The sequence below is a fragment of the Delphinapterus leucas genome, unplaced genomic scaffold (genome assembly GCF_059928025.1).
Source record: "Delphinapterus leucas isolate spDelLeu-1000000601 "Yukka" unplaced genomic scaffold, BTC_Dleu_Yukka2 spDelLeu_asBTCV2_sq49, whole genome shotgun sequence".
Classification (NCBI taxonomy): domain Eukaryota; kingdom Metazoa; phylum Chordata; class Mammalia; order Artiodactyla; family Monodontidae; genus Delphinapterus; species Delphinapterus leucas.
In genome coordinates this window covers 2,323,099-2,611,456 of record NW_028322258.1, presented here as the reverse complement: position 1 = coordinate 2,611,456, position 288,358 = coordinate 2,323,099, and the positions used below count along the sequence as shown (strand labels likewise).

Here is a 288,358-nt window from a genome sequence, read left to right as displayed (position 1 = left end):
AACCAACACAACACTGTAAATTAACTATACTCCAATAAAATTTTTAAAAATTACTACTAAAAAAAATGAAGTCTCTGGGGAACTTCTAATTCTAAATCTGAAAAGGTTTTCAATCCTTATATAAATCAACTGACCTTTTTGCAAAATTTTTTGCTCCTCAGTTCTTATGAATTTGGAAACTTTATACCCATCTTGTAGTTTTTTTGTTTTGTTTTTTTTGTTTTTTGTTTTGCAGTACGCAGGCCTCTCACTGTTGTGGCCTCTCCCATTGCGGACACAGGCTCCGGACACGCAGGCTCAGCGGCCATGGCTCACGGGCGCAGCCGCTCCGCGGCATGTGGGATCTTCCCAGACCGGGGCACAAACCCCTGTCCCCAGCATTCGTAGGCAGACTCTCAACCACTGTGCCACCAGGGAAGCCCCATCATGTAGTTTTGAGACAGCTCTGGCTGCCTCCTCTCACTCTTCAAGAGTTCCTCTCCATGCTCCTTAAAGGCTAGGGTTCCCTAGCTTTCCCTTCGCTAGCCACTAACTGGCTGTTTCACTCTACTTGCCCTCCTCCCCTGATGCTATTATTCACTCTAGATGTTGATTACATCTCCAAGTATACTTCATGCTTAGAATAATTCTCTAGATTCTGACATGTATCTCAACTGCTTTCTAGATTTCTCTATTTACATCAGCGATTTTAGTGGTCACCACATTTTCATCCTACGTACCTGCTTTTCTTGTTCTTTCCTACCAATCCCAATTCCTCTCCTTCCTTTCCCTCTAGTTCTCTAACTGGGATCAATGCCCCTTCTTTGTGTGCCCGTACACATGGAATGGCCTACTTTGGGACTGCAGATAATTCCACTTCTGACATTCAGCATATTGTATTGTGTCATCATCTTAAACGCCTATGATACCCAGGGAGCACCATGAAGTAGAGAATGTTTTATTATATATATATATATTTTTAAAATTTCCAACCATTATGCAGTTCTTGGCATGAAAAGTTATCCAAAAAGATTTCATGAATGAATGAATGAAATCAGGATATGAAAATAAAACTAGATTTAATAAATACTTAACTACATGTTAGGCAATACTTCACACATTTAGTTGTTTAATATGATGACATTTTCCATAACCTTTTGAGGCAAGTATTATTATCTCTACATTAGTGGTGGTAGTAGGGAATAAGCCATTACGATATTAAGTAAAAGGCCTAAAATTATATGGTTGAGAAATGGTAAGTCTTTCAACACACCAACGGGAATCAACCAGATAACTTTAAAAAGAAAGAACACACAAGGTATCACAGAAAGTACACAAACGCTAAGTAGATTCAGACACATAATTTGGCTCGTAGTTTGTAGCACCCTATTGCTATAGAACGTAAAATGACAAAGCATAGAAAAATTAAAGCATTTTTTAAAATGTATTTTTATAAATAAATTAGCAAACGTTCATATATATACAAGTGATATTAAAGGTAGTAAAAACTGAACTTATCTATTCAGAGATGATATAATAAATTATTTCCTTTGGTAAGTACATATATTTTTTAAATAATAGATGATTTTTGTGATGAGTTGAATCACACAAGTATACTGAGGTTTTTAGGAGACAACTCTACAATATTTCAATGAATCACTTAGCTCCCTTCTCAGAGGTAAATTCAGTTCTGACAAAAACTATAAGATCGACCAGGATGATTTCTGATTCCTGCACTTCAAATAGGTTTGATCATGCAGAAGAAGATTTTTTTAAACTAAATTTATGATTGAATTGAAATAGTCAAAGACTAGGTGTTTATACAGAGTGGAAACAAAATACAGAAAGAAAAAGTAGATAAGGACAGCAGAGTAGCCCTATTTAATGTGGGATTAAAAAAAGTGGTAAGTAAAAGCACAAATGACTCTACTTAACAAAGTCTAATTAAACTGTATGGAGAAAGACTTATGTTGCACCATCTTGACAAGCTTGGTTCACAGGTTTAGACTTTTAAAAAAATTAAATGAACTGACATTTGCATCATTTTGAAATTAGTAAATATTGTCTATTTCAGCCTCAGATGCCAGGAAACTCAACTAATTTGAAATAGGATTTAGTCTTTCAGGATCATATGAAGCTGTTTAAGACCTTTGGAACAATTATAATCTCCATGGCAACAAAATATTTTGCTAGTTTTTTGTTTAATGCTGCTTTCACTGTATCTAGATCACGCCCAGTACATAGCAGGTGTTCAATAAAATTTGATAATGTGTTCATCCTATCATTTATTATTCAACCATAGTTTATTGAGTAAGAATTCTTACCTAGGGATGTGCTTGGGTTGCAAAGTATAAATAAGGTCAAGGAGCTTAGTGTGATGAAGCCAAAAACAGGAAATACAACACATCTTGTTGCAACCTAGAGGAAACTGCTGAGTTTTATAGGAGTATCAAGGAATTCCTTTTCAATCTGCTTATAAGACAAGTTGGGGAGAAGCAGATTTGGGAGCTGGACATGGAAATGTGGATGAGTGTGAAGGTAGAGGAGCAGGGACCAGACTGCCTAGGTTTTGATCCTAACCTTGTCCTTACTAGCTGGATGACCTTGGGCAAATTATTTGCTTTCCTCCCAATGACTCCTCATCTCTAGAGGATGGATACCAAACAATAATACCTTTCTAATTTATTTTGCTCTTTTTTTTTAGAATTAAATGATCTAATGTATGTAAAAGACATAGAAATATTCTGACACATAGTAAGCACTCAGTAAAACATTGCCATTGCTACTTTTCCATAACATTATTCTCATGATAGAAACCAGTATGTATTATATTGGCATCATGTTTTATATATTGTTTGCTGAGGATGCACATTATATTAGGGTTAAGTACTGAGATGATGGACTATTTCTCTTTGATTAAATAAGATCATACTCTGGAAGGAAGGAATCCTGGGGGAAATAATCGAAACATAAGAATACACAAAAAGTCTCCCATATATTCAAACTGTAGCCTACTAAAAGCAAATTAAATGACAATATCAATAGATGCAATTAGAAGTATAGACTTTAAAAACTGGATCTATATTTTATCCAAATATGTTTCAAAAAAAGCAGTTGGCCTCATTTTATTCTTAAGACAGAGAGGCAGGAGTAGATGTTTCAGAAAAGCCCAAATGAACTTTTTGGCCAACCCAATAGAAATGACAACAACCTCTGCAATCCCGTTTTCTTTCTTTCACCAGGGCAAGCTATTAAAACCTCACTAGTCTCTAGTTTCTTTATGTTTAAAATGTGGCTAGTAACACTTAGTTTATCTCAGAGCATTGAGTAAGAATCAAATGAGATAAAAGACATATTTTAAATACACTTGAAAAATGATAAATTAAGGCACACAAAGGCACAGATACAATGAAAAGTGTTAAACAGTTTTTCAAGGTTTCATAGATAAATACATTTTATAGGCAATAAATAAAGGATACAATTGACTAATTAATCTATACAGAAATTTTACTGCTTGAAAAAAAAAAAGCTTTTCTACTGCCTTCAAGCTGGTTACAAACCCAAATAGCCACACCTCTCTTGCAATTGCTGCTGTATGGCAGCCACACTTTTCTTCAAAAATGGATTTTGTACCTATCCTTTATTAGTAGCTCTTTTATTTTATGTCCCTGTGTGGTGACACTTTAAGAAACAAGACAGGATGTGAGTGAGAGGGGCCAATAATGTAACATTGCATTCTGGGAGGTTGATCCACCTGAGAAATACTGAATGTAGAGATAAATGCAGTCAAAACTTTAGTATCGTAAGAATGATGACAATTTTAGATTGTCAAGTAGATCAGCTGGTAGTTATGGAGAGTGCAATTAAGTAAGGGTGGGCAATACTAGTGTCACATTTCAACAGAATCCAATAAATGGACACTAATGGACTTAAGAAAACAAACTTGAAATTTTGAGACCCATCTCTCATCTTGGATATGAGTAAATCAGAAGGTACTAAACCAGAAATATTTTGAAGAAGATTTTCAGAAAGCTATGATAGTTTTGCTTTTATTTTGCTATTGTGCTTCCCTTCCCCTTGTTTATGATCAACTATTTAAAATGCACTTTAATTAAACAAAAAACCAAAAAAATAAGATTGGTTTCAACCTGCTTCACTTTTCATTAACTTTCCCTGGAACAATATACTGGCAGCCTGGACATTGCTCCTCAACATTTCACTTCCCTGAAAACGAATGGTCCCTTTCAATTCACATAATCTCATCACTTTTTAAAGTTGGGATAGTTAAAAATATAAAGTGGTAGAATAATTGTTTCTATTCCCTTTATACAGCTATCTTCTTTGTATATTAGTTCTCTGTTAATTTATCTTTGTCTGCTTTAAATTCATTTTATCAATCCATTCATCTACTTGGCACATTAATTTAAAAATTTCAAACTTGTCTACCCTGACATTCAATTCCTTGTCAAGTACACTTTTTTCCCCTTAATCCCCATATCTGACTGGGATCATTTTTCCTTCACTCTACAGAATTGTGTTGTAGTATAGGAATGCTGATGAAATATTACTTTTATTTTTGTTTGTTTTAAAGTATTATAAAATATCTTAATTTTTGAAGATTACTATTTGTAGAATTTTATATTTATTGCACTGCTTTAATGATATAATTCCACTGTCTTCTGGATTCCACTGATTTTGCTGAGAAGTCAGATGTCAGTTTTACTGGTTCTTAATTTAAAATACTGTCTTTAAAAAATTGTTTTCTTGAATATTTTCCCTGTTTTTCCCAAATATTTTACTATGATGTTTATAGATGTCATTTTATTTTCATTTATACTACTTGGTGTTCACAATGCTTTATGAATCTGTGTTTTGGTATCTTTCTTCAGTTTTAGAAAATTCATGGTGAATATATCTTCAGATATTACTTCTACTCCATTTTCTTCTCTCCTTTTCCCCTATAAATCAAATTGTATGCAGGCTAAACTTTTTCACCACTTTGCACTTGTCTATAATGCTCCTTTCTGTGCTGCCTTATTCTTTCCTCTCTGTGTTTCATTTTGAATATTTTCCACTAGATAGCCTTAACTTCAGACTGGATTTGAAATAGGAAGGCCAGAAAACTTGAAGACAGGTTGAAAATAACTAGTCAAAGTGGAACAGAAAGAGAAAAAAGAGTGAGAAACAAAGAAGAATAGAGCATGGCTGATATGTGTTACATCAGCAAATGAAAAACTTGTATGTAACTAGTATCCAAGAAGGAGAGGAAAGATAGGATAAACCAGAAGAACTTTTTGAAGAAATAAAGAGTTGGGGATTTCCAGATTGATGAAAGATATTATTGTATATGTGCAAGAAATTCAGCAAAACTCCAAGCAAATAATATACAAAGGAAACCACACCCAGCATGTTATAAATTAATTATTTAAAACCAAAAAAGGATAAATCTTAAGGGACAAGGCTAAAAATACTCATTACATATAGTAGAACAACAAAACGAGTGACTAATGATGTCAACATCCCATCAGGGAAAACATAAATAAATAAAAAATAAAACATAAATAAATAGAAAATAAATACTAATTTTTAGCTACAATTTTATATTCAGTAAAAATATTGCTTAAATTTTAATGGATTTTAAAGGACATTTCCAGACAAAGCCTGAAAGTATTTGCATCTAGTGAATGCACTATAATAAATGGTTAAACTAAATTCTTCAAGTGGAATGGAAAACAGATAAAAAGCCAGATTTATATATGTGATGAAGACCCAGAAAAAGAATATCTCTAGGGAAATAACAGAACATCATTGTTTTAGTATTTGTATTTTTATATTTTTTAAATTGTTAAAAACCTAGTGACTCTTTAGAGTAAAATATGTTAGAGGGTTTATAATACAGAAGGAAGTAAAATATAAGATGTCCACAAATATTTGAAGGGAAGTAAATATATTTTACTGTGATATGGTTTGATGTTTTGTAAAATGATTATGAAATATCATATTATTATGTATTAATATCTCTAGCATAGCAAACTCAAAAATATATAGATAATAAGTCAATAAAGGGTACACTCACCACAAATAGGCAGAGGACAAAAACCAAAGAAATAAAAACAAAAACACTAATTTGAAGAGATACATGTACCCCAATGTTCATAGCAGCATTATTTACAATTGCCAAGATATGGTAGCAGCCTAAGTGTCCATCAACAGATGAATGGATAAAGAAGATATGGTATATATATACACACAATGGAATACTACTGAGCCATAAAAATGATCAGAATTTTGTCATTTGCAGCAACATGGATGGACTTGGAGAGCATTATGCTAAGTAAAACAAGTGAGACAGAGAGACAAATATGGTATGAGATGACTTATATGTGGAATCTAAAAGATACAACAAACTGGTGAATATTAAAAAAATAAGCAGACTCACAGATAAAGAGAATAAACTAGTGGTTACCAGTGGGAGAGGTGAAGGGTAATGTAGGGGTAGGGGAGTGGGAGGTACAAACTATTGGGTGTAAGATAGGATCAAAGAGGTATTGTACAACACAGGGAATATAGCCAATATTTTGTAATAACTGTAAATGGAAAGTAACTTTTAAAAATTGTATAAAAAATTAAATTTTTTTTTAAAAAAAAGGTATTGCCAGGAAAGTAAGAGACAAGATTGTTAATGAAGAAGAATAAAATATTTAACCAGGAAACTTGTATAAAATTGTTCAAGAGGATGAACAAAAAAAAATCAAAAACAAAAACAAATGGGATAAATTAAAACCAAATACCAAGACAGGAGTCTTAACCCAGACAAATCCATTATTAATTTTATATGTTTGAATTAAGATTCTTCATGAAAAGGCAAGGATTTTCAGACCAGATGATGAAGTAAGACCACATTATATGTTGCTTATAAGAAACACATTAAAAAAAAAAGACATAGTGGCTGAAACTAAAATGTTGAAAATTACATACTATGAAAACACTAAGCTAAAGTAGGCTGTAGTGGCTATAATAATACCTGACAAGGTAGATTTCAAGTCAAATGTATTACCAGAGTTAAAAAGGGTATTTTATAATTAAAGGAGGATCAATTATTCAAGAAGATCTAACAATCTTAAGTGTTTACCCACTAACAGAGCTATAAGATACTTGAAGAAAAATTGACAAAGCTAAAAATAGTAGACAAATCCATAATAAATGTTAAATATTTCAATAATACTCTCTTAGTAATTGATAGAGAAAGTGTAGACAAATGAGTAAAGATACAGATATTTGATCAGTACTATCAACCAACTTAAGTTCTGTGGATCTAATTGACCTAACTGACATCTAAAGGACAAATACAACTTACCACTGAAGCTTAAATATTCCTCTCAAGTGTACATAGTACAATTAACTAAGGTAATTAATAAGATGGACCATAAAAACAACTCTATATTAGTATAATTTAAGCAGAGTCTATTTTCTGACCCATGTTTATTCCAAGTACTCTTTATTCTTTTGTGTAGATCCCTATTTCCATTTGGTTGTTACTTTCTTTTTGTCTGAAGAACAACATTTAACATTTTTCAGTATGGATCTCCTGGAGATAATTATCTCATATTTCATGTTATAAAATATTTATTTTGTTTCCATTTTAAATGATATTTAACTAGGTATAGAATTCTACACTGGGGAGCATAGAGAAAAATGGAGCAGTAGTGGAAAAATGGAGCATAGAGAAAAATGGACCCTCAAACCTAAATGCAGGGAGAGAAGAAAAGGAAGGATAGAAAGAGCTTCAGCCTGTAATGCAGCTCTGACAAAGTATTGGCCAGGATGATCAGAGCCTCAGGACAAAGATGTCCCATTTAAGGAATCACATATTAGGCAGGAATATGTATCATAGCTCAAGTACCTGAACAATGTTCAGTCATTGGCTGGGAGTAGTCTGGGAAGAGTGTGGTTTGATAAAATGTTCTGGAAGATCCTTAAGTTATGGCAATTGGAGGCTCTCAAGTAACTTTACTCTTTCCAACACAGATTCTCTCTTGAAGAGAGTTCTGAGTGGAGCACTCCCCTGGCTGCCACAGAGACATCCTTATCCTGATATAGAGCATCTTTGATAAGGCTACAACAAATATCTTCCTTACGATGGAAGATCGAATACTTTCCCCTTGAGCTCAGGAACAAGACTGTCTGCTTTCTATTCAGCATTGTATCAGAAGTGTATATATATATATACACACACACATATATATATTTATGCCATATATATGTATTATATATTAATATAAAGGTATATTACATCTGACTTTTGAAGGATGCAGTATTCTCTCATATCTTTAAGGATAATAGCAGTATTTCTTCCCCATAAATAAATTGATTCTCTCAAGTTGCTTTGGTTTGTTTTCATATTATTTTCTTTCCTGGTGATCTTGATCAAGCATCTTATGTATAAGATAGGGATACTAAAAAGCAAGGTCAACTAACAGGTGTGTGGGAATACTTGGCCTCTCTATCCTTACTGTAGACTGATCTTGCTGGCACTTAGTGTAGAAATCCCTGGTGATAATATTTTTTATTTAGTTATTTTTTCATTTGCTTGGACTTCCCATATATTGTAGAGAAGATAATGTCCGTCTCCTGCCTTGAGTGTGAATACCTTTGTCCCAGTTAGAATACCAAGTAGCAGAAAAAGCCCTTGGGTGTTCCTTAATCCTCATGTGATTGTCTCCCAAGCTTCAACTTTTCCTCCAAGAAAGAAAATTTATATTTTACACTCTAGAGTATAATTCTGAGTCTTCTCTTAAGTAGGGAAGTTACAATCTCCTGCCTGCTTGGAATGGGGGAGGATACTTGGGTATAATTTCTTCTCACTTAGACTTTCAACCAGTCCACCTGCTGTAAAGGTCACCTTCCTTTACCTTTCAGAGTTTACTGCCACCAATTAGTATGGCTTCTGGAAGCTCTATGGGGATAGGTTTACTTCATTCTTAAATTTCCCCACTGCTAAATTAAGGTTCTGTCTTCCCAAGCTTACTGCATGTAAGCAGAAGGCACTGCTATCTCTTTAATCCTTTTAGACATTTAGGCTATATGTATGTATACATGTGTGTGCAGTTTTTCTGTCATCCCATGATCTCATGCTCTTGGGTTTTACTTTGAGGTTTTAAATCCAATAGCTTGAGTTCTCCTGGTGCTTGTGACTGATGACTTTCACTTACTATGAACTTTGTAATTTCTGATTTTGAGCTTGTGAGCTCATCTTAATCTGGCCTCTTTTGATTTTCCCCTTTATAAATCCTACATGGACCAATGTGTCCCTCCAGAACAATTTTGCATTTGATTTCTAGACTCCCTAGGATTTTCATGACACCAGGATCATTTTTTAATTGCTACTTTCTCAGCTTAGGATATCCCCATATTATGAGCATAGTGTAAATTCATGTTCAAACACATCAAAGTTGCAGGGCTACTCTTTTGATTTCTTGTGAGAATTGTTGCCCCACACAGAGTTATGACAAAGGCAAGCTTAATTTTCTCTGGTGGCAGATTTAGTTAGTTCCCTTACCACTAATACTAAAGGCCTTTGACAGAATCTACTCTATAGGAATTTTGTACGCCTGAAAGCACAGTACTCAAACCATCACTATTTCAATAATTTCACAGGACTGTTGCTGTATCATCTTATTTACCTCTGTCTAGTGCTCAGTGCATTCTTCACTTCTGGCATTTAGAATGCCCCCCCCTTTTTTTTTGCAAACTATTGCATAAATTTTTAAATCATTTTATCTGTAATCTAGTTTTTCAGAATAAAAATAAATAATTGCAATTCTATTACTGAAGTCCAACACACAATTTAAGTAATGTTATAAAGAAACCATAATTTATATTTCTTAATAGTGATATGTGTTCATCAAGATAAAGAACTTACTAAATAGGACTGGGGTGTATTTCCTTTTTCATTACCCTTTATGAAAATCTCTAAGCTTTTAGTGCTACTATATTTGTTCACATCTCAATCAATCCTTTAGACCTATATTTACATTGGTTATTGGTTTGCTGCACTAGGCAAAGATTTTCTCAGTCCTCAAAATAAACTCTGTTTTTTTCTATCTTCTCATCTACCAGGTGGAAATATTCTAATGTGTCTTAAGTTATATCTTTTTGCTTGACATTGTGCTCCCAGCTTATCCTTTAGCGGATTCTCTGTAATAAACCGAGAAACAATTTCTAGCTTTACCTACTTTCATGCACCTCCTTAGGAATTCAGCATTAGAGGTCTGGTTGATTTGTGAGGCTGTCTTTTTCAGTTGATGGTGAGGATGGCTCATAGTGACACTTTGAAGCTACTCAAGAAGCTGAATGTGACATCCATGGCAAGTCTGTGTTCACAGCAGGAGAGATCTTGTGCTCAGCTCTGCTCTATTGACCCTTCACTCAATTTGTCCTTTCATGCTATAAGCCATGATTCAGAAATAGATACTGGCTTTCTCTGTTTTTCAAGTATCTACCACTTGCCAAATAATATATACAAGACAAGTTTGCCCAGGAAGAAACTTGTATAATTTAATGACTGATTCATAACAGAAGTCACTATATTGTTAAGGGTTTTCTTCCAGGTGTATATTATAAAACACATCAGTTCATCAATTATGTTCAAGAAAGTGTGTGGGTATATATCTCCTTAGGAAATTACATATATATATATATAGCATGTGTGTGCATGTCGATTTAGTCCGTGAATTCATATAGTTTCATGGGTTAAATATCATCAATATTCTGACATTTAAGAATTTATATTTCAAGCCTTATTCCCTCTCCACTCATACAATCCAACTGTCTAGTCAATATTTATATCCAACTGTCCAATCAGTATGTGATAGAAAGCTCAAATTTTCTACTTTCAAAACTTACTGGCTTTATATCTCATTTTTTGTTCTATACCACTCTTCTCCATTTCAGGTGGTCCCATCATTTCTGTTGCTCAGGTGAAAAATACTGAAGTTTTCCTTGACTCTTGTTTATCATAGTCCCATATCCAATCAGTCATTAACTCCTGTTTACATTTCATCAACATATGTCTAAAATCTAAAACTTCTCAATACCCCCACTATCAGCACAAGATATTCAATTGTCTCTCACATGAATTATTGTAATAGCTTCCTGAGTGTTCCTAGTTTTACTTTTTCATGCTTCCTTCCTACTGCATATTATCAATACTTGAACCAGAGTAAATTTTTAATAAGTCAGATTATATTGCTGCTCTGCTAAAAAGTCTATGGCTCCCTATGTCTCTAGTATAAAATAATAGCTAAGAACAATCTTATTATGTTGGCAGCATTATCACAATTTTACAAATGGAGTAACTAAAGCACAAAAGGGTCATTTTCTTGACCCATACTCTCTGGCTAATAATGGTAGTATATGATTTGAGGCCAGGAAGTCTTTTTGCAGAGTCTACGCTTCCAGCCATGATAATATATTATCTCTCAGTAGCAGGTACCTAAGAAGCCCTAAATGTTTGCACCCATTCTCTCCCTACTTCCCACTGACTTCTCTTACTTCATTCTCCTTTTAGTTTCCCATTTGTTCAAACTGAACTTGATATTCCCCAAAGATTCCAGGCATAATTCTGCATCAGGCCCTCCTCCTGCACTGGCTCTTCCCTCCTACTAGAGCTTTCCTGTACCAGAAATTCATTTGGATCACACTCTTATTACATAACTTCACTCAAATGTTGCCTTCTCACTCAGATCTATCTTGCCTTTATCGAAAATTTCAACATCCCCCTCCCCTGGCCTTACACCACTATAGATCCACACAAAACCTATCACCATAGGTTTTGTCCATAAACCTATCACCCTCTAATTAGTTGCACTTAGTTTATTTTGGTGTCATGTAGAAAAAAACAGAGAGGAAAATAAAATTTTTAATTTAGGAAATAATAAAAGTTAAATTTTATGTATCTTAATCACTCTTTAATTTATGGGTAGCCTTTTCCTCGAGTTTACTGTGAAATATTTACTAAGAATTCTAAATTGTGATAAGTGAAAACACTTGAATTTGTACTGCAAAGCTAAGGATAGACTGAGGTAGAAATTTCCAATTTTTTAAGGCTGATTTTAGCGACAAAATAAAGTAAATATAATGAACATTAACAATTGACATTTTTATTACCATTATCAGGCTCACTGTTATTTCTCCTCCAAACAGTTTTTTACCATATATAATTCCTTTCATAAAAGATGAAAGCATTTTGAAAATAGGCTATTAACAAATATTTATTGAGCACTTCCTAAATCTTAATATGTTAAATAAGATCTCAGTCATCACAAATGTTTGAGGTTTTTTATCCCATATTTTTATAAATAAGTAATTCAATTTACAGAGTATAAATGTCTCACTGAAGTTTATCCAGTTAGTAAGTGACTTATCCAGAATATAAATTCAATATTTTCTTCCACTAGAGAATGAGCTCATTGCCCACTGACATCCCCAAATTTCTCCCACCCATTCTCATTACTGAGAAATGAAAACCCATGTGTACATATCAGTTAACCTAAGAATATTTATTACTGTGGCTAGTGTCATTTCACAATGTCCATCTTCCTAAATGTTTTAAAATATTAGCCTAAGTCTAATATAATTATTACCTTTTCTATTGATTTAATTGCTTCCCAGGATGTCAAATGTGTTTTTATGTACACTGACATAATTTATAAAGAAGAGATCAAATGCAGGGCAGTCTGTGCTGGCAGTCAGACACACAATCACAGAAATGTAATTAATTCCTGCTCATTTTTATACACTTCTTATGCTCTGAAATTCTTTTGAGCTTGGCTTTTCCCCAGGTATATAGTTTGTGGTCTCTGATATTCAAGGATGTTCTTTGTCAAACTATATCGTCTCAAGTAAGTTTACTTATGTGGATTGAAGTTTGTAAAGCAGAATGACTTTCAGCTTCCACATCATTTCTTGAATGCTACCATAAATTAGTTTGTAATAGAGTTAAATATTTCTTGAACGGACTAATATCTAGACATTCATTTTTAGCATAAAAGAGACTCTCCATCCTTCCCTTGTATATTCTCTACTGATAGTTTGCATTTGAATTTACTTTATAACATCTGTGTAAATAAGATTTTTTAAATAAAATTTGAAGAAAACAGAGAATTGAGATTTAAGATTAACATGTTTCAACTACTTTTTAAAGTAGTTGAATAAGAAAGAAGCTGTAATATCTTCTTAAAAAATAATATTGAGAAACAGGCTAAAACATGTTGGATAACATCACAGGGAATGATATTCAGAACCAAATCAATATAAGACAGTTGTAATGCCTCAAAAATATGTTTTTGTTAATTTTTTTAAAAATTGTGAAAAAAAATAGTAAAACTCGAATATTAAATTAGCCATACAACTGGCTAACTTCAACTGACCTGTAATTTGCTTTTTTGTAACATGGAAATAATAATGCCTGCCTGTCCTTCCTCACAAAAATTTTACAACATCAAAGCTGTTGACAAATATGAAAATATAAACTACTATGGAGAAATCAAACCTCCTTAATCTATCTGTGCTGCCCTTTTTGATTTGGCCTACCCCTATATTACCATCCTCACCTCCAAACACATTCTATTCAACAAAGTAGGCTATTGTAATTTTATTATATTATGTACTGTTACCACAACCAGTTGGAAACTTTCACACCTTCTAGCCTGTAATCCTATTTCCCCATTGAAGGTGTTTCTTCATCTGAATTTCTCTCTCTTCTACTCATTTCTGTAGCCTATTCTGTATCAGTCAGTGTACAGACAGGAGAACTAAAACATCTTCTGGATGTTTCAAGCACATAAACATTTAGTCACAAATTATTTTAGATGGCCTAAAATTGCAAAAAGGAAAAATGAAGATTTCATAGAAATGTGGAAGATGCTACCATCCTAGCTGGAGCCCACTAGTCTACCTTTTCATCTGGAGCCTCCCCTGTTGTACTGCCAATGGTGTTGCAGCCCACAGTTTCCTGGAGGTACCCAAATCTGCTGATTCTTCTACTGCAGTCAGAGTGAGAAATGACATTTTCTCTTTTATATTCCCTTATTTCCTATCAGGGAATCCCAATAACAGCAACTGAGTAGAAAACAGCTGTTGAGGGAGTCTAGGCAGTGTGGTTTTTAGGTCCCCTGTGAAACTGTGGAGAGCTAAGGAGGATGGGAACAGAACTTGGAACCAATACACAATATCTGTCAGAGTGCCTGTACTAATTGTCTAGGGCTGTTGTTACAAAGTATTACAGACTGTATGGCCTTAAACAACAGAAATTTATTTTCTCACCATTCTGAAGACCAAAATTTCAAAACCAAAGTGTCGGCAGGGTTAGTTCTTTCTGAGAGCTGTGAGGGAAGTTTCTGTTCTAGAGCTTTCTCCTTGACCTGTAGATGGCTGTCTTCTTCCTATGTCTCTTCACATTATCTTCCCTCTGTGTGTGTATGTCCAACTTTTCCCTTCTATATTGGATTAGGGCCCATCCTAATGACCTCATTTTAATTTTATTAAGTCTATAAAGATCCTATCTCCAGATCAAGTCACATTCTGAGATACTGGAGTTTAGGACTTCAACATATGAATTTTAGGGAAACATAATTCAACCCATAAGAGTGTCCTAATATGGCAACTACATAAATGATTCATAGCCCATATGGGAATTTATTGAACTTTTCTATTTGTATGTTTTTTTCCCACTACTCTAGGAGGAATCTTGTTTTCTCTTTTAACTTTGTCTAGTAGCTAGCTGCTTGGCACATCAGAGTCTCAATATATGTCAGCTGGTCAATCGTTATAGATTAATGGAGCTAAACATTTAATGTTACATTAAAGGCTTCCAAAACTAGAAGTCAGTTTGCATTTCAAAATTATTCAACATTGCTTTCCTATGTTGACTCTCCCATTAATTTGGCCACTATCAATCTATTGATATTCTATACATCAGACACTGATTTTACAAGACATTGAAATGTTACACACTGAAGATAGAAATTCAGATAAATGTGTTACTCCTTCGGAAAGCTGATATTCAACAGGAAGACAGAACTAAATCAACAATATTCTCAAAGCTTAACAACTGCTCTTAGAAAAATCCCATGCTCTGGGAGTAAAGGTGCACTGATTAGAGAGCTGATCTTTCTACAGTACTCATTTCAACTCCCAAATATTGATCATGATGCTCATCCCACCACTAACACCCTCCACATTACTCTCTACTTATCTAATATATATCCATCAATACTTAAGTTATTTGTCCCTCTGTCTCTATAAACTAATACATGCTAAGTTCCCTACCACAGTGCCTGGAACTTTCTTTCTACATTTCTCTCCATTCCTCTCTCCTGTCTTCCATTCTGCTTCATCCTCTCTTCCTCTATTTCTTTCATTTATCACTTCATTTCAGCAAATTCATAACAATTACATCCAGCTTTGCTAAAACCTGACATACATGTTGATTAAAATTAATGTGCTATCCAAAATAATGCCATCAAAACCACAAGCCTTTGGGGAAAATAGAATTTAGATTTATATCTGAATATTTATAATCAGAATTTTATAGTGTATTTTCTTTTATGCCTTGTATAGTAAGACTTGCATATATACATTTATTTTTAATGTCAGTAATTAACTCATTGAGTCCTTTTCTTGTATTATATTTTTTTATTTTTTATTTTTTCGGTACTTGGGTCTCTAATTGCTGCGGCCTCTCCCGCTGTGGAGCACAGGCTCCATATGCAAAGGCCCAGCGGCCACGGCCCATGGGCCCAGCCGCTCTGCAGCAGGCGGGACCCTCCTGGACCGGGGCACGAACCCGCATTCCCTGCATCGGCAGGCGGACTCTCAACCACTGCACCACTAGGGAAGCCCTTCTTGCATTATTTAATCAATCTTTTTTAATACGAATACTAATTTTAAAATTCTATAACCATATATATCCATTACATTACATTAAATTGTATTGTTCTGAAATGCTCTTTTTGTACAGATTTGAGAAAACTCATTTCTGGTCACAATTCTTTCCTCCCAGAGTAAGCCACCTGGAATGCACTGTGCTCATATTAATTTGTCCATGTGCTATTATCTTTCTTATATGCATATTGGATAAATTTGAAAGCAAAGTATGAATAAATTGAGAAAAAGTAAATTATGTTTGTTAAGAGGATTGGCATTCATAACTGCTGTCATCACCATCACTATTATATAGTTATCCAGACAGACAGAATCCACCTAAAATTTGTAAGGATGCAAGACACAGAGAAGATATCATAGATTCTAATACCTCTGTGAAACACTGAAAAGGGTAGCCAAATATCATAAAGCATTCCCTTTACTTTATGCCAATGGGGACAGAAATATTCTAATATACATGATTTACTTGTGGAAAAGTTCCAGACTACATATAAAAACAAATGATTAGGACTTCTCTGGTGGCGCAGTGGTTGAGAGTCTGCCTGCTGATGTGGGGGACACGGGTTCGTGCCCCGGTCTGGGAAGATCCCACATGCCGCAGAGTGGCTGGGCCCGTGAGCCATGGCCACTGAGCCTGCGCATCTGGAGCCTGTGCTCCGCAACGGGAGAGGCCACAACAGTGAGAGGCCCGTGTACTGCCAAAAAAACAAAAAACAAATGATTAATTTATTAAAAAAAAACTGAGACATTGGATTTGAAATCATGAATAAAATCACAAAAATATCCATTAAAACATAAACATAGTAATATGTTGTCTTTCAGCTAGAGATGGAGATAGATGACCAATATCAAGGCTAAATGTAAACACATATGATCTTTTGAATTAATATAATGTGATATTGAATTAATCATAATATTTAAATAGTATAACATTGAACTGCATTATGAATAAATATTTAACTAAATTATTGAGAAATTTGGAATGCCAATTGTTGAATTGTTTTCTTGTGCCATGTGTTTATGCTACATATGAGAGGGCTTTGCATTTAGGTATGAAAAAATGACTTGAAAAATGCCCACTAAGATTTTACAAAGAAATATATTGTACTTAGGTCCCTGTGCATGAATCTGTGTGTAGGTCTGTGTGTGTGTATGTGTGCACGTGCCCATACACTTACACACTTGTCTGGCATTTCCTATTATGTCAGAATTCAGAGTAACCCAAACATCTAATAGAACAATTTGTTACCTTGGTAGAATATAAAAGCATTAATGCTCATTCTTAGCTTTTTTTGATTTGTATTACTGCTTATTCTAAATATTTATATTAAACTTTTATAGCATTTTTCTACTCTTTAAATGGCTAAAATATAGCCAATTAATACTTTACACAGAATGAAAAATTTATAATATTTAATATAGTCTAGTATTTGTACCCTGTGTTTTTATTTTATAGGCACCTGTTATTTTCTTATTTTGTTCAAATAGTATTTTGATTCATATTTATTCTTTAAAATTTGAAAGCAATACCCAATTACATTTATTGAAATATATACTTCTCATAATTTTTAATAATTTTGATTAATTTTGAGTTACTTCAGAGCTAAGTAAGATTTTTTATATATAGTCCTGTTACTCTTTTAAGTTTCCATTCAATAATTAGAATTCTCCAGTTTTGAAATCAACTCAATGTATAACAAAGATACACCACTGGTAAAATAAATTTTTGTTTGTTTCCAACTGACCATTCCTCTCTTTGACATCCTGAGGAGTTATACTTCTATGTCCTCTGGCTATTTCTCCTCAAAGATTTTACCCACACCTGGGTGCCAATAGCGTAAAATTTACCATAAACCTACATCATGTTAGGATTTTCTAAGTTTCAGTACTCAAATACATTTAGAATAATAAATCACTGTTAGGTATGTGATATATATGAGACATAAGCTAACTTATCCTTCTTTTCTTAAAAGGAGTGCTTGCAAAAACAAATATAGATCAATGGAACAGGACAGAAAGCCCAGAGATAAACCCACGCACATATGGTCACCTTATCTTTGATAAAGGAGGCAAAAATATACAATGGAGAAAAGACAGCCTCTTCAATAAGTGGTGCTGGGAAAACTGGACAGCTACATGTAAAAGAATGAAATCAAAACACTCCCTAACACCATACACAAAAATAAACTCAAAATGGATTAAAGACCTAAATGTAAGGCCAGACGCTATCAAACTCTTAGAGGAAAACATAGGCAGAACACTCTATGACATAAATCACAGCAAGATCATTTTTGATCCACCTCCTAGAGAAATGGAAATAAAAACAAAAATAAACAAATGAGACCTAATGAAACTTAAAAGCTTTTGCACAGCAAAGGAAACGATAAACAAGACCAAAAGACAACCCTCAGAATGGGAGAAAATATTTGCAAATGAAGGAACTGACAAAGGATTAATCTCCAAAATTTACAAGCAGCCCATGCAGCTCAATATCAAGAAAACAAACAACCCAATCCAAAAATGGGCAGAAGACCTAAATAGACATTTCTCCAAAGAAGATATACAGATTGCCAACAAACACATGCAAGAATGCTCAACATCATTAATCATTAGAGAAATGCAAGTCAAAACTACAATGCGATATCATCTCACACTGGTCAGAATGGCCAACATCAAAAAATCTACAAACAATAAATGCTGGAGAGGGTGTGGAGAAAAGGGAACCCTCATACACTGTTGGTGGGAATGTAAATTGATACAGCCACTATGGAGAACAGTATGGAGGTTCCTTAAAAAACTACAAATAGGGCTTCCCTGGTGGCACAGTGGTTGAGAGTCTGCCTGCCAATGCAGGGGACACGGGTTCGTGCCCTGGTCTGGGAAGATCCCACATGCTGTGGAGCGGCTAGGCCCATGAGCCATGGCTGCTGAGCCTGCGCGTCCGGAGCCTGTGCTCCGCAACAGGAGAGGCCACAACAGTGAGAGGCCCGCGTACCGCAAAAAAAAAAAAAAAAACAAGAAAAAAAAAACAAGACTACAAATAGAACTACCATACGACCCAGCAATCCCACTACTGTGCCTATACCCTGAGAAAACCATAATTCAAAAAGAGTCATGTACCACAATGTTCATCACAGCTCTATTTACAATAGCCAGGTCATGGAAGCAACCTAAGTGTCCATCAGCAGATGAATGGATAAAGAAGATGTGGCACATATATACAATGGAATATTACTCAGCCATAAAAAAACGAAATTGAGTTATTTGTAGTGAGGTGGATGGACCTAGAGTCTGTCATATAGAGTGAAGTAAGTCAGAAAGAGAAAAACAAATACCGTATGTAACACATATATATAAAACGTCATGAAGAACCTAGGGGCAAGACGGGAATAAAGACGCAGACCTACTAGAGAATGGACTTGAGGACAGGGGGAGGAGGAAGGGTAAGCTGGGACAAAGTGAGAGAGTGGTAGCGTATATATGGACATATACACTACCAAATGTAAAATAGATAGCTAGTGGGAAGCAGTCACATAGCACAGGGAGATCCGCTCGGTGCTTTGTGACCAGCTAGAAGGGTGGGATAGGGAGGGTGGGAGGGAGGGAGACAGAAGAGGGAAGAGATATGGGGATATACGTATATGTATAACTGATTCACTTTGTTATAAAGCAGAAACTAACACACCATTGTAAAGCAATTATACTGCAATAAAAACGTTTAAAAAAAGGAAAAACAAAAAAGGAGTGCTTGTAATATCTAATTATGCTCTTTAAAGAAAGATGAATCAATCTGCCACGAGTAGTATAGTTGCAAGGCTTAGCTTCTTAAAAACATTAATGTGAAATAACATAATTCTTTCAAACTGAGCTTTTCTTACTTTTACCAGCATGCTACACAAAATGATTTCTTACTTTTACCAGCGTGTTAGACAAATTTAACAAATAAATGACATTTTAATGCAAAAAGAAGAAATGTATTGGCTTAAATTATCATATTTATAAAACCATCAGAACAAATAAATACACTCACTTAAAATTATTTGAGGGATTAAGTAAGAACCTTAAATATGTTATTAAGTAGGAAACCAATATTTTAACAATAAAGAATAATGTAGTTTGCCTACTGTGTACTGTTCTGGGTTATTCTGACATTTCAACTATACATACATATATTTATGTATATATATATATGTTTCTGTTTGACTGCAGTGTAAAATCTATGAATTAACATGAAGATTTTTGAAAAGAATGATTACTTTTTAACCAATGTTATGCTTATTTTTCTTGACTTTATTAAAATATAATACGTGATGGGAAATGATATAGTTTCTCTTCACATGAAGATCACATAAAACAGTGATATTTCATTAAAAAAATTTTTTTTCCACCAAGTTACTCACAGGTTTGTCATTAGTTACAATAAAAACCATAAAAAATTAATATGCCTCAGGTATTACTTATTTACTTAGGTGACATGCCAATTGCCAAAATTCTGTCATGCTAACTTTTAGGAGAATTAATAACATTTATGTTGAGAATAATGACTGCATTGCACTTGTATTTATAAAATATAAAATACTGTGAAACCATACTTTTAATTCTCATTTTATTTGTCTACATTTAAGGTAATTTATCCAATTACATCATGATTAAGTAACAAGAACAAGACATACTTATGCCCTAAAAATAACTATAGTAAAAACAAACAAAAAAAGCTTGACAAGAGACAAACGAATGTTTCAGACACTAGACACTAAAGTATGATTTTGATTACAGACACAAAGAAAACAAATGTTATCTTTGATATTAACTCAGATTTTCTGCCTATTACATTTTTTTTTTTTATTCTAAGATCAGGTATGGGAAACCAAGCAGAATCCAAAGCCTTACTGAGATGAGGAGGTAGAGACTAGAAATCTGGAGAGGCTGAGATGGCTGAAACTTACAAAGTTAGGTTCTAGAAAAAGGGAACTACGAAGAAAAATAAATCCAGAAATATGCTTAGTGTCCCAATTGATATTTGCTGAATATGAAATTATGCAAGTGTGGAGAATAATTCTAAAAGCCCAGGAAAAGAAAAAGTGAAAAATTGTAAACTTTAAACTATTTTCACTAATCACGCAGGGCAAGTAGCTATTGGAGGTATTTACAGGCCAAATGAATAGTTTTTGGTGACCACCTGGGCCCTTTAGTGGAGACACCAGAAGACTCATGTCTTAGTAATAGGGCTGAACTATCCCTGGAGAAAATGTTATAGTTTATATTCTCTACAACAGCTAGTATCATATTGACTTGCAAATAATTTAACAGCCAGACAAAACAAACTACAGCACTCTTTAAGAAAGAAAACAAAATCCAGTCACTCAACAAGAAAATACCATGACCAGTATCCTACCAAAATATGACAAGAGGCAGAAAATTTCCCAAAAGTGTATCAGTAAATGTAAAGGCATAGCAAGATAATAAAATAGAAGTATTTTTTAAAAAGTACCAGAGCCTCTGTAATCCATGAGGAAATTTCCATTTGTCCAACATATGTGTGATTGCAGACCAAGCAACAGAGGACAGTGTGGGGATGAGAAGAAAAATTAAAGTAATAATAACCATTTTTTCCCAATGTGTGTGTGTACATATGCACACATATATAACATACATTTATACATATATATAAAACATTACATATATATTTCTTCCACTTTTATTCTTTGCCCTTTTTATTATTTTTTTCTGTATGCCTTTTGATGCACCAAAATTCTTAAAATTTTTTAATGGAATTCATTTATCTTTTTTTACAGCAAGAAATTTGAGTCCTTTTAAAGAAATACTTGCCCATCTGAACTTGAGGAAGCTATACTATTGCTTTCTAGAATCTTTGATACACCATTCACTGTTTCCATATGGAAATCGAATGTATCAGCACCATCCCTTTCACAATGTATTGTAGTGCAACCTTATGTGTACTGATCTCTATATTTGGTGTCTTTGATCTAATTAGCTATTCCTGTGACAATAACCACACTATCTTAAATAGATATTAACAATTTTCAAAAAGCCACCCTAAGTCCTCAAATTTGTTCTTTCAAACATGTTTAGGTTATCATGGGATGCTCGCAATTTGATATGTAATTTGGATTGTGAATTTACACACATCTGCTAAGACTTTTACTGGGACTAAACTAATTATTCATGTTTGAAGAAGATTAAAGTTGTTTCCATTTAAAAGCTTCAGCTTTATGAACTTCATATATTCCATTTACTTAGCTATTCCTAATGTCTTATTTAGGTTCCTGAGGTTCTTTTAGGTTCCTTAAGTTCTTGGAAACTAGAGTTGCCATGGCATAGTGTCCTATGTATCAATAAGTTTGATATGTTAATATTTTGCTGAGGATTTTTATATCATGTTCATGACAGAAATTGAGCTATTAACCAAAATGATCTACCTTTTTCAGGTTTGTCTTTTGTTTATTTTATTTGTTTAGTTTTAGCAAAGTTATTGGGTTTTCATAAAATTTGTTGGAAAATGCTTCATTTTCCATATTTCATTGTTTTGTGTTATTTACTTATTAAATATTTGACACAATTCACCCTTAAATCATTTAAATAATTTTGGTCTGGAATTATATACATGTGTGTGGGTGTGCACACATGCACATGTGTGTGTTAAATTTATTATTTTGTTGGTTTTAAGTTCTCTTTTTTTCTGGATTTGTAATTTTATTTAATTTTTAAATTGATTTACTTACACATGTTTATTTTTTTTTTTTATCTTTTTAGTATCAGTAGAATCTGGAGGAATAAAACCTGCATTCCTGAGTTTGGTATTTTGACAATCCTTATTAGTTTAATTTTTAATTCCTATTTCAAATTTATTGGTATTTTTAAAGAATTTCTAATGTTTTTGATTGTTTTTTCTATTAATTCTTCTTTTCAAATTCTTTAATTTTTAGTCATATAATTATTTTCGATTTTCTACTTCCCTGGGATTTGCTTATCATTTGCTTATATCATCCAAATTCATAAAATTATAATTAACAATTTATTTCAAATTTTACCTTTTTCTGAGTATGTTTTTAATACTAAGCCTGTGGAAAAAATATAGGAACAGGTCTTAAAGGAGTTGCATCAGGATCTAAGGAATGTAGTGTTGGATCAGCTTGAAATGTGCTGATTTATGCAGAACAAGGAGAAATTCTGGTTTCCATGTGTTGACTCAAGTGCCTGGGAATGATTAGCGTTTTTCTTGGTTGGCTGATGTAATCATAAACCCAAAGGTGATTTAACAAAATATAGTTGAAACTCCTGAACTTCCTTGTTATTCTGTAGAAAAAGATGTCAAGAGAAAAAGAGGGAGTGAGAGAAATCAGAAATTTAAAGTGGATCTATCATACAAAACTTGTTTAATCATTCTCTACCCATTTTCTCTAGAAGGAAAAAAGTTCTTTATAAAGACTGTGATTGAGATTTCTCAGCATTTTCAAACAACACGGGGCTACTATCTGCAGGCAGAGAATGCCAGTGGAAGTGATGCCATGAAACTGAGCTCACTGAAATGAATGGAGATGACAGAATCTGTGGCGGCTGTGGCCAAATGGCATGGTTACCATAATGGGCAGCAGAGTCAAAGAATTAGAATTGTTTGGGTCACAGAGATTTTTGATGTGGCTGGTTGACCAAGATCCCAACAATGGAAACAGATGGGCAGCCTACAGAAGTTATATTTGTTTTGCATATGCAGGAAATATCCATATCTGTTCAACAGAATTGACTAGAATCACCATACTGGTTACAATTATAGTACTTAATTCCAAGACTTGAGCCAGCTAACAGAGTCAAAGAACTTTAAATAAAGGTGAAGTTATATCCTCTTACAGAAGTATCCTGCTACTTAACCATGTGTTACCCTGTAATTTTCCCTTTAGTAGACCTTAAAAGAAAATCCAGCCATAGATAGCAACACAGATGAACCCTGAGGACATTATGCTAAGAGAAATTAGCCAGTCACAGAAGGAAAAGTACTGCATAATTCATTTATACGAGGTATCTAAAGTAATCAAAATAATAGAAACAGTGTAGAATGGTTGTTGTTAGGGGCTAAGGGAAGTAAAAATACAGAGTTGCTATTCAACACATATAAAATTCCTATGCAAGGTGAATGTTTTAGAGATCTGCTGTGCAACATTGTGCCTATAGTTAACAATACTGTATCATACACTTAAATTTTTTTTTAATAGGATAGATTTCATACCCCATGTTCTTACCACAGTAACAAAAGAGGCACCTGAGGACAATTTACAAGGGTAATTGTACATTAGCGAAGGGGAAATAAACAGAGTTTATGAAATGCTGGCTTTAAACTGAAACTACTATCTGGAGACCAAAACTGTCATTGTATTCAACCAGTCAGAGAATAGCTTTACGAATATCTGGTAATCAATAGAGTTTCAACTGGGGTTCATTTTACAGTTGGCTCAGGTCTTCCTCAAACCTCTCTGTGGTTATTTCCCCAGTTCCAGAATGTATTGTTTCAACAGACATACTAAACAACTGGCAGCAATTTCTCATTGGTTTTTATGATCCATGGAATGATGATTTATACTGTAGGGAAGGCCAAATGCCTTTATCTACACAAGTAGTAAGTTAAAGGCAAATATAGAGGGACTCCAAAGAGTAATGCTGCCTTGAAGGACTTGAAAGATGCAAGAGTAGTGATTTCTACCACAGCCATATTCAATTTGACTATTATCCTATACACAAAATATGTGTCTTGAAAAATGATGGCTTTTCATTAACTTTAAAAAAAAACCTTCATTATCTAATGCTACATAATAAACCACCCCAAAACTCTGGTATAAAACAATTTTATTATTCTAACAGATGTGGATCTTCGAATTTTTTTGTTCAGTAGTCATTTTTAAGCATCTAATAATGTTTATCATTCAGTATGTATTCAATATATATTTTGAATGGTTATAAATTATCTATCAATATTGAACTACTTTAAAATTTTTAAACTGGGCAAACATTTTCACACATCTCTGTTCTTAGACTCTTGGCAATATTTGTCTCCTTGAATGCTTGCATTTATTTAATAAAATATTAAGCATTTATTAAAACATAAAATATTGTAACTATCAGAGCCCAGAGTATCTGAAAACGAAAGCACTTTTTGTAAGTGGGTCATTAGATGTAATCTTAAGAGATTTCCCCCCTATTTATGTTTCTTTGTTCCATACCTAAATATTCTGATAATGGAAGAAAAGAAATCTTGTGTGTTGGGTCAGAGCATAGCATACATTTGTATATCTCAACTTCACGAAATACTGTCTCCAAGATACTAATTAATGGAATTTTTTAATTGGACGCTTTACATATCTTTGGTCAGGGAAACGTTATATAGGAAAATATATTTTGTATTAGTGATATTTAGTATGCTCACAGATGGTAGATTAATGCACAGATGGAAATCACACCTTAGTTTAGAGTAAGTGTCTCTTTCAGTAAGAGTAAATAATACTCCATTTCACGATGGGAGGAGTTTGGTACTGTCGATTTGCTGGTAGGTAAATGGCTGGCATTTCCAAGGTATGATTAAGTATAGAAACCAATGAATTGTCCTTCTGCCAGCAAATGAAACATTTAGCAGTAAAATTAAGTACAAGTTAAATGTACTTAACCCATGCATATTATTCAGTTTTCATTTTTACCATCATGACAACTTGATCATGAGCTCATTGGACAAGACTATCTAGAACTGGGATAAAAGCTTACTAACATTCAGACAGTAAGTCATTTTGCTAACCTTTCTATTCAAGGTATCTTCACTATAGAAGTCCTAAGGGGCAAACCCTTAACTTATTCTGAGATGTCCCCAAACTCCACCTTCCTATGAATTCATTTGTTCTTTATATACAGGAGCTCACACTCTAAGCAGAGTAGAGATGTACTGTTTAAAGATAAATCTTTGTATTTGACAGCTTTGTGGTGCTTCAGAGATTCTAATGAGCCGGGATATAAATTTGTAGCAGGTCACTCTGGCTGATGGGAATAAATTAAATAACTCTCCGTTTACCAAACTCCAATTGTTTTTTACCCTCAGCAGGCAACTAGTTAAAAATAACCCCCATTGCAGCACACGTATAGGATATTTCAGCAGGAAAAGTCACTGTGGGAAGGTGAAGAATCTGCTTACACAGTATACATATGGCTTCAGGACATTCTTGTGCCCAATCTCTTTTGTACACTTTAATTGGCATTGTTAATTAGATTTACCTAATGTAACGGCTAGGTGGGTCAGAGTAAGTTTGGGAGAGGCAGCCTGGATTTCATGTTCACTTGGGCTTCATGTTATATTAGGGCCAGTGGAAAACCACTGGCCCTAATATAAATGAGAAGATTTAAAAATAAGATTTAAAAATAAATGAGAAGATTTATTGACCAAAAACAGTAAAGCACAGTTGTATGATTGCTATGGGTCCCATGCTGCAACAGAATTTGCCTTAGACACTGAATTAATCATGTCTCCACAACTAGTCCATATAGTCCACGTAGTCAAATGCTTCTACCACTGTGTGAAAAGCTGGAAACCCTTCTGAATGCATTCAGAGCTGGAAACTTCTTTAGTTACTTACTAAATAGGTAAAAATAGCATATCTAAATAGAATATATTTTTCCTCAAAGGCAGTCCAACTAAAACTTAGTCCTCTTAGTGCTGGAAGGGATAGAGTATAACTTTTTCCTTCAATTATAAGGTAATATTTTACCCTGTCTACACCACTGGTTGGACAAGAAACTTTAAAGAAGTGTCAGACCACTGAATTATCCCTAAAGCATCTCTCTCTTTTGTGACAATTGACTTAATCATAGCTCTCTTAGAAGGTCGGATACTTGCCCTTCAGGTTGTGAGGGATGATGTCATCAACATGTTGAACAGAATATCTGTGATGATGAGCAATTATCCTTCCTAGAGACTCAATTTTGGTACAAAACTAGAGGGGTAATTCATTCCCTAAGAGTAGAATGAAATATGTACTTTTGTCACTGTCTTTTGAGAACATTTCCTCCTCTTATTAATTCTTATCACAAGGGTGGGAAAAAAACTAATCTCATCAATAGATATATAATACAAGATAAAAGTAGCTTTATTAATTTGCTCAAGTAGGGAGACTACATCTGGACAGCATCTGTAAGCAGATTCATCACCCAATTAAACTGATGATTATCTGTCATTCTCTAATTCCCATCTGTCTATTGAGCCAATTGAAGTGGATAATTTAATGAGACTGTGTTAGCAATCATCATTTTCATGTATTTCAAGGTTTTAATGTGGACAGATCTCTGCAGTTCCACCAAGAATGATCCATTTGTAGAGGGTTGTATGTGTGTTGTTTGTTTTGGTTTGTTGTTTTTTTAAATGGACTGTAAACTCTAGGGATTTCCATCTGACTCTTCTTCCAAAATACAGATTCCAAAATAAGCTATATATATTTATATTTATATATTTATATATGTTTACAATTACAAAGTCCCAGAAATTACAGTGAGAATATATGTGGTGATCTATTTGGACATACTGAGGCATTTCTTCTTTTTTTTTGTTTTTAAAGCATCAAAAATTAGCTCTTGGGGCTTCCCTGGTGGTGCAGTGGTTGAGAGTCCACCTGCCGATGCAGGGGACACAGGTTTGTGCCCCGGTCCAGGAAGATCTCACATGCCACAGAGCGGCTAGGCCCATGAGCCATGCCCGCTGAGCCTGTGCGTCCGGAGCCTGTGCTCTGCAACGGGAGAGGCCACAACAGTGAAAGGCCCATGTACCACACACACAAAAAAAAAAATTAGCTCTTAACTTTCAGTACACAATTGAGTGTATATAGAAAAATCTAAGGAGTTGATAGTTTCCACTTAAATCAGATGAAATATTATCATAAAAATGGAAAATCTGAACAGTTGTGTATGGGTATGGCTACAGTTTTTTTTTGAATTTTTATTAGAGTATAGTTGATTTACAACATACTGAGGCATTTCTCTCAAAATTGTAATTATCACCTAAGTCCCATATGCTCTCAAACTTAGTTATAAACTAAAATTTTCTTTAGTTCACAAGAATTTATAATAGCTCAGATTCAGGTCTAATATTTCCTCAAAGTGCTGAATTTTTTTTCCATATCCAATGACTTTGACAGTTGTCTAGAGTCCCTTGGTAATAATTAAGAGAAATAACCTTAGTATATATTTATAGTGTTACTGTGTGGTCTCCTTCAGGTGTGTCTAAACTTCCATTTCTCAATTGATTTTAGGTCTATTAACTTATCTAGAGCTAGAAATTGGCTTAGGGGTCAAGGATCTGTTGTGGTGGCTTAGGATATACCTTACAAACATGGAAATTTGAGGTTATATAAGCTAAGTTGAAACTTAAGTGGCCATTCATAACTTTTGATTCTGGAAACTCCACAATTAAGACCAACAAAATATTTCTGGTTCAGACTACTGTGACTCTACTGGCTCTTTGGTATCTACACTCACTTTATCACTAGGAGTTAGCTCTTACTAACAGATGTCTGTCACTATGAAATTCTTCTATCTTCTGAAATATGGAGACATTTTAACTTTACTATTTCAAACCTGCATCACCAACTGTAGCACTCAGAATGGGCTAGCGTATGCTGAAGTATAATAAACACCCCCAAATCTCAGTGGCAACACAAAAATGTTACACTTTACTTATGCTATATAAGGTCAGCAATGGTTGGAGGACTCAGAGACCCAGAATGAACTGTGATCTACCTGCACACATACTCCATAATGTCTGAGTGAACGATGCATTGTCCTCTAAAACTTTTACTCAGAGGCAGCTGTTCAAGACAGGGGTGTAGGAAGATCCTGAACTCCTCCCATGGACACACCAAATCTAGTTACATATGGAAAAATTCCCTTTGAAAAGACCTGAAAACTAGCTGAATAGTTTTTCCAGAACAAAGGAAAAAAGAGCCACATTGAGACAGGTAAGAGAGGTAGATTGCCAAAACCTCACCCCCAGCACAGTGACCTACAATCAGGAGGAATCTCACAAGTAAAGAGCTTTTCCCTGAGGAGTGAGGGATTTTTTCCCCATGTCAGGCACTCCAAACCTTGGGACCTGCACTGGAAAGATAAGCCCCCAAATTGTCTGGCTTTGAAAACCAGTGGGGCTTATGTCCAGGAGACCCAAAGAGCTATATGGAATTGAGATCCTGCTCTCTTAAAGGGCTTGTGTGCAGGCTTACTCACCCCAGGACCCAGCACAAAAACAATAATTTGAAAAGCACCTAGACTATATGCAAAGGAGATTCATTTGCTAATCTTAAAGTGTGTGCTGAAGGGGCAAGGGCCTGTTGGGGTTCTCTCTAGGGATGGAGGTGGTGGTGGGTACCAGTTTTGCACTCTCCTTCTACCTTGTTAACAGGAGCAGGCACACCCTGCCTCCATACTCTCCTGCAGCCCTGTTAAGCCAGGGGGCATGCCCTCCCCCCATACTCTTTTGCAGCCTTGCCAAAACCAGCAGGCAGGCTGTACCTCCACATTCTCCTGTGTCACTGCTAAAGCTGGCAGGCACACACAGTCCACACAGGGAATGTCCCTTGAGCATCTGGCACTAGTAGCCAGCAGAGTTAGTGTTTCTGAGCCCTACAGGACTGAAACAATTGGAGAGAGAGTTCTTGGCAGGCTACCACCCCACAGGGCATACCACAGAAAGCAAAATGAGACATAATCCCAGTCTTCCTATGAAAAAGGAATTTATTTACTTGTCCTGGAGCTTCAACCTGAGGGGCAGGCTTCAGGTTTACCACACATCTAGAGGCTACAGAAGAGGTCTCAGGAAACATAGCCCAGGGAACATGATCTTCGCACTCTCCCTTGGCCTTGCTACAGCTCACTGGTACCTCCCAGAAACGAGCTTTTACACTTGTCTAAAACCCTGATTTTTGCAACCACTGTCAAGGAAACACTTCTGGATCAACTGGTCTGGAGGTCAGCAGGGTTTAAAATTGAGGTCCCAGAGGACTGTATATATTTGCATAATTTAGAAGCTGCTGCCTGAGAAACTGGCTCCCAAACAGACTGAAATTAAGTACAGACTAAAAAAAAAATTTTTTTTGAACACTGACAGGTGTTGCACATCCTTAACTACTGGAATCTATGAAGAATAAATCAGGAAGCTTGGACAATCACATAGATTTCAGAGACAACCAAGAGTAAGAACAAGGTTGAATGACAAGTTTCATCTCCTACACAAAGCCACTCCTTCAAGTCTGGGAAAGGTAGCTCTTCCACCTAATACACAGAAACACAGAAAGTAAAGCAAAATGAAGAAACAAAGCAATATGTTCCAGATGAAAGAACCAGATAAAACTCTAGAAAAAAACCTTAATGAAACAGAGATAAGTAATTCATCTGATAAAGAATTCAAAGTTATAGACATAAAGATGCTCACTGAATGGACAGAATAGATGAACATAGTAAGAACATGAACAAAGAGATGGAAAATATAAGAAAGTATCAAACAGAAGTCACAGAGCTGAAAAATGTAATAACTAAACTGAAAAACACACTAAAAGGGTTCAAGAGCAGACTAGATGAAACTGGAGAAAGCACCAGTCATCTCAAGACAAGGCAGTAGAACTCACCCTGTCAGAGCAGAAAAAGAGAAAAGAATTTTTTTAAAAAAGTAAAGATAGCTCAAAGGACATATCGCACCACTTAAAACAGACTACCATTCACATCATAGGGCTCCCAGAAGGAGAAGAGAGAGGGAAAGGAGTAGAAATATTATTTGGAGAAATAATGACTGAAAACTACCCTAACTGGGGAAAGAAGACAAACATTCATATCCAGGAACTGGAAAGTTCCAAATAAGATAAACCCAAAGAGACACAAGCCAAGACATATTATAATTAAAGTGTCAAAAGATAAAGACAAGAGAGAATATTAAAAACAACAGGAGAAAAACTTCTTGTTATGTACAAGGAAACTCCCATAAGCCTATGAGCAGATTTTTTCAGCAGAACTTTGTATATCAGAGGAAGTGGCACAATATATTCAAAATGCTGAAAGAAAAACCTTCCAACCAAGAATATTCTACTCAGCAAACTTCTTATTCAGAATTGGAGAGAAAAGAGTTTTCCATAAAGGAAAGGCTAAAGGAGTTCATCACCACTAAACAAGACTTTAATAAGAAATGTTAAAGTGACTTCTTTAAGCTGGAAAAAAAGAGCACTAATGAGTAACAACAACAAGAAAAGTAAAAATCTCACTGGTAAAGGTAAATTTATAGTAAAGATAGTGGATTAACTATAAAGCTAGTAGGAAGGTTCAAAGACAAAAGTAAAAAAAAAAACTGTAACTAAATAATTAGTTAAGGGATACACAAAATACAAAGGTATAAAAATGACATCAAAAACATAAAACACAGGGATAGGGAGTAAAAATGTAAAGTTTTAGAATGTGTTCATACTTAACTTGCTATCAATTTAAAATAGATTGTTAAATGAAAGCTGTTATGTGAGCCTTAGGGTATCCACAAAGCAAAAACCTATAGTAGAAACAAAAAAGATAACGAGAAAGAAATCTAAGCACAACACTAAAAAAAGGCATCAAACAAAAAGGAAGAGAGCAAGAGAAGAAAGAAACAAGAATTACGAAACAGCCAGAAAATAATTAACAAAATGGCAATAAGTACATAACTAACAATAACTACTTTAAATAAAAATGGAATAATTCTTGAATCAAAAGATACAGTGGCTAAATGAATTTTAAAAAGAGCCATCTGTAGCTGCCTACAAGGGACTTACTTCAGATATAAGGACACACAGACTTAAAGTGAAAAGATGGAAAAAGATGTTTCATGCAAATTGAAACTAAAAGAAATCTGGGATAGCTGTATTTATATCAGAGACAAAATTCACTTTAAAACAAAGACTGTCATTAAAAACAAAGATTTGCATTACATAATAATAAAGGGGTCAATCCAACGAGAAATATAACATTTGTAAATTTTCATGCACCCAGTATTGATGTACATATATATAAAGCTAATATTAACAGACAAAGGGAGAAATTGACAGCAAATCTTAGGACACCCAGACTGCAAATAGGACACCCAGACTGAAAAGTCAACAAGGAAACACAGGCCTTAAATGACAAATTAGACTAGAGAGACTTAATAGATATATACAGAATATTCCATCCCAAAGCAGAATACACATTCTTTTCACGTACACATGGAACATTCTTTAGGATAGATCACATGTTAGACCACAAAAAAAGTCTCAGCAAATTTAAGATGACTGAAATCATATCAAGCATTTTTCCATCCATAAAGGTAATAAACTAGAAACCAATAACAAGAAAAAACTTGAAAAAAATAATAACTATGTGGTTAAACAACATGCTACTGAAAAAGCAATGAGTCAAAGAAATCAAAGAGAAGTCAAACTATAACTTGAGAGAAATAAAAATGAAAATACAATATACCAAAATCTATGTGATGCAGCAAAAGCAATTCTAAGAGGGACAGTCATAGTGATACAGACTACCTCAAATGACCAGAAAAGTCTCAAAAAAACAATTGAACATTACAACCCAAGAAACTAGAAAAGGAAGAAAAAATGAAGCCAGAGTTAGTAGAAGAAAGGAAATAATAAAGGTAAGAAGATAATAAAAAGAGAAAATAAATGAAATAGAGTCTTAAAGAGTAGAAAAAAATTTTTAAATTAAGAGCTGATTCTCTGAAAGATAAAATTGACAAACCTTTAACTAGACTCACTAAAACAAACAAAAAAAGAGGATAAAATTAGAAATGAAAAAGGAAAAATTATAACTGAAAACCAAAATATTCAAAGACTCATAGGAGACTAATATGAATAATTACACACCAACAGATTGGACAATGCAGAAGAAATAGATAAATTCCCAAAACATACAATCTTCCAAGACTGAATTTTGAAGAAACAGAAAATCTAAATAGACCAGTTACTAGTAAGGAGATTGAATCAGCAAGAAAAAGACCCCCATCAAACAAAGTTCAGGATCAAACAGTTTCACAGGTGAATTCTACCAAATATTCAAAGAAGAGTTAATACCTATCCCTCACAAACAATCCCAAAAAATTGTAGTGGGAATGCTCCCAAACTCATTTTATGGGTCCAGCATTACCATGATACCAAAACTTGACAAGGACACCACACACAAAAAAGATTATAGGAAAATACTGCTGATGAATATAGATGTAAAAATCCTCAATAAAAATATTAGCAACCAAAACAATACATTAAAAAGATCATACACCAAAATCAAGTGGGATTTATTCCAGGGATACAAGGATGGTTCAACAGCCACAAATCAAGATGATAGTCCACATTAACAAAATGAAAGGTAAAAATCATATGATCATCTCAATAGATGAAGAAAAAGCCTTTGACATTCATTTATGATAAAAAACCTCTAAACAAAGTGGGTATAGAAGAAACATAACTCAACAATAATAAAGGCAATATATGCCAAGTACACAGCTAACATCATACTCAACAAAGAAACGCTGAATGCTTTTCCTCTAAGATCAGAAACCAACAAAAATGTCCACTCTTGCCACTTTTATTCAACTTAGTATCAGAAGTCCTAAGACAGAGCAATTAGACAAGAAAAAGAAATAAAAGTCATCCAAATCAGAAAGAAGGGAGTAATACTGTCACCATCTGCAGACAATATAATTTTATATACAGCAAAATAATAAAGACTTCACCAAAAAAAACTATTAGAATAAACAAATTCACTAACGCCACAGGGAACAAAATCAATATCCAAAAATCTGTTGTATTTTTATACACTAAAAACAAACTATCAAAGAGAAATGAAGAAAATGATCCCATTTACAACTGCATCAAAAAGAATGAAATACCTAGGAATAAATTTAACCAAGGAGATAATAGACTTGCATATTGAAAACAAGTCCTTAATGAAATAAATTGAAAAAGATACAAATAAATGGAAAGATATTCGTGCTCTTGGATTGAAAGAATCAATATTGATAAAATATGTGTACTCCAAAGCAATCTACAGATTCAATGCAATTTCTATCAAAACTCAAATGGCATTTTTCAGAGAAACAGAACATATATTCCTAAAACTTGTAAGAAACCACAAAAGACCTCAAAGAGATAAAGAAATCTTGAGAAAGAGGCACAAAGATGAAGGCATCTTGCTCCCTGATTTCAAACTATATTACAAAGCTATAGTAATTACAACAGTATGGTATTGGCATAAAAACAGACACATAGATAGATGGAACAGAATGGACAGCCCAGAAATAAACCCATGCATATGTGATCAATTAATTTATGACAAAGGAGCCAAGATTATACAATGTGCAAAGGACAATCTCTTCAATAAATGGTGTTGAGAAAATTGATAAACAACATGAAAAAGAATGAAACTTGACCACTACTTTACACTATACATGGAGATTAACTCAAAATGGATTAAAGATTTGAATGTAAGACCTGAAACCATAGAACTTGTAGAAGAAAACATAGATGGTAAGCTACTTGACATAAGCCTTGGTAAAGATTTTTCAATCTGACAACCAAAAGGAAAAACAAACAAATGGACTATATCATACTAAAAATCTTTTGCAAGGCAAAGGGAACCATGAACAAAATGAAAAGCCAACCTACTAAAAGGAAGAAAATATTTGCTAATCCTATATCTGGTAAAGGGCTAATATCTACAATATATAAACAACTCATACAACTCAATAGAAATAATCCCAAACAATTTGTTTAAAAACTGGGCAGATCTAAACAGACTTTTCAAAGATGAAACACAGATGTGCCAATATATACAAGAAAAGATGCTCAAAATATTAATCTTCATGGAAATGCAAATCAAAACTATGAGATGTCACCTCACACCTGTTAGAATGGCTATTATCAAAATGACAAGAAATAAGTGTTGGCCAGGATGTGGAAAAAGGGAACCCTCATGCACTGTTGGTGGGAATATCAATTGGTACAGCCAATATGGAAAACAGTTCCTTGAAAAACTGAAAATAGAGTCAGCAATTCTACTTCTGGGTATCTATCCAGTGAAAATGAAAACATTAACTCAGAAAGATATACAAGCCCAGTATTCATTGCAGCATTATTTACAATAGCCAAGGTATGGAAACAACCTAGATGTCCATCAATGGATGAATGGTTAAAGAAGAAGTGGTATACATACATACATATATACACACACACACACACACACACACAAGATACTACTCAGCCATTAAAAAGAATGAAATCTTGCCATCTGCAATAACACACATGGTATTTGAGGGTATTATGCTAAATGACAGAGAAAGACCAATGCCAAGTGACCTCAGTTATATCTGGAATTTAAAACGAATGAATGAATAAACAACAACTAAAACAAGCTCATAGATACAGAGAACAGATTGGCGGTTGCCAGAGACAGTGGGTGGGAGATATGTGAAATGAGTGAAGGGGATCAAAGGTACAAACTTCCAGTTATAAAATAAATAAGTCATGGGGATGTACAGCATGGTGACTATAGTTAATAATACTGTATTGCATATTGGAAAATTGCTAAGAGCATAGAGTAAGTCCCCTACATACGAACAAGTTCCATTCCGAGAGCACATTCATAAGTCCATTTTGTTCATAAGTCCACCAAGTTAGCCTAGGTACACAACACAATCGGCTATACAGTACTGTACCGTAATAGGTTTATAATACTTTTCACACAAATAATACATAAAAAACAAACACAAAATATAAACACTTTTAATCTTACAGTACAGTACCTTGGAAAGTACAGTAGTACAGTACAACAGCTGGCATACAGGGGCTGGCATTGAGTGAACAGGCAAGAAGAGTTACTGACTGGAGGAAGGAGAGGAGGTGGGAGATGGTAGAGCTGAAGGATCGTCAGCAATAGGAGACAGAGGGCAAGCTGCAATTTCACTCACGCCTGACGTTGATGGCACAGGTTCTGGTTCCTTGCTGGATTCAATTCTATCTACCCTCTTGAAAAAACAATCCAGTGATGTCTGAATACTAGGCTCTTTTTTTCCCATCATAGATGACACGGTAGCACTGTATTACATTCCAAACAGTGGCTTCAGCCTTCGTGTACCATTCTACATTTAGGTCCTGTGCCTCAAAAACTAACGGTGCCTCCACAAATAGAACTCACATGATTGGACATGTGAACACACGTCTGCATCTTTGAAGGTTCGCAACTTGAAGGTTCATATGTAGGGGACTTAACTGTAAATCTTAAATGTCCTCATCTCAAGAAAAAGACTTTTGTAACTATGTATGGTGATGGATATAAACTAGACTTATTGTGATAATCCTTCACACAATATATCAAATATTGAATCATTATGTTGTACACCAGGAACATGTATATGTCAATTATATATATATTATTATATACATGTAATATTATTACATACATTATTATATTATTATAAATATATATATATATTATTACATTCTACAACATTCATGGCTACTTCAACTTCCAACATACCAAATAATAACAGTCAACTAAAAATGTACCTCTGCATGCAATCCAGATTTATTTTTTAGAACCATTTTCCCTAATCAAATTTTAGGTCAATAAATAATAACACAATATAAAATATACCCCATTAGTTAAATGATTCCTTATTATTATTTACAAACTAACATTTGCTTAAGTTAAACTTTCAAATAATAATTCCACATTATATATAAATATTTGGATGAGTAATAAAAAATTTCCTGTCTATTCTCTCATATTTTATGGTACATAATTACATTTACTCTCTGCCACTTTCTTTCAGGATGCCCATTTATAACTTTAGTACATCTGACATAAAATGATGTTCACAGAAATTCCCTGGAAGGGCCATTCATGATGGGAGAGAAGTTTAGTTCCTTACTGCCAAAATGATGTCAAATCCTATAGATCAAATGAGAGCTATAAATAACCTGAAACTGTGATTTATATTTTGAAATAATATGAGAGGTGTTACATTGAATTTTCCTTTTTATTCACCAAACTTATAATTCTCCATGTGATCATATAGTGTTAACATAGGAAAGTCAAGTGTTTAGGAAAATAGCAATGTAGAGGAGGTAATAGCCTTTACCTCCTTTAGGCTTAGGATTCTTTAAAATATCTAATTAGTACTGATGTGTCTATTTTTTTAAAGTCAACAAAATTAGTCGATATAATTAGTGTAACTCCAAAGAGCTAATGAAGATAACATAATTATTCTTCAATATATGCTATTCTTTTCTCCAATATATTATCTGCATTTGCCACTCCTAAAAAAAACTTTTTTTTTTAAGCCTGCTCTTTTGTTAACAATGTAATTAATGGGCTTTTAGATTACATTTTCTAAACAAACGCTGAAAGCACAACATCAATGCCAAATAATGTTATCTTTATATCTTTGTCATCTTGTTATAGACTGCAATGTTGATGCTATGTTTTAACATGGCTTGTGACTTATCACTTACCATAAATTAGGAAGTGTCAAGCAATAAAAATGAGTACACAGTGTTTTATTTTATAAATTATCAGCTTTGAGTAAAGAAAGCCTTTTAGCAATACATGCCTAGAAAATTTAAAATACCATGAACTATTACCTTATATTTATATTAAGGCTAAGTTGACTATCAATAATTTCTATTTAATATTATTTTATCAATTTACTGTATTTGAAAACAGAAAAGAAATACAAAACTAAAATTATGAGTGATTAATTTCAACTATAGAGAAATTTTATGATATTAGAGAAAGGCTTTTGAACTCTTTTTATTGGTTATATTTTTATAACAATATGATTTTCCAACCCATAAATTAATACTGACTAGTTATCAATTTATAGATTGTTATATTCTCAATTTTTAAATCTATCTTTTTAACCAATTTAAATTCACTATAATTACATAACACAAAGTTATGATTATATAAGTCATATACATATATGTGTGTGTGTACAAATTAAATATATTTTAAAATTAAAATGTGATAGTGAAAATAATGGCCTCCTGAAACGGCCTATATATTAAATCTTATAATTGTGACTACTTTAGGCTACATTACAAAATAATTCAGGCTTCAAATGAAATTAAGGTCGATAATCAATTGACCTTGAAATAGGGAGATTTTTGCAGATTATTCAGATAAACATAATATAATTACAAGGTTGTTTAAAAGTGGAAGAGGGAAACAGAAGAGTGACTATGGAAGAAAGGCAGAGAATGATGCAATATTTCTGGTTTCAGAAATGGAAGAAGGGGGTTCTAGGAGCTAGAAAAGACAGGGAAACAGATTTGTCCCCAGAAACTCTAGGAAGGAATGCAGCCCTGCAGACACCTTGTTTATAGCCCAGTGAGACTCATATCAGACTTATTACCTATGGAACAGTAAGATAATAAATTCGTGTTTTTTAAGACACTAAGTTTGTGAAAATTTATTAAGACAGCAGATAAACTAATACACCAAATGGACTTATTTTTTAAAACACATTCTGGAAAAAGAGATTAAATGTGCAGTCAAGACACCCTTTTTCTGCCAATTACCTTTATGGATGTAATACCATAAATAAGGGGACAGTGGCAGAAAATTGAGTGGGCTTTCTAAGGCATCAAGAATCAACATATCCAGGAACTCAAGGGTAAGAAAGCTGACACAGGACCAAAATTTTGGTGACATGATAGGTAATAGAATGCATGGTGGTTTAAGAAACCTTTTTCTAATCAAGTGTACAGGATTTGTTGGGGGTGGGGAAAGGGAAAGCACTCAATCTGCCTAACATGGATAAACCAAAACTTGCATTGGTAATGTAAATTCTTCACAAACGTTTAAGTTTTGAATGAACTGTCTTTTGCATCTGGATGAACCTGAGAAAAGAGAACATGCTGGAGGAATACAATACACTGGTTAATTTTTTCCCAGCCTATAAGAGCAGAAGCTTCTATTCCTCTTACTCCTGCTGCTTGGCTATTGCTCCATAATGTCAACAAATTGAGTTCTACAGGTATTAGGAAACCATGTCATCCTGAGTAAGTAGAGAAAAATCTTATCTATTGTAACCTAATGGAGAAAGGCCAAAATGAAATAATTAAAGAGACAGAAAAATGAAATAAAGAATTATCAAGAAAATACAATTAGAGCAAAAACAAAAGCAAACACCCAGAACTAAAAAAAAAAATGTATTTCCAAATTTCAAATAAAAACATAACTGAGGGCTTCCCTGGTGACGCAGTGGTTGAGAGTCTGCCTGCCGATGCAGGGGACACAGGTTCGTGCCCCAGTCCAGGGAGATCCCACATGCCACGGAATGGCTAGGCCCGTGAGCCATGGTCGCTAAGCCTGAGCGTCCGGAGCCTGTGCTCCGCAACGGGAGAGGCCACAACAGTGAGAGGCCCACGTACCGCAAAAAAAAAAAAAAAAAAAAAATAACTGAGAAAAAGGAATGGCTATTTCTGAAAAACAAATTTATTTTCAAGTATATAAACTGATAAAAAAATTTAGAATTTAGAATTATGTCACGAAGAATGACAAATCATTTGTTAAAAATCAAAGAAACATGAGATGTGGCAAAGTCAGTACTTAATTGGGAATTTAAAGCATTGAATACACATATTGGAGAAGAAGAAAGAAATGAAATTAATAATCTAAGCTTCTACCTAAGGCAACTGAAAAATGAAGAGCAATTAACTCCAAAGTAAGCAGAAGAATTAGTAAAATTAGAGCAGAAATGAATAAAATTAAAAACAGGAAACCAGTTGAGAAAGATCAATGAAACAAAAAGCTGGTTCTCTGAAAAGATGAAGAAAATCAATAAGCCTCCAGCCAAGTAACTAAGAAAAAAAGGGAGAGGACACAACTTATTAATATCAGAAATGAAAGGGGACATCACTACAGATTCCATGGACATTAAAGGATAATAAAGTAATATTATGAACAATTCAGTGAAAAAATTTAATAACCTTGATAAAGTGGATTAATTTCTTGAAAGATAATCTGACAAACTCACATAAAATTAGACAATATGAATAGGCCTATAACATTAAAGAAATTGAGTCAATAATTAATAAACTTCCAAAACAGAAAGCACCAGGTCCAGATGGATTCACTGATGAATTCCACCAAACACTTAAGGAAGAAATGATACCAGTTCTCTTACCTCTTTAAAAAGATAGAAGCAGAAAAAATACTGACTCATTTGATGAGGTCAGCATTACACTAATACCTAAACTAGACAAAGATATGATAATGAAATTAACACAGATGCAAAAAATCCTCAACAAAATTTTAGCAAATTAAATCCAACAATATGTAAAAAGAATTATACACTACAAACAAGTGGGGTTTATTCCAGGTATGCAAGACTGGTTTAATGTTTGAAAATGAATTAATGTAATCCCTCATATCAACACACTAAAGAAGAAAAATCACATGATCATATCAACAGATGGAGAAACAGAATTTGAGAAAATCCAACACTCATTCATAAAAACTCTTAGTAAACATCCTTAACTTGACAAAACATCTGCCAAAACTTACAGCTAAAATCCTACTTAGTGATGAAAAATTTCAAGCTTTCCCACTAATATCAGGAACAAGACAAGGATATCCCCTCTCATTACTGTCCTTCAACATCATACTGGAATAACTAGCTAATGCAGAAAGACAAGAAAAGGAAATAAAAGTTATACATATTGGGACGAAATGAAGTTGTCTTTGTTCACAAATGACTTGATTAGCTATGTAGAAAATTTGAAAGAATCAACAAACAACTTCTGGAACTAATAAGCAATTATAGCAAGGTTGCAAGACACAAGGTTAATTTATAAAACTCAATGACCTACCTATATATGAGACAGAAATAAGTGGAGTTTGAAGTTAAAAACATGATACCAGTTGTATTAGCAGCCCTCTCAAATGAAATACTTATATAAAAATCTAACAATATAGATACAAGATCTATTTGAGGAAAACTGCAAAACTACTGAAATAAATGAAAAGAACTAAATAAATGGAGAGATACTCTATGTTTATGAATACGATGACTCAATACTGCCAAGATGTCAGCTCTTCTGAAGCTGACCTATAGCTTCAATATATCTCAATCAAAATGCCATCAAGTTATTTTGTTAATATTCATAAATTGATACTAAAGTTTATATGGAAAAGCAAGAGACCCAGAATAGACTAAGGAAAACAACAAAGTTAGAAGGCCGATAGTACCCATCTTCAAGACTCACCAAGACAAGTGTGGTGTTGGCAAAAGAATATACAAACAGATCAACTGAACAAAATAGAGAGCCCAGAAATAAACCCCTATTAATATAGTTAACTTATCTTTGACAAAGGAAAAAAAGGCAACACAATGGTTCAAAGAATTTTCCAACAATGGTGCTGAAACAACATGACATCGACATCCAAAAAATGGATCTAGATACAGAACTTAAGACTATCCCAAAAATTAACTCAAAATGGGTCATGGACCTCAAAGTAAAATGCACAACTATAAAACTCCTGAAGGTAACTTAGAAAATCTAGAGAACCTTGGGTATGGAGATGACTTTTTAGATATGACACCAGAAGTACAATCTATGAAAGAAAGGATAAACTAAACTTCATTATGATTAAAAGCTTCTGTTCTATAAAATACAATGTAAAGAAAATGTCAAGACAAGCCACAGACTGGGCAAAAATATGTGCAGCACATCTTATGGACTCTTATTCCAAATATACAAAGAACTCTTAAAACCAACGATAGGAAAACAAACTGCCACATTTAAAAATGGGCCCAATACTTTAACAGGCACCTCACCAAAGAAGATATACAGATGGAAAATAAGCACATTGAAAGATACTCCACATCATACGTCATTACAGAAATGCAAATTAAAACAATGAGATACCACTACACACCTATTAGATGGCCCAAATCCGGAACACTGACATCAAATGCTGGCAAGGATTTGGAGCACCAGGAATTCTCTCTCATTCACTGCTAGTGGAAATGCAAAATGGCACAGCCAGTTTTGAAGATAGTTGGGTAGTTTCTACAAAAATAAATATTTGCAAACTGTCTTAGTCAGCTTGGATTCCTAACCATCATCTTCCTGGACTTCAACTATATGTTAGATTATTTGATATTGTTCCACAGCTCTTGGATGCTCTTTATTTATTTTTTTGTCTTTTCCCTCTCTTTTGCTTTGTGTTTGTTTTTGTAATTTCTGTTGTCCTGTTTTCAAGTATACAGATTTTCTCTGAGGTATCCAAAGTAGTCCATGGTAGGAATTCACCTCTGAAATAGTGCTTTTAAAAAATTGTGTTTTCATTTTATTCTTTATCTACAATTTCCATTTGTCTTAAAATTCCTCATCTCTTTTTTCTCCTATCATTCCCACTTGGCACTTTAACATAGTTCAGAGTTATTTTAATTTTCTTGTCTGTCACTTCCAAAATCTTTTTCTTCTATGGCTCTAGAGCTATTAATGGCTTTATGTCTTAATAAGTCAGTTTTGATGCTGTTTTCTTTTTCAGTGTTTCAATTTTTGAATAAATGCCAAAAATGTGTATCAAATTAGAGAGGCTGAGAAAAATATTATACTTGGTAATGTGCACACCCATCTCTCCTTTGATGGAACTTTTTCATGAAGTGCAAGGTCAATATAGTCAATTAAGCTTCTTATTTGGGGGGAGATGGCATGAGCTACAATTGCTTTGAGATTACTGCTATTTAAAAATTCCACTTTATATTGCATTTTGTGGAGTTTTAGAGATCCAGAGCATTTTTCTCACTTTTCCTTTCCTACCCTCAGCTTTCAGCAGGTCTAACACACATGCACCAGAGATTGATTCTCTTGCATTCTTCTACCTGAGCCAACAGTAGATAATGGTTTCTTCTTATTAACTGAAGGCTCATGGTGAGACAGGAGTAGTTTCTTGGTTTTCTTTCTCCAGCCTTAGGCAGGCTCATTATCTACCAAAGTGAAAAAGCTTATGTGCCTTATCTTTGAGGAGACTCAACACCCTCTGGAATTTATTTTACTTGTTTGCCTTGAAATATCAGTTCTCTACAGGTTCAAGGAAACATGATTCTGTAGATTAACTGACTGTTTCTCACTGTTAGAATGTGAACAATTTTTCTTCTGGGTTCTTTCACCTTCAAAAGGATGAGATTCTCATTGTTCTCATAAGTCTGCTTAATAACTAGTAAGTTCAAAGCATACATCACTAAATCATGGCTGAATGTTGGCAAATTCAAATAATTTTGTGGCAAAAGAGTAAATGTATACTGATTTCCATTTTATAGCGATATTTACTCTGCCTTGCTGAACTCTAAAACTGAGATTATGAAGAAGGTATTAGCCAGGCTATAAAGAGTAGATTACCAGTTCCTCTCGGTTTGTTGCATTTCCTGAAAAAGCTTTTTACATAAAAGGTAAAACTGAAGCAATCAAATAGTCTATATTAACTTTTCAGATCATCTTGCTTATGTACTGACCATAGTGTTCTTGAAATGTCAGTTATTGGAAATCAAAACTTCTTTTTCCAATATTTAGAGAAATAATGTGTGTTGCCCCTGGGATTCTTTATCATTCAGTGTGTTTGTTTTTTTTTTTTTTGTGTGGTACGCGGGCCTCTCACTGCTGTGGCCTCTCCCGTTGCGGAGCACAGGCTCCGGATCCGCAGGCTCAGCGGCCATGGCTCACGGGCCCAGCCGCTCCACGGCATGTGGGATCTTCCCGTACTGGGACACGAACCCGTATCCCCTGCATTGGCAGGCGGACTCTCAACCACTGCACCACCAGGGAAGCCCTCATTCAGTGTTTTTAAAGGAGTAGTGCATGGTTGTAGTGTAAGCCTTGGCAGGTTGTTTTGGGGGGTTTTTTGGGGTAATGCAAGTGCCTGACTTATGCTTTGATTGCTAAGGCATCCACTTCAAAGAGGCATCCACTTCAAGGATGGCTATCTCAAATAAACCCATGACTAGATAAAGGTTAGGATGCAATACCTTAAAGGCTGTATAGTAGGAAAAGACATATTTATAAAGCATTTAAAGAGTATGAGAGAAGGGAGATGAATTCAAATGGGTCACAGATTAAATGTAAAGATTGACAATCCATTCTAGCTTGCAGAAGATGTGCTGGAGGATGTGATACCTGAGCTATGTCTTGAAAGATAAGCAATATTTCATAAAGTATAAGGTGGGGTCAGCTTGGAAAAAACAGGAGTTTGTAAAGGGCTTTGCATGTTCTGGTGGTAAAATTTAAACAGTAGACATGCCAATTTATATGGATTCAAAGAATTTGAACACCTTTAAACAGAATTACAGAATGCATAAATCCATATTCACTTAAGTGTTTCTTTATGTAAATATTTTCTCTCCAGTGATGCTGTAACAGAAATACCCTAATATAAACTTTCTTGTACACTATGGTCCAATAGCTCTGACACTCAAACTAGTGAATTAAGCATCCATTATTCTTTTTGAAGTGGTTTTTGCTTGCTTGTTTTTTTCGGTATGTGGGCCTCTCACTGTTGTGGACTCTCCTGTTGCGGAGCACAGGCTCCGCAGCGCAGGCTCAACGGCCATGGCTCACGGGCCTAGCCGCTCTGCGGCATGTGGTATCTTCCCGGACCGGGCACGAACCCGTGTCCCCTGCATCAGCAGGCGGATTCTCAACCACTGCGCCACCAGGGAAGCCCTGAAGTGTGTTTTTATACGGTGATTTCTAAGACAGTCTTTTAGTAAAATTAGGTATTTTTTACTGACTTGACCTACTCATTCACTGAATTGAAATGAATGGCCAACCTGGGAAACTGGAACAAAACAAATTCTTGTTGCTTTCATTTTGTTTACATGATTCATTAGCGGAGAAAGGTACAAAGTGGAAAATAAAAGACAGGGAAGCGAAGAAATAATAGCAGATGTGGGATATACAATCACTGCCTAAATCTTCCAACAGAGGAATTTGAATTGACATTGAAAAATTAGCTTCTGGAAAGCTTTTACTTACTGGTTACCTATACTATATTACCTACCTAACTTTAAGAATGGTCAACACCTAGGAAAAGTAGGAAAAAACAATCAGGTGAATCAAGTCAATTTGACAAATACCTGGCTTTACTTTCTTCCTCACCAGGGCTGGGAATACACATGTTGCAAACAAAAGATAAATCACTAGGTGTGTGGTCTCCTAAAATTTAGTCCTATCCAATCCGTGAATACTCTAAAAGAGAGAAAGAAAAGCTCTGAAGTTGTTGAAGAAATGAAATGGAGCAGGACCATATGGGGCCCTCCTGGGTACAAATCCTTTCCAGGTCCCCCATTTTCTTGTCTGTAGAGAAAAGGCTTCACCCTCCTTGACCTTCCTTGAGTTCCAAAGAGAATATTCAAATAGTTGCTTATCAGGGAAGGGCAGGAATGCAGAAACAAAGTAGCAGCAGTAAAGAAACAATAGTTCAGTCATGGGGCAGGGTCCTGGTTCCTCTTCAAGGAATATACATAACAATATCTTTAAGTTCTTCTGTGGGAACAAAGGTCCCAGCCCAGGTGGAGGATGATAACTTCAGACTGAGCACAAGATTCCTGGAGCACTGCCCTCTTACCTCACCACAAACCAATCAAAAGAAAGTCTGCAAACAGTGGAAGATAAGGAAGACTCTGATCCCCTCCGCAAATGATTCTCCCTGTAAAAACATTCATGGTTCAGCAGAATCTTTGGAGTTGATTTTTGTTTTTTAGTTTGTTTTTAACCTTTTATTTTATGTTGGAGTACAGCCTATTAATAAAGTTGTGATAGTTTCAGGTGCACAGCAAAGCGACTCAGCCATACATATACATGTATCCATTCTCCTCCAAACTCGGCTCCCATCCAGGCTGTCACATAACATCGAGCAGAATTCCCTGTGCTATACAGTAGGTCCTTGTTGGCTATCCACTTTAAATACAGCAGTCGATCCCAAACTCCCTAACTATGCTTTCCCCCACTCCATCCCCCCAGTAACCATAAGTTTGTTCTCTAAGTCTGTGAGTCTGTTTCTGTTTGTAAGTAAATTCCTTAGTATCATTTCTTTTTAGATTCCACATATAAGGGATATCATACAATATTTCTCTTTCTCTGACTTACTTCAGTCAGTATAACAGTCTCTAGGTCCATCCATGTAGCTGCAAATGGCATTTCATTCTTTTTAATGGCTGAGTAATAGTCCATTATATGTATGTACCACATCTTCATCTTCTTTATCCATTCCTCTGTTGATGGACATTTAGGTTGCTTCCATGTCTTGGCTATTTGTAAAAAGTGCTGCAATGAACACTGGGGTGCATATATCCTTTCAGACCATGTTTTTCTCCAGGTATATGCCCAGGAGTGGGATTGCAGTGTCATATGGTAGCTCTATTTTTAGTTTCTTAAGGAACCCCCATACTGTTCTCCATAGTGGCTGTACCAATGTACATTCCCACCAACAGTGTAGGAGGGTTCCCTTCTGTCTACACACTCTCCAGCATTTATTGTTTGTGAATTTTTTGATGATAGCCATTTTGACTGGTTAAGGTGATACCTCATTGTAGTTTTGATTTGCACATCTCTAATAATTAGTGACGTTGAACATCTTTTCATGTGTCTCTTGGCCATCTGCATGTCTTCTTTGGAGAAATGTCTATTTAGGTCTTCTGCCCAGTTGTTGATTGGGTTGTTTGTTTTGATGATATTAAGCCTCTTACCAATGGCATTTTTCATAGAACTAGAACAAAAATATCTTAAAATTTGTATGGAGACACAAAAAACTCCAAAGAGCTAAAGCAATCTTAAGAAAAATGGAGCTGGAGGAATCAGGCTCCCTGACTTCAGAGTATACTACAAAGCTATAGTCATAAAAACAGTATGGTGCTGGCACAAAAATAGAAATATAGATCACTGGAACAGGAGAGAAAGCCCAGAAATAAACCCATGCACCTATGGTCAATTAATCTACAACAAAGGAGACAAGACTACACAGTGGTAGAAGGAAAGTCTCTTCAACAAATTGTTTTGGGAAAACTGGACAGCTACATCTAAAAAAATGAAATTAGATCATTCTTTAACACCATACACAAAAATAAGCTCAAAATGGTTTAAAGACCTAAATGTGAGATTGGACACTATAAAACTCCTAGAGGAAAACATAGGCAGAACACTCTCTGACATGAATCGCAACAATATCTTTTTTGATCCATTTCCCAGAATAATAGAAATAAAAGCAAAAATAAACAAATGGGACCTAATTAAACTCAAAAGCTTTTGCATGGCCAAAAGGAGACCATGAACAAAATGAAAAGACAACCCACAGATTGGGAGAAAATATTTGCAAATGATCTGACAAGGGATTAGTCTCCAAAATTTACAAACAGCTCATGGAGTTGATTTTTGGACATGAGTCTGCCTTCTCTCCAGGTTGCCAGCCTCCTGAAGAAAGCAAACTTTTGTTTCCAACCAACACTTGTCTTTCCGAGTATTGGCTTTCAAGCAGTGAGCAGCTGAACCTGAGTTCGGTAACAGAAACACAGACAGGGAACTCCGATTACTTTCAGCTTGACCTGCCGTTAGTCTTGCCCTTCAAAATCCTTCAAAAATTTCTAGAAAGGTAATGTTGGGGAGAAAGAAATTTTCTTTTACCCTTCTGGATTCTTCTGGCAGGTCTAAGACTTAAATTGATGTGACAGAGTTTAACAGGAGAAAGTCAAACAAAAGCTTAATAACATACATACTTTGGAGAGACCCAGAAAAATTCCAGAGTAACTCACCAAAATGACTGAAATACCTTAAATACCATCTTGAGCTAAAGACAAAAGATGTTGGGGGTAGTGGTTTGGGAAGGAAGGGAATTCACAAGGAGATGGAAAAGCAAATATTTCATAAGCAAGTGTTCCGTAAATAAGCGTTTGGTGGGCCATACAAAGACAATGGGACATAGGAATTTTAAATAAATTTTGATAGACTCTTCCCTGTCTAAACACCTAGCTCATCCTATACTTATGTACGGTGTTAGCTCCCTTCCTGGAACAAGTCCTCTATCTACATTCTTTAGGCAGTTAGGGGAAAGGTCAAAGTCTCTTCCTGAGTCTGTTTGGCCTTGTTTTCAGCTCAAAATAATTCACATGCCAAACAGACATTTTGGGGTGCCAAATTTTCTCCGCTATAGTAATTACCTAGGTTATTCTGAAAATAACAAATTGATCTAGTAAAAGTTTTCAAACTATTCTCTGAAATTTAACCAGTGGGTTAATGAATATTTTAGGGTTGAGTCTTCCCTTGATTTTCAAGTGCCAGTGATACCTTTTACAAGCAATTTTCTCAAGAAGTTGGCATAATTGGAGCTAAAATTAAGTGTATATATATAAATAATTGGCAGATGTTAGACTTAAACTATATGCAAAAAGCAGTGTTTCTTCTTACAGTGATTTAAAAATAAACATTAATTAATTGGGATTAAATATGAACCAGTAAAAAACTTTAAAAATATTAGTTAAAATGACAAAATAAAAAGAAGTTCCACCTGAAGACATACATGTGCATATATAATTATTTTAGATGATTCATATATCATTAGCTTCTTGGAGTTATATCTATAAATTATGTTAAATCTGTTCTTATATTACTATATAAATATTACATTAACATGTGAATTGTATTGCAATACTATTTGCTGATTCTGAGACTCGGATGTATTAATTTCTTAAAATGAAATTTGCAAACATTGTAATAAAACAACAGGTTATTGAGCTGGCTAGCTGTAATTAAACTTCAGGTGGTGTAACAAAAATTAAATTTTTTAACAGGTAGTCTCCCAATGCCCCTGAAAAATAGGTAATTGATGAAAATAACCATAATTCAATATAATTAGTACAAGAAATTCTCATACCCATATTACAATATAACTGTTTAAAATACAACATAAAATGTTATTCATTTCAAACTTCACAACTTTTAACTTTAGTTAAAAACTGGAAACATTTTAGTGCAGGATAATAGTTTTCTGACTTCTCTTGCAGACAGGGATTGTTGCCTGCCATTCCAGTAAAGAAAGAATGTTGCCTATCTTTCTTCTACAAGGATCAAGCCATCAGCCACTACAGCTGCTCCCTTCCACCCATGGTATGCCCTGAAAGGAATTCAGGATGGAGACAAACAGGAAGCATTCTGGACTTTGGATACTGGCCCTAGATAGTTAAGCTTCATATCTAAGGAATAGTTCCAATGAATCCAGAATCTTGCATCTTCCTCTACATAGAAAAGCACTAAAATTATTAACTTGAGATGTCTGTTCTTTGTGATTAGCAGTAATCTTTTGATCTTCAACTACATGTTTTTTTCCCCCCAGCAAAAAACTCCTGGCTCCTCCCTTAACTCTAAGGAACTGCTCCAAAGAGATACCTGAGAGGCCTGTCTCCCAGGCTATAGTATTCAGTAAGACATCCAAATAAAACTTAATATGCAACTTTTAGGTTGTGTTTTCTCTTCAGTTGATACTCTTCTTCTTGCTTTTTGACTACTACATTTGTACTTATGAGTTTAAAACACCATTTTGTCCTGAGTGAAAAATTCTAGGCTGTTAGACACGTTTTATCAAATCTTAGATATCATCATTTTAAAATACACAATTATTTTATGTAGGGCTAAGATTATTGAAAAAAGAGACAAAAATGACAATTATCTATAACATGGTGCTTTCTTATGACTTATTTACAAAATAACTCATTTATATTTAGACATAGATTTCTATAATATAATCAACTCATATATTTTTTCACTTATAGAATCCAACTCTTCCAAATAATTTTTCTCCTAAAGTTTTTAACGTCTGTTTTCCATTCCATATCCTCCTCTGTGCTGTCAGTACTGTTAGTGGTATGGCATTAAAAAAAATGTTTTATAATAGCTGAGATTTTTTCTCCCCAATACATTTATATCTGTCCCCCAATTTTTGAGATCCTGATTTTTTACCTCCTCTAAATGTGACAATGAAATGTTTGCAGGACAGTAGGCAAGACTCATGGTTTCTCTTCAAATAATCCTTAAATTATTGTTGATTGAAATTTCAAATGGCTGAGGGTGTCTAGTCACACTAACAAAAATAGTAAGGTTTCCCCCATATGCAGGCTGTGACACTGGTGTCATTGTGACTATCACCTGCCAATGACAATTTTAATATGCCATTGAACTTAAGATGTGTCCTACCTACAGATACATAAAGATATGGGAAAATGTGCATCTTACAATTGAGGGATTATGTAATTAATATTGCAGAAGGATACAATATTTAATAATATTTTATTATGAACTAGTGAATAGCTTTTTCCATTTGCCTTGTCCTTAAGATCCCTCATTATGTTTATAAAATTAATATATTTATGACATTTTCAATTTATACTATGTATATATATTTTCATATTTGTGTATGTACACAGGTATGTATGTAAAATAATTCTTTATTCTCCATAGGAAATAATGTGTATTTGCCCCATGTTTTCCAGTTTCATTATGAGGATTTGGGTAAGAGTATAGAAATATATCTTTAGGTGTCCAAATTTATTTCTTGCAACCTGTTTTCAATTTTTATCACCATCAGTAAACTGTTATTTTGGTTCCAGTCTACGTCTCTGCTCTCATGAAACAATTTGTTTCAAAAGGCTATAGCTCTGTTCAACAGGAAATTCCAACATAGTATAGCACTTAAGAACATGACATTGAAAAACCAATAAGTGCACCGTTAAGGAAATGCAATTACCTAGATTTGTGTTTGGTGTTACCAGAAGGTAGATGGTAAGGTGTTATTAACATTCAGTGATGAATTTATTCTATGGTTTATGAAGGACAACTGAAAACAGACACCAACGATAATGACATTTTTCAAGTCCTATCACTTCACTTTCAACCTGGTATTCCACCCCATGAACCATATATTTTTGGTTTTTTTTTTTTTAAATGCTTACCTGCCTAGGTTTATGATTGACCCCTCTTCTATTTCTTCTGAAAACTATTTCCCTCATTTCTTTATTTTTTTTATTTCTATTCTATCTTCCAATAAATACACATATTCTTTACTAGAACTGTATTCCACCATTTCTTTCTTCTATCTATGGATTCTATCTAATAAATAAAAGAGTGGCTCCAAGAGTCCAAATAGTACAACACTTTTTGTGAATGACAGCCAACTCTACTTTCAGTTTTCTGACCTCTACTTTCATAGGTCAAACTGATTGCAGACATATGCATATGGATAGTGTTGCTTTTTTGTTTTTGTTATTTTTTATGTATAATTTACTTGTGTTTTATATCAAGTCTGAATAATATTGCAAATAATATTTCAACAAAGTTCCTGAAAATAGGAGACATTTTTCAGTGACTAAAGTGACCACACTCATAGCTACATAAAAGATCACTCAAGATGAACTGACTTAGGAAACTGGAAGATTAGACAATGTAGTCTTTGCATAATTGTGGTAATGTGGCTACACACAAAGCCATATTGCCTAATGCTATCACCAAGACCTCGGATCATATCACTGATGGGGAGTTATAAAATCAAGTATAATATTCATGAAATTAAGGATTGACTTCCAAAGGGAGGATTTTAATGCTGCAAAATAGCTTCGACATGTAATTCTCCTTTCCCATAATCTGGCTAATGATACCTACATTCATTGGCAAAATTAAAAATATTTTGTTACTCAATTCCTAATTACAAAATATTTTATAATGAGTAAATGGATTACAATTATAGATATTCTGCCTTCTGTTAAATAAAGCATTTTATACACAGAAAATATTTTTACTCCTGTCATCTCATGATGAAGACATTTCCACCGCCTGCACCACTGTCTCTACCGTGCTCAATTCAGACTCAGCAATTGGAGAATCTACCCTGAAGAAGGTTTTGTCGGCTAGGGAGATGGAAGATACATTGGTGTGGGCCTGTGTGTATGTGTGTGATGGCTGTGGCTGTGGCAAAGGAAGACACAACTGGAAAGCGCCCCCTCTGTGCAGCCTGCAACTCATTTTATAGGCAATGAATTTGGCAAGGGGATGCAAACCAAGTAGCAAATTGTTGGCATTTAGTTTTAAAATCAAATATGAGTAATTCTGGTGGAAAAGAATCCATTGTTGAAAAGTACCATTTCTGTTAAAGCACAACATGTAGACATATGTAATCATATATGTACACACATATTTACTTTTTCTGTTCTGATACGACATTCATTCTACCAAGGGGGTCAGAGCTTTTAGGTTAGATGCTTTACTGCTATCACCAGTGGTTTCTCAAACCTCACACCTCTGCTTCCATATCAACCCTGTGCAAAATGTCATCAGTATTATCTGGGGGTGTTTAAGAACTTATTCTCTTTATTCATAGATTTGCTAGAACACCTTTTCATTCTCAATACAATATTATATTTATAGAGTTCTTAGAAGGTCACACGAGGTCAGATTTAATGGTTTGCTCGATTATACAGGAGAGAACTAGGTGAGGACATTTGGACACGATTGGCTTCTAAGTTTAATTTTCTCTCTTAAAATTCCATGAAATCTGTGCTCATTACTCAACACTTTCATTGCTCAAAAGAAGACGTCACTTGAAGGGGAAGCCTGTTATACAAAGATGTCCTAACATTTCCACATAATTCATCTCTGTACCCGAAGCGATATATCACGTTTCTTGATTAATGCCCACCAGAACAAAATAACCTGGGATGGTTTCTTGTAGTTTGCATTAATATTATCTGGCCGACACACCTAGAGGTTACTGGTCTATTGAGTAGCAGTTAATAGCTAGCTGTAGAATGCTTATTTAAGTTTTCAATTTAAATGCCTAGATAATGCTGGGGGCAGTGCAGATATATAAACAACTTGTTCTTGGCCTTAAGAGGTGTGATTATTGCTTAGGATGAGCAATTGTTCAAGATATCCTCAGGGGATGTGAGATGTGACAGATGACACACTGATACTATTTAGAAGGAGCCTGCCAGATGGTCAGAACCTGCAGCTGTGGAATGAGGACAGTATGAAGGGACCTGGGGCAAAAAAACAGTCTCTGTAGCAATCTGGTAGCAGCAACATTTGGAAACCTGAGAGACCGGGTCTAAGGGTATGGGAGAAAAACTTCACAAAGTACATGAGTTAGATAAGAACTGAAAGTAGGCTCATTTCACAATTCAGTCTTTTCCTGATTAAATCATCTTCTATGGCCTGAGAGGTTGGCTGTTTCTACTTCATCTTGATATAACATACAAGTTACAGTAAAATTTAAAATTTTACTTTAAAAAGTGAATTTTCCCCCCCTCGGGCTACAGAGAAAAGAGTTGGTTATTGCTCTGGCCACAGTTTCAGCACGTTCTTTAAGTCGCCCTGTTATCAAAATCTTTTGCTCTCTTCAGTCTCCATATGCTGCTTACAGCTTGTAGTGCTGAGGATCATTAATTCTTTGTCCAACCGGTATATCATTGGTGGATGAGGACACAAGGAAGTATGAACTGCAAATGAATGTTTGGAGGACAGGAAGGCAAGAGTCTCTGTCAGCCTCATTTTTAGTGTTATTCGAGAAGCACAATACAATGGTGGGAAAATAGTTATTAAAGGGAAACATCAAAATTTACCCATCCCAGCAAGAATATGCCTTTCAGATGAAACATAATATTTCTGACATGTTTTAAATGTAAGGAATGATACTTTGCTAGATTATAGGAGAGAGAAGCTGTCACTGTAATTACACATCACTATTCTTTAGATTTTTTTTTTTTTTTGAGGTACGCGGGCCTCTCACTGTTGTGGCCTCTCCCGTTGTGGAGCACGGGCTCCGGACGCACAGGCTCAGCGGCCATGGCTCACGGGCCCAGCTGCTCCGCGGCATGTGGGATCTTCCCGGACCGGGGCACGAACCCGTGTCCCCTGCATTGGCAGGTGGACTCTCAACCACTGCACCACCAGGGAAGCCCATATTCTTTAGATTTTTAATTAAATATTTTAATATAAGTCAAATACAATAAAATGCTCTCATGCCAATGCCATGATTACTACAGTTTTATAGTAAGTCTTGAAAGTGAAAAGGTAAGTGTCTGACCACCTTTAAATTATTTTTCAAAATACTTCTGGCTATTCTAGGTAAATGGCATTTCCAATAAATTGTAAAGTTTGTCAAGTTTACAAAATTTCTTGCTGAGATTATGACTGGGATTGAAACGAAGCTATAAAGTCTTCCAAGCTATGTATGTAGTTCAATAATCTGTTTATTTAAATTTTAATTTTTCAAGGTTACTCGTCTATTGAGTAGTAAGTAGTTCATAGCTAGCTGTAATTTATAGTTTAGTTATTTTGTCAAATTCATTCCTAAGTATTTTGATTTTGATACTACTGTAAATGATGTCATTATGTTAATTTTATATTGAAATATTTTGTCCATGGTGTCTAAAACTGCGATTAAAAAATATCTATTGCTCTTTTATTTTGAATCTTGCCATGATCACTTTACTTTATTGTATATATTTAGATTTCTTTCAGTTTGATTTTGGTGTTTTTTTTTTTTTTACAAAGATTATCATATGGTTTGAAGACAGTTTTAGAGTGGGGCATCTTTGCCCTGTTGCAAAACTTAGAATGAAATTGTTCAGTCCTTCAACATTAAATATATACTAGTTCTAGGTTTTTCATAAATGACTTATCAAATTGAAAGGTAGTGCTCCACTCAAGACAGTGGAGTCATAGGACGTGGAACTCACCTCCTCCCACAGATACATCAAAAATACACCTACAAATGGAACAATTCTCACAGAACACCTACTGAACACCAGCAGAAGACCTCAAATACCTGAAAGGACAAGAAAGATCTCTACGTAACCAGGTAGGATGACAGGAAAAAAAAGAGGAAGCAGGACGGGACCTGCACACTTGGGAGGGAGCTGAAAAAGAGGGAAGGTTACCACACTCTGGGAAGCCCTCTCACTGGCAGGGAGATCAGCCAGGACAGAAAAGGAGCTTCAGAGGCTCCTTTTGCTCCTTCTGCAGAATGCAGCCCACTATCTATGGCAGGCAGAAAAGAGAGAGACCTACGTGGATGCACGTGTCACTGCCCTGTGCACCCCAGCTGCCTCCTAGGAGGGTTCCTGTTCCAACCACCACCTCAGCGGGCCCTGGGAGCAGGCATCAGTGGGTTGCCCACTCACAGAGGTGGGGTTGAAACCACAGCTGAGCCCCAGGGGCTGTGTGACTCAGGAAGCAGGGCTGAAATCTCTCAACATGGCTGCGTGCACTATGGATTTACACCTCTGCCTCTGGCTTTGTAAATTCATCACCTGTGGGACAACCAAATAGACAATGGGTGCTCCTGCAGCTGGGACAGAGCTGGCCTTAGCAGCTGTGGGCTTTGTGGGTGCATGCACACGGGGGGCTGGCCTGGGCCTGGGTCTGAGTTGCCTCCATAGCTCCCAGAGTGGGTCCAGGTTCGTAACTACTGCAGTCCATGGACCTGACTTCAGCGCATTGCACTGGTGGCCTTGTGGAAACAGTGCCTGAGAGACATGAGGCATTGTGTGATCCAATCCTGCCTACCTCACACTGCAGCTCACAAACACAGCTCAGAAACAGATCTGGGGTTTCTACTCCAACACCTTGGGAACAGATCCTGCCCCTGACAAGGCAGTGACAACCACAGAGCTAAGGGGAGGACCTGCTCAACCTCCAGTGCAGGACCTGGTCACCACAACACCAGTCACACCTCCTATCAAGGGGATAATGGCCAGCATATACTGAGGAAAGAGGTGGCAAGGCATCTATATTAAAAACGGCCTTCACACCAAATATATTAAACCCATGCAGGTGACACAGGGATGTTCCCACATAAAAATAGTCCCCCAAGATCACAGTAGATAACTGTTTCTCCTAAACTCATAGAGCAAGAGAAAAAAAGTAAAATGAAGAATCAGAGGAACGATTCTCAATTAAAACATCAAGAGAATTCTCTTGAAAAAATAAACAATGAAACAGACCTCTTCAGTCTAATAGACATTGATTTCAAAAAGGAGATAATAAAAATACTGAAGGAATTTAGAAAGGCTATTAACAGAAATGCAAATTACTGTAAAAAGGAACTATAAACTATAAGGACGAGTCAAGAAAAGTTAGAAAATTTATTTCCAGAGATGAAAGCTGAACTAAAGGCAATGAATGCAGAATGAATAATGCAGAAGAAGGAATAAGTGACCTGGAAGATAGAATAATGGAAATCACCCAATCAGAACAGCAGACAGAAAGCCAAATGATAAAAAATGAAAGCAATATAAGAGACTTTTGGGATAATATAAAGCAGGACACTCTACTGATAATAGGGATCCCAGAAGGAGAAGAAAGAGAAAAGGGGATTGAAAATGTATTTGAAGAAATTATGGCTGAAAACTTCCCAAACCTAAAGAAGGAAACAGCTATCCAAGTACAGGAAGCACAGAGGGTCCCATACAAGGTAAACCCAAACAGACCTACACCAAGACATATTATAATAAAAATGGCAAAATTTAAAGAGGATTCTAAGGCAGCAAGAGAAAAAGAGTTAATTACAAGAGAACCATAAAGCTATCAGCTGATTTCTCTACAGAAATGTTGCAGGCCAGAAGGGAGTGGCAAGATATATTCAAAGTACTGAAAGGGAAAAATCTACAACCTAGGATGTTCTACCCAGCAAGATTATCATTTAGAATAGAAGGAGAGATAAAGAATTTTTCAGACAAGCAAAAAGTAAAAGAATACAGCAATATTAAACCTATCCTAAAGGAAATATTGAAAGGTCTTCTCTAAATAGAAAAGAAGTAGGAATCTATAGGAAAGAGAAAATCACAATTGAAAAGTAAGTAACTTAAATAAGCCAGTACACAGATTAAAAAATATCAAAAAAATTCTGTGAAAGCAATGATAACCACAATGAACAGCAAAAGGATATACAAGAAGATGTAAAAGAAGACATCAAAATTATAAAGTGTGGGGGAGAAGAGTAATAAAATATAGATTTTTTTTCTAGAATATGTTTGAGTCTATATGACTACCAGTCTAAGGCAAGTAGATGTAGGAAGGGAATACTATACTTGAAAAATAGGGTAAGCACAAATCAAAAACATACAATAGATTTACAGAAACCAAAAAGAAGAGAACATAATTATAATACAAATTGAAGCACAAAAGGAAAAACAAGAAGGGGCAAAGAAGAAATATAAAATCAATGGAAAAACAAGATTAAAGGGGAAATAAATATATATCTATCAATAATTACCTTAAATGCCAATAGAATCAATGCTCCAATCAAAAGACACAGAGTGGCAGAGTGGATAAAAAAACAAGAGCCTACAATATACTCCCTACAAGAGACCCACTTTAGGGCAAAGGACACACATAGACTGAAAGTGAGGGAATGGAGAAAGATATTTCATGCAAACAGAAATGAAAAGAAAGTGGGAGTCATAATACTCATATCAAACAAAACAGGCATTAAAACAAAGGCTATAAAGAAAGATAAAGGACACTATAATGCCCAAAGGATCAATACAAGGAGAGGATATTACACTCATCAACATATATACACCCAATATAGGAGCACCAAAATACATAAAACAAATACTAACAGACATAAAGGGAGAAACTGACAGGAATACAATAATAGTAGGATACTTTAACACCCCACTCACATCAATGGACAGATTTTTGAGACAGAAAATCAGTAAGGCAACAGAGAACATAAATGATACAATAGAACAGTAATGTAATTGAAATTTCAGGACATTACATCCAAAAAAAGAATATACATTCTTTTCAAGTGCACATGGAACATTGTCTAGGATTCACCACATACTAGGGCAGAGAAACAAGCCTCAACAAATTTAAGAGTATAGAAATCATTTCAACCATCTTTTCTGACCAAAATGGCATGAAACTAGAAGTCAACCACAGAAAAAGAAATGAGAAAAAAAACAATTATATGGAAATTAAACCACTAAACAACATGCTACTAAAAAAACAGTGGGTCAACAATGAAATCAAAGAAAAAAGTAAAAAAAACCACCTTGAGGCAAATGACAATGAAAACATAATCATGCAAAATCTATAGGATGCAGCAAAAGCACTGCATAGAGGGATGTTCATAGCAATACAGACCTTCTTTAAGAAACAAGAAAAATCTCAAACAATCTAACCTACCACTTAAAAGCAGTAGAAAAAGTAGAACAAACAAAACCTAAAGTCAACAGAAGGAAGGAGATAATAAGAGAGGAAAAAATAAAATAAAGATTGAAAAATAGAAAAAAATCAATGAAAGCAAGAGCTGGTTCTTTGAAAGGGTAAACAAAATTGACAAACCTCTGGTCAGTCTCACCAAGAAGAGAGAAGTCCCAAATAAACAAAATAAGAAATGAAAGAGGAGAAATCACAACTGATATCACAGAAATACCAAAAGCCATAAGAGAACACTATGAACAATTGTATGCCAACATATTTGACAACCTAGAAGAAATGGACAACTTTTGAGAAATATAGAGCCCACCAAAACAGAATCAAGAAGAAATAGATAATTTGAACAGACAGATCACTAGAAGTGAAATAGAATCTGTGATTTAAAAAAAAAATCCCTACAAATAAAAGTCCAGGGCCAGATGGAGTCGTAGGTAAATTCTACGAAACATACAAAGAAGAACTTATGCTGATCCTTCTGAAACTCTTCCAAAATATTAAAGAGGAAGGAACACTCCCAAAGACATTCTTTGAAGCCATCATCACCCTGATACCAAAACCAAAGACACTACCAAAAAACAAAATTACAGGCCAATAACTTTGATGAATATAGATGCAAATATTTTCAACTGAATATTAGCAAACCAAATCCAACAACACATAAAAATGATCATATACTGCAACCAAGCTGGATTTACCCCAGGGTCACAAGGATGGTTCAACATATGCAAATCAAACAATGTGATACACCACATCATGAAAAGATAAAAACCATATGATCATCTCAATAGATGCAGAAAAATCATTTGATAAAATTCAACATCAGTTCATGATAAAAACCCTTATGAAAGTAGATATAGAGGGAACATATCTCAACATAATAAAAGCTATTTATGATAAACCCACAGCCAATATAATATTCAATGCTGAAAAGCTGAAAACCTTCTTGCTAACATCTGGAACAAGACAAGGATGCCCACTCTCACCACTTCTCTTCAACATAGTATTGGAAGTCCTAAGCACAGCAATCAGACAAGAAAAAGAAATAAACTGTATTCAAATTGGCAGGGAAGAGGTAAACTTGTCATTATATGCAGATGGCATAGCTTGAATTCATAAGTGGAAGAACAATGAGAATTTGAAGTGTTGTTATATTTGTTCAAGGACATTACTCTTAAAAATTTGAGAAACAGTATTTAGTGTAATTGTTAAGAGCACAGATTTGAGGTCAGACTATTTGGGTAAAATAAATACATCTGCCTTTTATTGGCTGTGTTTACTTGAGCAAGCTATTTAATGTCTCTGGGTCTTTGTTCTTCATCTGTAAAATGGAGATAATATATTCACATCTGTTGTCAAGAATAAATAAATACACGAGAAACACTTCAAATGCAGCCTTATCTACATTAAAGTACTGTGTGTTAGTGATTATATTTAGTCTATTTTCCTATCCAGTGATAAAAATTTTCATTTCACATTTAATTTCCTAGGGGCATTTTATAACAACTAGAAACCACAATAAAAACAAAAAAGTTCTCAACACAATTATTTTCACTTCCGCAACATGCTTTCCGTATGTATGTGTTTCCCCCTTGATTGATCTACATTCTATAGTTGTTTAACCTACTTTACCGAAATTTCTCCCTGATGATATTGTCCTCTCAAATTTCATTTCAGACATTCCCTCCTTCATCCTAAAGCCCAACTAAATCCCCTGATATAAATGATCATCTCTCCATCTTAAGTCCCATAATAATTATCACCTCGGTTGTAGCAAAGATTGTATTCTGCTTTGACGTTTTTTCATCCTCATCCAGATCTTAAATAACTTATCTATGAGCTTTGAGTTGAATCATTCTCCATCACATGTATAACTTGAGCTTTTTCGTTGTTATTTCATAGGTAATTTTTAAGTTATAAAAGTAATGACTTTAGAATATTCAATGTAACTTAATACTTTATATGTATATGTAATACCTTATGTAATGTATAGTTAGAATTAAGATTCAATTATTTTCCAAATGCTTTTATTTGTGGGTATCTATATAAACATTTGCCTTTGCTCTGTTTTCTAATTTTAACTTTAAGAAAAGGTAGTACTTTTCCTCTGTATTTACTAGTGGTTTTACAATATTTTAAAATGTATTTTTCTCACATAGTGCTCATCCATAATATTACAAACATTGGGTATTGCATTAATATGACTAAGTTGCTGTAACTTAGTTTGTTAACAAGAATATATTTCAAGAAGTATACTGTCCAATTAGTTTTCTATTTGAATAATTTACAAACCTTCTGAAAATGGATAATAGTGAATAATAAAAATGTCATACAAATTAGTAAGACCTGTCTAATTATATAACTATATGATATATTCTAAACCTTTGGGCCTTAAACACAAGATAAATCTAAAAAACCTTATAATTTAGATAAAATACATAATAACAAAAACAATAGCAAAGACAAACATTCCTATAGTTCCTACTATTTATCACACAATTTAAGAACTTTACTAATGCATCTATATGATGGCAAACAAAAGCTTAACACTGACTATTTCTAGTGCTATTACATGTGATTATTTCTCCTTATACTTTTTTGTTTTGTGCAATAATTTTGTTAACAAATATGTTACTTTGGGGCTGAAAAATTTTGCCTTTTATGCCTTTTCTCTTTATTTTTAAGAAGTTACTTTCTGTTTTTCCAAATAATTGTACCAGAGTGGGTTTTTCATACATTCTGATATTCAGTGGAAGAAACTCTCATACACAAATGTTTTTTAATGATTTTATCTTAAAAAATCTTATAGGATTTTTAAAAATTTGAAATATAGTTATTTATTTCTAAGTTAATCTCAAGAGAAAGTTAAAATAACTGCAACTATAAGATGTAAGAAATAGGTATACATGAAATGAAAGAGAAAAAGAAATTCTTAAAATCAGCAACTATCAAAAAATCTTATATATTTACTATATACCATTTTCAACATACATATAATCATATGCCTCATTTTATGGAAAAAGTTGGCAATATTATATATAGTAAAAATGTAAAAGCAGCAGCGAGTTCAATGTGAGTCTTCTTTATTTATAGAAAAATTTCAATGAAATGATTTCAATCTCATGATCTATCCCTTTAAAGAGGTTCTCTGGTACCACCTTATCCCCACCTCCATCTGTATATGTGTGTGTATTTGAAAAAGTTTTAGATTTTTATTTGGAAATAATTAAAATGGCGTGATGTGTCTCTCTAATATGGGTCTCGTTTTTCAGACTTTTGTATACTTCAGTTTGAATGCAAGAATTAAGGTCACTGGTGTTATACTTTAAGGGTTTGGGGGCTTATTTTTGGATAACCGTGAGACTGGGCCCATTTTCACATTAGCAGTGACTTGAAAATTATTCCACTGGGTAACAGACATATTCAAAAACTACAATCAATAAAATTAATATTTTAGATACGATCATAATAAAATCTTATTAATAAGTGATTAGGTGTGGGGGGCAATATTTTATGTGCATTTTGTTAATAAACAAAATACAACATGCATTCACTTTTAAGTGAATAGCCGATAGCTCAAAGTACTGCCAGTATTGCAGTTTTGAAAGAAGAATTTCCCTTCACCAAATAAATGTTAGTCCTGGTATATTTCCTGAAACAATCTAACTTTTTATTTTCCAAGTTAGGTTTTTAGCCTATGAACTTCAGCATATTTTTGAATGTTTCTTTCTTTTTTTTTAAAATTTTATTTATTTAATTTATTTATTTTTGGCTGCATTGGGCCTTCGTTACTGTGCGCGGGCTTTCTCCAGTTTTGAGGAGCGGGGACTACTCTTCCTTGTGGTGCGCGGGCTTCTCATTGTGGTGGCTTCTCTTGTTGCGGAGCACGGGCTCTAGGCACGCGAGCTTCAGTAGTCGTGGCTCGTGGTCTCTACAGCACAGGCTCAGTAGTTGTGGCCACGGGCTTAGTTGCTCCACGGCATGTGGGATCTTCCCGGACCAGGGCATGAACCCGTGTCTCCTGCATTGGCAGGAAGATTCTTAACCACTGCGCCACCAGGGAAGCCCAAATGTTTCTAATAATGGTGTACCATGAACTAATTCAACACCGATCATTTTTACATACTGGATTTTGTTGTTTAAAGCAACGAGAGCCACTTAACCACAAGGACATCCTTTATTGAGAAACAGGATACCACTTAGAAATGCATCACAATAGTTGCAGAATATATATTATCTAATATTCACTGGGCTCACTGTGAAACAGACTTGAGCTAGCAATAAAACAACCTATTTTATTAATTTTCATTTACTTAAGGGTCATTTAGTCCAAACTAAATATAAATTATCATTAATTCATTCAACAATATTTATGGAGCACTGATTTAGGGGCAGGTCCTTCTCCAAGCTATGGAATTTCTGTAAGTTTCCAAAAGACATCAGTCCTAAACTCATGGAGCTCAGTCTTATAAATCTTAATTATATTAAAAAGTCTTTTGTAAAGAACTTTTGTTGTTGTTTCTAAAACAGACTCAATTCAAAGAATTAAAGATAAATTATATACTCATATAAAATTTCAGGTTGATTTAAGTTAAGAAAAAAAAAAACAAGAGAGAGAAAGTATATCTTTCAAATTTCAAAAACAAAATTATCCATTTCTCATTAAAGCATTTACCTTGTGTAAAATAAGGATGCTTCAGCTTTTTCTCTCACTTCCATAGGAAGGGATATTTCTTCTTTCAAGAGAGAATTTCCTGGCATTTTCCTTTTTTTACTAAAAAGAAACTATTCTTATATGTTTTACCGGATTTTCACAGCACCAGGACCCGGGGTAATCAAAGTCATTCACCAGAATGACCGTGCATTGTAACAAGGCCTTCTGCTGCTGCCGTCTGTCAAGAATGGAATCTTTTTTTTAATGTAGAGAAGCCAGGAAGAAATAAAATGAAATGTCTGCCCTTTAACATTTCAGAACTGGGAAACTGATTCACTCTGCCCTATTCCAGTTAAATGTAATAGATGTATTTTTGTACTTGTTCAAACCACAGAGCTTCTGATGGGCATTCTTTTAAAATACTCCTATAGATAGAATATATTCTTCCTCTCTGTTTATTTTCTTTGGAATGGCAGCTGCCTCAACTTAATGAGATTGAGACCATTTCTCTGAGGATCAGATGCTAGTTCAGTGAGATTAATGAACAGTATGAAAGCTTAGTTTGATATTTGAAAAACTTATTTGTTTACTTATTTATGACCACTACTCATGGAATTCTGCTCCATAACCAGTGAATTCTAGTTCCTCAGGCCTGATTCAGGGTAACATGTAGACTTTAAAATATGACCAATACTATCCTGATGATATTTTGACATCCTTGACTCTCTAGTAGAATCAGTAGATTTTTAGCAACATTTATTATTTGTTCAGAGATTTAGAGTTCATTCATTTGCATCATCTGTCTTATCAGAGTGCCTGAGTGAAGAATGATGGTGATGGTTTCTATAAATACACATTCTCAGTTGAAGGAAACATTTTTCTAATCCTTTCCTATGGTCATTAAAAATATTTTGAAAGTAAATATTAAATATTTTCAATACCAGTTAAAATTAAAGTATTATATCTCTGTGTATCTATTAATATTGTAATTGCATCGTAGTAAGCTGAAATATGTCTCCCCCCAAAATAGTCACAACCTAATCCCTGGAACCTGTGAATGTTACCTTATATTGCAAAAAAACAGGCGTATTTGCAGATGTGATTAAATTGAGATCTTAAGACAGAAAATTATGTTGGATTATCCTAAATGCCATCACATGTATCCCTATAAAAGGGACTCAGGTTTTACACAGATGGGGGAGAAGGCAACGTGAAGATGGAGCAGAGAGATACTTAAAGACACTGGAATGATGGGGCCACATTTGACGGGATGCCTGCAGCCACCAGAAACTGGAAAAGTCAAGGAAAAAATTCTCCTAAGAGCCTCTGGGGGGGCCATGGCCCTGCCGCCACTATGACTCAGATTAAGTAATACTGACAGAATTGTGAGAGAATAAATGGAACACATTTTGCTTGTTTTAAGCCAAGTATCTGCTGAATTGTTACAGAAACTTTTTATGACTTGGAAAAATTATTCTTATGTTATCTTCTTGATTGAGGGCTTAGCTAATTTATTTCTTGGTTTTTAGTTAATTCTTGAAACATCAATGTCTTTCTGAGAACTATTTTTATCATATTATATATTCATCAGCCCATAGTCCATATGGTTGCCATTTAAGCAAATTTAGTGAGATTTTTCTTAGTGCCCATATTCTATGTCTGTAAAACATTATAGATGTTTGAATAGATTGAATGTTATTCATATCGTAGACACATATATTATAGGTTAATATATAGAGGGGTATGGATAGATACTTTTTAATATCAAGTAAAACAAGTTTTATTATGATATAATCCCTTCTTTGTGTTTTCCTCTTAGTTTTTTGCTTGCTTTGCTATATTTGAACAAAACTGTTTCCTATTGACTTATTACTTACACATGTCATACAGTTTGTAATGATTTCCTGTGAATTTAAAATATACATTGTTATATCTTTAATTAGTAGACCTTTAGTTAACCAGTTTCTACCTATAGGTGATATGTTGTTTCACCTGTCATATAAGGTCTTTAAAACTGGCCTTAAAATGCCCTAAGGCCAACATTGTCACTGTTTTTTTAGCTAAAGACTTTTCTCTTGTGGTGGAAATAAAGGGGAAGCATCAGGATGCATATACTTGTCCCACCCACATGGCTGTGTTCCCCTCTCCAATCTGCATCACTAATAAGCATTTCTAGTTGATCTTTCAGACCTTTACTGTGAGAGACCAATGGATTTAATGAAGAAAGAGTCCTCCAGGACATGCAGACTCCCCCAGTTTCTTCAGTGCAGGGTTGTTTCACATGGCATTCCCAGCCTGCAATTAACCTTCCTCAAATGTCTGTCCTTCTAACTAAATTCTTCTTACCAGCTTCCTGCTGTGTCTACCAATTTTGTTTACTTTTGTGTTGTTTTAAGAACTTGTTTTATCTGTATGTAACAGTACTATTGTAACAGTGAAGAGCTAAATTGGACTCCAGGTTAGATCTGTTTCTTTGAATTTAACCTTTGCTTTTCATTGCTTTTATTATTATATCATACATAATGGCCTGCCTCAAGGAACACTGCCCCTCTGCCTGAATGTTAAACTAAACTGCCTTGGTTCAGCTCACAGGGAGCCGATCTGACCCTGCCCACTTGTGAATGGCTGCAGTTAAGAAGAAATTAACACATCTCCTCCTATTTTGCAAGATAAATGGCCTTGTTTACTTTACTTCTTCACCTTCTCTCCCTCTCTGTTCTGTAAAAGAAACTGGCATCCAGACCCCGATAAGATGTTTTTTTGGGAACCCTTGCCTCACCACTTCCTGTCCCGATTTATTGGCCTGTCGTGCGGCGAGCAGAGTGAGCTTGGACTCGGTAACACTATTGCATTATTTGGAACATTAGTTACCTCTTAGATATCATTTTCTAAGAAAGACAGCATCACATCTGACTCTAACAAATTGTAAATTCTTAAGTATGTCTTAACTGCTAGAATTTTCTATTTCTTATTCCACTTTTTAGAGTATTTCCCTCATTCACATGTGTGTTATATTGTGCAAGTTTTACACACTTGTGATGTTTCTCTGTTCTTGTTTATCATAATTTTTACTGATATAAAGCAACCCCCTTGATTTTTAAAGCATTTTTACCGTAAATTCTATTTTGACTGAGATTTACATTGAAAATCTTGTTTTAATCTTGCTTAAAACTTCCAGGTCTATAAATGGAGATACTTTTAAATGTCTTAAATTTTGGTTTTGATTTGTCTACTATAAATAATATAGTGATAGAATTTTAAGTAGTCAGTCTAGGAAAATTTGTCTTTTAATGCAAGCTTTATATCAATTCACAATTATTATGATCCATAATATACTTCCTCTTATATCTGGTTTTCATTGAAATTCTTTTGCTTTTTCCCTTGTTTCTGCATTTTCTTGTATTCCAATTTAAAAACTTTTCTAGAAATAGTTTGTATTTTATATTTGTGGTTCTTATTTTTCTCTAACACTTAAAAATGTCTATCCTCTCTTTATAAATGGTACATGTGAAACCGAGCAGGGCCCTTTTGAGGCTCCCGGGCACGGAGGTCTCTTTTTTGTCCCCTGTTTCTGGTCGGCGAGATTCCAGCCTCCTTGACCTTCCCTGAGTTCCAAAGGGCAGATTCAAACAGTTGCTAATCAAGGAAGGAGGAGGCAAAAAACCACTTGAGGCAAGATTAAAGGGAGCAGAGAAGCTCATCTAGATTAGGAGACCCGCCACTGAGACCCTGCACACACCCTAATCTTGTCAGCAACCCCACCCTTGGGAAGCATTGTTATAAAACTCCTTATCAAATCCTCCTGGGTGGGGACACACAGCTTTTTGAGGCAGAAGCCCCCTGTGTCCCCCTTTGCCTGGCAAAGTTATAAAGCTATCCTCTTCTATCTCATCCAAAGCTCTGTCTCCGAGGTTCGATTCGGCACTGGTGTACAGAGAAGCTGAGCTTTTGACATCACAGGTAACTGAGATGACCGTATCTAAATGTAAAACAACTTTAACTGCAGCATAAACAACTATGTATATATCCCTGGTAAAACAAACAAATAACAAAAATATCACTATGCATAACTTCTCCTATAACATAGCAATACGTTTTGCATGGAATTTCTTGATCCTTCTCCCCTCCCTACCTCTAAACCCAAGGGTTGGTCCTACCATCTAAAATATCTCTTCTTGTTTATAAGTTTTTATATATACAAACAAAAACAGCAAACAACATGAACGTTCTTAAATGGTAAAAATGCTGAATAAATGATAGTACATATAAATACAGAAATATTACCGTTTTTATATGTGACTTGTATGTCCGTCCTCACATGATATCTTGATTGATGTTTAAGTGGGAAATGCGGGTTTCAGAGTACTGTGCATAGTTTGCTTCCGTTCTTTATAGAAGTAAACAGCAAACACATCTACATATGTGTCTGTGTGTATGTATGTTTTCGTATGGGTGCATGGTATTGAAGCCGAATCCAGCCTCTGTACCCTGACACCGAATTGAATCTCAGAGACAGAGTTTTGGGTGAAGTAGAAAAGAATAGCTTTATTACTTTGCCAGGCAAAGGGGGACACAGCGGTATAATGTCCTCAAAACTGTGTGTCCAAAAAGGGAGGGGGGGTTGTGAAGAGTCTTATAGTCAAGGGGGCAGGGTTGCTGATAAGGATCGGGCTGTGCATTCCTTCAATCCAAATATCATCTGGCGTCAGGTGGTGATGGGCAAACTGTTACCTTCTCTGGAATGAAGAGTGCTTCGTCAAGTAGTTAACATCTTCCATTTGGTGAGGGTTTTAGTTCTGCAGAAGAGCTCAAAGGTATTGTTATGAATATCCTTTGCGGGGGTGGGGTGGGGGTGGGGGGGGACCAGGACCCTGCCCTCAAGGCTGTACTATTGTTTCTAGACTGCTCCTCCCTTGTCTCTGCATCCCCCACCCCCTCTCCTGATTAGCAACTGTTTGAACCTGGCCTTTGGAACTCAGAGAAGGGGATACAGAAAGGCTTTTGTGCCCAGGAGCCCCATAGGGTCCTGCTGGGTTTCAGTATCTTTTTAAATTCATGAGGAAAGATGTAATAAGTTATATATATATATATATATAAAAACTCATTGCTTGAAGGAGCTAGAAAATGTTTTATTTCTGTGATTGCATTGAACTTGTATTATTTTGCAATACAAATATTTAGTACTTAAATTGCATTACATTCCAAAGTAGTGTTGTCAAAAAGTATTTATGTTTTAGTCAGTTTTCTCCAGAAAAACAGAGCCTGCAGCAGATATAAAGATATGCAGAGAGAATTTTTTTATGAAGGTGACGTGATTATGGAGGCTGAGAAGTTCCGCGATCTGCAGTTGGCTTGCTGGAGGCCCAGAACACTGGTGACGTAGTTCCTCTTCAAACCCAAAGGCTAAGTGGAGGGGAGCCAATGGCGTAGGTCCCAGTCTGAGTCTGAAGGCCTGAGAACCGAAATCATTGATATCTAAGGGCAGAAGAGGGACCTCCTGGCTCCAACAGAGAGTAAATTCACCCTTCCTCTGCCTTCTTGTTCTATTCAGGCCCTCAGTGGATTGCGTGATGCCCCCCTCCATTGGTGAGGGCCATCTTCTTGACTCAGTCTACTGATTCAGATGCTAATCTCTTCCAGAAACACCCTCACAGACATACCCAGAAATAATGTTTCACAAGGTATCTGGGCATCCCTCAGCCCAGTCAAGCAAGTTGACACATAAAATTATCTATCACAATTTAGCATAAGCTGTGTTTTGCTATTTACATATATATGTACATACATATATAGTTTTTTTATATATAAATTTATTATCAGTTTTACTGACCTTATCTATGTGATTAATTTTCTTTTTCTGAAAAAAAATGTATGTACTTTATTTTTTAATTTTTATATTTCTTCAATATATTTGTTTTTTTATACTTGCATAATTAGTTACAGAGTTGTTTTTGCAATATATATTTTTTTGACCACACTTGCACACGTCACTATATTGTTTTGGAGAATGGGGTCATCTCTCAATACATGTTTTATTACCTCATCAGATAATAAAGAAAATGTGACTGTTTTAAAGTGTAAATATTCCTTTTCCCTAGGAGTTTGTAGCAATTTATTATTATTTTGTTTGTTCATTAATTTTGTCTGAATGTTTCAGATGAAAGCATCATCAATCTTAACAGGGTTTTTGGGGTTGTTTTTAATTCAGTGATACGTTGTACTATTTATTTATCTAAATACCTTTTGCTCTTATATTCTCTCTATCCCTTAGTAGGATATATGTTACTGAGGTTGCATATGCATTTATTTTAAATTCCTAAGCTCCCTTAAAGAAAAGTTTCATATTTTGCAGGAATGCTACCTTCTCAAACATTACTAAGCATATTTATTAAGTTATTTGTGTTTATTTTTCCATTAATTTCTTTCCTTAATAGATAGTTCTTTCATTAGCTCCAGCCAGTGTTCCTCTTCTATGTTCCCCTCAGATATTTGGTCATTATGGATTTTTCTGTGTAAATTTATAACAGTAGTTAGCATTGATCAATAGTAGTTGTTTAAGTAGCTTCTTTTTATTCACTCAGCACAACACTAAATATTTTTCTTTTCCAAACAGCAGATGCACTTTTACTTTATGTGATTTCTAGCTGTGGTTGTAATTATGAACTTGAGTCTGGTCTGGTTTTTCTGTTGAACAGGAAGAAATAGCCTTTTCTATGGTGATGACCAGAAGTTTTCCTCAGCACACCTCTCAGCTTCTCCTTCCAGCTTCAACACTCTGGGAACCTGCCATACTTGATCTCTTTGGAGAGGTATTCTGGGACAAATCCTCTAGATACAGCAAATGTTAAGAGGTAACTGGCACAGAATTAACAGCTTTCATACTTGGCTACAAGACAGTCTTCTCTAGTTTCCCATATATTTCTTGACCTGATGCATTTAAGGACGTTTGAAATCACATTATTTTGAAGTGTCTTAATTTTGCTTATATTGGGTTGTGGAAGTTTCAGATTAGGTTTATCCTCTCAAGGCAATCTGATCTTATTGGCTCTGTATCCTTCAGAAATAACTGAATAATTGATTCTTACTAGGGACTTCTCTTGGTTTTTCAGGACCTCCAAGTCTTTAACTGTTTATTTACTATATTTTGTGATTTCTATAATCTCAATGGGATTTTTGAAGGAAGAAGAGATTAAAACATGGCCTTAGTCAGCCATTTTGAAACCCCAAGTCTCTCTTTTTTTTTAGGTAATATTATCACAGTGAGGGAACAGAAAAAACAGTTAACAATCAGAGTTTAATACAGAGTACGGTTCTATGAGTTATACATGGACATATAAACAGCAGTTGAAATCTAATCCCTATTAGAAGGAAATGCACATTCTTAAATGTGATTATTTTAACTTCATTATGATTAATTTTAATAAAATTACATACAGTTTTCTGGAATCCAGTTTATCATTAATTAAAATGAAAGGTATGATTAATACATCCACATTAAAAGTGTTTTTAAAAATTAAGCAAGAAAAAAATACACTAATAAAGTAAATGTGAATTTTATTAGTAAATAAGGAAAGTTAATTGGTTTGAAATAATTAGAAATAGACATATCCTAGATTTAAATTGGGTGTAGAATAGAAATTCCACAGAGAATGTAACTTTAATTCAAAAGGTAATACAGTGAGTTTTACAAATCATAACTTGAGTGTGGGTGGAAAATCACCTCAGTTTCTTTTTTTGTTTTTGTTCTTTTTTTGCAGTACACGGGCCTCTCACTGTTGTGGCCTCTCCCGTTGCGGAGCACAGGCTCTGGACGTGCAGGCTCAGCGGCCATGGCTCACGGGCCCAGCAGCTCCGCGGCATGTGGGATCTTCCCAGACCGGGGCACGAACCTGTGTCCCCTGCATCGGCAGGCGGGCTCTCAACCACTGCTCCACCAGGGAAGCCCTCGGTTTCTTTTTAAAGTATGCATTCCTGGTCCTCATTTCCAAATATCCTAGTGAGATTCACAAGAAACTAAATTCCTAACAAGAATCCCCAGGTAATTCTAATGAGAGACACTGTTCCAAGAGAGTATGTACTCATTTTACCACTCAATAAAAGAGCTCAACAGAAATAGTTAATCAGATTTGATAATGCTGCAGCAATGCTAACTATGAGAGTAATAGTAATAATAACAATTACAAGAGCAAACAAATTAATAGCTTTATAGGTGTCAGTCTGCTATGAACTTTCTTTTAATGGTTTCCAGTAATCCTTATAAAAATCTGAGTTCCTACAAATTAAGTTTATACTTCTGATAAAGAATTTAGTCTAAGAAAAGAGAAGCTATTTGTCTATGTCCTGTAAGTAGCAAGCATCAGCACTCTCTGACAGCAGAGACTTCTCCCATAATCCTCCCTGCTAGACACTTCTATTTAAAATCATAATTTTAATAGTGCAAGTTGAAAACAACATATATTTATATAATTACTATGTATCATGTTAATGTATCACATGACTAATAGAAAGACACCTTTCTGATGTTGATTCTTCCCATACAAGAACAAGGTATTTACTTCCATTAGTCATATCTTTTTTGAAGACTCTCCATAATGCTTCACTATTTTATCTATTGAATTTCTAAAATGTATTGAATGAGTTATTTCTAAATATGTAAATATTTGTTCTATTGCAACAGAGTTTTTTTTTTCTTTCTATGATGTTTCTTATCAATTTTTATTAGGAGAAGTAATTTTGGTATATGATTAGATCACCAATTTAACACATTGCTTATTTTAATTTTTTGTTACATTACTAAAATTTTCTAGGTAATGTATCTGTAAATTGTTAAAATTTTATACCACTTATGCCTCTCATATAATCATATGATAATTGAAAAAATGTATATTAATCAAGAGCTGTGTCAAGCACTGCATTGAGTGTTGTAGTGAAAAAAACAAAAAGCAAAACCTTGCTTCATTAAACTTACAATTTACTGGTAATCTCAGGCATTTGCCAAGTAATCATACAGAAATATAATTCCAAATTGGATAGGTTCCATTAAGAAAATACAGAAAGATTTTTTTTCAATAAATTTATTATTTTATTTATTTATTTTTGGCTGCATTGGGTATTCGTTGCTGCACACAGGCTTTCTCTAGTTGCACGCAGGCTTTCTGTAGTTGTGGCGAGCGGGGACGACCCTTTGTTGCGGTGCGAGGGCTTCTCATTGCAGTGGCTTCTCTTGTTGTGGAGCACAGGCTCTAGGAACGCGGGCTTCAGTAGTTGTGGCTTGCGGGCTCTAGAACGCAGGCTCAGTAGTTGTGGTCCACAGGTTTATTTGCTCCGCATGTGGGATCTTCCCGAACCAGGGCTCAAACCCGTGTCCCCTGTATTGGCAGGCAGACTCTTAACCACTGCGCCACCAGGGAAGCCCAAGAAAATACAGAAAGCTTTTAATGTATGTCACGGGGCATGTGATTAGCAGTTCAGATTTTAGAGAAATGCTGCAGTTAACGAGAAGTGTTACGGAATATTGTTTTACATGGGTGGCACTATTTGAAAGCTCCAGGCATGAGGGAAAACAGGGCACAGTGGAGAGCCTAAGGCCTGGTGACTGAGGCAGAGACCACAAAGGGGAATGAGATAGGAGAGTGTATTATCTACTGCTGTGTAAGAAATTACCTAATTTTAATGGTTTCTAACAATAAAAATGTATTTTCTAACAGTTTTTGGGAGTCAGGGATCAGAGTGTGACTTAGTTAAGTGCCTTTGTCTAAGATCAATACTGAAATTATAGTCCATAGGCCACCTGGGGCTCTGGTCACACCTATAGACTCAAAGTGAGGAGGGATAAATCCAGTTACAAGTCCATTCATGTGGTTGTTGGCAAGTCTCTGTCCCTCGGCACATGAGCCTCCTACAGGGCTGCTCGACAAGGTGGCCTAACATGGTGATCAAATCCAAGAAAGCATGAGAGAAAGCAGCCAAGATGGAAGCCAGTCTTTTTACAGCCTAATCTTGGAAATGACAAGTCACCCCTTCTGCTATTCTATGTTACAAAGGACTCCATAAGTCCAGCCTCCACCACCCACAGCCCCTCCCTCCGCGACCCACACCACCACACACACACATGCACACTCCATCCTTCCGATCTTCTCCATCTCACTGTCTATGTTCCCAGGGTGACCATAAGCTGTGGCTGAACCATAAAAATCTTCACATACGCACAAGCTGACAGTGCTTTGCAAAACGCCCATACTGTGCCCCTCTTACTCCCTGTCTGACGACTTCTTTGTTTGAGCCGTTACAGGACCTCTTTTGGCACATTCCTTTGCACAACCTGAAAGTATGTGGGAGTTAATGTCCCAAGGGGTAAACTTTGAACAGTAGGATTCAGTAATTTGTGGGTAAATTCAGTCCTATTTATCCCTTCCAATAGAAGGACCCAAAATGAAGCTAGTATGGATTTTTGAGAGTAATCATGGTATTCTGCAATTTGTCTTACTTAGTGGTAGGCAGTTCAATAATCTATACTTGTATCATCTCTCCCTTCCTCCTTGCCACTTTGTCTTTCACTTCTGCTCCCTAGAAATGAACATAACTCCTCTGCCTCAGGCTCAGCTTTCTGGGAAGACTAAGCTACCAGTGTGTACTTAGAATGCTAATCTTCAAGGTGGAATTTCGGAACTGAATTTTACCCTCAACTGAAAGCAATAAGAACACCATGTAACAGCACAATCACTAAAGATTTTATGTGTCATTTGGATGAGATATAGGTGGAAGGTGAAGAGTTCAGATTTATAATGGCTAAGGCACTTGAGCAGTATGACAGCAAAAAATAATTATAAGAACTGTGAAGTGGGTTGGCTTTTTATAAACTGCTAACCATAAGAATGTACTGTAAACCGTTGTTATTTTTAACCCAAATTTTAGTATAAAAATATGTGACCTTCAAAAATTAGAAGTTTGCATTCCTATATCCCTTACCTAGAGTTTCCAGGTTTCATTATTTGCTATATATCCTTTATCTCTCACCCTCGGTCTACCTAAACATACACTCACAACAATACACATTTTGATTACATATTTATCAATTATTTAAAACTAAGTTTCTGATACTTTACACAAATATTTTAGCTTGTATTTCATTTTTTTTGAGATATTTTATCTAATTGTAATGTAATTATCACATCCAGAAAATTTAAGCCTGATATACAAAATGTTCTTTAATATTTATGTCACGTGTTCAATATAACAATTTTCTCCAAATATGCCACTGAATATTTTTCTAGTTGTTTTTATTTCTTAGTTCTGATCCAAGATCTAATAAAAGATCACATATTGAATTTTCTGGTCATCTAGAACAACCCATATTCCTTTTATTTTTATAACGACGTTTTCACAGTTGTGACTGAGAATTTTCTTCACTTACTTCCAAATACCAGGAATGAACTTGACTAAGGGCTCCAAATCCACCACTCTGAAATCCAACTCTGTGATAACACTGAGGTCACAGGCTATCTACCGGACTCCTCTTAGAGCCGATGTTGCCAGTAACAATGTCCCTTTATTTTCCATTCTTGATATTGAAATTTTTCATTCTTATAGGAAGCTCTTCTCCCTTTTTTCTTGGTCACTGTAACTAGAAGTTTGTCGATTTTATTGAACTTTTCAAAGAATATGCTTTTATTTGCATTGATTTTTTTTAATTTTTCTATTTTCAATTTCATTAATTTCTTCTCCATTCTTTATTACTTCTTTCTACTTGCTTTGGGTTTAGTTTTCTCTATTTTTCTTTAAAAATTTCTTAAGATGGGGCTTCCCTGGTGGCGCAGTGGTTGAGAGTCTGCCTGCCGATGCAGGGGACACGGGTTCGTGCCCCGGTCCGGGAAGATCCCACATGCCGCGGAGCAGCTGGGCCCGTGAGCCATGGCCACTGAGCCTGCACGTCCAGAGCCTGTGCTCCGCAACGCGAGAGGCCACAACAGTGAGAGGCCCGCGTAACACAGACACACACACAAAAAATTTCTTAAGATGAAAAATTAAATTATTGATCTGAGTCATTTCTTCTTTCCTAATATAAGTATTCAATACTATAAATGACCCTGAGAGCACTGCTATAGCTGTATCCCTCATATTTTGATGTGTTGTATTTTTATCTGTATTTCATACAGACTATTTTTTCATTGGTTTTAGACTTCCCCTTTAACCCTGGGTTATTTAGAAATGGGATGTTTAATATCTAAAGATTTGAGAATTTTTTAGATTTATTCCTGTTTGACTTATAGCTAAATTCTATTATGCTATTAAAATGTAGCTATGATTTCTACTCTTTTAAATTGTTTGAGATATTTTTATTGGCTTATTATATGGTCTATCTTGTTGAATATTCATATGTCTTTGAAAATAACGTGTATTCTACTGTTGGGTGAATTGTTCTATAAATGTCAATTAGGACTATTTGGTTGATAGTGTTCAAATCTTCTATACTCTTACTGTCTTTCTGCCTATTTGTTCTATCAATTACTGGGAAAGGATTTTTGATGTCTCAATTATAATTTTAGAACTGCCAACTTGTTTTACTAACTTCCATTTTTGTCTCATTTATTTTGATGCTCTGTTATCAGTAATATATATATATATTTATGGTCATTATGTCTTATTGGAGAATTGACCCTTAATGATGATATACTGTCCCATTTTATTCTGGATAGTATTCCTTGTTCCGAAGCTGGCTTTTTCTGATATTAACATAGCTATTCAAGGTTTTGGGGGATATTTTCATGGCATATCTTTCTCCATCTTTTTACTTTTAACTTATCTCAGTATATATTAACTGCATTTCTAATAGACACAGTAGAATTGGATCTTGCTGTCTGATCCAATCTGACAATTGCATTCTTAAGAAAGTTATATTTAAGCCATTCATAAGTAACGTGATTATGGATATCGTTGGATAAAAACTTTACTAAATTGCTAGCTGTTTTGTATTTATTTAATTTATTATATACTCTTGCTTTGCCTTCTTTTGCCTTAAATAAACATTATATAGTATATCATTTTACCTCCACTATTGACTTATTACTTATACATCTCTTATAAAGTTTGTAGTAATTTCCTGCTAATTTAAAGTATACATTGTTATATTTTTAATGAATATACCTTTAATTAATCAGGTTGTACCCTCAAATGATTGTTTCACCTATCATATAAGCTCGTTAAAACTGGCCTTAATATACCCTAAGGCCGGTAGTGTCACTGTTCTTTCTGATTAAAGCTTTTGTCTTGTGGTGGAAATAAAGAAGAAGCATCAGGATGCATATACTTGTCCCACCCACATGACTGTGTTCCCCTCTCCAGTCTGTATCACCATAGGCACTTCTTAGTAGATTTTTCAGACCCTTTGCTGTGAGAGGCCAATGGGGTTCATGAAAGAGTCCTTCAGGGCATGCAGACTCCTCCAGTTTCTTCAGTGCAGTGTTGTTTCACATGGCATTGCCAGCCTGCAATCATCCTTCTTCAAGTGTCTGCTCTTCTAGCATCCTACCAATTCTGTTTTGTTTTGTGTTGTTTTAAGAACGTGTTTTTTTCTGTATATAGCAGTACTATTGTATTATTTGGAACATTAGTCTTCTCTTAGATGTCACTTTCTAAGAAAGACAACTTCACATCTGACTCTGACAAACTGTAAATTCTTAAGTATGTATTACCTGCTTGAATTGTCACATAATAGTAAATGTTACACTGAAAATATTTTATGATGAAAGACCTTTGGAATAAAATACCCTTGGAATATTGTAAACAAAGTTTTAACATATTAAACAGGGAACTTTTTAAACAGAAGTACTTAGTAAGTTTCTCACAACTTGACATAACCTTAAATACATACCTTACTTAGAATGATTGCTTCTATCATAGAACAGTCCTATGCTGAGATCTATACCATTATTGAAATAGCTGAAAATCAATGTGTTATTGGGAGATATATAGCCAGGTGTATATTCACATTGTCAGTATGCTTTATAATAAATGCTCAAGGACTTAAAATTATTATAGCTAAGTGATTTGCCCTTGACATTCAGGGATTACTGTTATGTATTTTGACTCTTGCATTTTATATAATAGTAAGTTCATTTGGCTCAGAGCCCTAAATGTTTCCAAATGACTACAATTTTTTCAATGCCAGCAGTTTGGAAAATAATTGCTTTGAATCTCATTTTTTTTTTTATTACCCATCATCTACACTATGCCACCCAGACAAGAGAACAGTGAAGTAAAAAAAATTGTTGATTATTTTGTTACATTACAAAGTCTTCCCATTAACGTATATTGATATGGAGTTTTTTTAAGTGCAAGGACTAAGATCACTGAAAGTACAAAATAACATGCCTTAAATTTTGTTGTTTCTGGTAGATAGGCTCTGCTATAGAAATGCTGATTTGAAGGATAGTCACAAAAAGTCACAAAGCCAGATATGTAAATTTTACATGGATTAGAATATATTAGCTCAAATTTAACTTAATCCTAATTTTAGAAAAGCTACAGAACTTAACAGATAGTCAAGTTAAAAGCTTATTTATTATAATTTGTGATAAGACAAAAGATCATATATTCATACCATTCCACACGTCACAATATATAGGGCATGGAATTTCTAACACTCTTGATATCTTTGGCTTAATCCCATAAAGTTAACATTAAAAACTTCAATAGTTTTTGAGAAAGATTAACAATTTAAACAAATATTACATATGGTTTAGGATTTACTAAATGAAAATTGAAATTCCATTCTGAAATTTAGTGATTATTGATTTCTTCAATCCACATAAAATTAATTTCAGGACACCAAGGCACAGTTCAGTCAGATGAGCACAAATTTCCTTATTTTCTCTGTTCAATGTTAGACAAGAAATATTCAAATATAAACCATGCTATCTTCTGTCTGATGATAGTGTGTCAGATACAATGGTGTTCATCAACCCAGTCTATTCAGCCCCACTGTTTTCCTAGTCTTCTTTCATCTAAGGAAAGCAATGTAGCATGGTTCCAACAATTAGATGGAAACAAGTCACTGAGTTGAGCTTTTGGGAATGTTTTGAAGAATGGTGAGGCTCCATAGGCAGGCAGTTATGCTTTTGCCCTTAGGCACTTTATGTTTTTTCCACCCTTTCTTCTTCTTTATGCTTGGAATAATGGCAGGTTGTTAGAATATTATCAACCATACTATGAATGGGAGAATGGAATCCACATGCTAAAAATGGCGAAGCAGGAAGATAGAATGTACCTGGGCCTTCAATGGCATTGGTCAGAAGCTGCATGTTTAAGAAAAACTTATAACAGCAACAAAACAACTAAGAGAGAAGAGGAGGATGAGAGAGAATGAGAGAGAGAGAGAGAGAGACTTAGAATGAAGAATGTTCTTTTATGTTTTTCTCCCTTGTTTGTACTCTTTCTTTGAAAAAGAAAACCATCATAGGATAAAGTGCTAAAAAAATGCTCAATATTTACTTAGTTAACTTATTCAATATGCTTTCCAGAAGGAAAAAAAAAATCATTACATGAAGTGGTTGACAGAACTGTAAAAATATCTCCCCAAGATTTTTTGTTTCCTAGCTGTTCAGTAAAGCACTGATACAGATACTGCTGAGAAGAGTCTTTCACGTGGAATTAAGGTTACTAATCAGTTGCTTTCTATTAGGAAGGTTATCCTGGATTACCTGAGTGGACCTAATGTAATCATATGAGCCCTTAAAAGCTAAAGAGGAAGACAGAATCATCAGTCAAAGAGATGAAGCTTGAGTGACTTGAGGCATGAAAGGGACTTGACCCACTCTTGTTGGTTTGAAGATGGAGGAATGGGGCCAGGAGCCAAGGAAGGCTAGCAGCCTCTAGAAGCTGAGAAAGATCCCTGATGTCTAGCCAACCGGCAATACCAGCAAGAAAACAGGGACCTTAGCCCTACAACCACAAGGAAGTGAATCCTGCCAATCACTCACACAAGCCAGGATGTGGATTCTGCCTTAAAGCATCAAGAAAGGAACACAGCCATGTAGACACCTTGATTTTAGCCTTCTGAGACCCAAGGAAGCTAGACTTCAGACTGTGAAGGCACTGTGAGATAATGCCTGTGTTAAGTCTCTGAATTTGTGGCAATTTGTTATGGCAACATTATGAAACTAATAATCATAGTAATACAAGAGAACCTGTTTAGAACATTTGCAAAAAATGTCTTGACATATTAACCTTTCAAAAATTACTTTCATCAAATTATAAGGCACAGATCAGAGATCAAAACCCTGAAAAATTACTACTAAGAACTCAGTGTTTTAGTGGAGGCAGGGAAGTAAGGATCATGAGATGCAATCAGGGTAGATAGTGTGTGGCTCTGTGGATGGTCCTTTGTGATTGAGCTTCCAATTGGAAGTTTGAAAAATGAATGCCAAAAAACTACACTACTTCAGAGTTTTCACTAGTGTCAGTTTCTAAAAAATCTTACATGAATTACTATAATTTCAACAAAACATTGATTTTACTAACATTTTATATTGTTGTAACTCTAAGATTTGAACAATAATGTTTACTGTGAAATATAGGAAATTTATAATTATGTTTTTAAATTTTTTGCATGTAAAAAGTAGGTTGATTGAGACTATGCAATCCCATCTATTCACTCTTTTTGTGATTATACTGAAGTGCCATTCTCTTCAGAAAAGAAAAAAATATAGAGAGCTCAACTGAAATGAAAGGATTATAGTAGTATGAATTACTCATTCATGTTAGTGATATATTCAATCAATCCAAAATATTAATTGAATAACCATTATATCCAATGATTTTTATACATAAATTTACCTACATTGCCACAACACAATGCATATTTTGAATGCATTTAAATTATTTTACACACATACACAAAATAAGACTGCTGATGATTAAATTTCACCTCGAAGTATCTTATTAGGTGATTAAATAGTAGGTGGCACAGAGTACAGTGAATAGTACCAACTATTATTTCATCACTCACTTATAATAAGAAAACATTGAATAGAGAGTCAGCATTGTATTTATCTGAGTTTCCCAAGCAAACAACAAAATACCTAATACGTAGGAAAATAAAAATGCTGTTGGAGTGAACTGTATGTTAATAGTTACACTATTTAAGCAAGAACATGACCAAGGATAAATGTATAACTGAATAGTTATGTCCTGTCATTTTGATAAAAAATTTCAAAATAACACTAAAAAATCAAATTTTATTCTCAATTATTTGCTATTTTTCATTCTCTAAACAAATATTACATGAGTACTTGCCATGTAGCAAGTATCCAAGACATTTAGGGAATGGAAACGAGCAAAGAGAGTCTCTGGCTTTAAGAATTTCCTGGACATGTTAGAATGTTTGCCACATGCAATACCTGAAGATGTTTATTAGAGCTTTATTCGGCATGCAGCAAAGGGCAGAGGAGAAAGTGTTTAACTCAAGGTAAGTTGTTTATCTGCTGGGGGAAAATCAGTGAAATAGCTGAGAAAAACTGTCATGTGATATTATGGTTTAGTTATTCTGAAATGGGAAATAAAAGAATATTTTATACAGAAATATTAAATTATTTTATGGTGTGCAAATTAAATTCTTTGCATTGAGGTTTTGTAAAATGGCAATGTTAATCATGAACTTAAGAAAAAATATAGGTGAAAAAAGAGAAATGAGTTATATTTTTCAGGATTGGGCTGAGGGGAATATATTCCAGGCAGTGGCAACGGAAGATGCAACTTGCAGGGCTGTGAAAACTCATGGAACTTTTGAATGATGACAGGGAATTCAGAGCCAGAGCAGAGAGGTCTTGTAGGCAGACAGGGATGAGTCTGAGAAGCAAGCAGGAGTAAGATCAAAAAAGTTCTCAAATATATTGCCAACAATTATTTGACTTCAAGCTAGGCTCTGGGAACTCAATGACAGATGTGAATTGCAGAGGAATGACCGTATTTCCATTTCAGAACAATCACACTGGCAACAATGTGGAGAGTCAGAAGGGAGGCCAGAATGTGAGCACTCAAATGAAGAAAAAATGAGCATGAGCCCAATGCCAGCAGAAATAGGGTGGAGGAGAGGGCTTCAAGATAGGTTTAGGACGTAGAGTCTGTAAGACTTTCTGATTGATTTGAAATGAAGGGGAGGAACTGCCAAAGGAAGATTCAAGGACCACCCCAATTTACTGGTTAGCAAAACTTAACTTATCACACATACTTGTGATAACTATAAACTGAGATTTAAAAAAATCTTATTTATACTTGAATTTCAGAGTTAACCTAAACATTTCCTAATAAAACTTGCCTATAATTATGATTCCTTCTATTTTTTTCCTAATACTCAAAAGCAGTGATTTTACATTTCATGTAATCATGGTATAAGTGGCATGAGAAATACTAATTGCAGAATATTTACTTCAATAAGCCTTTTTCTCATGTGTTTGAATATTTCAAAACATAGCTTGTGACATTAAAGAAAAAATAAAAAAGATATAGTTAATTCTAAAAGGCACCATGAAATGCAAAATTGCAACCTATACTTAAAAAAACATTAAAACATTGAGTATTTGTCCACATACATTGCCCATTGATTTGCAGCAGCAGTAATTCATGTAAAAGCTATCATGTAATATACATGAGGCTGCTTTTCTACAATCTTGCAGAAAGGATACTTGGAAGTATCCTTTTGTACCAAAACTGGAATCATTTTTCTGATGATAGGGTAAAGTAAGGTGAAGCTTTACATTTCATGAGTAGTCAGTAAATGTAGGTGGGTGAAATCATTTATTCCTTTCAAACAGATCACAAAATGTGTTATTCTTGATGATTTCCAACAATATTATAAGTCCTTGAAGTAGCACATGTATTTGCAGAAAAAAAAATAATATACACATAAGCAAAGCAGGGTGAAAGAAACAAAAATTTACCCATGATCCCAATAGCGATTATATATATATTTGAAAGAGAGAGAGAGAGGATGCTAGCTAACTGACTAGGTAATCAGACTCCCTAAGCAAAGTCTACCATTACAGGGATTCTAGGAATCTAGGGGTGGGCAGGAATATAGTGATTCTAGTACGTCATAGTGCTTAGTCACTGGGGAAGCAGTCTGGCAAGAACACATTGGCCAATCTTGGGGCAGCTGGGGGCTGTCAACCAGCTATCCTTCCTGCAGAAGTCTTCCTTGAATAGAGATGTAAGCAAGACACCTCCCATCCATCCCTTGCTTCATACAGATTCTCTTCTCTGTGCATGAGGTTTGGAAAACAGCTCCTTCATCATTTTCTTTTTAAGCTTTGTATATGCATTTTTCTTTTGAACCAGAATCATTTTTTTAATTAATTTTTAAAAAATTTTTGGCCGTGTCCAGTCTTTGTTGCTGTGTGCAGGCTTTCTCTAGATGCGGCGAGTGGGGGCTGCTCTTCATTGTGATGAGCGGGCTTCTCATTGCAGTGGCTTCTCTTGTTGTGGAGCACAGACTCTAGGCACACGGACTTCAGTAGTTGAGGCATGAGGGCTCAGTAGCTGTCGCTCACGGGCTCTAGAGTGCAGGCTCAGTAGTTGTGGCACACGGGCTTAGTTGCTCCGCGGCACGCGGGATCTTTCCGGACCAGGGCTCAAACCCGTTTACCCTGCATTGGCTGGCAGATTCTTAACCACTGTGCCACCAGGGAAGTCCCTCCTCCGTAGTTCTTGTCCGTGTTTCTAAGGAGAAACTTATGAGAGGTTAGTGAGAAGAGGTACAGACACCATTGCTGCAGGTAGGTTCAGGGTACCATTAATACTCATCCTCTCCCTCTTCAAACACCTATACTAATTTCCTCCTACCCTTAATTATTACCACAGGATTTGGTAGCTTACCTGGCTTTATGACCCAGGATTAGCTATATAATTTTCTGTGTTCAGTGCAAAATGAAATGTAGGACTCCTTGTTCAAAAATTACTAAGAATTTCAAAACAGTGACAGCAGAGCAATAGACCAAGCATGAGGTTCTTTTAAGTATGGGGCCCTTCATTTGACCTGTGGGACTGCCCAGGTCAAATGCCCATGAATCTGGCCCTGTTGTGGCCCAAACTTAAATTTCTAAAGGGACTGAGACCTTGGTAATCACCCCTCTGTCTGGCTGGGGTTGCTGCATCCATCCACTCACAGGTACAACTGGGTAAGTTCCAAATTTCATAATGAGAATGCATAATCATTACTGAACTGAGCATGAGGAATTGGATTAATATCAAGATTTTACGTGTGGAAATGGTAAATAGGAGCTTAGAATTCACTAAATTATAAAACTGAAGAATGTTTCAATGTTTATGCCAGTTGAATGGTATTCTTTTAACAATGTTACTTTGTTTTCATATGTGATGGGAACCTCCTAATTCCTGAAAAGACCTGTGACTTCTGAAAAAAATAAACAATATCTTGAAGTTTTGTGACTTCACACCTACTTTATAAACTAATTGAGCTGAAGATTGGTGTTTAAAATTCTTGTGTTCTCGAGTGGACAGCTTGTGAAAAAAATTGAGGAAAAAATAATACTGGAAAATAAGAAATTTATTTGGTAAAGTATAAAAATATTCTATTGGAGAAGTGAATATGGCCTGTGCATTACTTATTAATAATAATAAATATTTACAAAGCACCTTCTAGGCACTAGGAAAAGTTCTAATTGCTTTCCATTTTTTAAATTATATGATAAATGCCCCCATTTTATGGATAAGGAAACAGAATAAGTAAATATAGGTAAAAATTTAAGAGTTACAGTCTTAATCAGTTTTTAAAATTAATTACAAATTAATAAAATTCATGTTCTGGTATAAATTAAATTGTGTTTTGAATCATTTACTTTTTAAAATTTTGTTTTAATTTTACTCAAAGAGAAAAAATATACTCCTGAGTTTGATTAGAGAGAAAAGTGGTCACATTTCAGGAACTAGGTAATATACGATCTTTATATACAATGCCAGCACCCAGGAAGAGACTGCCTATTATAAGTTGTTTTTTCTCAAAGTAACAGCTTTATGGAAATATAGTTTACTTACCATACATTTTACCACTTTAAAGTGTGCAATGTTTAGCATTAGTGCTTAAGTGTTCATTGTTTGGTATATTCACAGAGTTCTGCAAGCATCGCCACTATCTCATTTTGGAATATTTGCATCACCCCAGGAAGAAATCCTTTAGCAATCTCTCCCCTGTCCTTCCTCTTCTTAACTCCTATTAAACTCATAAGTTTTTCAAAATTGAAAAAAGTCACATTGAATCTTAATGTGAGGCCCCATTTTTGTTTGTTTGTTTGTTTTTAAGCTGTGAGAGACTTATTTGTTTGAAGTTGATGATAATTTTGTTTTTAAGAGATTTACAATGCCAAATTACTGAGTGTTTGATAGTAATGTTAATTTAAATGTGTTACACTAGATATAACAAAATTCAGATTTTTCCTTATGTAGTATGTTTAAGATGGGTTGCTTGTATATTTTAACCCCTTAACATGACTCTGCATTGAATTTCTGTGGTAACCGCATTTCTGCAAAAGCATAAAAACATTCAGAGGCTGTGCCCTCTCTCTCCTTTTCCTGTTGCCTTTCAGATCAGGAGAACATGTCTCTCCAGAAGTCACTGGAATGCCCTACATACATTTATTATTATTGCTATTTCCATCCCCCAAATTAATATCAAAACTACCATGATAGATTTGTAAAGAAACCATTTAGGACTACTCATGAGAAAGAAAATTATCTTGGATAATGACAGAAAAGAAAAAAAAAATACAGTTAGAAGATAGGAAGTCAAATTCAAACTGTTTGGCCTAATCCTGAATGTATCATTTTCATTATATAGTCAACTTCTGCTGTGACTTTATGGCTTAATGATATGATTATGCCCAGTTGATGATGAGTAGCTCTGGTCATAGGATCACCCGAAATCCTAGTCATGTTTAAATAGAACATAGTGGTATGTGAGAAGCTCTTACTCAAACTAAGAGTAATTTACTGTCACAGCAACCAAGACTTTGTCCCCCAACTTCAATTAGGCTATGATGTTTTATCATAATATTTCATTCCTCTCAGATTTCCTATCTTTGGTTATAGGACCAGATGGTTTCACTGGTGAATTCTACCAAATATTATAAGAAGTCATACCATTCCCTCTCAAACTTCTCCAAAACATAGATGAGGAAAGAACACTTTGAAATTCATCTTACAAGGCCATCATTACCTGATACCAAAGCCAGACAAGGATATACAAAAAAATTAAATTACAGGTCAATATATGTGATGAACATAAATGCAAAATTACCCAATAAAATATTAGTAAATCAAATTCAACAGTACATTAAAAGGATCATACACCATGATCAAGTGGGCTTTGCTTCTGGGATGCAAGGATGGGTCAACACTTGCAAATTAATCAATGTGATTCACCACATTACAAAATAAAGGATAAAATCCTGTGATTATCTTAATAGATGCAGAAAAAGCATTTGACAAATTCAACATCTTTTCCTAATAAAAAACTCTTAACAAAGTGGATATAGAAGAAATTTATCTCAACATAACAAAGGCCCTATATAACAAGCCCACAGCTAACATCACAATCAGTGATGAAAAGCCGAAAGCTATTGCTCTAAGATCAGGAACATGACAAGAATGCCTGTTCTCACTATTATTTAACACAGTACTGGCAGTCCTAGTCAGAGCAATTAGTCAAGAAAAAGAAATAAAAAGCATTCAAATCAGAAAATAATAATTTAAGTTGTCTCTGCTTGCAGATGATATGATATAATATTTATAATAGACTTCACCAAAAGACTGTTATAACTAATAAACAGTTTCAGTAAAGTTGCAAGATACAAAATCAATATACAAAGGTCAGTTGTGTTTCTATACACTAATAATACCTATCAGAAAGAGAAATTAAGAAAACGATCTCATTTACAATTGCATTAAAAAGAATAAAATACTTGGTAATAGGTTTGTTCAAGGAGGTGAAGGATTTGTACACTCAAGAATTGTTCCAGATTGAATGTTGAGCATCTTTTCATGTACCTGTTGGCCACTTGGGTGTCTTCTTAGGAAAATGTCTACTTAGTTCTTCTACCCATTTTTTAGTTGGAGTATTTTGTATTGAGTTGTATGAGTTCCTTAGATATTTTGGACATTAACCCTTTACTCTGTATATGGTTTGCAAAAAATTTTCTCCCATTCTGTAGGTAGCCTTTTCATTTTGTTGATTGTTTCTTTAGCTGTGAAGAAGCTTTTTAGTTTGATATAGTCCCACTTGTTGATTTCTGCTTTTGTTGCTTGTGTTTTTGGTGTCAAATCCAAAAAATCATTGCCAAGATCAATGTTAAGGAGCTTTCCCTACATGTTTTCTTCCAGACGTTTTATATGTTGAAGTGTTTAATCCATTTTGAGTTAATTTTTATGAGGAGTATAAGATAGAGGTACAATTTCATTTTTCTCCATGTGGTTATCCAGTTTTCCAGACACCATTTGTCGAAGAGGGTATTCTTTTCCCAGCAAAAGAAGGTATCAAAGAGGTATCAGCACTTCTGTCATTATTGCAACTTTACTCAGAATAACCAAGATACGAAAAAACTTAAGTGTCCATCAATGGATGAATAAATAAGATGTAAAATATATATGCATGTATATATATATTTATATTATATTATAATTAATATTATAATATATATATATATAATTCAGCCATGAAAAAAATGAAATTCTGCCATTTACAACAACATGGATGGACCCTGATTTATTATGCTAAATGAGCTAAGTCAGACAGAGGAAGATTAAATGCTGTATGATATTACTTATTTGTGGATTCTAACAAAGATAAAACAGAGAGTAGAATAGTGATTACCAGGGGCTGAAGGTTGGGGGATTGGGGAGATGTTATTTAAGGATACAAACTTAAAACTAGTAGATAAATAAATCCTGAAGTTCTAATGTAGAGCATAGTAATTATAGTCACCAATACTGTATTATGAACTTCAAATTTACCAAGAGACTAGATCTTCATTCTTCTCATCACAAAGAAAGAAGTGATAATTACATGACACATTAAAGGTATTAGGTAACACTATGGTGGTAATCATATTGCAATATATAAATGCATCAAATCAACACATTGTACACCTTAAAATTACACAGTGTTATATGTCAATAGTATCTCAATTTAAAAAAGAAAAAAAAGTAATTGGTTGAATAATTTAGTTATCAGAATTGATGTATGTGTAACTTTACCACCTCAACGTGAAGCCCTGATTTCTGTCTAGTCTAAGCTTCAGAATTCAGTTTTACAATTGTAAATTAGAAATGAGGATTCTGAAAAGTCCTACACATAAATCCATGTAGATACATATAGCACGTGCACACACACACACACATCATACTTTGTGTATTTATTTTGAATAGAAAATGGAATAAGCAGGTGAGTAGTTTCAAAGTTGAAGATTTATTCATTTTTGGAAATTTTAAGGTAATTTTAGTCAGTTTGATATAAATATCAATATACTATATGTTGGCTGCCATTGGTCTAAAAATCTACCAGATCTTCCAGCTCCATGCTACTAACAATATCTAGTACTGCTGTGAGCTGAATTGTGTCCCCCCAAAAGATATATTGAAGTCCTGAACCCAGGCACCTGTGAATGTGACCTTATTTGGAAACGGGGTCTCTGCGATTTAACCAACTTAAGGTAAGGTCATATTGGATTGAGGTGGGCCCTAAGTCCAATGACTAGTGTCCTTATAAGGAGAAAGAGACACAGAGAAGTAGACACGCAGGGTAAAGGGCCATATGATTGTGGAGACAGAGGTTGGAGGGATGAAACTTCGAGTCAAGGCACGCCAAGTATTTGCCAATGATCATCCGAAGTTAGGGAGATGCAATGAAGGATTCTTCCCAAGAGTCTCCAGAGGGAGCCTGGCACTGCTGACACATCAATTCCAGACTTCAAGCCACCAGAACTGTAAGAAAATAAATTTCTGTTGCTTTAAGTCATATACGTGTAGTATTTTGCTATAGCAGCGCTAGGATATTAATACACATACTATATACAGTAGTAGATAGTAGATTGGCCAGTGATATTCCAACTGGGTAAACATTTCTTTGACATGTTCTTACACAGATGGGCATTCACCATACCTTAATGACTTGCAATTTATAATTTTGCTTCTGTGACAGACCCATGATATGAACTTTGGAACAACAACAACAAACAAAAAGTACTGGGTGAAAGAACAGTATTGTTTCTCCTGAGAGACAATTAGAAACTGGTTTCAGACAGGCTGGAAGTAGAGAATGCAAATTTTCTGTTAAAAATCAGTGGAATAAAAGCATTTTATTTCAATCTCGTCTTTTCGACCCCTGTCAAATGCCTAAAAGAACAAAAGAATAGTAGAAAATTCAAGATTTAATATAATAGAAAAAAAACCCTTCAATATACAAATAGAATTATACTAGCCAAAAAATGTGAAATACTAACCTAAACAAGAGTGCATGATATTTATTTTCACAAACTTCCTCAGTCTCCAAGGTATTTGTACATTTCCAAAAAAAAATTAAGTATCTTATTCTGCATAATCTCTACAAAATGACAGTTAAGACATCAAGAGTTATAGGAAGGCTCTGGGTACTGTGGAGTATATCCTGTTGGGACCCAGATATTTGTGACAGAAAAGCAGATACCTGGCAAATAAAAAACAAATAAATAATAAAAATAAATAAAACCATCTGTACACTTTCTTTCCTAGCCTGAAAGTTACTTCACTGAGAGCTGAATAGAGGAGAGGAGGAAAAGCATTGCCATAGACTAAATGTTAGTGCCCCCATTCATATGTTAAAACTTAATTTACAGTGGGATGTCATTTGGAGGTGGGGCCTTTGGTTGGTGATCATGTCATAAGGGCAGATCCCTCATGAATGAATGACACCAAACCTGCTGGCACCTGATCTTGAATTTCCCAGCCACCGGAAGTGTGAGAAATAAGTTTCTGTTGTTTATAAGTCACCCAGTCTACGGTAATTTGTTATAGCAGCCTGAATGGGCTAAGACAGGAATAGAGGAGGCAATCCATGATTTTATAAGTTGAGGGGTGCTCTGGATACTCTAGCTTTCAATATGATGGGCTCTCAATATTACACTTTCCTTTCTGCACTTTCTTCTGTACTTTTGAGGGATAAACATGCAAGCCACATATTTCAGACAACCTAGCTTTCTGAATTTCTCTTGGTTTCTGCCAATTGGAGGCACTAGATGGAATTTAGAAGGAAGAAAGAAGAAACAGAATATTACTTTGCTATTTCAGTTTCTTTCAGCACCTAGGGGCTGTGACAGTAGCAGGACCATAACGACAAAAGAAGGCATCTTGCTCATGGTCTTCTTGGCATGGAACCTCCATTCTAGGAGAAGAGCATGCAGGGGTGGAGGCAAAGAAAGGCAGACCAGCTCTACAATATACAAAAATTTATTGAATTAAATGCTCGCGAAATGGGTGAATTTTATAATATTTAACCTATATTTTATAAAGCCGTTTTTTTAAAGGTGATTTTAGGCAGCAGTGAATGTCAGCAACTTTGAGAGTAATTTAGCAGCAATGGTAGAGTGGGCTCCTGGTTTTTGCTTAATAGCAAAATACATTTCTAACATAGCAGACACAGAGAGCTTACCCCTCATACTGTCAGCAGCTCTGGGGCGAAAATGGTCACATGAGCTGTAGCCTAAGGCAGTGACAGTTTCTTGATCTATGAAGAACAACCCTCCTCTTCCCTTAACGCCTTTAGCCATTCCATCACTCTAGTCACCCGTGATCAGCTATAAATTTCCCCATCCTTAAATACTGAATGGTTTTCACATCTGCCAAATGTACGCTGAATACCAAAGAAGATTTTTCTGTCACCCAAGCAATTTGTTGAGGAAAAGTTTGGAGTCAACACCTCTGAATCCACGCCCCAGATAGTGCCAGTTACCATAGTTGTCAACATCTCTGGCAAGCAGCAAAAATAATTCAAAGATGGATCATACTTAGAAAGGAAATGATATGTGCTCTATGCACGAAACATTTTTCTTTAAATCAGTAAACGGTCATTTCTGATAAAAAGATGGTTACAGTAAAACAAAGGAATGAAAGAAATGCTTCTCATTATTCTCACAGAATTTATAGATAATATCATCTTTATAAGTAATAAGTGAAATTTGAACAATGAGAAAAAGGTATTCCAAAGAGACTTTATAGGATGTCCAAAGAATATAGAATTGAGTTGCAAAATGTCACAATATGACAAAAAATGAAAAGCCAGTGTAGAGAATAATGCCCATTATAGGTGGAAAAAGTTAGATGTTTGTAAGTAGTTATGAGGGTGACTCAGAGAGAAAGAAAGAGAAGGAGGGAGGGAGGTGGAGCAGGGAGAGAGAAAGGGGAATGTAAACATGATCACAGAAGGAATGTTAGACTTTAAAAAGGTATATCTAACATGCATTATTGATATTTTTAAGAAGAACTAAGCAAATGAAAATATATAAAGAGTCTAAAGTATAATTTTTTCAACATTTTTCTGAAATAAAAACAAGTTGAATGTGTAGACTGAAGGGGCTCATAGATTTCCAAGAAATAATGAAACCTAACATTCATACCTACCATTCCAAATCAAAGCATATTCTGGTAAGGATGTTAAAATTCAGGTACAAAGAAAGAATCCTAGGAGTAGGAGGGGAAAAAATCATGCCCCCTACTAGTGTGAGATATCAAGATGGATTCGACATCTTCACAGTAATATTCATGCAAGGAGACAGTTTGATCAGTATCTAAAATATACTGAGAGGAAGAATATGTGATGCAAGAATTTTATAATCAGCCAGGTAATCCTTTGATTTTAAAGAAAACTTTTGAGTAAAAAGGAAAAGGGTGCACGAAGTTATGCCATTTATGAATAACAAGGTCTGAAACTCCTAGGGGACAAGGTTAGGCAGTGATAAAGAAAGAAAAGGGAGAAAATGGAGCTGAAATCAACTGATTAGGTGATGAGAACTAAAGGATATTTTTTAAATTGACAGAGTAGACACCCATGCCAACCCACCCCCACTCCTGCCCAAATACGTTAAGATTAATTTTTATTTAATGAAAGTGACAGAAGCGTGAGATGGTCACATGATCAGAGCAAAGGTAGCGGGAATATTCAGCCAGCCTCCTTTGGGTTGCAGAGTCTGTTAATTTTGACTCTGTTCTCATGTGAGGACTCTTGTCAATACGCAAAGCTCATTTTTTCTAAGCTCAAAGCTTTTTCAGAATCAAGTCACCTAACACCATTCAGAAAGAACTTTAAGCAGCATCTATGTCCTTCCTGTGAAATATTTATGAGCAACTTGGATTCTGACTTTCCTGTCAAACCCACCAAAGCCTAGTCTACATTCTCTTTTAAGGACATGATGGATGTTGGAAGTGGAAATCCTGTTTATCCCCAGCCCACATCTATCTTTCTATTTTTTTCTATTTCTATAGATGATAGATAGAGAATAGAGATACAGTTAATTTCTCACCGAGCTTATTAAAAAATCTATGTTCTTACAAGATGTTACTTATATTATTTCATTTGATTTCCCCAATACTGTTAATAGTTGGCATCATAATTCCCATTTTACAGCATAGAAATTTCAATTCCATTAGGTTAAATCAATTTGTTCTAAATTACACAGAAATTCAGTTTTGTGTCTGGTATTCGAAGAATCTCTTTGTACTTCCCCACCACCCCTTACTGTAGTTGTAAAATTCACCTATTGGCAATCACATATGATAAATGATCATATGATTCCAGAGAATAAATTACAAGTGTTAAACTTAAAAATAATGGCTCGTTAGTTCCCTATCCCCCCATCTTTAATGACAGAAATCACAGATCTTTTTCATGAGGATCACAGTTTTTGAAGTAAAATACTGGATTTTTATTTCTATTGCTATGACGGTATTATTATAGTAATACCAAAACAAGAAAAACACAATACACAAAAAGAAAACTACACACCAATTTCCATCATAAAATAAATGTAGAAATCCTTAGCAAAATATTAATAGAATTAGCAATATATAAAAATAATTATACACCATTACCAATTGATATTCATTCTCAGCATGTAAAGCCAGTTCAATATTCAAGAATTATCAATGTAATTTACCCAATCCTAAAGAAAAAAAAATTGCATGGTCATATAATTCAATGCAGAAAAAGGGTTTGACAAATTTCACAACCATTCATGTTGTAAAAACAACAAACGAACAAAAAGCTCTCAGAAAAATAGGAATAGAGAATAACTTCTTCCACTTGATAAACAGCATCTATGGAAATCAAAAACAAAAAGAAAACCAAAACCAAAATTCCCAAAGTTAACTTATACTTAATGATGAAAGACTGAATTATTTCCCTCCTCAAGATCAGGAACAAGGCAAGGATATTCACTCTCACCGCACTCATTTCACATAGTATGAGGTGTTCTAGCAAGTTCAGTAAGGCAAGAAAAACAATTAAAAGACAGATATGTAGGTAAGAAAGAAATAAAATTGTCTCTATTCGCAGATGATATGATTATATACAAACTGAAGTCTAGGAATACACATATACTCAAAAAATACCCTTTTAGAATTAATAAGTTAAGCAAGGATACAGGATATAGAACAAACATAAAATATTAATTGTAAACCTATTTGCTAGGAATCAACTATGGGCAGTGAGATTTTTATAATCACTCAAAAATGAAATATAGAAATATATCCAAATAATCAAATATTTACAAGACTTGTCATCAAAAACTATAAAATGCTCATGAAAAAAATCAAAGAGGTTCTAAATAAATGGAAGACATTCAGTGTTTATAGATTGGAAGCTTCAGCTTGGTAACTGTTAGTTTTGCAAGGGCCATCATAACAAAATATCAAAGGCTGGGTAGCATAAATAAAATAAATATATTTTCTCACAATCCTGGAGGCTTATTAAAGTCCATGATCAAGATGTCAGCAGGGTTTTATTTTGCCTAAGGCTTCTCTTCTTTTCTCCTAAATGGCCATCTCTTCTCTGTGCCTTCAGAGTCTTCCTCTATGTGTGTCTGTCCTAATTGCAAATCAGGTTGGATTAGAGCCCATCTTAATTACCTCATTTTAATTTAAATACCTCTTTAAAGACCATATCCCAAATATAGTCACATTATCATACTGTTAAGTCTGGGGGGTTAAGACTTCTACACATAAATTTTGGGGAGAGTCAATTTAGCTCATAACAGTAAGGATTTCAATTATGCCAAAATTGATATATAACTTTAAAACTATTCTCATCAAAACATCAGCAAGAATTTTTGTATAGACCAGATTATTTAAAAATATATATGGAAAAGAACAAAGGAACTAGAAGAACAAAAAGAATTTGGAAAATGAAGAATATAGTAGAAGAAGCCAGTCTACCCAATTTTAAGCCTTATTTTTTATCTTTATCTTTTTTTATTACTGCTTTATTTATTTATTTTGGAGTATAGTCACTTTACAATATTTTGTTAGTTTCTACTGTACAGCAAAGTGAATCAGCTATACGTATACATATATCCTCTCTTTTTTTGGATTTCCTTCCCATTTAGGTCACCACAGAGCACTGAGTAGAGTTCCCTGTGCTATACAGTAGGTTCTCATTAGTTATCCATTTTATACGTAGTATCAATAGTGTATATATGTCAATCCCAATCTCCCAATTCATCCTTATACTATCTTTAGTAATCAAGACTGTGTGGTGTGAGTGGAGGAATAGACACATAGGCCAATAGAAGAGAACAGAAAATCCAGAAATAAACTCACAAATATGCCCAAATGAGTTTTGACAAAAGTGAAAGGAACAATTCAATGGAGAAAAGATAGCCTTTTAAACCAATGGTACTAGAGTAATCTGATAGGTTAAAAAAAACTGGGCCTTGACTTGTCACACATCTTACATAAAAATTAGTATTCTGGTTGTGATATTGTACTATAATCTAAGATGTCACCATTGAAAGAAACTGGGAAATGAGTACATGAGACCCCTCTGCATTATTTCTTATTACTGCTAATGAACCTACAATTACTTCAAAATGAAACTTTTTAAAAAATTTAAATAAAACATATAAATCCTGAATAAGATCAATAGTCTGAATATTGATTCATAGTAAAGCCTTTGCCAGTTTGGTGCTTGTGCTATCAACAGCAAGGCAGACTGCTATGATCAGGTGAAAAAAAGAGATTACTGTGTGTAGCCTCTCATCCTATAATACCCCACTTGAGTTCAGACCTAAATAGAAGAGAGTCCTATTTACCAATCAGCTGGGGGAACACATACTGTCTATATATATGTATATATTTCATTTTTAGGAGATTAAAGAAATTCCTAAGCTATAAAATCAAAACTATAGTGCTTAGGACTCAGAATGTTATTTGCTAACTTCAGAGTTTATGAAGATCTTTCATTATGAGCTTAAGGGAAGAAAAGAAACTAATATGTAAATTAAGCAAAAGAAAGTTATAATAAAAGAAAAACAAAGAGAAAACCCAACAGAGAAGGTAATAAAATTCCAGTGGAGATCATTACAGGTACTTTTTAGAAATAAAGGTAGTAGAACATAATGATAAGCATGATTTAGAACTGAAAAATGTTGAGAATAAAAGCAGTACATGCAATTTTTAAATGGCCAATATAACCTCCAAAAATGACAGAAACTGAGGATGGAAATTATTTTCCAAATATAATTTTAAATGATTTTTTACCAACTGAGGAAATCCTTTCAGCCTAACATTCTCCCCCAAAGGGCATTTGGATTTGAACTCCTAAAGATGGGAAGATAATTGGTATTTTATTGCTCAATATGTTTGCAACCATAATGATGAAAATATTGTTTATTTACTTTCAATTTTGAGTCAATCTTCAGGCCACGGAAAGAAGATGCTATGTTTAAGGATGGAATGAAAATCCAAGAGCTATGATAAAAATGTAACTTACACAAAGCAGATTGTGAAGAATATTGGGTAGAGAAACAAGGGCATTAAAATTGTCATATAAAGTATGAAAACTGAATTAAAGGACTATAGAAAAATGAGTTTAATTACATTGTTTATACTAAAGATAATTGACAGAAAAACCAAAAGAATAACATAATTGACTAAAACAGTTGGAGAAGAGGACCTGAGTGAGTTAAATATTTATATTTGATATTGGGGGAATAATAAATGTTATCTGATATTAATAAATTCAGAAAATATATATTGTTTGAGAAGGGAAATAACCAAAATATAAACAATTGTGAAGAACTTGTCTGGAGAGTAGACTTAGAAGTGAAGAAGTGATCTGACTCTGTTGATATTTAATATAAAACATTCTTTAACATGTGATTTTTTTAATGAGCATATATTACTTGATAAAACCAAATACTTTAAAACTACAACCCTACTTACTTATAAGTGATAGTGATTTATATGATACGAAGGTGCTTATTGTTGAATTGATATGAAAAAATTTAGAATAGAAGCAATTACCAAACTAGAATCATGCATGTAAACATTTTTTCTAGCATTTTTTATGTGTTAAAATGTGTTATTTTTCTTTGCTTTATACTGTTGAATTTGAAATATCACCCACCCAAGGCTCTTCGTTTCTCCCTAGTTACTTGGCTAGCGGCTGCTTCTATTTGCAAGGACATATCATGTGAATTACAAGGAAGTAAAATAATTGGCCTTCAACTAGACTAAATTTTCACCAAGTGGATTATTGTGCCCTGATAATGCCCACAGTCTAAATGACAACACTCAAAACTCAAATGTGTTCTTAATTATAATTTCCAAGTTAGGAAAATTGTGTTTTGTATAAAATATTATTTCATTAAATTAGCCACAATAAAAAATAAGAATCACCTTTCATTGGGAATATACAAGAGTAAGTTTCAAATAATTTTATCATGGAAAGTATTATAATAATCATTTCTAATATTTACAGTTAAGAATCTTAAAATCCTTCTGGCTTTACTTTCAAGAAAAGTCATCAGCAACATTTAAAAATGTATGCTTATGAAATAAATCATCCAATTACTCTATTTCTATGTTTAAATTCCCCAGTTCTTCTGGCAATAGAATATAAGTCACTGAAGCTTTGTTTCCAGTGGAAAGTGGCTGGTACCTCCAATCCTACCCCAGAAACCCACATTTATATAATCTGCAATAATTATCCAGGTATTTTTAGATCACTTCCATGGCTTTAATATTTACTTGTCATGTTACTTATTTTCACAGCTAGGCATCACATCACCCGTCTTTACAAATCAATTTATTACAAATTAAAGGATATAATCCTTCTTCTCTGACTAGTTTTCTACAATTTCTTTTTCCCAGCAACAAATATAATTAAAAATAATAATTGATCATTTGTTTTAACTTGTCAGTAGAACTTACCATTTCCTGGTAAGGACATCTTTGTTAAAATTGGATGATTTTTAAATGTGTCAAAATGATCAAGATAATAAAGGTCTTGAAATATTTGCCTTTTTGAATTTAGAAATGTAAGCTATGACAGAATACAATTTCTTTCTGTAAAACACATACAAAAATGAATAGCACGTTTCAAATAGTTAACTGTTATTTCACAAGGATCATAAAAATTAAATAATTAGATGAGGAACTCTGTTCCATTATTCAACAGGACAATTAGTTCTATCAACATTTACAAGTTTTAAATATAGATTTATAATGCAAATATATTTATAATGTATTTTTATTTTTTATAGTGTATTTTTAAAATCTTCAATTAAAATCAGTAATCAAAAGAATTTAACATTAATGATAAAGCATTTATTATAATGTTTCTTTTATTCTTCAGTTATACTATTTCAATACTTTAAATACATGTTCAATTTTATTACCATATTTATGAATTAAAAATCTTAGTTTTGCTTAATGTCCTCCACTAGCAAGAAAACAAAAATTGAATGATACATTTCCATTTACTTATAACTTGAATTCTTTATAAATAATTTTATTTATCAAATATAAATAACTATGATTATAAATATAAGGTTTCAAAAAATGAGAAAAGCGAAGATACAGTTCATGAATTTGTGCTAATGACAGTTAATTATGCTTAAAATTTACTGTCAATTTGAACAAAAAACTATCACAAAAACAAAGTAGGACATTATATAATGATAAAAGGTCAAATCACCAGGAAGATATAACAATTACAAATATATATTCATGCAACATCAGAGCACCTAAATATATAAAACAAACACCGACAGAATTGACTAGAAAAATAGACAGAAGTGCAATAATAGTAGACGATTTCAACGTCTCACTTTTAAGAATGGAGAGACAGTTACCTTATAGGGAACAATTTTTATGAGTTTTTCTTCTCTCCTTTCCTTATTTATTTTTGCAAATATAAAAAAAAAGCACAAACTGTGAAATAATAAAGAAAAGAAACAGAGATGAAAGAGAGAGAAAGGGGTGGAAGGAAGGATGGAAAGAAGGAAGGAAGGAAGGGAGGGTATCTTACACAAAAGGTGACATACTATACACAGTTTTCTGCAACTTCCTTTTATCACTTAACAATTTATACTCCAAAATATACAATATATAATCCATTTAATCCATTTTGTAGAGATCTTCCCAACTGCTTTGCGCAAGTACATAGTAATCCACTGTGTAGATATATTGCAGTTTATATAACTGTTGGATTTTGGTGTTAGAATTTTGGATTTTGAGGGCGATTTCAATTTTGTTACTAGTACCAATAATGTTACATTGAAGAACATTTGATACATGTCATTTCAAACTAATGTCAGTGTACTTTTGGATCTTTGGAACAGATTCCTGGAAGAGGGATTGATAGATCAAAGGCCAAATACAGCTATGATTTTGTTAGATATTGATAAAATCTTCTCCATGGATGTTGTCCCATTTTACATTTTGAAAAACAAAATATTAGACTGCTTTTTCCTCCTTAGCCTCACCAACAGAGTGTTATCAAACTTTTCATATATTTCAAATCTTACAGGTGACTAATGGTTTTGGTTTTAATTAGCATTTTTCTCATTATAAAGATTATAATATGAAATATATTTTCTAACAAACATTGTTCCATTGAAAATATGAAACCTACATTTCGATCTGAGTAGCCCAGGGAAGTATCCTGGGTTAATGACATAAGTGGCTATTTAGTTGTAATTAATTAGGTTAATCTGAAACCATCCATTTTACTCAGGACTGCAGTTTAAAGAGATAGGAGAAAGAAAGGCAGAACAGAAGAAAGGGAAGGAAAGATGGAAGGAAGGAAGGAAGGAAGGAAGGAAGGAAGGAAGGAAGGAAGGAAGGAAGGGAGAGAGGGAGGAAAGGAGGGAGGGAGGGAGGGAGGGAGGGGTGAATTAAGCTAGGTCTGAATTAAGACAAAAAAATATATGAATAAATGGGAAAGAACTGCTTAAATCAATGTAATTACCCTTGTTTGCTTGAAATCTGTGTTATAGTTTGAAGTCCGTGCCATACCTACCTTGTTAAAAAAACACTAAATTTACCTATTTTGCTCATATTCATGTTTCTCATAAACTCTGACCAGAAATTACAAATTTTAAAGTTTTACCGCATTTCAACAGTAAACTACGTGCATAACCTCAGAAATGGATTGATGTCTCTTGTTAATACATATTTTGTTCATCATATGCTGGGTAGGAGCTACATATTAGTATATATGCTCAAATTTTTATTGCATTTAACACACCAGAAGGGACATTATACAACTAATAAGAAGTGAAGTCCATATTAAGTTATTTGATCAAATATGTTTCATGAAAACTGCCTAAGAACATCAAAACAATTAGTCAAACCCAAAATTCAATCTGAGTTAGCATTCATATTCAAAGATTTGAATTCAGAAGTAAGTTCAGAGACCAAATATTATATTTTGATTTGTTCTGGAGTGGCCATCTGCCCATATGAAAAAGCTACTGCAACCGTCTGGCAGGCAGTTTAAAGAACCAAAATAACTACTCTGCGCAGGTCAGGTTCACAGGCATCTGGGTGTTGACTTGGAAAGCACAAAAAGTAATAATCACAGCACGTGGTACTTTACCGAGTAGCCAGCCAAAAGTGTCTGTCTAAATAGTCAAAAAATTTAGCTGTCATAAGAATCCTTTGAGGAAACTTTATAAATACCTATCAAATTTCAAATATCAGTGGCCAACATTTTTAAAAACACCATAAAGATCTAATAAAATGTTATAGAAAAGTTATAATAATCCTGAGGTACCCATAATTTATATCCTGGCACATTTAAAAATGTTCCTTTTGTTTAAAAATGGGCTTCAAAGATATCAATAGTTTTATTTGTATATTTTATAAATATTTGTGTGCTAGTCAATAGTCTGATTTTTAATTGTTTAAAGCAAATCCAATGCCACAAAGAGCTACTTTAGTCATGACTTGCAGGAGTTCAAGGGGAATATCCTCTATCTTCACCCCTCTGCCCCTCCCCTACCTTCAAGTCTTCTCCTCACAGGTCTCTGCCTGGGAACTGTGGACTTTTGCTGCTCCTTTTCTTGGAAGAGTGGCTGCTGAAAGGAGTTAAATATGGCTCTTGGATAAGTAAGTCTGGGTTGGAGGGCCATGAAGAAGGGTCAGCAAGAGGACAATCTCCCTTGGCGTCCGGAACTTGTAGAATAGCCTGCAATAGAGTGGACCACCAGCTGAGCTCCTTGAAGTGAGAGCTACAGGCTGGCAGGGAGAAGGGTGACCCCAGTGTCAACCAAGAAAAGTTAGATATGGCTGCACTTCAGAGAGCTCACCAACCAGGTGATGGTCACCAATAACAGCAGGAGGATGTTCCCAGTGCTGAAATTGAGTATGGCTGGCCTGGACCCGAACACCATGTGTTGTTTTATCTTGGATTTTGTGATGGAGAGCAACCACTTCTGGAAGTGTGTGAACAGAGAGTGGGTGCCTGGGGGGTCAGTCCAATTCATATGTGCATATGAAACTTCTTACATAAATAAAAGCTCTAAATTCATATAGTATGAGTTGAGGGTCTACAGGGGATGACTACCAGCCACGGCATTCTCAAGACTCAATGCATATCTGTCAAGGCTTACCAGAAAGAGATTACAGCTCTTAAAACTAAATACAACTCATTTGCAAGGGCTTGCTGTGATGCAAAAAGAAGCAGGGATCACAAAGATAAGATGGAAGAACCCAGAGACAAACAGCAACCTGGGTATTACTAATGGAAGTAGCTTATCCCCGGACTCAGTTCCTCCTATCTGCTGTCAACCCCCATCCTCAGTTTGGAGGTCCTGTCTCACTTTTCTCCACCCATGGCTGTGAAAAATGCTCTATGCTGAGGAACCACAGTTCACACATCCCTGTCCCTGTCCTCAAAGCTGTGCCTAGGACTCCTCCCCACTTGGACAAGCTCATACTTAGCCCATACACTCATTGGAAAAATTCTCCAACCTATTCTGACAATTCATTTGCAAGTTGTCCATGATCTGATCCCATGAACTTAGCCCAGCCTCAGCATGCGTGTACATACTATCATGTTACTCCTGAGCACAACAGGACTGCATCAGTACCCCAACCTGTGGTCAGCTAGCAGAGCACCTTCACACCAGGGTCTCAGACAGCATAGCTACCTAATGGGCTGGGAGTCCAGTCCTTCCCAGTGAACACTATCTTACCCAAATAATCTCAGGTCCCTTCTCCTCAGGATTCTCACTCTATAAGAACCATGTCCTGGCCACAGATATTCCTGACAGCCAATATCACACCTTGGCCTCATAACCTCATGGATATCCCTGTCACCACCTTCCATGTAAACCAAAGCCTTTCCTTAAAATATACACTATTTTTTTTTTATGTCTACCACTTTTACTCAGGATTTGATCTAGGTACAAAATGACAGTCTCATAGGTCAAGAAAGAAAAAAAAATCTTATTAACTTCACTTTAAAATATGAAAAGCAATATATGTTCTGTTGTTCATCAAAAAAATAACCCCACCCATCATCTGCAACACAAGTGTAGTCCTATGTTGTGTTTGTATGCTACAGATGAATTTAAGTATGGAAACAAAACTCAGTTGGACTATTAAATCACCATTACTTGATCATAATAAAATTTTGTTTGCTAAGATCCAGAAACTTATTTGTTTGTGTCTCTTACAGAATATAGAAGATTTGACACACTAGAATTAATAAACTCAACTCGTCTTATTTAGTGAAATAAAAAGCATACTTTCAATTGCATTTCTTGTTTCTTCAGAGTAGTTTTCAGGTCTCTTTTGTGACAGCTATCATACTTATAGTTAAGCTGTTAGGGACAAAATAATAAATTCATAGTTGAGGACAACAGACTTTAACTGAAATGGAAATTTCACTGTTCTGCCCAATAGAATGCGTTTATTTTGAGCACATGTAATTGCCTCTTGTATTGTTAAACATACAATGGCAATATTTTTCTTCTGAAAAAAATAGCCAAAGACAATGAGCAAAACATTTTCTGCAAAATAAAGGCAATATGAAAAAAAAAAAAATAGAAACAACAACAGCAAAAAACTAAATACAGTTCTAAAAAGATCTAGTGAGAGGAGTCAGTACTAGAAATTAGTGACAAACATAATCCACTAAAATTTTCAAAATTTACATAGCTCAAATTCTCGTCTTTTGCTAACTTACTGTGCGTCTAGAAATATTTATTTTGGAAAATATTGAGCAAACTTCTTTTGCCCAGAATGAAAAACTTTAAAGTTTAAGATGGATTACACAAAAGAACACATGCTTTCCTTTTCAAAGGAGACTGATTTTTTTTTTTTTGGCAGTACGCAGGCCTCTCACTGTTGCAGCTTCTCCCGTTGTGGAGCACAGGCTCTGGACACGCAGGTTCACCGGCCATGGCTCACGGGCCTAGCCACTCTGTGGCATGTGGGATCTTCCCGGACCGTGGCACGAACCCGTGTACCCTGCATCGGCAGGCGGACTCTCAACCACTGTGCCACCAGGGAAGCCCTAAAGGAAAGTGATCTTAAGAGCTTATAATTACTTAGTAAAGGTTTTCTGAAGATCAAATGCTTTTTAAATGCCCCTTTTTTGGTAATCTCTAAATTAATTGGAAGCATGTAAAATTGTTCTAAATTAATGATAAAAAAATCAACTTCATATTTTTTAACTGGCTCTTTAAGTTTTATATTAACAAATTGTAGCTCATGATATACCTTAAAATATTCTGATAAAGTATCCAGATTAAGTTCATCCAAAGAAGAGATAATGCATTTCTACATTTGTTTGTGATAATTGGAGCAAAGACTGTATTAAACTAAATAATGATACTTTGACAGTGTAAAGATGCAAATGTACATGAAAGTAATATTTTTCCAATGGTGAGAAGATGTATTTTGTACTAGACCTGACTTAAGTCTTTTGCACAGGATATTTCTTTGTCTGGAAATGGCTTTCCCCACATAATCGCCTGGCTTACTCCTTCAATTTCATTCCTCACAGAGGCCACGCCTGACCACTCCACATCAACTGCCCCAATGTACTATGAAAACTCTTGGTCTGTTAGATTTTTTTCATAACATGAATTTTTATCTACTATGTTTATTCTTTTATTTTCCAAATATTTTATTGATTGCCTCCCTTGCCCCTGCCAGAATTCAAGTTCCTCAAGTGCAAGAACTCAAGTTTTCCTTGCTAGTTGATCAGTCCCCAAGACCTAGAATCATTTTTGGAAAATAGGAGCCCAGTACATATGTGTCAAAAAACACTCAATGACCTAGGAGGAATTTCAGGAAAACTTTTGTTGTCATAATCACATAAAAATACATAATGTCTATAAAACAGCAATAACTAATTAGATGGGAAGAACAGGCTGGAATGAAAAAGGAATAATGAGGCAAAAATGGGTTTAGGTGAGATTAAAAAATACTGCTAAGAAAGTAAAAAACAAAATCTAAAAATTACAGCCACACTAGAGGCCCTAAGACAACAAGAAACATTAATATGATTATAAATGTCACAGCAATAATTCTTTTTTTGGTTAAATTCCTGAATCAAAAGCAAAGTATAAAGTCTGAGTTTTAAAGATGCGATAACTACATGTACTCAGAGAGAAACAAATTACCCAAATGTTTGATAAAAATGTTAAAAAAAATAATTATATACAAAAACTATTTAAAAAGTGATGAAGAATGAAAGAAATGTCAATTGATATTTACAAATATACCAGTCTAAATTAGGGATATGATTAGTCTGAAACCATTGAGTGTTAGAAAAAAATGATAAGAAGGTAAAAAAGAAGTTAATAAGAAATCAATGATAGTATGAAAAAGGAAAAAATTTCAACATAACAAGAAGGTAATAGAAAAAGGAAATTGAGGTCATTTAACTACTAAACTGTAGACTGTTCTTACTATGTAACTATGTTCTCACTCTATCCACTTTCTGCCTCCTATTTTTCCAACATACTTTGGACATTTTAAAATAAATTGCAACACACTTGAAAACAGATAAATTATAAGGGTTTACATCACATTTTCTTACCACAATGTTATAAAACTAGTAATTATAACAAAATGTGATAAAATATTTTGAAGTTAAAACACACATTTCTGAAAGTTTGTGTAAATAGGAAAATAAAAGCTGAGTTTTTAGATTTCTTATAAATATCAAAGTAAATTATGTACCTCAAGACTCAAGCACAGGGGAGGAGTCAAGATGGCGGTGTGGGAACATGCAGAGTTAGCTTCTCCCCACAACTAGGGTGTCTGCCAGCCACTGGTAGGGGACTCTGACCCCCAAGGGGACAGGAGGAACCTCAGAGTGAACGAGTAGGATGTAGGCAGACCGATGGGGGAGAAGTGGAGCCCAGACAGGATTGGCGTCCCTCGGGCCGGGGAGCCTGCTGAGTTCCCAAGCCAATTCCCCCTCCCCTCAAAGCCCCATCCAGGCCACATGGGTCCTGAGGACATAGGAGGGAGGCTGGGGATATCAGGAGTGGCAGATAGGAGGGGCCATCCAGGAGGATCAGGAGAGGAGCAGAGGTTGATTACCCTACTCACTTGGGCACAGGGAGCCTGCTGAGCTCCCAGGCTGGTCCCCTGCCCTCGAAGGCCCCCTTTTCCCCCTACCGTATTGGTCCTGGGGACATAGGAGAGAGGCCTGGGAGATCAGAGAGGCAGGCAGGAGGGACCCTCCCAGACCCCAGACCAGAGGAGCAGGAGAGGAGAGGAGGGCATTTGCTCTGCCCCTGCTGGGCTCCCAGGTGAGGTCCCCTACCCTCTGAGACCAGGGGCGGGTGGCACGCCTGGGTTCCTACTGTTCCTTGAGTATAAGCCCCACCCCCCACAGCCCTCAGGACGTTTTCCAGCCTTGTGGGTCCTGAGCATTGGCCCCATACACCACCCAAACCTCACCCTTACTTAGGCCTCGCTCTCCACAGCCAAGGCCTTCCCTCCCCCACCTTTTTTTTTTTTCCTTTTCCCTCCTCCTCTTTTTTACTACAGGGTACTGATGTACATTCCAGTTGTTGATTCATATATATTTTTATTTTTACACTCTTTCTAATAAATATGTTAGTTTCCGTCTAATTTTATTTTTACTTTGTTACTGTTCTTTTTTTTTTTCTTTTTTTTGCTGCCCAACATGGCTTGTGGGATCTTGATTCATGACCTCAGGGTCGGGCAGAAGCTCTTGCAATGGGAGCTCTGAGTCTGAACCACTGGACTAACAGAGAACCTCAGACTCCAGGGAATATTCTTCAGAGTGAGGTCTCCCAGAGGTCCTCATCTCAGCACAAAGACCATCTCTACTCAATAGCCTACAAACTCTAGTGTTGGAAGCCTCAGGCCAAACAACCAGTAAAACAGGAACACAACCTACTCATTAAAAAAAAAAAAAAATGAGATGGCAAAAAAATATGTCACAGTTGAAGGAGCAAGGTAAAAACCTACAAGACCAAGTAAATGAAAAGGAAATAGGCAATCTACCTGAAAAAGAATTCAGAGTAATGATAGCAAAGATGATTCAGAATCTCAGAAATAGAATGGAAGCATGGATTGAGAAAATACAAGAAGTGTTTAACAAAGACCTAGAAGAACTAAAGAACAAACAAACAGAGACGAACAACACAATAACTGAAATGAAAAATACACTAGAAGGCATCAGTAAAAGAATAGCGGAAGCAGAAGAATGAATAAGTGAGCTGGAAGGCAAAATGGTGGAAATAACTGCTGAGGAGAAAAATAAAGAAAAAAAGAATGAAAAGAATTGAAGACAATCTCAGAGACCACTGGGACAATACTAAATGCACCAACATTCAAATTATAGGCGTCCCAGAAGAAGAAGAGAAAAACAAATGGTCTGAGAAAATATTTGAAGAGATTATAGTGGAAAACTTCCTTAACATGGGAAAGGAAAGAGTCACCCAAATCCGGGAAGCACAGAGAGCCCCAATACAGGATAAAACCTAGGAAAAATACACCAGTACACATATTCATCAAATTAACAAAAATTAAATGCAAAGAAAAATATTAAAAACAGCAAGAGAAAAACAAAAAAATAATATACAAAGGAATCCCCGTAAGGTTATCAGCTGATTTTTCAGTGGAAACCCTGCAAGCCAGAAGGGAGTGGCAGGATATACTTAAAGTGATGAAAGAAAAAAACCTACAACCAAGATTACTGTACCCAGCAAGGATTTAATTCAGGTTTGATGGAGAAGTCAAAAGCTTTTCAGACAAACCAAAGCTAAGGGAATTCAGCACCATGAAAACAGTTTACAACAAATGCTAAAGAAACTTCCCTAAGCAGGAAACACAAAGAGAAGAAAAAGACCCACAAAAACAAACCGAAAACAATTAAGAAAATGGTAATAGGAACATACATATCAATAATAACCTTGAAAGTAAATAAACTAAATGCTGCAACCAGAGGACATGGACTGGCTGAATGGATACAAAAAAAGACCCATATATATGCTGTCTACAAGAGACCCAATTCAGTCCTAGGGACACATACAGACTGAAAGTGAAGGGATGGAAATAGATATTCCATGCAAATGGAAATCAAAAGAAAGCTGGAGTAGCAATACTTGTATCAGATAAAATAGACTTTAAAATAAAGACTGTTCCAAGAGATAAGGAGGGACATTACATAATAATCAAAGGATCAGTCCAAAAAGAAGATAGAACAATTATAAATGTTTATGCACCCAACATAGGAGCACTTCAATACATAAGGCAAATGCTATCAACCATGAAAGGAAAAATCAACAGTAACAAAATAATAGTAGGGGACTTTAACACCTCACTTACATCAACGGACAGATTATCCAGACAGAAAATTAATAAGGAAACACAAACTTTAAATGACATAATAGACCACATAGATCTAATTGATATTTATAGAACATTCCACCCAAAAGTGATGGAATACACTTTATTCTCGAGTGCTCATGGAACATTCTCCAGGATAGATCACATCTTGGGTCACAAATCAAGCCTTGGTAAATTTAAGAAAATTGAAACCTATTAAGCATTTTTTCTGACCACAACACTATGAGATTGGAAATCAATTACAGGAAAAAACCTGTAAAAAACACAAAAAAAATGGAAGTTAAACAGTGCGCTCCTAAATAACCAAGAGATCACTGAAGAAATCAAAGAAAAAATAAAAAAATACATAGAAACAAATGACAATGAAAACACAATGACCCAAAACCTATGCATCACAGCAAAAGCAGTTCTAAGAGGGAAGTTTACAGCAATTCAATCTCACCTCAAGAAACAAGAAAAATCTCACATAAACAATCTAATGTTACTTTTAAGACAACTAAAGAAAGAAGAGCAAAGAAAACCCAAAGTCAGAGGAAGGAAAGAAATCATAAAGATCAGAGCAGAAATAAATGAAATAGAAATGAAGAAAACAATAGCAAAGATCAATAAAACTAAAAGCTGGTTCTTTGAGAAGATAAACAAAATTGATAAACCCTTAGACAGAATCATCAAGAAAAAGAGGGAGAGGACACAAATCAATAAAATTAGAAATGAAAAAGGAGAAATCACAACTGACACTGCAGAAATACAAAGGATTATAAGAGACTACTACAAACAACCATATGCCAATAAAATGGACAACCGTGAAGAAATGGACAAATTCTTTGAAAGGTACAATTTTCCAAGACTGAACCAGGAAGAATTAGAAAATATGAATAGACCTATCACAAGTAATGAAATTGAAACCATAATTAAAAATCTTCCAACAAAAAAATGTCCAGGACAAGATGGCTTCTCAGGTGAATTCTATCAAACATTTAGAGAAGAGCAAATTTAGAGAAGAGCAAACACCAATCCTTCTCAAACTCTTCCAAAAAATTGCTGAGGGAGAAACACTCCCAAATTCATTATACGAAGCCACCAGCACCCTGATACCAAAACCAGAAAAAGGTATCACAAAAAATGAAAACTACAGGCCAATATCACTGATGAGCAGAGATGTAAAAATCCTGAACAAAACACTAGCAACCAGAATCCAACAGCACATTAAAAGGATCACACACCATGATCAAGTGGGATTTATCCCAGGGATGCAAGGATTCTTCAATATATGCAGATCAATCAATGTGATACACCACATTAACAATTTAAGGAATAAAAACAATATGATCATCTCAGTAGATGCAGAAAAAGCTTCTGACAAAATTCAACACCAATTTATTATAAAAACCCTCCAGAAAGTGGGCATAGAGGGAACCTACCTCAACATAATAAAGTCCATATATGACAAACCCACAGCAAGCATCATGCTCAATGGTGAAAAGCTGAAAGCATTTCCACTAGGATCAAGAACAAGAGAAGGATGTCCACTCTTGCCACTCTTATTCAACATAGTTTTGGAAGTCCTAGCCATGGCAATCAGAGAAAAAAAAGAAATAAAAGGAATACAAACTAGAAAAATAAGGATTAAAACCATCACTCTTTGCTGATAACATGATGCTATACATAGAAAATCCTAAAGATACCACCAGAAAACTACTAGAACTAATCAATGAGTTTGATAAAGTTGCAGGATACAAAATTAATGCACAGAAATCTCTGGCATTCCTACACACCACCAACAAAAAATCAGAAAGAGAAATTAAGGAAACACTCCCATTTACCATTACAGCAAAAAGAATAAAATACCTAGGAATAAACCTGCCTAAGGAGGCAAAAGACTTGTACTCAGAAAGCTATAAAACACTGATGAAAGAAACCAAAGATGACAAAAAACAGTTGGAGAAATATACCATGTTCTTGGATTGGAAGAATCAATATTGTGAAAATGACTATATAGCCTAAAGCAATCTACAGATTCAGTGTAATCCCTATCAAACTACCAATGGCATTCTTCACAGAATTGGAACAAAAAAATCTTACAATTCATATGGAAACACAAAAGACCCCAAATAGCCAAAGCAAGCTTGAGAAAAAAAAAATGGAGTTGGAGGAATTAGGCTCCCTGACTTCAAACTATACCACAAAGCTACAGTAATCAAGACAGTAAGGTACTGGCACAAAAACAAATATAGATCAATGGTACAGGACAGAATGACCAGAGATAAATCCATGCACATATGGACACCTGTTTTATGACAAAGGAGGCAAGAACATACAATGGAGAAAAGACAGCCTCTTCAATAAGTGGTGCTGGGAAAACTGGAGAACTACATGTAAAAGAATGAAATTAGAACACTACCTAACACCATACACAAAAATAAACTCCAAATGGATTAATGACTTAAATGTAAGACCAGACACTATAAAACTTTTGGAGGAAAACATAGGAAAAACACTCTGACATAAACCACAGGAAGAACTTTTTTGACCCACCTCCTAGAGTAACAGAAATAAAACCAAAAATAAACAAATGGGACTTAATTAAACTTAAAAGCTTTTGCACAGCAAAGGAAACCATAAACAAGACAAAAAGACAACCCTCCGAATGGGAGAAAATATTTGCAAATAAAACAACAGACAAAGGATTAATCTCCAAAATATACAAATAGCTCATGCAGCTCAATATCAAACAAGCAAGCAATCCAGTTAAAAAGCGGGCAGAAGACCTAAATAGACATTTCACCAAGGAAGACATACAGTTGGCCAAAAGGCACATGAAAAGATGCTCAACATCACTAATTATTAGAGAAATGCAAATCAAAACTACAGTGAGGTATCACCTCATGCCAGTCAGAATGGCCATTATCAAAAAGTCTAGAAACAATGAATGCTGGAAAGGGTGTGGTGAAAAGGGAGCCCTCCTGCACTGTTGGTGGGAATGTAAATTGATCCAACAACTATGGAAAACAGTATGGAGAGTCCTTAAAGAACTAAAAAAAGAACTACCATATGACCTAGCAATCCCACTATTGGGCATATACTCTGAGAGAACCATAATTCAAAAAGAGACATGCACCCCAATGTTCATTGCAGCACTATTTACAATAGCCAGGACATGGAACCAACCTAAGTGTCCATCAACAGAGGAATGGATAAAGAAGATGTGGCACATATATACAATGGAATATTACTCAGCCATAAAAAGGAACTAAATTGAGTTATTTGTAGTGAGGTGGGTGGACCTAGAGTCTGTCATACAGAGTGAAGTATGTCACCATATGTTAATGCATATATATGGAATCTAAAAAAAAAATAGTACTGATGAACCTAGTTGCAGGGCAGGAATAAAGAGGTAGACATAGAAAATGGACTTGATGACGTGGGGTGGGAGGGGGAAGCTGGGGCAAAGTAGAGTAGCATTGATGTATATACACTCCCGAATGTAAAATAGTTGGCTGGTGGGAAGAAGCAGCATAGCACAGGGAGATCAGCTTGGTGCTTTGAGGTGACCTAGAAGGGTGGGATAGGGAGGATGGGAGGGAGGCTTAAGAGGGAGGGGACATGGGGACATGTGTATGCATACGGCTGATTTGCTTTGTTGTGCAACAGAAACATGGTATTGTGAAGCAATTATACTCCAATAAAGATGTACTAAAAAAAATTGGTATCAATAGAAAAAAAAAAACCTCAAGCATAAGGACAGTTCGAAAAACTGCAGTATTTACAAAAGCTGAAGATACACAGTTCCAAAGATAATCAGCTCCACTCCTATATATATACCTAAACCCAACAGGAGTGCATTCATAAGTTCACTGAAAGGCATGCACTAGAATATTCATTATAGCATTATTTGTAAGCCCAAACTGGGTGCTACCCACATAAATATCCACTCATAGGAGAAGCCGTGAAAATTGTGGAATACTCACACAATGGGAATTGATCGTCTATAATGTGCATAATGCATAATTTATCAATACTAAGTACAAAAAAAGACAGGACGAATCTCTGGTTTTAGAAGTCATGAGAGCAGTTAACTGGAACAGTTTTTACTGAGATGAGAATGTGCTAGGTTATTGGTATTCTGTTTTTGATCTGAGTCTGACTAAGCAGGTATCTTCTGACATGTGAAATCAATACATTAAGCTGAACTCTTTTGATGTGGTTACTAGTCTTTACCGATACTATCTTCAATAAACACTTAAAAGTACATAGAAATTAAAAATATCATTCCCATGATATTTTTATTTATTAATTCATTAAAATAAGTAGAAACACATTTTAATCATGGCATGCTTTGCAAAACAAAAGAAAAAAAAGACCCCTAACTTTCAAAGACTTTTATGATCACTCAAGAAAGCAAAATTACAGAGACAAAGAAGCATCAGGAAATCAGTAAGGAAAAATAAATGACAAATTAAAAGAAATGATTTAAACATCAGGAAGTGTTATTTATACTGGTTCTGTGGGCTCCATGACTATGAATTCTTCTGTGAAGTGGATGAAGACTCCATCCAGGACAAATTTAATCTCAGTCAACTCAATGAGCAATGAGCCTCACTGTAGACAAGCTCTAAACATGATCTTGGACCTGGAGCCTGATGAAGAGCTCGAAGACAACCCCAACCAGAGAACCCTGATTAAGCAGTCAGCCAAGATGCTGTATGGGTTCACCCAGACCACCTATATCCTCACAAACCATGGCACCACCCAGATGTTGGAAAAGTACCAGCAGGGAGAGTTCGGCTACTGCCCCATGTGCACTGTGAGAACAAGCCAATGCTTTCCAATAGCCTTTCTGACACCTCAGGTGAGGCCCTGGTGAAGCTCTACTGCCCCAAGTGCATGGACAATTCCACACCTAAGACACCATCGAGACAGCACCACACAGAAGGCCCCTACTTGGGTACCAGTTTCCCTCACATTGCTCTTCATGGTGCATGCTGAATGCCGACCCAAGCAGCCCACTAACCAGTTTATGTCCAAAGTGTACAGTTGCAAGATCCATCCACTGTCCTACCAGGTGCAGTTCCAAGCTGCCAGCAACTTTGAGTCTGTCAAGACCGTTCACTTATTCCCAACCCCACCTGTCACTCTGTCTTTGACAGTTCCAGTCCTCCCCTGCCACCTTTAAGGAAATCTCTATGGTTTATATTTTAAATTAGAAGAGTCATTATTGTGGTGTGAATATGAAATAAAGTAGAAAAAAGGCAAAAATAAGTATTTACTCAAAATTTATATAAAATCTTGCCAGATCTCTTCAGGAAAAATATTTTAGAGCTTGATGACTCCTAATATAAATGTTGTAAAATCATAAGGTATTTTAAAAATAATTCTATGGTAATTTATTTAATTACTAAATAAAATTGATTATTTATATTAAGATACATTAGCATCATTGATGAATGTATGAGAAGAATACTGAATAGTACCATAATAATGAAGAAATTTTTTAAAAGATCTACAAAAACTACCATGTTGAAAGGTACAAGAATCACAGGTCTTTAGAAAGGAAATTTTCATATACCTAAAATCAACGAATTCTCATATTATTTAAATAGTTCTGGGCTATAAGTTGAAATGGACTTTACTGTGTCAAACCACAGACTGACTCGCATTATTTTAAAAAAAGCAAATCTCAAATATCACTAGTAAATAGCAATTAAATCTTAAGAGAGAATATATTTTTATACTTGATAAAATCAATTCAATGTTTAATAAAATTCAAAGAAAGCATAAGTACCAACAGACGTATCTAAACATGACAAGAATGTGTATCTCAATCCAGCTATATTTCAAAATGTTCTGGAAATTAATTTAATAGATTTATGATTATAAATGTGAAAAGAAGCTAAAATTTAGGTATATGATCTAGCAACTACTATAATGTACTACAAAACCTTTTATTTTTCCCTTGGAATAGAGAGTCAAGTCAAAAATAATGAATAATCCAATGAAATCAGAGTGTATACAAAATTTATGAACATCAGCGGGGAGAGATTGGATGACACATTAAATTGAGAATTGGCTAATTATGTCAAGTTGGGTTGATATAAAACATCTCTTAGTTGGAGAACTGAAATTCCAATCCCATCTCAGTGGAAAAAATCAAGATGCCTATTTGGAGAGTGTTCTTAGCCATCAAAATCTAGCTAGGCTAATTCAATGACTAATGATAACACCATACTTCTATGTGAGTGACAACAAATATAGACATTGTAATATTCATATTCTTCTCAGTATATTATTTGTTAAGCACTGCATGTTGTTCTAGTTTTTTTTTTTCATATTATAAGTGTTAGTTTTTGTTAACTTGATCTTTCTACACCTATCTATCCTTGAGGTGCTTGGATTTATCCTGTAGATACTGTGTTGGAATCATGTTAGCCACCTCAGGGTCAGATATTATGAAACATTTTTGTAATCCACAATGGAGACTTTGTAACAAGCTACAGCGGTGGGGAGTAGCAATTTATTTAAGTATAAGGTATAAATGGGGCAGCAAAATAATAACATTAAAATTCAAACAAGACCCTTTCAAATAAGCATATTTGTTGAAAATATTTAATCTAAGAGGCAAGTAGACAGATGAGTAAGGACAAGGAGCAGAAAACTATGGTGTCTTGGAAAACCATATCCATGTGAAAACTGAATACTGTCAGCACCAAGTTCTTTCATGTAGTCTTGAATTCAACTGTAATTGAAGCACAGATCATAAATCAGAAAGGTTTTTCAATCTGACACCCTTAGAGGAAAAAAGTGACAAATGGAATTTTCAGATTGCAAAGCATTAGTTTATCATTGCACTTTGTTGTGAAGATATAGAGCAAAGTTGGAGAATATTTATATACCACATCCTAATGACACATGGAATAAGAAAGTTGAGCTCATCATTCTGAAACTTAATATCTCTTTTGTTTACTAAAAAAAGCAAAAAGCAAAACTGTGATAATCGATATTTTTCACTTATATCTAGGGATAGTTATATTAAGCATGGTGTTTGTACTAAGAAGCTGCTGTTGCTCAAATGGATATTGCAACATATTTTTCTTGTCCACTCAAATTTATAATCTATGTTAGACAGAATATTTAGTTTACCAACTTAATCTAATTATCCATACGTATACCCCAGTTACCATGTTTTAATTAATGTGAACATTATATAAATTATATAAATCATCTTGAATTATGAAAAACTTTTAAAACTATCTTTCTAGCATATTGTTAAGATAAAATTAAAATTTTATTTACAGTCAATTCACTGAAAAACATTTTATCTGAAGCTTTTGGGTGGAAAGAAAAAGCGTTTACCGTTACCTGTACCCTCAGAAGGACTGACTGAGTCTCTTAGTATCAAATAACATATACATAAAGTATGAGATAACTTGTTTCTTAATCATATGCATTAGGAAGTATATACTGCCTTGCTAAATAAGGGTTTGAAAACTCTTATTCTGATGCTTTCTAGTTTCATAATCTTGAGAAAAGATACCTAATCTGTATTAAACTCAATTTATTAATTTGTGACGTTGACAAACATTGAGTGACTCCTCATAGATTAATTGAAGAGATTAATAACATAAGCCACATAAAGTATACTACTATATATAGAAAATGATCAAAGTGTATTGACTACTATTGATATTAATTTAATGTAAGTAAGTGTATTTGGTAATTCCACCCAAACAATCTCTCTATAGTGCTCCTGGCTTCTGGGATATTATGGAGCTATTTTCACTAAAGATGGGAGATGATTCCACTTCAAATACAGCATATTTCTTTCAAACATATCTTCAATCCTGTTTCTATTTAGCATCCTTTGAAGTACAAATAAATTTCCAAAGGGAGCCAACCCTCTTTTGCTGAATGTTGTAAAGAGATTTTTTTTCTTATTTATTTATTTATTTTTTGTAAACAGATTTTAATCTCAGTACCTGACAGGACAACACAGCTCTTCTCTTCAGCACACCATGTGTTTGTCACTCTACTCAGTGTATCCAGTTTTCTGTGCACTGTAGATCAGTAGCTGTATCTCCATCTCCAGGCATATTTATTTCTGCACTTTTTGTATCACCAAATAATCCTAAGTATGCATTGATTGTTTCCTGAATTTTATATTTCAAAGGCACTAGTTATTGATTGGGCAGCTCCAGAAACCTAGATTTGTGCCCTTGTCTCCAGTCCCCATTCAGGGACAGCTAGAGCAGTGGCCCATATGCCATTCTTCTCAAAAGCCTAATTGCTTCAGGTGACTATCCCTACTATTTTCTGAAACGTCTGAGACTGAATTCAGAGAGTTGAATTCCGTTCTTTTTTGACATGTTCTAACTACATTCATGGAAGGAAACTTGTACACATTTTCAATTTTAAAAATTACCTAAAATAGTAAGACTTTAACTCCCCCTGGATGCCATTCCTCACAATCATGGTTGTTTCTTTGGGACATCAGTCTGGGCAGGAATCTCCTCCTCCTCCTTTGTCAGGAGGTGAAGTCATATCTTTGTGCTTGCATTTGTTCAGTTTCTCCACACTAAGTTTGGAAAGGCTGTTTTGATTATTTTACAATCCTGACATTCAATTGTGATCATGACTAACTTACTGCAACCAAAACTATTAAGAATCCAGGAATAAATCATCATCTTTCTGTTCTCAGGACAAAGCATGCCACACTCGAAAGGAAAATTATTTTTAGTAGACCTATTCAATTTTTCTGAAAGGATGCAATTCAAATGTAGACTACAAACACATTGTACATATTTTACTGCATTGTGTAAGGAAACAAAAACACAGGTAAATAAAAGTAAAATTTCCTTCAGAGTTTTGCAATTCACTAAAATAGCACTATAAAATTTCTTTGTAAAAGAAGATAATAGGTCTGTTGGTTTCAAAACAGTTCTAGTAGGGTAAAAGTATCTTGAACTGTCAACAAATGTGGCATCCATCTTATCTATTAATGGTCTTGGGAAGACCGTTTTCAGAATGCAAAACTTTAAAACTGAAATTCACTTCATGGGGTTACAGCTTTTAATGGACTGTCACTGATAAGGAAATGATGGAGAGCACAATGTTTCTGCAATCTCATTAGCTGGATGTGTTGTGTGAAGTTGAATTTCCCAATCTCCAGAATACGAACATATAGTACCAGTGAGGAGAGAAGAAAAGCAATTCAAAGTTCTATATTTAACTTTTATTCTTTTGAATACAGCATTAAAATAACAATTTCCATGGCACTGTATTTTCCTTAGTTCTTTAGTGGGCAATAAAAATAAATCTCATATTATTTTAGCATAATATCATCCTTCCAAAGGAAATCTATTTTGAAATGACATCTCATGTGGTCAGAGAACTTCCCTTAGTTCATATAAAGTTGGCAACTACACTGTTTTCTTCATTAGAAAGAGACAAGATAATATATTCAATCATCAGTGTCACAGGGGCATGCTTCACGAGTATTTGCTTAAAACTTTTAATGCTGTGTAAATGTGACATTTAAGAAATATTTATTTAGAGTAAGCCAAATAAATTTGTTGACTTATTCATGATGCCCATGGAATATGATTTTCTATTGATCATTTATATTAAAATGTCAATGTGTAAAACTAGATCTCAAAAAGCAGGAATATCTGTATATGAATGCAAACTATGTCAATCATGTAGAATTGGTTGACAGGTACACAGATGTTTGGCATACTGCAGCTTAATTGACAAAATTTCCCTATAAAAATAATGGTTTTCTCTTTCCAATTTAATGGAGAAAGTCTATGAATTAAGGCATTCAAATTTTTTTAATATTTATAATTTCAACTTAAATATATTTAGATAGAAATATATAATGAAAGCAAAACAAAGAAACACAATTTTAGTCCCAGTTCTGCCACTTTCTTATTTATTTATTTATTTATCCCAGGCAAATCACTCAGTCTCTCTGAGTTCCCCTGTATTGATACTTTTGTGTCTAGTAACTAGATAATTGTCAAAGACACTTATAATTTTATGATAACTTTATAAAGACCAGAAACGGGGTAGAGTGATCTCAAAAATACATTAAATATGTGCAGCAGTGAATAAGAATGCTGTTTTCCTCTATGAAGATGGTTGCTACAAATGTGCAATGTTGCAGGGGGGAGAAAAATGTGTCTTCTGACATCTGCAGCAGTATTTCCATGTAAACCAGGAAAAAAGAATGACTTCAAAGGACATAATGATAACTAAGATGTATGGAACACTTTCTATCACTGATAGCTTTAAAGATTTCCTTACAAAATCCTCATAGTAAGCCTCTGAAGTTGATCCCAAAATGACCATTATTTTCTAGATGAGGAACCTGGGACTCAAGAAATTTGGGTAAGACACACAAGGTGAAGTAGCTAGCAACATCAGAACTGGATTCAGAATATGAGAGTCTAGCTATAGAGGTGATATAATTTAACCATGCTTACAGCAACAATTTTGAAAAAATGTGAGAATTCGTTCAGAGATTTGGAAGAGATATGGAAAGAGGCCATCCATTTTAGGCAAAAAATGTATTGAAAGCAATATCCCTTTGTTTCAAAAAATACCTGTATTGCTGTAATTTAAAAATAATCTTTTAAATACTCTTCCCCTTTATCAACTGAGAACAATTATTTGATTATTGGGAAATATATAAACAATCATATTAGCCAAACGATTAGAGTTGCTTGGTCTTCAACCAATGGCTTTTGGAAGGAAATACATTTTTCTCTTGATGCTCCTCAAGGAAAAATTGACATAAGAAATAATTGTCACTTAAATATTTTCTAAATGCTTTTAAGGACTTTGATTAAAATTGGGGAGGGGTAAGACCAAGGTCAAGTACATAATGCTTTTTCATTTAACAAGGAGGAACTTCCTGACTTATTTGATTCAGCTCACAAGGACTTTTTTTTGTTAACATCAACACTCAAAAATTTAGAGAGCTCACATTAAAATATGAATTTCTTTCTTTTCCACAAACACTGGAATATCTGCCAAACCTGGTTCTGAATTCCAATGTGGCAATGATCCATGGTTGCTGGGTAGCAGCTGCCACCTTTAGGCGGACCACGCACTTTGCAATGCTTCCAACCACCCGGGGCCTGCTTCACTCAATTACATTTCCAATCTGGCATTAAAAAAAAGAATATTCAGTGCTTTACAGTCTCCTCCTTAATGCCACCATTTAATACTTTTTTTTTCCTTCCCAATACTCATTAGGGTCTTGTGAAATGCCCTGAGTCCAAAGCAGTGAATAATTTTTGTTACCAGTGGAAAGAAGGATGGATTAATTTGATTAATTTCCTCTGAATGCCTTGAAGTAAGGCATCAAAGAATCACTGTTTACCTCTTGAAATGCTCAGATTTGATTCTATAGTAAAGAAAATGTGATTCAACTTTCATCCAAAGGACAATTGGAGAACTTTGTGCTTAAACAAAGACATATCATAGTCCATTTTATTCTTTTCTTAAAAGGTATGCATTTAGCATTAATATTATTTACCCCCTGGCATGTATCAGTAAAAATAGTTTCCCTTTAATATGATTTTTAAGTGTAGACTTATAATTAAAATACATTCGCACTGTAAAAGAAGCTTTCGTCCAAGGAAAATAAAATTTGAAACTATTTTAACATACTCAAATTTGTGCTTTCAGAAAACTTCCCGACTTATTGCATTACAATTAGTTGCTATGAAATCATCTAGCCCTTGCTGTTCTGAAAAGAACCTTGCATAGTAGCCCTATAATTATATGTGCATTATCTGAGTGAATTGAGAACAATAAAAATAATGAATTATATTAAGTTTATGAATTATAATTTGTATCATTTAGGGCATAATTTTGATTTTTCAGAATGTAATTAGTACTTTGATTCTTTATATAGCTAAAATCTGAAAATGAGATAGAGTTGTGCCGCCTTTACAATCCTTAGTATCTCTCTGTCTTTGTCTCCGTCTGTCTCTCTTGCTCTCACAAGCACAGAAAACACACACACACACACACACACACACCTGCAATATCTTTTCTACTCAAAGTCTGAAAGATTATACTTACATGGTGTTTTGAAACAACAAAAAAGAAAACTTAATGCTAAGGCATACTCTCTTAGAGATAGTCTGTGGTATACTCACACATACTGATGGTTAAAATGGAAAATATTTTTAAATGATACACAAGACAGCAATTTTCTATGAGCTTTGATAATGCATGACTTTTGCCTCTCAGTTCAACTTTATAGACACTATATTGAAGAATCTTAAAAACAGTTCAGATCACCTTTATGCATAGAACTGTTCATCATAGTTCTACAAAATGAAAACCTGGAAACAGAATTTCAAAACTAGGAATTAGTAATTTTTTATTTCACAAAGTATATTATTCTAATGCTATTAAAGTAATATATAAGGAGTGTGTAAAAAAACAAAGTCCATCAAAAGTATTTCCTTTAATGTTAAATGACCAAAAAGTGCCAGACATTTCAAAATCCAGTTGTGTTTGTGTTGGTATGCGTGAAAACTGACAAGTAGAATATTTATATTAAAAATCAAGTAGGTGAACATAGCCAAGACTACCTTATTAAATAGAAAAAAATGGAATGACTTACATTATTGAATATAAACACATATCGTGTTACCATCCTCTAAAACACAATTTTTGTACAATCTATACAATCTACGTGTAGGATATATATACTCTGTAAAAGTTACTTTTAAATGCTTTTGAGAGCTGTGGTTTTCCCTATTTTATCCTATTCTGATTCCACATTTTTCCAATATTGACCTCATATTGCATTTGTAATCAGAAATAAAATTTTAAATAATAAAGTTGGAGTGAGCCTTAGTGCATCCTGCAGGCAGTTTCCCAGCAAGTACTGTGGACCTCAGTTAAGCAACATCCCAATAGGTGTTCCAGCCACTTCCCTGCGAGTTCAGGACCCACTCCACCTACCCCAAATGTAGCTCCCCATGAGTTTCCTCTACATATAGGAGGCAGTTCTCTGCTTGCTGGCATCCTCCTGTGGAACTTCAGTGAACTTCTCCACTATCTGCTGGGCTACAGCCATGCGCCACCAGGGGGTTCTGAGCCTCAGTTTGGGGTGGGGGGTGGTGTTTTGGGGGTGGGAGTGAGGGAGGAACTTTTGCACTGATATCACCCCTAAGAGTAGTGGCTGCTTTCTCTATTAGGTATTACTGCATTCTTTACTCCATTCACCTGTTACTAGGTATGAATTCTTTTGATAAACTGCACCCATTCCACGTACCGCATGGTTTATCTCCTGACTGAACCATGACTGAAAAATCAGCATTATTTACAGAAGAAGACAGATTGAAAGAATCCAACTGGTAAAATGTAAGGGTAATATTTAGGTCAAATGTGAGACACAGGGTAACATGAAAAAACTGTAAATGAAACCTTCCTCATTTGAGAAGAAGAGAGTGAAAAAAATGTGACTTTGGATCTAATGACTAAGCTTCTAAAGAGGAAGAAAAAAAATTATCTTACTGAACTAATTATACAAATCATTGCAACAGTTAGGCATAAAGGTAGTTTTTTTTTTTTTTTGGAATATAGTTGATTTACAATATTGTGTCAGTTTAGTTTCAGGTATACAGCAAAGTGATTCAGTTATACATATACACATATCTACTATTTTTCATATTCTTTTCCCATATAGCTTATTAGAGAATATTGAGTAGAGTTCCCTGTGCAATACAGTAGGTCCTTGTTGATTATCCATTTTATATCTAGTAGTGTGTATATGTTAATCCCTACCTTAAAGGCAGTTTTTGAATCTACTTTTTTTTAATGTTTGTCTTTTTTAACATCTTTACTAGAGTATAATTGTTTACAGTGTTGTGTTAGTTTCTGCTGTATAACAAAGTGAATCAGCTATATACATACATATATCCCCTCTTGCGTCTCCCTCCCAACCTCCTTATTCCACTTCTCTAGGTGGTCGCAAAGCACCGAGCTGATCTGCCTGTGCCATTCAGCTGCTTCACACTAGCTATCTATTTTACATTTGGTAGTGTATATATGTCAGTGCTATTCTCTCACTTCGTCCCAGTTTACCCTTCCCCCACACCATGTCCTCAAGGCCATACTCTACATCTGTGTCTTGATTCCTGGCCTGCCCCTAGGTTCATCAGAAGCTTTTTTTTTTTAGATTCCATATATATGTATTAGCATATGGTCCTTGTTTTTCTCTTTCTGACTTACTTTGCTCTGTGTGACAGACTCTAGGTCCATCCACCTCACTACAAATAACTCAATTTTGTTTCTTTTTATGGCTGAGTAATATTCCATTGTAAATATGTGCCACATCTTTTTTATCCATTCATCTGTCTATGGACACTTAGGTTGCTTCCATGTCCTGGCTATTGTAAATAGTGCTGCAATGAACATTGTGGTGCATGACTCTTTTTGAATTATGGTTTTCTCAGGGTATATGCCCAGTAGTGGGATTGCTGGGTCATATGATAGTTCTATTTTTAGCTTTTTAAGGAACCTCCACAGTGTTCTCCACAGTGGCTATATCAATTCACATTCCCACCAACAGTGCAAGAGGGTTCCCTTTTCTCCACACCCTCTCCAGCATTTATTTGTTTGTAGATATTTTGACAATGGCCATTCTGACCAGGGTGGGGTGATACCTCACTGCAGTTTTGACTTGCATTTCTCTGATGATTAGTGATGTTGAGCATCCTTTCATGTGTTTGTTGGCAACCTGTATAACTTCTTTGGAGAAATGTCTCTTTAGGTCTTCTGCCCATTTTGGGGTTGGGTTGTTTGTTTAATTGGTATTGAGCTGCATGAGCTGCTTGTAAATTTTGGAGATTACTCCTTTGTCAGTTGCTTCATTGGCATATATTTTCTCCCATTCTGAGGGTTGTCTTTTCATCTTGTTTATGGTTTCCTTTGCTGTTCAAAAGCTTTGAAGTTTCATTAGGTCCCATTTGTTTAGTTTTGTTTTTATTTCCATTTCTCCAAGAGGTGGGTCAAAAAGGATCTTGCTGTGATTTATGTCATAGAGTGTTCTTCCTATGTTTTCCTTTAAGAGTTTTATAGTGCCTGGCCTTACATTTATGTCTTTAATCCATTTAGAGTTTATTTTTGTGTATGGTGTTTGGGAGTGTTCTAATTTCATTCTTTTACATGTAGCTGTCCAGTTTTCCCAGCACCACTTATTGAAGAGGCTCTCTTTTCTCCATTGCATATTCTTGCCTCCTTTATCAAAGATAAGGTGACCATAGGTGCGTGGGTTTGTCTCAGGGCTTTCTATCTTGTTCCATTGATCTATATTTCTGTTTTTGTGCCAGTACCATACTGTCTTGATTACTGCAGCTTTGTAGTATAGTCTGAAGTCAGGAAGCCTGATTCCTCCAGCTCCATTTATCTTTCTCAAGATTGCTTTTGCTATTCGGGGTCTTTTGTCTTTCCATACAAATTGTGAATTTTTTGTTCTAGTTCTGTGAAGAATGCCATTGGTAGTTTCATAGGGATTGCATTGAATCTGTAGATTGCTTTGGATAGTATAGTCATTTTCACAATGTTGATTCTTCCAATCCAAGAACATGGTATATCTCTCCATCTGTTTGTATCATCTTTCTTTCATCAGTGTCTTATAGTTTTCTGCATACAGGTCCTTTGTCTCCTTAGGTAGCTTTATTCCTAGGTATTTTATTCTTTTTGTTGCAGTGGTAAATGGGAGTGTTTCCTTAATTTATCTCTCGATTTTTCATCATTAGTGTATAGGAATGCAAGAGATTTCTGTGCATTTATTTTGTATCCTACTACTCTACCAAATTCATTGATTAGCTCTAGTAGTTTTCTGGTAGCATCTTTAGGATTCTCTATGCATAGTATCATGTCATCTGCAAATGGTGACAGCTTTACTTCTTCTTTTCCAATTTGGATTCCTTTTATTTCTTTTTTTTTCTCTGATTGCTGTGGCTAAAACTTCTAAAACTATGTTGAATAATAGTGGTGAGAGTGGGCAACCTTGTCTTGTTCCTGATCTTAGTGGAAATGGTTTCAGTTTTTCACCACTGAGAATGATGTTGGCTGTGGGTTTTTCATATTTGGCCTTTATTATTTTGAGGTAGGTTCCCTCTATGCCCACTTTATGGAGAGTTTTTATCATAAATAGGTGTTGAATTTTGTCAAAACCTTTGTCTGCATCTACTGAGATGATCATATGGTTTTTATTATTCAATTTGGTAACATGGTTTATCACATTGATTTGCGTATATTGAAGAATCCTTGAATTCCTGGGATAAATCCCACGTGATCATGGTGTATGATACTTTTAATGTGCTGTTGGATTCTGTTTGCTAGTATTTTGTTGAGGATTTTTGCATCTATGTTCATCAGTGATATTGGGCTGTAGTTTTCTTTTTTTGTAACATCTTTGTCTGGTTTTGGTATCAGGGTGATGGTGGCCTCATAGAATCAGTTTGGGAGTGTTATTCCCTCTGCTTATTTTGGAAGAGTTTGAGAAGGACAGGTGTTAACTCTTCTCTAATTGTTTGGTAGAATTCACCTCTGCAGCCATCTGGTACTGAGATTTTGTTTGTTGGAAGATTTTAAATCACAGTTTCAATTTCAGTGCTTGTGATTTGTCTGTTTATATTTTCTATTTCTTCCTGGTTCAGTCTCAGAAGGTTGTGCTTTTTTTAAGAATTTGTCCACTTCTTCCAGGTTGTCCATTTTATTGGTATATCGTTGCTTGTAGTAATCTCTCATGATCCTTTGTATTTCTGCAGTGTCATTTGTTACTACTTCTTTTTCATTTCTAATTCTACTGATTTGGGTCCTCTTCCTTTTTTCTTGATGAGTCTGGCTAATGGTTTATCAATTTGTTTATCTTCTCAAACAACAAGCTTTTAGTTTCATTGATCTTTGCTATTGTTTCCTTCATTTCTTTTTCATTTATTTCTGACCTGATCTGTATGATTTCCTTCTTTCTGCTAACTTTGGGACTTTGTGTGTGTGTGTTCTTCTTTCTCTAATTGCTTTAAGTGTAAGGTTAGGTTTACTTGAGATTTTTCTTGTTTCCTGAGGTAGGAGTCTATTGCTATAAACTTTCCTCTTAGAACTGCTTTTGATGCATCCCATACGTTTTGGGTCATTGTGTTTTCATTGTCATTTGTTTTTAGGTAGTTTTTGATTTCCTCTTTGATATCTTCAGTGATCCCTTGGTTATTTAGTAGCGTATTGTTTAGCCTCCATGTGCTTGTATTTTTTACAGTTTTTCTACTGTAATTGATATATTGTCTTACAGGGTTGTGGTAGGAAAAAATACTTGATATGATTTCAATTCTCTTAAATTTAGCAACACTTGAGTTGTCACTCATGATATGGTCTATTCTGGAGAATGTTCCATGAGTACTTGAGAAGAAAGTGTGTTCTGTTGTTTTGGGATGGAATGTCCTATAAATATCAACTAAGTCTATCTTGTTTAATGTGTCCTTTAAAGCTTGTGTTTCCTTATTTATTTTCATTTTGGATGACCTGTTCATTGGTGAAAGTGGGGTGTTAAAGTCCCCAACTATTTTTGTGTTACTGTCAGTTTCCCGTTTTATGGCTGTTAGCATGTACTTTATGTATTGGATTGATCCCTTGATCACTATGTAGTGTCCTTCTTTGTCTCTTGTAATAGTCTTTATTTTAAAGTCTATTTTGTGTGATATGAGAATGGCTACTCCAGCTTTCTTTTGAATTCCATTTGCATGGAATATCTTTTTCCATCCCCTCACTTTCAGTCTGTATGTTTCCCTAGGTCTGAGGTGGGCCTCTTGTAGATAGCATATGTACAGGCCTTGTTTTTGTATCCCTTCAGCCAGTATAGGTCTTTAGGTTGGAGCATGTAATCCATTTATTTAAGGTAATTGTCAATATGTATGTTCCTATTACCCTTTTCTTAATTGTTTTGTTTTTGTGGGTCTTTACTTTTTCTAGTGTTTCCTGCCTAGAGAAGTTCCTTTAGCATTTGTTGTAAAGCTGGTTTGGTGTTGCTGAATTCTATTAACTTTTGCTTATCTGTAAAGATTTTTATTTCTCCATAGAATCTGAATGAGATCCTTGCTGCGTAGAGTAATCTTGGTTGTAGGTTTTTCCCTTTCATCACTTTAAATATGTCCTGCCACTTCCTTCTGGTTTACAGTTTCTGCTGAAAAATTTGTTGTTTCTGTTGAAAAATTTGTTTCTGCTGAAAATTTGTTGCTTTTCCCTTGCTGCTTTTAATACTTTTTTCTTTGTATTTAAGTTTTGATAGTTTGATTAATATATGTCTTGGTGTGTTTCTCTTTGGGTTTATCCTGTATGGTACTCTCTGCTTCCTCGATTTAATTGACTATTTCCTTTCCCATGTTAGGGAAGTTTCGACTATAATCTCTTCAAAGTTTTTCTCAGACCCCTTCCTTTTCTCTCTTCTTCTTCTGGGACCCATATAATTCGGTCTGTTTAATGTTGTCCCAGAGGTCTCTGAGACTGTCCTCAATTCTTTTCATTCTTTTTTCTTTATTCTGCTCTGTGGCAGTTATTTCCACCATTTTATCTTCCAGCTCACTTTTCCATCTTCTGCCTCAGTTATTCTGTTATTGATTCCTTCTAGAGTATTTGTAATTTCAGTAACTGTGTTGATCATCAGTGTTTGTTTGCTCTGTAGTTCTTCTAGGTCCTCCTTATATGTTTCTTGTATTTTCTCCTTTCTGTTTCCTGGATTTTGGATCACCTTTACTATCATTACTCTGAATTCTTTTCAGGTAGGTTGCCTATTTCATCTTCATTTATTTGGTCTTGTAGGTTTTTACCTTGCTCCTTCAACAACATATTTTTTTGTTGTTTCTTTTTTTTGGGGGGGGTGTGCTTTTGTATTCCTGTCTTACAGGTTGTTTGTCATGAGTCGCCCAGCACTGGAGTTTGTAGGCACTTGGATAGAGCTGGGTCTTGGTGCTGAGATGAGGACTTCCGGGAGGCCTCACTCCGATTGATATTCCCTGGGCTCTGAGGTTCTCTGTTAGTCCAGCGGTTTTGACTCAGAGCTCCCATCGCTGGAGCTTGGGCCTGACATCCAGCCGGGGAACCAAGATCCTGCAAGCTTCATGGCACAGTTAAAAAAAAAAAAAAAAAAAAAAGGAAGAAAGAAAGAAAATAAGGAGCAGTACAATATCAAAGAATAAAAAACAAAATAAAATTAGAAAGATAAAAAATCTATTAGGATAAATAAAACTATAATTGAAACAACTGCAACAAGGTAAAATAAATACACAACAGAAAAAAGAAAAAAAAATTGGGGGGGGAACAAGCCAAAAGGAAAAATCACTAACAAAATATAAAGAATAAAATAAAATTAGAAAAATAAAAGATTATGAAAAATAAAAATATAAAAGAATCAACAATAATGAATCAACAAGGTAAAACATAACCCCAATCTGACAGCGCAAAAAGGAATAGAAGAAAATAAAAGAAAAACAGCCTTGGCTATGTGGGCGGAGTTTGGGGGGGATCTTAGGCTGGGGCAGTGTTTAGGGTGGGGGGTGACTTTTGAGTGTGGGGCGGGACCTACATGGGGCGATGTCCAAGTGTGGGAGGGGGCCTAGGTGCGTGGGTGGGGGGTGACTTTCAAGTGTGGGGCGGGGCCTCTGCTTAGGACCTGAGCAGAAGGGGAGAGGCAGCATGTGGAAAGGAGGGCCTCTGGACTGTGGGCTTCTGGAGTTTGGAGGTAGGAACCTGAGTGAGGGTGTATGGGTGGGGTTTAGGCCAAGCTCACTGGAGGGGGTCTCTGAGTGTAGAGGTATGGCCCTGGGTGGGGGTGTAGGGGCGGGGCTTGGGCTCTGCACTGCAGGAGGGAGGCTCCAAATGCAGAGGATTAGGCCTGGGAGCCCAACAGGCTTCCTGGTGCTTAAGTGTACAGGGAAAGCACCAGCCGTGTTCCTTTCCCTTCCTTCGTGCCCCTCCCCCATGGTCTCCCCCCATTGCTGCTGGACCCCTATCTGAGTGGGTCTCACTGGGTGTAGGAACTCCTCCCCTCCACCAGCCGCCCCTCAGGGGTGCCAGTCCCAGAGGTCTGGCCTTTACTTTTGATCGCCCTTCCCTCCCTCCCACTCCTTCAGGACCTGCGTGGCTGGAGGGGCCCAGGTGGTGGGCAGGGGCAACCTGGCCATGCTCCCTTTTGATCTTCTTCCCTCCCAGTGGTCCTCCAATTTCCCCCTTCTGGCATGGGATCCCTTCCCTTCCCCCAGCCACCCCTCAGGGGGGCCAGTCCTGACTCGCCTCCACTTCTCCTCCTCCCTCACTCCCCCCATGCCCCACATCCTACCCAGTCACTGGGGGTTCCTCCCATCCCCTTAGGTGTCCGTGGCCCCCACCATTGCCTGGTAGGTGCCCTAGTTGTGAGGAGACGCAAATTTTGTGTCCTCCTAGTACACCATCTTGACTCCACCCTTCTCGCATATCTACTTGATCAATCTGTCCTGCATGAAAAAAAATCACAACTCCATAAAAATCAAACTAACAGAAGAAGAAATTTATTAATATTGAATTAGAGTAAAATGGTTGAAACACCAGCTCCAGTTCCAGGGGTCAGGGATCACCAAGGCACGTGATGCTCTGGTGTTGAGGCCACGTGTGCATTTACTTGACAACCAACAGCTTTCAAGATCTTTCTGAACATCCCTTCTGCACCGTTCATCCGTAAGTCTACCAAACAACAAATTCCACTGCCCTACATGGGGCAAAAACCGTCTCTTCACACATTACATTTTAAGGCACAAATTATTCATTATAAACTGGAAGCCACTTTAAGAAATCTATCAAAAGATGGATTTTATGGTTGAAAATATGTCTGTGAATTTATATTAGGTCTCCAAAGTAATCAAAAAGAAAGAGGATGTCAAGTGAGTTCTCAAAGAAACAATTTTTCTTGTCATTCAAATTTTCAAAATTCATGTGTGTTCTTCTGAGCCAGTAAAATAAGTGCATTCTCCTGTTCCATTTATGAAATCTCTTCCTCAAATTTTGACATAATGAATTAATTTAATTCATCCTCAAGGCAATTTCAAGGTTTTCACTGTAAATTCCTTAAAGCAGAACTCAAATTTCATGGATTTCTATAAAACAAGGACTTTTTTGGATCAAAATACTCCTAGAGCTATATACTAGTACAAAGCATTACACATTATTTGTTTATATACACTTTCTATACAGTGTCACTAAAGAACTTTGAAATCGTGGTTTCCATATTTCCCATTTTATTTAATTTTTCCACACAGTTTCACTGTTTTTTTCCTGAGTGTGAATTTTACATAAATTTTATTGAAAAATTATTTTAAAAGGAATTTAGAAAGAATTCATTCATGCACCTCCCACTCCCAACTGTACAAAGAAAAAATTTTTTTCTCTTGATTTGATTCTAAGAAATGGAATGATAATCTTAAACTTTTCCTTTCAAATCCAGTCCTTGTGCAAATTCAAGCTCAATATATTTACAACATGAAGCAAGATATGAACTAACTTCACATTTTCAAAACAGATCATCTTTTCTGCATGGTTTTTTTCTCTGTAAGGATTTAGAGTTAGTACCCATGATCATTAAAAATATATATATACAAATTTTGTATATATATACAAATATATATATATTTGTATATATATATATGTATGTATATATATATATGAAACTCAGCATTCTTATTCAAAAAAGTGTTCATACAAAAACCTGCCACTCAACTAGATGAGTTTTATAGGTCGCTTTTTTTTTGACAACCTATTTATCCTACTATTTAAAATCCTTGAAGGAAGGCTTGCCATATATGATAGTGTATTTCAAAGGTCATGTAAGTTGCAATTTGTCATTCTTCATTTTGCAGGAAATGGTTCATGATGTAAACAACACATGAGCAATATATTAACATGTTTTGCTGTCTTTCAGTGTGAATAGATTTTTCTCTTAATTTTGATGACAGTCAAGGCAAACTATACATTGTTCTGGTCAACTATGGGTTGTAAAGAAGATATGTATTAAATTGTATATGTTGTTATGCTTTGGTATCTCTAATTGTTGTGCCTTGTTTGTTTGGTAGAGGTAGATTCTAAACTTCTAGAAAGAAACACACTTTTGATTATTCATTTATTCATTCTTTTAAATACTCATCAATTCTGTCAAAGTGCTTATATTAAATGCCTAATAAATTCAAGAAAGAAATGATTTAGGTAACAGATGATGAAAACTGTGGAATAGTTTCTACTTTTGTGAAACTCATGGAAAAGCAAGAGAAGCAAACAATCATGTGAATGTGAGTTTGTTTTGTATGTGTGCTGTCAGGATGGCCTGCTTGCCAGACACTTCTCTATTACCCTGTTTGTGGTGCTGACAGAGGAGGATTCCCATGCCCATTATATATTTCTCACCTTAGTGCCTCATATGAAGTAGAGAGGACAGATCCTTCTTTGCGGGCTATGGTCAGACATGTGACTCAAACTTAACCAAATGCACATTCACCCTTTCTATGTGGCTTTTCAAAGTGGGACATTTGGCTCAAGAATTGGGAGAGTTTTGTTTTGTTGTGTCATTACTATCATGACAGCAGTAATTGCCCTGGTAGCTCTAGCATGGCACCTGTGATCTTGGCAGAGGGACTGCTGGTGACATCTTGAATAGTATAAAGCTGCTGCATGTCCTTACCCTTAATTTCTGCTTTCCAGCATCCATGGACATGTGCCTTGTTATAATTTCAGTATTGCTGTCTCTCATTGATTCTATGAGGGTTTAATTTATATCTACTCCTAATGTATCTCCCTCTCCCACCTGCCAAAACACAAACAAACAAACACAGCTAGGGTCAGAAAGAACAGCTCAAATGTCCTTCACAGCTTAAAATAAAACTTATTGAACAATAGTTTATGTCCCCAAAGAGTGAAATTAAGATAAAAAGAACAGAATTTCTGTCCATGTGGGTACAGCATAACAGTCAAATGCACTTTGATTTCATATTTTTTTGACCTATTTTGTCTTTCATTAAAATATGTAAAACACTCAGAGTAGGGCTTGGTGAGTAGTAATCATGTCAGTATGAGCTATTTTATTATACAAAGGGGTGGAGCATAGAGGTTAAGAGCCCAGGTTATGGTTCTACACTGACTTTATTCATAAACTAGCTCTTCCATTTACACATCTGTGTGACCTTGGGCAAGTTACTTGGGCAAGTTACTTAACATCTCTGTGCCTGAGTTTCTTCATAGGTGAAATAAGGCTCATAATAGTATCATTCAAGACTGAGATTGATAATTCCAGCAATATTTATAGAAAAGTCTGGTCATATATTAAGCTCTCATGGAGTGTTATCTGTTTCTAGCTTCATCTAATTTCATGTCCATTTTTCCAATAAATCCACTGAAATTTAATAATTATGTTTTATATATATATATATATACTCTCTCTTCTTAATAATGAAAAGATTTATAGCTTTTCGTGTTCTCTTTGAGTAAAGGTTTAGTATATTTTATATACTTTGTTATGTTTGGTTCTGTAAGTACTTAATTTCTAAATAGGCATTGTAATTTTGCTTTCTTTCAGAGTAATTAGAGCTATTTAAATGAGTTCTATATTATAATTTCCTACTTGTTATTGTGTTATTAAGCTTATTAATTTCTCAAGTTATTGCACTGAGGCCAGAAACTGTGTTTTTTTTCTATTTTTAATAACTGATTAAAGTTTATTGCTTTGAGAACATAAATTTTGAACGTTTTTCAGATATTTGGGAGCTCTTTGCATGTCTATTTAGTCTAATTTTAAATTTCAGTATAAACCTATTAATTCAGACTTGTACTTATACTCTTCAAAATCGCTATCATTTTTAAAGTTTTCTATGGACTTGCTTAAAATCATTTTGAGAGATGAGTCAAAGATTTCCACTTACATTATAAGACCAATATTAATCATCTTCTCATTATTCTAAAAGTGTTTGCTATTCATATATATTCTTCGTGGATCATGAATTTGTCCATTTTAATATTGATATTGCCCATCCTTCTTTTTTTTGGTTATTGTTGGTATTTATTTGTTTGCTTTTATCAAGTAAAGAAGGGTCTCTTCACTATTTGCCAGTCAAAATCTCTTCAGAACAGACAAGCTGTACTGGAAAGGAATAAAACCCAGGGTCATAGGCTTATTCAAAGTTTCAGAGAATAGTCATGTTCTCTCCAAGTATTCTTTTCTTTAATTGAAGTATATTTGATTTACGATATTGTGTTAGTTTCAGGTGTACAGCAAAGTGATTCGGTTATACATTTGTATGAATAAATTAATATATATTCTTTTTTCTCAGTTCTTTTCCATTATAGGTTAGTATATGATACTGAATATATTTCCCTATGCTAGACAGTAAATCCTTGTTGTTTATCTATTTTATATATGGTCTCTCCAAGTATTCATTTAAGCACATGCCTGGCAGCCATGCCCAGTCAGTCTCTCCTTGACCCAGATAGGAGTTTTCCAGATTGACATCACCAACAGGTTTGACTTTATTTATGGCTATGCATACTCAGTGAAAAGTGAAAATGCAGTGCTCCTTATTCAAAAATTCTTCAGAATTTCAAGATGGCAACAATAGAGCATTAAACCAAGTGTGTAGTCCTTCTGTCTGGGTCTGAGTGGATGCACTAGGTGCATGCCCATAAATCTGGCTCTTCTTGTACCTTCTTTTTCAATGGTAATGTTTCCATCTCCTACTTCAGCCACTTTGGGAGAAACATGGGGAAAAAAACGGGAATTAATTTTTTTCTTGCAATCACTGATTTTCAATTTTAACATACAATGGAATAAAATCCATGGAGCTAAAGACACAGTTGAAGTTCAACAGTCATAATAAACCACTAAGGTATTATATACTTCTGATTTTATAGTGTATACAGGATTATTTTTTGTAACGCAGCTCCAGATTGAGGAATTTAAATACTTTAATAGTCAAAATTATGTTTGGGATTTAAAGAATATATTTAAGAATGCATAAAATTTGCCTTTTATCCTTATCTGTAATTTTATTCTATTTTTACTCTCAATATTAACCTACAAGGTTTTTCTTAGTTATATAATTTTTTACATTTTAGTAATGTGATATTCCTTATTGTTATTCATTTGAGTTTTATTCCAAAAACTCTGTTGTATCGATGACAATGATGGTGATTGATGATGGGGGAATAAAATGTACTTTATCCATGAATTATTTGTCTTAAGATTATCTATATGTAAACATCAATGACTCTAAGAGTTAGTTATGAAGTTCATAAATTAATCGTTTACTCATTATGTTATTTTTGTTGATATAATTCTATTGATAAATGAATCTGTTGCAATTTCAAAGCTAGAAAAAATGTATTGCCACTTCTTCTCAATGTAAGTGTATTACTTAATTTTTAAATCCAAATGCATCATAATTCAGTTAATTGCAGAGACTTTTTGTTAAATTATCCCAACTTATCTTGCTCTTTGTATTTATAAGCTCTTTAATATTGCATGTATTCAAGATATCAAAGTAGCCTTAAAAGCTTATTACAAATGATAGCTTTTTTACTTAGATTAATCTGCTACTATGATACAAAGGGTGTTTTATTAAATATTCATTTTCTTCTATCAGCACTGATACTAGTAATTTAAGTTCGGCTATAGAGTAATCAATTAAAGTAAAGCATGCTGTGTGAACACTAAACCTAACACATTAATTTAGTCTATATTGACTACTCCTGCTGTCTTGCAAATCATTCCTATGGTTACAACACATTTATCAAAGTTTCTAATAGAAAAACATTCCATGATGGCAAGACCTATACTAAATAAATATAAGATTTATGGATAATAAAAATATTTAGATTTAATTTCGTAAATTAAGTGACATTTTCCTAATATCACGGAACACATACAATAAAAATGAGCTAAATACACTGAAATTTTGTTTAAATTATTGTGGAAAAATGACTGTGTAAGATTAATCATAGAAGGTGTACAAATGATTATACAAGAAGAGCATAAAATTTCATTAACTCTGTGATAAATTAAGGATAGTGAACAGGCAAGTGACTTCTTAGAGCTGGCATATAAGTGAAATTGTGTCCAAGTGTCACCTTGGTTGGAGCTTTTTCATATTCCTAGTAAGCAGGTGTCATTATTTCAACAGAATAAAAGGACAAGAAACTTTACAATGTTGTCTGAACTTTGGAATCACTATTGCAAATCCTTAAAATGATAGCATAAATGTGACTTTGATAAATGTACTTGTATTGTAGGGAAGTTAACTTTACCCTAAAGAGGTCTGGCCTTTGCCTTTGCTCTCAGGGAGATATATCCTTTGGAAGGTCATGCCTGACAGGAGCATCTTTGTATAGGGGTCTGACCACACCAGATTAAGGTAGGGGTTGACCAGGATAGAAAGACCAACAATGTGATACAGAGTAGGGCTTTGGGTCATACAATATCACTTGAAATGGAGACTGAGATCAACCAGGGGGCAAGTGGAACCCCAGTAGCGACTGAATACTGAAGCTGAATACTGGGGTGAGATTCCCTGGTTCATAGTGCTGAAACCTTAGGGTACTGTCGCACAAGGATACCAGGAAAGCAACACCTCCTGATTCCACAGAGAGTCAATCAAGTCCAGGAAGCACAGAGAGTCCAATAGGATACTATCAGAGAAACACGCCAAGACACATATTAATCAAACTATCAAAAATTAAATACAAAGAAAATATATTAAAAGCAGGAAGGGAAAAGCAACAAATAAGTACAAGGGAATCCCCAAAAGGTTAACAGCTGATCTTTCAGCAGAAACTCTGCAAGCCAGATGGGAGTGGTATGACATTTAAAGTGATGAAAGGGAAAAACATACAATGAAGATTACTCTACCCAGCAAGGATCTCATTCAGATTTGATAGAGAAATTAAAACCTTTACAGACAACCAAAAGCTAAGAGAATCCAGCAACAACAAACCAGCTTTACAAAAAATGTGAAAGGAACTTCTCTAGGCAAGAAACACAAGAGAAGGAAAATACCTACAATAACAAACCCAAAACAATTAAGAAACTGGTAATAGGAACATACATATCGATAACTACCTTAAATGTAAATGGTTTAGATGCTCCAACCAAAAGACTTAGACTGGCTGAATGTATACAAAAACAGGACCCATATATACGCTGTCTACAAGAGACCCACTTCAGACTGAGGGACACATACAGACTGAAAGTGAGGGGATGGAAAAAGATATTCCATGCAAATGGAAATCAAAAGAAAGCTGGAGTAGCAATTCTCATATCAGACAAAATAGACTTTAAAATAAAGACTATTACAAGAGAGAACGAAGGACACTACAAATGAGCAAGGGATGAATCTAACAGGAAGATATAAAAATTGTAAATATTTATGCACCCAACATAGGAGCACCTCAATACATAAGGCAAATGCAAACAGCCATAAAAGGGAAAATCGACAGTAACACAATAATAGTAGGGCACTTTAACACCCCACAGATGATCCAAAATGAAAATAAATAATGAAGGAAACACAAGCCTTAAATGATACAGTAAACAAGATGGACTTAATTCATATTTATAGGACATTCCATCCAGAAACCACAGAATACACTTTCTTCTCAAATGCTCATGGAACATTCTCCAGGATAGATATCTTGGGTCACAAATCAAGCATTTGTAAATTTAAGAAAATTGAAATCATATCAAGTATCTTTTCTAACCACAATGCTGTGAGACTAGATATCAATCACAGGAAAAAAATCTATAAAAAATACAAACACATGGAGGCTAAACAATACACAACTAAATAACCAAGAGATCACTGAAGAAATCAAAAAGGAAATCAAAAAATACCTAGAAACAAATGACAATGAAAACACGATGACCCAAAACCTATGGGATGTAGCAAAAGCAGCTCTAAGAGGGAAGTATATAGCGATACAATCCCACCACAAGAAAGAAGAAACATCTCAAATAAGAAACCTAACCTTACAACTAAAGAAATTAGAGAAAGAACAAAAAAACCCCCAAAGTTAGCAGAAGGAAAGAAATCATAAAGATCAAATCAGAAATAAATGAAAAAAAAATGAAGGAAACAATAGCAAAGATCAATAAAATGAAAACCTTGTTCTTTGTGAAGATAAACAAAATTGATAAACAATAGCCAGACTCATGAAGAAAAAAAGGGAAAAGATTCAAAATATAGAATTAGAAATGAAAAAGGAGAAGTAACAACTGACACTGCAGAAATATAAAGGATCATGAGAGATCACTAGAAGCTACTCTATGCCAATAAAATGGACAACCTGGAAGAAATGGACAAATTCTTAGAAAAGCACAACCTTCCGAGACTGAACCAGGAAGAAATAGAAAATATAAATAGACCAATCACAAATACTGAAATTGAAACTGTGATTAAAAATCTTCCAACAAACAAAAGCCCAAGACCAGATGGCTTCAGAGGCGAATTCTATCAAACATTTAGAGAAGAATTAACACCTGTCTTTCTCAAACTCTTCCAAAATATAGCAGAAGGAGGAACACTCCTAAACTCATTCTATGAGGCCACCATCACCCTGATACCAAAACCAAAGATTTCACAAAAAAAGAAAACTACAGGCCAATACCACTAAGAAATTTAGATGCAAAAATCCTCAACAAAATACTAGCAATCAGAATCCAACAGCATATTAAAAGGATCATAAAGCATGATCGAGTGGGGTGCAAGGATTCTGCAATATACGCAAATCAATCAATGTGATAAATCATATTAACAAAATGAAGGAGAAAAACCGTAGGATCATCTCAATAGATGCAGAAAAGCCTTTGACAAAATTCAACACCCATTTATGATAAAAACCCTGCAGAAAGTAGGCATAGAGGGAACCTACCTCAACATAATAAAGGCCATATATGAAAAACCCACAGCCAACATCGTTCTCAATGGTGAAAAACTGAAATCATTTCCACTAAGATCAGGAACAAGACAAGGTTGCCCACTCTCACCACTATTATTCAACATAGTTTTGGAAGTTTTCACCAGAGCAATGTAAGAAGAAAAAGAAATAAAAGGAATCCAAATTGGAAAAGAAGCAGTAAAACTGTCACTGTTTGCAGATGACATTATGCTATACACAGAGAATCCTAAAGATGCTACCAGAAAACTACTAGAGCTAATCAATGAATTTGGTAAAGTAGCAGGATACAAAATTAGTGCTCAGAAATCTCTTGCATTCCTATACACTAATGATATAAAATCTGAAAGTGAAATGAAGGAAACACTCCCATTTACCATTGCAACAAAAAGAATAAAATACCTAGGAAAAAACCTACCTAAGGAAACAAAAGAGCTGTATGCAGAAAACTATAAGACACTGATGAAAGAAATTAAAGATGATACAAACTGTTGGAGAGATAAACCATGTTCTTAGATTGGAAGAATCAACATTGCGAAAATGACTCTACTACCCAAAGCAATCTACAGATTCAATGCAATCCCTATCAAACTACCAATGGTGTTTTTCACAGAACTAGAACAAAAAATTTCACAATTTATATGGAAACACAAAAGACCCCAAAGAGCCAAAACAACCTTGAGAAAGAAAAATGGAGCTGGAGGAATCAGGCTCCCTTCTTCAGACTGCACTCAAAGTTACAGTAGTCAAGACAGTATGGTACTGGCACAAAAACAGAAATCAAGATCAATGGAACAGGATAGAAAGACCAGAGGTGACCCACGCACATATGGTCACCTTATTTCTGATAAAGGAGGCAAGGATATACAACGGAGAAAAGACAGCCTCTTCAATAAGTAGTGCTGGGAAAACTGGACAGCTACATGTAAAAGAATGAAATTAGAAAACTACCTTAAACCATACACAAAAATAAACTCAAAATGGATTAAAGACCTAAATGTAAGGCCAGACACTATAAAACCCTTAGAGGTAAACATAGGGAGAACAGTCTATGACATAAATCACAGCAAGATCCTTTTAGACCCACCTCCTAGAGTAATGGAAATAAAAAGAAAAATAAACAAATGGGACCTAATGAAACTTAAAATATTTTGCACAGCAAAAGAAACCATAAAGAAGATGAAAAGACAACCCTGAGAATGGGAGAAAATATGTGCAATTGAAGCAACTGACAAAGGAGTAATCTCCAAAATTTACAAGCAGCTCATGCAGCTCAATACCAATTAAACAAACAACCCAACCCCAAAATGGGAAGAAGACCTAAAGAGACATTTCTCCAAAGAAAATATACAGATTTCCAATAAACATATGAAAGGATGCTCAACATCACTAATCATTAGAGAAATGCAAATCAAAACTACAATGAGGTATCACTTCACACTGGTCAGAATGGCCATCATCAAAAAATCTACAAACAATAAATGCTGGAGAGGGTGTGGAGAAAAGGGAACCCTCTTGCACTGTTGGTGGGAATGTACATTGATACAGCCACTATGGGGAACAATATGGAGCTTCCTTAAAAAAGTAAAAATGGAACTACCATACGACCCAGCAATCCCACTACTGGGCATATACCCTGAGAAAACCATAATTCAGAAAGAGTCATGTACCACAATGTTCATTGCATCTCTATTTACAATAGCCAGGACATGGAAGCAACCTAAGTGTCCATCGACAGATGAATGGATAAAGATGTGGCACATATATACAATGGAATATTATTCAGCCATAAAAAGAAACAAAATTGAGTTGTTTGTAGTGAGGTGGATGGACCTAGAGACTGTCATACAGAGTAAAGTAAGTCAGAAGGAGAAAAACAAATACCATATGCTAACACATTTAGATGGAATCTAAAAAAATATATGGTTCTGAAGAACTCAGGGGCAGGACAGGAATAAAGACACAAACGTAGATAATGGACTTGAGGACATGGGGAGGGGGAAAGGGTAAGCTGGGACGAAGTGAGAGTGGCATGGACATATATACACCACCAAATATAAAATAGATAGCTAGTGGGGAAAGCAGCTGCATAGCACAGGGACATCAGCTCGGTGCTTTGTGTCCACCTAGAGGGCTGGGATAGGGAGGGTGGGAAGGAGACTCAAGGAGGAGGAGATATGGGGATAAATGTATATGTATAGCTGATTCACTTTGTTATAAAGGAGAAACTAACACACCTTTGTAAGCAATTATACTCCAATAAAGATGTTAAAAAGAAAAAAACAAACAAAAAAAGAAACATCCTCACAGATACACCCAGAGTAATGTTTGACCAAATATCTGGCCACCCTGTGGCCCAGTCAAGTTGAGGCATAAAATAAACCATCACACCTTCCATAAAACTCATTTCTTTGAAAAACAATTAGCAGAACAGGAATGTTTTTGAAACCCATATACACTGGCAGAAATATATAATAATAATTTATTCTAGTGACAAGACCAGTGATATTCTCAGGATGGAAGCTATTCAAAATAGTTAACTTGTTACCAGGTAGATAGTAAGTCTCAAGAAATTATGTAATTTTGGAGCTTGGTTTTGGTCTCTTTTTCTTACAGGTTGGACATTTGGCAGTAGCAGTAGCTAGATTAGCCTTAGTTAGTTAGTGAGAATCCACGCTGTTGGCCTCTCTCTCTGCCATCATGACCACTCCATCCTCTAAACAGTGTCTCATGAAGGCCTTCATAGTACTAACTATTTGAAGAGATTAACATGCTATCCTGAAAGCAATGGATTCATGTGCTGCGCTCTGCAATGTTTAGATAGTCCGAGATCCCTTTGGACTACATTATAGCAGAGGAAAAGGAATTACAGCTCAACAGCAAAATTTGCAAGTGTTTATTACACATTTGAAGTGAGCAAAAACTCTCCCTGATCCTCTTTTCTTACTGAAATAGAAAAGAATGCATATGCCAAAACAATGTCCATATACCAGAACCTGAGGCTCTATCTGTTCTAACAAAGTTACCACATCCATCGTGGCAACTTCAATCAGGGCAACTACTGGGTTGAGCTTGCAGCGGTCTACAGTCACCTTCCAGGATCCATCTGGTTTTTGCAAGATCATTGCTAGGTAACTTAACTGGGGATGTGATAAGGACCACCATCCTTGGCATCTCTTAGAAACTCAAAGCTGATATAAATCTCCTAAACTCTATATAATACATATATGATACAATTTTTATTTATATATTTTTACTTACTTTCTCATGACAGGAACAGTTTCAGAGGCTTCCATGTGGCTTTCCCTATTTTGGTAGTTATCTACAACCAAGGACCCAATCTGGAAGTTGTACTAACTTCCAAGTATGTTAATACCAATTAAACATTCAGGGCCCAGGGAAATGACCATCAGGTGGTCTATGTAAGTGATTTACTACCTGTCTCCCATATGCCCCCATACATATAGGAAGGCCACAATAATGTTTCAAAGTATTCGTACTTCAATATCACAGAAACCCTATAACCTATACCAACAGTGCTAAAAATGAGTAATCCCCATCTCCCAATTTATAGTCAAATGAGTAAATGGCCATAATTTTCTTGAGGAAAAATGCAGCAAATCATTGCTTTGTATACATGCTATGGTATTGCAATTGTTCCACTTGGAACCACTGTTTAGTGGGCTCTGATTCTGAACAATGGTCCCCAGTCTGAAACCTATGCAAGGAATCATGACATATTTATTAGGGTGGCTATCCTCAGACGCCCAATCACCAAACCTTGATTTCTTCTGCTGGTTCAAGCTGAGTAGTGACTTTGTCAGCCACCAATCTATTTTGCCCCTAGGGAGGTCATATTCTATTAACCATCCTTGTAAGTCCCTGTGTATCTGGTTCCCAGGGCTATTACTCCAACTTTGCTAGTGATCACAACATATGTGGTTAAGTACCACCTGGTTACTGACAGTTAACTGCTGCCACTTAGACTCTACTATTTTAAAGTCCATTCATGGACATTGTTTTCAGCTAGATAAATTCTGTAACAGTATTTTCTATCTCCAGCCCTAAAATGAAGAGTAGAGACATTACTGAATTTTTTTTTTTTTTTTTTTCCTGTACACGGGCCTCTCACTGTTGTGGCCTCTCCCGTTGTGGAGCACAGGCTCCGGACACAGGCCCAGCGGCCATGGCTCACGGGCCCAGCTGCTCCGCGGCATGTGGGATCCTCCCAGACCGGGGCACGAACCCGCGTCCCTTGCATCGGCAGGCGGACTCTCAACTACCGCGCCACCAGGGAAGCCCCTGAACTTTTTAATGATGCTGCTTCCTGTCTCACCAGGCCATTCATATGGTCTTGATAAATTTTGTGTCCTTGGGCCTTCCCAAGGAACATAACCATCATGCTTATCTTCTGACTGTACATATTACATCCATTCTAGCATGTCTACTTCTCTGAACTTTTTAATTTCTTTATCCATCATCTGACATTGCAGTTCATGCATTTCAATTTTGCTCAGCTTGGCCACTGTGTGTACCATGCCATGTACTGGGAGCCACCTTATTAGTTTGTACAATCTCCTGAGGTTCTTTCCCGGACACTAAATCCTTTATCTCCAAAGAATATTCTCAGGTAAATAAATTCTTCCAATTCTATGTTCCAGTCCCTCTGATAAAGAATCTTCTAACACAGTGCCACTCATCCATCCCAGATGGCTACTGATACATGTCAGATAGATTTACAGCATCTTTAAATTACACTACTTTGTTTATGAAGCCAAGTGCATCCTCAGTTGCTTGATATTGTGACTTAAAACCTAGGTATAAGCCAAGTGGCCAGGAGGGAAAGTGAGGGCAGATCTTGAGTGGTATATCTGCTGCCTTTCAGGATTATTGAGATGACTGCTCTTAGCAAAAAGGAATGGATCACTTCTGCAGGCTTAGAAGGTTCAGAAGTGTCAGAGGAATCAAAATCTTCAGGAGCAATCATCCGCATGTCTAGATTCTGTGTGTTAAAGCTTCAGATTTTCCCAATGGGGGCAATGCCCTTGGTATAACAAATCTGCCAAGTTTAACCTCCTTTGAAGTTAGTCGCACAGACTAATAAATCTCAGGCCTCATGTTTGGCTTTCTCTGCACTCCTGTTGCAAAACGAGGGCTTCTTGGCCTCTACCAAGGAGTCCCTTTGGCTTTCACATCTCATTTTTAATTCATTCTTATTTTCTTTATCATTCTATTATCATTCTGTAGAGAAATTATAGCCCATAAGAGTGTGACAGAGAGGGCACTGGAATTATAGAAATTGAGGAAGGTATTAATGGTCTCCTTGCTCCTGGATGAATTCATGTCCATGTTCATAAGAGTGCACTCTCACTTGTGAATCCCATCATATCACTTCCTTTCCCAAATCTCTTCAGGATAAACCATATATATATATATAACAAGACTGTATTATCTATTCCCCACCAAAATAGTAAACTCATTTCCTGTTGCTCCCTTTTGTGGCATTTTAAATTCTCAAAAAATATGGAAATATAGAGAAGATCAATAATTATCAACATACGTCCAATCGTGTTTTGGCTCTGCCCAAAACACGATTACTTTAAGGTTACTTTAGGATTACTTCAGAGTTACTTTAACCCCTGAATAGTATAGATGAAAATACTAAACATAGGATTTTTCATCGGGGAAAAAATAGCATAAGGACTAAAAAAATACAAAATAAGACAAAAGCTTTTCCAGCTATCCACCCACAAATTTAACAATAAACCCTTTATATTAAAATATCTAGTCAGTGTATATATCTGCATGATGTATCATAATTTATTTCCAAAGTTGTTTTATTGAAATCAGAATCCCAACAGGGCTCAGAATATTGATAGCTTGGTTGATTATTCTCTTGTCTTTAAATCTATACGTTGTCCCTCTCTCTTTTTTCCATGAAGTTTATTCTTCCTTGTGGGTGGTCATTTGCCTTGTAGAGTTAACAAAATTTTGCATTTTTCTGTGTGTATTCCTGTTTTATTTTTAACATACTTCTCCGATTTTCATGTTTTTCTTTTTTAACAAATTAGTGATTGGGAACTACAGTTTTGATTCAGATTTGATTGGTAAGAGCTCTTCATAGTTGATGTGCTACACTTATTTCTTCACATTAGGGAGCACATAATATCTGGTTGTCTCAAGTTTTATGTTCTTAAAATTAATCACTAGGTTCATTCACTTAAAATCCCCCTCGATATGTTATGATTCTTAAACACTAATACATTTAGATGTACTGTTTTCTCTATGGTTTTGAGTGCCCACAGCATACTTTACTTATATAGCATTATAATAATTATTTTAAAGAAATAAAGCAATTAACAAGGATTAATGTGCAAGAATGCTTATTATAGAATGTTTGGGGATAGAAGAAATTAGAAACACATTTAATATCAAGTAATAAAGGCACAGATAAATTATGTGGTACTTGCATAAGATGGAATGTTTTGTAGGTATTAACATGCTTTCAAAAAATATTTAATAACATGGAAAATGTTCTTAATGTAATGCTACATCAAAAAGTGCTGAAGACACAGATTGTTCCTTAAAAAAATACAAAAGCTTATCAAATGTAATTTCAAGAGCAAAGAAATAATATGTAATTTTAACTTCCTAGTGTTTCTGAGCGTCTGTAAATATACTAAATTTTAATTTAGGATAATGGATAATAAGAACCAATATTACTAAATATCAACAAACTGATTTGTAATTATATATGGCTGAATAAAGTTGTTTCTTTTGCCCTTTTCTCAGTAATTTGGTGCCAACAACAAAAGTAAAAATTAATGAAAAATATTTTAAGTGCATCTTCAGTAAGAATAAAAAATATTTTTTTACCTCTCAAAAGAAGATTTTGTTAGCATAAGGAAACATGACCAAACTGAGGAAGAACTGTGAGATCCTAAGATTAACAATACAGACCTCAATAACACAAAACAAAGTTCTAAAATTAGGTGACTATCCTTGTGTTTCCTGAATTAAAGTTTGGGAAAAGGAGCAGGTTTCTTCAGGAGAATTAATGAGTGCTAAGAAAACACATCGAAACCAAATTGTATGGATAAGGTTTTCTCGTATAGAATTGCTGGCATAGCAACCAAGTGAGGACAACTTGAAATCCCCATAAGAATGACAAATAAATTATGAAGAATCCAGAATATGTGCTATGAAGGTATTTTGAAAAAGTTATAAATCTATAAACAGACATGAAAAAGTCTCTAAATCTTACCATCAAATAGAAAGCAAAATCCAAAACAATACAGAATATTAGTCCAATGTTTATATTTCCATCAATTTGAATAGTTTACATTTAACAAATTTCATGAATTAAACATAGACAAAACATTCATATCATTTTTATTTAAAATTTTGTTTTGTTGAACACTGGTTAGTTTGAGCATTTCATTGTATTTATCACATTTTTTACATTTGCTTTCCTGAATTTCTTCTTCCTGGCATTTATTCAATATAATATTTACCTTTATTTTTTAATGAAATCTCTTCCCCCTATATTGATTATTTTGCATTGCAGAAGTTATTTCTCTATTTTGAGATTTGTTTAAACTTCTTGAAGCTTTTGGTGTTTAACCAAATCATTATGTCTGCTTTTATTGTGTAGCTCAGAGTTTGTTATCTCCTGTATTATTTCAGTAATTTTATGCTCTACATATTTAAGTCCTTATTCCATCTGAATTTTATTTTGATTTGTATTTTAAAATCTATATAAGGAGACCAACCATCTGCTAACTAAAATGTACATATGTATTTTGCATTATCATATCATGATATCTGTGCCCTACAGAAATCTCTGAATAAAGCATACTACTGTAGTTGAGGGGATGGGCGGGGGGACAGCGTGTCCTTAAAGAGAATAACTTACCATCAAGAGAAGAGTAAGTCCTTCGAGAGAAAACAGAAACCTAACAGAAAATGTTAACTTGCTGGACAAGAGAAAACACATTTCAAGTTTCTCCTTAACCACTATTCTACAGAATGCCAAGCACTTGAGAGTATTCACTTTTGACAGTAGGGGATAGAGTGTATTAAATAATTTTGATACTCACTAGCTGATCCCATGAAGATGGGCTGCTGCTTTGGTTGCTTTGGAAAACCATAAATATCTATTTAAAACTCAGTTTGTGAACATCTGCGGTTATGTTAATCAAATATTTTATCAACGTTTCTTCATGCATTCTCAGTTCCATGAGGTGAAAACGTGCTTCATTTTTCCCCCCTCAGTCCACCATTCACCAGAGGAAAGTTTTCCTTCGTTTGCAGCATTATGTTTTTATCAGATCAAATATTGGGCAATTATCAGCTTCATCTTGACTTGTGTCTTCAGAAATGTTGAAAGGACTCTGAAACTAGTAAATGATAAATAACTATGTCACTTTCTGGATTAAAAAAAATCTTGTAATTTGTAAAAGTGACTGTTTCATGAAGTTACAATTTTATGTAGTTTGGATTTTATTTTCCACCTGCTTTCACTTAACTATTTTCTCATCACACCTAGTTTCTATTATTTTCTTCTGAATTCTGAGAAAAACTGAGTATGTATGTATGCCGAGTATGTATTTCATTGCATTGATTTTCTAAGGAATATAACTTGCTGCTTACTGCTATCACAATTTTAAATTTGATAATTCTGTTTTTAATCAGGAATAATTTCTTTATAATCTCTAGAATAATAAAGAGGCAATGATAGCTTTGAATCAGGTTGAAAATGGAGTGGTGGCTAGACTCTGGGCTTCTGGGGTTCTAGGTATGTCCCAACCACATCTGGGGCTTCCCATGTCTAGAGGTGCCTCAAGCAAGGAGGGCTTAGCTCACACTTGGAAGGCCCCTATTTACTTTGTCATGTTCCCCAGGGTGGGAGTCAGCTTGCTGAACGCCTTCCTGTTTGCACCAGAGAAAACATAAGAACCCAAGTTTTTGTCTATCCCCATCTCTGCATCAGGTTCAAGCCCTTTTCCTAGAGATACGGTAACCATTCTTTATTCCATAACCCTCATTTGAAGCCACTTCTGACCTGCAATGAAGATGAATAAAGAAAACCTGGACCATTGTTCTACATCACGGACCACAGCTCAGATTTGGACTATTCTTGCACATGGACCAGTAAAATGTATAGGACCTTAAGCCCATGTTCTTTATTTGCATCAAATGATGACCAGTAGACTGATTTTCCATCACTTTTCTTGTAGCAGGAGATGAATTAAATAAATAACTTAGGTAAAAAAAGAAAAGGAGAGAAAAAAAGGTAAAGTTAAGAGGAAGACCATGTATCACTCCCCCTTTTCTTGTTGCCCTAGATTCCATCCTTCCGAGCAAGGAATCATAACATTTATATATATATATATATATATATACACACACACACACACACATATATATATATAACATATACATGCACATATATATACACGTTATTTATGTTTTGTGCAAATAAACATTCTGCACACTATATAAAAGACAAAAATTGATCAGTTACAATTAAAGTTCCCACTACTCAGCACTGTGCAAAGAGAAAATTGGAAAAATCAGTTCGAGATTAGTTCTCACTTTGATGCAATGGTCTCAGCAGAGGTGGATCTAGAGGAAGTATAAGGTGGCAGGTCTTCTATGATGAATGGCTTATTAGAGTATGAACTGGTAATAAAAAACATGGGATTTCAGTTCACAATACTGATATAATTTGTGAGGTGAAAATAGCTAAGAATTTTTCAAAAATAATGACAGACACCAAACCATAGATCAAGGACTCAGAGGAGTCCAAGTGGGATAAATAATAAAAAAACTTTCACCTGGCATGTTGTGTTCAAACTACAGAAAATCAAAGAAAAAATCTTGAAACACACACACAGAAAAACACCACCTTACCTATGAAGAAAGAAGTATAAGATTTATAGCAGACTTCTTGTCATCAACAATGCAAGCAAAAAGAGAGTGGAGAGAAATATTTAAAATGTTGAAATAAAGGAATCACCAAGCTAGAATTCTGTATTAAGGAAAATTGGTCCTCAAAAATGAAGGAGAAATTAAAGACTTTCTCAAATGAACAAAAATGAGGAATTTTTCACCAGTAGATCTGCCTTTCAAAAAATGTTTAGAGGTTTAATTTTTTTAAACTTTAGAGGAAGAAAATGATGCAGGTTAGAAACTGAGATCTACATAAAGGAATGAAGGGCATTAGAGAGGGAACACATAAAGGTAAAATAAACCCTTTTCTTTTTCTTTTTCTTACTTGATTTAATATATAAGTGTTCAAACTAACAACAGCAACAATATATTGGATGAGTATAGCTTATTGATAAGTGAAATGAGTGACATCAATGTTAGAAGGGATGAATATGAAATATTTTAAGGTACCTACACACTCATAAAATAATATAGACCTATTTAGAAGTGGACTTGTAAATACACGTTGTAAATACATGTTGCCATCCTGAGGGCAACCACTAAAATCATTTTTTAAAAAGAAGTATAACTGATTTGTTAAGAAATGAGAGAAAACAGAATCATATAAAATGCCTAATTAAACCAGATAAGGCAGAAAAGGGGTAGAATAATAAAAAATAAGAAGTGCAATGAATAGAGAACAGTACAGAAAGGGGAGAGATTAATCCAACTATACACATAATCACTTTAAATGTGAATGGATTAAATGCAACTATAAAAATTAAAAACAGAAAATGACAGAGGGGATTAAAAAAACAACTGACTATATGTTGTCTGCAAGAAACCCACTTTAAAAAGAAAGACATAGATTATAAGTAAAGTGATGAAGAAAACTATACCACACTAACACTAATGAAGGGAAAGCTGAAGTAGCTATATTAATGTCAGGCAAAGCAGACTTCAAACAAGGAAAATTATCAGGGATAGAGAGAGGCATTACATAACGATAAGGGGGTCAATTTTCTAAGAAGACTTAATCCTTAATGTGTACGTGCATAACAGCAAAGTACCAAAATAAGTGAGGCAAAAACAGATAGAATGGCAAGATGCAATAAACAGCTCTATTATTATAGTTGGAGACCTCAACAGACCTCTATCAGTAATTGACAGATTCTGCTTACAGAAAATCAGTGAGCATACAGTTGAACTGAACCACCATCATTATCAACTGTATCTAATTGACATTTATAAAATACTTATCCAACAGCAGAAGATTACAGTCATCCCTTGGTATCTGAGGGGGATTGGTCCCAGGAGCCCCTGCATATACCAAAATCTGCTGATGCTCAAGTCCCTCATATAAAATGCAGTAGTAAAATGAATGGAAATTTCAATCCAAGTTGATTGAATCCACAGATGCGAAACCCAAGAATTTGAAGGGCTAATTAAAATCACAATAAATACATTAAACGTAAGATTTAATTTCGCTAAATAGACAATTATTATTATTTATTTATGACATACCCAATTTAACAGGACATAGGAAGTCTGCAGTATAAGTGACAGAAAGAATCTAAGGGGAGAATACTGATCAAAAACAAATGGATTTAGTTATAATAATATCAGAAAAAGAAGTCAAAAATACTATCAGGGATTAAAAGATATTTACTATGATAAAATGTATGAATCATTAAGACCTAGTAACTCCAGCTTCTCAAGCTTCTATAAATATAGCAACTCAGTCTTCACAAGGGAAAATTGAAAATCCACAAACTGGGAAATGTTCTCACACTTCTTTCACTTAATGCTATGTCAAAAAATATTTATAGATATAGATAGGTAGATGACAGATAGATGAATGGATGTGTGTGTGTGTGTGTGTGTGTGCGCACGTGCACATGCATATGTGTATCTTATAAGAGTCTTGAATCAGCAACTGAATTATTGAATCTGACACTGACCTGGGGTAACATTCAGACACTTCAAAAACATCTAGATAAGTGGTCTGAGGTATCAATAACATCTATTAAACAGAAATGATACCCTCTCAAGTTGTTAGCATGAGAGATATGGAGGTCAGGTGATAAACTGAGTTCTGACCCAAGCCCAACTCACAGGGTGCTCACTGGTTCATAATGAAATTTGTGGATATTTATCCCGTTCCTGATATATAAGTGGAAAAAACACAGTTAGTGATAGAACACCCCTTGTCTTGCTTTTCAAATTTGTGTGGGAAAGCCAAATGAAACTGAACTGAACTTGTCTCCCATTCCAACAAGCTTGAAATCAACAGCAATACTGCATTTCTGGAATTATTGAAGAGATGTATATTACTGTCAAAGATATGGAAAATGTAGTAGCTGTGATTCCTAGATATCCCCATTTAATTTGCTTACATGGCTTTAGCACAACAGTGATGGATCATGGCACATAAACATGGACTCCTGTATATTTAACAGGTGGTAGCCTGATTTTGAATTGAAACTGCTATGTCTACATATGATACCCTGACTAAAAAAGCTTATCATAGACATTACCATTGGAGATTTAGGTGTGCATCTATTGGTTTGGAAAATAATAAATAAGTAAATTTTCAATCTCCATTAAGTGTGTGTGTGTCTATGTGTGTGTGTGTTTATATGGTAAGGACCAAGGATGATAGTTCCACCTTCACGGTTTTATATAAGTATTATATCAACTCTCTTGCTTTCTACATAATACTGTATATAGGGCATTTATGATCTCAATAATCCATAGAAGATACCAGTAATTTGCTATATTGATTACATCAGAGTGCTCATTTAACCCCTTTGGGCCCCCACGGGAGTGGAGGAAGACTGGAAAGAGAGGGAGAAGGGGCCATTGAAGGTACAGTATTTACTATGGGATTTAACTCCTCAAAGGCCTCCCAGTAGCTTCAGATCTGCTCAAGAATCCTTCATGTCCTGCTGGTTTGCAGCGAGTGGCTCACAGCTTCAAGGCCTCCTCTGCCAGATGGAGAACTATTTCAAACATCCTGCCTCTATTTTGTACTGTAGCAATGCAGACAGGAGACCTGACCCCATTTTCAGGTTCTAAAGAGAAATTCTAAGTACCTGAAAGACTGAGGAACATGGTGGCTTTTATTTAAGATGTGGAGATAGAGAGCACATACCTGGACTTGGGCCTGCAGCAGCACCAAATTGCACCAAGATTTCCCTTTATTTTCTCTCACATCTCTGTTCCTCCTTTTCTTTCTGCTGGATTAGCCATGGGGACTCCAAGTTCTTCATTGTGTGGTCCTGGTACCAAGATTCTCCTGGGAATTATAAAGCTATTCACCTTCTACATCGAGCACTTCTTATTTTTTCCCCAGCAACATAAGTCAATCCTTAAGAGGGGTCAGGGTGCTAGCTCTTAAATATATTTTAGTCATCCCTTTGTACATTAAATTCTCTTTCTTGGAGACTGCTCCTGACATGGTGTTCACCGTGCTCTCAGCTGGCCTCCTGAAGTTCTGCCCTGCCTTCCCCACCAGGTACAGTTCAGGAGCTGCCTACCACAGGGTGATAGGTTATCTTCTAGTTGCTTTATTCCTTTCTGTTTTACATTTAGAGAGTGTAATTGGAATACATAAACTTCTCTGTGACCACAGCTTTATTTGCAACCCACAGGTTTTGTTATGGCATATTTTCATTATCACTGAATTAATAAAATTCTGATTCCCATTGTGACTTTATCTTTGACCTACATAATGATCAGAAGTATGTTTTTAATATCCAACTATTTGGTAAAATATTGGTTATATAGTTTTAAATTTCTTGCTTGTTCGGAGTCTTGTTTTATAACCAGAATATAGTCAATTTTATAAATGTGCCATGTGCACCTAAAAATTTCTGCATAATATATATATTCCATCATTGTTGGTGCAGTGTTTTATGTAAATTTAGGCCAAAGTTTTTAATGATGGTATTCAGATCTATAATCTGCTGATTTGTTGTTGTGGTTCTATGTTACTGATCTAGGTAATTTAGATTTTTCTATTTCTACTTAGATTTTTGGAATTTCCCTTCATATATTGCATTGAAGTTTAGACTTAAAATATATTCCTTGTAAAGTAACAGTGGGTTTTATTATCCTGCCTTATCGCCAGTGATACTTTTTGCTTTCAAATCTATGTTAACATTAACAAATCTTCTTCAATTTTACTTATTGTTGTTATGACATAATTTTTGAATCCTTTCATTTTCAATCTGACTCTTGTCTCTTGTAGGTGGCATAGAATTAGGTTTTTGGTTTGTTTCAATAATCCTTGTCCTTTAATTTCAGTATTTACAGTTAATGTATTTTCTTACAGACCGTTTACTCCTTGTTTACTATTTGTCCCACCTTGTTATGTTCCTTTTGCTCTTCTTTCTTCCTTTGAGATTTCTTCAAATTCCATTTTCCCTTGTATTAGCTTGTTATTTTTACATAAGTAGCAGTTACACATGTACCATGACTTATTAGCTCTTTTACTGCTTCTCAAGCAATGCTGAGATCTTAAATTTCTTTTACTACTTTTTCCTCTTCCTTTTGTTTTAATGCATTCTAATTTTTGATATATTTTATTATTACTCTTTTTTGCTGTTAGATTTTATTTAGGTTTATCCACTTATTTATCCTTTCTGTTATACATAATTCTTTATAAAGTCCTTATTTTCATCTGTGATAATCTTCCTTCTGCCTGCAGGTCTCCCTTTAGAATTTAATTCAGTCAGTTCTGATGAGAACATATTTTCTAAATTTTGTTTGTCTGCAAATTTCCTTATTTCATCTTTCCTTCCAAACATTTTCTCTGCCTCTAGAATTCCCAATGGGCAGTTCTTTTCTTTAGCACTTAAAAATGTTATTCCATTATTTTCCAGTATCCAGTCAGTTTCGCTGAGAAGTAAGCTGTAATCTTAATCCTATTGTTCCTTTGAAAGTAATCTCTCTTTTTCCTCGGGCTGCTTTTAAGATGTCATGTTTTTCTTTGCTGTTCATGAATTGTACTGTGGTGATCTTAGGTGTGGTTTTCTTTGTATTTGTTCTTGTTGCTTTTTTTTAGTGCTTATTGAATTTAAGGCTCCATATATTCTTTTTAGTTTTAGAGAACTCTCAGCTGTTAATATTTCTGAAATATTGTTTTCATCCCAATCTCTCTCTCCTTTTTTCTTTGGACTCCAGTTTACACATATGATAAAAATGTTTACTGTGGCCCATATGTCTCAAATGCGCTTTTGTGTACTTTTTATTCTTTTCGTTTCCCATGCTTTAGTCTTAATATTGTTACTACTCTATCTTCCAGTTCACTTACCTCTCTTTACCTGTGTCCAATTCACTACCGAGTTTTAAATTTCATATAATTTTTAATTCTATCAGTTCAACTTCAATCAGTTTATAGTTTCTAGTTGTCAAGTTAAATTCTTCACCTTGTCATCTATTTTTTTGAACTTGATAATATTTACCAAAATATGTATGAACTTGAACGTTTAGGTCATCTATGATTCTGATTCTTTTTTGTTTTTTATTCTAATTCTCCTTTTCTTGGTAGTCTTGGTGGTTCTTCAGTGAATACCAGACTTGGGATATGACAAGTTGTAGAGAATCTGAATGACATTACAGTTGTCCTTTGAACAACCTGGGTTTGAACTGCACAGATCCACTTATGCATGGATTTTTTTTCAATAAGTAATACAGTACTACATGATCTGTGGTTGATTGAATCCTCAGATTCAGAACCACAGATAAGAAGGGCCGACCATAAAGTTATATGTGGATTTTTGACTGCACAGGGAGTCAGCGTCTCTAATCCCTACATTGTTCCAGGGTCAACTGTATTTTCTTGAGTAGAGAATTTCCTGTTCTTAGGTAGGGAGCAGAGGGGAAGATCACCTCAGTCACTGGACCAACTTCATACTCATTTTCCTTCTTTATAAGGTTCAATGTAGATGTTGCATCAACCTTCCTAACACATAGACACACAGACACACAGACACACACACATATGTAGAGACTTCCAATGTCCTAATTCATATCATTAGTTTTCCATTGGGCCACAAATCTTTCATAGGTTCTGAATCCCAATTTTGTCTCTTCAGCATTATGAGCCAACTAAGTCTTTGCTTTGACTTCAGTTAGCTTTTGTTTGACTTCTTAGCATCTTGTCTTGTCTACCTATTATACATGGAAAATACTGCAAGGGAACACTGTTGCTGAATCCAGCTCCGTTCTCTGAATCTTTACTCTCTCTGTGATTTTGGTCCTTAAAATTCTAGCTGCCTTGGTATTTCTCAATTCCAACTCTGGTTTCCTTAGTCCTATGACATTGTCCTAAGATCTACTGGCTTTTCTACCTCTTAGGAGCCACATCTGGTTTCTCAGACTTTTGCTCTTCATCAGTAGTTTCTAAATGACTGGGCTAGAAACGCATGTGCAGAATATTGTTCTCACTTCAGTGAGTTTCTTTCTCTATTTTACTTTTCTAGGTCATGGCTACCTCAGTAGCTTTCTAACACTCACAGTCAAATGTTTCTTATGATTTATCTGGCCTTTCTAGTTTTGGGGTAAACATTTTCATACCTTCCAATCCAATTTGAGTAATGTATTGTTTTTACAGTGCATTAGTGGAAATTAAATGGTAAATTCAGTCAGTCATTTCATACATCAAAAAGGAAAATCAGTCAACACAACTGTCTGACTGAAATGAATGAAGAAAACAATTCTAGGTAAACAACTGTCCCAGTAGACTTGTATAAATACAGTAGTGGTGTCATGTGCAGAATTAATCTTTCCTCACCCTTAACTGCAGAACACTCTGCCAGCCAATTCAGTCACTCAAATGATACTGAATTATAATATTCCAGTTTCATTTACTCTCAGTTACTGGTGACTGCCCTTCCTTCTCCTTCATCTGTCCATCAGTGGAGAATGTCAGAGCAGAAGAATAGTAATATTGGCCTATTGTAATGTACTGTCTTGAATTCTACAGCCTCAAAATTCTTAGGCTAACTCAATGATCTTAAAGAGCCTGGTGCAGAAAGGATATGTGAATTAAATCCCAGACCACTGGCTGACCCTTCCAGCACTAACATCCCTTATTCCTGGTTCTAATATATCACAGAATACTCAAGAGGAAATTTTGAGTGGTCAGCAGAAATATGGCTCCAAAGCAGGCACATGGAAAAGAAATGTCATCTGTGAACTACTTTAAAGTTGACTTGTCTTTTACTCATAAACCAGATTCAGTGTGAATTCTGTTCTGCTAAATGTTAGAGAATCTGTTGGAGGAGTGTGGGCAATTCTTTTGAATTTTTTACTATCTAACTTCTTGGTTTTTTAACACCTTTATTGGAGTATAATTGCTTTACAACGCTGTGTTAGTTTCTGCTTATAACAAAGTGAATCAGCTATACATATACATATATCCCCATATCTCTTCCCTCTTGCGTCTCCCTCCCTCCCACCCTCCCTACCCCACCCCTCTAGGTGGTCACAGAGCACGGAGCTGATCTCCCTGTGCTATGTGGCTGCTTCCCACTAGTATCTATTTTACATTTGGTAGTGTATATATGTCCAAGCCACTCTGTCACTTCATCCCAGCTTACCCTTCCCCCTCCCTGTGTCCTCAAGTCCATTCTCTACGTCTGCATCTTTATTCCTGTCCTGCCCCTAGGTTCTTCAGAACAATTTTTTTTTTTTTTAGATTCCATATATCTGTGTTAGCGTACGGTATTTGTTTTTCTCTTTCTGACTTATTTCACTCTGTATGACAGTCTCTAGGTCCATCCACCTCACTGCAAATAACTCAATTTCATTTCTTTTTATGGCTGAGTAATATTCCATTGTATGTATGTGCCACATCTTCTTCATCATTCATCTGTCGATGGACACTTAGGTTGCTTGCATGTCCTGGCGACTGTAAATAGTGCTGCAATGAACATGGTGGTACATGTCTCTTTTCGAATTATGGTTTTTTTAGGGTATATGCCCAGTAGTGGGATTGCTGAGTCATATGGTAGTTTTATTTTTAGTTTTTTAGGGAACCTCCATACTGTACTCCATAGTGGCTATATCAATGTACATTCCCACCAACAGTGCAAGAGGGTTCCCTTTTCTCCACACCCTCTCCAGCATTTATTGTTTGTAGATTTTTTAATGATGGCCATTCTGACTGGTCACACAAAGAACTTTGGCATGGTGTTCATCATCTAGCTAATCCTAACATGCAGACATTTATGAGAGTAATGTCAGGTCTTTGCCAGAGTGGGTTGCGTATTTGGGCAACTGGGTCAAATCAAGAAGGGCAAATGTAGGCTGCCAGAGTAAATAAGGAGAGGAAAAACGAAAAGAACGAGACATATCATTCATCAGTGATTTTCTCCCCAATATTCTTAGCCTCCACCTATCTCCATCTTACTGGTAACACAGGAAATAGACTGAAGAATCAGGTAAAAGGTCTCTACAGAAACTGAGGTAATAAAGAAAATAAAAAAATAAAACATAAAATTGTAAATTTTCTTCCTAGGGATAATTGAGATGATACTTCAATAATAACATAAGATCAGGTGAAGTCTAAAGAAATTTTAGAAAACCTGGATAAAGTAAGAAAACATCTCTTCGCCAGCATCCGAATGTTAGAGAGACACCGAGACATGTGGGCCAAGTTCTGGAGAGAAGGGAAACACAGACGCAAGCTTGACATTTGGTGCAGCTTTTCTCCTTGGGGCATTTGCTGATTCAACTCATACAGCCTAGGAGCTGAAAAGCCAAGGAGTTCAAAAGACTCTAAGCACAGAAGCCAAACGGCAAGAGCTCAAGCTAAAGGCAACGACTAATGGAATGACAAGCTACACCTATCCTTAGTCTCACAGGGCTGGGGGAACCATTACATTTAAAGCCTGACAAATACAAGGGTAGTTGGAAATAGGGAGAATCTAAACGTTCACATGGTAATCCCAAAGGGCAACACCCATAGAGGAAGGACAAGACAGAAATAGAGCAACCTTCACACAGAGTGAAAAACGGCTTTGAATGAGCTCAAACTGAGAATGGACTAAGGTTTCCAGTCCCTATAGTAACTGTCTGCCATGGGCAAAAGGAAATCTTTTCAAGAGAACGATAACATCCTGAATGTGGAGGTATATTTATAGTTTCCTAAAATAAGTGAAGCCAAATTTTAATATAAAAATAATTGGACATACCAGGAAAAAGACTAAATGATCAAAAGCTCAAAAAAAAAAAAAAAGAAAGAAGGAAAAAAGAAAATATAAATAGACACAGGAGGACAAGAGTTAGTAGGCCTTGGTTAAAAAACAAAACAACTATGATTAAACAAAGAAAATAGACACATGGCAAATAAGCGTATGAAAAGATGCTACACATTCCATGTCATCAGGGAATTTTAAATTAGAATAATGAGATACCACTACACACCTATTCAAATGTCTAAAATCCAAATACTGAAATACCAAAGTTGTTGACAATGCAGAACAACTGGAATTCTCATTTGTTGCTAGGAGGATACTTGGCAGTTTCTTACAAAACTAAACATACTTTTACCATACAGTGATCTAGTAATCATGCTATTTGGTATTTACCCATAGGAACTGAAAAGTTACATCCACATAAAAACCTGCACATGGATGTTTATAACAGTTTCTTTCATAATTGCCAAAACTTGAAATCAACCAAGATGTTTTTCAATAGGTGAATGGATAAACAAACTATGGTATATCGGTACAAAGGAATAGCATTCAGCAATAAAGAGAAAAGGCTATGTAGCCATGAAAAGACATGGAAGAAGCTTAAATGCATATTGCTAAGTGAAAAAAAGCCAATCTGCAAAGCCTACATGCATATTATATGATTGCAGCTATATGAAACTTAGGAAAAGGCAAAAACGTGGAGATAATCAAAAGATCAGTGGTTGCCAGAGGTTGTGGGGAGGGAGAAAAGGATGGGTGAAGCCCGGAATTTTAAAGGCAGAGAAACTCCTGTGTATGGTTCTGTAATGGTGGATACAGGCTATTGCACATTTGTCAAAAATCATATAATGTACAAAACAAAGAGTGAAGTCTAAAGTAAACCATGGACATTAGTAATAATGTGTCAATATTGGTTCATTAACTATAACAAATGTATTACGCTAATGTAAGATATTAATAATAGGGGAAACTGGGTAGAGAGGTAAGGAGGTATGAGAACTCTGTCCTTTCTGCTTAATTTTTCTGTAAACCAGAAACGGCTCCAAAATAGTCTGTTAATTTAAAAAACAAATCTAGACCTGCATACAAAACTTGCACGTAAATCCAACCACAGCAGCATTATTCATAAGAGCCCCAAAGTGGAAATACCCCAAATGGCCATTTACTGTGAATGGATAAATGAAACATAGTAATATCTACACCATGGAATTATTATTCAGCCATAAAAAGAAATCAAGTACTGATGCATGCTAAAACATGGATGAACCTTGAAAACATGCTAAGTAATTGTATGATTCCATTTGTATGCAATGTCCAGTCTAGACAAATCTGTAGAGACAAAGTATATTAGTGGCTGCCTAGGGTTTGGAGAAATGGGGGAGTGAGTGACCTATAATAGATTCTTTTTCTTTTGCGGGGTGGATGAAAGTTCTAAAATTGATTGTGGTGGTAGATGCATAACACATTAAATTGTACACTTTAAATAATATGGAAAGTAAATTATATCTCAATGAAACTATTATTTAAAATTATGATTAATGTATTAAAAAAAGGACAACATGTACAATTTAAGCAAAAATTGTCTGTGAAATGCAACCAAAAGAAACTTCTAGAATTAAAAATGCTGAAATTAAACACTCAGAAGATCGGTTGAACAGTACTTTAGTCAAACAAAAGAAAGGATTACAAATGTCAATTAAAAAATAACTACACTAAAATGTGGAGGGAAAATGATGGAAAAGAGAAATAAGTACTTAAGACATATAGAGTATATATAAAACACTGTGTCTAGCCAGCCCCAAGTCACACAGCCTAGGGAGGAGACACACAGCCTACCTGAATCACAAGGACTTCTCCAAAGGAAAAATGAGGTTCTGATGCCAGAAGTGGATGGAATGAATTGCAAAGAAAAAGAACAATGGTAAAGTATAATCTAGATATACATCGGTAAATACATAGGTTCCCTGGGGTTGTGACCTGGTACAAACAATAAAAAAAAAAGGATAAGGCTCATAGTAGAGGCTGCTAGATTCTGCTGAGGAAAATGTCCAGGGAGGGAAGAGTTGATTTATTTCCTTATTTTTTTAGAGTCCACATGTAAGTGACATCATGCACTATTTGTCTTTGTCTTATTTCACTTAGCATAGTGTCCTCCAGTTTTATCCATGTTGACTTAAATGATAGGATTTTCTTCTTTTTTAAGGTTGAATAATATTCCATTGTATATATATATATATACCATATTTCCTTTATCCATTAATCTACTATGGACACTTAGGTTGTTTCCATACCTTGGCTCTTGTGAATAATGCTACAATGAACACGGGAGTATAGATATCTCTTCTAATAATGATGATGTTTCCTTTGGATATATACTCAGAAGTGGGAGTGAGGAAGAACTTATGACACAAATCGACCATGTGTAAAAGATGTTGTAGGAATGAAAAAGTCTGAACACCTAGGCAGAGTGTGGAGTATTTGGAAAGGTCATTGTTCAAGGTCATACATAGTTTAAAATTATGACATTTCAGTGAGCCTGTGTGCATGAAGGCTTGCTTATATTTGGGGATTTGAATATAGTGCAAAGAAGTGTTGCTAAATTTTCGATCAACATCAAAAACAGGGTGGAAATGTTTTTTCTTTTATTATGAAACTGCAGGAAAGGCAAGCCTAGAATTCTAGGCCCACTAGAATCTTCCCCGATGATAGTGCTAATTTAGGAGAAGAAGAAGGATCCAAGGCCATAGAACAATTTTGAAAGCAAAATAAGACTGCTGAGTCTTCACCCAGTGTATGAGATTAAGTTTTAATGGCATATGATGCAGTGGCCATGACACAGCCGGCAGAGCTCGTTGAGTTGTGGAAAATGGCTCTTGAAGCTACAGGAAATGAACAGTAGACATAGAAAAAGAACAAGGTAAGTTCCAAAGAGTGGAAGGACAAAATTAATCAAGAGAAAAGTCAAAAATAGAGAAGAAAAGCAGTAAACTTGACAAATAAAACCAAAAGCTTGTTCTTTAGAAAGACCAATAAAATAAGCAATATTTGGCAAATATGATAGTGATGGGACTAGCTATAAAACAGAGAGATTTGTTTTTTTAATTACAAAAGAATACCATGGTAGCTTTATACCAACACATTTGAAAATCTGGACAAAATGGCTGATTATTGATTAGTTATGTGCAGCCATTATTTACTCCTGTTTTGAGTAGAGAATACAAGTAGCTTTACGAAAATAGAAAATATAATCAAAGATATACACCTTAGAAAGACATCAGTTATTTTCCAATGTATTAAAAAATTAGAAGAGTCCTAATACAAAAATCAGATATGGAAAATTTACCCAAAAGTAACTAGAAGCACATTTCTTTTAAGATCTTAAGTTCTACCTCATATTAGCAAATAGATTCCAGCAACGTATTTTTTAAAAGTCATTATGATCAAGAGGGATTTATCACCATAAAGCAGATTTTTTCCTAATTGGGATTCGGGCAGATGAGCTATGGGACTTTTCAAATCTCCAAAAATAATGACAAGAATAGTGACAGAAAAATAGGAGGCTGCAAGCAAAAACATTCAGGAAATGAGGAGAAATGAATGAGATTTAATAGATGATTATGACAGCCAGGATAGTACAGTTTGTTGGCACATACTTCATACAAGCTGAGGCTTTGGTTTTTTGTTGTTGTTTTGTTTTTGTCTTTTTTAATTAGGAGAAATGTCTTAGAAGCAGCACTGGTGGAGGGGGGGGAAAGAATGACAATCTAGTCTCTAAGCTCTACAACAGAGAGTTGTCCTTCTCTGAGGAGACAGTAAGGAAAGCTGTGTCATCAGGGGAAGTCAGTTTTTTGTGGGTTTTTTTTGGCGGTACGCGGGCCTCTCACTGTTGTGACCTCTCCCGTTGCGGAGCACAGGCTCCGGACGCGCAGGCTCAGCGGCCACGGCTCACGGGCCCAGCCGCTCCGCGGCATGTGGGATCTTCCCGGATCAGGGCACGAACCCGTGTCCCCTGCATCGGCAGGCGGACTCTCAATCACTGCGCCACCAGGGAAGGCCGGAAATCAGTTTTTTATTCAAGTCAGAAGATAAAGGAAACATTAAAGGAAAATACTGAAGATTGGGAATTTTGATAATGACAGACTATATATTCTAAAGGATACACAGAAACTATTTGGGGAGTGAGGGATTGGAAAGAGACGGGAGATTAGATCAGATCAAGAGATGTAAGAGGTTATGGGGATAAAAATTAGTATTTAAATATCTTGAATGCTTGGACTTTTGGTAGTTACAGAGTAAAATGGAAATAAAAGCATGATGAGATTAATCCTGCTGGTCTTCTGGGGGAAGGTAAGTGGTGAAAACAGAGATATGGAGACACGCTGACTGCACTGGTGGGGAGTACTGGTTATACACCATACTGGTGGGCTTTCAAAATGCTAAATGGAGGTGGGGTCCTGGCTAGGGAAGGGGAAGTCTATATCGACTTGGACAACAGAATTTGGGGGGGGTGGCGATTTATTAAATCCAAGAGAGTAAAATATATCAAAAACAGTGGAGGTCGGGAATCAGACAATGTGAAGAAGTTGGGGAGAGAGGAGGAATTGATTGGGGGTGGGCTGTCCTTGAGTCATTACCTGGTGGTGAGCACTCCTTAAAAGACAGAGCTGGGGAGTAGAGGTTTACCTAATGCAGCGCTGGAATTAATTAGTTGAGGTAAAATATGTTTAGGAACATAGGAGTCTATCACTCACAAGTGTGGAAAAAAATTTCATCTCCCAGTAGAGACACTGCATTTTACACTTGCCATAAGGAAGATGAGTGTTGATGGGGGTCTGTATGATCATGGGCTGATGATCCATAACACATATAGTCATAAAGATAAATGGGTTCTAAGTGGATCTGGTGATAGATTCTATTTACACTTCTGGTACTTCTTATTAAAATGACTACAAACTCATTTCAGGGATATATGTTCTTTGCAATTAAAGATGAAAACCAGGCCCCTTAATGAGCCCATATAGGGTAATACATTGTCTAGTATTAGCATCATGCTATTGCCACTTTTCAGGAAGCACTGTTCGCTACAGTCTTTTCGTAATTTTACAGATAATCATGAAGTGTAATGTAATCATGGGAAAGCATTTACAGGAAAACTTCATTTATTTGGCATGATTGGGAAATAAATGTTCCTACCTTATTATTTTAGATAACTCAAACATCCCCCTGGAGAATCCAAAATTTAAAGAAAAAAATCTGTTTTCAATGAACTTCTTTTACAATTTGTTGTTTCTTTAAATACGGTAAAAGAACATAATTTAATCCTTTCTTGACTACTTAGACTAAGCAGGCTAGAGTCATATCTGAAAGCTAGGTAGCCAAGGCCAAGATATTTAACTTCTCTCAACTTTCCTTTTCTCTTCTATAAAGTCAATACCAATTTTATAGGGTCATTATGAGAATTTAATGAGATAATGCAAAGAGAGCTTAGCTCCATTTCTGTCACACAGAACACAATCAAGGGTACCTATGGTTATCAGTAGCCTCATCAGATCAGCACCTTAATTAGTAACATCAAAATCTGCCTCCACTCCAATCAAATGATGGCATCAGATCATATGACCCTCGACAAAATGACCCTAGACTACTGAGGTTTTGAATTACAGTTCCGTGTTTTTCAGTATCTTCACTCTTTGCTGCACTGTCTGTGCCTATACACAACTGCATTAATTTTCTCTTCAACCACTGGATTTTCTGTTTCTAATATATTCTGGTATAACAAACTTGATACCTGAATTTAGTGGAGACGAAGCATAAAATTAATTTTGAATGAGAGCCAGAGGGCCTCTGTCATAAGCAAAGTCATGGATATTAGTGTATTGAATTGGTGACATCCACGGTTACTGAGAAACATTTCTTGAATTCATCTCAACTTTTCAAATATTTGTCAGGCATCTGTTATATAAAGTCTAGATCACTGTCATAGCCTTTTATTTCATGATCAAATGCATTAGAGCACTTAATATGTTCAAGATGTGCTGCTGTACTAGGTATTAGGAATGCAAAAGTGATAAGCTAGGCCCTACTTTTAATTAGGGAGGCTGACCAGAATCTTCGCCATTGTAATATCTTAAAGATTGGTACAGAGGATCAGGCTTAAGTTATTTTACCTAGACCTGAGTTTTCTAGGGGAAATGATATTTAACTTGGTTAAGTAAGAGACAGACAAATAAATGAAGAGAAAGGCAGGGACATTGGAAGTGTAAAGGTCCAGAGGTAATAAAGAACTTGGAAAAGTTGATGACCTGAATAAAGCTCACTGTAGGCGAAACATAAAATGGAACCGGACGATAATACTGAGTTGTAACGCTGAGTACGTACATTAAGCAGGGACACGGATATGCAGACTGTGTAAACCATGGTAAAGATTTTGGGCTTTTTTCCAAGGATTATGAAGGGCTGTTTAAAGGTTTAATCTGTGAAGTGATATACTCAGGCTTATGCTGAGTATATCATGTTTCAAAGGTCATTTTATGTTAACCACAGATAATGGATGGAGTACAAGTCAAGGGATGGGGGACGGTGAGCATGCTGCCCAGTGGTCCGGGGGGGAGACTGCAGTGACCCACACTAGAGCGTGGGCGGTACAAATGGTAGGGATTTTCACGAGGGAGAAACGGTAGGACTTGAAGACCAATAGAATAAAGGGAGTGAAAGAGAGGTAGGTGTCAAGGCTGACTTTGTGTTGCCCAACTTCACAGATGGTGGTACAATTTACTGAACAAAGGAATACTGACAAGGGACCACACTTGAAAAAGAAGGTCGAGAACTGAGACTCAAAACTTGGCAAATTTGAGGTACCTTTGAAGTATATACTTATCCCCTGGGAAGGGACCAAAAGGTGCCCCAACTCTCCTCCTTCAAAGATTCATTACTGTGTGTATTCCAACCTCTTATGCTGTTCCATCAGTCAAAAGTCCTGATAGTATGTCCCAGCAAGGCCACTTCTAAATTTTTACCAAGAGGAAATGAAAGTATATCATCCACACAAAGACTTGTAGACAAATATTCCTAACAGATTTAGTTATAAAAGACAAGACTGGAAACAACCCAAATGCCCATCAGGGAGTGCAAAGTTAAATTGTGGTATATTCTTGTAATGGAATACTATTCAGCCATAAATAAGTGAATAAATGGAGTAAGCTACTGATATGTTCAACGACATGAATGAATCTCAAAATCATTATGCTGAGTAAAATAACCCAGACCAAGAAAAAAAAAAGCATAATGCCATTTTTATAAAATTCTAGAAAATGTAAACTAATATATAGTGGTTAAAGCATAGAGAGAAGAAAGAATTGCAAAGCTGCACAAGAAAACACTGGGAATTATAACATATTTGGTATTTTGATTGGGATGATGGGTTTGTGGGTCTACGCATATATTAAAACTCACAGTATTTAGTATACTTTAAATATGAACAATGTATTGTGTGTAAATTGTACCTCAATAAAGTTATTAAAAAGTCAAACCCCTGATCACCTGCTTCCAACCAGGTGAGCTCTCATTCCCTGTTCTATGTCCATTCATAACAACCTGTTTGATAATTAGCAGCATACCTGTTTGCTCCTTCTCTCCCTGTGGATTTCCAGCTGGGCGCCAAAAGAGATTACGCCCCTTTTGTTCCATGTGTCTCTTACAAACCTAACACAGTGAATGAAAGGATGAAGCATTGGTAGTCTCACTCATGCTGGTAAATATCTGAGAATGAACACGTTTTCCTATCAAATCAGGTCCTACGAGGACAGGGCAATAGGGGATGGATCAATGGTGGATACTAGGAAAGGTGTCTGCTTACTGTGCTCTCATATGCAAGTGAGGGACAGGAGGGTAAACAGGAGAGGGAGTGAGATAGTTAGGAAACAATGCTTTAACTTGAGACACATGTAGAAACCAGTAAAGAAAAATCTACGTGGAGGTGCAACACAATATAAAAACTATCCCATTTAATTTATGCTACCTATGAGACACCAAAGAACAATGCTTACATTTTAGGAATGGTGTTGGAAGTGCAAATCGAGAGGGAGATTTTGTACATATGTTAGAGGCAGCCGTCAGGGAACACCCATTCTGGAATGAAGCGATGTCACGTCACTTTGGGGTTTCACTGTCATTCAGCTTCACTCTGAGCTCACTGCCCTCAGGAAGCTAGCAGGTTAGACGCTTTAACTGAGAAGGAAAAGCTTTGAGTCCTGGGAGATATTCCTGTAGCTGAGAGTTTAATTTTAACTAAATGGAAACGGCTCATGAAATAAAAGCGAGATTGAGCCTTTATGGAACATTTTAGGATTGTACATGGTGGCAGTCCCAAGATGAAAAACCAGGGTCCAAAGGTAATCTTAAAAAGATGCCTGTAGGGTCACTTAAGGCATCTGAAATGACCTACCATGGAAAATAAAATCCTAATGGGCAAATCCTTGTGCTTTATCTATACATATAAATGGAAAGTTAAATAGTTATCTAACTGTTCTTAGATATTCAGTTTTATGCAAACGATGTTATTCTTAACGGCATTTTTCTAAGGCCCTCATTGCATACCATTTTAATTAAATTTTTATTTATTTAGCCACCGTGTTCACTGCCACAGAGCTGTAAATTATAATTTAAGATATAATTATTTCCTGATTTCAAGGATTAGCCTCTCCCTGCACTACTTAAATAATACTTAAATAATATGATAGAAATTCTGTGATTCAACACTCAACTGAAAGATAAGAACAGTGTTTCAAGGGGGTTGGAAGAAGAGAGATCTATGTAAGCAATATGGAACAAGTAACTTTGCAAAGAAGAGATGGGCTTTGAGGCTACTCTTGATGGATTCTTGAACTGGGGAAGTGATATAAGATAGAGAAGGGCATCCACATAGGAGAACAGGAGGAGTACAAGAGAGATACCACAGAAAGCTCTCAGGTTTCCCTCCTTGTTAAAAAAAAAAAATCTTATGGTGTCTGAGTTTGTTCAAAGTCTAAGAAAAATATTAGCATAGCAGGGCTTCTCTATAATGGTGTAATGATCGAACCTGAAATAGAAACCACCTCAGGACAGAGGGAGGGTAAAAAGGCGTCAATTTCTCATTGTCTCCCATCAACACCCACTGTAGACATAGTTCATAGATTAAAATCTTTTTTGACTGTGGACCTCAGATTGGACTGCCTGGGAATATGGTGTTCCACAGCACAGGCTAGTTTTATCTGTTTCTGGATTTATTTTTATGCTTGTTTTAAACTTCTGTAGTGAGAGATACTCTAGCAGGGTACTAAATATCAAAATGGAATTCGTCTTTACTAATGGCTTTAAAGTTAATCTGGGTTAGGGATTATAAAATTATAGATATTAGTATTTCCCTACTGTGTGATGAAAGCAACCCATGCTATACCATGCATTTAAGAAATGTCACCACACAAATCCCAAGATGGTCTTCCTCCACAATTCCAATGGCCAAATCCTTCAGGAACAGAATGCCATCCTCTTTTTAAATAATAATGTTAGATATAGTACTGTTTTTAGAGTTGCTTAAGGGTTTGTTTTCTTGGTTTTTTTTTTTTTTTTTTTTTTTTGCGGTACGCGGGCCTCTCACTGTCGTGGCCTCTCCCGTTGCGGAGCACAGGCTCCGGACGCACAGGCTCAGCGGCCATAGGCTCACGGGCCCAGCCGCCCCACGGCATGTGGGATCTTCCCGGACCGGGGCACGAACCCGTGTCCCCTGCATCGGCAGGCAGACTCTCAACCACTGTGCCACCAGGGAAACCCTGTGGTTTTTTTTTTGATGTTAACTATAACAGGCCAAGTAGGGGGCATAACCAATATGAGAGGCAGATCAACTTGCCTAGGGCCACAGATACCGCAAATAAAAGAGAATAATTTTAACACGTATTTAATATTTTACAGGTTCTAGGCAAGATTCTATGAACTTTCACATACGTTAAAATCACCATAACAACCGTGTGAAGAGAAGATTATTAGCCCAATTTTATGGATGAGGAGACCGAGGCTCAGTAAGATTAAAAGCAACAGAACACAGGGCTTCCCTGGTGGCGCAGTGGTTGAGAGTCCGCCTGCCGATGCAGGGGACACGGGTTCGTGTCCCGGTTCGGGAGGGTGCCGCGGAGCAGCTGGGCCCGTGGGCCATGGCCGCTGAGCCTGTGCTCCGCGGCGGGAGAGGCCACAACGGTGAGAGGCCCGCGTACCGCAAAAAAAAAAAAAAAAAAGCAACAGAACACAGATATAAACTCAGGTCATCTGACCCCAATCCCAATATTCTGTGTAATCATCATGATTAAAGTAACATGTATTAGGTACTTGCTCTATGCCATCTTCTCTGCTAAGTGTTTTATATAAATCATCTCATTCCCAGCATAATGTCCCTAGAAAGGATTATCACTGGCTAACATTCAGATTCAGAAACAGGTTGATCAAGGTCACACAGCTGATAAGTAACCCAGCTAGAACTTGAAATCTGAGTTTAGAACTAACACTCTTGATTAATATATTTTGCTGCCTCTTAAAGGATAGTGCAATCCTAAAAGTGAATTCAGTTACAGGTATTAGGACCTTATTCAGGCAATATCTATGTGATAAAGTGAGGGAGAAAATCCATTCTCTTGGGGAATCAGACAGCAAGCACACATTGAAATCTCATTAGAAATTAGTTACAGCAAATAACACGTTTAAATGTTTCAGTATATCATCCTCCTCCACAAAAAGGACACTTCCATTTTCGCTTAATATCCTATCCTTAATTAGCAATGACAAGAGCCTCAATTACGGATTGCTTTCTATATGTGCCTAAAGCCATGCTCAGCAATTTATATAAAATATCTCATTTAATCCTCACAACCAGACTATTAAGTCTATGATTTCTTCCTGTGAATCAAGGGAACAGTATACAAAGCTCAAAGAACTCCAACAGGTACTAACCTACCTAGTTAAGGGAAGCAGAGCAATTCTGGCCCACAAACACCTTGGAAGCTAATCATCTCTGCCTCTCACATGGAAGCCACAGTTGTGAGATTATTCAGCAGTCACCTGGTGAGATGTAATGCATTTTATCTGATACGACTGTGGGAAATGTGCTATAAAAATAAACCCAGTGTGCCTTGCTTGTTGTGCCGAAGAAACCTCCCTGGACAGTGTGAGTGGATAAAATATTGAAGAAATATTGCTGCCCATGATTAGAGTTAGAGGGATGGAAAAAAATGAAGCATAGATTTGAGAAGGGGATAAACAGCCACAGGCTTCCTTACTTTTGTCCAGAGAATGTGAGCAATTCAGCAAAGAGCTCCTAGCCTTCCTCTGTGTAAAACTATTGCTAGATGTTAACTTGCCAGGGCTGCAGGACCCAGCACCTCCTGCATGTATACCCTGTCAATGGAATGTGCGCAAAGGTAACGAATGTCACTTCTGGGATGGAGTGATTAAGAGCAGAGCCTCTACACCCTTTTCTCCTCTGTCTTCCAACTACATTCCAAAGGCTTTGAGGCCCTAGGAAATAGAGTCAGGACATAGAAGAAGCCTGGGCTCCTAATTCACTTCATGGAGAAAAGATCTCAGCAAATAAAAAATATCATGTTGGATTATGTCCTTAAAAGCACAAACTCTATTAGATTGATTTCCATCTTAGGCAGGTGAGTACTCAAATACATAATAAGACTAAATAAAATATTTTTCTCCTGATATTCTGTTCATAAGACTATAATGATACTTGTCCAACTGTACAATAATTATGTGTTAACCTCTATGACTCCCCTCAAGACTGGGAGACCCTCCAAGGTAATGATAATGACGTTTTCACCTTTCCAGCTCAGCACCTAGATCAATACCAGGTACAGTATCCACAGTAACAAATATTTTGTGAATATATGAATGATGTGTAAATAAATGAATACAAGGATGAATAAATGAGTGGAGAGACTGGAGTATACAGAAAATAAAACAATTATTTTCATAACAAGACCACACAAATTACTTTCCATTTGACTTTAGAATGCATTTTTGAACTTATATTTAAATGGGTGTGTCCAAATCAATTCAAAATCATTCAAATAATAGAATTAAGTCAAACCATGAGAGGTTAAAAAAAGAAAAGAAAAAAGCTTGTCTCTTTTGTTCTTCATCCTCAGTTTCTCTCCCTAAACCTTTCTGGCTTAGGCAAAGCACCAACCTAACTTGAATTGTCCTTTTTCATTCAAAGTGTGTTACCTTCCTGCTGAGTGTCTTAAGTAAAAGATAAAGAATAAATATGTTCTCAGCTCCTGTGAGGCTGCAGGTTTAGTCTAGGTAAAGAAAGGGTAAAATAGAGAAGTTTGCCATTTTTTATATTACTTTCAAAGCTCTTCAAGGCTGTTTTAAGTCGCGTACCTGAATCAGAGGGTACCAAGCAGTCTGCTTAGGTATACAGTTCGGAATCTAACGTTTGTAAGTGGGACATGAGATAATGATCCCCTCAACCCTTGGGGCTGCCTGGTACAGCCTGGGTTACCCAGAACCCTGGAACTATTCACATTCAGCCACAAATAGCCTCTCTAGGGTCTCCCAGGAAGGTTACCCGAGAGAGAGACAGAGTCAGACAAAAGGTCAAAAGTGGTCTCGGATGGCAGACACAGTGAGAAACGCCACACCCATGGGTCCATCAAAGTTCTCTCGCCATTCAACCAGCGGGCATCAACTTGTGCAACAGCCAGCGGCGAGTATGCCAGTGCTCATGGTGAACAAGAGATTGCTAGGATTGCTACAAGAACTAATGATCCAGAGCAAAGATACAGCAGGTCAGGGGCGGGAGTCCCAGGAGACCTTGTCAGCGTGGGTTTAGGTGGTTACCCGCCCATCTCTGTCTTCATGTAAAGATGATATGACCGCCTAGTGGATGTGAAGGCTCTACCACAGTCTGTGCCTTCTACCATCATTATTGGGACATACCTTATAAAAGCAACCACCAACTTGGAACGAAATCAGTCTCATACACATCATCAGATGATACTGCAATGAGTTTTTGTGTGCCAAAGAAAGAAGAAACTAGATTCTTTGAAAAACACTGGCTTGAAAATTTTAGATCGTAAAAATGATTAAAATTTTCTTGTCTAATGTGACGATCAAAAAGAGAGAGATGTTATTAAAACATTGATTAGAATTACAGTCACAACTTCAAGAATAAGACCTGGTAAACAAAACAAAACAAACAAAAAAACCCAAAAACACTTATGTTTGGGGAAGCAACTACAAGTTTCTCAGTAAAAATCCTGAAAAGCACTACTTGAAAATTATGTAAATTAAGTATTTGATATCTTTCCCAATACTTTATACTTTATTATGGCTTGTTATTTTAAATTATTTATATTAGTTGTTTTACTTTATCATTGTTTAATATAAAGGCTATACAATTTTTACCAAGCTCCATTTAGATCCCCTCTAGTTTATTCTAGTATAGCATACAAGTATCATTTAATAAGTGTGCCATGAAGTGAAAACAGTAAGCAGTAGTACCTAACTATATAAGCAGCATATTAATATTCACAACTAGACAATGTGTTCTAGAGTCGAAGGGGGCAGAACCCAGAAGATATCCTTAGCCTACTGATTAGGTAAATATTCAATTTAAGATGATATATTCCCTAGACCACACAAAAAATAGATACCAGTGTAATAATAAGATTTGAGGTCTGTAATTTTATCTAGCAATGTAGCCCTTAAGGCAGCAATCGCTGGTGTTTCATGAATTAATTGCCTACCGTGGAGCTTTTCAACACAGAATACAAATTAATCCCACACACCTTACTATTATAAAATTTACTTACATTTTTCATGACACATGCAGAATCTAAAGATTTATAAATATGGAGTAGATAATGCTTTCCATTTAAATTTGGCATCAAGCTATCGCTCTGAGCCCAAAATAACAATGCAGACAACGCTGGTTTAAAAAAAATCCCAGATTTACTTAATTTTGGCTGTTTGTTCCTTTGCCTAAGTGTTTGGTTTTTTCTCTGTTTTTAATCTTACTCTATAAAGCCAAGCCAAAGTTCTTTATTCGAAGAATCAGATTTTTTGACTGATGGTGAAGCAAATGGATCACAAAATTAGGAGGTGGGACAACTGGATATTTCTGATTACAACTCTTTTACAGATTTGTTTGCTTGAGTGTGGTTTTTTGCTTCTTATTTGAGCTAGAGTTTCCTCATCACTAGAATGAAGGTTTTCATTAAATATTTCTGAGTGTTCTTTTGAGCATCATGTGAATTTGTGATCCTAACTTGTTGCAGAAAAAATTTAAATGTATATAATCTTAGAAGTATTTATACTAGTTATAAATTCAAACAAAGTAGGGATTTTAAACGCTGAATTATCCTGATTTTATGCCATGCTGCCACTAATAAACCAACAGCAAGTTCCCTGATAGTGATTCTCTATTATGGGATATTGATATATTTTGGGATTTGGAGGTTGGATTGACCTCCCCCTGTTTACAAGACACAGCTTTCTGATTTGCCACCTGCTATGTCTCCTATTCATCTTTTTGTAAGACTTTGTAAACATTAAGCAAAACCCTCATGGTACAGAATTTCCCACAAGTGGCCCACATTTGAACAGTAGGATTCAACTGAGACTTGAAGATGGGCCACACGCAGCACACCCTGCTGACATGTTCCTCTACCCACGTCCCTCCTTTTCTCACTGCCTGGTAATTGAAGTGTATTTTTGTCAGTGGTGTCAAAGCCTGTCTCCTAGGCTGTCTTATTATTTTTAAATCCCCGACAAGTCCACCACAGTGATCCAGCTCCTTGCACTTTATAGGTGCTCAAGATGTACTGGCCAAGCCAACACGTCTCTCTCAGTTTCTCTAGACTTGCAGGTCCTTAACTGCAGACCCTAGGGTGACTGGGAGACACAGCAGCTGGCCTGGAAGAAACTGTGCATAAACCACAGATTTTTACTTATGCAGCTTTGTGCATTAATTCTGGATAAGCACATGATAGAATGTCTTATGTCTGAATTTTATTTTTCAGGTGTAGTGATGGTGGGAAAGAGGCTGGTAATAGCTATTGTAGACCACACTGCATTACAAAAAATCTGATAAATCCAAGCAATTCAATTCAAAATGGTCAATTAAGGGAAAAATGCAGTCATTTAACTTGATAATTCTACATGATACATTAAGTCTCTCACAGACTCCACCACAATGAAAGCGAAAAGAGTTGAACGAAGGTAGAGGAAGATTTTCTTTAAGGCCCACTACTTGATTTCTTTTAGCTCCTAAATATGTGGGAAGCAGTAAAGCATGGTGCTCAGGCCATGGTACTCACCTGGTCTTGGAGTTGGGCAGTGTAATTTGTGCACTGGCTGAACAGATGGATAACTGATCATAGGCAAATTCTTAACTTTTCTCTTCCTCAGTGTCTTCATCTGTAAAATGGGGATATTATTGGTACTTACTTCTTAAGAGCTTTGTGAGGATTAACTACACTAATCCATGGACAAGAGACATGTTGTCTAAATAACAGGTGCCCAATAAGTTACAGTGATTGTGTTGTTGTTGATAATGCCCATGACAACAATGATGGCATGTGTCTATTTTTATCATTATAGTGTGATTACACGTCATATATGTTGTATCTCCTTGTTCTGAGATTAACATAGCCTCTTTTAGAAACCACCAAAAGGCTCAACAGTATTGGTGAGAAACATCTGTGAGCAACAAACATTCAGACACAAACATTCAATTAAGACGACCGCTTCCAGAAGCAGTCTCTGAAGCATGTCTGATCTAGAAGGGATGCCCCCATGCACTTCCTGCTGGGAGAGAATCTTCTATTGTCGCCAGTCAGGATCATTCCCTGTTGGTTTAAATTAACCTGAAAGATCCTCAGCAGTTTAGGTATGTTTAGCTCAACATCGCAGATTGTTTATACCTGTGATGCAGGCACGTCAAAACAACAACCACTGAGCCACTGGCTTAGGGTTTCCAGCTGAAGCTACGGCGGTTCTTTTCTGTAAGCACAGGAAATCAGCCAAGCTCAGTTTGCTTAAGACATTCAGGTAAACCGTTTGCTTTGTCAGAGCACTCTCTCCCAGGAACGACCAAGATATTCTGAATCATTTACTTCTTTCCCATTTGCCATTCTTTTCATGAGGTGGATTCCCCAATCGTAAACACAAAGAAAGTGTTGAATCAGAAGCAGCCAGAAGTGATTGGTGATAACTGGGATTTAATGGCTCAATCTCAAATCTAGTTTCAGTTGTGTTTCACCAGAAAATTTTCAGATTCTTGCTATGAGAGTTTGGCAGAAGACAATAAAAATCATGATTTCCTCACTTTTTTCTGATGTTTTGCTATGGCACTAAATAATATGTTCAGTATTCCCTTGGAAATATATAAAGCACATTACGTGGTGTGTTCATCATTTGCCTCTGACTAAAATGTCCAAATGACTGAGAATTAATGAAAATCATTATGGATAGGAGCAAAGGATGTGTACCAACATGTTCACTAAAGCATTGTCTACAATTGTGAAAATGAAAACATATATTATGAACTGTATAACAATAGGCATGAAGTATTTACTACTACATGGACTACTATGAAACCATTAAAATGATGATGTAGAAACAAAAAAATGTGAAAAACGGGTTTTAAAATAAAACAATAACACACTAATATTAGATTATTTAGTTATTATTCTGGGTCCAACCAGAAGAAAAACAAACAGTAATTTGAGCATGGAAAGTGTAATGAAAAAACTATTAATTATGAAAGAGGATTAGAGTAAGGAAGGAATGGCCAGCGACAAGTAAAGAGAACGCCAAAACACACAGTTAGCAGAAATAAGGAGAGCCGCTAACCCTCCAGTTGAAAAGAAGACCTCCTCCTCCCTGCCCACAGGACTGAGGTCCAGACCCGGTTGAAAAGAGCATGACTGTGGCTCACTGGATGGTAAAGAAGCTGCTGTGGTGTCTCATGGTGGAACTTTCTGGAAATATGCCCTCTGTAAGTTGCTGGAAATCCACATTCTAGGGTTCCAGTAAAACTATGCACGGGGAGATTTCTCACCTGAGGCGCTACTCCAGAACTGCTTGATAGAAGATGCTGATGGAAGCTGTCGTCCACTGCTCTCTCTACGCACTGCTGAAGCCGACTACCGGAGAAGTTGTGAGCCCCGGGAGCAGGGCTGAGGACGCCCTCGGAGCTGCAGGAGTGAGTGGGTGCTGAAGACGCCACCAAGAGCCTTCCCAGCAAGCACCGGGGCATCACGAAGCAACACCTTCCTCAGGTGCCATCAATTAGGAAAGCCTAACATCACACGAGGTGGCCAAAGAAAAACTATTTAAAGGACCCATAGCACTTTTCACAGAGCAAGTAACAAAAGAGTGAATTTCGAGCTGAGAGGCGGTAACCAATGTTACCTCAAGAAAAATTAAATTTAAACGGAGTTTTTTTTTTGTTTTTTGTTTTTTTTGGCGCTACACGGGCCTCTCACTGTTGTGGCCTCTCCCGTTGCGGCGCACAGGCTCTGGACGCGCAGGCTCAGCGGCCATGGCTCACGGGCCCAGCCACTCCGCGGCCTGTGGGATCTTCTCGGACAGGGGCACGAATCCGCGTCCCCTGCATCGGCAGGCAGACTCTCAACCACTGCGCCACCAGGGAAGCCCTAAAAAGGAGTTTTTATCACATAATCAGTGAAATGCAAATTCAAGCAATAAGATGCCATTTTTGACTAAAAAACAAACTGACACAAAGAGTATATAATATTAAAACGTTAACAATGGCTCTCTTTGGGTGGGAAATTACCAGTGAATTTCTCATTTTTCTTGGAGCATTGCCATATTCCTACAATATAAATGTACATAGATTTCCAATGCACAAAAATAAAATACAATTATCAACTCAGCTACCCAAAAAACTTAATATTCACTCAATAACTTTTACTCTGTATTTAATTACAGCATAAAATGTAAGAACAAATGCAATATGGATGCTGCATATTAAAGGGACTCGATCAGTCTTACTCATTTTGTGGAATCAAGGAAAGGACCATTCAAGCGTTTCCATGAGTTTCTCTTCCATTCTACCTAAAACTCCCTCTTGCTGGAGGAATTCTGTCCATCAAATTCTAGTTATCCAAATCAACACATTTAATATATCTTACAGGGGTATCAGTGCTTTGTGTGTGTGTATGGGGAGGGGTGGTGGGTACAGGTGAAATAAGTTTAGGAAATGATCAATGTACCAAAGGTGAACAGGTTTACATATTATTGTTTCTATCTGTACATACCACACAGGTTTGTACAGAGCTGCAATAGTGTTTGGATCTAGCTAGAGCCTGGATATGATTCTGCTTTACCAACCCAACAAGGAACTTCTTCTATGCACATGACTGAATCAAGGTGAATGAACATGTTTGGGGGAAGTTTTAAAGGCCTACACAAAGCACTACAGCTCTGTCAAGTGATGTAATATAATTATAAAAGTTCTTTAAAAAAAATTTACTGTTGCCTTTCAGTCTACCTTCCTGTATTTTACTACACTCTACCTTATTTTAAATGTGATTTAAGGAAATGTTTTGCTCCATACTTTCTTAGTCTATCCCTCCCTTTCTTCCTCTCTGCCTTATAAAAGAATATATAATCGAGCCAAAAAAAACCCCCTCCAGCTTATTTGTAAAAAAAAGCTTCAACTAGCAACCTAAGTGTCCAGCGACGGATGAATGGATAAAGATGTGGCACATATATGCAATGGAATATTACTCAGCCATAAAAAGAAATGAAATTGCGTTATTTGTAGTGAGGTGGATGGACCTAGAGTCTGTCATACAGAGTGAAGTAAGTCAGAAAGAGAAAAACAAATACTGTATGCTAACACATATATATGGAATCTAAAAAAAAAAAAAAAAAGGCTCTGAAGAACCTAGGGGCAGGACAGGAATAAAGACGCAGATATAGAGAATGGACTTGAGGACACGGGGAGGGGGAAGGGTAAGCTGGGACGTAGTGAGAGAGTGGCATGGACATATATACACTACCAAATGTAAAATAGATAGCTAGTGGGAAGCAGCTGCATAGCACAGGGAGATCAGCTCGGTGCTTTGTGACCACTTAGAGGGGTGGGATAGGGAGGGTGGGAGGGAGGAAGACACAAGAGGGAGGAGATATGGGGATATATGTATGTGTATAGCTGATTCACTTTGTTATAAAGCAGAAACTAACACACCATTGTAAAGCAATTATACTCCAATAAAGATGTTAAAAAAAAATAAAAATAAGCTTTAAAAAAAGCTTCAACTACAAAGGGACATGTTACCGCCTGCTACCATCAATATAATACCTAACAATTTATCACTGACGCTGTAAGAAAGTTAGTGGTGTACCTAAAACCATCTTTTATTTTAAATATCCCTTGTTGTGCTAGTAATGATTTTCCTTTATTATCCCCAAGTCATATATTTAAACCTAAAGAGACAAACCCAATTTCACTTCTCTAAATTAATCTACTGTAACCACATGTACCCTAACTGTAGGAGATGCCTGAGCCATTTTCTACTTAAAATTCTGAAAGACTCGTGCTCACATAATCCCCACTGACACTTTTGCAAATGACCAAAAATTTCATCAAGGCCACTGGATCAGAACAATTGGTGGGTACATCAAGTAAAAAGCAATATAAAGGGTTAACACTAAGAATACCTTGAGGGAAAAGCCTAATTGTGTGCCTCTGTAGGTAAGACATCCATATTTCTTTTAAAATGCTTTTAGGGCAATACTACAGATGCATGTTAATACACCCTGCTTGATTTAAAAAAAAAATTTAATGGTGGAACATATCAAATTCAAATCGCACAAGTTGCAGCACTTGATTTTTCTTAAAAGGTCCATTTTTACTCCTTACTCTTCAATCTTGACATCACTTTTAGAATGCGTCCCCAACACCTGCCCCCTGATCCAGGCAGGCAGTGATATTTCCTTACGTCTATGTTTCTTTTATCACATTGCATCATAATCATTTACTTAATCAACTTTCTGCTTCACTACGAGTTCTGTGAAGCCAGGATCCATGTTTTATTAAGTTTGAATCTCCAAAGTTTCGTGGATTTGCTGTTTCAACAAATATTTATTAAATGTCTACTCTTTCCCAGATGTGTGTGCTGGGTATAAATAAGGTGGCTTGTCAAAAAGAGAGATGCGGTTCTTGGGCTCATGGAATTTAGAGTTCAGTGAGGGAAACAGTAAATTAACAAGAAAACATTCTAACAAATAATTACAAATTCATATAAGTTCTATAGTATAAAAGAGAAAGACGTTGCGACACATGTTAACCTGGGGGAATTTCTCGGGATAAACAGGACAAGGCCACCTTGGAGGCCACTTGGAAGCCACTTGGAAACCACTTGGAAGTATGTGAGGCTCAACATAAGGGAACAGAGTGTGTGAAGTTTCTGAGTCCAGGAGAACTCAGCAGGAATAAATGGAGGGGTGAAGAAATAAATGATTTGGAAATGAACACTGTGGCAACATGATGGAAAGTTGAAACATTACCTGTGTCTCTAAGAAGCTTATAAACAGCAACGAAATTGAGCCCGAGAATCCCCATCCTTTCCGTCCTGCAAGTCACTCAACCTATTTCTATTCTTTTTTCTTTTAACCAAGGCAGACATTGCTAATCAATCACGGCATTCTTCCCCCCTAAGGCTGGACAGAGCTTAAATTTTTTTCTTAATTCAGTGTTTCTGCCAACCATTACCACTCATTCAAAATGGGCACTCAAGATGATACCCTTTTGCCCTTCCTGATGTAAGCGGTTAATACCATTTTTACCTAATTAATAAACATTTGATATTGGCTTGAGGGGGACAAGAGGTAGCAAACTGAGCTAATATATATAAAGCAGTGAAGGTTGTACATGGATAAGCAGCCTGGCTCATTACAGGTGCTGAATTGATAGGAGTGATTATAATGATGCTGGGAAAATATGGGGCATCCAGTAATTGATGGGAGCTAGCATTTGAGGCTACTCCTGAGGGTGAGAGAAATTACCAAGTGGGAAGCACTGAGTCACTGAAGTCACTCTTTCATAACGTCATCGTTTTTAGCTAACATAACGTCATGTTAGCTTGGGACAGCCAAGCTAATATTTTCTCAAAAATACAGAGAAAAGAATATCTTTACACTCAAGCAAAAAAAAAAAAAAAAAAAAAAAGATCATCATCAGAAAGGATATATGCAGTTGGAAACTAGCATCTTGACCTAGTCCTACTACATTTAGAAATGAAACCTCATCAGCTTTACTGACTTCACCACAAGTAGTCCGTGTACCAGAACTTCAGCAAGCCAGAGTTAGCCAGTCTAAAACATTCAGTTTTCCCCCATCTGCACTGAGTGAACCATGCATCTTAGGTATAAAATGATAGCATTTATAATTTAGTAAGAGCTAAACCCAGAAGTACTCTAACATATTATTAAGGTTGAAAATTTCTTAGAAACCAAAGAAATACAGAGGTTTAGTTCTTATGATGATATTAATTGGAAATACGTTGCATCTACTACATGTTGAGAATCTCCTTGGATATGAATTGATGCACTGAGACCTAGCCATAAGATATAGCTACCCAATCCACTGCCTACTTATAAGTTCTTCTGAATAAGATTTTATTATATATTGTTGCACTTTAGAACTGCCTATGTTGGGCAGAGTAGTTTTCCTGAGTTATAGTAATAGATACCACTTTGAGTGTCTGTTTTATGTCAGTGCCCTGCTAGGCCTTTTATATATATTATTTATAATGCATATAATAACCCAGTAAAGACTGACCTGATTTCTACCTCACAGACAAGGCAACTGCAGTTCAGAGAATTTAAGGAACTTGTTCAATTTACGTAACTAAATCAATGATAGGGATGGGACTTGCAGTTCTGTCTCACTCCAGAGCTCATGTCATTTTCACTACCCTTTCTTTGCACGTTAGCTCTGTCTCATTCCACAGCCACACACAGATTAGGGAAAATTAGAGGACCACCCCAGACACCACACTTGTAAGGGCCTGCCTTTAGGAAGGGGGAAAGCGGGCTAGCTTGTGGGGGAGAGAGTTGTTCCCATCTGATGCTAGGGCTTGTATAGCCTCCATCAGCCCCGGAATCTCTCTGACAGCACCTGAGCAATGTATGTGATCAGCACTTTCCACCTTCCTTATGGTTACATATGCTGATTAATTTTTCCTGGTATAGATGCTCATTTTAACAAGTCACTCATTGTAAACAGGGCCAGGTGTAGGGCCCATTTCCTGCTCCACCCACTTTATTGAAGCCAAATACTCCATCTATATCCTTCCCGAGTTGTATCTCACAGTTATAGACAATAGGTACTGTGAGTCTTAAGCATGAATAGATTGACATAAAAGCATTCTCTCTTCACTAAAAGGAAAAAAAAAAAAGTACACTTACTGGGTGATAATATGGCAGGAAGTCTGCTATATATCTTTATAAACAGGGTACCGAGGTATAATTAGTCCACTTCAGCTCACAGATGCTTTCACTCTTTTCCTGATTTTCGTTTTGTTTTGTGCGGCTCACGACAGACCAATCCATTTTTGCAGAGATCAGGCCCTGCAGCTCAGGGCCGACTCTCATAGATACTCTGAATCAAGTACAGAGATGAGCAGCTGGGAAGATGGGGGAGGCGGTCAGGGAGGCAGGGAGACCTGAACAGATGAGTAACGGGGACCAGGAAGGAGGACAGAGGCTCCATACATGATTAAACATGAATATGGGTCCTCTTGCCAACCAGATGCATCATCTTTATGCAACTGGAATGACCCCTTTTCCCACACCTCCCTACGCTACACAGAATGCTTTGACTGATTTTTATTGACAGCTCAGCATGTGCTATAACAACGGTAGCACACCGAGTAGAACAGGTTGACAGTGTGGCAGATACCGCCATCCCTTTCCAATGTTTGTAGGCTTTCTGAGCAGGCCGTGGGCGTCCTGTGCACCTCACTCCTCTTCTAGCAGAGGCCAAGCGATGCAGACATTAACTATGCACCTAAATGAGACTCCTAATGAGACAGAGCAGGACCCTATGATCCTTTCCCCTAACCATGTCCTCTGCCTGCTTTTTGTCTGTGGAAAAACTTTAGCCCAAAATTAAGTTTAATCAGAGAAGTGAGAAAATGCAGAAGCAAAAAATAAAAGCAGTCAAACAGGACAAAACAATAATAATTTATCAGTAAGCAAAGTTAAGGACCTTTAGTTCCTCCTCAATGGCTATAGATAATATTCTGAGCCATATCCTGTGAGCTGTGTGAAACCCCACTAGGTGAAGAAGTTAAGTACATGATGACCAGACTGTAGGCATGACATAAGCTGCCACAATTCACAATTCTGAGAACTGGCCTCAAAGAAATGAGAACAAACCGACCCTGGGACTGAAGACTAACTGTACTTAAAACAATCAAGATGACACTGGTCAGACCACCGATGACCAATTTCAAGATGACGGTCAGAGCTGACTGTGCTGTTTCTGCGTGTAGCCCCCCTCCCTCCGTCTATAAAAGCTCTTGCCCCCTCATTGGGTGGGTGCGGGGAGTTGGCCTTCGGACAGGCGTCCTCCCTCCCACACCCCCTGGTCGCCGGCACCCAAAACAAAGTAAACTTTCCTTTCCACCAACCTTGCCTCTTTACTTGCTTTTGAGCGGCGAGCAGCTAGACCCCACCTCCGGTTACACTAACAGGAAAGGCAGAGAGAAAAAATCATTTAAAAACATGATGTAGAGAACACAGATGTAGAGAACAAATGTATGGACACCAAGGGGGGAAAGTGGCGAGGGGAGGGTGGTGGTGGGATGAATTGGGAGATTCGGATTGACGTATATACACTAATATGTATAAAATGGATAACTAATGAGAACCTGCTGTATAAAATAATAAAATAAAATTAAAAAATAAAAAAACCCATAAGTGGCATTTTATGCACCAGTTCAAATAAGGGGGAACCTAATCATTGTGAATGATAAACAAGTTTGTGAAAAACCCACTGCTTATTAGAACAGCACGCTCCACGTAAAAAGAAATTTTCTAATGGTAAATATAGCAGAAGGCTACAATTACCTTTCAATGATTGCAGTCCACAGAAAAGCCATTTAGTGATAAATTGCAGAGCAAGAGGAGATTATCACCTGTTTAAGCTTCCACTGATTCTATCAAGTTGTTTGCCTGGCAGTATCTAGGCTATGATGGAAAAGCTGAGAAAAACTCATTCTTCCCCTATCTAAATATTATTAATTGCAAGCATTCATTTTGAAAGATTCGTGGCTCTTTGGGAGAAAAGGATCTGCTTGACAACTACTAATTATACTTAATAATAAATAAACTTATCATTTACATAATTATTTTCATATTTAAATCCTTTCACAGATTTTGTTTCCTCATATGGAATATCAGTGCAACTTGACTGCATATAATGTTATGAAATTTCTGTGAAACCAGCCCCAAGTAGTAAGCTTTCGTAAGAAAATTGGGGCCTTAATCTTATCTATATTAACAAGTGTTAACAAATCATTAGAATTTCCTTTTTCAGCACCTGAAGAGGCGGGCAGTATTGAACAACTATCTGAGGAACACTGAACTGACTTTTTGGCAAAACACCCAGTTAACGCCAAAACTGTGCAAAAATATTTAGAAGAGGCAGACACATGAGGCAACAAGATCAATGAGAGACGTATTAAATTAAAAGAAATGCCTCCCTCTCTCTATCTGTCTATCAACAGGGTGAAAACAAAAGAGCAAAACAAATGAAATCAATATACTTAATATAGTTGTGAATGTAAAGGTCTGAATATAGATTTTTAAAAAATTGCACGAGTTGGATATTTGACCTAGTGAGTACACGTGTAGAAATTTATTCTAAGGATTTCACAGAAATCTAGGTACCATGGCATTAATTGGAATATTATTTGTAAAAAAGAAAAACTTGGAAATAATTTGTTTCCAACAATAGGGCATTGTTTAAATAAGTGATATCATATGTTGAAATATTAAATAATTTTTAAATTTTCTAAATGAGGAATATTAGATCATGTGGGAAATTGTCATGATAACATCAGGTGAAAAGGTGAAAATAAAAATTATATAAACAGTATATCTTATCCTTATTAAATAATGTATGTATAAAATACATGTAAATATATTTTTATATAAATATATATGCATATATAAGTGGGAAAATGCAAAAATGGAAAAGATAATATTTATATCAGAGTTCTGCAAGTGTATTTATATTTTTCCTTTACATTTTTCTGTATTTTATAATTTTTCTACCATAAAATATTAATTTAATTACTATGTATTTTTGAACAACTCTATTTTTTAAAATTGTTTTTACATATAGAGTGGTCACGTGTTTGCTTAACAGAGTGCAAGTGAAAATTAAAGGCTGTTTTTGTGGTTCTCATGATGTTTAAAAGACTAAAACAAGTTCTGAGACCTCGAAGTCTACTTTGGCCACACAATTCCACATCTAGTCTGGGAGCTCATCATAAGACTATCAAGCAACTGGGTGAAAAAGATATTTGCTGCAACACTATTTGTAATAGGAGAAACAAGGAACCAACATTAAGGTCTACCGAAAGGGGATTTATGAAATGAATGGTGGTACAACCACTGCCTAGAGCTACAGCTATTAAAACGATCATGTTCCGGCAACACAAATTCACCCAGGAGGGGCTGTTCTTGCAGGCTGTTTGCATCAAATAGGAAACGCTGACGATGAAGCTCTCGTTGGAGAACACCTCCCAGGGCATCAGATGTACCTGCGCTTCAACTTCCCCCACATCCAGGTAAGGCTGCACACCAAGTATCACCAGACTGTCCACTTTTCAGGAGAAGCTGCAACACGCCTAGGCTTTTCAGATGTTGTGCAGGCCCGGGGGTGGGACTGGGGGGTGGGAAATAAAATGTCTACGGGCTGAATTTAACTAGTCAGCCAAGAGTTTGCAAACTTTGATGCAGAATTAAATTTATAACTATGTAATAATGTCCAATGCTTACATTAAATTTTAAAACGGGTTTAAAACATTATGTTTTTATTTAGGTTAAACTATGTGTATATATTAGTATGTTTGTGTGATGTTCACACAAATGAACATACACACAATATAGGGAGATAAAAAGCAGACATGAATGGATCTGAAAGTACTTTTCTTTGGGTAATGGGTTATTTTGAATGACTTCAGGGGTTTTTTTCCATACTACTCTATATCTATATTCTATTATATAAAATATTGTATATTTATACTATTCTGTATTTTTATTTTTGAAACAAACACATGCAGATTTTATAAGAATTAGATAATTATACTTAATAGAAATATAGATTTCCTTTTTTGCATATGTTGTCTCATTCTGTCTCAAAAGGACCATGTCAGAAGCACTAGATCCAGTTCTGAGCATTGCCTTTTTGGGAGTATTTTAGAAAACAAAAGCAAGTACAAACATCAATAAACAAGATGGGGAAGGGCCTAGACATACTTTCACAGGATTTTTAGGAAAAAACATTAGATGTTTTCCTGAAGAAAAGTAGACTTCAGTTGTGTGATAATGGACTACAAAGATGTGAAGTGCAAACATGGGTATTTGAAACTCAAATATTTTTCTCTGTAGTTCCATCAGGTCAAGCTAAGACCAATGGGTGACATGCTTCAGGAAGGCAACTATAAGGAAGTACTTTGTAGAAATTATAGCTGTTCGTATGCTGGATGACTTAACTCACCAAGTAGAGCATTCAAGATACGAGGAGTGCTCAAACAGAGGCCAGATTACCAGTACTTTTATAGCATGAATTCTTACATTGGATGAGGTGATAAAACAGATGACGTCAACTTCTAAAATCGAGGTATTTCCCTTTGAGTCCTAACACTATGATAATATAATCTCAGTTATGGTATAAAGCAGGTAACTGATTTGAGAAGGGTACTGAGTTTGAGGACATATTGACTGATTCATTCCACAAATACTTTACTAAGGGACTATGCTAAGGGCCTGGGATCCCATGAAACAAAATGCCAGCAGAAGTGAATCTCTTTAATGAAGCAAAGTATGTGGAAGACAAATCATTAAATGCTTACTTACAGTAAAGCATGCAATGTATCCTGAAATAGGATATATAAATGACTATATGTCCAGGGCTTGCCCCAAGAGCAAGTCTTCTCTAAATGGATTATTTTCTTTTCCCTTTCTTTACTTTGTCTTCCCCACTTATACCTCTACTCTCTGCTTCAGTGAAAGATATTTCTCCTTTCCACTTCTAGCTGAAAAAAAAACAAGTCTCAGGTGTCAATTTACTATGTAACTGTGGGTCCCTCTCTGTATTACAAAACAAGACTCAGGGGACAGTGAGTCCTGATATCATGACCTCCAAAAGGGATCTCTGAACATTTCAATCGTTTTAGAGTCTTTTCTACATCTTTTCCAATGATTCAGGTATGGAGGTTTCTGTATCTTGGGCCTAGAATTCCTTCTACTGAGTGGCGAGTCGATGTGGTTTTACTGCTTATATCCTATAAGTTCTTTTAATTAGTGTCTTATAGCCTCCCAAAGTGTTTATATATATATGACTGGCCACCATTTAAAATGAAAAAAATAATTTACATTGCTACTTATCCTCATTGAGTTGCCCATTTAAGAAGCAGAACTGCACTGTCAGGGCATCCACTTTTGTAATACCTTAGCCGTAGTATTTTAACATATATAGTAGTTCTCAATATTTACAGTGTATTGGAAGCACCATATTAGTCAGGGTACTCCAGAGAAACAGAACCAATAGGAGATATATAATAAATATAATGTAATATATGTAATTGCTTTAACATATGTAATTGATATTAAACATATTAAATATATTGTATATTAAATATAAGCTGGAAACTAGGAAATCCAGGGGTGTAGTTTTCAGAACTGACGTAAGCCACAGTCAGAGGGCAGGGGATCAGATCAAACACTCAGGCAGAGAGAGCAAATTCTCCTTTCCTCTGACTTTTTATTCTTTTGGCGCCCTCAAGAGATTGGATGAGGTCCACCTACACTGGAGAGGGAAATCTGCTTTACTCCATCTACCAATTCAAATGCTAATCTCATCTGGGAACACCCTCACAGACCCACCCAGAAATAATGTTTAGCAAAATACCTGTGTATCTCAGGATATAGTTGAGAGTTGATACTTAAAATTAACCATTACATTCTGCAAACCTTAAAATATACCAATGCCTCAGTCCAACCCCCAGAAATTCATATTTAATTGGTATAAATTACGGGCTGGGCTTTAAGATTATCAAAAGCTCCCCAGGAGATTTCAATGAATCACCAAAAGTTAAGAACCATTAACATCATAGAACATTTCTTTCTTGATGAGAAATCAAAATGCTTCTCACTTTTAGCGTTGATGCCCTGGGAGAGATATTATCTACCTCTGTAAGGTGCCTTCAGAGTATCCCACTGTACCCCATGTAGTCAGGATTTTCAAACAGGCCACTGCAAACATGTGCCTCCAAGTCTGGTCAAAGTCAATCCAAATTTTTTTCCCCAATATGGTAGGAGATGGGTAGAATTTCTTTTATGATCACCACGTTGTATGGTAGGCATAATTATTCCCATGTAGAGGGTGAACTGAGATTCAGAGAAAAATAGGGGTGCATATTGCCACAAAGCTAGCAAATGTAAAAAATTAGGAAAAGGTCAAGTTTTCTGATCCGAGTTAAATAAGTAGTAGGTATCATTATTTTATTTATTCCACAGATACTACTGTCAGGGGTGAGTAGAAAAAAAGCAAATGAATAAAAATGTAGTCAGCCTATGAACGGGAAGATTAGCTAGCATCCTTCACACAAAAGACCTGATATGTATTCGGCCACTAGAGAGGTTTAGTCAGCTGTATTTACAGTCCCATAAATGGAAAGAAGAATCATGACAAAAGGAAATTCTATGAATCCAGGAAAAAACACATCAAATTAAATAAATAATTCACGGGCAGAGCAAAGATTACAGAGTTGGCTCTGATAACAAAGTATCTAAAATAAGTGGTGATGTGTTTCTCCAACCACACAGGCTGCCAGTCCAGGTGCAAAGGAAAATAAATAAAACTATTATAGATCTAGTAAGAGTTAAACAGACAATAAAAACCAACAATGGAGATGAATTTTAAGTTGGTGATTCTTTGAACAATCTTCAAAAGATTTCATTTGCTCTGTTAATGCAATGTCAAGTCCATTTTAGAAATAAAAGAACATTTTTCTGCTTGCTAGAGTTTAGACATAAATCCTCAAACTGTATTAAATCAAGATGCTTCTAGAATCATAGCGCTAAAGATCATCAAGGATTATTAAAGAACTATAGTCACTCCCTCATTTTACAGGGGAGAAAACCAAGGTGGTACATGACTGTGTGATGGGCTTAAAGTCCACATGATTCCCATCAGTGGCCAAAACAAGATTAGAATGCAGGTGCTCCCATTTCCTCTTCACTTAATTATTCATCATTCTTTAGGCATTTTGAGCACAACTAGTGCACTGCTGTTTGAAACCTGACCTTTCCAATGGCAGTCAAAATGCCATACTTTAATAGTGCTTCCATTGTCTTTGACCAGAATATTAAATAACTGGCAATCATGTTCTGAGCTTCTTTCCAGATGAATTATATGTTAAGCTCTATTTCAATATTGATTTGTAATATACTTTAAAGCATGTTGATCTTCCTCTGGTCTCTTCTTACAGTTCTGAGCTACATGAATGCTAGAGTTCCTAAAATTTGTGATTTTCTGAATGGCCATCTCTACTATGTCCACCAACCCAACAATAGTCACTGCTTGTTGCTAGACAGAAAAAAAAAGTTAATACATTTACAAGTGAAATCCTGTGTTCGTTGTTTTAAATGAAAAACAGAAACCTATTTGATTTAGAATCTAAACCCTAGAAGCATACACAGGGCTTAAAGAAATGTATGATTCTTCTATGGAATATTGGAGAATTCTTGTTTAATCAATGGAAGCACATCGTTAGTTTACTCAGGTCCCTAAAAAGGTGGAGGACCTCGCTTAAAAGAAACAAGTGACTATCTTAGTTAATGTAAATAGAAATGCATTTCCAGCTTATTTATGGTTGTTCATTTCTATACCATACAGTGGTCTGTTTCTCAGGACATCAGTATAAAAGGCAAATTGATAGGTGAGAAGGATAAGTGGTATAATAAAAAAGTTAAAAGCATGGGCTACATGACATGGACAAGTTACTCAGCCTTTCTAATCTTCCATATGCACATCTATAAAACAGGGAATAAAACATATTACAAAGAGATATGCTTCTCCTCCCACCATGCTTTGGCCTTCACATGTTTGGGAGGCATAGGAGATCCAGTGCCTTTCCCCTCCATCCTCTTCTTGGAAGAGGAACTGTTAATGTTATTGGTCAGTAACCAGAACATCTATGGAGCAATGGGTAGAATTATTACATTTGAAAGTGACAAACGTGTCACATGGTTCTGTCCCAGTAGCTCAGCTTATGATTCACAGAATAAGGCATGTTAGCTTAAGCTTGTCCCATGACCTAGTCATCTGTGATTTGGGGGCAAGAGAAAGAGAGAAGGAAAGCCTCAATTAGAATTCCAAAATGAAGTAACAGCGGCTAGCTCACTAGTAATAAATAATACTTTGGTCTTTTCTGATTATCGTTTCTTGTGTATGGATCCCTTGGCAGGAAACTTAACCACGCACTTCAGAGGTCTGTTATGAAGTCCGATATGGTATAAAAAGGGCACAGTGCAGTGCCTCACATGCAATAAGCTGTCAAAGAATATTATCTAGATGACCTTGGATTTGCACTTAAATGTTTGTTATTAAGTCAGTTTGCATGGGACTAGTATCCAGAGCCTCAGGATAAAGTAGATTCATGTGAGTTAATAAATGAAAAGCTCTCTGAAATTCTAGATGGCAGGTCATGCTAACTCAGGTAAGTGGAAGCTGGTGGCTGGGCGTTCCCTCAGGACACGTGTTTTGATGGAATGAGGACTCAGGGTGTAGAAACCAGCTTGGCAGTGGATGGTAAACCATTGCCCAGCACATGCTGCCTCCTGCTAAGCAGAAGGCTCTCATGCAAATTGCTTTCTGAATCATTCATTAGCTGTCGGCAACCCTCATCTCTCCTCCTGCAGCTGTTCTTTCTGATTTTGCCTGCAAACTTTTCATACTGGGCAGGCTCCCAAGCCAAACAAGTTGCCCCTCTGCAGGCTTTGTTCCTGGGGGCGAGAAGTGAACCTCACAGATAAGTCAAAGTAAGGATGCACCATGGACTAATACACACTGAAGGAACAGACTCCTGTAAGCTAAGGTGATGAATGCCTTTGAAAGTAATTTTCATGCGGCTTCCTATGAGAACGTCAGCCAGGCTCCAGAAGTTATATGCTGCAATTTAAAAATTATCTGCCTCTGTAGACTTCTAAAGCTTCTATCAGCTAAGAAGTATCTCTTTTAAAAAAGAAAATATTTCTATACAATTTTAAAGACTACTTTCCATTTATTACAAAATATTGGCTATATTCCCCGTTGTATAATACATCCTGGAGCCTACTTTACACCAAATAGTATGTACTTCCCACTTCCCAATTCCAACTCTTAAATTGCCTTTCCCCCCTCCCCCACTGGCAATTACTAGTTTGTTCTCTATATCTGTGAGTCTGCTTCTTTTGTTATATTCACAAGTTTGTTTTATTTCTTAGATTCCACATATAAGCGATATCATACAGTATTTGTCTTTCTCTGTCTGACTTGTTTCTCTTAGAATAATGCCCTCCAAGTCCATCCATGTTGCTGCAAATGGCAAAATTAATTTCATTCTTTTTTATGGCTGAGTAGTATTTATATATATATGTATGCAAATATATAAGTTTTAATTATATATATATAATATATATATAATATATATATAATATGTATATAAAAAATCTTCTTTATCCATTGATCTGTTGATGGACACTCAGGTTGTTTCCACGTCTTGGCAATCGTAAATAACGCCTCTATGATGCTGCGAACATTGGGGTGCATGTATCTTTTTGAATTATAGTTTTGTCTGGATATATGCCCAGGAGTGGGATTGCTGGATCATATGGTAATTCTAGTTTTAGCTTTTGAGGGACCTCCGTACTGTTTTCCACAGTGGCTGTACCAATTTATTACATTCCCACCAGAGGAATGTGTGGGAAATCTCTGTACCTTGTGCTCAATTTTACTGTGAACCTAAAACTTAATTAATTAATTCCCAGCAGCATTAGCAAATAAGACCATGCATTTTTTTAAAATCTTTTTTTAAGGCATAGTAAATATTTGCTGAATAAAATGAGAAACTCTATCTCGATTGGGTGGATTAAATCAGCAGAAACTAAGCTTCACCTGTGATTTTAGCAGCTGAACTGGTTGAGAAATTCAAAGCAGAACAGGCACAAGTCCTCTCTGAACAAGGTAAGGTACAAGAAAAGGAAGGATGGATGTTGTAGGCAAATCATAACACTCTATCATGGCTAAATATAATATCAGGAATTAAATAGCTTTAAATCATATAAAAATTTCCTTTACTCGTATGCCCCCTCCCACATAAAGTGGAAGGTGAGCACAAATGTAAATCAAGCAGGCAGAGGCTCCCACTATCTTATATATGAAATCAAAATTCTAAAGTGTTTTCTTCAGAATCCCTTTTGCCTGGGTGCAGAAGAAAAAGTAGCTGATCAGTGCACCCAAAGGTAAAATGAAAAATAGTAAAAGAAAGTTTTTCTACATTTTTGAATTTAAAATCTGAAATACACTTCTTTAATACTCTTCTTATTTATACCCATGTACCTTAAAAACCAAAATTAAAATTAAATTGTATTAGAGCAGAGGAGCAAAAATTTCCAGCCAATCCAAAGGTTAAGTGGTGCCTGATACACTGTTTGAATAAAGTTACGAATCCATATCCAGACTCAGCTAGAAAATTAAAGCGTGCTGTGATCACTTGGTACGAAGAGGGGTCATGGCAATTGATTTTATTTATACACACTTTCATACATAATAATTTATCAAATTTGTCCTATGCCACTTTCCATGCTTTTTTAATCCTCATTTAATCTCTACCAAATGAATACTGTGAAACACGTTTAATCATTATTCCCATTTCCAAGATGTGGAAACTGAGGCAGGAAGTATGGTACATCAAAATTCAGAAATTTTGTCACTCCAAATATCTCCAGGTCTAGCTCTTTAACCCGTATAATAGTCTTTTTCTCTTTTCCTTGCCGTGTGAACCTTTCATCTTCTCCCACTGTCAAATTCAAGTGTTAACTCTAACCTCTCTTGACCTCCGCTATCCACTGGAGGATGCCTTCTGGCTTCCTAGAAAAGCTTCACCATTCTTAGCAGAGTACTTGAGATCTAGCAGGTGCTTTGTTAAGTGAATGAGTTAATAAACATATAAGAGAGCATTCAAATTGCCATTTAAGGGATGGAGAAACAGGCTCTGAAAGATTAAGTAACTTCCTTCATGTTAGGGGTCAAGCTGGAATTCAGATTCTGAAGCCCAAGTGATCATCCTCAGAATAATCTAAGTTATCTTCATTGGGATAGAATATGCTCAGTCTATATCCCTCATTAGACTCTAAGGAACAAGAAGGCAGTACTAGGTACCTAATGCACTTCATTTTGGGTAAATTTTTCATTTATGCAAAAATACGTGTGTAAAGATAGACTAAAGCCTTAAGCTTTCCCTGCTGGATTCCCTGCTCAACTGTGAGTACTCCTGTGATGAAAACTCGCCTAACGCACTGAATGACCTTGACCAAGCAGCTTTCCTTTACAGCCTCCATTTTCTTTTCTGTAAAATACTGTTGACAGGACATGTTCCACCTGCCTCATAGAAATGCGTTTATAAAGCACTTTGGAAAGCATGAAGCTTTCTTTCTTTCTTTTTTTTTTCCGGTACGTGGGCCTCTCACTGTTGTGGCCTCTCCTGTTGCGGAGCACAGGCTCCGGATGCGCAGGCTCAGCAGCCATGGCTCACGGGCCCAGCCGCTCCACGGCATGTGGGATCTTCCCGGACCGGGGCACGACCCTGTGTCCCCTGCATCGGCAGGCGGACTCTCAACCACTGCACCACCAGGAAAGCCCAAGCATGAAGCTTTCTTCAAAAGCAAGCAAGTATTTTAAATGTCATTATTATAGGACTCCTTAAAAGGAGCCTTTTTATGGTGGAAAGAAACCTTAGCTTATCAATTGTGCAACTCAACCACAGAAAATTTAAGGCAGAACATGCATGACACAATAATAATTCCAAATAAATCCTTCTAATAGTTAAGTAAAGAGAAGTCAAAATTCTTCTCTGGACTATTTTGATTTCATACAAAGGGCATCCCTTTAGAAGTTATGGAAGTTCAGATACAGAACCTCAAACTCTAGATTGCAATGCGACATTTGTTTCTGAACTTCTGCTGCCAGTCTTGCTAACAGTTCACTTGCAATGTAATATATTACTGCATTTCATTTCTAGGCAAGAACATTATTTACTCACAGGAGAAATACTTTCCTGAGGAAAGACTGTCTTTGGAAACTTTCAAGGACATTTGAGAAATGCTTCAGCCCAAGCCACAAAATTATGAGCATGCTTTTGTGCCTCTCTGTTCCCAGGGCACCATTTTTAAAAATCTTTCATTTAAGTTTATTGCAAGCATCCATCTTCCCTTTCCAGAAAAAATAGCAATTAACACTTCATTGATTTCCAGTTTTCCTAGGTGTCATTTCATGATGCCTATATTGTAAGCAGTTCACATCATCATTTTCATCGCTTTCAACATTTTCCATGTTGTCTCCCTACCTGAATTGTGACTTTTTGTATGGAAAGTTTTATTTATCACTTGCATCTTACTTTGAATAAATCTGAAATCAACATTCAGTATTATTTAATTATTTTCATTTTCTTCAGTATGTTTCTAGCTTAGCAAACTATGGGTAAAAATGCCATGTAACAACAATATGTAATATTTACATAGAGCCCATGTAGTGAACATAGTCCTAAACTCTTACCAGATCCTCACCAGACCCTATAAAGTAGGTACTATTAACCTTGTCATTTGATAGATGAGAAAACTGATGCATAAACTGGTTAAGTAACCTGTCTGAGGTCAGATAGCTAGTGATTACTTTCCCCATCACCACCACTGTTTAGTTAATGCGTCCTTCCCATCTCAGTTCAAATGGCACTGACACAAAAAAGCCTTTCTTTGACCTCCTGAAAATACTGGGTCTCGTTGCTTTTACAGCATCATATGTTTATTATTCATTTCACATATTTGTGTGATTATCTAATTATATCTGAACGTATTTTTCCTAAGGGTAACTCTAGTCCAGCTGTGCTTTCCAAATTATGAAATCCGGGACTACGTGGGCTATGTCTGTTTTGCTTATTACTGTAGTTTCAGTATTTGGTGCATGGTAAGTATTCAGGAAATGTGCTGGATGGATGAATACAGGACTTTGTAAGAACAAATAAATAAATGACTGGATCAATAAATTTGGTCGATCATAACATAAACAACAGTGCCATGTTAAAATTTTTCTCTGGGTCTATACACAAACTCTTCTCAGACAGGGTTCCTGTTTGCTGTCTACACCACCAGTTGGAAGAGAAAAAAGCCAATCAAGGTCTGACTGTCATTATGTGTACAGGCTGAAGCTGATGCATTAGGTTGAGAGACAGGGTGATTTAGGAATAATTTTACTTCTGGCTGAACTATATATAGAACCAAGTCTTACGTAATAAAAAATAAATCTACTTTTAATATGTTTGTGTGAAGAATGAAATAGGAGCATCAAGCCCATTAATTGTGATATTTAATTATATCGTCCCATTTCCACATTCATTTCCATGAATTTGGATGCCTTTAGGTCAAGCTAACCCAAGCATTTACACCACCATGATAAATAGTGAAATATCAATGGATACACAGAAAGAAAATTCCCAAATTTAGCAGAGAACACATTAGCATGAACTTGTAAATTTAACACTCAAGTTCATTGGCGTGCAGAGAACCAAGTGACTTTTGTTAAAGTAGGAAACTTTATGACTATGTGAGGAGATGAACATCGAGAAAGTGCTCCCTATTTTAAAACCAGGACATTAGAAATATTTTAATGAATTTATTTTTTGCATATCTGCCATCTAGGTGACAGTAAAACTCAATATTTATACATCAGATTTTTAAAACATTGTGCATATATACTGTATACTGCTACAGAATATAAGTTGCCCCAAAATCTCCAAGATACAATATGGGATCAAACAAACAAACAGAATGACAAGAAAAACCAACTGTAATATTTTGACACCTCTTAATTATTAAATCATTATGTTTAGAGAAATAGAAGTTTAAAAATTGTGCTCTGAAGAGTATTTAAAATATGAATGAACCTTCAAGATGGCAGAGGAGTAAGACGTGGAGATCACCTTCCTCTCCACAAATACATCAGAAATACATCTACATGTGGAACAACTACAGAACACCTACTGAACACTGGCAGAAGACCTCAGACTTCCCAAAAGGCAAGAAACTCCTCAAGTACTTGGGTAGGGTAAAAGAAAAAAGAAAAAACAGAGACAAAAGAATAGGGATGGGACCTGCACCTTTGGGAGGGAGCTGTGAAGGAGGAAAAGTTTCCACACACTATGAAGCCCCTTCACTGGTAGAGACAGGGAGTAGTGGGTGGGGGGAAGCTTTGGAGACACGGAGGAGAGCACAACAACAGGGGTGCGAAAGGCAAAGCGGAGAGCATCCCGCACAGATCGGTGCTGACCAGCACTCACCAGCCTCAGAGGCTTCTCTGCTCACCTGCCAGGGCAGGTGGGGGCTGGGAGCTGAGGCTCGGGCTTCAGAGGTGAGATCCCAGGTAGAGGACTGGGGTTGGCTGCGTGAACACAGCCTGAAGGGGGCTAGTGTGCCACAGCTAGCTGGGAGGGAGTCCAGGAAAATGTCTGGATCTGCCTAAGAGGCAAGACACCACTGTTTCGGGGTGCACAAGGAGAGGGGATTAATAAAGCACTGCCGAAACGAGCTCCAGAGATGGGCGCGAGCCGTGGCTATCAGCGCGGACCCCAGAAACAGACAGAAGATGCTAAGGCTGCTGCTGCAGCCACCAAGAATCCTGTGTGAAAGCACAAGCCACTGTCCACACTTCCCCTCCCGGGAGCTTTTGCAGCCCGCCATTGCCAGGGTCCCGAATTCCAGGGACAACTTCCACGGGAGAACGCACGGTGCGCCTCAGGCTGGTGCAACGTCACGCTGGCCTCTGCTGCGGCAGGCTCGCCCCGCACTCCATACCCCACCCTCCCCCCGGCCTGAGTGAGCCAGAGCCCCCGAAGCAGCTGCTCCTTTAACCCTGTACTGTCTGGGTGAAGAAAAGACGCCCTCAGGTGACCTACACACAGAGGCGGGGCCAAATCCAAAGCTGAGCCCCAGGAGCTGTGCGAACAAAGAAGAAAAAGGGAAATCTATCCCATCAGTGGAATACCTGAATAGACAATGAATCATCCCAAAATTGAGGCGGTGGATTTTCTGTGATTTTGTCTGTATAGCTTTGCTTATACCATTTGTCCTATGGTTCTGTCTGTACGTCTTTTGTTTTTTTTGCTTTTTAGTATAGTTTATAGGGCTTGTTATCATTGGTGGATTTCTTTTTTGGTTTGGTTGCTCTCTTCTTTCTTTCTTTTTTTAAATTACTTTTTAATTTTTTTTTATTTTAATAACTTTATTTTATTTAGTTTTTACTTTCTTTCTTTCTTTTTTTCTCCCTTTTGTTCTCAGCTGTGTGGCTGACAGGGTCTTGGTGCTCTGAAGGGTGTCAGGCCTGTGCCTCTGAGGCAGGAGCGCCAAGTTCAGGACATTGGTCCACGAGAGACCCCCCCCTCCCGGCACCACGTAATATCAAAAGGCGAAAGCTCTCCCAGAGATCTCCATCTAAACGCTAACACCCAGCTCCACTCAACGACCAGCAAGCTACAGTGCTGGAAACCCTATGCCAAACAACTAGCAAGAGAGGAACATAACTCCACCCATTAGCACACAGGCTGCCTAAAATCATAATAAGCTCACAGATACCCCAAAACACACCACAGGATTTGGTCCTGCCCACCTGAAAGACAAGATGCAGCCTCATCCACCAGAACACAGGCACCACTCCCATCCACCAGGAAGCCTACACAACCCACTGAACCTACCTTAGCCATTGGGGGCAGACACCAAAAACAGCAGGAACTACGAACCTGCAGCCTGCAAAAAGGAGACCCCAAACACAGTAAGTTAAGCAAAATGAGAATACAGAGAAATACACAGCAGATGAAGGAACAAGGAAAAAACCCACCAGACCAAACAAATGAGGAGGAAATAGGCAGTCCACCTGAAAAAGAACTCAGAGTAATCATAGTAAACATGAGCCAAAAGCTAGGAAATAGAATGGAGAAAATACAATAAACGTTTAACAAGGACCTAGAAGAACTAAGGAGCAAACAAACAATGATGAAGAACACAATAAATGAAATTAAAAATTCTCTGTAAGGAATCAATAGCAGAATAACTGAGGCAGAAGAACAGAAAAGTGACCTGGAAGATAAAATAGTAGAAATAACTACTGCAGAGCAGAATAAAGAAAAAAGAATGAAAAGAATTGAGGACAGTCTCAGAGACCTCTGGGACAACATTAAACACACCAACATTCGAATTATAGGGGTCGCAGAAGAAGAAGAGAAAAAGAAAGGGACTGAGAAAATATTTGAGGAGAATACAGTTGGAAACTTCCCTTATATGGGAAAGGAAATAGGCAATCAAGTCCAGGAAGCGCAGACAGTGCCATACAGGAAATATCCAAGGAGAAACATGCCAAGACACATATTAATCAAACTATCAAAAATTAAATACAAAGAAAAAATATTAAAAGCAGCAAGGGAAAACAACAAATAACATACAAGGGAATCCCCATAAGGTTAACAACTGAACTTTCAGCAGAAACTCTGCAAGCCAGAAGGGGGTGGCAAGACATATTCAAAGTGATGAAAGGGAAAAACCTACAACCAAGACAATTCTACCCAGCAAGGATCTCATTCAGATTTCACGGAGAAATTAAAACCTTTACAGACAAGCCAAGGCTAAGAGAATTCAGCACCACAAAACCAGCTTTACTACAAATGCTAAAGGAAATTCTCTAGATAGGAAACACAAGAGAAGGAAAAAACCTCCAATAACAAACCCAAAAGAATTAAGAAAATGGGAATAGGAACATACATATCAATAACTACCTTAATGTAAATGAATTAAATGCTCCAACCAAAGGACATAGACTGGCTGAATGGACACAAAAACAAGACCCCTATATATACTGTCTACAAAGGAACCACTTCAGACACATACTAGGGACACATACGGACTGAAAGTGAGGGGATGGAAAAAGATATTCCATGCAAATGGATATCAAAAGAAAGCTGGAATAGCAATTCTCATATCAGACAAAATGACTTTAAAATAAAGACTATTACAAGAGACAAAGAAGGACACTACATAATGATCAAGGGATCGATCCAAGAAGATATAACAATTGTAAATATTTACGCACCTAAAATAGGAGCACCTCAATACATAAGGCAAATGCTAACAGCCATAGAAGGGGAAATCAACAGTAACACAATCATAGGAGGGGACTTTAACACCCCACTTTCACCAAAGGACAGATCATCCAAAATGAAAATAAATAAGGAAACACAAGCTTTAAACGACACATTAAACAAGATGGACTTAATTGATATTTATAGAACATTCCATCCATAAAGAACAGAATACACTTTCTTCTCAAGTGCTCATGGAACATTCTCCAGGATAGATCATATATTGACTTGTCACAAGTCAAGCCCTGGTAAATGTAAGAAAATTAAAATCGTATCAAGTACCTATTCTGACCATAATGCTACAAGACTAGATATCAATTACAGGAAAAAAACTGTACAAAATACAAAAACATGGAGGCTGAACAATATGTTACTAAATTACCAAGAGATCACTGAAGAAATCAAAAAATACCTAGAAACGAATGACAATGAAAACACGATGACGCAAAACCTACGGGATGCTGCAAAAGCAGTTGTAAGAGGGCAGTTTATAGCAATACAAGCCTACCTCAAGAAGGAAGAAACAACTCAAATAAACAATCTAACCTTACACTTAAAGCAAATAGGGAAAGAAGAACAAAAAAACCCCCAAAGTTAGCAGAAGGAAAGAAATCATAAAAATAAGATCAGAAATAAATGAAAAACAAATGAAGGAAACGAGAGCAAAAATCAATAAAACTAAAAGCTGGTTCTTTGAGAAGATAAACAAAATTGATAAACCATTAGCCAGACTCATTAAGAAAAAAAGGAAGAAGACTCAAATCAACAGAATTAGAAATGAAAAAGGAGAAGTAACAACAGACACTGCAGAAATACAAAGGATCATGAGAGATCACTGCAAACAACTCTATGCCAATAAAATGGACAACCTGGAAGAAACACACAAATTCTTAGAAATGCACAACCTTCTGAGACTGACCCAGGAAGAAATGGAAAATATAAAGACACCAATCAGAAGCACTGAAATAGAGACTGTGATTAAAAATCTTCCAACAAACAAAAGCCCAGGACCAGATGGTTTCACAGGCGAGTTCTAGCAAACATTTAGACAAGAGCTAACACCTACCCTTCTCAAACTCTTCCAAAATATAGCAGAGGGAGAAACATTCCCAAACTCATTCTACGAGGCCACCATCACCCTGATACCAAAACCAGACAAAGATGTCGCAAAGAAAGAAAACTACAAACCAATATCACTGATGAACATAGATGCAAAAATCCTCAACAAAATACTAGCAAACAGAATCCAACAGCACGTTAAAAGGATCCTACACCATGATCAAGTGGGGTTTATCCCAGGAATGAAAGCATTCTTCAATATATGCAAATCAATCAATGTGATAAACCATATTAACAAATAGAAGGAGAAAAACCATACGATCATCTCAATAGATGCAGGAAAAGCTTTCCACAAAATTCAACACCCATTTACGATAAAAACCCTCCAGAAAGTAGGCATAGAGGGAACTTGCCTCAACATAATAAAGGCCATATATGACAAACCCACAGCCAACACCGTTTTCAATGGTGAAAAACTGAAACCATTTCCTCTAAGATGAGGAACAAGACAAGGTTGTTCACTCTCACCACTATTATTCAACATAGTTTTGGAAGTTCTAGCCACAGAAATCAGAGAAGAAAAAGAAATAAAAGGAATCCAAATTGGAAAAGAAGTAAAGCTGTCACTGTTTGCAGATGACATGACACTATACATACAGAATGCTAAAGATGCTACCAGAACACTAACTAGAGCTAATAAATGAATTTGGTTATATAGCAGGATACAAAATAAATGAACAGAAATCTCTTGCATTCCTATACACTAATAATGAAAAATCTGAAACACAAATTAAGGAAACACTCCCATTTACCACTGCAACAAAAAGAATAAAATACCTAGGAATAAACCTACCTAAGGAGACAAAAGACCTTTATGCAGAAAACGGTAAGACACTGAGGAAAGAAATTAAACATGATACAAACAGATGGAGAGATATACCATGTTCTTGGATTGGAAGAATCAACACTGTGAAAATGACAATACTACCCACAGCAATCTACAGATTCAATGCAATACCTATCCAACTACCAATGGCAGTTTTCACAGAATTAGAACAAAAAATTTCACAATTTGTATGGAAACACAAAAGACCCTGAATACCAAAAGCAATCTTGAGAAAGAAAAACAGAGCTAGAGGAATTATGCTCCCAGGCCTCAGACTATATTACAAAGGTACAGTAACCAAGACAGTATGGTACTGGCACAAAGACAGAAATATACATCAATGGAACAGGATAGAAAGCCCAGAGACAAACCCACGCACATATGGTCACCTTATTTTTCATAAAGGAGGCAAGAATATACAATGGAGAAAAGACAGCCTCTTCAATAATGGTGCTGGGAAAACTGGACAGCTACATTTAAAAGAACGAAATTAGAACACTCCCTAACACCATACACAAAAATAAACTCAAAATGGATTAAAGACCTAAATGTAAGACCAGACGCTATAAAACTCTTAGAGGAAAACACAGGCAGAATACTCTATGACATAAATCACAGCAAGATCCTTTTTGACCCACCTCCTAGAGAAATGGAAATAAAAACAAAAATAAACAAATGGGACCTAATGAAACTTAAAAGCTTTTGCACAGCAAAGGAAACCATAAACAAGATGAAAAGACAACCCTGAGAATGGGAGAAAATATTTGCAAATGAAGAAACTGACAAAGGATTAATCTCAAAATATACAAGCAGCTCATGCAGCTCAACATCAAAAAAACAAACAAGCCAATCCCAAAATGGACAGAAGCCCTAAACAGACATTTCTCCAAAGAAAATATACAGATTGACAACAAACCCATGAAAGGATGTTCAACATCACTAATCATTAGAGAAATGCAAATCAAAAGTGCAATGAGGTATCACCTCACACAGGTCAGAATGGCCATCATCAAAAAAATCTACAAACAATAAATGCTGGAGAGGGTGTGGAGAAAAGGGAACACTCTTGTACTGTTGGTGGGAATGTAAATTGATACAGTCACTATGGAGAACCGTATGTCGGGTCCTTAAAAAACTAAAAATAGAACTACCATACGACCCAGCAATCCCACTGCTGGGCATATACCCTGAGAAAATCATCATTCAAAAAGAGACATGTACCAGAATGTTCTTTGAAGCTCTATTTACAATAGCCAGGACATGGAAGCAACCTAAGTGTCCATCGACAGATGAATGGATAAAGATGTGGCACATATATACAATGGAATATTACTCAGCTGTAAAGAGAAATGAAATTGAGTTATTCATAGTGAGGCGGATTGACCTAGAGTCTGTCATACAAAGTGAAGTAAGTCAGAAAGAGAAAAACAAATACTGTATGCTAACACATATATATGGAATCTAAAAAAAAAAGAAAGAAAGAAAGAAAAAATGGTTCTGAAGAACCTAGGGGCAGGACAGGAATAAAGACGCAGACATAGAGAATGGACTTGAGGACATAGGAAGGGGGAAGGGTAAGCTGGGACAAAGAGAGAGTGGCATGGACATATATACACTACCAAATGTAAAATAGACAGCTAGTGGGAAGTAGACACATAGCACAGGGAGATCAGCTCAGTGCTTTGTGACCACCTAGAGGGGGGGGATAGGGAGGGTGGGAGGGAGATGCAAGAGGGAGGAGATGTGGGGATATATGTATATGTACAGCTGATTCACTTTGTTATAAAGCAGAAACTAACACACCATTGTAAAGCAATTATACTCCAATAAAGATATTTAAAAATAATAATAAATAAATAAAATGTGAATGACTGTTTTACATGTGATTCATCACAAAATCATAAAAGTGCAATTCTCCATTGTATATATTTAAAAATATATTCATGATGCTAAGGTCTTCATATGACTGTGGCTTTGGTCTTGAAACATGTAGAAATTTTTTCTTGAATTTCTATCAAACACAACTACCCAGCTGCCATTAACAAGTGATGTGCAAAGTCAGAGAGGGTCAACGCTTGTAGGATTTGGGAAAATTTTCTCCATTCTGTGAAGTGTCGAAGTCATTTATTGAACACCCACTAAGTGTAAAACAGGGCAGGATACTAAAATACTGAAAAAATGGACAACATATACTTTAAGTCTTCAAAGAGGTGATACTGACATTAAAATATGTGAGAAAATAACCAACGAAATGAAGAGTGCTATACTATCATTTTAGATAACAAATATGTGAGTTAAAATACATTTCTATGTGATCAAATATAAGTTGTTATTATTAAGGATTGACAACTATATTTGTATTGAGGAGAACTGTATTGAAGCAGCCTATGAACTTATTAATGGTTTATTGATTGATTGACTTATAGATCTTGGAAAGCAAAAATTTTCTTAAGGTCAAGTTGTAAAGGTAGGAAAGTAAAGACCATGTAGGATTGAAGACTGTGAAGAAGTTGAAAGACTTCCTAGGCAGATGAAATAGGGATATATTGGAATATAAGGAAAAGAACTTGCACTCCAGATAAGTGAATGCAGTTGGGTGAATGGATATTTGCTGTATGAAAGAAGTGGGGAGAACTACTGGAAGTGGATTTTGGTGGATTAGAGTATGAGTATCTTGAATGCCAAGCTAGGGGATTGAGATTCCATCTGGCAGGCTGTTTTTGAAGGATGGCATGCCCAGGAAGCCAGGGCTGAGTAGTTCATTGCTAGTCATAGTCAGGGACTCAATCATTCAGCCTGGTTGTCTAAGTTTTCTACTGCAGGAAATTCATATGAAGAAAGGTTGGGTGGAAGACTGTGACGGGCTGAAGACCACTTATCCTTACCCTTACTACTAAAATCACTAAAATGCTAAACCTTTAATGGAACAGCCTTCTGGCTTGACTAGGAACACTACTTCACAAATAAAGGATGAAACCAAAAGGTTTATCAAACTCAGACCTAGAAGTGGGGAGAATGGTGGGATGGCTGCAAATAGTCAATCATTTAATACTGAATGGAGAATTAAGGACTCTAGAACTAACCTTTGGAGAAAAGTAAGAACAGAAAAGATAAGATTTGGAACACTCATTATTATTCCTGTATTCATATAACAGGGTTTCTTGTCATCCAACTATTCGTTATCTACATCCTAATTTTAAGGTGTCTATAGATTCCAGCCCTTCTAAGTCAGCAAACTGCTCATCCTGTTTCAGAAAATTACTCACTGATGGATTCATAACATAAACATAATACCGTTTAATAGAAATAAAATTCAAATCAACTTTTAAGTGAAATTCTGAATTTTAAAGCTATAATATCATGAAGCCATTGTAAATAATACCAGAGATCTGCTGGGTTAAACATACAAAGCCATTGATAAATGAGGATGTGTAGTTAACAATTTAAAAAAGAGATACAATAGAAGTAAAAGAAAAAACAATTGAGTATCAAATAATTAAGAGAAGGCCTTGGAAAACTGTTGAATTTTTACCAGAATTAGCCTGTTTGAGCTAATTTGAGCTAACATTGAACATGCAGTGAAGGACAGTTTACTGTCCCATAAACCAGTTTTGCTGAAATAATCACTCGAAACAGAATGTAATTCTTTTTTTTAATTGTAGCACTTGTGCTTAATTAAAATTTAACCTAAATTTTACTGGCTATAAGAGAAAATATACTGGATTCGTTTATATAATAACATAGTTTGACATAAATTTCAAATGAAAATTATTTTCAAATGTATTTTCAATTACTCTTCAGTCACTATTTACAGATGATTTTAAGTATATGGATTTTTTTTTTTTCATGTACAAATCATCCTTGAAAAATAAGGATTCTTTTACTTGAGTAGGACTTATCTTAATCCAGAGATCAGATCTAGGTCCAATAGACAAAATTTTAAAACTTAAAATTTTCTAATAGTAAAAGGCACTTAAGTTAAAACCTCCTAACAGACCAGCATTCCGACTATAGAATCAGCTGATTTATGGGTAGCGAGCATTTTGTTATCAAAATACTCATCCACAGCTGAGTGAGCCTATAGCATGGATACATGGTAGATTTCTGTACCAGAAATTGGATGAGCTTGTGTGTGGATCTCCTTCCAAATGCTAAGATTTCAAGGGCTTAACTGAGACCAGAACAGCATTTTCCAAAGTTGCTAGAAACAGAGTCCTTTAAAATGTTCCACTGACAAAGGGTTGTAGAGCCAAATAAAGTTTAAAAACACTTCAGACAAAACTCTACTTAACAGTGAAATTCACAGAGCACATTATAGCTCATTCCACATCTCAAAAGTCCTCCAGTCACGAAACATGTTTAAATTTACTGAACCCAGGATTTCTCAAGTTTATTTTACTACAAAATCCTTTTTCTTACTTTTTTTTCTTTTTTGTTGACTTCACATTCACTGATGTCCCATGGGAGCATAGGTGATATTCAAAATATTTAACAAACTTCAAGTGAAGGCACTAAACAATCAGAAGGCTGTCTGACTAATGAGAATGACCGTAAAACTAGTGTTCTTTGGATCACTATTTAGAGGAAAAATCTGGTTTAAAACTGAGATCTTAATTGATAATCTAATGCCATCAATCTGCAAAGTTGCCTTAATTAGTAGGGGTTTTTTTTCTTTTTTTTTGGTTACAGTTGCTGGACTTAAAATGTAGCTGATATAATGTAAATCATTTCAAAAAGGTCAAATGTATGATGTCACATGTTCTCTAGCATCAAATCCATTTCACTAAGTCTAAAATAATCTCTTTCAAGAGATGCAATATTTTTTTAACCCTGGAAGGTTCGGTTCTAACCTTAAAATAACTTAAAGACACTTTTCAAAACTAAACTAAAAGTTGAAAAAATAAATAATAACTAGAAAAAGGCAAGAGCTAAAGTAAGAGACATTTTCACTGGCCATTAAAAAAATTCTCTTCTTAAATCTGATTTTTAAAAATTAATAGAAAAGACTGGCAATTAACTTATTTTCCCTGGTGACTACTGCCTGTTTGGGGTGATACAAACATTTACCTAGATAACTGTGATTTAGGAGTAATAAGAATTATAGTTTTGGTCTCTGTCCCAGTTTCTGCCAGTTTCTAAAACCCTTGGGATTTCCTAAGTGATGAGATGATAATGGTGTCTTTTGTTATGTTAACAAGGTGATCTTTGGAAAGCACTTAAGGATGGGAGCAGGCAGCCTGTGGAGCCAACATTGTGATTAGAGGTTGGAACTTTCAGTCCCACCCCCTTGCCCTCAGGGCAGGGAAGAGCCACTCAAGATTGAGCTCAATCGCCCATGGCCAATGAGTTATTCAGTCACACCTGTGTACTGAAGCCTCCATAAACCCCCAAGGACAGGGTTCAGGGAGCTTCCCAGTTGGTGAGCACATGGAGATTTGGGGAGAGTGGGCTCCATGCTTTCTCCCCATACCTCATCCTATACATGTTTTCTATCTGGCTGTTGCTGAGTTTTATCATTTTATAATACACCGGTTAATCTATTTAATAGGATATTTCTGTGAGTACTATGAGTCACTTGAGCAAATTAATTAAAGCTAAGAAGGGGTTCGTTGGAACCTCTGATCTGTGGTACAAGGGTCAGAAGCACAGGTGACAACATATACTTGGTGACTGGCACCTGAAGTGTGTGTGTGCATTCCTGCTGGACTGAGCCCTTAACATGTGAGATCTGATGCTATCTACAGGTAGACAGTGCCAGAATTGAGTTGAATTATAGGACACCCAGCCGTTTGAGCACTGCTATGCTCTCTCATTGGAAATGGGGTGCTCAGGACCACTTAATGCTTTCCAGGCTCTGGCTTCTGTGAATTCATGACAACAGTAACCTCTGAAACATACACATGTACCTTTGCCACAAAAAACTTCTGATAGACACACAAGAAATTAATAAAAGTTGCTAAGAAAGGGGGTAAGGGACCTAACATTGGTTGGATGAGGGGCAAAAATATTCCAGAAGGAATTACTACTACTATTTATCTTTTGATAGTATGTGATTTTTAAATACGTGATCTCATTAGATTTTCCAAATACAAATAAACAAGATAATTATCATTTTTTTAAAAAAAGGCTGAAGAAAATGTAGTTTTATATACTTCAGAAAAAAGAAAATTGAGGGAGGATTTGACTATAGCGTTCAGTAGGCCAAGAAATGTGAATAAAGAAAGAATTACTATAAAGGGGCCAGAAAAATGATTTAGGAGACAAGACTTTAGGAGACACTTTCTGATAAGCAGAGCAGTAACTCTTGCCCATTTCCTTTGTTTTTGGCCACGAATGGTTAAAGGCTCCTGTGAGAGGGCTACAAGGGGACTAGTGTCCACATCAAGTGGATAGCTTAGATCCTGATACCAACTACTGGAAATTATCCAGGGCCCAGGAAAGAAGTACTGGTAAGCTGCAGTTGCCAGCACGGTGCTTGGTAGATGTAAGTATTTGTGGGTCTGCTAAATTAACGGTCGGACTATAATTCATAATATCTTGCACACAAACTAGATTGGTAAGTTTTCAGTGGATGACTTTATTACCATTCCGAACTCAGTTAGATGGAACAGTACTCCTCAGTGATTGAGAAATCCATCTTCCTCAATCTTCATGTATCACCATCTGCAAACATTGCTCTCTCTCACAGATTACCTGCCTTCAGCTATGGATGAGACAGTGAGATGCATTTCATTCTCCTCTTCATGGACACACAGAACAATGACCTTTTCTAACCTCCCTTGGAGCCAGGCAGAGGTCAAGTTTTTGCATTCTTGTTGAAAGGGTATGGGTCTACCCCTTTCAGGCCCGGCCAGGGGATATTATGCATGATTGCCCATGTTCCCTTCTGCTGTAGTTTAGGTAGTCATGCATTTAAGACAACACCTCAAGGTGGAGGGGGCACGGGTTCCTGATTCACTACTTGAAAGCAATCTGCTAAGAATGAACCACCTAATTCACACTGGTCTCTGACAAGAGAAATAAACATTTATTAAGTTAAGACACTTGGCTTTCAGGAGTGTTTGTTAGACTACCTAGCACCAATTACCTTGAGTAATTCATTGCTAAACTGCTACACTGGTAATAACCACGGACTAGTGATGAGTCTACTTAATTCCAATCCTCTCCATTTCTCATTGCTGATTTACTCTATACTCACCAGAAATTATTTTTCATAGGACTGCTCGATGACCATGTCAGTCTAGAATTATCCATAGTACCTCTATGTCTATCTCTTCCTCCAATTCAACTTCCCAGTAGGGGACCTGGCATTACCCCTCTGTGTAGATACAACCATGGAGAATCAGGTCCTAACGAGATCGTATCTAGAAGGGCCCTGTTCTGCAAGGTTTATGGTTTATTTTGCTATACCTTGGATTCATATGTTGGTTTAAAATTAAAAGTGACATGATTTTTGAAGGTTGAAGCTGAGTGGCTGAACCAAATTTCTATAATCAAGTTAACATATATTTTCCCCCTGAGTCTGTACTAGGTCTTTTCTTAAAAATTATTTTTTCTATCCTATGAATCTATATGTTTACATAAGCATTAGCTATTATTCCCAACGTCTATGTTATGGACGGAAAATAGGATTCCTCTCGTGTCCCAACTCAAATCAAACAGTAAAGCATTGTTTACATTATACAAGGTTTACATTGCACAGGACTGTTTATATTCTACAAGCATCCTGAGGTCATGTCTAGACCCAATGGGAAAAAATGTCATAATAGATTAGTAAGGACTGTAATGAAGATGGAAGGGGAAAGTGGTGGCATATGTGCTAGGCATTTATTTCCCCAACTGAGGTCATTTCCTTGTCATGTACAGTAAAAAATCACAATGTTACTGTAGTCGCTCATGTGCTGCAATCCACTGCCCACCCATCCACGCATCTAACATTTTTGAGGACTTAATCTGTGCCAAGGACTCTACTCTCTGCCTGAAAGGCAAGTGAAAAATACAACCCAGGTCTTTCCTGAAAGAGCACATAAAGGAAGACTGATCTCTGAATAGTAAGTGACACAAGATAATGGCTGAATGGGTGGTTTCTTTTATCGTGCACTTGCAAGATAGAAAGCAGAGAGAAAAATAGCTCCAAAGAGTTGGACAGTTATATTATCATTGATTTTCGAGTGACCACCAATTAAAGGGCATGCTTAGCAGCTAGAAATGAGGGACCTCATTAGATGACTACAAGAGCCAGACACTTTCAAAACGTTCCCCTAAACTCTCAGTTCCATTTTCATTTCATGAAGAGACAGCTTGGGAAGTCGGAGGTCACGCTCTTGTATGTCCACAACAGGGATGATTTAAGGCACCGGTAAGCTCCTGCTGAGCTGCCACCTAAGGTCATACGACTGTGAATCATGGCGGGATATAATGACTTGGGCAACATTCTTTCCTGCAAATACGTACAAGATGGATGGTGAATAGTATTGAAGTATAATATATGGTGCCGATCATGAATTTAAATTCCCTCAGAAATGGAGGAGAAACAATTAGCAAAGGGCATTCTTGACTTCGTTGAGCAGCAATGCCTCTCTGACTCCTGAGACGCTCATTTTCAACAGTCAGGCCACAAGATGTGTCTTCAATTTCTGCAAAACCTAGTTCTAGCTAGATTTTGGGAACTAATGGGAACATGATCTTAATGGATGCCTCATGTTTCTCATGCAGTGTGGCTGTGGAAGTTTATGGGATGGAGTCAACAAAAAAGACAGGTCCTTTTTTACAGCATTCTTTATATCTGTTCAATCTTGTCACTACCATAGTGTCCTACAAAAAGGACGTTTCAGGGATTGTGTGAGGCCTGGTACAGTGTGTTTTTATAGTGAGAGTGGGTCAGCGGATGGAGAATCACATGAGAGAAAACAAGAGGATGAGGTGCTATTCCTGGCTCCGGCTTCACCTCACAGAATGACCTTGGCAGAAGCACTTAACCTCACTTTGAATCTTTGAATCTCAGTTTTCTCATCTGTGAAATGAGGAAAGAACATCTGCCCCCTTGCTCCCTCTCAGGATTGTTGGAGGATTAAACAGATCAGGGCTATAACCTGAACTACGGTGAACCCATGAGGAAAAAAATTAGACATCACTTAACTATATAATATTCTTTTTAATCATTACTAATTTCCAAAGGTGAAGAAAACCTTGTTAAAAAAAATATGTAAGCTGATTGTTTTTCTGAAAACAAAATAAAGGCTCAACTAGCAACCCTGCATTAAAAAAGAGAACCTGAAATTCACATTCCAAATCTACTTCGAGACAGAAAGACCCCCAAATTCCTTCCAGTTTCCTAAGATTTTTCCACTATAATTTTTTTTCGTTATTGTCTTCTTCATAAAACGTTATATTTTTGGGTTTTGCAATTGCATAGTTTAGCATATATAAGGAAATCGTCTTTCCAATTCACTAATAAAAAAGGGAGTACAGGAGAGAAGGAAGAGAGGGAAGGAGGAGGGAACAGAGAGCAAACCCACGTGGCTAAAAGAAACTGACCTGAGAAGACAAAACAATTCATAATTTAAAATACTATATAATACAAATGAAGTTAAAGATGTGTTTGCCCAGAAGAGGACTGACTGGAAGTAAACTGATATGATTATCTGGATAACACCCTGTATTTCCCTGCTTTAGTGAAACAGTCAGTCATAGAAGAGCTCTATCTACAGGGAAATTATGAAAGAAATAATCTTCATTTCTCCATGATTCTTTAAAACCAAACTGGACTTTATTCCTTCTTATTTCTCTCTCAAACTCCACTCCTCGACATAGAAAATAGCATTCTGGAATGACTTAGAATTAGAATTAGAGATCAGTCAATATTTCATGGTTTTAAGGTTCTTCATTAGGAACAATGTGAATTTGGGCCCAATAATCCTAATCCTAGCTTTTTCTTTAGTTCTATAGTTCTATTGGGCCATGTTGTTAGAGCACTGTTTACACTTATTGCCAATAGTCTCTGGATTGGAGGTCAAACTGTTACTTACCTTCTTCAGCATACCCTTCAATGATTAAATGCCCCCAAGGACTTTTAAGAATCATTTTCATCTTGTAAATATTTTTTAATTGACATCTTAACTTTATAGTTGCTTCCCCTGTGAGGGAAAGAGACTAGGGTGATGGAGGGTTTTTGCTTCTTACTTTGTATTTTTTCAAGGACTTATTACTTTTTAAATTAAAATCAAGGAACCAGCACAAGAATACTAGTAAGGTATAAGTGAGATGTAATGCTTGGTGTGCATAAGGGTTCAATAGTCCACTGTGAGAGTGCAGCCTGTTGAACAACCTCGGTGATAAGTGGGAACCACTTGTCCAAGACTATTTTATTTAAGATGCAATACTCATTTCTATCCCCTTCAATACATTTTAAGTACCCCAAGCTAGAATAATGGGGCTAGAGGTGCAAGAAGAATATTATACCAAACAGGGGCAATATAAAAACACATTACAATCAAATTTTCCTTATTAAAAATATAAGTCAAAAACCTAAATATTATTCCACAGAGTTTTAAGGTATATTAAAAACATTGTGATAGGATGTTTCAAAAATTATGGTACAATCCCCTTCTGACACCCTCATTCCTGAGTCACCACTTCAGCAGGACTGGGCTTTGGCATACTCAACCCACATGATGAGACAATAGCAAAAGAGCTTGATGGCTCAGCTGCCGACGACTAGCCCACTAGGTTCTGAAGACAAGTGGACCAGGTGCTCCCACTGCCCATGCCAACCACCAAACCTGTGAGTGAGGCTGTCTCAGACCAGCTCTCACTCAGCTGATCCATCAGTTGACTAAAACTGCATGAAGGAGCCCAGAAAAAACCGAAAGTAAAACACTACCCAGATGAATCCAGTCCCAAATTGCCAAGTAATTGCTATTTTAAGCCACTAAGTTTTTTGTTGTTGTTGTTTTGTTTTTTATATCTTTATTGGAGTATAATTTCTTTACAATGGTGTGTTAGTTTCTGCTTTATAACAAAGTGAATCAGTTATACATATACATATGTTCCCATATCTCCTCCCTCTTGTGTCTCCCTCCCTCCCACCCTCCCTATCCCACCCCTCTAGGTGGTCACAAAGCACCAAGCTGATCTCCCTAAGCCACTAAGTTTTGAGGTGGTTTGTAATACAGCAAAAGCTAACCTATACTATAATACGATTTGGTCAAGTGGGTTTATCCTTGAGAATGCAAGGTTGGTTCAGTATCAGCCAGTCATATCATGTGATTCACTGTATTAGTTAAATAAAAGGAGAAAGTCGTATCATCATTCTTTTTAGATAGAAGAGATAAAAAGCATCCCATGAGGTTCAAAATCTATTGGGTAGGGTAAATTTTATAAAACTAGATCCAAATAATAACTATCTTTCCTTGATAAAGGCTATATACCAAAAATACATAGCACATGTATACACTAACAAAAATTATTATACTACTAATTTTTTTAAAAAATTAGCATTTCCTTTAAGGAGAGAATTGAGATAAAGATTTCTAACATTACTGGTCTATTGGAACCGACCTTTTCGGAGCTGTGTATTGAGAGGAATAGAGAGAGAAGGTTTAGAAGAATATAGATAAAAATGTCATATTTATAGATTGTTTTGATTATGTATTTCATTGGAAACACAGGAAAATCAATAAGCTATTAAATCTAAGAAAAGAGCTCAACATAGGGGCTGGAAAAAAATTAATGCACCAAAATCAACTGTGTTCCTCCATAGCATCAGTATCTAGATACAATACAAGATGAATTTACCATAGTAACAAAACCTATAGAGAGTATGGGGTTTCACCTAATAAATTATGCAGAAAATCTTCATAATGAAAACTTTATTAGAGGACACATGAGTAAAAGAAATATATATCACAGGTATGGATGAGATGACTTACTATAATAATATAAATGTCCTTATATTAATCTATAAAATTAAATGCAACTGTAATAAAAGGCCAAGCTCTTTTTTTTTGAGGGACAGCATAAAAAAGTGATTCTAAAATGTATCTGGGGGACTTCCCTGGTGGTGCAGTGGTTGAGAATCTGCCTGCCAATGGAGGGAACATGGGTTCAATCCCTGGTCCACGAAGATCCCACATGCCACGGAGCAACTGAGCTGGTGCACCACAACTGCTGAGCCTGCACTCTAGAGCCCACGAGCCACAACTACTGAAGCCCACGAGCCTGGAGCCTGTGCTCCGCAACAAAGGAAGCCACTGCAATGAGAAGCCTGTGCACCACAACAAAGAGTAGCCTCCTGCCCCACCCCTCGCTGCAACTAGACAAAGCTCACATGCAGCAATGAAGACCCAACGCAGCCAAAAAAAAAGAAAGAAAAAAAAAGAGCAGATTGCTCTATCTCCTATAAAAACATTAAAATAAAATAAAATAAAATAAAATGTATCTGGAAGAATAAAGTTCTCCATACAGCTAAGGTAGTTTTGAAAAATAAGCTCAAAATGGAGAATGTGCCCTACACATTAAGATATATTGGGAAGTCATGATAGATAAGAACTGTGTGATGCCCTTGGAAGAAACAGCAAACAAGAAAACAAATCAAACAGGTGGCCTAGAAATAGAGCTATATACAGAGAGGAAGTTGGCACATGAAAGAGATGGAATCATAGTCCAATGGAGGAAGCTGAATTACAGCTTTTGGGGAAACAGTCTCATTTTCAAAAGAGATATGAGACTGGATCTTAACCTAGTGATATCACTTATGTTGTACCCAGTCCTATATAGCTCACCTAATCTTCACAAAAAAATCCACAAGGCATAAACTATTATCCTCATTTTACAGGTGGAAAAACTGAGGTATGAGAGATAAAATGACTAGCCTAATAAGTACATGGTGGAGCTGGAACTTAAACCCCACAGAAATCATTCTATTAACCATTATGTTATATAATTCCACCTAATGTACAAAACTAAAATACAATAGTTTTAATATCTAAATGTGAAAAATAAAATCTAGAGAGAATAAAAGAAATTGCAAGGGAATATATTTGTGATTTCAGGGTAAGAGATGAAATAGATCTTTGAAAAATAAAGAAACATACATTGTATGAAGCAAAAGTGATGAATTTAACTATATTAAAATTATAAATTTATTAATATAAAAAATCTGATTTAAAAAAATGGGCAGAAGAGCTGAATAGACATTTTTCCAAAGAAAACATACAGATGGCCAACAGGCACATGAAAAGATGCTCAACATCACTAGCCATCAGGGAAATGCAAATCAAAACCACAATGAGAGATCACCTCACACATGTCAGAATGGCTATCATAAAAAAGAACAAAACTAACAAGCCTTGGCGAGGATGTGGAGAAAAGGGAACCCTGGTACACTGTTGGTGGGAATGTTAACTGATGTAGCCACTAGAGGGGTGGGACAGGGAGGGTGGGAGGGAGACACAAGAGGAAGAAGATATGGGGACATATGTATATGTATAGCTGACTCACTTTGTTATAAAGCAGAAACTAACACACCATTGTAAAGCAACTATACTCCAATAAAGATGTTAATAAAAACAAAAGCAAAACAGAACAACCATATAATCCAGTAATTCCACTCCTGGGTATATATCTGAAGAAAACAGAAACACTGATTTGAAAAGATGCATGCACCCACATCCAGTGTTTATAACAGCATTGTTTACAATAGCCAAGATATGGAAGCAACCTAAGTGTCCATCAACAGATGAATGAATAAAGAATATGTGCCATATATACACAATGGAACACTGCTCAGCCATAAAAAATGATTAAATTGTGCCATTTGCAACAACATAGATGGACCTGGAGGGTATTATGCTTAGTGAAATAAGTCAGACAAAGACAAATACTGTAATGATATCACTTATAAGTAGAATCTAAAAAATAAGACAAATGAATGGATACAACAAAACAGAAACAGATTCACAGATATAGAAAGCAATCTAGTGGTTACCAGTGGGGAGAGGGAAGCGAGAGGGGCAAGATACAGACTGGGAATTAGGAAGTGCAGACAACTTATGTATAAAATAAATGAGATACAAGGATATATTGTAGGGCATGGGGAATATAGCCAATATTTTATAGTAACTTTCAATGGAGCATAATCTATAAAAATATTGAATCACCACGTTGTACACCTGAAATTAACATAGTATTGTAAATCAATTATACTTTAATAAAAAATTAGAATTTTATGTACAATAAAGGATACCAAAGTCAGACTGAAAAACAGTTGATGGGTAGAAGACATATACATTATCCAAAACCCAATAAAGGACTCAACATCTGAATACAAAAACTTCTACATCTCTAAAGACACAGAATACTCAATAGAAAAATGAGCGAAGGTCATGATAGGCAATTCATAGAATGGAAAACATGAATAGCAAGAAAGTATATGAAGACCTAACTTTTCTAGAATCAGAGCAATGCAGAATTAAAACACCTTACTTCATATGAACCCACACATGCCAAATTTCCAGAAGTTAAAATGCAAATTATGCTGTGGAGCAACTACGCCTGTGCATCACAACTACTGAGCCTGCGCTCTAGAGCCTGGGAGCCACAACTACTGAGCCCGCGCGCCTAGAGCCTGTGCTCCGCAACAAGAGAAGCCACTGCAATGAGAAGTCTGCGCACCGCAACGAAGAGTAGACCCCTCTCGCTGCAACTAGAGAGAGCCTGAGTGTAGCAACGAAGACCCAATGCAGCCAAAAATAAATTAATTAATTTTTAAAAATGCAGATTAACAGCATGTGGTGACAAAGGATATGGCAAGAGAGAAATTCCAAGTATTGCTGGTGAGGGGGAAATGGTACAGCTATTCTGGGGAGGAATCTGTGAAATAAGGCATATATATGACTTCCACCTCAGCCATTCCACAGCTGCACTGTTACTCAAGGGGACATGTGGAAAGAGTGTATTAATGCCTTATGGTGGACATAAAGTGTTGAAAATAGCCTAAGTATGTATCACCAGGGTAATGGATAAGCAAAACATGGTATTAACATATGGTGGAATATTAGACAGTGGCCAGAAGCAATAATTTCTATGGAGCAACACAAATTTTAAAACAATAATTTTGTGTAGAAAAAATAAAAGAACAGGATGTGATTTTTAGTCGATACTACTTTTGCAAAAATTAGAAAATACAAAACAATTCGATATTTCAAATATATACACGTTTAAAATAACTATGAAAGGTGAGTTGGGAAATTACATATTAAATGGCCCAAATGGTGCTATATAGGGGAAAATAAAGGAAATAAATCTGGCAGAGGAAGGTCGGGGCCAAAACCAATCTTAAAAGTATTAGAAAATAGAGTGACCGTACACACTGATGATAGAGTAACATGAACTGAGGCATATGGTCCCTTTTGAGTAAATGCCTTAAATACAAACTAAAAAAATAATGTCATAAGATTTACAAGCACTATAAAAATATTTGGCATTATTGCAGTAGATAGTAGAAATATATAACCTTTCAACTTAAATAAAAACAAGACTGATGAAATATCAGCTTTGTTCCCATGTCATCCATGCTAAGGAAGAAATAATAAATCAGCTTTTAAGATAGAATTTTTTACAATGAGAGATAAAAAAACAAACAAAAAGAAACCCTAACTGTTTATCCCATGAAGGGAGAAAAAAACAATTTGAAAAGTCAGAGTAGAACTCTCTGAGGATAATATTTAACATCAATTTTTTTGAAACAGAATTTTAAGAAGCTGGTTTTGAATTGTTTATAGAGTTTCTAATTAGCATGCTGAGGAAATACAGGGTCCATCTTAATCCAGAAGCAAGTAAAAAGTTCTGACTCTTAAAATTCTAGGCTCTAGAGTAGGTGCGTGCTGGTGTGCTGGTGTGTATGTGTGTGTGTGTGTGCACATTTGCTGTGTGTTTTCAATAAACTCAAGAGTACATAAGGTGTATGTTATTACATGGTAACAATTCTTGAGCAAGTCTAACTGAAGATCAGTAGCAAACAAGTAGATGCCACTTGGGTGGCCCTCCAAACTCTCAGGTAATGCGCAGATCTGGCTTGGCATTCATGTTCTGCTTTTAGACAAAATGCATTTTTATGTTCTTGTTAGCATTGAAAGACTAACTTGAATATTTTGCAACTGATGAAATGGACAACAGAGCAGTAACCTAGAGTTTACAAGTATTTGGGGCAGTAAAACTTTAGTTCTAGATTTAACTTGGATTTTAGTCCTAATTTAACTTGGACTTTCTACAACGCATTTTTTTTCTATAAACTGGAGGCATATACCACCATAATCCTAAAAAACCTGTGACTTTGGGCTTCAGGGGTCTAAGCCTTCTCTCTAAGTGACTGAAATGTACAACTGGATATTAGACCTGTCTAAAAATTGTCCTTTTCTGTCCTCATATACAAGGGTTCAGCTTGATTTTTGGATAGCTGTCATTAAAAAAAAAAAAAAAGTGCAAAGAGCTAATGCCCTTTGCTACAAGACAAAACAATTTCTCCTGGACATGCAGTAATAGGAGGCAATGCCATGTGTTGGAAGCATGCACATATTTTATGATAGATATTAATCTGGAGGCTAACAGCTAGGTGCTCTGGTTGAAGTAGTTTATTTCAAACATACATATAATGTTAACCCACTTTGTAACAAAGCCTTCAACATTTCATATGCAAATTCGTTTTTCTTTCTAGTTTAAGCCCAAGGAAATCCCTATAAGTCTTGTCTCCAAAGAGAAAATATAAAGAATTCATAAGATTAAAGAGTTCTTATCAATTGTATAAAACACTAGAAATGTACTAACTAGACAAAAATGTAGACGTCTAAGAGATAGAAAAGTAGAGGACTGCACTGAGATTGCAATCCTGAGAAAAATACATTATTTCTAAATGAAAAAGTAAAAGGAGATAGTATAAATTAAAGCCAGAAGAAAAATTTTAAACCTACAAAAATACGAGTCAATACAAAGTTAAAAACCCATGAATTTTACTATATACCCAAAAGATTCACAAAAGATCTCATGAATATCACAAATTAAAATAAAACAAAAGCCAGAAATATTGTTTTCCCCAAATTGTACTACTACCTGCTTATTGCTTCAGTGGTAAGAAGAAAAATTATCTTCAAATAGTTAAACTGTATACCTACTTATATTTTAACTCTTAGGTGGATCTTGTTATATAATATATATTATCTCTAAAGAAAACTTGTTGATTGTTTATTTTGGCATCTCTTAGGAAATTCCTATTTAATTAGATAAATCTCCTTAGAGAACTCTTAAATAAAAATAGATGCAAATATAGTATGTTTCATATCATTCATTTTAGACCTCTAAGAGTTGGAAAAGCTCAACCTGGAGAAGAAACTAGTTTTATTGAGGGAAGAAACTACTTTCCAGTTTAGAAGAGGAGGGATTATCCCATTTCTGTAGAGGAAGCAATCGGGAAGATACAAAAAGAATGATCCTTGCCTAGTGCTAAGGCCAGAACTACTGTGAATATTGTACCAGATCTTGTAAAAACAGCCACTGTGCTGGCACTCACCGGCCTGGGTCATGGTGTGTTCAACAATAAAACTTTGTTCCAAAGGACGGAACTCCTTTGGGCCAAAAAGCTTTCACCTGCATTATTCCATTAACCTCACTGTTTTGTTATGGGAAATGTGTTTATTTTTTGAAATGACATTGAAATATATCCTTAAAAGAACACTTTAGGTCTCAACAAGATTCTCTTCTCTTTCAGCCAACACATTACCTTTTAGAAATCAACAGTCTACCTCTTTCTTTAAATCATCACATTTCAAAGCTGTAGCAGCTAATAAATGTTAATATAATTTTTCCAAAACTGCAATCTCCCTAAATTTCTATGCTGTCTTCTTTATGCTGTCTTTTCAAGGTAAAGGTATCTTTCCAGTTTTCTTAGCATTATCAGGATTATGGATTTTGTTCATTGTTAAAGTTCATTATTTATGGACATAAGTTAATGTAAATGCAAAAATATCTTGTATTATTCACAAGCTGGCTGACTTAAATCACTCGCTCTTAAAACAACTTTACTGCTCTCCAATCTGTTCAAATGCACGGAAATATAAATTCAGGATGATGTGGCTTTTCTGCAATGCTTTCTTTTCAGGCTGCAGTCTACATGACAGCGTTATATTTTATCCTTGCTGCTGTTGTTGGTCAATCTATAAAATCTCTCTTGAAGACCCCCAAAACAGCTTGTAATTTACTTTTACTTTTGGTGACTCACTGTTTTCAAATTGCCATGTCTGACCATATCCCCCTTCCAGGGGAATTTATGCAGACTCTTGTTTTTTTTTTTTCTTCTACATACTGATTTACTCTAACCTGAGCAATTTACCACTTCTGCATCCATATAGTAGCTCAAATAAAATGAGTTCCTGTGTTAATCCCACAGTAAACCTCGGTAATTCTCACATCACAGGAGTTGTAAACGTTTGTTAACAGAAAAAGAATGTTTTTCCCAAAATAGCTACATAACTCTTAAGACTACTCAAATTCCTAAATAATCCTTTTTACAAGACCCCCGCCAACTTTATTTTGATACATTAAACATGTGAAGCCTCTTTTAAAAGGTATTTAACAGTGACTTCATCAAAACAGCTTCCTAGTTGTTCTCATAATGTCTTTTTTCTAAAGTTTTCAAACTGCTTTTAAGCCAACTTGAATAGTGATGAATGTGAGCCGCTATCAAAACGCTTCAGAAGCATTCTGCCAGACAAGATGGGCAAAAATGTTCTAGATCTGCTCAATCTGACATTAGAGGTCATGCAACGTGAAAAAATGAAATAACTATTTCCAACACTCATTGAGCCCTTCATTTTAAAAATAGCTTCAGGGCTATTTCCACACTCTACATTTAATAATACAATTTTTTAAAAAGGATGTTAGGCTCGGTGAAATCAGAAACTGATCTGCCACTTAAAGCTGGTGAGTCTATTCTTAATGGGCCTCTGGTAGATTTGGGATACTGCCGATAGCAGTTTCATTTAAGAACTTCACTAGTAAAAAGAATGACATCCGAAAAGGACTGCTGGGGAAGACAGGGAAGAGAAGACCGGAGTCTCTTGAGAAGAAAAAGAGAAACGATTTAAATAAAGTCGCTAAGGAGGAAGGAGGTGGTGAGACGCGTAGACAGAAGAGCGAGAAAGAAGATTTAACGAAGAAGTGAAATGGAGCGCAGAGGAAGGCAGAAGCTAATGAGGAAACAAATGGGAAAAGGTAGTGTTTTCAAACAGGCATGCACCAGGAAGGGACGAGTTACGGCCTGGAGTAGCCCCAGTGCTTTCAGGTGAAAGAGATGCTCGCAGAGAACAGGGACAAGCAGTTTACTTCCAGGCTTTGGAGCAAACTAAAATTCCCTGCCCCGAGCCTCTCCCAGCCTCGGCCGAGCGCGGAGGCGGCGGCTGGGGAAGGGACCTAGCCAGGAGCCAGGCCCGGCGTCCCGCTCCTCTGGGCTCCGCGGCCGAAGGAAAGAGGCGAGGATTAAGCGGGGAGAGGTCCCGGCCGCAGCTCGGCGGCACCCCGAAAACGGTCCGGGGCCTCAGCGGTGCCCGCGAGCCATTCCCCCTGCGGCGGGGCGCCCAGCGGCCTTACCTGGGGCGAGGGAGGGAGGCGAGGTCTAGGGCGTCCGCTCGCGCCCGCCGCAGAACCTCTCTGCTGCACTCAGCCCAGGCTTCCACAGGAGGCGCCGCTTCCCCCTCGGGGGCTTGGCCACCGCCTCCGCCGCCTCCGGGGCTGTTTACACCGTTGGGCCCCGCACGCCGCCTTCTCTCCACCCTAGCGCCGTTGCCGATTCGGCCGCCGCCACCTCCTCCGCCGCAGCCTCGTCTCTCTGGAGCATCTTCCAGCCACCGAACCCTGAGAAACAGAGACTCCAGCCGCGCCGGCAGGAAACTCCCCCGCAACTGCTAGGGGGACGAAGCGGTCAGAACACCGGCCGCTTTTCCGCCATTGAGCAGCAGCCGCTCCGCTCCTTCTGCCTATGCAGACTCTTAACCCATACTTGCTTTACTCTTTACCTCTGTTTCTGGGTTCTTAAATTAACTGTTACATCAGTGTTCTTCATTACTCAAATTATTTTTTCTTAGGAACTTTTCCTGGAAGTAAGTTCATGCTACTTTTGACAAGCAAACATTTGACTTCCGAAAGAATTCTTACGGAAATGGGTTTATATCCCAAATGCACCACCAAAAATCTTTGTGACCTTGCATAAACGTCCCTTACCATTTCAGGTGCTATCTTTGCTTGACTCCAAAGTAAACTGATTAAAACTATGAGCGTCTAGCTGTTATGTACTTTTGTCTCAGTTTGGTCAATGAAACTCTCAAAAATCCATCAGATTTTCATTATTTTTATCATTAGCCTGTTTGTGGAAAATAAGTTACCATTTATGGAGCCAGTGTTCTCCTTTATTCCGGCATCCAATCATTGTAAATATTTCTCATGGACACATTCTTAGAAGGCCTATGAATAACCTGGCCTCTTACTGATTCTCCCTTTTGGAGTCTTACTAGCCAGACTTCCCCAATAACTTTCAGAGAGAGTTTTCCCCCTTTCCGGGTCTTCTTTTTGACTTCTATACGCCATAGAACTTTCAAAAGTCATCACACCAATACTAATATTACCACATACCCCCTAAAAAGCTCCAAGCTGTTTATGCCTATTCGTTAAGTTAATACTTTATCAAAACTTGTCCAATTGAGTAGTTTTAGCACAGATATTTTAGCACAGACATGCTCTGTTTAAGGCTGACAGATCCATTAGGAATTAACTTTCTGGTACATTTTCCCTCTGACATTTTCCTCACAACTGCGTTTCCTCATAACTGAGCCATCAGTTATCTCTTGCCTATAGAAAGGCAGATAAGAGAAAAGAAAGCTAAGTGAGAAAAGATATGTAAATAGACTAGCACAATATTGGACACATAATAAGTATTCAATAAATGATAGCAAGTATTCTTACCCTTATCCTCACATTAGTTTATATGTATTAAAAACTGATTGCTGGACTCAACTCTTTACTTCCATTTCTCATTAGATCCTCACAGAAACCTTGGAGGAAGCGAGGTTTTATCCCCATTTTACAGGTTGGGAGACTGCAGCCTAGAGGGCTTAAGTACCTTAACTGAAGTCATATAGTCAAGAAATAAGCCTATATTTGTCACAATCACTTGCCCATGCTTTGACGTGACACCACCACCCATCACTTACCCAGCTTCACCAAGGTACTACTAAATTTTTTACTCTTATTCTCCTCTCTTTGCTTCATACTGCCATTGCCACCAACCCAGTCAAATTCACTTTTAATTTTCCAATGTTAGTGAAGGGAGTAGAAGGTGGAAATTGAGGTTAAAGGAGGAAACTTTAATGTTATTCAAGGATGACTTCATCTTAACTTCCAGCCTTCGTCTACCCATTCTCTGCTCCAGTCACACGCAGAGTATTTGCTATCTCTTCCATAAGTCTTGACTTTTCTTGTCTTTATGCCACTTTTCTTTTCTCCATTTGCAATGAATCTCCCTTTCCCTTGGTTCTTCACCATTTCTTACTCCATACTCTCCATTAAAATTCAAATCTACCTTTAAAGCCCAACTCATATACCAGTTCTGTCCTGCAGTCTCCTGGATCTGCCAAGTCAGAACTAACCACTGGCTCCTCCGTGCTCCTGCAATGGCAATGATGTTAGAAGGGCGAGTGATTTTACAGCTCGCTCACCACCTGCGAGAAATATGTCCTATCTGCCCTTCCACATCCTTTCTCCACCCAATTCTATATGGATGGCTTGCATGGCCTATCTTAGTAAGTGTCCTTGCTCTGGCTTCTGTTTGGCTCACCAATGAAGAGTACCAATAGAAGATTGTAGGGAATGAAGGAGGGGAGTGAAGTTAGGGTATTAATTCTTGCCAAATTGCTGGGAGTTGGCTGCATCCCCCAACTAACGTATAGTGCTTCTCTGTGGGGCATCACAGCATCTTTGGAGAGGACTCTCTCTCCAGCAAGGCTTCCTTTCTCTTTCATCTCCTATAAAGTAGCCACACTTTTACTGAACCCAGGGCACTACACTATCTCTTGATTCTCTACATTGGGCTCAATTTATCCTTATTGATGTACCCCTGATTTCCTGCTGAGACCCTGTCTGATGAACTTCGTAATATGCTCTTCTAAGCTGTTAATTTTACAAACCACATTATTACACTTATTAGAAGAATGTCTTCAGGATGTGTCAGTAAGCTCTGATTGATGATAATGGTAAACAGCTAGAATTTATGGAACATAAAGTATGCTTTGGTTACTCTCTTGAGTACACCGTGTGCATTATTCTAATTAATTAAAATCACTATTAGCTAAGCAAGGCACACAGATGCTAAGAGGTTCCCAGAAGTAACTTGCTCATGGTCACTCCAGTGTCTCAGTAGTGTTTAGGACTCAGATCTGTCCAAAGCCTAAACCTTAAGCTCTAGGTCTAAGCAGTGGGTCTCAAACTTGAGTATGCATCAGCATCACCAAGAGAGCTTGCTGAAACAGGTAGTGGGCCCCACCCCCAGAGTGTCCCAGTCTGTAGGTCTGGAGCAGGGCCCAAGACTTTCACTTCTAAAAATTCCTACGTGCAGCTGATGTGCTGGTCTGGGTACCAGACTTTGAGAACCACCAGTCCAGGCATTTTAGGTCCAGAATTTCAGGTGTTAGAATAATTTTCTGGTGATAAATTGTCGAAAAAAAGAAAAAAAAGCACTGCATTTTCCTGTTTGTAAGGAGGTAATACATTCAATCTTAAAGAGTCAATAATGGGGCTAAGTATTTAAGAAAGAAGAGTTATTCTCCAGGAAGATGGGAGGAGATGGACATTCTAAGGACAGGAATGCCCTTTCAGGAAACTTGCAAAGGGAACAGAAAAATAACATAGTAAGATTCTGCTATCCAGTGTTCACAGAACATGAGTGGGATACTCTTGACTGTAGAATGGGAAGCCAACTTTTGCTCACCATATACATACCTTATTCAGTACAAATGTTTATTAAGAATCTCCAAAAGCTAGACACTAGGCATCAGGGCTACACTGATAGAGCAGATAAAGTGCCTGGCCTCAGGGAGCTTGTGCTTCAGATGATGTACATCAGCTAGATAGACTGAATGACGGATACTATATTGGGTTCACACTTCGTCTCAAGAAAAAAATATATCCATAGACGTGATCCAGGAGTCAAATGGCAAAAGACCTAGCCTCAAAGCGAGTGTTAATTTCATTAAATGGTAGGTAAAAATTATTTTATATGCCGAGATAGGCTCTGCTTAAAAGACACACTATTCCTCCAAACGTATTATACAAGCCAGCTTATGAACCTGTGACTTTTTCTAGGAGAAGTGTTGCCTTCTTTCCCAAGAAGGGAGCGGTAGGGGTCGGGGTGGAAATAGTTTCATCATCAGAGGCACAGTCTCACTACTACTGCTCAGCTCCAATTCGCAACCTTCTGAATGGTTTCCAGACTAAGTCATTTAGCAAAGTGATGAAGAAAAAATGGCCCATTAATCTTATGATGCGTGTTATAACTTAACTCTGGGTTTAGCATAGGAAAAATATTATTTGCATTGATTAGAAATATGCTTTATGGCTGCATATATTATTCCCTCTGAACATTCTAAAATTATTAGCTGGGTTGACATGATGAACTGCACAGGAGTACTTCTAGATGACATCTCAATGTCATCTGTTACTCACATCATATAGGTCTAGAAATCAATATGTATTTTACTCAATATGAGATCTTATTCCAAACACCAAAATATGCCTGTTTTTATTCGATGGTTATCATCATGAAACTACCAGCTAAACATCATTTAGAAAATTCAAAGCAAGTAAATTACTGTATTAACTGTCCAACTATGACTACGACTTTCCTCCACTTATAGCTGAACCTAATATAATGATCTGGTCAGTCTGACTAGGAGGATTTATTCATTAATTTACTCAAATGTTCTGAGGTATATTTTGAAGGACTTAAATTATGGTCTGGTTTGTAGGATCCAACAGTAAGCGTGCAGGTTTATCTCCTACAAGCTCTGTGACCTTGCCCAAGTGACTTAGCATCTCTGAGCCTCACTTTCCTAACCTGTAAAATGAAAACAATAATAGAACCCAAGTTGTAAAGCTGAAGGAAAAAAAGTAATATGGTAATGTATTTTGGCACAAAAGAGCAGTTATGCTGATGGTCATTATTTGTGAATACTGTTGCTAAGATTATTGAAAACCTGTTTTGTGTTAGGTGCTGTTCAAGGACTAGAATTTTAAGACTGTTCTTCACCTTTATCCCAGTTTTACCTGCAAAGTTCTGCCATGCACTGGAAAAACATACTGGTATTTCTAGGGAAGGGGACCACTCAGGTGACATTTTTGTTTCACCAGGTATATAAAGTATACAAAGGTTATAGTGTATCTTTTAAGTCCTTTGGACATCTAGTTACCTTTCACTAGAATGATTCTAGTAAATCCTGATAGATACCTGAGACAAGGTCAGGTCAGTGATGTTGGTACCTTTTCTGGCTTAAGAGCATAGGGCAGAAACACAGGAAGAGAGGTCTTCCTTTTCCACTCCTGTTACTAAGAACCCTCTCGAATAATGACAATCTGAAACAGATCACTACATTGTTGCATGTTGTAGAATCAAAGCAGTGTACAAAGCAAAGAGCACTGGCCTCCATTATACTTGCATTTCACTCGAGATTCACTTTTCTAGACCGTGGAGAAAGCAGACGTTCCAACACTTTCCAGGTACTGGAATATTACAATCTGGCAATCTCCACCACTGCATGTTTGATCACACTATTCCCTGCAAATGGAATGCTGTTCCATCAAGGTCAGATTGACCAGTGCAAATACCTGATCTTATTGTACGGTCAGAACCAAATTAACTTACTGAAATTCTGCCCAGCTCAGGGTCTACCTTCTCTGTGAAACCTCCTGTGAGATCCCAAGTTACAAACAACTCTATCTTCTTCAGAAGACACTGTATACTATATAAATAGTAATTTACATATAAATATATATATGTGTGTGTATTTCTTTGTTACATTAAGTTATAACTCCTGTGGTTTCTCTTCTTAACTAAACTGGACCCCCTTATCATCACAGTGGCCATGTACATCATTGTATCCTCCAAAAAATCCAGATAATAATATCATGGATATTATTACTCAATATCATGGATTCAGTATATAAGTTGTTTAATAGAAAACAATTAGCTAACCACTGCAGAATACTAGTGTCTCTCAAGGTGTGTTCAGTGGATCATAAATCCTATGAGACAGTCCATGAAGGAAAAGATTTCAAATAAATTTGGGATCTGTTGTCCACTGCATCTCCTTATCAGAGACTCATAATTCACAAGACTCGTAAAAAGCTCTGTAGCAAAGAAACTGTTGACTTAGTTTGACCCAGTATTTCTCTTACAAGAGTATCAGTTCTGGAGGTCAAGGACATTTTCCACCTCTAATACAACATCTCTACTGCCTAGTAGAGTGCCTGGCACTTAGTAGACACCTAATAAATATTTGAATAAGTTTCAACATACATTCCCCTTTTAAGCTATAGAAGAAAAACACAGTATATAGTAGATTTTGATTTACTTAAGGAGAATAATAATATGAATAGAAAAATTTACACAAATCATTTTGAAGTATATATATTTGATAATACTTTTTTCCACAAATCTACACAATTGCACATTTAGTGGTGACAGTAAACGAACTACATTTGCTTCTGAAAACTTGCTAAGAAGGATGGCTACTAAAAACTACAACTTGAACCCGAAACAATTGATTTAGTTCATTGGTCCCCACTCCTTAGCAGTTTTAATATAGAAGAAAATAGACGCATATATTTCTTTTCTGCCATAATATGACATCATATAAGGAATGCTATTTTATTAGCTAGAAATAAGATTTGCTTTTGTTATTTTAGTACATTTGATCACATAAGAATAATTCTAGATTTTTTCCCCTCCTGTGACTCTCATAGCATCCCCATCTAAAATAGACTTTGGAGATTTAGATCAAATGTCATATCAATTGTCCTAGACTGCTTACTATGTGCTTTCACTATAGATTTTAATGTCAATAGAGAAAGGAGAAGGAAAAGTCAGAGGGAAATGAAACAGGTGTATGCAACACCCCTCTCTACTACCGACATTTCTCAGAATTCTGGGGGAAGTTGCATCTATAAGTGGAAAGTTTTTCACCATGGAACTCACGGTGGTTGAACTTCTCGTGAAGAATTTTTTTTTCACTACTGAAGAAAAATATGTTTGATTTTACCATAACTGAAAAGTTCTCCTGTTTCTACTTCTGAGGTTTGCCCTCAAGACTACTGTTTACCTAATGGAAGAGACTCCTATGCATGGAGGAAAAAGTGCACCATTTGAAGAAAAAGCTGAAGGAGTGATATTCAGGTAGCTCCTCATTCCACCAATGAAAACATACACATAGATTTTCCACTTTACACCTCATTTTCCACCTTATTTTCATGATTTTGAAATGAATATGTAGGGTCTGATGAGTTTGTCAATAGTCTACAATTATTAGTGTTATTAAAATAGAATACAAATGATAAGCCATATGTAAAAATGCTGTGTGAATAAACTGCTATACTCCAAATAATACAAATGAGTGAATGGCAGTAAATGCTAAGAGGGATTAACAACATAAAGGATATTAAATAAATGATGACCGTATTTCATATTTATGTGTCTTTTTCTCTCTCACTCTTTTTTTTTTTTTTTTTTTTTTTTGCGGTACGCGGGCCTCTCACTGTTGTGGCCTCTCCCGTTGCGGAGCACAGGCTCCGGACGCGCAAGCTCAGTGGCCATGGCTCACGGGCCCAGCCGCTCCACGGCATGTGGGATCTTCCCGGACCGGGGCACGAACCCGCGTCCCCTGCATCAGCAGGCAGAGCACTGAACCACTGCGCCACGAGGGAAGCCCTTCTCTCTCACTCTTACTCAACTCCTAAATAACTAAGAGAATATGCTCACAAATGGTAAGCATGTTTTGGATGTTCGATGTGTGTTTGTGGGAAAGAACAAAAAAAAAACTGCCTCAATTAGGTCAAATATCATACAAGAGATGAATGAGATTAGAGATGGGATTGGGATTTGTGTTAGTTACTCAACAGCTAACCAATCACAGATATGACAGTGTAGTGCAATATGCAAATATACTTTTAAACAACTTCTCTTTACGTTATCTACTGTCTGTAAAGACAATCACACTCAACTGCTCTGCACTTAACCCCAGAGCTTCTGAGTTAGAATCTGTTAGAAATAGGTACACGTTTCATTGCTTTGGCAACATTTACATGGCTCTGCATCAGGCAATATAACTGCTAAGATCACACTCTGGGAATTCAGGAAAGGCTAGTGTCCAGTTCTGGTCGTTCTACCACCCAACTGTGATCTAGGGTAAATTCCTGATAAAAAAAAAAAAGAAAAAGAAAAACCCTGAAGATGCTGAAACAGTATTTCCTACTTCACAGGGTCATCATGGGGTTAAAAGGTCATTAGGATAAAGTGCCTCTCACCCAGGAAACACTGATAAATGCTACTGATGCTACCATCATCATCATCGTGACCGATCAAGAACATATGGCCACATGGAAATTCAACATTCCCTGGGCCATTCACAACTTTCCTTTAAAGGACTCATATTCTATGTGGGGTCTTAACACCTTCAAATAACAGAAAATACAAGTCTTTACGCCTTTTTTTCTGTAGCTAATTTTGGCATCGTTCACCTCTGTCCACTTAAGTGTTGGTTTAGCATATTCTTGTCACACAAAGAAGCTACTTCCCAAAGAGAGGAACAATGTGTCAAGTGACAAAGACATTGAGTGAAGTCTTTCACATCCTAGATTGTCCACGGTACAGCTCAGCTGGTCTCTGGGTTGGAAGGCCTGGGTCTACTTTGCTCGTCTGTTACAGGGGAAGGGACATGGTCCTTAGCATGTGGTCTGTGAAACAGAGGCAGCTACGGGTAGAATTATAACACAAGCAGAACTGGCTTCAATTCTTCCTTCTTAGGTCTTTTTCTTCTTGTTCAGCTGTTCAAGGAACTTGCCTGCCCTCTGTCCCTGCCAGGACGATGTTACATCTGCCTGGATAAGTAGGTCACCACTGTATATCAGGAAAGGTCTTATTTGTAATCATCAGGAACCAGATACGGCTAATTTGAGCAGAAAAGGAAACTTTTGGAAGTTTATGGTTAGGTCTCAGTAACTAGAAGCAGACTAAACAACCGAAAGCCAAGGCTATGCTATTGCAATTATAGGATCAGGCCAAAGTGATGTTATAAGTCCTAGCTGGCCTTGCTACCAAGCAGGAACAGGAAACAGGAGGTTGACCCAGCACTGCTGGCCTTGCTTCTTTACATCATTTATTTGTAATTCAAAATCCAAGAGAGGGGTGCAGTTGGCCAACCTGAGGTCGCCCGACTGTTTTCCATCTGTAAGGGAGACTGAGCATGTGAGTAAACAGTGTATCTGACATGTTCAGCTTGTATAACGAGAGGAAGGCTCTGTTTCTCACCAAGACCCACAAAGTGGAAAATTCCCCAAAGAGAAAGGAATTTCAGATCAGATGCTTGGAAAGTTAAAAACAACAACAACAAACAAATGCAGATGTGGAATTAAAGACATGGAGTCATTAAGAACCTATATGTGGAGTGATTCAGACCTGAGTTCACATCTGGAGCAAGCTACTCAATCTTGCTGAGCTTCAATTTTTCTTTAAAGGAAACAACGTGGAAGATGATATCCACATGTAACTTGTGGTACACATGAAGGAGGGTAGTACAGTATATGATGCCTGGCACATCCTATGCATTTTCTAAAACTACTAGTAGTACTATTATTATTGTTACTTATTATACAATTTATTGTAGAAATTAACAGGGAGAGTATTAATAAATGTTAATACAGTGCTAAGTGTCACATTTATGATCTCAACTAATTATTTGTTGATTCAACAAACATTCCACGTATCAAAAAATAACTTGTTAGTATATATATATATATATATATATATATATATATATTTTTTTTTTTTTTTTACAGAAGAAAAGAAACCCTGAGGCTTAGGAAGTGTAAACAATGTACCAAAAGTCAGTCACTTAAGAGGTAATGGAATATTATTCAGCCTTAAAAAAATGAAGGAGATCCTTTCATTTGTGACCATATAGATGAAACAGGAGTGCATTATGCTGACGAAATAAGCCAGACAGGATAAATACGAATGATATCATTTATATATGGAATCTAAAAAGAAAAAAAGCCACACTCATAGAAACAGAGTAGAAAACTGGTTGCCAGGGGCTGGGGTGTGGGTGGGGAAAAGAGGGGAAGACTGGTAAAAGGGTACAAACTTTCAGCTGCAGGATGAATAAGGTCTGAGGATCTACTGTATAACATAGTTACTACAGTCAATAATACTGTATTGTATAACTAACATTTTCTGAGAGAATACAACTTAAGTGTTCTCACCAAAAAAAGAAAAAAAGGAAAAAGGTGTCATGAGCTGTTAGATGCATTAATTAACGTGATGGGAAGGATCCTTTTACAACAGATATGTATATCAAATCATCATGATATACTCTTTGACTATCTTACAATTTTGTCAATTATACCTCAATAAAACAGAAAAAAAAAGAGGTAATAAAGATGAGACTCCAATCCAGGATTATCCAGCTCAAAAAACTACACTCTTAACCATTACAATATAGTATCCATCCATATGTTGTAACTGTAAAATGCTTAACACAAAGGAAACGTTAAATAAATGGTATTTATTCTAACTCTAATGCTTACTAGATATTAGTTACGTGGTATGCTTTACTTCTAACTACAAGGGTATAAGGTGCAAATTCTTGCTACAGAACATAAAAGCCCCTGTGGTACCCTGTAGGATAAACACAGTGCCTGTAAATCTCTCATCTCTCAACCCAGAGTCTCCTCAAGTTGGAGGTCTTTACCCCCTTTATAATGTGGGAATAATGCCTTTCCCACATTTGCACTGGGCATGAAAATCCATACTTCCAGGTGTATACTGAACCTCCATTTAGCTCCTCGTCACCTTGGAATCACCAAAGATCATTTATTCCATTAATATAAATGATCTAGGGATAGAAGTACAGAGTATACAGAGAGTGTTGGAGGAATCCAAACAACAAGTCCTCCACTCTCAAAACAAATTTTAGAGTTCCAAAAGTAAAGAGCAATGTTTGGAAATAAAACTAAAAATGAAACTAACATCTACAATTAGCCAAGTATTTATTATGGGCCAGGCTACTTACTAGGCACTTGATAAACATTACAGCTCATCTTCCTGCAGTCCTTCAAAGCATATAATATTGTTTCTATTTCATAGAGAAGAAAATTGTATCTAAGCAGGTTAGTGATTAGCCCAAGACCACAGGGCTAGGCTGTAAGAAAAGAAGGCCAAGTTTCAGTGGTCAAAATGGTGATGGATGTTATAACTAGAAGATTACGGCTAATCAAATAAAAATATTCAAAACGGTCCTAATGTATTATTAGGATTTCTTTAGAATAACTTGGGTGCCTTAGTGAATACAGTAGTGGTAGGCACTACAGTCTCTTTAATTTGCTAATCATACAAATCTACTTTAATATTCTTGGTGACAAGGAGCTAACTACTGATAAGACAGCTTCTTCAGTTTTGGGGCTACTCCAGGGTGAAATGCCGGAATGTCTTACTGCCTGCAATGTTACCTAGTTCTACCAGGGGGAATAAAGCAGAACAAGTAGCCACTGTTCTTGACAAATGGATACAGTTTCAGTTTTTCAAAATATGAGTGTCAGATTCATTCATTGTATCAGATAGATTGGCTTTGCCCATTTACTAATGGATGGCACACTGCAGACACACGTTGGGTCAAAGGACTCAATGTCACCTCATTGATACTGTCATCAATATAATTTGTATTGGCCTTTTGTCTCACCCTGACTTTAAGGACTATGTGAGGAGATCCAAGTCTACAGACCATGGACTGATCACCTCTGCTTGACACAGTATTCTCTGCTCATTTCCAGAGGGGACCAAGGATGAGCTCTTGTACTTCTGAGTCTATTCACCCTACCTGGCAACACATACTAGCTGGGCTGATTGGATCAAGCAGGAGCCCCAGAGTTTAAATTTCCAGCTGCATTGGAGGAAACAGAGGCTATGCCCCAATCCCATAACCCCTCACTTCTTACTGCTAGCCTATCCTAGGCTGTTCTTGCTGATAGGAGTACTTCACGCTAAAAATTAATTTTGCTTACCTGATGGCAGTCACACAGCCTCAAATGCCATTTTTATAAATAAGGCAACCACCAATGGAGTGTGATTTAGGGTTTTTTCTTCTGTCGACCCTGCCTACCCTATAAAATCTCCCATTACTGCATCATGGAGACTATAATCCCTTTCCGAGGGAACAGATTCTTTCCAACCTTAAGATGAAATAAGAACTTACATTTCCATACTGCCCAAGAGGAAATAAACTGATTACAAAATGCAGGAGAATGACTGATTTTCCACATTTGTTGTGTTCATTAAAGGGTTTTTGAATAGACTTGACAGTATTAAAGAAGTTCAACACACACAAAATAAAAATTAATAAATGAAGAGAAAAAAATTGCATTTACAACAAACAACAAAATAAACACATTGATATATAAAAGGTTGTTATACATCGATGAAAAATGGATGTCATAAAGTCACAAACTAAAAAGTATTAACAGCCAATAAAGATATGAAAATATGTTCAACCTTGCTATTATTAATCAAAGAAATACAAATAAAATAATTCAGGTGTCATATTTTACTGACTAGAATGACAAAGTTTTAAAAAACTTGATAATACTGGTATTGATATTGATAATACTGGTACTGATGAGTGTGTGTAAGAAACCACACTGGATGTTAAATTCTTGGTAGAAATAAAAAGCACGGTAACCTTTCTGGAAGACAATATGTCAGTATGTACCAGAACTGACAACCAGCCATTCAAGTTCTAGAAGTCCATTCTAAGGAAATAAACAAATGCTCAAAGACATATGAACAAGGATGCTTGTCTCATTGTTTAGCAAAGCAAAACAGAATAATCTAAATGTTGAACAGCAGGGACTGGTTAAATAAATAATAGAATGCTGTTCAACCATTAAAAATGATGCTGCAGATTTTTATTAGGTGATGAGTAATCATACTTATATTACTAAATGAAAATGCTATAGAACTGCTTTGTAGTTTGATATAATAATTAAAGGTATTTTATACTTGCATTGTATTTATATGCACCCCGTCACAAAAGAGTTTCCAAAGATACCCTCAAAAATGTTACAGAGATGATTTATCAGAAATGGGATTTTGAGTTATTTTTCCTTTTTTCTTTAAATCCTTTCAATTTTGGAGTTTCTGCAATGAGCCTGTATTATTTTTACAATTAAAAATATTTAAATTTACAACAAAAGGATCTAAATTCCTCCAGTTTTCCATTTATTTTCCACCCTGGCTCGGGGTATTTGTGTAAAAAAAAAAAAAAAATCAGCTTATTTTCTCTTTTGTATCAATCTAAATTTACTTTTCATAAGTTAACTATTTTAGTCTGGCAAAAGTTTCACACAGGAAAATTGTTAAGGTCTGAGTATTCTATTACGTTGAAAAGCACTGGAAACTTTGAAATTATTTCTTTCAGAATTTTCATATAATACTGAAAGGCGGGGGGTGGGAGGTAGCAAAATGAAGGGAAATAGATAGTAGTAGTCAACTTCAATTAAGGAAAAGCAACAAGAGGCAGTTTGTACTCTTTTGATACGGCAGAAGCCCCATGTGTCAACTCATGCTAAAAAATGTATATATACACACACATATATGTTTGTGTGTATTATATGTATATGTGACACACACACATAATTAATCCACAGTCTTAGGCTAATCACTCATTGTGGCAGAAACAACGAGCTGTGGACTACACTTTAATTAGCTCCTCCAGCCTGTAGAGGCATCACTAGGACCAAGATAGGAACAACATTCTCCATCTCCGCTTGCATCTGGGTATGGTTCTATCCCAAAGAATGTGACCAGAGGTGACCTGAAGAGTTTATGTCTGAAGGATAACGAGTTGATAATTGTAGCTTGCAGCTTCCTCTCTCCTTTCCTTTTTAGGACAAACGTAGAGCCACTTGATGAAGGTGGTGGGTCCCTGAATAACTGAGCAGAAAACTGACCCTCAGACCACCAAAGTCCATACTACACTCCTGAGTGAGTGAGAAATGAACTGTCCATGTGTTGCTCCACTGAGGTTTAAGGTTTATTATTTAGTGTTTAACTAACGCATTTTTTCTTTACACCTCAGTTGCCTTCTCTGTAAAATAAAGTCTTTGAAAAGGATCCACTGTAAGTTTTTTCCATTGCTTATGTTTTTATCTTAGTTTTTAATTCTCAGAAACATTGCGCGCATTTTACCTTTTAAGTTAGTAAGTCTACTTTTTTTCCCACAAAGACGGGTTCTTCAAGTTATGGAGAAGTCATAGCAGACTGTTGCTTCAGTTTAAGATACGCATTCACATATGAGATGAGAAGGGTGAGGACCCAGAGAAACGCCTTTGACAGAGGGGAGTGAGAGCATACTGAAGAACGTTTAGTAATAAAGAATTCAGATGGGAGAAACGGATGCGTTACATCTAACAGATTTGCTCAAAGGAATTCTGGAAAGGCAAATATGTGAAAATGTATAGCAAAGACATGAAATGCCTTTTGGTCCCTAAATGGATTTCATTTCAAAGACGTGCATACTGCAAATACATGTACCATAACACTTCTCTGTCCACTTTTAGAATTTTCTAAAGCCTGACAGAACATCTGCAGAGAGAGGATGTCATTCCAAGATAATCGACTGCAAGTTACTAAATTAAGATTAAAATGTCCTTAACCTTGAACAGTTTTTAAAGAGATTTTAGAAGAAAGGAGCCCTCCAGGGGGTTGTATAACTATATAATTGTACCCTTTCTAAAAGGCTATTTACAGATACATAATGTTTCCCCTCCATTCTTTAAAGTAAAATATAGGATAAAAAAAAATAGTTTGGGGATAATATTTGTTTGGGACAGCAGGCACTGCTAATCAGTACCACTCTCTCCTTATTCCTTACTATCAGAGCCCTGGTTTAGGAGACCCCATTATCCTTAAGGCTAAGGTGGCCAGTTTAAAATCCGAGCTGATGAGATCTAAGTGCAAGTCTGCTGACCATCTGTGGTAAAAAATTTGCTCTCTGAGTTAGACACTGCCTTTTTTTTCTTACTTAATTTCTTTTTTTTTTTTTCCTTTTCTTTCTTCCTGCCCAAATTGTTGGAACACTACTGGAGATTCTGGGGTCGCTTTGAAGCTATGTGGACGTGCTAGAGATGTGGAAGCTGGAAGAGCGAAGCAACCCAGTCCCCTGGTGATGCCCTTCAGCAGCTGGACTAACGCTAGAGGGACTATCTCCAAACTTCCTGCTACCCGTGGAAAGTAAGGTAAATCACTCATTCACTTTCTGTTACCTACTAACTGATCCAGAACTCTAACCTCAGGGTTGTAGAACCCTTCTCAGTAACCCATAGTCATACTCATGTTCCGGACTCCTGATCATCAGACTTGCTTATAGCAGATGTATGGGGAGGGCGGGCTCTTCTGGAAGCCCTCATACTTCCTCCCCTACCCCCACCACACACAAATAATGATCTTTATGTCCACTCATCCTTCTATCTACACTCAGAGGCCAGGGCCCCCAGGAAGGCTTCACTGACAACCCTTTACTCCTCTCTACATGCAGAAAGGGTAGAGGTGTGGGCTCTGGAATCAGACTTCCTAGACTTGAATTCTTAATCTGTTACTTACCAGTTTAGGACGCGGGCAAAGTAGTTACCTTCTCTGGACACCCCTGTAAAAGAGGAACACTAAGTAGCACCTATGTACCTTACTGAAAGGATTAAATGAGCAAATGCAGGTAAAGTTCTTATAATTTTTTCTTGGGTCAATCAATTCTAGCTGCTATTGTTACCTTTGACTAATTTAGGGCAGAGTCCCTTTGCCCTCCTTTGGTTCTCTGGGCCGTCTCATTCACAACACACACAACCGCATACTGCAGCGTTTTGAAAGGTGGTTCTCAAAATGTGGTCCCTGGGCCAGCAATATCAGCCACACCTGGGAACTGGTTAGAACTCTGGCACTGGAGCCCAGCAATCTGTGTTTTAACAATATTCTCAGGCAAATCTGATGCACACTAAAGGTTGACGACAACTGAGAACATCTGTCTCAGACTCTCCTGGAGGCATTCACCAAAAATTGAGTTACAGGACCTTACACCTGACCAGCTGGAGAAGGGGTCTAGTAATTGCCCTGGTTATCATGCTTGTCATGATTTTTCAGCACATAAATGTTTGAGAATCACTGCCATTTTGAATGTGTGTTTCACTTGTCTGTTTTTCCAGCGGACTTTACTTCCTTGCAAGGAAGGTTTGTGAAGATTTGTTGCTGTTGTTTGCATTATTAGTTTTATTATGCTAATTCTAGAATCTCTGGTGCATAGTGCAATCTCAGGCAGGAAGTAATGGCTCATTAAAACAGGTATCCCAAAAGTCTTAGTAGAACTTCAAGATTAATTCCTTCAGGAAGAGGTAAAATTGTCATTAGATGCAGATGATATGATTCTATATATAGAGAACCCTAAAGACTCTACATGAAAACTACTACAACTGATAAACGAATTCAGCAAGGTAGCAGAATACAAGATTAACATACAGAAATTGGTGGCATTTCTTTATGGCAACAATGAAATATCGGAAAGGGAACGTAAAAAAACAATGCCTTTTAAAATCACAACCCCCAAAATAAATACTTAGGAATAAACCTCACCAAGAAGGCAAAAGACTTATACGCTGAGAACTGTAAGACATTAATAAAGGAAAGTGAAGATGATTCAAAGAAATGGAAAGACATCTCATGTTCTTGGGTTGGAGGAACTAATATTGTTAAAATGCTCATACTACCCAAAGCAATCTACAGATTTAACGCGATCCCTATCAAATTACCCATGACATTTTTCACACAATTAGAACAAATAATCCTAAAATTCATACAGAACCATAAAAGACCCAGAATTGCCAAAGCAATCCTGAAGAAAAAGAACAACGTTGGAGGCATAGCCACCCCAGACTCAGACAGTACTCCAAAGTCACAGTAATCAAAACAGCGTGGTATTGGCACAAAAACAGACATATGGATCAATGGAACAGAATACAGAGCCCAGAAATAAACCCACACACCTCACTTAATCTTTGACAAAGGAGGCAAGAATATATAATGGGAAAGAGACAGTCTCTTCCGCAAGTGGTGTTGGTAAAGTTGGACAGCCTTATATAAACCAGTGAAGTTAGAACACATCCTTTCACAAATGAACCTATCTACACACGAAAATAAACTCAAAATGTCTTAAAGACTTAAACATAAGACATGACACCATAAAACTTCTAGAAGAGAACACAGGCAAAATATTCTCTGACATAAATCATACCGATGTTTTCTTAGGTCTCCCAAGACAATAGAAATAAAAATGAAAATAAACAAAGGGGACAGAATCAAACTTACAAGCTTTTGCACAGCAAAGGAAACCATAAACAAAATGAAAAGACTACCTACAGAATGGGAGAAAATATTTGCAAATGATGCGACCAGCAAGGGCTTAATTTCCAAAATACACAAACAGCTCATACAACTTGATGACAACAGAAGCAAACAACCCAATCAAAAAAATAGGCAGAAGACTTAAAGAGACATTTCTCCAAAGAAGAAATACAGATGGCCAATAGGCACATGAAAAGATGCTCAACACTGCCAATTATTAAAGAAATGCAAATCAAAACTACCATGAGGTACCACCTCACACCACTCAGAATGGCCATCATTAAAAAGTCTACAAATAACATATGCTGGAGAGGGTGTGGAGAAAAGGGAACCCTCCTACAACACTGTTGGTGGGAATGTAAGTTGGTGCAGCCACTGTGGAAAACAGTATGGAGGTTCCTCAGAAAACTAAAAATAGACCTACCACATGATCCAGCAATCCCACTCCTGGGCGTATATCCAGACCAAACTATAATTCAAAAAGACACATTCACCCTGATCTTCACAGCAGCAATATTCACAATAGCCAAGACATGGAAACAACCTAAATGTCCATCAACAGATGAATGGATAAAGACGATGTGGTACATATATACAATGAAATACTACTCAGCCATAAAAAAAAGAATGAAATAACGCCATTTGCAGCAGCAACATGGATGCAACTAGAGATTATCATACTAAGCAAAGTAAGTCAGAAAGAGAAAGACAAATGCCATGATACCACTTATATGTGGAATCTAAAATATGACACAAATGAACCTATCTATGAAACAGAAACAGAATCAGAGACATAGAGAATAGACTGGTGGCTGCCAAGGGGGAAGCAGGTGGGAGAGGGATGAACTGGGAGTTTGGGATTAGCAGATGCAAACTGGTATATATAGATTGGCTAAACAACAAGGTCCTACTATATAGCACAGGGAACTATATTCAATATCCTGTGATAAACCATAATGGAAAAGAATATGAAAAAGAATGTATATACATATGTATAACAGAGTCACTTTGCTGGACAGCAGTAATTAACACAATGCTGTAAACCAAGTATACTTCAATAAAAAATAAGTTAATTAAATTTTTAAAAAGATTAATTCCTTCAGAAGAACAAGTACTACACATTCACAAAAAAAGCACCCTTTGAAAGTTTAAATTTTTGAATTTCTTTGCCACTTCCTTAGTTTTGATCATCTTGGACAATATACTTTTAATATTGACTTTTAAAAATAATTGTGTTTCAGTGTTTGCTATCCTTAGAGAGACAGAAACAGATAAGTACAACTAAATACTTATTTTTCAAAAGTCTCAAAAGTATAAGGGAAATGAAAGTAATTATATCTTCAAATGATTTTGGGGTATGTTTCTAATTCCATACTTCTGATGCGATTAAAGATTAAAACTGTATTAAGACATTTGGGACATGCCGCATTGGTATTAAATGAATTTAATTTTGCGTAAAGTGGTAGAAATATTTTCTTCAGCAAACATACCTGCAGATATAAAATCACAACCATAAATCTACAAAAAAGCAAGCTATTGAATGAAATCTGATTGGTTATTTCCCTGCAGTATGGATCTGCTAATAATTTAATTTACTACTTGCTAACAGAAGCCAAAATTTAAATATACATATATATATGTGTGTATATATATATCTCTCTTCAATTTTAAATCATTCATATATATGAACAAGTATACATACACATATATAACAATTGTTCGTATATATATATATATATATATATATATATATATATATATATATATAAAAACAATTTAAAGTAAAGAAAGTACATCTGGTGGCCTATTTTTTCCCCCCGATTTCTAAAGAACACCATATTCTATTCTAGGCAGTGGAATGTCAATCCACCTTAAGGGCTGTTCAATGAGCATATCTGAGAAAGCACTGGTTTAGCCAATGATGTACTTATTGAGGGAGGCCCTAGTGCCACTGTCAAGAGCTTATCCACAGGAGAGATAAGAAGGTACTTGTTTGGTTTGTGAAAAGAAGTAGTGAGGAATGGCAGGTAGCTGCAGGCTGATGACACGTGATGTCCATATATATGTAGAACCAACACGCCCATAATTGCACCCATTTTCCATACCCAAATCCAAAGCCTTTATATCATTAATCCCAGGCAAAAATGGTAAGATTCATGTGTGTTACTATCCCACGGCTTCAAGATGCCTATAAACTCATATGAGTATGTCTTAGTTATATCAGTGGAGGACAAACCAGGCTTCTATCACCAAGCCCCATTCCATAACAGGCAAACCAGTCCAAGACTTCTCTGAGTGCTGCAGGAGAGTCTATGGAAGGGGCGCTCACTCCACTGTGATGCCTAAAATGCCTTTGCACAGAGCAAACATTCAATACATGCTGAGTGAATGAATGAGTGAACTGGTGTCATAAAACAGGCTTATTTCAGGGAAATTCCATTCAACAGGCTGGCATTCCTTCCTACCCATCTTAACTGTTAAGCTTGCCATCAGACAAAAATTTAATTATAAAACGTTAGAGCTGAGGAAATTTTAGAAACTATCTACTCTCCAGAGGTATACAACTTTAATTTAGTGGTAAAAATCACTAGGAGTGATTTAGGAGTCTATCAGACCTGAGTCCAAATTCCACATCTACCATATTTTGGTGAGCAAATAACTACTTCTGAGGCTCTGTTCCATGTATGCATTATGGGATATCATAATAATACATACATTAATTGTATGACTATCAGGGGATGAAATGACACAATCCATTTGCCATGGTCGGCTAAGTAATTTGCACCAAGTAAGCACTCAAGACATTAGCCAATATTAATAGCGGAGAGATGAAAACAAAACTCTGGGACTGATGCCTACCCTAGGGGCCCCAGTGGTCATAATGACTTTCTTCCATTCAGCCTGCTCTCTTCTCACTAAGACTAAGGAAGAGAAGATGAACAAATTAGGAATAACAATTGGAAAATGGTTTTATACTCCCTGAATGAATGGAATTATAATAAAATGATTCATGAGTTCTGCAGAAATATGATGAGGCTTTAGATCTTTATGTTAGTTCTCTACAAAACCAATTTATGGCCCTAAGATGTACCTTCCCACCCAGCCCCATCCTTACCAGGATCAAATATCATTGTAAATGGAAAAGTCAACAACACATAATCAACAAGCTAAGTTACAAGCCAGTGAAGTCTCGGAGGTTTGATAGAGAAAATTCAGATTTATCATTATATGTAAAAATAAGATGATATGAAGAACTCAATCTAAAAAATATTACCTGGAGATCTATAATCTCTACAATAGTGCTATAAAAAGTAAAGAGCTAGAAATCTATTTAGATGGTTTTCCTTATAAAGAAAGCACTTTCTGTATAACTTTTAATGTACTATTGATGAGAACAATTCAACAAAATTCAAATAAATACCGGCAGATGTCCTACAAGAAGAAGAGAACAGAGTTAGATGTGACAGGGGATAACTGGACTTCAGGATGAGTAAGACCCTATACTTGACCTCAATAAATTAACATGAAATACAGTGGATGAGTCACGTACAGAATGTCAGAATTCTAAAAGGCCAAGCTAAGTACCAAAAGGAACATGTGGGGACTCTTAAGAAGGAAATAAAATATTGGTTAGTTGATTACGAAAAGGCAGAAGGGAGTAGGTTCCCTTTGGCTGCTCTTTGAAGAGATCACTTCCTTTCCCCCCTAGTCCTGAGGCTAGGGTGGCATGGGCAATAGAGGAATGTGGGGACTGAGAATCATTTCTACTCTCACCAGAGTGGCTGGAAGCAGATTTTCTTACCAGGATGTAGTAGTATGCTAATATTTAAGGGTTCTTGAGGTCAGAGAGAAGGGTTTGAATACTCCGGCTCCATCTCTTGCTGTGGGTCAAGTTTCTTGCCTTTCCAACACCTCAGCGTCTTTACCTGAAAACTGGGGATGATGATAATGTCTCCCACCTGAGTGGAGTGTGAGAACTACATGATATAGTGCATACGCAGGGCTAAATTTGGTGCCTGGCAAACAGAAAGTGCTCAGTACGGCAGGCGAGTGTAGTGACAATAAAGGCAAAGATGACGGGGGTAGTGCCGGTGTTGCTTCTGCCCCCAGAACAGGCTCTGACTGGGAGAGAGTTAAAGCACCTTTGGGTTCATGGGGGTTTATATATAAGCAACGGTTGATCAATGTGAGCTGGTTGTCCAAATGATTATGTGCAATCTAAGAAAAAAATGGGCCTCGGATCTGCTCAGCTACTTAATAATATTAGCAGCGGTAGTAGTCAAAGAAGCTAAATTTTATTAAGTGTTTATATGCCAAACAACGTGCTGAGCGTTTTAAAAGGATTTACTCACTTATTACAACGAGGCTATACACTAGGTTCTGATAATGTTATTCGTCTCTTTCAGATGTTGACTGAGCCTCAGACGGGTTACAAAAGCACCTAAGATCCCGTTGTCAGTACATGACGGAAATGAGTTCAAATCCAGCCTGTCTGACTTGTTCTTAATCACTAAGGTATGAAATTAAGCATGTTGCCCTTTGCCTGATTCTCCTTCTGAGGCCTGAATATTTCACTTAGCTCTCTGAGTGCAGAAGAGAGAAAATTCTCTCTCCTTGACCCAACTTGGCATCAATATCCAACTCCCCTTCTCAAAATGGGTTGCTTCAACGAGCAGCAATGAATGCCGGGGTCATGGACCAGTCACCTTGATGACTAAGAGTCAGACACTAGGGAAAGAAAATGCTCTGTGACAAACCTACCCTTGTACAGAAACAAGACAGAAATGGGGGAACAGGGCAGAAGATAATGGAATAAGGCATAGGAAAAATAGCACCTGGCATCGTGATAGTAATAATAATAATAGTAGTAGTAGTAATAGTAATAATAATAGACTTTACTATGCTCTAGGCATTGTATTAAGTGCTTGGTGTAAGTGACTTCATTTTAACATTGAAAACAAGTCTATGGGGATGAAATATTATTAACATCATTTTATAGGCAGGAGTATTGAGGTTCAGGTAATCAGGTAAATTGCCCAAGCTCATATGGTTAGCAAGTGGAAAGCAGAGATTGGAACCAGCACCTACACTCCTAACCATTATGCTATAACCATTATGCTGAAGACATAAGAATTCCAATGGTCTTTCCCCATAACCCACTCCTGCACTCCAGACTTAAATACTCCAAGATCAAGAGAGAGCAAGCTTGGAGCTGCCACTCTTCAGTGAGTGTCAATCATTTCAAAACAGTGTATTTGCTAACAAGATGCAGTTCTTGTGATAATCTTCTCAACCAGGTATCAAGAAACAGGAAGCAAAGATTCAAGTAACAGTAGGTTCCTACTTACGAGGAAGGTGGGACAGCATAGTTGACACTGGGCTTAACTGTTCTGGAAAAACGTGGTCCCAGTAGGCATACACGCTGGTACATTTTCCCCACCTACCAAATACAAAAGAATTATTTCATTTCCATGTTGCTCTTCAAAGTTCCACCTCATTCGTGCCTGTCATTCATCCTCTGGCCTCTTCCTGTCTCCATTTCTGTACAGAAAGGTGCTGAGTCTCTGCTCTCGGATATAAAAAGGGTGTGTTAGGAGAGGGAGCCATGGTACCTCAATGTCTTTTTTTTTTTTCATCTTAATTCTATTATGCCAACTCCACTGAACTTAATTAGAGTGAATACAGAATTACACAATTACCCTCTGTTCTATTCTTCAGATGTTATATTTTGATAAAATTTACGACATGCTGCTCTCCCCTTGAACACCAGATGAACACTAGAAATGGATGTGTGTTGACATAAAATCTGTTATAATTACAATTCAAGTATAGCTTACATAATGATAGTGTTAACATAAAATTATAGATGTGTAGAGACAACGTGGTCATGCATTTTTTAGTATAAGTACATGCTTAGACCAATATCTGTTAGCGGAATGAAGATGGAAGAGAATTTTGGTTAAGCCACAAAGGCTGTTTAAGGACTTGCAGATAGCTAAGGGGAACTCAAAGACCAGTAAGATAGTATTTCCCCTGCATTCAATTGCAAATTCAATTGCAAAGTGAAGGGAAGATGTGTAATTTCCCCTATGGAAATTACAAGACAAGTACATTTTTTCCCTTGAATACCTGGGTAAATGCTTAAATTCTAATGTATATCAGTGATGCAAATTTTCAACTGAGTTTGATAAATCATAAAATAATAATTATACATATATGTATATAAAACTGCATGGAACTAGACAGTTCAGAATTACTTCTAATTAAAGAGGTACCCTATGGCAACTAACTTAAACCTTACAAAATATGGTTCCAAGTACCCTATCAGAGTGAAAAGTAGGAGACGGAAAGGTTTATTGTAAATGTTTGTAGTCATGGTGTCTTAACTAAAACTACTGTGTCACAAATACTATTAAAATAATTGTGACATTTTATTCACTTTTACTGCAAACAACAAAACAAGCTATAGGTATTTTTTCATTTCAGGTAATTATTTTAGCTAACAGTTATTCAATGTTTTGAGAAGACAGAGTGCTAATTGCATGACTTCATTTTATCTTTAAAATAGCGCTTCCATGTCATTATTCTTAATATCTCCATTGTATTAAAGTGTATCTCTAGTTCAGACCTTTCTTCAGAACTGCAGACTTGTGTATCCAACTGTGTACTCAGCATCTCTGCTTGGACGTCACGAAAACATCTCAAATCTTATACCTCCAAAACTGGTCTTTAATCCCCCAAACATGCTCTACCCCAAACTTTTTCCATCTTGGGTGACAGTAACCACACCTTTCCAGTTTCCCAGGCCCTAAATCTCGAATTCACCCTTGACTCCCTCTTCCTTTCCATTCTTGCATTCAATCTACCACGAAATGCTGTCACAACCTTCCCAATGTGCCACTTCTGAGAATTACCAGCCGCTAGCAGCCTGGTGCAGGCCACCAGCATAGACCTCGAGGATCCTGTAGTTGCCTCCCGAGATTCTCCCTGACTCCACTCTCTCCCCACATCCTCAAGGCCACAGATAGAGTTATGCTTTTCAAACAAGAGACAGTTCATGCCACACCTCGGCTAAAATCCTGCCCCTGGCTGCCTACATTTAGAGTAAAAGACACAATGCATGTGATGGCCTCCCAGGACTTACCCAATCCAACCCATCACATATCCGACCTCCAGCCCTCCTGCTGTCTCTTCCTCCCCACTGACTAAGTCAGCCAGGGTGGCCTCCTTGATATTCCTCCAAGCTGCCCGGCATATTTCTGCCTTAGAGTTTGGGGACTGGTTATTCTTGCTCCCAGGGAGTGGTCTCCCCATCATACATTCTGACAACTCCCTCACTTCAAGTCTTTGCTCAAATGTCAACTTATAAAATCCACCCTGACTACCCTATTTAAAATCGGAACCTACCTGTACACTCCTCCAGCACTCCCAACCCAAGCCTCTTCAGTGAGCTTCACATCCTTTTCCTTACCCCGTAGCGCCCGTCAACTTGTGACAAAGCACAGAATTTATTTATAACATCCGTTTCCACACGAGAGTGTAAGGAGGGAGAAAGCATGCAAGAAGGAGCACGCAGGCAAAGGCTCTTGTCTGATTTATTCATTGATACGTCCAAGCATAGAGAACAGGAAGATGCTTGATAAATAGTCCTGAAAAAGATACAGATGAGGAAACTAGTAGTGAAGCTCAGAAAGTTTAAGTAACTTCCTCAAGGTTCTAGAGCTAGAAGAGGGTCACAGTAGAATTCACACCTGGGGATGTCTAACTTCAAATCTCTTAGCCTCTCTGCTATCTTTTTTTTTTTCTTCTTTGCGGTACGCGGGCCTCTCACTGTTGCAGCCTCTCCCGTTGCGGAGCACAGGCTCCGGACGCGCAGGCTCAGCAGCCATGGCTCACAGGCCCAGCCGCTCCGCAGCATGTGGGATCTTCCCGGATCGGGTCACAAACTCTCAACCACTGCGCCACCAGGGAAGCCCCTCTCTGCTATCTTAAGTCCATGCAATTCAGGATTTGTTTTAATCAGTGCCATGGAAATTCTCACTCCACTGAACAGGATCACTAAAGTGTTCTCTGTCTAGATTTATATATATATTTTCCATTTAAACAAAGGAAACAGAAGAGGGGAATTCATCATGGGTTATTGCGGTAGTTTTACAGCAATTTTAGCAATAATGACATTTAAGTAATAGTGATATTTAACGATAGCATAATAATAATAAAATAATAGCTCTTAAATGTATTGAAGACGAATCGCATGCTAAACTCGGTGCTAAAATATATCCATGTATATTTTGTGCAAAATCCTTATGAATATTCTATCAGATGAGCTTTATGTGTAACTCCACCAGGCATACTTCTCTTATTCCGCTTTCAAAGATAAGGAAATTGATGAGAAGTGTGGTAACCGTTTGATCAAGATGAGACTGGTAATAAGTTGTGAGTATGAATTTAAATTCAGGTCTAACTCCAGAATTTGATTCTCAATCCATACATGAAAATTCTGATAATTCCTTTGATAAGGGTATGTTCTCTCCTGGAAAACATCCCCCATTATGTCTGCCTGTGCTCATACCTTCAGAACACAGTCAACTTTGAAACATGATAAAAATGTTTAAATAGTGTGCTTTAATAAATGGAAATATCTTCATCTAAACAATAACACAAAAAGGCAGGCTGAGACCTTTGAAGTGGCTTCGTTGCTATCTTCCATCCAGAACAAGAGAAGGAATCAACAGCTGCAGAGTAAAGAAAGCATGAAACCCAGAGATGGAGGATTCTGTAAATGACCAATTACAAGACTATTAAGCCACACTTCCATAGCAAGAGGCAAAATATTCCATTAAACTGAAAATTTTTCTACCGCTAACTCCAAGGCCCACACAAACATTAATGTTGCATTTATTAGGATGTATTTCCTGTGCTCTATCAACTTGACTTTCAGCAACTGTATTAATACAGTCCTTTCGCTTTGCACATATATCTGAATGATGGATTCCATTACTGGAGTTTTGTAGAAAGAGTGGAGTGAATGAAGTAAAGTTTGGGAAGAGCCATCATAATCCATAATGATGGGCACTGAATCAGGACAAGAAGAAACCTCTCTTCTCATTTATTTGAATGAAAATTCTACTATATATTTATTGCCTCTGTACAGGGCCATCTGTTGAATAGTGGAAAACAAGCATCTTTCATTTGGAGGTAGGATTTGTGTGCTCAAGTTTCTATGGGCCTGCAGAATTAATCTTGTTTTAGAAATGAAATAAAATGTAATTTCTTACTGTAAGTAGATGTGGTTAAGCAACTGGCAACTTTGATGTCTTTAAATCACTGCAGTTTCAGGGTAGGCAAATCTATAATTATTTCAAGCACTTCTTTATTGGTGCAACAATTGAGCAGTGTACATAGTGGTCAACAACCTGGGCATTGTCAGACGACTCTAAGTTTGAATCTAGACTTTGCCACTCACCAGCTATGTGACTTTCAGCTATGAGAATCACTTTCTTCAGCTTTGCAGTGTGGATTATTATATGCCCTTTGCAGAACTACTGTAAGAACTAAATGCATATGGGCACAGTGGCTCATAGTAAGGGCTCAAATTAGTACTGTGGTCACTACTAGTAGTATTGAAAAGAAATTAGAACTTCTATTCTCATAAAGTGGGATATGTGTCCCTTTATCATTGTAATTTCGTATCATTTTACTTTTGACCTTATAATTTAATAGCTTGATCCAAGAAACATTTAGCAGTAAATATAATTGAAAGAAGATTACCTGTCAAACATGAAATACTGTAGCATCAAGTGTGCTGGCACAATACTCTTCTCAGATAATTAACCTGTAAAAATATGTTATTGTCTTCTTTTTAATTAAGCACATTGAACATATATATTTACTGTGCCAATTGGCGAAAGGTCCATTAATTAATCAGTCTAACTATGTGTTGCATAAACGTCTTCTAAACATAATCGTATATGTATTTTATTTGTTGGGAAAATGTGTTTGAGATTGTTCTTTTCTGCCTATTTAAAGTAAAAGAGGGTGAGAAGTAGAGTTAGGCTTAATGTACTTTGTACTCCATTATGCCATGAAAATGCTTCTGTGCCCTGGAGACAACAACAAAAGATTTGCTTTAATGACAAGAATCAAGTATGTTCTAAAGCTTCCAGGTAGGAGGCGTATAGGTTGAAGTTTATATCAGAAGTCTTTGCTCTCTCTCTCAACTGCGTCTAGATGGGAAAGATGTGGTCACAAATGCTTCAAGGTGATATAGTAAATGTTGGAAAAGAGGGGGGTAGGAGGCAGAGTTTTGAATATCTCAAACCTGAGCTAGAAGGATTTTATTTAAAGAAAATAGCGGATATTATTTTTCACTTAAGGAATGCCACTCAGCAAACCTGACATTAATGTAGGAAATTAGCTCTTTTAGCTATGATGCTTTCAAATGCACATTACTGAAAACAAATTCAAAATAGTCAAAGGAAATTTAAAAACAAAAACCAAACAACAACAACCACCTCAACAAACAAGTACTAGAAATTCAGGGATGCAGCCATATTCAGATACAGTTGGATCTGGAAGTTCCACAGTATCAGCAGGGTTCCAGCTCTCTCTCCATCGCTCAGCCCTGCTTACCTCTGCAAGACTTTATTTTACAGAAAGTCTCTTCTTGTGCTGGATGGTCACTGGGAGTCCCAGAGTCATATCTCCCCAGCTTAGAAATTCCAGAGAGAAAAGACAATTCTTCCATTTTTATCTGAGAGAAAAGTCCTGGGGAGGAGTCTGATAGACTTAGCCGAGGTCAGATGCCTACCCATGAGCCAATCACCTGCTTTATTGGAGTTCAGTCCCTGGGCGACTCATCCCTGGGGCCCGTGAGGAGGCAGGATGGCATTATCTGGCAGTTCTCCAAGAAAAGCCTGCTGTTTTTGTAAGATGAAAGGGGAGAGGACATGGATAATGAAACCTGTATCTGCTTCTGTAAAATCCACAGAATCTTACTCCCTGCCCTGTGTCGATGACCATGCAGTAAGCTGACCCAGGAGGTCATTTTGCCCACAACAGTCTTTATATATATGACTAAGGAACACACTGGTAAAAGAATATGGGAGAAAGTCTGAGTATGACAAGTCAGCTAGACTGGTATTAACTAAAAAAGCTGTGTGAAAATATCCTGAAAAAGTTGCCCCCAACTCACTCAAAGTCCAAAGTTGGAGCTGGAAACACAATGTCATGGAGTTTGGATAAGAACTGGTTTTCTCCAAGCTGAACTATGACACACAGATTAGAGACTTCTAGAAACTATACTTTTTCAAAGAAAAAACATCACATGAGAAAAATGAGGCCTAGAAAAATTAAATGACTTAAGGTAACATAGCTAATTAATGGCAGGACTGAGACTAGAGTATACTTTGTGTAATTGGCTATGGTCTTTTTTGTTTGTTTGTTTTTGTTATCACTTCAAAACGAGACAAACTTAAAGAAAGGAAACACAACCAAGGCTCAGTGGTTGAAAAAGAGATGGATGTGAACGCCCACTTGTTTCTTACGTGTTACCCCTCGCAGTGTTTTGGAGGAGAAAACGCTGGCTCTTCCCAACGTTGGTTACATACACAAAGATTCCAAAGACAAGACAAGTGCTTTGCAAACAAAGTAACTAGAACCAGCTCACGCTTCCCCGCGCCGGGTCCTACGTTCCACGGTCAGAACCACCAACTGTATCCCCCCGGGTAACAAGGTGATTCAGAAAAGCTAGCGTCTTCAGAGAAGGGAGAAAACTTAGCCGGGAAGAGAGTCAGGAGAAAACTTGCTCAGCTTCTTGCTGGGGTCTGAAACGATCCCAACAGAGTCCTTAAACCCCTCAGGTTTCCCCAATCAAGCACCCTCGCCTCCAACCTGGGCCACCCCAGATCTGACTATCAGACGAAAGAAGTCCGCGGACGCACGGAAAGCTGACCACCCCACGAGAAGGACCTACGCGCGGCCGCGCCCACTCACCCGCCGCTCCCCGGGAGACGGGAGACCAGCCCGGGGTCCAAGTCCTGGGCGTGGCAGACTCGCCCCTCTCCGGGCCCGGCTCCAGCTCACCTCGGCGCCGCCCGCCTGGGCGCCGCCATCTTGACCACAAAGGGGGCCTCGCGCCGGAGGCCCCTGAGCGGGCGCCCTGAGCGGAGCCGGAGCGCCGGGGAGGCCCAGGTCGGCGCCCTACGTCCCCCGCGCGCTCGCGCCCCGTCCACGAGCGACGAGAGTCCCGCACGCAGCGCCCTACCCAGGCTTCCGCGGAACCGGCGCCCCGCGCAGCCCGCACCGCGGCTCAGGCGGCGCCGAGGGCGGCCCGGGCGGAAGAGCGGGCGCGGGGCACGCGCTCGGTAACCTGGCAACGCGGCGCAACCCGGCGTCTTCGGCGAACCCCAGCCCTCCACCGCGAGGAAGCACGGACCCCCGCACCCGCCGCCCAGCCCGCGCCGCCCCTCGGTCGCTCCGCCCGCCGCTGCCCGCTGGCTATGGTCTTTTAAATCCATGATACAACGTCTATATGTAACAAATCTGTTAAACCCTAAATGTTTATGATATTCAAGTAATCCATTATCTGAATTATTCTTGAAGATAAAACATCCAAAGACTTCTTAATTGTATGGGTGTACATACATAAAGTACACGTGGAGGTAACTTCAAATATAGTATGTGCCTGTCTCTAATTCCTTTCCTCTCCGCTCTTTTAAAAAATGCCCCTTTAAAAATTGCCCACTCACCATCTGTTAGGTAAATTTGCTGAAACACAGTAAATGTGGAGACAGAAATTTTTATAGAGACTATTCCAAATGGCACTGACACCTGTATTTATGAAATTTTTAAAAGGGTAAGTTAGAGTTGTTTTTTTTTTTAAAAAAAAATCCCACTATAGTAACACCACATCATCCTAGGTGCCCAGTTCTATCCAATTACATAAGATGGAGAAAGAGAGAGAGAGAGAGAGATAGAAACAGAGAGAGAGGAGAAAGAGAAAGAAGAAAGGAAGAAAACCAACTACTTATGTATAAAATGTTGCTCCCAAAGTTTGAGATTATACTCAAGCATCAATGAACAGAAGGAAAACACTTACAAATTTACAAATGTATTTCATTTATGGTATGAGGGACACAGGTTTAGATTTGCAACACGCTCCCACAAGGGTCAAATTGACCACTTTTTTCTATCTAGTTGCTCTTGAGAGAACAAAACAATTGAAACAGTTGCCATTCAATTCCAAGTCTATAGCTTAGACCATGTCACTGCACATGAAATATTGTTCATTCAGAGTCAGCACATAGCAAGAGTAATTTATACTCTCAGAGTATTTGCTCTCAAGTCAATAGCAGCGAAGCCTTGACTAAAAACGTTCCCATTACTTTCCATTGTAATATATCTTACTTATAGCCCATGAAACAGTGGTCAGGGGAGATTTATTCTTTGGACACCATATTATATAATCTCTCCACTTTAAGCCATCCCCCACTCGGCGATTATTTTTTAAATATGTTACTCGTAGTCAATATTAATTTACATTTAATCTTTCTTAGCATTAGGAGAGTATTATTTTGTACAGGCTCAGAAACAAATCTCCCGAAATTCCTCCCTGATGCTCCCTTCAAGCTGAAAATGCATTGCAGTGTAGCTGCAGTGACTTAATTCTAGTTGGCAGAGCCCTGGCCACACACTAATTTCATTAGCCTCAAACTCCTGGATTTGAAAGATCCACTGAATATGATTCCTGTCCTCTGACATGTCACTTACTAACCAATTCAGTGTGCATACAGAGGAGAGAAAGGACTTGCTCAGCTCTGGCCCACCGGCAGGCAGATGAGAATTCCCAGTCAGAGACACTGTTTACATCTGAGTGGTCATTCTTGCCCGGGTCCTCATTTTCAGGAAGGAACTTCAATCCAGGCTTTGCTGGCAGCTGCAGCATTTGTTACATCCATTACTAGCCCCTTCTTCCTTCCTGCCCCCCAGTGCTTAGCATCCCCCATTTCAGTCACTAAGTCTTCCTTCCCCCAGCCTAGAAGCTTACCTCACCATAAATTTTTATCTCAAATGATAGGTTTGGCACATTCCCCACAGCAACCCACAGGGACTGGGGAAAAGAAAACTCAGATCTCTGGAGAGCTAAGAATTCAACCATTTAGAGGAGTTTCTTTTATACAGGACCGTCTTCATTGAGCTGAACCCTGCAATCCCAGAGAAGATTCACCTACCCGTTCTTTTCCTCTTTCCCTAAAGTGACTGTTTCTTTGAACAATGGGTCTGTGTTCCACTATTCTCTCTATTCATTTTGCAGGTTTACAGAGGCTGGGAAACTGGGGACTGGACTTACATGCCAGGAGCTTCTAAGATCACACGCAAAAATAAGGCTGCGGGAAGAGATTGTTGGAATCTATCTCTGTATATTTGAACATGGGCAGTGGTTAACCAGGATGCTCACACCAAGCTTACATCCAGCTTGCAGCACAAGCTACAAGTTGGTGCATCCCTCCTACTACCAGCCTCTTCTCAATAAATGCAGGTGAAAACTGGGGGCTCTTTTCCCTCAGCTGTTCAATCCAACATGAATAGCTGCAATTTGCAAATTAGAGGAAAATGACAGTGTTTTCTCTGAATGGTTTTGGTCCCAACCCACACTGCTAATGTTGGCATTCAGTTCCTTTCCTTCCCAGCCCAGGGAACGGGGGAACTAAGCATAAGGCAAGCGTTCTCTTTTCTTGCAAGTGCCTCAGATCCACACACCAGAGAAGGAATCAGCTCCCCCTGGAATCTTTTTCAGCAAACACAATCCTTCAGCCTAGTCAGCAAGCTCTCTCTTGACTTTAAGATTTCACTCTTTTTTCGACAGGCAGGCCCATCTGCAGTACTGCCCAAGCTCCAAGTGAAGGCACCAAAATAATTTCAAAAATGTCAAACAGCAAATGTGCCTTCAACCCCCAGAGCTCCAGTAAAAATACTGTGAGTTGCCCCTGTGGTTCTCAGGTGACTTCTGGCCTCATCCTACCTGCAGCGCTGCCTCCTCAGGTTCTCTAGTTTAAGCTCAGAGGTAAAGGAAGTGCTTCTGGGTTGTGCTTACAACAACCCAGGCTCTTCCTGAAAGCATTACCTCAAAGTGAAGGCTGCCCAGAAGCACTTTTGGCCTTGCAAACATCAAGAGATCTCCATGGTGGCATACTCAAGAGGTGCTAGAGATGCTCAGAGGCTCAGAGGGGCCATACCAGGCTGCAGCTTTAGACAGGCACCCCTCCTTCTGGCACAAACACAAACTTCATACTCCTGGGTGCTGATGTAGTGACAGTTTGAATCACAAGGAGTCCCCTCCAGAAACCCAACATGCTTAAGGAAAGACACTTGAGAGGGAGCCAACTTTTTAGCTACAGGGAGCATAAGGGTCAGCCAGAACATCTGGAGAAGGGACTAACTGAGCTTGGGTCCTACCAGGCAGGGAGAGAGCTGTGCATTAGGAAAGGATCACTTCAAGACAGAGATGAACAAAAAACTTGGAGATAGGGGTAGAGAAGGAAAAGAGAGGCAGAAATTGAAAGGGAGAACATAAAAACAGAGAGACAAAAAAAAAAAAAAAAAGCAGGGAGAAAGAGACACAAGGAGAGAGACACACAGGAAGAAAGACAGAGAAACAAGAGAACCCATAGTCACGCATACCCTGAAACTCAATTTCTTCATCCAGAAGCCATCCATCTATACCCAGGGCGGCACAGGAGCCGTGGGGCCGAGGCTGCGGGAGCAGGCGGTGAGAGAGCACTGCAGCACCGCCCACGGCTCAGCTGGCTCGATCCGCCGACCTCGCATCTTCCGCCGTTGCCCGCCTGCACCCGGAGCTAGAGGACCGCCCGGCCTTGCTCAGGGCACCCTACTGCCTCCCTCCAGGCGCCTTCTTGTCTGGCTCTGAGAATCGTCCTCAAAACCCAGGACTGGGGTTGGGGGCTGCGTTAGGGAGGTCGTGGGAAAGGATGGGCACAGGGTGGGTGCAGAGAAAGCGATTGTGTTTCGCAGTTAGCATGAGCTCACCTCCGGGCTCTGAGCTGGCAGGAGTAGAAAGCTGATCGCCCGGCTCCTGCCAGTGGCCGGATCGCAAAGGCAGTTTAGACGGTGCAAACAATTGCCCAGAGCAAATCACCTGGGGGCACGTCTGCGGGTGGCTTCTCCCCGCTTGAGGACAGTCCCCACGCCTTCCGCCCCATGCCCTCGCAGAGACAGGTTACAGGTCGGGAAATCCAACCCGAGCGAAATGGGCAATTCACGTCCAAATGTAGGTGAAGACCTAGCCTTCGGTTTAAGAACTGCCTCCCTAAGCTCTTCTCGAAAATTTCCAAGGCAGCTGCAGCTTGTCGGGCGGCTTGGGGCAGGGAAGCTGGGGAGTTGAGAAATGCCTAGTTTCTAGGCGTCTTCTCATCTTTCATATTCCTTGCGCCTAGGTGGCTCTCACAGGAGCCCGGCACTTTTACAAGCCTGTTTTCGAACGATATTTCACTCGAATGCAAACCCATTTAAATCATCGCCTTGCTTTTCGGAGACTGTTTCTTCTAAATGGGGCCATAAATCCAGAATGTCAAGCCGGATGGACTGGAGCGCGGACAGGGGAGAGGTGGAAGGGAAATGAATCAAACAGGGAAAGTACCTCCTCGGGTGAGGTGGGGGGGATTCGGCAGGATCTCCAGGGTGGAAATGAGCGAAGGCTGACCAGACCCCGCACCCCTGCAGTCCAAGCCAGCCTTCAGGATAAAGAGCGCGGGGAGCTACGGCGCGCTCTGACCCGGAGGGAGCGCCCCCCTACCTGGAAAAGCCTCAGGATGTTGGCTACCATGATGGAGACCGAACTCCCCGAAGCCCCGATCACTCCAACTACTTTCTCGGGCTTGACGAAAACCGGAGGCTCGCCGTTGGTGCAGCGCACTTCGGAGGTGTCCTTCTGGATGAGCGCCTGGACGAAAGTGAGCGGCTGTTCGAGCGCATAAGTGTCCCTGGAACAAGTGTCCAGGATCCGCGCTCCCAGCGTCACGTTGGGCAGCAGGTTGGGATCCCTGTTGATCTGGTCCAGGGCGTAGAGCATCGCTTCCAGCCTGTGGATCCCGTTCTCCCTCTTGATGTCGCCGCAGGGCACTCCGCTGGGACCCTTCGCGTGCACCGTGAACAGCCCCCCGAGGGTGACGTCCCCCTCGATCCGAATGGAGTGCAGGGCGTACATCTCCTGGCCGCGCGCCGCCGCCGCCAGCGCGCACAGGAGCACCTCCAGCACGCAGCAGGGGAACTTCATCAAAGTCAGGGCGCGGAGCAGCTTCCCCAGCTGGACCATGCTGCTCCCGCGGCTGCGGCGGTGGCAGCGGCACTGGAGGGGACGGTGGCGGGCCCGCCGGAGTCCTGGTCCCTTGGGGTGAGCTCCTCCGGGGAAGCCCACGGTCTCCTGCGGGCGAGGAGACTAGGGGCGCCCGGGGAAGGGCAGCCGGCGAGGGTGGGGGGTCCCGCGGCGCCTGCCAGCTTGGGGCGCCGTGCGCTCTCGGGTTCCGCGGCCGGCGCGCCGCGCTCGAGCTCGCACTCGGTGGCTTACAGCTCGAGCTCTCCAACAGCCCAGTACTGGGGAGAGAGCGAGGATGGCTATCGCTTTAAATGCGCGTTCGGCTCCCTCTCCTCCTCCGCCCACTCCCTCCCACCCTCGCTCGCTCTCAGGCTCTCCCCACCCTTCCCAGCGCCCACCTCCCCACGGTTTTGCATCATCACGAAGGGAGGGGCTGCGTGCTGAGGTAAGGGGGGAGGGAATGGGTGGGCGGCTGTGGGGTGGGAGTGCCTCCGATTGGGAGTTTCGAGGTCCCCAGGGAATCTGGGGATTGCAGGTCGCAGGCGAAGGCTGAGCTCCTGCTTCGGTCTCACTGTAGAAGCCGCTCGCTCGCCCGCCTGCACCCACACGCACATTTTAGGCACAGGGTGGCATCAGCCCCGGACAGGGCGGTTCTAGCTGGGGCTGACTGCTTCCAACCCTGAGGTCCGGAGCCGGGGCTGTCAGCGCCGGGAGAATGCGAGGTAGTCGAAGGTGATGCCGCCAAGCATGAAGGGTAGTAGGGAGACCCCAGTCTCTACTGCTAATTCGTCTGTGCCAGTTTTTCCTAAGAAAAACACACATACACACAGGAGCCTGATCTATGACCTAAAGAACCTTTACGCAGAGACTTCTCCGGGGCCAGGCACAGGGCTAGCCTGTAGGGAAAGACGCCAACAAGAAATGCTGGGAATGGAAATGCATCTTTGGTCTTCAGGGGTTACTGTGGCCGGAGCCGGATGAAGTAACCCTGGTCTCCAGTAAATCTGTGGCGGATTCGCTCCTTTTCTTCCTTTCATCGCAAGAGATGGAACAACTGAGAACTCTGCAGAGCGCACTTTCTTCTCTGGCGCTGACAGGTGTAAGGCTCCCTCCTACCCACTTCCAGAGGTGCTTTTGGGATGATGTCAGGTTTCCTCCGGCAAGAAATAGCAAGAAAGAGGTGACAGTAGGAGGAGCAGACAGAAATCTCCCCATCGATCCATTCTGTTTTTTTTTCTTTTTTTTTTCTGGCTGAAGATTTGGGGGGTTTGGGGAGTGGAATCAGGATGCCAGAGCAGGTAGTAGTGCAGTTAGGAAGCTGTTTTTCAAAGGTGTCCCCTCCTGCAGGTCCAGCCCAAACTTGGCCCATTAAAGCAACAAGTGGCCCTAGTTCCTACACAAGGAAGGGCAATATATCTGCCCTTGGTGCCCACGTGTACTGCTTATGGTGGTCTCTACTCTTGCTGAGCCTTTCTGTTGGAGTGCAGCGAAACTGTCTTATACAGAATTGAGGGCGCAGAGAAAACCAAAACAAGACTATACTTTCTGTTGTAATGTTAGTGTACTAAAGAAAAATGTCCTTGCACATAAACAAAACAACACACACACACACACCTAAAACGTCAGAAGTTGGGAAGTTGGTTGTCTCTTCCACCAACCACCTGTATGACCTTGGCACTTCTGTTCCTGTGCCTGAGTTTTACTTTGCCCATCTGTAAAATGATGAAATTGAATTGAATGTTTTACAGGTTAACTTTTAACTTTCAAATCCTCTGTTGAAATAGGCCATGCACCTTTGGCCATGGTGTTCTTTTTAGACCAATATCCTTTGTTGCTTTATGTGTAGGGCACCCATTTTTTGATACCCAAACAACACTTCAAACATTTCCTGGTACAGAGGATTTTTTTTTTCTTGTTGACCACTCATTTATCTTCCTTCTAGGGAGAGTCCAGTCCATCATTTTCTTTTCAGACATGCCCCTCCTCCAGGTTTCAATACTTAAGGTTTGAGGAGGAAAAAAACCTTCTGGCTACAGTGTTCAAGGAAGGGAATAGAGGCTAACAAGAGCTAGGCAGGGCTAATCCCTGGACTTCTGCTGGAGTAACGAGGTTGATGACATAGGGTTACCACTGTCCAATAGACAATCCGTGCCGGAGTTAAAAGAAAAAGGAGCCTCCTTCCTCTAAATGCTTTATGTATATCTTTTGGACAATGTTACACTATTTGATTTTGTAAACACATACCATTTTACTGCCATCTTCAAGAAAAGTGATGTAAAAACTATGCGAAGCCACCCCTGTATAAAATGTGATCATCCATCACTCATAGATGTGATGCCCTGCTATATAAGTGCACACCTTGTGCAACCTTATGCTGTGATGCGCCCGCCCCTTCCAGCCAGCCCTGGAGCTGTGAGCGTATAAGCCCGCAGCTGTGCCAGAAGCTCCCACATAAACAGGGAAATATTTGAATCCCATAATGAGAGATACCAGAGAGGAGAAAAGGCAGAGAGAAGAAGGGGTGGAGAAGAGAGAAAGGGACCTGGTTAAAACATGTGAACTCCTGGATCCACATGTGCCTGAAAGATTGCCTCTTTTTTTTCAATTATATAGTATTTTATTTCTGTTGTTTGAAGTCAAAATATCCTCTTGTAACTCACCTATTCTGCTATTCAATACATTGGATCAAAAAGGCTGGAACAAGTGAAATAGATATCCTGTTAAGGCAGCATTAGCTAATTTGGAAAGGGGGAAAGAAGCAAAGCAATAGAAAGGCATCCTTGGGAACACAGATACTGTGATCCTAGTATTTAGGCATCAGTACCTCAGGCTATATTTGATAGAGACTGTATCCTTATTTAGTTTTTAGTTTAAGGCTGTTTAGTAGGCACTTGGTGCCAAAAATATATTTGAAGAGCTGTGTTACAAGTAATAACACTTGATTTTTCACCTGCCCACGTGAAGATCTATGTTCTCCTCTTCCATTTCCAGGTCACAGCTTGCAATTGCTCGACAAATAGTTCTTGGCTGACTGTTGAATGTTGCCTTATTCTGTGTTCTCTCTTTGCTCTACTCATTCTCCCCAAACATCTGGCAGCAATCGTTATCTTCTTTTTGTTGCAGTCATCTGTGTGCATATTTTATTTCCCTTGCTAAGCTGGAAGATCCTTGAGGGTAAGCGGCTAGGTATTATTTATCTTTTTACCTCGGACAATGTTCAGAATGGTGTTTTGTACCTAAGAAGCACTCATGTGTTGAATGAATCAGAAATGGTTTGCCATTCCCCACTGCCTTTATCTCACAATAACAGAAACATAAAGTGGGCAGAGCAGAAACGACAGCAAATAAATTGTCCTCTTAGTCACAGAATGCAGTTTCTAGAACTTAAAGAATAATTAGTAGATTTTGAAATAATTTTGTTTTACAAAAATTTCATAAGATTGAAATACTCTAACCTTAAAGCTCTCGATCAACTCTAAAGGAAGGCTTTAATTGGCTCTTCCTGAGTCAAGTGTTTATTCCTGGGCCGATAACTGGGGCCATTGTCATAATAGAAAGTGTGATTTATTACCAGAGAAAGAGGAAAGTGACGCTGGGCTTGCAAGATATTTATATCTTCAGCCAGAGTGCATAGGATCTGGAACTTAATCGGTGACGCAGTATTTGTTTGAGATTATATGAATGAAAAATCTTTGTGTAAGAGTGATTAATCTAAAACTTGGCCAGTCATTGTCCTAGTGTCATATTAAATTGCAGGAGAATCTAGTTTTAGGCACAAAGATCATAAATATAAAATGTGTTCCCAGGCTTGGTTCTGTGTAGTCAGTAATCTATACTCAGCCACTCATTAATAAAACTGAAAGTTAAGGACTCAGTCCTAACTTATATGCTTAGTATTGTATTTTGTTAACAATCTCAGTTTTATTTTCTTTGTTCTCCCCGTCCATCATCTTCTGCAGAAAATAATGTCTCCACTTTCAATTCCCTGTCTATTTAAATCCAATTTGTAATTTATAAAGTTGTCCTCCTTAAGGGCTGCTGCTTCTGCCACAGTAATGTACTCTGGCCATTATTATACGCTTCCATCTTTCATGTAGGTCTCCATCCATAGGTTTTGTTTTCATAGCTTTTTTTTTTTTTGGCGGTACGCGGGCCTCTCACTGTTGTGGCCTGTCCCGACGCGGAGCACAGGCTCCGGACGCGCAGGCTCAGCGGCCATGGCTCACGGGCACAGCCGCTCCGCGGCATGTGGCATCTTCCCGGACTGGGGCACAAACCCGTGTCCCCTGCATCGGCAGGGGGACTCTCAACCACTGCGCCACCACGGAAGCACTATACTTATGATTTTATATTTGCTTATTTACTTTTGTCTCCCCCCTCAGCTCAAGAGAGACTATATTCATCTGTGTTAATCACTGCTGTGTTTCCTGAACATGCCTATAAATCATACTGAAGAATGGTGCCTGAAATTTGGTAAGGGATCCATCAATTTTCTTGGCTGGATGAAGAAATGTGTTCATAAATTAATGAACAGATCTTCGGGGCTTCTGACTTGAGGACTAATGGGAAGAGGATGACAAATGGTGGGGACAGGGTACTGCAAGAAGTAGTATGTGGAGTACTCTCATAGCTATCCTAACAGATAAGATTGTGTTCATTTAAGTAGTTTTAATGAGAGAGCTGGGAACTAGGGACACACAGCATTAAGGTTTTTATACTGTATTCTGTAGAGTTCTTTTTAAGTCTGTACAAATGTCATTGAAAATATATGCATACATATACACCTCTGTTACTTTACTTAGTGCTTTACAAGAGTCCCTCAAGGAAGGGGTAGTAGCAACTCTCAGTATCCTTCCTTTATGATGAGCTTAATTTATTCAAAGTTACATCATAATTTATTTGTAACTGTGAAACTAGACTTAGTTATTGAATAGACCCTCCCTAGAAACGTATGACATTAATAAAACCAACAAAACTTTGTTCAGTTTCCAATGATAGACACACTACAGACTCAATTATGGGCCATCCAGTTTAATGAAGGGAAGAAGTGATTGAACAAATATAGAGCAAACAGAATATGAAGTTTTATCCTCCATTAATATTAGTAACGGATAGTGTGGGCTCCAGTGCCTTCAAGATAGCTTGAGACCATTATCTCTGTGTCATGGGCAGGAGGATGTTCAGCCAGGATGTCTTTCACTGTCACTGAGAAAAATTTCCATAGTGTATAATGATACCTATTGAAACTGATATGGGGCATTCGGGTAATAAGGAATCCATTAGCATATTTTTCCGGAAGCCCTGACTACAAAATGAAGACAGTAGATTTGGACACTTTCAGCCATGAAGAAGTTGTTTGGATATTCATCTTTATGCCTAATGAAATAAGCTTATTTCATCTCTGCAGCTTCCCATATACCATTTTCCCACCTCTGTTTTATGTTTGGAAAGACACTTAGAAATTGCAAGTCAAGTTAAAAAGTGAGTGACAACTTAAATGATATATGGAATATTTTGCTGACTTACAAGAGCATGCAGAATTAAATATGACCCAGTTCAAATGTTTATTTTAACGTGTATGTTGAGGTGGAGTTTTCAAGGTGCCAGAAAATGAGAATTCACCTTCCAGTGTGTGTTACCAGTTCTGTTCATTGCACAGAATCATCTTCATAAAACATATGGTTTGCTATGTACCTGGTATATATCTCAATTAGTTTGAAGAATTTCTCAGATACCTCTTAATATGTAGTGCTCCAATTCCAATCTCGCCATGTCCTGTACCAGTGACACAGCACACAGGAGTTTTATTTCTCTTTATTTCTCTGGGTTGTTCAGAACCCAATGAAAGAACGATGGAATGGGATCAAAGAGATCAGGGTTCTTGTCCCAGATTTACCATAAAATAATTGTGTCCTCTTGGGAAAATTATAGTCATTCTAGGTCCCTTTTCTTTACTTTGACAGAGCTGCACTAGATGACCCCAAATAATATAGCACTCTTTCAGTAGTAGCTTAGATGTCATTGGTATTCTGAAACAAATGAAGACAATGACACATGGAGCTGTGCAACATCTCTGTAACTCTGTTGTCTTAGAGTTGCCTCCATTTTACAGATGATAAGATGACTCTGCATAGAAGTAGATGTTTGGAACCAGCGGTTCCAAAGTAAGTGGAGGTCAACCACAAATTTCCTTCCTTCCTGAAGCTCACTTAGCCAAAACATAGGCTTCTGAATAGTAAGCTGTAAAGCATATTATCAGTACATTTTAAAAGAAGCTATTCTTCTAGGATTTCCAATTAATAGCAGGAGGTTTTGAAATTCTTAAAAGATCATCTAATTTTGTGAGATTTACAGCTCTATTTTCCTGTCAAGCAAGTTGTATTAGTGCCAGACAGTCATCTGAGCTTCTGGATGCTTCTCTGAACCTCTTGAAGTTTTCTTCTTGCTATCTGAAATTCATGCCAGAGAAGCCTTTTTCTAGAGCGTATGTACAGACTTGTGTATTTTTATATAGGAAAGCGATGCAGTGAGTCAAGTCAGGGGTTAAGCCCTCATTCTCAGAGTGGTATTGAGCTCCTGGTGAAATATAATCATCATTTCGTCAGAATCGAAAAGCAGTTATCTCAGGTGTATAATCCCATTAACTATTTATACATTTACGTATGATACATGTATTCATCGTACCTACGAGGTGTGTTCGCTTTGGGAAGTACAAAGCTCTTAGAGACATAGGTTGTTCATTTTTTTGTCTTCCCACAAATACTGTGACCCTTTGAGCAGGAAGGTCTATATTTTACTAACATCTAGAACCAGCAGTTAACACGGTGTCTAAGATGTAGTCAATAAATATGAAATAGATAGATGAACACATTTTTATGTAAGGGCCAGGACATGGACAAATAGAAAATTTTCATTTTCAGTCACAAAGCAACAACAGACATAAAAATGATACAGACAACAAGTGCTACGGTCATTCAAAGAAGGCATAGAATAGATAGAAGGATCTCCTCTATGGCACAGGGAACTATACTCAATATTTTGTAATAACATCTGTATGGGGCACCTGCTCCACACCAGGCCCTATGACAGGTGCTTACATACTTTCCCTCTCCCCCATCCTATGGGGAAAGTACTCTGCTATAGATTTAACATTTGCCTCCCCCAAAATTCATATGTTGAAATCCTAACCCCCAAAGTGATGGTATCAGGGGGTGTGGCATTTGGGAGGTGATAAGGTCATGAGGGTAGAGCCCTCATGAACAAAATTAGTGCCCTCATAAAAGAGACCCCGCAGAGGTCCCTCGACTTTTCTGCCATGGGAGGTTACAGAGAAAACACGCCAACTGTGACCCAGGAAGAGGATACTCACCGGACGGTGAATTTGCTCGCACCCTGATCTTAGACTTCCAACCTCCAGAACTATGAGAAATAAATTTCTGTTGTTCATAAGCTACCCAGGCTCTGGTATTTTGTTATAGCAGCCCAAATGGATTACGATAACCTCTGTCCTTAGGTTTCAGACCCAGAAACTCAACTTTGTAGAGGTTACGAGGACCCTAAAGCCACTCAACCAGGCAGAGGCAGATTTGAAATTTAAATCTCCAATTCCGCATGTAAGTCTATCAGACCCTGTCTCCAGACATGATGTCATGAACAAGAGCTAATGCAACAAAGAGTTTACATGCAGCAAAACAATTAGCAAACAAAGTAAGAATATAGTAGACCGACTGTTTTTGTCACCCAATAGCCATTCACCACTCTTCCAGTTGAACAGAAGCCATGCCCCGTGGGCACATTCAGCCCTGCTGTTTTCACTTCCCAGATTTGAGGGGTAGGAAATTATTATCCCTCCTGGCCATCAGCACCCTGACCTCTACCACCCACCGGGCCAGCTTCAAGAACAGCTGGATCCACCTGTTCAAATGAAACAGGTCTGCTCTCTGTGGTGTTGGCTTCTAGTTCAAGCAGCTCTCTCCACATGATAGCAAAGCTGGCTCCCAGCAGTTGCAAGCATGAATCCTACCAGCCTAGCAGTCCCAACAGATACCTTTTAAGTATTTTTTCCCCGAAGCTCCAGTTAAAAGTCCTAGGCTGATTGCAATTTGACCTGCTCTGGACAAACATTTTCTTTAGAACCAAGAAGGCTGCCAGACAAAATACAGGATGCCCGCCTCGTTAAAGCTGAACTTCAGATAAACAGTAATTTTTTTAGTAGAAGTATGTTGCATGCAATGTTGAAGACACCCTAAAAAGTCGTGGTTTTCATCTGCGGTTCAGCTTTAACTGGGCGCCCCGTGTGGGCTTTGCCGGCTGTGGTGGGCGCCGAGCGGGGTCGGCGGGGACGGTGGGGGACAGTGGCCCGAGCCGGGTTGCACACCCAGCCCACAGCGTGCAGGGAGAGAGGGGCAGCCTCGTCTCCGCTGCAGGAGCTGAGACGGGGAGAAGGGGAGCGCCCCAAAAGGAAACCAGCTGCCCCTCCCAGGAGAGAGGAGATGGCTGTTCAGCAGCCAGAAACAGCAGAGGAGCCCGAGCACAGAAGCGGCGGCCTCTGAGGACGCGGCGCACATATTTCTGGTGGGCGAGGGGCACGCGGGCCGGTCCGTGGGAAAGAGGGGAGCCCGCGCCGGCCCCTCCGCCTCCCGAGCCTGTGCGTTTCCCTAAAAGAGCAGCAGCTGTGCAAACTGACGGTTCACAGTTGTGATAAATCGCCTTAGGAAAGCACTTCGATTAAAGTCACATCTAACTAGAACGCAAGAAGTCATCCCTAAACAAATCAATTGCGAGAGGGGCAGCTCTGGGCGCGCACCCACCCCGCTGCTGTTTTGCTTTCCCCGCAGGACGAGGGCCGCTCACCGGGTCGTGGGGACAGCGCGCTGTCTCAGCTGGGGAAGAGGCGCTTCCTCAGGACACATGCAAAACCCAAAGTGTGAAAGGAGGCCTTTATTCCATTCCTTTGGGGGATTTCTTAATGACGTAAAGCCCAACTTGGTTTCAGATCTGCCTGTCGTTTCCGTGACAGAACCTTCCTGGGGGGTCCACCAGCAGCGGGGTGGCCAGGCGCCACAGGGCTGTGCTCTCCTTCCCAAGCCAGTTCATCTCCATCTGTAGCATTTTCAGAGAAACTCTGGGATAGGTTTTCTCCAACAGGTTCTTTTTCCTTCACTTTATAAAGTCATTCTCCTGCACAAAATAAACGGCCTGAAGACATCACTGAGCCTCTTTTTCTCCCAGGGTCAGGGCCAGCACGGCCCCCAGACCACAGGGGCGCAGGACCTCACAATGGACTTCAGGCCTTCCCCTCCCCTCCCGCCCCTCCCACCCCGCCCTACCCCTCCCCCCCCTCCTCCCCTGCAGAAATCACATCCCTTTCTCCAGACTCCCCACTTCAGCTTGACTTCCAGCAGATCTTTACCCTGCCAGTTAGTAATTCAGGACTAATTAGGTGATTGCTTTCATTTATGGTAGCACTTGGCGGGGGGGGGGGATGAAATGGCTTTGCCCCATTCTTGTTGGAAAAATAAATTACACGCACTGTCACTTGAGATCTTATTTTCCGCCCAATCAAGCAAATTAGCAGCGTGGTTCATTTTCCCAGCATTCACTCCTGAACAGACGGCAGTGCCCTAGAACGTGGCTTAGAGCTGTGTGGTCAGTGCAATTGTTTGGGGCTGTTTGTGCCGACAATGACAGGAGACGCCTGTCTCCCAAAAGAAGAGTGGCCCTTGTCTTGCTTAGGCCAACGAGCTGCCCGGAGCGCTGCCCGCCTGGCTTCTGAGGAAGGTGTACACCGCCATCTAGTGGAGATGGGGGCTCACTGCAGTGTGCTCGTTCTCCCGCCTTTCCTTCTGGCCGGTAAGAACAAGCAATAATGCTTCTTGTAAGTTCCTAAAAATAGGGGAGGTCTTATATCACCAGGAGTGAAATGTTTGCCTCAATGTCTGGAATGAAAGTGCAACCCCATGCTTGCACAACGTCTGTCTTGTCAGTAGCCCTCTTTCATCCCGATGTTTAGGTCCAAGACAGGATCGTCATTGTCTGAGCAATGGGTATCTCTCCGAAGCTGGGTAGTTCTCCCCTGTCCCAAGTAGTGTGGGAGGAGACAGTCAGCACCTTCAGAGGCGCCTTCATCTCTGCAGCCTCGCCATCACTCCTCATCTCACCCACAGCAAGCCCGATTCCAAAGTGCACAGGGTAGAGGCGTTCGAAAGTTGGCTTGTTCAACCAGGGGCATTGCCACTTCCCAGAGGGAGCCAGAAGCACACCCACATCCTAAGACTCTTTTCAGTCTTGGCGTTGAGGGGGTTCCCACTCTGTCCCCTGACTACACACAAGTCAGTGTCTTTTTCCTTTCCGCTCATTCTACCTACATGAAGAGCACGTTGATGTCCCCAGTTTTAACACAGGAACCATGATTTTCTTGGGTTTTGTGTATGGGGGGGTGGAGAGAACGGGAGAGAGAGCAAGTACATCCCAATATGGAAGGGCTTGGGGCCGTGGTTCTCAACCAGGGGCAATTTTGCACCCAGGAGACATTTGAAAGTGTCTTGGGACACTTTGGATGGTCACAGCTTAGGGGAGGCTAAAAGTTCTTCCATCACAGGACAGGCCCACAGCAAAGAAGAATCCAACACCACCCAGCAGTCGTGCTGAGGCTGAGAAAGCCTGGTTTAGGCTCGCAGATATCGCCCTCCAGCAAGCCGGTTAGAACACTGATTGTCCTCAAATGGCCCACACTGCAGAGGCTGTGGATAGATAATGCATCCTCTCCCAAGTCAGTACTGACCGCCTTTTTTCTTCTTTTAGACTCTTCCATTTTAAACATAATTTAGTTGTCTCTTTTTTGTCCCTCTGCTCTGCTGAGAAGAGAAAGGATTGGAAAGGGGGAGGGGAAGGTGACAGAAAAGGAGGATTAGAGGCCTGACCTGTTTCTCCTGGAGAAGTGGGCACATTCCTCTCTCACACGTACTTTGTGACCGAGGAGCGTACAATTAAAAGCACAATAATTTGCTTGTTATTCAAGTCAGGCATTAGTCCGGGTAATGGCGTGCTTGGTGTAGAGATGGATTTCCTTGTTCGGAGCTAAGCACAGGACTAGCTGAATTCTCCATGGAGAAATCTTGATTTGTTCAGGTCTTTCATGTTTTCTACAGAGAAGGGATTATGTCTTCCTAAAGAGGGGCGTTGCTTAAAAAGCTACAAAGTGTAAGAAAAGGATTTAGGGCAGAGGGACCTGTGGTTACGTAGCTGAGGGGTACAGGGAATTTCAGAGCCAAGGATTATTTAAAGCCATAAAGTTAAAAAAATAATTGCTTTAGGGACTTCCCTGGTGGTGCAGTGGTTAAGAATCCTCCTGCCAGTGCAGGGAACACGAGTTCGAGCCCTGGTCCGGGAAGATCCCACATGCTGTGGAGCAACTAAGCCCGTGTGCCACAACTACGGAGGCTGCGTGCCACAACTACTGAAGCCCACGCGCCTAAAGCCCGTGCTCTGCAACAAGAGAAGTCACCCAGTGAGAAGCCCGTGAACCGCAACGAAGAGTAACCCCTGCTCACCACAACTAGAGAAAGCCCACGCGCAGCAACAAAGACCTAAGGTAGCCAAAAATAAAAATAAATTTAAAACAATTTATTAAAAAACATTGCTTTAGCACTACTGCATCAGTGCTGGCGAGTACACTGTAAAGGCAATTAAGCATGAGCTAATATTCATTTTACTTTGGCTAATTACTGCATGGATCCAGGAGAGGGAGGGGAAAGAAAACATGCCCCCTCCCTGGCAATCAGAGAGGACGTTGGTTTTGGTTTCTTTGCCTTATAGGCACGCTTATTATTTGGAGTGCCCAGAATCCAGCCATCACAAGGGCCTTATTAGTTAAAACACAGGAAAATTGTTCTCTCAAGGCAGAACAGTGAATGCTCTGCTGTCCCAGTGACCGAGCAGAAGCCGCTATTAGTTTTAACTCCATCGATTATTGTTAGCCAGAGAGGACATGACATACACAGTCCTGACTTCACCCATGTGCCTGCTGAGCCTGGGCCAGGGGCTTTCAACCCAGAGCAATTCTGCCCCCCTCCCCCCAGCTCCCCGCCCCCCGGACAATTGACAAGTTCAGGAGCCATTTCTGCTGTCACAGCTGGGGAAGGACTGCTGGCGTCCGCTGGGCAGAGGCCAGGGATACTGTAGGAGTATCCCGCAATGCCCAGGACAGCCCACAGCAAAGAATTATCGGACACAAAATGTCACCAGTGGCAAAAGTAAGAGGTCCTGGTGTAGAGAGAGGCAATTTCCTCTCTTTGAGTAGGTGAAGGTCTTCAGAATCTTCGCTTCCTCAAATACATAATGGACAAGTCATCAGATGACCATATTTCATGCTAACTAACACGCTTTTCTTCCCCCTTTTCTACACTGGGTATTCATTCTCCCACTTCAGGAAATCGAGTGACGCTAAGAAAAACTTGCCCTGGAAGAATGGTCCGCGGGGGCGAATCGAGACCCAATTCACACACACGCACCCAAGAGAGAAGACAGCAAGCTTCTCTGCAATCCCCTGGTTCGGAGTTTTGAGAAGTTTTATTCCCTTCTCTGAGATTACCCATTCTTCCCTGCATGAAGCATGTTCAGCGAAGTCATTTGTCCTGCAGCTTTACAGGAGTTAAGAGCCCGCAGCAGTGAGATATCCATTTCCTCCCTGGAGAATGAGGACTCCCCTTGAGGGAGGTTAATGCTCAGGACAGGAGCATCCCCGGAGCTGGTGACAGCCAAGGGGCTGTGACTCAGGACTGTCCCAGGCAGGCCATCAACTCTCTGGGAGAGCCTCAAGGATGCACTTGGCCTCCGTTTACAGGAGGTGAGGAGGGCAGAGTGCTGCAGATGGGGAGCGGGGCGACCACTCCCAGACTAAACCCTAGCCGGCACCCTGCAAGAGACAGAAAACCTCTCCCCTCAGGTCCCACCAGCCCTGCTCCCCCCTTCTGTGCACCCCTTTCAAATGCGTTTTTCTGCTTTGCCCCCTCCCATTCAATCCGTTCTAGGTACAGTGGTCACGGTGATCCTGGTAAGTCCCAAGTCAGATCGTGTTGCTCGGAGCTCAAAACCCTTCAGAGGCTCCCATCTGGATTCGAATAAAAGCAGTCTTCTCCCTCTCTCCCCCTCCCCATCCCCGCTCTCTGTCTCTGTCTCTCTCACACACACACACACACACACATGCACGCATGCGCGCACACACACACACACACACACACACACACCGTCCCTCCCCTTCCCTCAAGCCCTTCCAGACACACTGGCATGCTGTCCCTGGCTGTTCCTAGCAGCTCCCTCCCCATAGCCTCCTGCACTTACTATTCTCTCTGCCTAGAAGGTTCTTTCTCTCCGTATCTACAGGGGCTGCTCTCTCTGGTCTGTCCACATGTCCCCTTCTAATTAGGGTAGCCCTCTTTCCCTTTGATGCTTTATTGTTCCCGTAACCTGCATCATCTGGTAACATGCTAAAAACTTCCATGCTTTCATTTGCGGGTCCTTCCCTACCCCACCTCTCACTCCCAGATTGCAAGGCTCTCTGTATAATGTTTTCACAGCTGTCTATCTCGAGGACCAAGTACAGTGACTGGCTCCAGCAAGCACTCAGATATTCGTTGAAGAAATTAGGAAATGGACCAGGCTACTTAGCTTCAGAAGCTCTTTCATGGAAGTTCCCATCCCCTCCGTACCAGTTCTCAGCTAGTTGACTGAAGACTAGCACCCTGACAATGAGGCAGCTCTAAACTGTGAATGACAAAAATATTTACTGTGTCTCCGAGGGCCACTTGTGTTTGGTGTTTTATTTTTTAATAGTTTTTTGAATTAATTTATTTTTGGCTGCGTTGGGTCTTCGTTGCTGTGCGCGGGCTTTCTCTAGTTGCGGCGAGCGGGGGCTACTCCTCGTTGCGGTGTGTGGGCTTCTCACTGTGGTGGCTTCTCTTGTTGCGGAGCACGGGCTCTAGGTGCATGCACTTCAGTAGTTGTGGCACACGGGCTTCAGTAGCTGTGGCTCGCAGGCTCTACAGTGCAGGCTCAGTAGTTGTGGAGCACGGGCTTAGTTGTTCCACGGCATGTGGGATCTTCCCGGACCAGGGCTCGAACCCGTGTCTCCTGCATTGGCAGGCGGATTCTTAACCACTGCGCCACCAGGGAAGTCCATGTTTGGTTTTTAATTGTAGTGAAATGCACATAAAATTGTATCATCGTATCACTTATGAGTGTAGCGTTTAGAAACGTTCAGGAGATTCACGTTGTGCGGCAGCCAATCTCCAGAACTCTTTTCTTCTGGAAAAACTGGAACTCTCTGCCCTCCAGCAACCGCTACCCCCAGCCCCTGGCACCCACCATTCGACTTTCTGTCTGTACGAACTTGACCACTCTAGGTGCCTCATACAAGTGGAATCGAGAGCATTTGTCTTTCTGTGACTGGTAGGTTAGCATCATGTCCTCAAGATTCATCCATGTTGTAGCCTGTGTCAGAACTTCCTCTTTAAGGCTGAATAATATTCTGTTGTGTATACACCCCGTTTTGCTTATCTATTCATCTGTCAGTGGGCAGTTGGGTTGCTTCCATAGTTTAGTTATTGTGAACAATGCTGCTATGAACATAGGTATACAAAGTATCTTGGAAAACCTGCTTTCAGTTATGTTGGGTATATACCCAGAAGTGGAACTGGACCATATGGTAATCCTACTTTTAATTTTGAGGAACCACCATGATATTTTGCACAATGGCTGTACCATTTTACATTCTCACCAGTAGTGCACAGGGTTCCAATTTCCTACATCCTCATCAACCCTTGTTATTTTTTGTTTTCATAGTAGCCACCCTAAAGTGTGTAAGGTGGTGTCTCACTGTAGTCTTGACTTGCATTTTCCTAATGATCAGTGATGCTGAGCATCTTTTGAGGTGTTTATGGGCCATTTATGTATCTTCTTAGCAGAAATGTCTAATCAAGTCCTTTGCCCATTTTTTAGCCAGGTTGTTTGCTTTGTGGTTGAGTTTTAGGAGTTCTCTGTACACTCTAGATATTAATCCCTTATGAGATACATGATTTCCAAACATCTCCTCTCATTCTGTGATTGCGCTTTTCCTCTGTTGATAGGGTCTTGATGCACAGAGTTTTAAAAATTTTCATGAAGTCCAATCTCTCTATTTTCCTTTTGTTGCCTGTGCCTTCGGTGTCATATTCAAGAAATCATTGCCAAAATCTAATGCCATTAAACTTTGGGGCACTTGTGCTTTTTAAAAGGACCTTTTAATGACAAGTTCCCCAGTTTGGGGAGTTCAGAGCCCTGAAACCTAACTATAAGTGTTCCCAATGCAGAAAGTACATAAGAACCAGAGTGCTTAATCAACATTTCTGTTGGCAAGCGAGGTCCCAAGGAGCATGTGGAAGCACAGCAGAAGTAACATGGAGGACTTTTAGGAATGTTCTCTGCCACCTTAGTTTCCTCCCTCTTTCTCCATATATCCCTCCCATTTTTCCTTCCTTCCTTTCAGATAACATGTCTGGGGCAGGATATGGTGAAGAAAATGCTTTTACCTCACTCCCCTATAACAACACTGACCACCCCATGAGCCTTGGAGAAGCAATTTGCCTAATTTGGAGAGAAAAACTCCATTCAAGCCCTGCTGGGATGCAAGTTCAAATCTGTGTGACCACAAAACCCACGTTCATGGACCCACTTGCCTCTATTGCTTTTTTAAGCTATAGGAATGCTGGATGAGGAATGTTGTCTGTTATCAACTAGAAAAACATGATCCCCCTTTGAGCCTTCATGTCATTACCTATAAGATGAAAATGGACAAGCACAGCACATTTCCAGTGTTACTTCTGAAGTTTTCAGTGCTATCTTACATGAAAATAACATGAAGAAACAGAAGCAAACCTGCCTGATTCCCCCTTATGCCTTGACTACTTGGCCTGCAGAGAGGCCTCCAAGACCCTCCTTGGACGATCCAGGGTTCAGCCCAGCACTGAGCTAGACGACCACGGGCTCCCCTTCCAGCCCAATGAGTCTTTGCATGACTGTTTTGGGTTTATTTTTCTAGACTCCCATTTCTTCAAAGTTTGAGAACCAGTCACAGATATCCATTTCACCCAAGGGCTGGCATGTCACGAGGTCACCAATATTTGTTTTATGTACTGCTAAGAGATTAAGGGGCAGTATAATTTCAGAGAAAAGTTAGGTTCCCTGGAAGTCAGGAACCCCAGCACCCCGCCCTTAAACACTCGAATGACCTTGAGCAATGAAAGGTCTCCAGACCTTCATTTCTCATCTTCAAATGAGAAGACAAATTGGACTACATCACTGTTTCCTAAAGTGTGGTGTGTACACTGCTGTGGAAAGTAAGCAATAGGTAGAAAAAAGTTAGGTGCTTTTATCTTATGTATATATCTATAAATACTTAAATAGCCTCTCAGCTGTACAGTATCTTAGCTATTATTGCTACAGCAAGACTGAAGTCGGTGACACACACACAAGCAAGACCCAATGCTAGTACATGCGGTGAAGGTATCGCACCTACAGGAATTGTCCTTTCCACCCAAACTATCCAGAAAGATTGACACCGATGAAATGGATCGCTATTATGGATCCTCATATACCAAATTCCCATGAGCTTTGCTGAGAAGACCTCAGCATTGCATCAAAGCATCCCTTTGATGCAATGTGAATAAGGTTTAAAAAAGTTATTAATGGGGGAGGCAAATATTAAATCTATAGCAGAGGTACTTTCCCCATAGGATGGGGGAGAGGGAAAGTATGTAAGCACCTGTCATAGGGCCTGGTGTGGAGCAGGTGCCCCATACAGATGTTATTACAAAATATTGAGTATAGTTCCCTGTGCCACAGAGGAGATCCTTCTATCTATTCTATGCCTTCTTTGAATGACCGTAGCACTTGTTGTCTGTATCATTATTATGTCTGTTGTTGCTTTGTGACTGAAAATGAAAAATTTCTATTTGTCCATGTCCTGGCCCTTACATAAAAATGTGTTCATTTATCTAATTCATATTTATTGACTACATCTTAGACACCGTGTTAACTGCTGGTTCTAGATGTTAGTAAAATATAGACCTTCCTGCTCAAAGGGTCACAGTATTTGTGGGAAAACAAAAAAATGAACAACCTATGTCTCTAAGAGCTTTGTACTTCCCAAAGAGAACACACCTCGTAGGTACGATGAATACATGTATCATACGTAAATGTATAAATCGTTAATGGGATTATACACCTGAGAAAACTGCTTTTCGATTCTGACGAAATGATGATTATATTTCACCAGGAGCTCAATACCACTCTGAGAATGAGGGCTTAACCCCCGACTTGACTCACTGCATCGCTTTCCTATATAAAAATACACAAGTCTGTACATACGCTCTAGAAAAAGGCTTCTCTGGCATGAATTTCAGATAGCAAGAAGAAAACTTCAAGAGGTTCAGAGAAGCATCCAGAAGCTCAGATGACTGTCTGGCACTAATACAACTTGCTTGACAGGAAAATAGAGCTGTAAATCTCACAAAATTAGATGATCTTTTAAGAATTTCAAAACCTCCTGCTATTAATTGGAAATCCTAGAAGAATAGCTTCTTTTAAAATGTACTGATAATATGCTTTACAGCTTACTATTCAGAAGCCTATGTTTTGGCTAAGTGAGCTTCAGGAAGGAAGGAAATTTGTGGTTGACCTCCACTTACTTTGGAACCGCTGGTTCCAAACATCTACTTCTATGCAGAGTCATCTTATCATCTGTAAAATGGAGGCAACTCTAAGACAACAGAGTTACAGAGATGTTGCACAGCTCCATGTGTCATTGTCTTCATTTGTTTCAGAATACCAATGACATCTAAGCTACTACTGAAAGAGTGCTATATTATTTGGGGTCATCTAGTGCAGCTCTGTCAAAGTAAAGAAAAGGGACCTAGAATGACTATAATTTTCCCAAGAGGACACAATTATTTTATGGTAAATCTGGGACAAGAACCCTGATCTCTTTGATCCCATTCCATCGTTCTTTCATTGGGTTCTGAACAACCCAGAGAAATAAAGAGAAATAAAACTCCTGTGTGCTGTGTCACTGGTACAGGACATGGCGAGATTGGAATTGGAGCACTACATATTAAGAGGTATCTGAGAAATTCTTCAAACTAATTGAGATATATACCAGGTACATAGAAAACAGTATGTTTTATGAGGATGATTCTGTGCAATGAACAGAACTGGTAGCACACACTGGAAGGTGAATTCTCGTTTTCTGGCACCTTGAAAACTCCACCTCAACATACACGTTAAAATAAACATTGGAACTGGGTCATATTTAATTCTGCATGCTCTTGTAAGTCAGCAAAATATTCCATATATCATTTAAGTTGTCACTCACTTTTTAACTTGACTTTCAATTTCTAAAAGTCTTTCCAAACATAAAACAGAGGTGGGAAAATGGTATATGGGAAGCTGCAGAGATGAAATAAGCTTATTTCATTAGGCATAAAGATGAATATCCAAACAACTTCTTCATGGCTGAAAGTGTCCAAATCTACTGTCTTCATTTTGTAGTCAGGGCTTCCGGAAAAATATGCTAATTGATTCCTTATTACCCAAATACCCCATATCAGTTTCAGTAGGTATCATTATATATTATGGAAATTTTTCTCAGTGACAGTGAAAGACATCCTGGCTGAACATCCCCCTGCCCATGACACAGAGATGATGGTCTCAAGCTATCTTGAAGGCATTGGAGCCCACACTATCCGTTACTAATATTAATGGAGGATAAAACTTCATATTCTGTTTGCTCTATATTTGTTCAATCACTTCTTCTCTTCATTAAACTGGATGGCCCATAATTGAGTCTGTAGTGTGTCTATCATTGGAAACTGAACAAAGTTTTGTTGGCTTTATTAATGTCATACGTTTCTAGGGAGGGTCTATTCAATAACTAAGTCTAGTTTCACAGTTACAAATAAATTATGATGTAACTTTGAATAAATTAAGCTCATCATAAAGGAAGGATACTGAGAGTTGCTACTACCCCTTCCTTGAGGGACTCTTGTAAAGCACTAAATAAAGTAACAGCGGTGTATATGTATGCATATATTTTCAATGATATTTGTACAGACTTAAAAAGAACTCTACAGAATGCATTATAAAAACCTTAATGCTGTGCGTCCCTAGTTCCCAGCTCTCTCATTAAAACTACTTAAATGAACACAATCTTATCTGTTAGGATAGCTATCAGAGTACTCCACATACTACTTCTTGCTGTACCCTGTCCCAACCATTTGCCATCCTCTTCCCATTAGTCCTCAAGTCAGAAGCCCCGAAGATCTGTTCATTAATTTATGAACACATTTCTTCATCCAGCCAAGGAAATTGATTGATCCCTTACCAAAGTTCAGGCACCATTCTTCAGTATGATTTATAGACATGTTCAGGAAACACAGCAGTGATTAACACAGATGAATATAGTCTCTCTTGAGCTGAGGGGGGAGACAAAAGTAAATAAGCAAATATAAAATCATAAGTATAGGGCTTCCCTGGTAGTGCAGTGGTTGAAAGTCCCCCTGCCAATGCAGGGGACACGGGTTCGTGCCCCGGTCCGGGTAGATCCCACATGCCGCGGAGCGGCTAGCCCCGTGAGCCATGGCCGCTGAGCCTCTGCGTCCGGGTGTGCTCCACAATGGGAGAGGTCACAACCGTGAGAGGCCTGCATACAGCAAAAAAAAAAAGTATAAATATGTAAATAAAAACTAAATAAATGGATAGAATAGTATATCAGGTAAGTGTTGGAGAAAAACAGTAAGCAGGGAAGGGAGATGGAGATTGTTAGCTGGTAGGAGGAGGCTGCGATCTGAAACTAAGTGATCGATGAGGGCTTTCTGGGGAAGATAAAATATAAGAGGGAACTTAAGGTTGTGAGAGGGAGCAAGGTGCATATCTGGGAAGTGAATAGTACAAGCAGAGGGAACAGTCAGATGGAAAGGCAATGAGGCAAGAGTGGGCTTGGAGTATCCAAGGAGCAGAAAGGATGTCAGTGTGTGGAAAACAGAGGGAGCAAAGTGGAGAGGAGGAGGAAACAGTCAGACAGGAAACAGGGGCCCACATTTCTAGGGCTGTGGACGCACTTTGAGGACTTTGCTTTTCCTGTGAAGGAGCCACTGAAGAGACTTAAGTGACATGATCTCACTTACGTTTTAACAAGATTTCTCTGGACGCCATGTTGATTAGAGACTGTAGGAGAGTAAGGACAAGCCCCAGAAGACCAATAGTTGATTCAAAGAAGTGATTCCTCAAACATGGTCCCCCTCCTCAGTAAGGACGCAGAGCAGGAATCGGCAAATAATGGCCACAAATCAAATCAGGCTCTCAGCCTGGATCTGTGGGACTGTGAGCTAATAATGTCTCACGTTTAGAAAGGTTGTCGAAGAAAAAAGGGTAGGAGAAGTTACAGAAACTGTATATGGTCCACAAAGCCTAACTGCTTAATTCTTTTTTTTTTTAAGGGCAACTCATTCATTTATTGTTTAAAGATTGCAAGACAACTTCTGAATTTCTGTAGCACAATTTAAATATTTTACTTTTTTGATAAAGCAGAGTATAATAGAAAATACATTTAGTTTCCAGTAATATCTATATCTCTATTCAGAATTAAGTCTTCCACAGACATGTAACCTGGAAACAAAAGCCTGTTACAATAAGCAAAGCTTCAACAGAGCTGCTACTTTTCGGGCCAGGGAAAGGTTCATCCCTATAGGAGGAGGATGTGCTATGTAAAATGGCTGCAAGGTCACAGCCTTGAGGGCGCTGGAAGTCTATTATCCTATCCCACATTAAGTAGTTTGGTGAACTTCAAACGTCCGTTCATCTGCAACCAAGCTGGCAAACTTTAACTGATATTTCAAGCAGGTAAGAAATAAATTAAAAGAAATCCTTACACTGATGTTCCTTGATTTACACTGTTAAATGGTTCATTAACATGTAATTCTGGCTAAGAATTACATTTGAGACTCCTTGCTCAGATTTTGGTTAACAGTACCAATCTTTCAGAAATTCAAGTTCTTATTAATCAATAATTTGTCAGCTAGGATACATTCGGCATCAGCTGCAACTACAGAATAGGTGCACTGCCTCAGCGCTGTGGAGAGACATAATCCAGAACACTACTAGCAGACAAAATATCTGTTACTAGACAGCACAGGTGCAGTACAGCAAGACAAAAACATATATTCATGTGTGCCGCGGACCAGCCAGAGAGAGAGGATTTCACCGCCCAGGTTCAGAAGGGAAGGCGTAAGGAACTGAAGTAGCACCGACGAATGGGGTCAGAAGGACCGAGACAACTGATGGTTGCAAGGCAAATTTTATTATGCTACAGTTGCAGATTATCTAGACTAGAAAAAGGAAGGCTGCCAGATGGTGGTTTACATTATCTACAGACTGTCTCGGCTCAAGGTTAACTTCCCTGGGAGAAAATCCATAAACCCAGAAGCATCAAAAATAACCTGCATGTGCAGGGGGGAGACAGCTTTGCTTGTCTCATTTTACATTCTTTCTGATCTCTGGGCCCTGGTGATTTATCTCCCATGGAATGGAAGAAGGAGGGGAACAAGTGGGACAGTCCCTTCGAGCAGCGGCGGCATGCCTGGCATGTCCTTACCTGCTCTCAAGGCTGACTGCTTCCCGCAGGTCCCCCTTTTTTATTTTTTAACTTTTGCTGCAAAATAATGCCATGAAGTTTAGTGCCGAGAGTAGTATACTGTTGCATGAGGATACGAAACAGACATGAGAAGATTACTATCAATAATAGGCAGATTATGGCCAGGGTAATAAATCCTGACAACCTTCCAGTAATCCAAGACTGAGGGTTTAACCACTTTAAATGATCCAGTAAAGTTTGAATTACATCTTCTGGCGAAACGTCATCAAGATGTGTACTTTGTATATCCTGAATTTCAGCATTTAATTTCTTAAGACTAATATTATTATCTGACCAAACACTCAGCAGATGCATTTTTACTTTTTCCCATTCCCAAATACAGTCACTGAACTTTTAAGGAGTAACACACATCCATGTATACTTTGCATGACAAGCTAAACGCATCCTCAATTTTAATGCTGCCATCTGATCTCCAATCCCCCAAACTGCGTTTTTAAATTCATCTAACTTGTTATTAATCTGTAAATCTATGTGACTTTGTAAAGATAAAGCAAGACTGGTATGTTGAGATAACTGATTAGCAAAGTGAGCATGATGAATACTCTGTGAAAGAGCAAGACCGGCAGTAGCCACGGTAGCAGACAGAGCAGCCGAGGCAAGTAAACTTACTATTAGCCACCCAAGAAAGCGTCTCCTTCTCTGCAAGGCTTTAGAGAGTTCCACCCATGCCTGTACTCCAGTATCTTCACACCAAGGTTCTCTCAGATGTACAGGCACCATAACATACATGGGTTGCTTTAGTATAAGCACAGATTGCGTTCCTGCAGAAGGGAACATACAACTGCTAAAAATACAATTAACACAGCTAATATTATATTCTCCTTTGGAAGAATTACCAATGTTAATAGAACCACACAAACGTGTATATGGAGGAGCAACACAAGTTATAACAGGTGTACTGGAATAAGTTAGAGCTAGTTTCCATATATCCCTGTTCTTTTGAAATGTGATAAACCTATCTATGATGGGAAAAGAAGAGATAAGAATTGACACCTTGGTATAATCTATAGTACACCATATTTGGTTATTATTCCAAGATGCATTGCAACGTTCAAAACTGGATCCAGGAAAGTTAACAGTCATAAAAGGAGGCAATTGATTTTTTGATTTTCTGTTAAGCATAGTAACCTTATGTCCAGCTATAAGTATCCCTTGTCCTCCAAGTAAACGCTTCATACAGAAATAATTTCCTGAATCTTCACCTGTAACCTTGGCTATAGTAATAGCGGAATCCCTAAGTGGTGAGGCGTATGAGATTTGACCTCTAATATTAATAGCTTGCCCATTTTATACCAAATGATGGTATCCTTAAGATCCTCTCGTCGGCTGGTAGCCGGGCATGTAAGAGTAATGTTGGTTCCTGTAAAACGAAGGATGCCTGGAGAGCCTGACAAACTCATTGATTGATCCGTTCCCTCATAAACATCTGTATGCTCATAACTAATAGCCTTTACACATCCAGTTTCCAGATGCAATGGGCTAAGACAGACAGGATAGGTACTAAACCAGTTAGTATAATTTACATATTGATTTGTTTTATATTCCCAATAAGAGGCCCATAAACAGTTATCATTGTAAAATACAGGAAACTGTGCTTCAGACCAAGATATGGGTTGTAATAGTGGAGGATCAGGTACATAGGCCTAGTAAGTTGCTGCATTAACAGAGGGAACACATGAAATGGTTGCCAACATAACCAAAAATAAAGTTACAGGTGTAACAGGATTATTCTGTTGTTTCACTGACTCTTGAGCTCGTGAAACCAGTTGTTTAATTTGTCCCCAAGTTGGAACATCACTCCTTTGAGTCGTCCTGGCAAGTGGTCTCCTCTTCTTCTTCTTTTTCTGAATCAAGACTGTCAAATTTTCCGGAGAGGTGCAGAGCTTCTTCATCTTCTGAACTAGGTGAGCTGCGGCGAGCCATCTATTTGCTTGACTAAGCGCTCAGGAAGCCAGCAAGGTCCAGGCGCTGATCTGGGATAAGACACACACGTGACCACGTCCCCAAATCAACACAGGATCAGGACCACGCCAAGTGCTGGTTAACGGATCTTTCCAGAGGACCTCCGGAGATTAAGAGGCCAATCTTGGCTCAGCCACAAACCTTCCCCCTGCAGAGCAGCCAAATTTGTCAACAGTGAGAACATTTAAAATAAACAGAGCATGATCTATAAGGTTATGTGGTGTTGTTCTAGACAATTCCCCCCTTTTTATTTTTTCAATAGTTAGCTTTAAAGATCTATTTGCACGTTCTATAATACCTTGTCCTTGAGGGTTATATGGAATGCCTGTAATATGGGTAATTTTGTAATGAATTACAAAATGTTGCAAAAGCAGCGGGCCCATTATCTGTTTTAATAATTTTGGGAAGGTTCATGAAAGCAAAACAGTGTAATAAATGAGTGATAACATGTTTAGTAGCTCCTCCGGTCTGTGCTGTAGCACAGAGGAAATCAGAATAAGTATTGATAGTGACATGAACAAACTGTAATTTCCCAAAAGACGGGATATGAGTAACATCCATTTGCCATAAATGTCTAGGTAATAATCCACGAGGATTAACAACATAATGTGGAACAGGAAGGTGAGGTAAGCATTGTGGGCATTGCTTAACAATTTGTCGGGCGGCTTCACGAGTAAGGGAGAATTGTGTGTGTAATGTAGCCGTCGACTGACGGTGTAGAGCGTGCAACGGCTGTGCTGCTTGTGAAGCAGTTTGATCATAACTCACCGTAATATGAGGGTGTCCAGGACATGGACCATGAGTATCAACAGTATGAAGATAATGAATGCAGTACATTAGCCATTCTTGACAGCATGACGAACGGAAAGGAGGAGTACAGTAAATTGGGACATGTCCTGCTTTAGGGAAAAGAGATTGAGGAGGAGGAGTAACTTCAACTCTATTCTTGGGAGGAAAATGTACAGGATAAAGATCACGTTTAGATCGAGTTAAAACATCTGCAGTCGCATTAAGTTTAGTCAATGGACCAGGCAAGTTAGAATGAGCACGGATATACAGACCTGCAACAGGACCATCGTGGGAACGAATAAGCTGTTGAAGCAAACGAAAAGAGGATGATAATTCAGGGTTATTAGTATGTCCTATGGTCGCAGTCTCCAGAAGGAAGCATAAGCTAATAAGATATTTACTACCAGAAAACAAATTAAAAGATATAGAAGGCAAATGTTTAAAAGCCATAATGACAGCATACAGTTCAACACGTTGAGCTGAAGTCAAGGAAGTTTCTTTAATGAGGTTTGTTCCGTCGTCAATGATTACAGTAGCCACTCCTGAAGAAGAACCGTCCGTAAAAACCAAAGGTACATGAGGAACAGGCTGTTGCCTAATTATAGAAGGAAAGATATGAGTTAAGTTTGCTGAATTGGATCAATTTATCAGCAGGGTAATGGCATTCCAAGGTACCTGAAAATCCTGCAAGAGCAAGACCCCATTCATTACTATGTTGAAAAAGCCAATTTTGTTGACTAACTGAATAAGGGATAATAATTTGAGAAGGTTCTATACTTATAGGTTGTAAGCATCTAGTTCTACCTTGCATTATTAAATTACTAATAAGTTCATAATAAGGGTTAATAACTTTAGAGGGTGTAGTTTTCATATGAATCTATTCAATAATTCCAACAGTTTGCCATAAGACGGCAGTAGGCACATGAGGAGTGGGACAAATTATTAAGAAAATTGGAAGGTGAGTATGAATTCTAGTTAATTGTGCAGAACTGATTGACTATTTGTAAAGCTTGAAATCCTTCTGGAGTCATAGAGCGTGAAGAAGAAGAAGGATCTGAGTCACCTTTAAGAATATCAAACAAAGGCTGTAATTGAGCAGTAGTAAGTTTTAAGGAAGGCCTTAGCCAATTAATATCTCCAACTAATTTTTGAAAACCATTTAATGTTTTTAAATTATCAACTCGAATTTGCAGTCTTTGAGGCCTAATAGTAGTGTTATCAATGTATTTTCCCAAATATAAAAATGGAGATTGTCTTTGAATTTTTTTTGAGGCAACGACCAAGCCAAATGATTGTAAGGACTGTTGTAAAAATTGAAAAGCAGTCTCTAATAAAGAAATATTATCAGTGGCTAAAAGTATATCATCCATATAATGTATGAGATATAACGATGGAAACCTTTTTCTCACAGGAGTCAAGGCCTGAGCCACATACTTTTGGCATAATGTAGGACTATTTGCCATGCCCTGAGGCAATACTCTCCATTGAAATCTCCTCGTGGCTTCCTTAACATTTAAGGAAGGCAAGCTAAGAGCAAAATGTTTTCTATCTTCAGGAAACAAAGGAATAGTGAAAAAACAATCTTTTAAATCTATAACTAAAAGATGATAATTGTGTGGTATGGCTGTTGGAGAGGGTAGGCCTGGTTGAAGAGTTCCCATTATTAGCATAGTTTTATTAACAGCTCTTAGATCCTGTAATAACCTATATTTTCCAGATTTTTTCTTGATAATAAAAATAGGAGTATTCCAAGGACTACTGGAAATTTCTAAATGCCCTAATTGTTTCAGTACTAATTGTTCTGCAGCTTCTAACTTCTCCTTTGTGAGGGGCCATTGGTCCACCCATACAGGGTCATCAGTCAGCCAAGTAATTGGATCAGCAGTGAGTGGAGGAGAATCCAAGGCCCCTAAGAAAAACCCAAACCTAGTCTATCATTTTTTTATTTTCACATCAATAGGATAGACAGTTCCTTGTTGATTTGTTCCCAGCCCTTTTGTGGGAAGAAATCCTTGATCCAACATCATATTAGAGACTTGAGAGTTTGGACTATAAAGTAATACTCCCATTTCTTTTAATATATCTTGGCCCCAGAGGTTTAAAGGTAGCCCAGGCAAAACATAAGGCTGGAAGTATCCTGAATGGCCCTCACTATCTTGCCATAATAAAAACTGACTACTTTGCATAGGAGAAGAACTTTGTCCTATTACGTGAAGTTCTGTAATAGTAGGACTAATGGGCCAATGTTTAGGCCAGTGTATCTGCGTCATAACAGAGACATCAGCTCCAGTGTCTAACAAACCTGAAAAAACCTTTCCATTAATGGTTCATTTCATTTCTGGACGTTCTTTCCCTATATTCTGAATCCAGTAGGCAGCATTAGACGATCCAAAAGCCTTTGTTTCTCTCTTTTGATGTTGTCAAATTTGTCCATGAGGTACAAAGGGCAAAAGTAGCAATTGTGCAATTTTATCACCAGGAGAAATAGTTATTATATTTTTAATAGTTTGTGCCATGACTTTTATTTCTCCTTCGTAGTCAGAATCTGTGACTCCTGGCATAACAGTTAAACCTTTCATGGTGACACTACTTCTTCCCAATAATAGTCCCATCAAACCCTTGGGTAAAGGTCCACAGATGCCCGTAGAGAGGGCCTGAGGACCCATTTCAGGAGTTAATACATATCGGGCGGAGGTACTGAGCTCCAGTCCTGCGCTTCCCGGTGTTGCTCTGGAGAGCGAGGATATTGTATATTTTTGTTTTTGGTTAATGTCTGATTGATAATTTGAGGAGGATACACAGACATTGCCCTTATTATTTGTTGGGGCCGGGGAAGGCCCCGGGAGGAGTTCCCCGACAATGGTGGCCCATCCTTGTGGGCCACTGAGCAACCATCTTGTGCCCAATGTTTTCCCCTATTGCATTTAGGGCATAAACCAGGGATTTTCTGACCATCTGGAGGTTTCTGAGTAAGGAAGGAAGGACTAGGGTTAGAATTAAAAGATCTACATTCTCTAGCAAAATGACCTGCCTTTCCGCATTTAAAACAAGTCTTTGTTTTCTTTTGATTGTTTTTAAACCCCACTTTAGTTAATGCTGCAGCCACAGCAGCACCCTGTATGTAAGTAGGCCCAATGTCTGCACAAAGGCGAATATAATCCTCCAGTGTTCCCCGTTTTCTCCAAGGTCGAATCGCAGCCTGACATGCATTATTAGCATTCTCAAAAGCAAGCTGCTCTACTACAATTGTACCAGTGAGTCCGTCCACAATGAGTCTCCCCACCGCCTGTGACAATCTATCTACCAAATCAGCATATGGTTCATCAGGTCCCTGTCTAATTGTTGAAAGATCCTCAGTTTTGTGTGTAGAAGGTCATTTCCTCCAGGCTTGTAATGCCAAATGATTTATTTGAGGATAAGCAACAAAGGGATAAGTTAATTGATCTTGTAAAGAAAGATATTGTCCTTCCCCAATCAGCATATGATAATCAACTGGAACATTATGGGCAGCATTCTTTTCTGCTTGTTCAGCAGCCCGTTCATAAAAATCAAACTTCCATATTAAATAATCTCCACCATTTAAACAAGCTCGTGCAATAGACTTCCAATCGGCGGGGGGAAGAGCTTCTCCTGCAATAGCTTCTCCTGTCAACCATACAGTAGTAAAAGGAGCAGTGGGCCCATACTGAGCACAGGCAGATTTTCAATCTTTCAAAACTTTAAAAGGGAGAGCCTGATGCTCCCTAGTAGCTTGTTGAGGATTACTAGGATCAGGTCTTTCTATGACGGGACAACAGAAAATAGGATCTTCTCCTCGTTTTATTGCTCCTTGTACAGCGCGCTGCAAGGGACTGAGCATTTTTACAGATGTAGATTTTTTAGGAAGACAGTCCTTATTAACCTGCAGCTTTTTCACTGACTTATCTATCATAGCCATTAGAAAATCATCCTCAGGATATTTCTCTCTTTTATGTTTACAAGCCTCATCTGTTAAGTCAAAATGTTCCTCTTCATCTAAAATATTTAAATTAATTAGCTCTTTCGGTTTAGGAAGTGGCGACACAGTAGCTGATAATACAGCCTCTCCTTCTGTCAGAGGCTTATGTTTTTCTGACTTTACATTCAAATCAACACTATCATGAGAAGAATCTAAACATATTTTTATCAGAGTCCACAAACTATATGTAACAACAGGAGTATGAGTAGGCCCTCGAGACTCATAATAATTTTTTAAATCTTCTCCAAATTTCTGCCAGATTTCTATGTCAACAGAGCCGCCATCAGGAAACCAGGGAGATACACCATGGATATGCTGTAAAAATTCAGTCAACTGTGAGGTAGAAACTTTATCACCCCGAGCTTTAAGCATCGAAAGTAAAACCTGAGCAAATAATTCACACTCCTTTGAGCCCTTTTGCCCCATCTTATTTTACTTCTGACTATTGCCTTATGCCTCTATTAGTTGCACTTTTACTGGTGGCCACACATATTTTGCATAAGGGTTCTCTTACCTGCACTTTCTTTTTCTTTTAATTGCCTTCACGCTTCAGGTCGCTGTTCGAGTGCCACTTGCCGCGGACCAGCCGGAGAAAGAGGATCTCACCGTCCAGGGTCAGAAGGGAAGGGGTAAGGAACTGAAGTAGCACCGACGGATGGGGTCAGAAGGACCAAGACAACTGATGGTTGCAAGGCAAATTTTATTATGCTACAGTTGCAGATTATATAGACTAGAAATCGGAAGGTTGCCAGATGGTGGTTTCCATTATCTACAGACTGTCTCGGCTCAAGGTTAACTTCCCTGGGAGAAAACCCATAAACCCAGAAGCATCAAAAATAACCTGCATGTGCAGGGGGGAGACAGCTTTGCTTGTCTCATTTTACATTCTTTCTCATCTCTGGGCCCTGGTGATTTATCTCCCATGGAATGGAACAAGGAGGGGAACAAGTAGGGACAGTTCCTTCGAGCAGCGGCCGCATGCCTGGCATGTCCTTACCTGCTCTCAAGGCTGACTGCTTCCCACACATATGTTGCCTTGTTTAAGCCTCAAGCCCTCGATCCTTTGTTGAAATACAATAATTTCATTCCTATGGTTTTCAATACCAACAACTCAACCTCCAGGAGGGCTAAAGTCTAATTTGTACTCCAAACCAAGTAGCAGTGCAGTTCGCTACTACTGAGGCTGAATCCATAAAGACTTCAAGACCACGTCCAGAAGACAAGTTATTATATATAATACCCTAGAAGGTCTGAAACATAATTATCATATACATAGCTGGTCCTTCAGAGCTTTTTACCTATAACATGTTTTTTGATGAAACTTATTTAATGTACTGGAGATAACTGTGACTTACTGATCAAATATTTGAATACTTATACTTACCTGGGATTTCATTTCTGCTGAAAGAAAAAGGAAGAACAGGACTCACTAAAAAAAAAAACCAAACTTTAGAAGTGAAAGTAAAAATCTTAACACACACTATCACTTTTGGAAGCAGCATAGAGGGGCAGTCAACGGTAAAACACTGGTGAAATAGGTCAAAACTCTAGGCCAAAAACCCATTATTATTATCATCAGTGACAGTACCACAACTGTGCCCTTCAGAATTAATAATCGCTCCTAAGAAACTTTATTTGGCATCAGATGATGTGTTTAAGAGAAACACTCTGGGAGGTTTTGAATCAGTCTTGGTTTTTTGTTCGCCAAGTTACAGGAGAATTTTTAAAGTGGGGGGAAGGGAAGAAGGAAACGGACCAGGAAAAGAATTTAAGCCATCATCTATAAACCAACAAAGCACTGATAGTTCCAAACATTATGTCACAAACTAAAATGACTGATATAGGCTCCAGTGGTTTATAAAACCTATAAAAAGACTACACCAGCAAAGTCCCCATTTATCTGTAGAGTTCAGAAACTAAAACAAGGAATACTTTAGCTTAAAACCTTATCTCAAGAGAATCATACACTTCACATGAATAAAAATACACGAAACCAAACATTTTTAAAAGCTCCAATACCCAAAATATAAAGAAAAATATTAATCCAGAAGACTCAATCAATCCACGATAATCACAAAATGGCTGGGCAATCTCTATCTCCCTTCCACACTAACCATCCATCCCATGGAAGACCAAGGGAGATCAGACCTTCCAGACTTACCTTCCAGACCTTCCAGACACCTGGATGCTGCAAAATTCTATGGAGACTCCTTGTGGAACAGCAGTTTCCCATCTCTTGTGTCTCTCCCTATCACGATCATGATCATGCAGGAAGCAAGTCTAGCTGTGCTATTTCTTATCATTGTCTGTCACCCATCTGCAACATGGTATTGTACGGATAAGGAGAAAGTAGTTCCCTTTCCCCCAGAAGGTTGAGGCTCAGGTACAGGGTAATTCTCCTGTGCACACAGTCATTATTTAGGCCGACTCAGTGACTTCAACAGGCTTAATCATGTGATCAGGTTTGTTGCCAGCTGCGTAATGCTCCCACATCTGTAGATAGAGCCGCTCTAGGTCCACTGTGTATTGTTTGGTATTGAACAGAGGGCTAGATGTTCTCTGCTTCCAGACTTTGCCACGAATTTTCTTCAGGTATTCTAGATCAGTTCCCAGTTTCACAGCTATGTCTTCATATTCTTGACTATTTTTAGCAATAAGCTCAAGACAGCCTAAACAAGTGAGCTGGGAAGCTGCAACTCGGGAAGCAAGAGTCTCTCCTGGCATAGTCACCATGGGTGTCCCTGACCAAAGGACATCCATCCCTGTGGTGTGTCCATTACAGAGTGGAGTGTCCAAGCAGACATCAGCCAGCTGGCCTCTCCGAACATGTTCCTCTTTAGGAGCAACAGGTGAAAAAATGATACGGTTCTGGGGAAGGCCCATATTTTGTGCGTACTGTTGAATATTAGGCTCTCCTACTGCTGGAAAACGCAACAGCCACAGTACACTATTGGGAACACGCTTCAGAATGTTTGCCCACATCTGCAAAGTAGATGGGTCAATTTTATATAACTGATTGAAGTTACAGTACACAATGGCATCTTCCGGTAACCCGTACTGAGAGCGTGTGGTTACAATAATGGTACGGGGAACCTCCTCTCCAGTGGCAGCCTTAATGTTGATCTGGGTAGTTGCCAGTCCATTGCTAAGACTGAATCCATTAATTGTTATCTGAATTTGTCCTCTGTTAATCATGTCAATAACTGCCTCTGCAATAGTATTCATAGGAATGACAGGCATATTAAGAGCTGTATTACTGCTGTCTGCGGTGTCTCCTCCCTCAGGACATTTCATCTTGACAATTTGCACATCTGGGAGACTATCAAGAAATGCTTTGAGGTCGATGCCATTCAGCACAATCCGATTGTCATAAATGTGCCCATTGGACTTAAAATCGATGACCGCTTTCTTCTTCAGGTGAGGGAACATATTAGCATGATCACCAATAAAGAAAGTATGGGGCATATAAGCCAGTTTCTCAGAATACTGCTCAGCAACTTCAGCAGGTGAAGTTTCCTGATCAGTGATGATATAATCCATGAAAAGCACGCCACTGGTCCCAGGGTAGCCCAGCCACATTGCCTGAATAGGAGCTGGCCTGAGAGCAAAGAGTTCATTTCGAGCACCCCTGGTATAACCATTCATATTTACAAGGATGTGTATACCATCTTGATGGATGCGATCAGCTGCTTTCCCGTTGCATGGAATCTGAGAAAGATCAACGAAATGATGGGCTTCTGCCATCACCTTCGCTCGGAAGTTTGTGCCATCATCTGGGCTCAGGGCATAACAGAATACCTCAAATTTATCAGGATTGTGCGTGCCTGGAATAGACTGCATAAGATGAGAAGTAGGATGATTCCCAAAGTCAGAACTCACGTATCCTACACGCAGTCGACCATCACTGAGCTTCAAGTCTTTTGGATGTTCGTACGGTGGTTTATGAAGGACACTGATCTCATCCAAGCAGAGGTTCCCATGGCTCTCAGCAATAGCCTTCCTGAAGCCATGAGAAAGAGGATAGAGCATACTATGATGAGGCTGCACAGAAGGCAACCTATTCTTCTCCAGCTGGTCAGCCACAATGCTGACCAACTTCTTCATTCGCTCATCATAGTCTGTCCAATCACACACAATCTGCAGGCAATGAGCCAAATCACAATAAGCGTCAGGAAAGTCAGGTTCAAGCTTCAGAGCAGTGCGATAAGAAGCAATTGCTTCTGGAATATTCCCTGAATACTTGTGAATGGAAGCCAGATTGCTGTGGGCATCCGCAAGTGCAGGGTTAATCTGAATGGCACGAGTATAACACTGCAAGGCTCCCTGAACATCCTGCATCTTCTTTAGAGTGTTTCCCATGTTACAGTAGGCATCAGCAAAGGTAGGACTGATTCGAACAGCCTCCTTATAATGCATCAGAGCTTCCTGCAGTTCTCCCTGCTGCTCCAATACACTTGCTAAATTTGAATGGGCAACAGCAAACTCTGGGAAGACTTCTAATGCTTTACGATACAAGCGAACTGCCTCTTCAATGTTTCCCTGGTCTCCTTTGATATTGGCTAGGTTATTCAGAGAGTCTGCATGGGTGGGGCACAGCCGCAGAGCTGTATTATAACAATCTTCTGCTTCGGCAACACGGCCCTTCTCTTCCAGAGCGTTGGCTAGGTTGCAGTAGGCATCAGGGAAATGTGGTTGCAATTCAATAGCTCGCCTGTAGGTGTCTATTGCCAGATCCATCAGGCCTTGCTCATAGTATACACAAGCCAGGTTGGCACGTACCACTGCATGATTTGGGCTCAAGCTTAGGGCACAAAGGTAAGCTGCCACAGCTCTGTCAAAAATCCGTGCCTCTTTCAAGACATTTCCTAAATTGATATAAGCATCCAGAAAATTGGGGTCAAGGGTGACAGCCTTTTCAAAGTGATGAATTGCAAGCCAAATCTCCCCTTGTGCATTGAAAACACAGCCAAGATTACTCCAAGCTACTGCAAAGTTCGGTTGCGTCTCCACTGCTTTCAAATAACATGCCTTGGCTCCTTCCAAGCGACCCAGGGCTTTGAGCAGGTTCCCCAGGTCACTGCGAACACAGTACAAATCAGGATTGCACTGAAGAGCAGAGACGTAAGCTTGTACTGCCCCTTGCATGTCGCCTGCTGCTACCAAAGCGGCTGCCAGGTTAATAGAGCCATCGATGAAATCTGGTTTGAGATGCAATGCATGCCGGTAATGCTCCATTGCTTCCTGCAACTGCCCTCTTTCCCTGTACACATTCCCCAAATTCGAATAGGCTTCTGCCAGAAGAGGGTTCTGTTTAATTGCCAGAGTACTAAAGTGGGCAGATCTGTCCAGCCTTCGACACTGGAAGTGTAGAGATGAAAGTAATAAAAGTACTCCAGTATTGTCTGGCTCTTGTCTCCACAGCTGCATGCAGTGTCTCTCAGCTGCCTCAAAATCTCCTGCCTGATATTCTCGATGTGCCAACTCAGCTAACCCTTGGAAGGAAAGCATACGTTTCGTTGGTTCTGTGCTGTCGGCCACGTTGCCCAAAGAAGACGCCATCTGGAGCTTCTGGAGAGAGTGAGAAAAGGGGGTAATTGAGTCCCGCTGCCGCCACTACTGGCAAGAATGTTTCTAGAGGTAGCAAATACGAGGGCAGCAGCCGTACCACTGCTTTGGCAGGCTTAAGCGGCGGCAACAGTTACAGGCACCGAACCTTAGGAACTCTGGTTGGCCATCTACCTCTCACGCTCTTGAAATCTTAATTCTTAACCCTGCCCTCTTCCACCATTTTTCTCCTAATCAGGGAATAAAAATTACCTATACACTTGCCTTAGAAGAAATCAAAAGTCAGTAGTCCAAACACTTTTAAAATTTTTGTTTTCTGTCCAGTTGGAAAGGAAATACATGATTGACTTTACTTCATCATTCATATAGTCAATGTGGAAAACATTAGGGCCGTGTATTTCAATACAGTAAGATCAGAAAATTTTAAATTGGCCTTCCCAAACCACTAATAAGTAACCAACGTTGTATATAATGCTAAAATCTTAGAGACTGAGTTTGATATTTTAAAAGTTCTGAAAGGATTAGCTAATTTCTCCTCATCATATTTCTCATGCCTCAAACCTGAGTATTACTTTTTAAAAAATAAATCTATTTATCTTTATTTATTTTTATTTTGGCTGCGTTGGGTCTTCAATGCTGCGTGCAGACTTTCTCTAGTTGCGGCGAGCGGGGGCTACTCCTTGTTGCGGTGCCCGGGCTTCTCATCACAGCAGCTTCTATTGTTGTTCCACAACTCTATGGGTTCCTTTTTAGGTCCTATAAAGAACCCTAGAAATTAGTTCATGGAATTATAAGTTTTTGCAAAATTGTCAAAAGCGAGATGTTTTAACTTCCATCAGGTAAGACCAGCGTCTCTTTCTTTGCCAATTTTCCTTCTATCATATTCCGCTATGTTGGATCATATTGGAATGGCCACAGGCTTTTTTGAAATCTGGCTAAGGAGATTTTCTTTTTTCTGTGGTACGCGGGCCTCTCACTGTTGTGGCCTCTCCCGTTGTGGAGCACAGGCTCTGGACGCACAGGCTCAGCGGCCATGGCTCACGGGCCTAGCCGCTCCGCGGCATGTGGGATCTTCCCGGACCGGGACACGAACCCGTGTCCCCTGCGTCGGCAGGTGGACTCTCAACCACTGCGCCACCAGGGAAGCCCTAAGGAGATGTTTTAAGTGAGGCTATTATGTGATTTTCAGACACCGCCGTATGTAATTGACTATATACTATCCCATTACAGGAATAACTTCCAGTACTCATACTGACTACTCTACTGACTTAACCTAGCACAAGACACAGAAGCATAAGGACAAAAACCACCTTACAATATAGCCATGTCTTGCACTTCACAGCTCTCAAAGCATGTGCGTTTGAAGAAGAAAAAAACAACTGAAAAGTACAAAACCAGAAGCTATTCTGTGGAAAATTATTTCAATCATCAGGCATGTGAAAGATAAGTCAAAGATTCAGTTCTCATCAATGCTTAGTCAAAACGGAAATTTTCTTCTGTCAAGAATATACTCCAGGGGCTTCCCTGATGGCGCAGTGGTTAAGAAGCCACCTGCCAATGCAGGGGACAAGGGTTCGAGCCCTGGTCCGGGAAGATCCCACATGCCACGGAGCAACTAAGCCGGTGTGCCACAACTACGGAACCTGTGCTCTAGAGCCCGTGAGCCACGACTATTGAGCCTGCGAGCCACAACTACTGAAGCCTCCGTGCCTAGCGCCCGTGCTCTGCAACAAGAGAAGCCACAGCAATGAGAAGCCTGTGCACCGCAACGAAGAGTGGCCCCCAGTCCCTGCAAGTAGAGAAAGCCTGCGCACAGCAACGAAGACCCAACACAGCCAAAAATAAATAAATAAATAAATAAATAAATGAATATACGCCATCAACAATGTGTGTAATGGAATGGTGTGAGTGAGCATTTTATCAGAATCCCTGTAATGCACAAACCTATAGCAGTACTGAAATCAGTAATGCATTTATAATAGTAAATACTTATGAGGAAGTAATCCATAGAGGTTTTCTCAAAGTTAACAATGAAAATTAATGTGACATTATCAATAATAAATTGTGAAGCTGAAATAAACTTTTCTAAACTATTAATAACTAGAAGCAAATTCTAATCAACCATGTTACAAGAAATCTATGTCTAAAAACTACAAAGTTTATTTCTTAAAATTTTATTTCGAAAACACATAAACTGTCGTATGAGGAGGCAGTTAAAGAATATATAGCTAAAAGAGTGGGGGAAAAGTTTTATAGAGACACATCTGGCAGTAGTTAATTTTTAAATGTCATTTTTCTAGATTTTGTGACACCTATAGTATTGATATTTGAAAGCATTTAAAAAATTGTAATTTGAAGACTTGCTACTCCCAGGTAGAATAAAATATTTTGAAGCAAAACAACGTTTCCACTGAGAAAAACAAAAAAAGCCAAATAAAATAGCCAGCATTCAATCAAAAAGTTCTAGACAAACCAAGAGATAGAATCATATGGCTAAAATTCTAAGAAAAGAACAGATAATACAAAAATATTTATATAAGATATTGTGTATCTTTATCAGGAAAAGTCTTTATCAAGAAAAGACTTCAAAATCATCAGAATTAATATTTTATTTATTTGTATGTTATATTTATATATAGATATTTATATATTTATATAAAGAACTTAAAGATAAAGCCCTAGTTAAGGCAGTGACAATAGCAGTAGCAGTGGGAGTGAAAAGAAATGGTTATATTCAAGCATATTTTGTCAGGAAAAGTCCAAGATCAAATGTCTGACTGCATACATGGGATGGATAGACGGAGTGGGAAAAATCAAAGTTAACTATAGAGGTTCTAGTGAAGATGGGGTTGCCGTCACCCAACCCAAGGGGCTGCGATCATCCCCAAGGTCTAGGAGACTCAAAGGGAAGGTCATGGTCAGAGGCAGAGTTAATTGGTGGGAAAATAAGACTCCCAGTCTCTCCATCTCCTTATACCAGTTTTTTTTTTTAACATCTTTATTGGAGTATAATTGCTTTACAATGGTGTGTTAGTTTCTGCTTTATAACAAAGTAAATCAGTTATACATATGTCCCCGTATCTCCTCCCTCTCGCATCTCCCTCCCTCCCACCCTCCCTATCCCACCCCTCTGGGTGGTCACAAAGCACCGAGCGCATCTCCCTGTGCTATGCGGCTGCTTCCCACTAGCTATCTCTTCCTTATACCAGTTTTGTTTTTCTGCTCATATACGTAGCAGCATTTCATTCAAGGGGAAAGTCATTGATCTGACTGGTCAAATTAAACAACATAGTTCAAGGCACATTTACAGTGGTTAGCTCCTCCACAATTTAGAAAGTCACATTCACAATTTCCCTCTTCCTATGCCGCGGAACACACTGGCCATTCCTCCAAAGTTTCCACTCCACAGAGTGGACCAGAGATGACGTGAGCCCAGAACTGAGAGCTTGGCATGAGATGGTGTCAGCCCCACGTAGAGCTCTGGCATAAGTTATAACCCAACCCAGGTCTACAGAGAGCTCTGCATGGAATCCTGGGAGTAAACTCAGCCATAATAATGTGATTCTGTTTTTCATTTGCTTTTCTTCCTTGCTTCACTTTCCCTGGCCACTCTGACAAACAAACTTTCAGGCATTCCTGGGCCACTCACTAACTTTATTCCATTTAATGTCATCCAGATTCCCAAGAAAATTACTAACTATAAGGAGGGAAATTTGGAACGTGGTGAGTTTTAGATGCCTGAAATATACAGGTCATTGAATCCAGTTAAGTAGCAAATTATCTGGATCTCAAACATGCCAGTAGAATAGCAGACTAAGCTCAATTTAATGTACTCTTACTGGAGACACATGTAAATTCTGGGTCAATTTTGAAAAAGTTAAAAGCACCTAGCTGAGATTAAAAGAAAGAAAGGAACACCTGCATGTTTCAGAAAGTAACAGAGAAATTAAATCCAGAGAAAGAAGAGTGGACTGATGTCTGTGGGTTCCGTTCCTTAGTATAGGCCTTATGTAAATAGGGGCTGGAGCTAGAAATCTAACATTACCTTGAGGCCAGGAATTTAGACTCAGGATGGAACAATACTGAGAAGTTGGTACAGATATCCTACAGAAATTTCATGAGGAACTGCTTAGTCCATTAAGAGGGCCAAGGG

At 37.5% G+C, this 288,358-nt stretch overlaps 1 protein-coding gene and 2 pseudogenes across 1 annotated transcript; 2 read left to right on the top strand and 1 right to left on the bottom strand.

Annotated features, from left to right (window-relative positions):
• Positions 1-99,368: 99,368 nt before the first annotated feature.
• On the top strand, positions 99,369-101,221 carry LOC149743940 (T-box transcription factor T pseudogene; annotated as a pseudogene).
• Positions 101,222-103,651: 2,430 nt separating this feature from the next.
• Positions 103,652-124,455, top strand: LOC149743939 (casein kinase II subunit beta-like; annotated as a pseudogene).
• A 2,356-nt stretch (positions 124,456-126,811) lies between these two features.
• Positions 126,812-250,764, bottom strand: LOC149743938 (uncharacterized). The gene is made up of 6 exons (XM_089906017.1): positions 250,640-250,764; positions 244,813-250,455; positions 238,167-238,258; positions 171,481-172,078; positions 169,736-169,835; positions 126,812-131,043 (listed from the first exon to the last, which is right to left on the bottom strand). Exons 1-2 carry the CDS (start codon positions 250,762-250,764, stop codon positions 249,594-249,596), a joined length of 987 nt encoding a protein of 328 aa, XP_089762143.1. The 3' UTR covers positions 126,812-131,043; positions 169,736-169,835; positions 171,481-172,078; positions 238,167-238,258; positions 244,813-249,593.
• Positions 250,765-288,358: the final 37,594 nt, after the last annotated feature.

Coding starts and splice junctions, on each gene's coding strand:
- LOC149743938 (XM_089906017.1), bottom strand. CDS start 250,764: ATGTGCGTGTGGGTGCAGGCGGGCGAGCGAGCGGCTTCTACAGTGAGA. Junction 250,456..250,639: donor CTCGAAACTCCCAATCGGAG/GCACTCCCACCC, acceptor GCGCATTTAAAG/CGATAGCCATCCTCGCTCTC.